General features: G+C 46.7%; 2 protein-coding genes, 1 long non-coding RNA gene and 1 pseudogene across 4 annotated transcripts; 2 read left to right on the top strand and 2 right to left on the bottom strand.

Moving 5' to 3' along the window:
* Nucleotides 1–32,378: 32,378 nt before the first annotated feature.
* On the bottom strand, nucleotides 32,379–37,365 carry LOC144806627 (guanine nucleotide-binding protein subunit alpha-12 pseudogene; annotated as a pseudogene).
* Nucleotides 37,366–40,963: 3,598 nt separating this feature from the next.
* LOC144806636 (uncharacterized) lies at nucleotides 40,964–108,649 on the bottom strand. 2 transcript variants are annotated; one of them, XM_078672954.1, is made up of 4 exons: nucleotides 108,559–108,649; nucleotides 102,216–102,285; nucleotides 83,900–84,078; nucleotides 40,964–44,867 (listed from the first exon to the last, which is right to left on the bottom strand). In XM_078672954.1, exon 4 carries the CDS (start codon nucleotides 43,584–43,586, stop codon nucleotides 41,460–41,462), a length of 2,127 nt encoding a protein of 708 aa, XP_078529080.1. In that variant the 5' UTR covers nucleotides 43,587–44,867; nucleotides 83,900–84,078; nucleotides 102,216–102,285; nucleotides 108,559–108,649; the 3' UTR covers nucleotides 40,964–41,459. The 2 variants fall into 2 exon arrangements, with proteins under 2 accessions (XP_078529080.1, XP_078529079.1); XM_078672953.1 differs by lacking the exon at nucleotides 108,559–108,649 and adding an exon at nucleotides 108,105–108,162.
* Nucleotides 108,650–120,081: 11,432 nt separating this feature from the next.
* LOC144806628 (uncharacterized) lies at nucleotides 120,082–129,602 on the top strand. The gene is made up of 3 exons (XR_013605857.1): nucleotides 120,082–120,137; nucleotides 122,592–122,709; nucleotides 128,843–129,602. It is a non-coding gene; the product is annotated as an uncharacterized LOC144806628 (long non-coding RNA).
* Nucleotides 129,603–130,156: 554 nt separating this feature from the next.
* Nucleotides 130,157–229,865, top strand: LOC144806630 (uncharacterized). The gene is made up of 2 exons (XM_078672950.1): nucleotides 130,157–131,242; nucleotides 227,499–229,865. The coding sequence occupies exons 1-2, from the start codon at nucleotides 130,157–130,159 to the stop codon at nucleotides 228,390–228,392; spliced, it is 1,980 nt and encodes a 659-aa protein (XP_078529076.1). The 3' UTR covers nucleotides 228,393–229,865.
* Nucleotides 229,866–279,285: the final 49,420 nt, after the last annotated feature.

Here is a 279,285-nt window from a genome sequence, read left to right as displayed (position 1 = left end):
ATGAGGCAGTCAACCAACACCTTGTCTGTTCCAACCTGAAACCATTTAAAACCAGGGACGAAAAAATGGTTCATCGTCATCTCTTGATTATCAAAAGGGTAAAACAGATTCATCTAACATTACAGTGTACCACATAAAAAATTGTGATTCTGTGTACAAATTAAAATTAGCATGCATAAAGAAAGGGGAGCCTTTGGCAAAAATAGCCATTTTCCCTACCCATACTTCTAACACATCAAAAAAATGCTACCTACATTGTCATCCGGAAATAGTCATTAGCGCCTACTCATAAGCAAATTACATTTAGAATTCTCTTTCACTTCAAGCTTTCAAAAGTAAATTGATCTAAAAGCAGTATTGAAATGTTGACGTTGTGTACTCTTACCAAAATTTAGAGCATCAATTTTATATGACACACCATAGAAAAAAGGAGTTCTTTATATATACTTAACCTCCAGAAACATTTGATTAACCAGTTATAAAGTCACGTCTAGCTTAGTTAGTTTATAGTCTTCTTTTTTAAGAGAAATTATTTTACATTGTTACTGGAGCTGCATGGCAAAACACTTATAAGGTCCCAAAGGTGAGACCTATTGGCTATGCCAATGCTTGTTATTGATCGAGTACAATGAGTAGCAGCACTTTTGATTAGGTCCTGAAGAAAGCCGCAAACACCTCTTTGGAGGGTTAATAGGCTGAAACATTTTGACCTCTTATTAACTTTCACTCTGCTGCCCCCACTACCCTGAGCTCATTTTTGTGGTATTGTGTATACCATTCTCTATAACAAAACATGCCTGAACTCCTCCCTCTCAGTGAGGGGGCTGTAACCTGTACTGTAACTAGGTATAACGGTGGGAGGCGGTTCTGAATGAGGAAGCATGCCAACTATGGTGGGTGAGGGAAATCTTCCCTTTAAAGGGATATTTCATCTTAGCTAGGTCTTCATTTGCAACAGTAATCCTCATAGACCCAAGGGTTTCTTGATTGTGGTAGAAATACATTTTTACCCCTTCATTGTACGTTTAAGCACAGACCATTGCTTGAAATGTTGTGATCAATGTAGGAAAAATATTCTGTGCACTGAGAAAATGTGTTAAAATAACGGAAAGTTGATAATTGCATTTAATACTTTCTCATACCTGGATTTATCTAGAAGAGAAGTCTGTTAATTCAAGCAGATTATTAATATCACAAGGTATAAGAAATTAGGGGATCTTTATCTGATATCTTTATCAGTAAATTATCTGAAATTATTGCACATATACTTTTGCAAGTATTATTTCTAAAGATAAGGAAATTCTATATTTGTCTTTTCTAAACTAACTCCAGTGCGTATAACTACAATAACCACCTCTCTCAAAGCAATATTGTGCTTGGTTTAGTGAGAAAGCTACATGATCTAGGAGAAACCAGGACTGCGCGTCAGTATTTTTCTTAGGAAGCTTTAAGTTAGAGAGTGAAAACACTTTTTAGAATGCCCCAAAAATTGTGACAAAGATATTTCAATATGTTTGACAAAAAGAATAGGTACATTTCATGACAATATGGAAATGGGAAATAAAATAATAGAAACAAATATTTACACCACATGACAAATATATTAGAGACTACATTTCAACAATATATAGGAAATACTGAGGTTCATGTATTAATAATCCATTTGGTAAAACTGGTTGCTTGTGGAGTCAGCACACTACTGTGTCTGTGATGGCTTTTAAATAAAGGAATTTTTAATCCACCCCATTTTACTTTCAGATTCACAAATGTCCCCTTGGTTTACTACCTCCTGTTACTGTTTTTCAGCCCACGTATGGTTTCAAAGCTTAATACATACCTTAAGGATGTATTACGTATTTAGAAGAGACACTATTAACATTCCCCTTCCAAATTCTTAATTGTTAAATGGGCTTAGTACATTTCAAAAAGCGGTTTAGCATTTGCAAACTCTGAATTACCGAACCAGTGGATTTTTGAACAATAAAACTCTTGGTACATGAGTCAATTGTTCTCAATTCCCTCCAAATTAAGTTTGCTAATATTGTTAGTTGAATGATAACCGGTGCACGTACCTATTTAGTGTTAGTGTTGCTTCAGATCAAATAAAAACCATCACACATAACTCTTACACAATACTTAAAGACAGAATTTCTGACATCCAGCTTTAATGTTTTGTTAAATATATTTGCAAATGTTGTCACTTAAACAGGAAAGCATCTAAACCGGTCTCTGGACATAAAATAGGTTGTAATCATAATCTTTCGATACATTTTCTGAGTTTCAGGAACAATGTGTGTCATCTGTGTTTACTCTAAACCACTATAATAAAATATTTAATGATTTTAGATTTGATCTGTTTGTACTGGTTTCTATTGCAGACAATAATCTAGATTTAGACCAAGGATCAATTCCACCCATCGCTTTTAAAACCTATTTATCATTGATCTCTTTTAGTGTTATCGCAAATAAAACTGTAATAGAACTGATCTGAGAGATGGACCTTCAAGTATTATGCTCATTCAATCTATTGAACAAACTATGGAGTTAAAATCTGAATAGATTAGATCCACAAGCATTGCCTGACCACTGTATTTTACATCAATAGATTACTAATCAGCACATGTTTTCTAAGTACAATTCACTCATCTTCAATTTTTCACGGAGCTCGTGCTGGGTCTGTGTGAATTCTTTTAAAATATGACATTTAAATGTCCAAAAGTTCAGGAATTCTAGTTTCAAGCCTGGTCACACCTTAATGAATGCTATACCTAAAGATGCCCTTCTGTTCCTACATTTTATTGTGCACCATGATTCAGAAATGGCATGTTTTTGCTTTCGGAGGTAAAATTCAAAACATAATTATTGTTGTTGCCATCCGAAAAATTATCACTAATTGGGAAGATAACAACAAGTGTTCTTGTGATGCTTGCTGGAATGGTAAGTTTTTAATCAAAAAGTGGATGGAATTCAAGTTTAGGAGACAATTTTACAAAAGCGTGTGGATTTTGTATATATTTAAAATTGTTGATCTCCAAAATGGCCTGAATCAATAAATTGAATTGAAATTCATGTTTATCATTGTAAACCTATTGTTGGAAAAGATGTAATTTTGAACCCCATGAGGCGGTTCCTTTCCAGAAAGCATTCAGGTTGTAATCATGAGTCAAATAATGCTGAGGAGGTTAAAATATTCAAATTGAATTCAAATTACACATGAAATGTTCATTGTTCATTATATTTCTCGTAGTATTTTAATGTGCGGACTTTATTGCTTAAGGAAAATAATTAGTATTTGTTTTTCTATATGTAGGAAGCATTACATTAATGAAATCACTGTATCCTACCTTCTCTGTTTCCTTTCCTGTTCCTTGTGAACGTTTCTATTGTTGAACTTTAAAGATTGCCCGAATTTAAGAATTGTGCTCTACATAACTTTGCTCTGTTACAGTATGTTGATTTTTATGTACTACTTTTGTCTCTTATGTGTATGGCAACTGATGTTTTGTTTTGCTTGAATAATCAGCTTATGTTTATTAGGTTTTATTATTCAATAAAATCTTTCAAACACAACAAATGGTAGTTGATATGTATTTACAACTGCAGCATTTTTATTGTATGGGCACTTTCAAAGGGGCCAAAAATATGGTCTGCGGGATGACGGAGGACCACATTGTCATCAGCAGGGAGAGGTTTGGGCAGGTGATTGGGGTTGTATGTAAGGTTGGAAGTAGGGGGAACAAAGCATGTACATTGTGTGGACTGTGACTCCTGGAGTTATTGTCAGGGATACCATGCTACCCTGTAAATGAATCCCCTAGTGAATATTATCAACAAACTTTATTCGGTTTTATAAAAGAAAACCATAAAAGTCATACATAAAATGATAAAAACATCTTCCATGTTACAGATTGAAAAAGTATAATATGTCCAAGTTAGTCAGAACACAAGATAAAAATTCATGAATTACAGTACAGAAGTTAATCGCAGCTTGACCTGAGTCTAACAGCGACCCGTAAAAAGTTAAGCGTATGCAAAACAGTGTCATTAGAGAGTAGTTGTAAAAAGATAAGAACTGGTCTCACCCTCCAAAAACCCTCTTTTTTGAGAATGGGAATAATAAATAACTTTCTAGGGACAGCATAAAAACTACAAAACATTCAAAAAGTGCATCATGTCCTGCGGAGACTCACCGTCGCAGCCACAGTGCATGAGGCACTGGCCTCTGTGGGAGCCACAAGGGTGTGCCAAGAGGTAAGGGAAGATGTGGAGCCAAAACCGGGTCAATAGAAAACGATCATGAATGTTTTTAAGCCCTAGAAGATAAGGTTCGGTGGTTGGTACAGTTTTTAACACGATGTACATACGCACACTAGGCTTACACAGCTCATAGTTCCCTCTCTTTCACAGCAGCTCATTCTTAAAAAACACTCTTTGACCAGAGAAAGGTCCTGTAGGAGAGTAGGGTCTGCTATCCTATGGTCACCCCAAATTTTTGCTTTTTGCTTCACTGGTTTTCGACTACTGAGGCTGTGGGCCTGCTGATCAGACCCCCAGCCTGCTGTTCTCTCACTAAATTACTGACACATGTGCTATAGGCACATACCAATTGGAAATGGACTCCTTGTCAGCCCCTGTATAATGCACTATAGGTGCACAGGGCATAGGGGCCACCAAGGCCTACCAGGGGCTGCAGCATATCTTTTGCCACCCCTGGCTGGTTCTTAAATTGACACAACTGGCTGATCACTCAGCTGGGGTAAGGTGGTGTAAACACCCCTTGCTTAGATATAGTATACCTATATCTAAACCTATATCTGGACACATGTAAACCTGTGAGCCACTCCTATAGAAGGCCTCATCAATCCTGGAGGCTGAGTGCGTGGTTTTATGTGAGATGGAGCTCTAGCATGAGCTGAGCCTGTCTGCAGCTGTCGGGAACAAATCCCTAAGCTGTTTCAGGATAATGCCATACCATATACTCTTAAGTGCCTTATAATCCTCGCGGTTAAATAGCAACTTTGGTTTGGCTTTATCAAAACATGTCGTGTAAGGTGTCATACGATTTGGAATACCATCCCCTCGCCAGTTCTGGCGACGGGGATGGCATTCCACCCCTCTAGAGGGGTAAGACATGTTACTTTACTTTAATGCGGTTGATTTCTCCAAAGACCTTAAGATCCACAAAATGGATGCCTCTGCCACAGACAAATGTCTGGACCCCTGCAGTTGACCGAAACTCGACCAAATGGGTCCTGGACAAAGGGTTTCCTGTCACAGGAGGGTGTCACCGCCCTCCAGACAGGAGATAGTGTATTGTAGCAGGGAGGTTTGAAAGAAACCAGACACTGCTTGGGGCGCACAAGGCTGCCCCTTGCATAATCCGGCCAAACCGGTTCTGGGGCACTCCAGCCCTCGTGCCAGGGCGGCCTGGATCAAAGGAAGGGGGTGTATCCACCCACTTCCTGGGTCCCACCCATAGGAGGGGACCTAGCAGGTAATCACGCCCCCCAGATTCGAATAAGAGTGGGAGCAGTGCCAATGCACATCAGATTTCCTGGAAGAAACATTTGAAACGAAATTCTGGACCCTTCGCCCTCCATCTCAACGTGGAAGCCCGAAGAATCTCCCTTGTGGTCAAGGAGTGACCACCCTGCAGCAGCAGGCACCATCCAGCCCTCGACGTCTACTTAGTTGCAGTTCCCGCCGGAACTCGAGCGACTGAGATCGACGAGATCAAGCCTGCCTGCCTTCTAACAGCCCGATCCACAGTCCCTGCAAAGCTGAGACCCGTGGAGGCTACCGGAAGCGTGGGGCACGCCATCTTGAATTGACCACGAGACGCTGACCGTGCAGCCCACGAGTGATCCTCGAAGCTGTGCACCGGGGTTTGAGAAGCCCCCACCCTGAGCTGCTCCTGAGCCGAAGTTCAGCCCTCCACACTCGACGAGTGCTGCGTGGGGCCCTTTGGCTCTATTTGGCTCAACGCGTTGGCCCGGTCACTTGCCAGCTGGCTAGTGGTCCCTGTGCCGACGAACTAACTAAGAAGACTCGTGAATCTGGTTGCTCCTGATCCACACCAGCTCCCCTGAAAAGGAGCCCCGACTCTGACCTTCCTGGTCCGAGTGAGAAGCAATCTTCCAATCCCGCGTGGATTGCTCTTGCCAAGGCTTGTTTGCTCCAAACTTGAAGCCGACTGCACCGACGGTGAGAGCCTGCGTGGGACAGATCGTGACCTGCTCCTGGACGTCGCAGATGCCCCAGAGCCCACGTGACAGCGAAGAGAAGCTCCTCGACGACCACCTGATTGCGCCCGACATTGCCTGGTTCCGTCCTGGTTCCACCCTGGTCACTGCTGAGTGACCCAGACTCAATCCCCTCTGCTTTCAGGTACTCTACAACTTGAGTCCACCCTTGGACTCCACCGGACACTTCATCTTTAACCCGCCTGCAGCCCTTTCAGCTTCAAGCACCAAGAGCCTGCGAGTCAGAACCCGACGCCACTTTGACCCTGTGCACCCACTTCCTGTGGGTGAGGTAACTTTGCTCCGCCGGTGTTCCCACACTGGTGCACACCTCTAGGGTCTGTGTGTTAAGTTTTGTTCCTCTAGGTTCAGCGGAAGTGTCCTTTAACTTTAACTTTACAACTTTTACGCACCATTGGTTAACATTGGTGCGTGCGTGCGCTCTCCGCACATCTCCCGAATCCCGAGGGCCATTCCCGACTTCAGCATTGCTTGTCCTGACTGCTCCCAGCGATTCCCTAGGCCCTAGGCCTAACCACTGCTCGAGTGGCATCTCTTATACCACTTGTTTAGTATATGGTTTGAGTGGCCACCCGCCCTCATCCATAATTGTGCAACTTTGTATGTTTAAACAGTGCTTTTGATTTAACGCTTGTGCCCCTTTATTCATAAAGAATACTGGGGATTGTTTTTAGTAATAAACACATATATTTTTATAATATATACTTGTGTGGTGTCCTTTCATTTGGTATTACAGGATTGTATGTGGTAAAACAGCTCGCTTAACACGACCTCTTAAGTTAAGCCTTTAGGCTGCTTAGTCCATGCTACCCCTAGGATAGCTTGTCTAATAAGGTTGACTTACAACCAGACACCATAAGGGATTGTTTGGTCAGGTAGTAGGTGGTTCCAGAATTGGAAACATCCCCTACCAGGCCAACTTCTCACATTGGTGAGCAGCGGTGCGGATTTGAGCTTGCTGTTGTTTTACCATTGCAATCTTTATATCAAATTGAAAGATCACATCAAGTACCTCTAGGTACATATAAATCAAAAGCTTAGCATATTAAGTTCTACTGAACTTAGTAGTTGTAGATTAAAGGGATTAGCACACCCTGACTACAACTCACTAGCAAGGTACAGTAGGAAAACACTTAGTGTAGGTAAGTGCACCACTTACACCTCACTAGTAACCATGTCTGACACAGGAAAAGCCTCAGGGTCTACTCCTGTGACAGTTGACCTTACCCAGGCAACTTTTGGATATGACAAGTTAACCCGTAGAGACTTGATTGCCTTGTGCAAAGCAAGAGGGTTAAAAAGGGGCAGAAGCCCCACCTGCCTAATCCTGGTAGAAATCCTAGAACAGGATGACTTAGAGAAGGCGAAGGAAGCTTCCCTAGAAACAGGAAATGGAGGGAACCCCCCTGTAACTGATCCCCCTGAAGAGGAGGATGATGATGACTTAGAAGTTCAGGAACAGGGTAGCCAGGTTCCAGTTGCCAGGCTTAGCCAGGCCAACTTGGACCTACTGGGGAATGGAGAGGGCCAGCACCTCCCCAGAACCCACCATGTTATTCTCCCAGGCAACAGAAGAGTGAGATCTCCCTCAGGGGACTCTCATGTTTCTAGTGCCTCCAGAGAATCACAGAGAGGCATGAGTGCTTCTCAAAAGCTAGAGCATAGGGCCAGAATGAGGGCTGTCAAACTCCAGATAGAGAGGGAGGAGGTAGCCTTGGCTCAAGCTAGACTTGCCTTGGCAAGAGAGCAGAAATTAAGTGGCTTAGATGTCACTGGTGGCAGCAATTTTCCAAGAGAAAAAGACAGGGCCTATGACAATAGAAACCTGACCAAAATTGTGCCCCCCTTTAAAGAAGGGGATGACATCCACAAATGGATGACTGCTCTTGAGAGAGCCTGCATGGTACAGCAGGTTCCTGAGAATCAGTGGGCTGCAATTTTGTGGTACTCCTTTTCTGAGAAAGGGAGAGACAGGCTCCTCACAGTTAGACCTGAGGATGCCAAAAACTACTCTGTTTTGAAGAGTGCTCTTATTGAAGGGTTTGGCCTAACCACTGAGCAATACAGGTTGTTGTTCAGAGACACCCAAAAAGCACAGACTCAAGACTGGACTGATTTCGTTGAGTGTGCCACTAAGGCTTTGGAGGGTTGGTTGCAGGGAAGTAAAGTTTCAGACTATACAGGATTGTACAATCTTATGATGAGAGAACAGATCCTTAATAACTGTACAAACCAGCTGTTGCATCAATACCTTATTGACTCTGATCTGACCTCTCCCCAAGAATTGGGAAAGAAGGCAGACAAATGGGTCAGAACAAGGATTAAGCAGAAACCCCAGAACCAAGGTGGTGACCAGAAGAAAATAGACCAGAAGGGTGGTAATCAGAATCAGAAAGATAAAGAAAAAGACCAGAAGTCTTCAGGCCCCCAAACTAATAGTAAGGAGGGTGGTTCCCAGAATGGTAACAAGAAGAAGAAGAACAAAGGTCCAAAGACACCTTGGTGTAATACCTGCAAATCAGTTTCACACTGGGGCAGTGACTGCACCAAGGCAAATCCAGTTCCCACCACTACAGCTCCTAAAGCAACTGCAACCCCAAGTACAGTAAGCAGTGGTGGAACACAGTCCAAGGGTGTAGCTGGGTTGACCCTGGGTATTGAAGTAGGATCTGGCCTAGTCAGAATCCCTACACAGGCAGTTCTCCTGTATGATGTGGACATTGAGTTGCCCACTGCAGTAAGCCCCACTAACCTGGGCAAATACAGGCAGACTCCCTTAATTAATGAGAAACTGGCTCAAGCCTACAGGGACACATGTGCCAGTGTCACCATGGTGACACCTGACTTTGTGGACCCTGGACAGATTGTACTAGGAGAGAGCTACCTAGTAACCAATGCAAGCAACTCCACTACTTCCCATAGTGTGGCAGTTGTGAACTTCTCCTGGGGAGGAGTTGATGGCCTAAAGAAAGTTGTGGTGAGTGCAGACCTACCAGTAGACTGTCTGTTAGGCAATGACCTTGAAAGCTCAGCATGGTCAGAAGTGGAGTACAGGACTCATGCAGAAATGCTAGGGATTTCAGAGCATGTCCTTGCCATGACAAGGGCTCAGGCTAAGAAGTGCCTTCCTGAACCAGTGGTGGATCTTGGAACAATAGACCATCCACAACCCAAGAGAAGGAGCAAGAGAGGAAAGGCTCAGCCTTCCACCTTGCCCCAGGTTGAGGATCAAGTTTCAGAGGAAACTGATTCTGCAGTCTAAGAGGAGACTGTCTCTGAGGAGCTTGAACCTGACCAGGTTGAGTTTCTGGGGACAGGGGGACCCTCAAGGGCAGACCTGAGGCAGGCTCAATTAGATTGCCCTTCCCTTGAACCCCTCAGACAGCAGGCTGCTGCTGAGGCTGCTGGGGATGCCCAAGGTACCCATACTGTGTATTGGGATGATGGACTCCTTTACTCAGAGGCTAGAGACCCCAAGCCTGGCATGACCAGGAGGTTGGTTATACCTCTGCAGTTTAGGGGGTTCCTTCTTACCTTGGCCCATGATATTCCCCTTGCAGGACACTTAGGCCAGAACAAGACGTGGGACAGGCTTGTCTCACACTTTCACTGGCCTCACATGTCAGAGAATGTCAAGGAGTTTTGTCGCTCCTGTGTCACTTGCCAAGCCAGTGGTAAGTCAGGTGGCACAACAAAGGCCCCCCTAATACCACTACCTGTGGTGGGGGTCCCCTTTGAGAGAGTTGGAATTGATATTGTGGGTCCAATGGACCCCCAAACAGCATCTGGGAACAGATTCATACTGGTGGTAGTGGATCATGCCACCAGGTATCCAGAGGCTATTCCCCTAAGGACCACCACAGCACCTGTGGTGGCAAAGGCCCTCATTGCAGTTTTCTCAAGAGTGGGCTTTCCTAAGGAGGTACTATCAGATAGGGGCACCAATTTTATGTCCAGCTATCTGAAAGCAATGTGGAAGGAATGTGGAGTAAACTATAAGTTTACCACCCCATATCATCCACAGTGCAATGGGCTTGTGGAGAGATTTAACAAGACCCTTAAAGGCATGATAAAAGGATTACCAGAGAAGCTCAGGCGGAAATGGGACATTCTTTTACCCTGCCTGCTCTTTGCTTACAGAGAGGTCCCACAGAAGGGGGTTGGCTACAGCCCTTTTGAACTTTTGTTTGGCCACCCTGTGAGAGGTCCATTGTGTTTGGTGAAAGAAGGATGGGAGTTACCTCTCAAACAACCCAAACTAGACATAGTGGACTATGTACTTGGTCTCCGCTCCAGGATGGCTGAGTACATGGAAAGAGCATCTAAAAACCTGGAGGCCAGCCAAGAATTACAGAAAGCTTGGCATGACCAAAAGGCTGTGCTGGTAGAGTTCCAACCAGGACAGAAGGTATGGGTACTGGAGCCAGTGGCTCCAGCAGCACTCCAAGACAAATGGAGTGGACCCTATCCTATTATTGCAAAGAAGGGAGAAGTCACCTACTTGGTGGACTTTGGAACACCCAGGAGCCCTCACAGGGTAATCCATGTGAATCGCTTGAAAGCATTTGTGGACAGGGAGGACATGAGCTTGCTCATGGCCACAGATGGGGAACAGGAGGAAGAGAGTGACCCTCTCCCAGACCTGCTTTCTCAGAACCCTGATGATGGTTCAGTTGATGGAGTAGCCTTGGCAGGCAGCCTCACTGACCAGCAACAGATGGACTGCAGACAAGTTTTGCAGGCCCACAGGCATTTGTTTTCACTCACACCCAGCCAGACTGACTGGTGTACCCATGTTGTGGACACTGGTGACAGTCTGCCTGTCAAGAATAAGATCTACAGGCAACCTGACCATGTCAGAGATTGCATCAAGGCTGAGGTGCAAAAGATGTTAGAGCTTGGAGTGATTGAGCCATCAGAGAGCCCATGGGCCAGCCCAGTAGTCCTGGTGCCAAAACCTCATACCCAAGATGGAAAGAGAGAAATGAGGTTTTGCGTGGATTACAGGGGTCTCAATGCTGTCACTAGGACAGATGCTCACCCCATTCCAAGAGCAGATGAGCTCATTGACAGATTGGCTTCTGCCAAGTTTCTGAGCACATTCGATCTGACAGCTGGCTACTGGCAAATCAGACTAGCTGAGGAGTCAAAGGCCAAGACAGCATTCTCTACCCCTAGTGGACATTATCAGTTTGTGGTAATGCCCTTTGGGTTGAAGAATGCACCTGCCACTTTCCAAAGGTTGGTGAACCAAGTCCTTACTGGGTTGGATGACTTTTGTGCAGCTTATCTGGATGATATTGCTGTCTTTAGCTCCACCTGGGAGGATCACCTGATCCACCTGAAGAGAGTTTTGGAGGCCCTGCAGAAGGCAGGCCTAACTATCAAGGCCACTAAGTGCCAGATAGGGCAGAGTAAGGTTGTATACCTGGGCCATCTAGTAGGTGGAGGCCAGGTTCAGCCACTGGAAAGCAAGATCCAGGCCATACAGGACTGGGCTCCTCCAGTTACCCAGATACAAGTCAGAGCCTTCTTGGGCCTGACTGGGTATTACAGGAAGTTTGTGAAGAACTATGGGTCTATAGTGACACCATTAAATGACTTGACATCCAAGAAGATGCCAAAAAAGGTTCAGTGGACAGTTAGCTGTCAGAAGGCATTTGAAGACCTGAAGAAGGCCATGTGCTCTGCACCTATCCTAAAGAGTCCTGACTACTCCAAACAGTTCATTGTACAGACAGATGCTTCTGAGTTGGGGGTGGGAGCTGTGCTCTCACAACTTAATCAAGATGGTCAAGACCAGCCAATTGCTTTCATTAGCAGGAGGCTGACCCCAAGAGAAAAACGTTGGTCAGCCATTGAGAGGGAGGCCTTTGCTGTGGTTTGGGCATTAAAGAAGTTGAGGTCCTACTTGTTTGGAACTCACTTCCTGGTGCAAACAGACCATAAGCCCCTCTTGTGGCTTAATCAGATGAAGGGTGAAAATCCCAAACTGCTCAGGTGGTCCATTTCCCTACAGGGGATGGACTTTACAGTGGAGCACCGCCCAGGGACTGACCATGGTAATGCAGATGGTCTCTCCCGGTACTTCCACTTAGAACATGAAGACTTATCTGGTCAAGGTTAGTTTAATGTCCCTGCGTTTGGGGGGGGGGTTGTGTAGGAGAGTAGGGTCTGCTATCCTATGGTCACCCCACATTTTTGCTTTTTGCTTCACTGTTTTTCGACTACTGAGGCTGTGGGCCTGCTGATCAGACCCCCAGCCTGCTGTTCTCTCACTAAATTACTGACACATGTGCTATAGGCACATACCAATTGGAAATGGACTCCTTGTCAGCCCCTGTATAATGCACTATAGGTGCACAGGGCATAGGGGCCACCAAGGCCTACCAGGGGCTGCAGCATATCTTTTGCCACCCCTGGCTGGTTCTTAAATTGACACAACTGGCTGATCACTCAGCTGGGGTAAGGTGGTGTAAACACCCCTTGCTTAGATATAGTATACCTATATCTAAACCTATATCTGGACACATGTAAACCTGTGAGCCACTCCTATAGAAGGCCTCATCAATCCTGGAGGCTGAGTGCGTGGTTTTATGTGAGATGGAGCTCTAGCATGAGCTGAGCCTGTCTGCAGCTGTCGGGAACAAATCCCTAAGCTGTTTCAGGATAATGCCATACCATATACTCTTAAGTGCCTTATAATCCTCGCGGTTAAATAGCAACTTTGGTTTGGCTTTATCAAAACATGTCGTGTAAGGTGTCATACGATTTGGAATACCATCCCCTCGCCAGTTCTGGCGACGGGGATGGCATTCCACCCCTCTAGAGGGGTAAGACATGTTACTTTACTTTAATGCGGTTGATTTCTCCAAAGACCTTAAGATCCACAAAATGGATGCCTCTGCCACAGACAAATGTCTGGACCCCTGCAGTTGACCGAAACTCGACCAAATGGGTCCTGGACAAAGGGTTTCCTGTCACAGGAGGGTGTCACCGCCCTCCAGACAGGAGATAGTGTATTGTAGCAGGGAGGTTTGAAAGAAACCAGACACTGCTTGGGGCGCACAAGGCTGCCCCTTGCATAATCCGGCCAAACCGGTTCTGGGGCACTCCAGCCCTCGTGCCAGGGCGGCCTGGATCAAAGGAAGGGGGTGTATCCACCCACTTCCTGGGTCCCACCCATAGGAGGGGACCTAGCAGGTAATCACGCCCCCCAGATTCGAATAAGAGTGGGAGCAGTGCCAATGCACATCAGATTTCCTGGAAGAAACATTTGAAACGAAATTCTGGACCCTTCGCCCTCCATCTCAACGTGGAAGCCCAAAGAATCTCCCTTGTGGTCAAGGAGTGACCACCCTGCAGCAGCAGGCACCATCCAGCCCTCGACGTCTACTTAGTTGCAGTTCCCGCCGGAACTCGAGCGACTGAGATCGACGAGATCAAGCCTGCCTGCCTTCTAACAGCCCGATCCACAGTCCCTGCAAAGCTGAGACCCGTGGAGGCGACCGGAAGCGTGGGGCACGCCATCTTGAATTGACCACGAGATGCTGACCGTGCAGCCCACGAGTGATCCTCGAAGCTGTGCACCGGGGTTTGAGAAGCCCCCACCCTGAGCTGCTCCTGAGCCGAAGTTCAGCCCTCCACACTCGACGAGTGCTGCGTGGGGCCCTTTGGCTCTATTTGGCTCAACGCGTTGGCCCGGTCACTTGCCAGCTGGCTAGTGGTCCCTGTGCTGACGAACTAACTAAGAAGACTCGTGAATCTGGTTGCTCCAGATCCACACCAGCTCCCCTGAAAAGGAGCCCCGACTCTGACCTTCCTGGTCCGAGTGAGAAGCAATCTTCCAATCCCGCGTGGATTGCTCTTGCCAAGGCTTGTTTGCTCCAAACTTGAAGCCGACTGCACCGACGGTGAGAGCCTGCGTGGGACAGATCGTGACCTGCTCCTGGACGTCGCAGATGCCCCAGAGCCCACGTGACAGCGGAGAGAAGCTCCTCAACGACCACCTGATTGCGCCCGACATTGCCTGGTTCCGTCCTGGTTCCACCCTGGTCACTGCTGAGTGACCCAGACTCTGTCCCCTCTGCTTTCAGGTACTCTACAACTTGAGTCCACCCTTGGACTCCACCGGACACTTAATCTTTAACCCGCCTGCAGCCCTTTCAGCTTCAAGCACCAAGAGCCTGCGAGTCAGAACCCGACGCCACTTCGACCCTGTGCACCCACTTCCTGTGGGTGAGGTAACTTTGCTCCGCCGGTGTTCCCACACTGGTGCACACCTCTAGGGTCTGTGTGTTAAGTTTTGTTCCTCTAGGTTCAGCGGAAGTGTCCTTTAACTTTAACTTTACAACTTTTACGCACCATTGGTTAACATTGGTGCGTGCGTGCGCTTTCCGCACATCTCCCGAATCCCGAGGGCCATTCCCGACTTCAGCATTGCTTGTCCTGACTGCTCCCAGCGATTCCCTAGGCCCTAGGCCTAACCACTGCTCGAGTGGCATCTCTTATACCACTTGTTTAGTATATGGTTTGAGTGGCCCCCTGCCCTCATCCATAATTGTGCAACTTTGTATGTTTAAACAGTGCTTTTGATTTAACGCTTGTGCCCCTTTATTCATAAAGAATACTGGGGATTGTTTTTAGTAATAAACACATATATTTTTATAATATATACTTGTGTGGTGTCCTTTCATTTGGTATTACAGGATTGTATGTGGTAAAACAGCTCGCTTAACACGACCTCTTAAGTTAAGCCTTTAGGCTGCTTAGTCCATGCTACCCCTAGGATAGCTTGTCTAATAAGGTTGACTTACAACCAGACACCATAAGGGATTGTTTGGTCAGGTAGTAGGTGGTTCCAGAATTGGAAACATCCCCTACCAGGCCAACTTCTCACAGGTCCCTCTTACATATGCACTCAGGTTTAGCAAATAGTTTCTACCTACCCTGGAGAGACCAACTCTTATATACTGGAGCCATCGGATGCTTGAGACATGGTCAAGTGAAAGTCATTCCCGTAGGACATCTTTGCAAGTGTATTTTCTTAACCCCTTGGCTGCGGGGCATATTCCCCTGCTGTGCTGGGGGAGGGGAGGGGCACGCACAGTGCCCCGGTGCTCATGACGAGCTCAGCTCGTCATAAGCCACGGTTCTTGTGTGCTCATGACGAGCTGAGCTTGTCACGGCCACGCCCGTTTCAATAGAACGCTCAGCACAGCAGGGGAATAATCCCCGTGTGTGAGCATTCTAACGGCTATGACGAGCCCAGCTCGTCATGAGCACACGGGAACCGTGGCTCACGACGAGCTGAGCTTGTCAAGAGCATGGGAGGGGTTAATAAGCCCAAATATTAAGGCACAAAGACAGGGGACGGAAAGCCAGTACATCTGAGAGGAAAGAATTCCCCAACTCTTCGTGCACGACATAAAATGGGTTGCTTTGTGGGACAGAAAGGGCACGTCGCAGGAAAGAGTTTTCAGCACTTTGCACTGCCCCAACTCCAATGTGACCGCATATCTCACTCCCATAACTAACCTTTGAGATATATTTGTCTTCATATATCTTCAAAAGAGCCCCTATTGGCTTCCCTTCCACTCTGCTGGCAAAGTTAAGAACAGCTGCAAAAGCTTTCACTATATCCCCTTTCTTGCCAGTCAGCAAAGGGCGCCAACTCAAGGAATCGTTACACAACTCCTAAATAGGAGAAAACATTGGTCTTCAGTATTGACGAAAGGTGAACTGCTTAGCTTTACGAGGTCCCACCTGCAAAAATGAACGAATTGGAATGATTAAACGAAAGGTACAAGTCCTTCATAAAAAGGGCAAAAGAATTAAGAAGAAGTTGTAGGCCCCTAGTTGTCCTCGCCCAAGGCCTGCATCGTCCGCGTAAAGGAGGACTGGCAGGCTACGCTTGCCTACCTGGGGACAATCAGCATTTGTGCTTTGCAACATCTACATGAAGTCATTACCGGTACTGATTATGCAATTTCACCTCACGTGCTATAACTATGCCGACGACACACAAATACTCGAACTGGAACACCCCAAAGACATTGGAAAATCCCCAATGTTCAGGTGTCTCAGAGCTGTGGATCAGTGGATGACTTGGAGCCATCTCAAATTGAATGCTTCCAAAATGGAAATACGCAAATGTGGCGATTGGAAACATTATGACCCGCTTGCGGCCTGGCCTGATGAACTGGGATCACCGCCTAAAGTATCGAAGAAAGTTAGAAACCTCGGAATGACCATGGACTCCAAGCTATCAAAGAATGCCCAAGTGGACAAACTAGCAAGATCAAGCTTTGTGACTATAACAACACTGCAACACATTTTCCCTCATTTGGGATTTCCACACAAGGTCCAAGCTACGATCTCCCTTGTTCTGTCCAAACTCGATTACTCCAATAGCCTCTACCACGGATCACATTTAACGACCATGAAAAGACTACAACGGATTCAGAACTCGGCTGCCAGACTACTCTTGCATATCAAACCGGGAGACCACATCTCACCTGCCTTGAAAGCCCTGCATTGGTAACCGGTTGCCAGAAGATCCACATTCAAGCTACTTTGTATCACCCACAAAGCACTACATGGAATGGGACCGCTCTTCATCGGGAATAAAATCACCAAACACATTAAACAAAGGAACCTCCACTCTAAAGGGGCATCTTGCTTCAAAATCTTAAGATACCAGAAAAAAACATGGGTGGCACATCCTTCTCTGTTCAAGCAGCCAAACTATGGAACTCTTTACCCCCCAACATAAGATCCACTGACAACCACCTTATCTTCAGAAAACTGCTCAAGAATTGGCTCTTCCCCACAAAAGCACCATACACAAACAGGCATTTACAGCATATCTCACTGTAAATAAGCATTTATTTCACCATAGATATGTACCTATCTTTGTGTATTGCTTTGTATGAACATGTACAATAATTATGTTGTTAATAAAGAAATGTAAAAATGATCTTTGGTCTACATGTACTTGCTTCCATTGTGCATCTATGTACCTTCCATGTTCTTGGATCTGTGTGTTATTTACTTTTCTCCTGAAAAAGCATATCCAGTGTATTACGCTATTTCTCATCATGTACCTCTATAAATATCTTTAATCTGTATATACTTACCTCCATTATGCATCTATATACTGTCAATGTACTTATGGAGCTATACTTTTATCACTTTCTTCTAATTTAGTATTTCCAATGCACTACCCTATTTCTCAGCCTATACCTCTCTCAATATATCTTCTAGCCCAACTATCTGTCTCATCTCGACTACTATTTCCAATGTGCTACCCTATCTCTCACCCTATACGGCTATCAATATATCCTCTACATTCACTCTCTCGTTTATACCAAACCCCATACCACTACTATGATCCCCAATATAACCCTTTCTAGACTCTCTCCTACTCTACCCCTCCCTGCATCATCTGACATCTTTTACTATACCGATCCCCAAAGCAAACCTTTCTAAACTCTTCCCTCTGACTCTTCCCCTCCAAAACCCTTTTACTCATCCAAAATCCCCCTCCTACTGCTATGATCTAAAAAAGAAATCCTTGACTATCCCACCACTATCCTTTTCAACCAAAATAACAGACTAACATGTTCACTTCTCAAATTCCATATTCCACTATACTAATTCACCACTAATCCTTTATGGGTTCCTGAGTAGCGTGCTACTTACCAATGAAGCGTTTCAACACCCCATCAGGGTTAGACAGGCTATATAAATGCGAACCTTTTTTTCCTTTTCTACTCCTCCCCAACCCTTCTCAATCCAAATAACTGACTAACATAGCCACCACTCAAATTAATTTCCTGTTTCACCATACTAATTCAACACTAATCCTTATGGGTTCCGGAGTAGCATCCTACTCACCAAAAAAGCACTTCAAAACCCCATCAGGGGTAGCAAGCGCTATATAAATACAAACCTCTTTCCCTCTTCTATCCCGCTGCCTACCCTTCTCTATCCAAATAAATGACTGACATATCCACCACTCAAATTAATTTCATGTTTCACCATACTAATTCAATGCTAATCCTTATGGGTTCTAGAGTAGTGTGCTACTCGCCAAAAAAGCGCTTTAAAACCCCATTAGGGGTAGCAAGCGCTATATAAATACAAACCTCTTTCCCTCTTCTATCCCGCTGCCTACCCTTCTCTATCCAAATAAATGACTGACATATCCACCACTCAAATTAATTTCATGTTTCACCATACTAATTCAATGCTAATCTTTATGGGTTCTAGAGTAGTGTGCTACTCGCCAAAAAAGCGCTTTAAAACCCCATTAGGGGTAGGAAGCGCTATATAAATACAAACCTCTTTCCCTCTTCTATCCCGCTGCCTACCCTTCTCTATCCAAATAAATGACTGACATATCCACCACTCAAATTAATTTCATGTTTCACCATACTAATTCAATGCTAATTGTTATGGGTTCCAGAGTAGTGTGCTACTCGCCAAAAAAGCGCTTTAAAACCCCATTAGGGGTAGCAAACGCTATATAAATTCAAACCTCTTTCCCTCTTCTATCCCCCCACCTACCCTCCTCTATCCAAATAACTGAATAATGTATGCACCACTCAAATTACTTCATATTTCACTATACTAATTTTCAACACTAATCCTTTATGGGTTCCAGAATAGCGTGCTAGTCGCCAGAAAAGCGCTTCAACACCCATCAGGGGTAACAGGCGCTAAATGAATGCAAACCTTTCTTCCACTATCCTTCTCACTCCTGTTGCAGGGATTCTGCTCAAACACAGAACTGTGCACAGAGACCCAGGACCTCAGTGAATTGTGGTGTACCAAAAAACTCACCTCAGTACCTAGAACCCCTAACCGACTAGCATCAGTGTTTAGCTCTTCATCCTACAGCAAAGTAACGAAAGATTAGACAACCCAGAACATGCGACTTAGGTTACTCTCAGGAATGGTGGGAATCAAGAACACTCTTTTGTTGTTATTCTCATACCAGTCCACAACATGGGTAAAAAAAAGACACAGTAAAGTTTAAAATGTTTATTTTAACAACGTGCTCTAAGATGCAGTATTTTTGCGAGCATAAGCAGGGATATGATTAAAAATAATACAAGCAGCATTGTTACAATTCCATAAAACACAAAAGGGGAAATCATATTATAATGATGGTGGGAACAGGTCCCATAGTCCCTTGTATGCCACACCCCCTAGTGAGGATCTATGTTTTATAAAATATAGAAGGTCTCTTAGGCTTGTGAGGGGACCCCATACCTCCAAGTGTTTCAAATCATGTATGCAGTGGTCACGTTTTTATTTTCACTCACCGTCCTTGCCGTGATTGCATGCCCCACTTCCCAGCAGCCTACCTCTTCCTTTCGGCCTTTTTCAAGCAGACAAGGGACCTGCTGCCCCTGAACCCAGTACCCCTGCACTCAGACATACACACTGCTCAAAGAACCGCACACTCACACACGAAAGCATAGCATGTACCCCAAACAAACCACTTCTGCACAGACATAGCGCAATCCCCCCTGCTCCTGCTCCTTGCAAGGCACAGATGTAGGAAACAGTGCTTCTGCTCTTCTTTGGCACACGCAGCAGAGGGAAAAATAAGCCCAGGATCACACGTTTTTATTTTCACTCACCGACCTTGCCATGATTGCATGCCCTATTTCCCTGCAGCCTACCACTTCCTTTCGGACTTTTTCAGGCAGACAAGGGACCTGATTTTGATGGTTATCTCGAGTTTCTTTTTCTATAATAGCCAGAATGGTAAAATACTTGTCGGGAAGCAACCCTACCTGATGGATAGATGGTATTTATCACACCCGTTCAAATCTGATACCCAGGAGCCAAGCAGCTTTGACCTGCTGAAAGCTACACTGGAGGGGGTTGGGGCTTGGGGAGGGGTAGTTTGGTCTTTAAACCAACCGGTAATTACAGGGTTGTTAAAATGCGACCCACTTGTAAATGCACTCCTCGTGCGGCCTACACAGAGTTTTCAAATTTCGAAGAATTGGCTTACCGAGCGCCTGGAGAGCAGAGGCGGCTCCGTGGTCTCTGCGTCGGAAAGGGAACAAGGCCGCACGCTCAGCTTCTCCTTCCTCTGCGTACGTCGCTGTACTGTACTGTGTCACTGAATGCAAGCATTTGCCCTAATATGTGAGTGACGACACGTCATCGTCGCGCGACACACCCACACATGGGGGGCGACACACACTTTGGAAAGCTCTGCCCTAACAGATCGTCTAAAAAAGAATAAAGAAGCAGAATTAAGGTTACGTCATCCCTCCTAAGCGGTGCTATTGAATTTCTATACCTTACAAAACATTCTCATCTCAGAACCCATCCTTCGCAGTCACGATTTTACAAAACCTTTTATTCCCAAAACAGAAGCTTTGGGAGTCAGCTTAGGTACAACACTGTCCCAAAAAGATGAAAGAGGAGAGGAAAACCCCATCCTATATATGGCTGCATGCTACTTCACCAAGAAAAGAACAATGCTACAGTGGAAAAAGAAGCCTTAGCTATTAAATGGACTTTGATACTACTTGGAAGGACAGGAAATTGCCCTATATATATATATATATATATATATACATATATATATATATATATACCATGCTCCTCTTGAATGGATGGCTCATAACAAGGGTAGAAACCCTCGCATACTAAGATGGTTCCTGGCCCTTCAGTCTTTTCATTTTAAAACGCAACACCGTAAGAGAAGGGGGAGAACAAGAGAAAGATGCCAGTATGGAGGAGAGAGAGAAGCGAGACCAGCAAAACAAAAAGACATCAGAAAAGAAGCCTTGAGTCAGCGCCACACTGGAGGAGAAGAATCGGCAGGACCGCAGCTAGACAGAAGAGATCCACTATGTGTGGTTCGCCACCGAATGGTAGACATTGCCAGAGATACTGCTGCAGCCGCAGCAGCTCAGGAGAGCTCTGAGCAAGGTGGGGCGCATCATTGTGAGAGGAGGAGTACCTGCATGGAGGGGAAAGGAGAAAAACTGGAGGCCCATGCATGTGTCTTAGAAAGTGCCAATATACAAGTAGGGGGAGGATAATATGAAATTCTCCCTTAAGTTGGGCACAGGAACTGAGAGATCCGAAGCTTCCATTTCTTTTCTCTTTATTTCCTTCCCCACCTTCTCCTTTTGCACTTATCTGTGAACTTCTTAATAACCTTGGGCACTCCCACCGGTCCACCATGACACTCCTACCAGAGAGAAAAGGGACACAGAGTCTTTAGAATCCTTCATCGAGGGTGACCTGGTGACGGGAGAAAATAGTAAAAGAATAGAGTAGCTTACACCTTGCATCGTCCCTTTTTTTATGGGAGGAGACTGCCAGTGGCACCATCCCTCAAGAAACCTGTGGAGAGAAAAAGGAATCCATTACCACACCTGTCAAGACCAAGAAGCTGGGGCCCCCACTCCTTACCCTTTTGGAATTGTGTTCATCGATATTATTTATTTATAAAACCGTAACAATATCCTAACACCCAAATAAAAGTCAAAATTCACCGAAGAACCAAGTCATCAAAGCCATATTTCCCTCCCACAGTGCCTTTGGGAAAATTGCTGGTTGACAACATTTTAAAAGACAGGTAGTCAGTCAAGTCAACCAAAAATGTTTTTCTCCTAATGGACGAATAAGGCTATAAACAGATAAAAAATGAACCACAATGAAGGGGTAGAAGGGAATGCAAAGGACATATGGTATTGGTTGGGAATGGTATCTCATTCCTGCCATGATGCAATTTAATTTGCATTCTGGGAAAACTTGTTCTTGAGTGCGTTGCAGCTCTCATGCCCTGCATCTGTTCTAATAATATTGTTTCACCTAACACATGGATTACAAATCTATCTAAATGCCCTATTATAAGTTCAGCCTTCATGAATAGCAATAACAATATATTTAGGGTGATGATCGGTTCAGTTCTAAGATGCCACATAATGAAGTAGATACATATAAGACACACAGGTATATAGTTCACCTAGTGCAGTATTTTCCAGCTCCAACTGAATCAGCAACAAATAGACAATTACCCCTAAAACACAAGGGGCCAGATGTAGGTAATTCTATTTTACCGACTCATAAATACCGAATTTTACCGATTCGGTATTTATGAATCGGTAAAATAGAAGTACCGAGATGTAGGTAAATCCAGATGTGGATTTACCGAATCTTTAAAAGTCGGTATTTACCGATTCGGTAAATACTGACCGGTAATGCTCCATTCATTCCTATGGGCTTTGAAGCCCATAGGAATGAATGGGGCATTACCGGTCGGTATTTACCGAATCGGTAAATACCGATTTTGACAAGGGTGCAGGGGGTGTCACTTTGACACCCTCTAACACCCCCAAAAAAGGTACGGGGGCCATGTGGCAGGCATACCTGCCCTAAGGGCAGGTCTGCCTGTCATATGGCACAGGTGTGCATGCACACATGTGCATGCACACCTCAATCGGTATTTCACCATCAAATTGAATTTGATGGTAAAATACCGAGTTCTTAGGCCTTGTGGGACTCATAAGAGTCCCACCTACATATCAATTTTACCGATTCTGTAAAAATACCGGTCGGTAAATTTACCGACCAGTATATTTACAGAATCGGTAAAATTACCGATTTGCCCCGTTTCTGTCCTCCTACATCTCGGTAGCCAAATACCGGTCGGACCGGTATTTGGCTACCTACATCTGGCCCAAGGTGTCTTATGACAATGTATAAAGAAGATTATAGAACCCCGCCACTAGCGATACAATTAAACTGTCTGCTTAACGTGTTTAGCATTTCGATTTTTTTATCATATAACGCATTGCCAATTCGATAAGATAACAATTCTGTTAAACCAAGACTTCTGACATGTAACATGCATGTAAATAACAATAAGTGACAGAGGGATGGTGTCTGCAAAAGGAATATATGTATGTATTTCATGCACGTGGTATATGGAATTAACGACAATGATAAGACTGTATTCCTACAGAAAGATGGTTCTGCATATGTACCTCGATAAGTTAGGCACATAAATTTGATGAATCCATTTATTTATTTATAGGTTTTTCCCCTGACGAAGGGACGCTCAGTCCAGAAATGCATTGGGCTCAACTCATGAACTCTCAATCGCTGCAGAAAATGTATGATTGCAAATATAATTATTAATTGAGAAATGTTTCAATAGAAAAACACACTGTTGGTTTCACACAAACCATGCAATGATGATTACATTGCTATAATTTAAATGAAAAAGCAAACTGTTTAAAGAGTTACTAATCAATGGATAACTAGAAAACTTAGTCAGTGTTTAACTACATTGCAGTGCACATTTGAGTTCAGGTCGCCCGAGTGGGCCCTGACCACTTTCATGTTACAGTACATGCCAGGCAGGCATAAGCAAGCGTAGCATGCCATAAAGTTTAAAGCTTATTTAAATATTTAGGTTTAGATGCATAAACAGGAGTGCACGTTTCCACCCTCTCATTGTTAACTATTATAAGTTCAGCCTTCATGAATAGCAATAACAATATATTTAAGTTGATAATCGGTTCTTTTTCACAGATGCCAACTCCGAATAAGCATTGCTTAGGAACTGGAACTAAAACGTGGAAAACTTAAAAATGGCGGGGAAAAAAGGGACATGTTAGCCCAATTGTAAGAATATGGACAACATGATTCTCCCGGCCACCTTCACTTAAGCGGAAAAAGAGGGTGTCTTGGGTTTCAGAGCTCATAGCAGCCATCTCTCCTCTTACTTTGCCAGCTTGATGTGACCTTGTTTATGGGAATCTTAGTCCCTCAGAGTCGAGATGGCCATTGTTTATAAACAGATACAACATTGGACCCCACCAGATAGGTCACTCCCCCTCCGCACAGCACCACCTGTGTGTCCCTGCCCCAGCTGCCACTGCTGAGGAAGTTCGAGGCCCTCCACCACCCGCAGGCTACCACCTGCACCTCATTCCTGGTGGCCAGTGGCAGGCGGTGGGTTTGTTCTTATTTCGCTTTATTGTTTTATTGTATTGCCTGTATTTTAGTGTTGTGTCTGTGACTGCTGTTGTTCTGTCTTCCCCCGCTGCCTGTTTGTGGTCCGTGCCAGTTTTCCTCCCTCTGTTCCCCTCGCTGTCCCCGTTTCTCAGCCCAGTTTTTCCTTCTGTACTCCTCGCTGCCCCTGTGTCTCTCAGCCCGGTTTTCTCTTCTGTACCCCTCGCTGCCCCTGTGCCTCTCAGCCTGGTTTCCCCTTCTGTTCCCCTCGCTGCCCCCGTGCCTCTCTGCCCGGTTTTGCCTTCTGTTTCTCAGCTGCCCCTGTATTCTTGTGCCCTTTTTGCCTTTTGTGCCACTCGTTTTTTCCCTGTATTTCTGTGCCCTCTTGCCTTCTGTGACACTCATTTTTTTCCCTGTATTTCTGTGCCCTCTTGCCTTCTGTGACACTTGTTTTCCCTCTTTTTTTGTGCCCTTTTTGCCTTCTGTTCCCTTCATCACCCCTCACTGCCCCTGCTGTTGCATCCCCTGTGGCCCTGCCCCCATGACAGTCCACTCGCTACCCCCGCCTCCTGCCTCCCAGCTGCTCCTCCCTCCAACCTCCCCATATATGCTGGCCGCTGTGAGGCCGTGTAGCGGACGCGCGCAGCGGGTGCGCCTAAGGGAAGTCCGCCTGTGCCTGGACCGCGCCCAGTGCCAGAACTCCTGGCCCCCGCACCCGCCACGACAACTGCCGCCACTGCGATGCCAGCACTCTGCACGCTCTCAACTCCAGATGGACCCATACCTGCTTCAAGGCCGCCCCGAAACGCACACACAGTCCCTTCACCTGCCGGAACTGCAGCTACATCAGCCTCAGAGCTGACGAACCACCCGCCAAGAAAGACCTCGACCACCTCTGATGCATACTACTGAACATCCGCTCCACACGCAAACACGCCGTCGAGCTCTGAGACCTGCTCAACACAACATCCCTGGACGTCGCCTTCTTGACAGAGACCTGGTTGAACGACTCCTCCGCACCCGACATTGCCATAGCCATTCCATACGGCTACAAGATCACCCGCAGAGATGGCACCAACGGAGTTGGAGGAGGAATTGGCAACATCCACAAGAACATCATCAGGGTCTCGACTAGCACCAACGACGCGCTCAGCACTGCCGAACACATGCACTTCCAGATCCACACAGACCCTAACTCCACCCTCAGATACACCATCGTCTAATGATGACCTGGTGATGGTGATTTTTGGGTTCTGCACACTTTCACTGTGTCCCAGTAGAAAGTGCGTGCGCACTTTGAGTGCGTGGAGTAAGATAGGCCTGCCCTCCCATAGGAATGCATGGGGAATGTATGTGTCCCTGGTAGTTCCTGATGCGTGGGGGGTACAGGCTCGAGTCTGGTATGTGTGGACTCGTGTGATTGAATGCTGCGAGATGGTGTTTGCGGCATGTATGTGTCTAGTGGGGAAGTGCCATTCCTAGACATGGCTGTACGTGTGCTGTGAGGGTGCTGGCGTGTGATTGTCTGGAGCTGGCTGGGATGCCAGGCTCCAGGAAGTCTGGGTGGGTCTACCCGATGGTGAGTGTGGAGATTAGCATTCTGATGGCTGGGGAGGAGTGTACCTGTGTCCTGAATGAGGCTGGGTTTTCCCCTGACAATGCTGGTTCCGCCCCCCTGTGGTGCGTCTAACGACCCTAGCCCTGCCAGTGAATAGAGAGGGTGGTTGAGCCCATCAGCAGTGCTCACAGACCAGCTGCGACTGGTTCTGCCCCCACCCTGCACCTACAGACAAAGGATTTACTGTATAAAAATGGGGCTGTGTCCCCACAGAAGTTGTTCTTTCCTGATCCTACTTGAGGGGGGCTGCTGCTGCTGCTGGGGCCAGGAGGAACCGCCACTTGGGCTGCCTCCCTGCCTGGAGGGCCAGTGAGCTGGCCCCTGGCCCAGTCTTGCCCCCCCCCCTGCCTTCCTGCACTCCTGGAGGACTTTTGTTGTACTTGTGGGCCTCTAAGCGCCTGGAAGCGCTTCATTTGCTATTATAGTGCTTGGGAGCGCTGTATCTCTCTGCTGGTGCCCACCCGGCATTTGGCCGCCTAATTGCTGCCCTCGAGGGATTCCCCAGCGTGGGGATCCCCCTTTTTGCACATTTGCGGCGCGGGAGCTCACCCCGCTTATTTGCCGCTTGTTGCCGATTTTGAGGTCCCCTGGCAGGTGCCCACCCTGCCAGGGACATTGCCGCCCTAAGATCAAGTGCCCACCTCGATTTATTGTCCTTTTGAAGGAGCCGGTGCCCACCCGGCCTTTGCTGCTTATCCCCCGCCTACGAGTGCCTGGAACGGGCCGCCGCGCTGCCCGCGACGACCTGGAAGTGGCTGGCCGGCCGGCCAATCCGAGCGCGGCCCGACGGAAGTCCCGCCCCCGCAGCCGCGACCCGGAAGTCAGGCAGGCCGGGGACAGGACATAGAGACAAACCGGAAGCTGACGGGAGTCCACCCCGTGCTCCGGTGCAAGAAGGGAGAAGAAGTGTCCAGACGCCAGCGCCGGTTCCAGCAGGGCTCACCTGAGAAGGGGGAGAGCCCTGCCTAGGCGTCTGGTGAGCGGAGCGGAGATTGAGGAAGTCCGCCCGCACCAATCTGAGTTCACCGCCGCTGACCCCTCCGGAGTCCCTGTGCAGCACACCGGTGAGTGGAGCTGACTGGAAGGAGGGGGAGTGAGGCCGAAGCCCCGTGGTAGTTGTGGAAGAGTGTGGGCATTCCTGGGTAATCAAGTCCCCCGAGCAGGGCTCCCACATTGCGGCTGCATTCTTTCGAAGAGCCTGCGAGGCTCAGGGCAGCATTTGTTTTCAGAGCCCGAGAGGCTCGTGGCGGCCATTATTGATCTACGAGCCCCAGAGGCTCAGGGGGCATTTTGTGTCTGTGGTAGAGTGGCCCCAGAAGGCCCCACCTTGCCCCCACCTTGTTGTGAGCCCTGAGAGAAGGCTCAAGGGGCACATCTTCAGTTAAAAGCCCAGAGAGGCTCAGGCGACCTTGCTGTGTATAGAGCCACGAGGGCTCTAGGGGCATCATTTTGTATTGAGTCCAGCGAGGCTCCCTGGGGGCAAGTTGAGCCCCTCACTGTCTTCACAGCTGCCCAGCACTTCGTGGGCAGCTGCGACGTTTAGGCCCCCTGACACTTGGACACAGGGCGTCCTAGCCCTAGAGAGGCCAGTTGGCCTAGGGACAGTCGCAGGTGGTGACTTATCTGAGTTTTGCGCAATTGTGTTCCTTTGCTACACCTCTGAATGTATTGTTGATGCATCATGTGTTTTCCTCCCCTGCACCTCTGAATGTGTTTTAATGCGTTATGTGCCATGTTCCTTACACCTCTGAATGTATGTTATGCATTGCATCATGTGTTATGTTCTTACACCCCTATAGGTATTGTGATACTTAGGTGGTTGTTTTTCTCCTAGTGCAGGTGGTGCTAGTGAGGTCCTGGTTACCAGTAGTTACTGGTTGTGTGCTATTTTGTGCTACAGTGATTTACATTCTAAGTGCTATTTCTAAAAGTGTTACTTCTAAAAGTGCTGATTCCTGACAGTGGTCCAGGTGGCCCTGTCTTGTACATATCCCCTGTAAATTCTGCCCGTGCCTCTGGCACATTGTAAAGTGTGTGTTTTTATCTAATGTGTTTTGGTGTAATACAAAGGCTATTTTTATATAACCTTGTGTGGAGTTTCCTTTGTGGTGGGTCCTGGGTGTTGTTGCTGGGGTGCGTCCGCAAATACTTAACTCACATCGCCTCCAAGTTTAGCCTTGCTGCTCGCGCCACGTTACCTAGAGGGTGAGCAGGGGTTATCTTGGCGTGTAACTCCTTTGCCCTGACTTGGGAGTGGTGGTCTCTGACTGACTTTGGCGAAAGCCCTGGCCAGTCAGGGATCCCATTTCCAACACCGTCCCTAGTTCAGCGACTCCATCTCTGACTTCATCAGCACGCACGCCCTGACCTCCACGACTACATCCTCCTCGGAGACCTGAACTTTCACCTTGAGAACAACAACGACAACAACTCCACAACCCTGATCGATAACCTCACCAACCTCGGACTGAAGCAACTCGTCAAAATGCCCACCCACTCCGCCGGCTACACGCTCGACCCCGTCTTCTCCTCAAGCCCACACGTCTCCGTCAGCCACACCACCGAACTTCTCTGGAGCAAAATCTATGAAGACCAACTACATGCAAACCTCGTTCTCAGCCCACCCACCGAATCCTCCAACACCCACGACTGCGCCAACACTCTCGCCCTGCTGAAGACACCCCCATGCAGAGACACTAGCAAGAGGGCCCGCTGGTTCACCCCAGAACTCCTTGCCTCCAAGCAAGCCTGCCCGAAACTAGAGATGGAATGGCAAAGTGAACAAACTCGGGACAGCCATGCAGCACACAAGGACGCAATTCGCAACCACCACCACCTCATCAGGGCGGCCAAGAGGACCTCCTTCAAAGACCTCCTCGACAACAATGCACACAATAGCAAGGAGCTCTTTAACATCGTGAAGGAACTCTCCAACCCCAGCTCCAACACCAATAACATCCCACCGTTGCAAGCCCTGTGCACCTCCCTCGCCACCTTCTTCCATCGTAAGATAGCAGACATCCACGACAGCTTCAACACCCAGACAGCCCCAACAGACAAGTACACAGCAGACCCTCTACTCACCATCGACCACGACGCCCTACTAGCATGGGCCAGCGTGAGTGTCGATGACACCATCAAGACCATGAGCACAATCCACTCCAGCTCTCCGTCAGACCCATTCCCGCACCACGTCTTCAACAAAGCAATCAGCTCCATCGCACCCTACCTGCACAACATCATCAATCTCTCCCTCGAGACTGTGACCTTCCCAGAGAGCTGGAAACACGTAGAGATCAACGCCCTACTCAAAAAACCTAAGGCAGACCCAAGAGACCTCAGGAACTTCCGGCCCATCTCTCTGCTCCCCTTCCCGGCCAAGGTCATCGAGAAAATCTTAAACAGACAGCTAACCTGATACCTCGAAGAAAACACAATCCTGGACCCTTCCCAGTCAGCGTTCCGCAGCAACCACAGCACCAAGACTGTCCTCATCGCCGCCACTGATGACATCAGGACCCTGCTGTACAACGGTGAGACCGCAGCACTCATCCTCCTAGACCTCTCCGCCACCTTTGACACCGTCTGCCACCGCACTATACGTGCACGCCTCCACACCGCAAGGCTCTGGAATGGACCACCTCCTTCCTCTCCGGCAGAACCCAGAGCGTCCGGCTCCCCCCATTCTGTTCCAAAGCCTTCGAGATCATGTGTGGTGTACCCCAGGGATCATCCCTCAGCCCGACACTGTTCAACATCTACATTGCCCCACTCGCACAAGTCGCCCGACAGCACGACCTCAACATAATCTCCTATACCGACGACACTCAACTGATCCTCTCCCTCACCAAGGACCTCATCACCGCCAAAGCCAACCTCCACGAAGGTGTGAAGGCCGTCACCGACTGGATGAAGATCAGCCGTCTGAAGCTGAACGCTGACAAGAGGGAGGTCCTCATCCTCGGCTTCAACCCTTCAGCCTGGGACGACTCCTGGTGGCCGATGGCACTGGGGGCAGCCCGACACCCACCGACCACACACGCAACCTGGGAATCATCCTCAACTAAATGTTCTCAATGACTAAGCAAGTCAACGCCGTCTCCTCCTCCTGCTTCGACACCCTCCGCATGCTTCGCAAGATCTACAGATGGATCCCGACAGATACAAGAAAGACAGTCACCCAGGCCCTCGTCAGCAGCAGACTCGACTACGGAAACGCCCTCTACGCGGGAGCCCCGACCAAGCTCATCAAACGACTACAACATATCCAAAACACCTCGGCACAACGGATCCTTGACGTACCACAACACGGCCACATCACCCCCCACTTGAGAAACCTGCACTGGCTCCCCGTCAACAAGAGGATATCCTAAAGGTTAGTTATGGGAGTAAGATATTGGGCCGCATTGGGGTAGGGGCAGTGGAAAGTGCTGAAAACTCTTTCCTGTGACGGCCCTTTCTGTCCCACAAAGCACCCTGTTTTATGTCGTGCAGAGTTGAGGATGCCTTTCCTCTCAGATTTACTGGCTTTCCGTCCCCTGGAATTGTGGCTTAATATTTGGGCTAAGCAAGAAAATACACTTAGCAAAGACGTCCTATGGGAATGCCTTTCACTTGACCATGTTTTAAGCATCTGATGGCTCCAGTATATAAGAGTTGGACTCTCCAGGGTAGGTAGGAACTATTCATAAACCCTAAGCGTATTTCTAAGAGGGACCTTTCTCTGGTCAAAGAGTGTTTTTTAAGAATAAACCGCTGTGAAAAAGAGGGAAATGAGCTGTGTAAGCCTAGTGTGTGAAAATACATTGTGTTAAAAACTGCACGAACCACCAAACCTTATCTTCTAGGGCTTAAAAGCATCCATGATCATTTTCTATTGACCCGGTTTCCGTTCAACCTCTTCCATTACCTCTTGGCACACCCTTGCGGCTCCCACAGAGGCCTGTGCCTCATGCCCTGCGGCTGCAACGGTGAGTCTCCTCAGGACATGATGCACTTTATTTTCTGTAGTTTTTATGCTGTCCCTAGAAAGTTATTTATTATTCCCATTCTCAAAAAAGCGGATTTTAGGCGGGTGAGACCAGCTCTTAACTTTTAACAACTCCTCTCTAATGACACTGTTTTTCTTACGCTTAACTTTTTACGGGTCGCTGTTAGACGAAGGTCAAGCTCCGATTAACTTCTGTACTGTAATTCATGAATTTGTATCTTGTGTTTTGATTAACTTGGACATATTATATTTGTCAATCTGTAACTTGGAAGATGTTTTATCATTTTATGTATGACTTTTATAGTTTTCTGTTATAAAACTGAATAAAGTTTGTTGATAATAATCACTAGGGGATTCATTTACTGGGTAGCATGGTATCCCTCACAATAACTCCAGGAGTCACAGTCCACACAATGTACATTGCTTGTTCCCCTTAATATCAACCTTACATGTACCGCCAATCACCTGCCCAAACCTCTCCCTGCTGATGCCAATGTGGTGCTCCGTCATCCCACAGACCATCTTTGAAAGTACCCATACAATAAAAATGCTGCAGTTGTAAATACATATCAACTACCATTTGTTGTGTTTGAAACATTTTATTGAATAATAAAACCTAATAAACATAAGCTGATTATTAAAGCAAAACAAAACATCAGTTGCCATACACATAAGAGACAAAAGTTGTACATAAAAATCAACATACTGTAACACAACAAAGTTATGTAGAGCACAATTCTTAATTTCGGGCAATCTTTAAAGTTCAACGATAGAAACGTGCATAAAGAACAGGAAAGAAAAGAAAGAAGGTGGGATACAGTGGTTTCATTAATGTAATGCTTCCTACATATAGAAAAACAAATACTAATTATTTTCCTTAAGCAATAAAGTCCGCACACTAAAATACTAAGAGAAATATATTGAACAATGAACATTTCATGTGTAATTAGAATTCAATTTGAATATTTTAACCTCCTCAGCATTATTTGACTCATGATTACAACCTGAATGCTGTGTGGAAAGGAACCACCTCATGGGGTTCAAAATCACATATTTTCCAACAATAGGATTCAAATGATAAACTTGAATTTCAATTCAATTTATTGACTTATGCCTTTTTTGGAGATCAACAATTTCAAATATATACAGAGACTTTAATCAACAGGCTCACATGGCCTCCTTTTGCTGGAACAGTTAAAAACGTATTCCATTTACATGTATTTTTTTCTGAAACAAGTTAAACAAAGTAAGTGCACATAAAAATTATATTGACTTCTAATCAATGTCAAAAACAGCATTGGAGGAATTTGTGCCGTGATCTCTAGGGTTTTGACCTGATTGTACCACATGGTAGACTTGTTCTCCAGAGTCAGTCCCACCAGAAAGATGCTGAAGTACTTTAATGAAAAGCTTGGTTAATTTAGATAGCCATGTAGTCAATCAGTTTAGAAGACAATTTCACACAGTGTAAAGCACTCGGCAGTTTAAGACTACATAAACGTATTGAGCTAGAAGCCAGTCAGCTCGCCTCAGTGTTCTTCACAGACTCTTGCAATTTCACATCGGAGAAGCAGAACCTGATCTAGGTCATGTGCTAAGTTTGATGTTCTGTTTTATGCATCTGCCTTAATACAGGCTAAAGATCCCTGTGGAACAGGATTGGCAGAGATTAAGCCGATTTACGTAAGAAATTCTCATTGCCCAAAAGAATTTGCGATCACACTGAGTTAAAGAGATACAAATTCTTCAAGCAGATCTTCCATACAACGAAGCGTTTCCCAGTATTCCAAATACAAGTAAACAAATACAGAAAAATCCAAAGCCTTTTCATCAAGAAAGAAACTTTCCACATCTTAAATATCAACATACGTAGATCCTTGCTACCACACCGTCTCCTTCACCATTCTAGTTAGCCAAGGGCCCAAAATCTGAATGTGTCCTGACAAGTTCCAGTAAATACCTTTCACATCATATTGGCAAAGTTTTTTTATTTTTTTATTTGTCCAATTCTTCAAATGGTGAAAATAAATGTACCTGTAGTGCAAACTAAATGTGGTTCTACATCAGTTAAGCATTCCCTGCAAAATTTACAAGCTCGAAGGACTGCTTAGATCAATCAACTGGCTCGGACAAGAGCTCCCCCGGCCCCCCCCCCTTGAGTGTAAGATTCACACTGACATACAACCTTAAGTGGTAGTGTAAGGCCCATGGCAAAACAAAATCAAAGTGGGCAAATAGGCTGCCCTTATTTCCAAATCATCACCATCAATTCATGTTGCCATGTACCCTCAATGTAATCATATTCCTGTTTGGAACAGAAATGTTACAACAAACACCAGATGGTTTAAATGAGAACAACATGGCTTGTTCTACGAGCTGGTGTCAACAGCTTCGAAACATATCCATTCTTATACTCCATTTGAACCTTTCAGTCCCGAACGTCAAATTTCTGTTTGAATTTGGGAATTGTCGAACAGGGACAAATGTTTTCAGTAGTTTCACAAGTTCAGACGATTCAGTAGCTAACCTTAAAAGTATCCAAAGCGGTTCTGTACATAGCTCATCTGTTTGAACTGGCTAGGTTACAGCATTCCTGAGCTTTGTACTTATAGTATGGATGCTGGAACTAGGGAGAAAGATTTTTTCACCCACTCCAAGGGTGTTAAAGACAATCACTCTGACCTATAGCCCTGAAATAAATTAAAGGCAACACAAGAGAGGAGGTTTCACCCCTTTCACTGCAACATAATGTCCTTTAGATTCTCTTGGAGAATGGTGTCTTTCACGGCGTGAAACACAAAGCGAATGTTTTCAGTGTCTATGGCTGTAGTGAAGTGGTGGAAAAGAGGTTTACTGCGATTCCGCCGCTTTCTGTCAAAACATTGCACCAGGTAGCGCTGGACATCCTCCATGCGCTGTGGATCCCCCTTGAAATCAAAGAAGTACTTCTTAATGCTGACAGTTTTTACTTTGTCCACAAGAAGATCCATTTTGTTGAGGAAGAGGATAATGGAAACGATGGAAAAGAGCTTGTTGTTGACAATTGTCTCAAAGATGTTCATGGACTCCAGCAGACGGTTGGTTCGCCGGTCCTCCATGAGAACTTGATCGTATTCACTTGACGAGACCATGAAGAGGATGGAAGTGATGCCATCGAAGCACTGGAACCACTTCTGCCGCTGGGATCGCTGGCCGCCTACATCCACCATTTTGAATGGGATCTTTTTGATTATGAAATCATGCTCCACAATTCCCTTTGTGGCTTTCCGAGCTAGCAGTATGTCTTGCTTGCTTGGGAAGTAGTTCAGCTGCCCAATGCGGTCCAAGTTATCCAGGAAGTACTTCACAGACTCGCCCAGCTGGAATTCACTTCTCCTGTTGAAGGCTTCCTTGATCCCCGAATCCCTCCAAAGGGCACGGAGCGCAGGCACGTACAGCTGAAAGGTGGAGGGCTCGACGGGCACGCCCACCTTGTTCTCAAAAGCCATCAAAAACATGCCATGCTTCTCGTTCTCGGTGTACTGCCAGGGGATCCCCAGTTTATCCCGTGCATCCACCAGGACCCTGGCACCCTTGATGATGTTCTCAAAGATGGTGTCCCTGAAGTCCAGTAAGGCCTTCTGGTCAAACTCTTTGACGTGAATGATCCTCATCTGCTTCAGAAAGGTAGACTTCCCACTCTCTCCAGCTCCAAGGAGAAGGATCTTGACCAGCCGCCGGACAGCACGCCTCTCCCGGGATAGCATGGCGTCAATGTCCCGGCTGCGGCGGCGGGCCTCGCGCTCAGAATCCCGGTTCCTCTCTTTGCTCTCGCCCCGTACCCGGCTAGCCTCAGCGGGCAACAGGCAGCGGCTCAGTGTCCGGACCACAGAGGCCATGGTGACAGTTAGGACAGTCAAAAAAATGTCAAAGTCTCAGACGCAAATCCAACAGCATGGAAACTAAACCAAGAGACAGCCACCAGTGTAAGTGCACCGAAAAAACTCCTAATATTAAGCTTTTATATAGGGATTGTAATGAGCCAACATAGTGTCAAGAAGCCTAACTAACCTGGGGGGCGGGAGCTAGAATAATAAATACAACAAAGATTTAAGACCTCAATTAATATCCATTGGTTGCTTATGAAAATGAAGATCTCTCTTCCATTCTGTATGGCGAACTTTGCCAAAGTTGGCAACAGCTTCTAACAAAAAAAATAGTTCACTCTAGGAATCATATGACAGGGCAGGAATTTCTCCAAGTTAACTAAATACATGCATTTCTATAAACTACTACATAGGTCAAGATACTAACAACCTTTTTGCTGAATTCAGATCTAGTTTCAACCTAAGCTGACCCCATGTCAAGGGTGTAACTGTTCGTCCTTATTTAATTTAAAGTTACTGTGCCCTGGTATAAAGTGTTCGGTAGTGTCAGTGTAACCTACCAAACAGTGAAAGTGTACTAAAGTGCAAGTTGTCTGTCCAGCTCCGACCGCCGCCGTCTCGACTAAGAAAGTCGCTGCCGATGGAGAGAGAAAAAGCCCAAAAGTCCAGCACCGCTTCTGCATTCAGGAGGAACAAACGAGAGGAAAGTCTGTTGTCTCCAAAACTAGTCGTCACTGAAAGTTTTTGTTTGTTTCCAATAAATCTTCGGTGGTGTCCCGCCCAGCCCTGCTGCTCCTGCCGGGAATAGGGCGGAATCTTGAAGGAAAATCCGAACTGGTTTGGAGCCACAAAGGGAGCGCTGGAGACGTCCCTCCACCCGCCTCCCGCCTGTTTAAATATATACAAAATCCACACACTTTTGTAAAATGTAAATGTCATATTTTAAAAGAGTTCAAACAGACCCAGCACGAGCTCTACGAAAAATAGAAGATAAGTGAATTGTACTTAGAGAAAATGTGCTGATAAGTAATCTATTGATGTAAAATACAGTGGTCAGGCGATGTTTGTGGATTTAATCTATTCAGATTTTAACTCCATAGTTTACTACATTAGAATACTTGAAGGTCCATCTCTCAGATCAGTTCTATTACAGTTTTATTTGTGATAACACTAATAGAGATCATTGATAAATAGACTTTAAAAGCCATGGGTGGAATAGATCCTTGGTCTAAATCTAGAGTATTGTCTGCAATAGAAACCAGTACAAACAGATTAAATCTAAAAGGATTGAATATGTTTATTATAGTGGTTTAGAGTAAACCCAGAAGACACTCTTTGTTCCTGAAACTCAGAAAATGTATCTAAAAATTATGATTACATCCTATTTTATGTCCATAGACTGCTTTAGCTGCTTTCCTGTTTAAATGACAACATTTGCAAATATATTTAACAAAACATTAAAGCTGGATGTCAGAAATTCTGTCTTTAAGTATTGTGTAAGAGTTATGCGTAATGGTTTTTATTTGATCTGAAGCAACACTGACACTAAATAGGTACGTGCACAGGTTATCATTAAACTAACATTATTAGCAAACTTAATATGGAGGGAATTGAGAAACATGGCCTCATGTACCAAGGGTTTTATTGTTCAAATATCCACTGGTTCAGTATTTCACAGAGTTTTCAAATGTTAAACCCCTTTTTAAAATGTACTAAGCCAATCTAACAATTCAGAATTTCGAAAGTGGAATGTTAGTGTCCCTTCTGAATATTTAATACATATTTAAAACATCCTTAAGGTATGTATTAAGCTTTGAAACCATATGTGGGCTGACAAACAGTAACAGGAGGTAGTAACCCAAGGGGACATTTGTGAATATGAAAGTAAAATGGGGTGCATTAAAAATGCCTTTATTTAAAAGCAATCACAGACACAGTAGTGTGCTGACTCCACAAGCAACCAGTTTTACCAAATGGATCATTAGAACATGAACCTCAGTATATCCTATATTGCTGAAATTTAGTCTCTAATATTTTTGTCATGTGGTGTAAATATTTGTTCCTGTTAGTTCCCATTTCAATATTGTCATGAAATGTACCTATTCTGTTTGTTTCTGGCTTTCCCCTCCTGTATTAGGCTTTAGTCCAGTGTGAATTCTCTCATGTGAAGTGACATTGTATCTGACATTCAGAACACTCATACAGCTTTTTTTCCCCCGTGTGAGTTTGCTCATGACAAGTAATTTGTAACCAAAACTTTGCTTGCATTTCGAGCATTCGTAAGGTTTTTCCCCAGAGTGGGATCTCTCATGAAGCATAACTCTGTCTTTCAGATTCAAGCGTTTATGGCATAAGGATTTTCTCCAGTGTGGAGTTTATCATGGTGAGATAGCGTTTTTCTCAGCAGTTTGTCTGGCATAGAACACTCATGAGGTTTTTCATCAGTATGAAGTCGCTTATTGTGAGAAAGCGCCATCTTTCTTGCATTGGTATGCCCCCACTTTTTGCTGAATTGCTGATGTGCTTTGCCTGAGTGTGCCCTGGACTCCTGCCAATCAGGTGTCCCGGGCCTGTGTTCCTTCCCTAAAACTGTATTGAAGCTGAAACACAATTGTCATCTCTGGTCACATGTCAGCCCCTGGTAAATGGTACCCTAGGCATTGTGGCCAGAGAAGACCCCTAAGGGCTGAAGCACTTCTTGTGCCACCCTTAGGGGCCCTGCACCCTGACACCCACACACTGCCTTTGCAGACTGAGTGGCCTGGTGCAGAACTAACCAAAGAGTCGACATGGTACACATTCCTGTGTGCCATGCCCACACACCCACTGCCCTGGCATACATCAGTCACCCCTCTAGCTGGGTGCCCTGTGCCAGTGGTGTGGGCACAGATGCAGGAGTCCTGTGCCCCCTACAGTGCCCAAGTCCATTCCTGGGACCTGTAAGTGCAGTGCTGCCATTAAGAGTATATGATGCTGGGAGGTTGTCATTATGAACTACACAGCACCATAATGGCTACAATGAAGACTGTTTTAGTTTAGTTTATTTGTTTAGCACAGTTAATTAAAACCATTGCTGTGAAATATCCATATTAGCACAATTTTCACATCAAGAAACAAAACCGAAGAAATACACTGTCATTTAAAAAAAAATCTATACATTTAAAAACAATTTTAAAACTACCAGTGTTAAGTTACTATTGAAGTCCAAAAAGTGAAAAGATTAGAACAAGAGGTGCTAGACAAGGGGACGAAAAAAGTCAGTAATACGGTTTTTGGGGGGGGGGGCAGGAAGCGTAGGAGCCGAGGAGGGTGAAAAGAAGTTTGCCAAGAGTCTCACAAACTTTCCAACCCTGGCAAGCGCTTGAATATCTGTGGAGGTAAAACACAGAGCCGTCGACTCCCAGCATGACCTAGTGCCCCATTTTAAAAATAAAGGTTTTAATAAATGCCTTCTGGGGTCATCCATAGCGGGGCAATAACACAGTAGGTGCGGCCATGATTCTTTGTGATATGAGCACAGTCTGCAGGCCCTCCCCTCCTTTGAAAGAGCTCATCTGTAGGACGCCGTAGATTGCGTAAATTGCTTTTCCTCACATATGTTCCCAGATCGGCAGTATAGAGATTGAAGAAAAGCGGGGCGAGAACACAGTCCTGCTTCAAACCGTCTCCGATGGCAATTTTTCTGGAGACTGTCTTGGGGCCAGTTTTAATTCGCACCCAGGTGTTCTTGTGCAGGGAGATAAGGGCTCCTAGCAGGTTCTGTGGAATCCCGATTTGTCCAGTTTCCTCCATAGAATGTCGCAAGACACTTTATCGAAGGCTGCACTGTAGTCAATAAAGCAGCAATATAGTGGAAGATTATTTTTTTGTGCCGCCTGCTGACTCAGGAAAGCCAAAATTGTGATGTTGTCTATGGTGGATGCTGAGGAGCGAAACCCTGTTTGAAAGTAAGGTAGAATATTGTTTTCTGCTACCCAGTCTTCTAAGAGCTTGAGAAGACACCGGGCATATGCCTTCGCCTCAAAATCTAGTAAGGCAATAAGTCGGTAGTTTGCTGGGAGCATAGGGTTTTCTTTCTTAAAAATGGGGCATAAAATCGAGCCGAGCCAAGAGTCTGGTAGCTGGCGGGTCATAAACACGTTGTTAAATAATGAGGCAAGAAGTTTGGCCCACTCTGCCAAGGCACATTTAAAAACCCCTGCTGGAAGGCCATTAGGCCCGGGGGCCCCGTCGTTTTTCATTGCCTTCAGAAATTTGGAGACTTCGGCTGCAGAGGTCAGCTCATGGGGTTCAGTCAGCGTTGGATCGACATTATCTCTTAAATCGGTCGCCACGAAGTCCGACGTGTCTCTGCCGTATAGTTGAATTACATGCTGGGCCCAGACTTCTTCACAGACTGCGTTCCCTCTGTTGTGATTCGACGAGCGGAGCTTGTTCATATAATTCCAGAACTGGGATAGGTTCTTGCCCTGTAACAGTGCGAATATTTTTATCCACTCTTTTTGTTCTTTTAATCTCTTCGCAGCACATACTGATTTTCTGAAGGACTTGCGCAGTAATGCCATATTGTAGGCCATTCAATTTGTGCAGACGCACATCCCTCCTGAGGGCTTTTCTTTTGGTGGTTAGCTCTGGGTCATACATCCGCTTCGGGCATAGCTCGTAAGACTTTTGTTGGGCCTCAGTTCCCGTTAAGAGAATTTGCAATTTTCTAATTGCGCTGTCCCACCGAAGATGTAAGTCCGTTGAAGAGCTATGCCTAAAATTTGGAGTCTCTCCTGTAAGCCAAGTGCTCACCTTGGTAGAACCTGATGAATCCCCTTTGATTTTCCTGACTAAAGTGTGGAATTCAGCTTGCATTGTGTGCCCCGCAGCTGTTATTTCTGCGGCGGCTGGCACTAACAATTCAATTGTTACCGTTAAGGGGTTGTGGTCACTCTCGTGACGGTAAGGGATTTCCATCCTAGTTAGTTTATTTCCTAAAAACGGTGAGAGGACAATATAGTCAATTGTAGAGATGTTTTTGAAGGTTGGAGGAAGACTGACAAGTTTGATATCAAACTTCTCAGCACATTAAACCCACACTGATGCCAGTGTGGGATTTAATGTAAAATGCACTACAGAGGGCATCTTAAAAGATGCCCCCTGAAACCTAACATACAATCCACGTCTTGTCTGCCTAGGCTGCCACAAAGCAGACATGTTGCTGGACCCCTGGGTGGAGCGCCCCCGCTCTCCTGGGCCTGCAACACTGCACATCCTGGGCGAGGTGCTAGGCCTCCTCGCTGTACTCAGCAACTGTCCCCCACCGTTTCTGACCCCCACTCTGGCAGGAAGACTGGCGGGAAAACCTATGAGAGGAAAGGGGTGTGTCAGCCTGTGCCAACTCCACCCCTCAGGTGGGAGAGGCGAGGTGAAGCACAACTCCGGGCTCAGGCCATCTTGAGGATGGGGAGCCCTGCCCAGTTAGAGATAGGCTCCTGCCCCCCCCCACAGGGGGTGTACTCACCCAAGGACAGGGACCTATTGGTCCCCGCCCTTCCTCTACCTGTAATGACCCTAAATGTAGAATTTAGGGGCGCCCTGAACCTTCCTTCCTCAGATCCCGATTTCGAAACAAGAAAGAAGACCAAGAAGAAGAAGACCTGCCGTGCAGGTGCTAACAAGAGGAGAGTACCAACTGACTTGGCCCCAGTCCTACAGGCCTGTTGATCCTTGAACCTGCTCCTGCTAAATCCCGGCATCTCCTGTGGACAGCAACCCCAAGTACCCCGGAGGACCTGCCTGCCTTGACCCTCTTAGAGACTGGGACTCCCAGGAGCAGTGGCTCTGCTCAAACAGCAATACCCCTGGTGCCAGCCAGGAACCGCTAATCCAGCCCCCTCTGCACCCGCCGAGCCCGGCCCGTGCCTGAGTGGGCAAAGACCCTGAGGACGTCCCCCCGGCGATTCTGACCTGGAATCAGTGCCCAAGGACCCTCCTCGATGGCCCGGACAACGCCTGCTGACTCAGAACCAGGGGCCTCTCCAACTGCGACCACCAGAGGGTAAGATTTCCCAACATCCAAAGACACCCCTGCACCATGAGCCCTCCAAAATCCCAACTTACCCCCCGAAGTTCTGGTCACTCCAGAAGATCCTCCGTCCCCGAGCCTGCAGCCATTGTTCCCTTTTTGAAGATCTCCATTGAATAACATTGAGCGTTCAACGGCTCAAAAGCACCCTGCACCCAGCCGCCTGAGTGTCCCTGGCAGTGCAACCTTTGTCCTATCCTACTTCCCCATTTGACCTAAGCAAGTGACCAGGAGCATAGCTCTCACAGCCGCATGGCCTGCTAGCCAGCAGCCATCAACCGAAGGCCCCCTGCCTCTCATTGGATAACATTGGGCCTACCTACCTCTGCACCTGGCTACCCTGTGCCGCTGAGGGTGTACCAACTGTACCTACCTGACCCGGGGAGACCCCTGAATCTATCCCCAGAACCTTAACTCTGCCAGTTGAGTACTTACCTAAAAGCCGATAACTCACTTTTCTTCCTTAGGCTAACATTGACTGGTTTCACTTGGAAATTCTTCTAAGTGTGGAGTTTAGGAACTTTAAAATATTCACCTGAAATCAGCCGAACAACGAATTCCAATTTACTCACCTGTTTTCAGGAGAGACCCCAGTGCTGCACTTGTAACCATCTCTACCTCTGAATCTTTTCTGACATTTAAAGCACTAATAATTTTTTTCCCCAGTGTGGATTCTCACATGTTCGGTGAGATTAGATTTACGGCTGAAACACTTTTGGCATTCGGAGCACTGATAAGGCTTTTCCCCAGTGTGGATTCTTATGTGCTGAGTGAGAATGCTTTTTTCACTGAAACATTTCTGGCATTCAGAGCACTGATAAGGTTTTTCCCCAGTGTGGGTTCTTATATGCTGAGTGAGACGGCTTTTTTCACTGAAACATTTGTCGCATTCAATGCACTGATAACGTTTTACCCCAGTGTGGGTCCTTGTATGTTTAGTGAGTCTTCTTTTGTCACTGAAACATTTCTGGCATTCAGAGCACTGATAAGGTTTTTCCCCAGTGTGGAATCTCAAATGTGCAGTTAGAAGTGATTTAAGTCTGAAATCTTTTGGGCATTCAGAGCACTGATAAGGTTTTTCCCCAGTGTGGGTTCTTATATGTTGAGTGAGACTGAGTTTGTTTCTGAAACATTTCTGACATTCAGAGCATGGATAAGGTTTTTCCCCAGTGTGGGTTATTGTATGTTGAGAAAGACTTCTTTTGTCTCTGAAATTTTTCTGGCATTCAGAGCACTGATAAGGTTTTTCTCCAGTGTGGGTTCTTATATGCCGATTGAGACAGCTTTTTTCACTGAAACATTTGTGGCATTCAGTGCACTGATAACGTTTTTCCCCAGCGTGGATCTTTGTATGCCGTGTGAGACTACTTTTTACACTGAAACATATCTGGCATTCAGAGCACTGATAAGGTTGTTCCACAGAATGGGTTATTGTATGTCGAGAAAGACTTTGTGTGTTATAAAACCTTTCCTGGCATTTAGAGCACTGATAAGGTTTTTCTCCAGTGTGGAATCTCAAATGTGCAGTTAGAAGTGATTTAAGTTTGAAATGTTTTGGGCATTCAGAGCACTGATAAGGGTTTTCCCCAGAGTGAATTCTTGTATGTTCAGTGAGTCTGATTTTATAACTGAAACATTTTTGGCATTCAGAGCACTGAAAAGGTTTATCCCCAGTGTGGGTTCTTCTATGCCGAGTGAGACTGTTTTTGTCAATGAAACATTTCTGGCAATCCGTACACTGATAAGGTTTTTCCCCAGTGTGAGTTTTCATATGCAGCATGAGATGGCTTTTTTCACTGAAACATTTCTGACATTCAGGGCACTGATAAGGTTTTTCCCCAGTGTGGGTTCTTGTATGCCGATTGAGACAGCTTTTTTCACTGAAACATTTGTGGCATTCAGTGCACTGATAACGGTTTTCCCCAGCATGGATCTTTGTATGCCGTGTGAGACTACTTTTTACACTGTAACATATCTGGCATTCAGAGCACTGATAAGGTTGTTCCACAGAATGGGTTATTGCATGTCGAGAAAGACTTTGTGTGTTATAAAACCTTTCCTGGCATTTAGAGCACTGATAAGGTTTTTCTCCAGTGTGGAATCTCAAATGTGCAGTTAGAAGTGATTTAACTTTGAAATGTTTTGGGCATTCAGAGCACTGATAAGGGTTTTCCCCAGAGTGAATTCTTGTATGTTCAGTGAGTCTGATTTTGTAACTGAAACATTTCTGGCATTCAGAGCACTGAAAAGGTTTATCCCCAGTGTGGGTTCTTCTATGCCGAGTGAGACTGTTTTTGTCAATGAAACATTTCTGGCAATCCGTACACTGATAAGGTTTTTCCCCAGTGTGGGTTCTTGTATGCCGTGCGAGAGTGCTTTGATCACTGAAATATTTCTGGCATTCAGAGCACTGATAAGGTTTTTCCACAGCGTGGGTTATTACATGTCGAGAAAGACTTTGTTTGTTACAAAAACTTTCCTGGCATTCAGAGCACTGATAAGGTTTTTCCCCAGAGTGGACTCTCATATGTTCAGTGAAATAAGATTTACGGCTGAAACTTTTTGGGCATTCAGAGCACTGGTAAGGTTTTTCCACAGAGTGGGTTAATGCATGTCGATATAGACTCGCTTTGACACTAAACCTTTTCTGGCATTCAGAGCACTGATAAGGTTTTTCCCCAGTGTGGATTCTCATATGCTCAGTGAGATAAGATTTACGCCGGAAACTTTTTTGGCATACAAAGCACTGAGAGAGTTTTTTCCCAGGGTGCATTCTGTCAAATTCTGTGAGATGAGATTTATGCCTGTATCTTTTTTGGCACAGGTATCTTTATTCCCCAACTTCGGTTATTTTGCCTTGATTGAGGCGGGCTTGAACACTGAATTTGTTCTCACAGCCCGTGTTTTTATAAGGTGTATTCCTAGAGTTAATATCTCTATGTTTAGTTTTCTCTTGCTTATATGCCACGGTAAAAGTTAACCCGATTTTACAGTCAGGCTTGTTTAGATAATGTTCAGCATTTATCTCTAAAAGAAATTGTGTGTAATCTTCTCAACACTTGAATTGAGCAAGAAATGTGGGGAAGCAGTCCTATAACACCTGTTGAAATGTTTCTAGCAGATAATAGTCTTTAGGTTATAGTCTCGCCGGCAGCAACTTATTTTGTGACTGAAGTTTTTCTCGAATCTATTTGTATAGGTTCTTAGCAATGAAGTGATAATGTGTTAGTCTGATATTTAATGATTAAACTGATAAGCACCTTTTTGCACTGGTGTAATGGCAGTAACTGAGGGAGTTAGAACGTGCACAGTACTTTTGTGGATCACCAGTCACAGAACATCATTTCCTTTTACCCTTTCTTTGTTTGGTGTAAGGTTAAGATTTGTAGTTCTGAAGACGAGGATTTATTTACATCAGCTATAGCGCAATGGTGCTCATTTAAACCATTTTTATATTTAACAGTTTAACATATCACTCCTGCACAACAGATAATGTTGAGGCAATTTACATAGGATTACAGAACAGTACACAATAAAAAGGAAACAATCTGAGATGGTCATAGACACAATGAAGTGGTGTATTTTTAAGGTTTTTGCAAGAGTGAGCAGAGTGGGTCGTGGTGTTCTATCTAGAGTCAAATAGTCTCAAACTTGCGTAACTGGTTAAAAACGGTTGTCGAACAAAGGTGATTTTCAGCTTCAGAGTCTTCTTTCAGTGTCTTTTCTTTGATGGTACGCAGAAGAAACCTTTTCTTATAACTTTCTTTTATGCAGTGTGTGCTTCCTCTCTGGAATTACACGACGCTTTAGATGAACGTTATTCTGTGCACAGATATGACTTTGCTCTGGGTTAATGAAATGCAAAATGAGAGACTTGGCTTACAGGTATAGTACTTTCCTCAGCTCCCACTTCCTCACCACACTTAGATTTTGGAAATTGTTTAAACGTAGAATGATGGATGTCCTTCAGTTTTTCAAAATAACCCTTCTTATGGCATTGACATTCAGTTGCCCGGTGCTAAATCCTGCTTTCTTCGTCCGTAATTTCAATCACCTATAGTATTAAAATTAAATAGTTAATACATGTACATTTCCAAAAATAATATTTACAAGCCAAATCAATGCAGAATTTTGAAAATGTTGAGCTGTTTTTCAGACAGAGCAGTGTGTAGAATGGTAGCATGAGAGTACCTGGATGTAGGAGTGAGGAATTGTAGAATTTTCAACATTTTATTAAGCTCACAAAGGATACATGCACCCTATGGACTTGTAACATAGAATCCCAAAGGCAGAAATTAAAGTCATATGGACGGGTACCAAACAGATATTTAAAAAAGAATACTATTAATTAATTTTTAATGTAGATTTCTGGTACGGGAATTTCCCTCCACGGACAACAGTCATTTTCCCCTGTCCTGAGTTACCACCTACTTGTATCTGGTATCCTGACTTTTGAGTTTTTGCGTGCGGCAGAGGCCAATCTGTTGTGTGCTGCGAGGACTATGCCTAGACCATTCCCTCAACTATGGTCCAGAGTATGAATCAAGGGAAAGGAAATTAAGGCGTACTTTCATGTGTTCACTTTATTCCACCTGATTATCAGTTGTTAGGTTTTTCTGCTCCTGGATTTACTGGGTGCAGAAAAACAGGACACCATTGTTTTCCAGACAGGAAAATTAGACTGAAAAGACGCACAAGACTCTGGGTGCAGCAGAAGCAGCCAAGACGTATGCTGTTTTTTTTACTAACTGGGGGAAACACACAATTCTTCCCTCTGTTAGAAAATGCTTTCCTCTTCCCTCCCTTGCTTCACCATTCTCCCCCCAACCAACCACATGCATATATATACCACCTGCTTAAAACACTTTGTTAATAAAAGCAGAAACACACTATGAAATAGTGAATGGCATGTGGTTTGACAGGCAGAAGAATCTGTTCCTCGTGGCAACTACCCAGTTCATAGCATCAAACTTGTGACAGCACGTTACTGGGGTAAATCTACCACAAAGTAAAAAAAAATACGTGTAATTTTTCTGCCACCCCAGTACTGTGCAACTTCTAACAAGTGACTATGAGAGGTCTTGGACCGGTCCTGTGACCTGGAGGGTCACACTAAGTGTGCCCTCATTTATGGCAGAGGACTGTCATGGGTTTAACAGCTAGAGCGGTGGTGGCAATGCACCCTGTTGTAAGGATCAATAGCCTGATGAGATCTTTGCATCATGGTCAGTGGAGTGGCTTTCTACTGACACACCAATGTAATGCTCCATTTCTATGCCTGTGCCCAGACGTTTCGTTAACATCAAGTGCGTGTTTAAGGTGTTGGTGTGCGTAACATAAATGTAATGTGCGAGTGCGACAGAGTAAACTGCATCTCCTGCCTGCCAGTTGTGTATACAAGTGCGACCATCTATCTCTCTTTTATATCCTCATTCAAAGTCCTCTGTAACCAAGGAATAATGTGCTCTACAAAGTACTCAGGTGCCTGCTGTGACACCAGGGATGGTGTCAGCCTGACAGTCTATCTAAGTTGAAGGGACATCACCTGCAGGCTGAATTACTTAATGGAGAAGCTGTGTATCTGTCCTAAAGAGCCTAGAAGTCTGCCTTGAAGCCTGCCTGTCTGGTAAGAAAGGGAAGGGAGGGTGACTATCCATCCGGAGTACAAGGCTGTCCTGGAAGAAGCAAGGTCTGACACATCCCCGGTATCTGTAGGGCGGGCCGGAAAGCCATCCAGCAGGGCCAGCTAATCTGAGGGACAACCCCCCTGCCCTCCCCCACCAAGACTCTCCCAACAGTTCAAGGCAGAAAATAAAACTCTACGACAACATGATTGCTGAGGGCCAGTTGGACATTTGTGTGCTGCCAACCGGCCATTCATGGTTGCATTAGCCAAATTCCTAACACAACGGGGTCTGAATTTACTGACTTCCAGGAGAGCCTGTGTTGGGCTTTTAGCTGCTGAATTTCTGACTACTCTGTGTCAAAGGCCCATGAGGGACGACAACGACTCCAGTGTCGAACACGCCGGCCACAGTGTGGGCTCAATTGCTGATGGTTGGGCCTCCAGAGGGGCTGCACTTACCAACAGGCCAGGTGTGACTGCTACCTTGGGACTGCTGATCTTCATGCAACTGCAAAGAAAAGACAGAGTGGGTGCCCTACTAAATGCAGTACTACATCCAGGACAAAAGCTTGCTGGTGGGTCACTGCTCTCTCGAGTCCATTCAAGTGTCAGGAAACAGGAAAGAGACCCAGACATGATTGACTCATCCTGTGAAAGGGTAAGACGCTTACGACAGAGCATACACGCATTGGGGTGACTGGAGTGCCAGAACTGCACCTATACTATATTCATGATACTCCTAAATGCCCCTAGAGGGGAAGAGGATATCAGAACCGGATGCACCTGTCTGCCGCACATGGTAGTCTGGCATGTCTGGTAGTCTGACTATCTTTTCACCCAGACTGTCCATAAAGATGATTTTAGCGCCGCTACACACATAGCAGGGTCGATCTCAGACTATTCGCTGGTGGAGTTGCAACTCGATGGTCCGGTTGTGGCCTTCATGCTACCCCCAAGGGTTGATCCGTGATATTTAAAAGACAAGACGTTCAAAGCTCATATGAGAGATGGAGCAGACTTCTATTTTAAGGACAAAAGGCGGCCTGTTGAATCAGCTTGCGTGCTACAGGATGAATTCAAGGCAGTGATTCGAGGCCAGACACAAGCCTTGATTGGGGGAATGCAGAAGGAACGTAAATTGAATGGCGAGGCTCAGGACAGGGAATGTGCTTGGCATGTGGGGAATCAGTTTCTACCCCATTACACCGTCTACTGAAGCAGCACACATTACGCACTAATGAAAAATAGCGTGCACTCATACGCTGGCTACCCAGCATTGTCTCTATGATGTCGGTGATAAAGCCAATGAGTTGCTTGCATGGTTAGAGAGACAAGACAAAGGACGGTACTGGATCCTTGAGGACACTGACAACAAGGGGACGGAAATACTTCCTGAAAGACCTGACCTCGCCAATGCCAACGAATGAGGACCGAGACGCACTAGACCAAGAACAGACAGTAGACTAAATAAATAAGACAATAAGAACCTTGCAAACAGGGCAAGCGACGGGGCCTAATGAGCTCCCCTTAGAATTATATAAATTCCTGATGGATAAAATCAGGGAATGCCTTTGGAGGAGGTTTAAGACTGCCTGAAAATAAGGGTGTCTCCCAGAGGACCAAAGAACGTCTGAGGTGGTGGTCATCCCAAAAAAGGACGAACCAGCAACTGAGTGGGGGTCTTATAGACCTATCTCCCTGCCTAATTTTGAGACTAAGGTCCTTGCATAGGCCCTGGCGATCTGCCTGCAGACAGTAATTGCATCAGCATGACTCATCCTGGACATCCCCCGTCGCAGCCACATCTCCGGACACCTGAGAGACCTGCACTGGCTCCCGGTCAACAAGAGAATCACCTTCCGTCTCCTCACCCACGCACACAAAGCCCTACACGACCAAGGCCCCGGATACCTCAACAGCCGCCTCAACTTCTACGCTCCCACACGCCAGCTTCGATCGGCCGGCCACGCCCTCGCCGCCGTCCCCCGCGTCCGAAGAGCCACCAGAGGGGGAAGGTCCTTCTCCTACCTGGCCGCCAAGACTTGGAACTCCCTCCCGACCCACCTCCGCCTGACCCAGGACCACCTGGCCTTCAGGAAGCAGCTCAAGACCTGGCTGTTCGAGCAGTAGCGGACCCCCCCCCCTAGCGCCTTGAGACCCTCCGGGTGAGTAGTGCGCTATATAAATGCTGTGATTGATTGATTGATCCTGATCAATCAGGCTTTATGCCACACCAGGGAACGTGCTTAAATCTCCGACACCTTAATGGAGTATCGCATGCAACAGGGGATTCCTTTGCTGAACCAGTGGTGCTGCTGTCAAGCTCTTGTATGTGGCCCCTCTAGCTTGCATGCGCGTCAATAATACAGTCTCCTGAGTCTTTGCCCTCCGACAGGCATGCTCCTTGTCTCCTATGCTCTTCACACATGCATGGGTTCGCCAGCACCTCTCATATGAGGTATTCCAGTTGATCAGGAGTGGGATGAGAGATTCTCCCTCTACGCTGACCTTTTGCTATATGACACGTAACAAGTCTTCTTGAGTAAACAAATTCTACAAATTTTTCACATATTTGGAGATCATTCAGGAGATCAATTGAAAGAAGTCCTTAATATGCCTGCTGGCGCCAGGGACCCTGTGGCTGCACTCTAGGTGCACAGTTAGGGTGGCACTACATGGCTTCAAATATTTGGGCATGTTTATTAGAAGAGCGCCACAGGCAGGAACGTAGTCCCAAAATTAGACCGGCTTCGCAGGGGTGCCCCACACTTGCGGGCGCTCCCGCTTTCCTTACTGGGCCGGTTGGCCCTAATTAAAGTGATGACCCTCCAAGGCCTCCTGCACATCGTGTAAAAAACTTCCTTTAAGATCCCACCAGACTATTTTTTCAAAAGGTAAACTGAGAACTTCGGCTCCTGTTGTGAGATGGCAGTTGCAGAGGGGAGTTTATTAGGGTGGACTGGCGGTCCGGAGCATTCTTAAGTATTACTGGGCCACGCAGCTGGTGGCAGTCAACAACTGGGTTTTTATGGACCGTGAGGATCCTGCTTACTGGGTAGATAGATTGGCCATGGGCAAGAGAGGTTACCCCACCCTGGTGCTGTATCGAAGAAAGTATGAGTGCACCCTACCTACTCACACCCAAACATTGGTAAAGGTGTGGAGAGAGGCTACCAAGTGTTTAGGCTGAGAAGGTAAGCTGACTGAAATTACTCCACTGTATGATGGTGATCTCTTAAGTGCAGTGGGAGGATGGCAGGGCTTCACAAAATGGGGATTGATTAGCTTAGAACAGCCCGGCGATGTGTGGAGGGGACAGGCGCTTGTGTCCTTCACGACCCTACAACAAAAGTATAAATTAGGTGAATAAAAACGGTTCTGACATTTCGGATGAGTCACGCTCTGCAAGGTCACATCTGTGTAGGGGAGCAGTTGCTTGATGCATCCCCCGACTGAAAAAGCAATCTCACCCATCTTTAAGAAGTTGATCTACAATTCTCTGGATGCCTTGGGGACACGGAGAGCTGTGCGGGAGGGATCTAGGCACGCTTGGCGATGGTGATTGGGTTACGGCCATTCAGGGTGCCAGGGAGGTGGCAATTAGAATTTATTTTTGTCTAATTTAACTACAGATACTGATACTGCCAAATCAATGACCCTGTTTACATTAAATGGCAGCTTGAATTCAGAGCTCAATAATAGACTTGATTGAAAAAATGACCAGCACACTGTTTATCTTGCCAAGACACAGGTACTTTTTTTAATTCTTTTTGTTGAACTAGTCCTCAATCGATGGTGTTGACACCGAAAATACGGTGCACATTAGTGAAAGTTATTAGACCAAAAACAAAACGTCTGCAAATATAGAGTGAGTAACATAGCTTGGCTTGTCTTGACACTCCCTGGCCAAATCCCACTACATAAAACTAGATTGCCCTTTATCGAAGGCAGGTAGTCCTCCCAAGGTTCTGGAGGTCGCTGGGCTGCAAGACGACTTGCCTTTTGGTTCAGGATCATCCAGGGATGCAGACAGGCCAGTAGGACTGGGACCAAGTCCATAGTTCTCTACAGAGCCTCACCAGCAGAGAAGGCCGCAGAGCCCGGCTCTTCTTAGGTCGCCAAGAACTGAAATTCAGGGTCTGGGGATGCCACCTAAAATCTTGATTTAAGGGTGTTACAAGGGAGTGACAGGTAGAGGCTAATGGGCCCCTTTCCTGGGGTGTCTATACCCTCTATCATGCCCACCTCCTGTGGAAAGGGGACACAGTCCTAGCCCTGATTGAATAAGTCCCATCATCTTCAAGATGGTGGGCACTACAAAGTGTGCCTCACCTCGCCTCCAGCACCTGAGGGGCGGAGTTGGCAGAGGGGGGGGCGCACCTCCTGCTCTATCTAAGATTTGCCACCTGTCCTTGCACCTAAAAGGGGGTGAGGCCAGGAAGATAGCTTGCTCCCTCTAACAGAAGAGGCTGGGGTTGAACACCTCCACCCAGGAAAGGCATTGTTCTCGACCTCAAAGTGCGCAGGCACTCTCCCCATGAGGACAGGATACTGTCTGGTGGTAGCAGGCTGGCTCAGGCCAGTCGATGATCACACTAAGGATTGGTAGATCTTAGGGGACCCATCTAAGGGGCACTCTGTGTGTAATTTTTAATAAATCGGACACTGCAATCAATGCAATTTTAATATGCTGAGATGTTTGGTATCAAATATCCCATATTTCAGAGAAACCTTCATGAGGCTGGTGAACTCGTAATGACAAGTGTCCAGCCAATGTGCTTACTATAGAGCTTGTCTGGTCACTTGTAATATCCAGGAATCAACAAGGACATTGAAGGAGGTATCCCTAAAGCAGCATGCACTATAAGGCCTGCTAGAGGGGTGTCTACCTATATCTCAGACAGTCCCTATGGGCATCGCATACAGGGATGTGTGGCATGTCGACTCTTCAGTTTTGTCTGCACCAAGACACACAGCTGCAGAGGCAGTATGTATGTATGTATGTGCTTGGTGAGGGGTCCCTTTGGATGGCATAATTTGTGCTGCAGCCTTTAGAGACCCTCTTAAACAACAAGGCCCTTGGTCCCAGAGGTATCTTTTACAAGGGACTTATAAGTGAGCTAATGGGGTGACAATCGTGGAAACGACAGGTACATTTAAGGGAAGGAGATCGGGCTCAGGGGACCTGGTTGGCAGGGACCCTGTGCACTTCCAGTAAATACTATATCATTTTCCAGGTAAAAAGGGAAGGCTAACCATGTCCAAAACAGGCCCTTTCCTACATTGAGACATATTGTCGTGTATTTCTATAGGTTCTGAATCGATCCCCCTATTCCTGACCCTATTCTGGTTAAACTTACTAGCTAGTTAACTAACAGTCAGCCCATGAGGCAAGAAAACCCCCATGATGCAGATACCGTTATCTGACGCAGTCACACTACGGCACAGGAACGTGTTATCTGATTAGGTCATAACGCTTGAGATCTAATTAGACAAGCGACATTCCTCCAGCCCCTGATAAGGCATACGACGTTCTCATAACAAATCAAACCTATGACAACCTGGATAATCCGTGCGGCCATTGTTTTGATTTCACAGAGAACTTTAGTAAAGAATGTGCTAACGAGCAAGTCGTATGACATCTTTATTGACGTACCTATGTCCATCCTTACGTCAATCCCGGCACCTTTAAGGTATAAATATTGCCGACCTTGCCCTATGCAAAACACACGCGTGGTGACAAGACGGAGCAGCCATACTTGCCGAAGCAGAGCAGAAGCAGACCCCGCAGGCAGCAGCCCCGCCTTCCTGACGCGCTGAGAGATGCGCTGCTATCTCAAGCCGAGAGACCCAGCACCGGCGCTTCCGGGTAGCCCTCGCAGGCAGCCTGGAATATCGAGAGCAGAGAAAGAGATACCATTCCTCATTCATCCTAAATTCCAGGTACAGAACTGAATAACCCCTTCTAGAGAATTCTTTAGTTATTCACTTGGCAAAAACAAACTTAACTTAAACTGTAACTTTCTATTCCCGCCCACGCATTAGACTTAGGTCAGGTACACGGGGTAGGCGTATTTAGAAACACCAGTTGAGTACGTTTAGTCAAATGTATATGTGTATGTAAATATATTTTAATCATTTTAAACATCATATGGCTCAGAAACCATATCAATGTTTTTACAGTATTATTTTATACTATTGCTTCTAATGTATGCACTTTACTTAACAATAAGTATCGCAATAATATCGATCCATTTCTCTTGTACGAGAAAAGAGACTGATCAATAAATAACATCTTTTATTGAATACGCCCGTCTCTTCCTTTTCTCTACATTCTGATGAGACTAAGAATGCACGTACTGACTGAGTAAAATAATTGCCTTGTGCTCACACGACTCTTGAGATTGACTCTTGATTAGGGGAGAGCAAAGTTGTCATGTTCTATGGTTGTCAGAAACTAAATCCCTTCTTGTCTAATCAGGGAAGTTAATCCTTCCTTGAACATTCGAGAAAGTTTCTAGCGAACTCTGAGCTTAGCTGGCAAACCCAAAAATTAAGTCTAGTATCGACAGTAGTAGACCTAGTTAACGTCTGGCCTAGGCCTTTACTGCTGTAGGTATTATTCCAATGCGCAGAGCCTATTGGGAAAATAGGAGCTACACTACATGGCGCCCAAATCACCCAAATAGAGGCGGTGTTTCCTGACACCACCCCGCTGGAAAAACACAGGATTCTGACTATATGTCTCCCAATGGGAATCGCACCACACATAGAGGACTGTGACACTTGGGGTACAGTCTTTGCTTCCATCTACACAAAAACGCACGGTGTTCCATCCATTTCGGTAATACCAGATGTGCTAAAACAAATTCAAGATGAATACGGTCCAGAACCTGCTTTAACTCTTGGTATGAAATTACTAAAAGACTTCAAGCAGGTCTCGGCTATATTACTAGCCAACATAAAGGGTGAAGCAGCAAACGTGGCGATCCGCCAGAGGTTAAAAGAGACAGATATAGCAGACCAACCAGCTGAAATTGCCAGAATCATAGAAAAATCCTATGAAGAACTAGGCAGAGATAGTCTAGGTGGAATACCAGTAAAACCGCAACTGACTACAAGTCCAGAAAAAATGTTTTTTAATAATAATAATAATTCACCAAAAAAGAACTGGGATGGAAACAAACAATCCAATCCAAGAGAAAAGAAATTCCAGTCCAGAGGAAGGTCTCCTAGGCGAAGAGAGAAATCTCCAAACCCGAGACAAAGGTCACCTCAGAGTGAACCCTCTGGGAATAGATATAACCTTAGAAATAGGGATAATATTAAAAAACCTGATAGATATCAAGACATTGATACACGTCCCTCTCAATCTTTTCAGACTTCCTCGCAGAAATCGGAAAGAAGAGGACGATCAGAAGAGGACGCCAAGTCCAAAGACAAGGAACCTGCTCAACTGAAAAAGAAATTACAATTTCCAAAAAAGAAGGTAGCCAGTATCAAGGTAGTTAACAATGCCGAGAATACTGAGGACACAACTGAAAAACGGAGAATGGGCTCAGACAATGCTAGACAGCGCAGCAGAGGTGAGCATAGCTCGCAAAGTCCTTATGGATCATCTGGAGACAGTGGACACGAATGAATACCTTCAAGTGGAAACTGCAGATACCAGAGTTAGCAAGCCCCACAAAATATACGAGATAACATTACGTCTCGAGGGAGATAAGACTAGGAAAATAAGGGGACTATTTTGGGATAACCTCTCAAAGGGTTATGACATCCTTCTAGCTGAAAAAGACTGGCCACCAGAGTTTGTCAGGGAGTGCCCTCATGGCGAAGAAGTAATTATGCCTGCCTTCTCGAATCAAATCCCGATTCATAAAAAATATACACTTGCTAGAAAGTGGGCAGTGGCCTTAGCACCTGCTTTATATAAAAATCATGTAGGATGGGATGAGGATTCTCCTCCTCACAAAATCCAGTTAAAATCACAACCTACTGCACAAAGGCAGTACCCAATTAAGCAAGAAGCTAAAAAACAAGTAAATGAAATACTAGATCAGCTAGAATACCAGGGGGTGATTGAAACTTGCACCTCACAAATGAACAATCCTTTGTTTCCGGTCTCCAAACCAGACAATTCATATCGTCTAGTTTTGGATTACCGACACCTTAACACATGTTGCAAAACTTTTGCAGTGCAAAACTCACACAGTGCTGCACTAATGAATAACATAGTGCGCAAAAAATACAAAACAACCTTGGACATCTCCAACGGATTCTTTTGTCAAAACATAGCACCAGAGAGCAGATATTTAACTGCATTCTCAGTAAATGGCACTCAAAAACAATTCTGTCGGTTAGCCCAGGGGTACAAGAACAGCCCGGGGGTATTCTCAGCGAGAGTAACAGAATTACTACAACTATATGATGATGAAGCATTATCTTATGTCGATGACATTTATTTAACAGATGATGACTTGGAGACTCACTTGAAAAGAGTGAACACCATAATACTTGGTTTCGCTGCAGAGGGTTACAAATTCAACTTCAAAAAGTCCAGAATTGCCCATCTGACGGTCCTATTCTTAGGATATGAGTTATCAAGTGAAGGCAAAAGCCTGGCAGACAATTTCCTAGAGAAATGTGCCGTAATCCAAGCTCCTAAAACACTAAAAAACCTACAGTCAATTCTAGGCTTCCTAAATTTCGGAAGAACATATATTGCAAATTACGCAGAAAGGGTCAAACCCCTTTATGATCTAATTAAACCAGACTTTAAAAGATCCAGTTGGACTCAAGCACACACAGAAATTTTGAGATCCTTACAAACAGACATGCTAATTAAAACAAAATTAGAAACCCGTGATAATACACGCAACCTTGTGATCCGAGTCATCCCAGGGAGATGCGGATTCACATACCTGACTTCTAATGAAGGAGATAAGGTACCAATTGCATTCAAATCACATTTGTACACAAAAGCTGAACAGAGATTCAGCAACAAAGGAAAAATTGTTCAAGCAGTTCAAACCGCAATAGCTAGAGAAAAAGACATAGCTGACGGTAGACATATCACAGTCAGAACAGCAGAATCAGCCTTTGAGGCATTAACAACACCGTGTAATTTACCAACAACAACATTGGATCCAGAATGGTTACAATGGGTAAATTCAATCACAACGGACAAAGTATATTACTTCTTTGATCCAGAACTAGAGGAATTAAAAAATCTTAAATATGAAAAGACGTATCCTCTGCCAATCGACATTCTGCCTCTGAGACATTACGCCTGTGTAATCTATACAGACGGACATGCTCAACCCTCCGTTTGGGGAGAACATGCATACAATCCCACATGTGAGATTACAAAAGAAGTGTGGCACGGAGGTAAACTAAGACCTCTATTAACAAAATCACACTCAGTAGAAACTAATTCAGAACTACAAACTGAAATATTAGCTTTGAAAATGGCGCTAGATAATGCGGATCGCGAATTCCCGACACTTATAGTGTCAGATTCATATTTCTGCGTCAAAGCATATAACAAGGATTTGCAGACCTGGATTCAGAACGATTACAAAGATGACACGGATGCACCAATAAAGCAGAGACTGCTCATGGAATAGGTAGCTCTTTTGAAAAAAGAACTACCAAAGACTCACGTGACACACTCACTGAGTCACCAGCGTGATGGCGTTCACGTTGTAGGGAATTCATTGGCTGAAACAGCCGCAGCGGCAGCCAGTAAACCGGCTCCCGTAGATCGAAAAAAGCGTACATTAAAAAACATTGACGGTGAAACAATGCTGGCAGTAAAAACGTCATCAAAAGGCGACTGCTCAGCGTTACCGATCAACTATCCACTCAATTATACATACATAATCGATGCAAACTCCATTCCTTTTGCTCGAATCCCTGGAGTGGGGGATAGAGTGATTCCAAACATGGACAGGAGAAGCTTGTTAATCGCAGACGCACATATCGGCGAGGGTCTCAGACACCTTAAATTAAAAGATTCTCTGGAAGAATTACAATCACGGTACTGGTGGCCAGGCATGAGCCTGCACTACACCATGTTTGTAAAAAACTGCCCAAACTGCAACAGAGATCGCAGTGGGGAGAGAAGCAGTTTAATACCTCGTCGAATCAAGGCAGATAATATTATCAGCAAAAAGAATGGCTTGCGATTAACATATACAGGCTAGTTTCCACTTATAATGTAGATCACCAGCACTCGGCTGACGTCCGGACTGTTATACAAGATTTGCGAGTCTAAATGGCATATACGCTAAGAGCATGCTACGTTCGACCATTTTTTTTTCTTTTTCTCAGGCAATCCAGCCTGGGGGGGGGAAAAAATGGCCAAATGAGCACAGCCCAGCGGGAATCTTCTCACTTCCTTCCTGAGGGTATGGGATGGTGTAAAGAAAAAACCAAGGCAGAAAGCAATCTATAATGGAAAGGATATTAGGTTCGGGAGCTGGGTGGGTCAAACATCTAATAAGTGTCCAACGTAGTCTAAATAACTTGCCAAGAAATTCTCTGAAGGGATTCAGTCCGTACGAATTATTATTTGGAACTAGGATGTTGATCTCTGACCTTGATAGTCAGACTTCAGTGGTAATAGAAAAAAGCTTTGATGTCAAAGACCGTTTGGCTATTTTGCAGGACTTAAACAAAACAAGAAAAGACCTGAGCAACATACAGTTGAAAGAACAGCCAACGACCACTGAAGATTCACCACCTGTCCCAGCAAGACCTGTCTGGATTCCAAAAGTCGGGGATCTAGTCAGAGAGAAGATCGCGGTAAAGAAGGAATTTGGGCCTTCTTACAGAAAAGCAGTTCCTGTATTGTCTGTCAACGGGACAAGATCAGTTGTACTACCGCCACTTGCTGGAAAAAAGGAGAACCGAGTTGTATCCATCGACCTGGTAAAACCACAACATGTGGCCGATAACCAACGGTAGGCCAAGTGGACTCCCAATAAGTAGCAGAACACCAAGGTTTGCTACCAGTACAGAGGTCCTATCAAAGAGGCTCATCACATTCGAAACGCCTACAGAAGAACAACAAGGACTATGCAACAATGCAATAGAACTAAGACCTCTGAAAACCCAAATAAAGACATTTAGCAGAGACACACCAATCTACACAGAAGTACCAAGTGAAAATGCAAGAAACAAAAATCCTGAACCAATTGGAACAATTGACAGAACTGCATCCGGATACTTCATCAACTTCGATGATTCCTCTGACGGTTTCAGCGAACAAAAGACACAGCCATCATCAAAATCCTTTAAAGACAAAGCGAAGGAACTTTTGAAACAAGTAAAAGAAACATATCTGATTTCTCCATGGATTGAATTTTGGGTGGGTTTTGGTGCATTTATCCTCATACTTTGGCTCATCATGGTATTTACTTTGGGACGCTTCATTGAGGGAAAATATGCTAAAATGGACACAGCAAGTCAGAACATCAACTTGGTCCTCAAACCACACACATCTTCACACGTCGAGAAACGAGAACTTTCTTCAGAACTTTCTTCAGCCAACTTCACAGCAATTCCAATACCTGGTGGGGTAGCCTGGGACAACACTGACTATGAAATTTATGGTCCAGTCGAGATCCTGAAATATCCACACCAAATTAAGATCTCTTTGAGTGACTTTGCAAAACCAAACTCATTTGCTGATGATTGGGACTTTGAAAGTATAAACAATATGATGTCTGACTTAGTAATGTCTGCTAAATTTACAAAACATGATTATTTGCAAGGTTCTACAAATTATGATAGTATGTATTGCTATAACCACTATGGTAACCATTTCTTGCATAAATCTGCACAACCTAGAAATGTTTTACATTTTAATCAATGGGAACATTGTGCTACACCTCCAAAAGGGAGCTCTAGAACCGTTTATGACAAATATTCATACTTTCAAGGTTTTAACACTAGTAATGCTGAAACATTTTATTATAAATTGTCAAACAAGACAGGGATGAAAACCATGATAACCAACACAAAATTGATATATTCAGATTCATTCTTTGAAAAAATGAATACTTTTGGATTTGATTATTGGGATAAAAATGTTGATTTGAAAAGTGTTTGGGGTACAAAAGAATGGCAAGTACAGGGTATAGAAGCTTTGTTTAGAGCCTGCATGATCCCAGAACAAATGATATTTTTAAATGACACTGTTCAACAAACCACCTGTCTTGGCTTAGCCAAAATCAAAGATTTAAATAACCCGTCTATTCCAAAGCCAACAATGTTTAGCAATAACTCTGATACAGATGAAGAAATAGACATAAACCATATACTTAACCAAAACAGAACACATCCTGATTGGAAACAATGGTTGATCTGGCCCACAGATACAAATAACTGTCAAGATAGATTCCTGAATAAAACACAGGGTTTCAAAATGACCAGGCCAGACCCTAGATATCCCCAAAGACATCACCCAGGGATAATAACAACCTACAGTGTGGGCAAATTATGCCTTCAATGGCTACAGTCTTCCACACTGCTTGAAATTAAGCAACACCTAACTTTACTTACTAATGGTGCTGACTTGCGTGATTTCATACTGGGACCACGCAAACAGCGTCATAAGCGTTTCATAGCAGCCTCTGTATATGCAGCATACAATGAGGCCTGGAAGGTTACTCAAATTGAAACAGCAGAAAGAATACGGGAAATTGACCGTATTAATTTGGAAAAATCACTTTCTGTAGTGGACAATGGGTTAATGACTCTGTCCTCCAGAATTTTTTCATTGGACAGCATTGTGTCTTCAGCAATCGATATATTATCGCAAGACTTACTGTTATTACAACATGGTCAGTCACAATTGCGTTCTATTGTACAGTTTGGCTGGACGTTACAAAATCTGCGTTCTGGCTATGTGCCTTGGCGTTTAATCAACACAACGTCACTATTCCAAATCTTTAACCTTACTGATAGACAAATCGGTATGGCGCAGAAGGGTGCTGATTATACAATCTTGAGCATTGAAAAACTAGAAAGATTACCGTTGACAATGTCAGAACGACCTGTCAGTGAATGGATAATCCACGGAATCATAAATATTCCAATCTCAACCTTCAGGTTTCAATACTGCCAAAAATATATACAGGCTGGCATGTACGAGAAATTGGGAAAGGGGTACCTTAAAACAACTTGGAACCTGCCCTATTCACATGCATGTGTCAGTAACAAAGGACAGAAAGTGTTTCTTAGTGGCAACAATTGTGCTATGTCACTAAGCGGCACGCTTCTGTGTAACGGTATTAGTTTGCACGGAGCCTGTGAAGGGAATTCATACAACCTTTCATGTCACCAGCAAGGCGCACCTGCAACTGAAATAGAACCATTCTTTCAAAGACTCTATAATGGGAGTTACATTCTTATTGTAGACCACAGATGTTGTAGTCTTATGCCCGGGACTCCTTATCTCGTCACTACGACGGCGAAGGTCAAGTGCTGTGGACGTTCTTTGTTCCCCAGCTCCTTTCCAGACAGGGAGGCAAGGGCATGGCCCGGTTTGAAAATTACTTCTATTCGAATAGACACTTTAAGCAGAATGAAAACAGTGCTTCTTCAGACGCCTACAAGGCTCACGTCATCTAAAGAAACGTATGATCTACAAGTCGCAAGGACGACTGCAGAGATACATACATTATTATCAACTAATTCCCCCGTACATTTCGCAGAAATCCTGAGCGAAATCTTAAATATTTCTGATACCACTGGGGTCTCAAAGGTATTTAAGACAGTATTTTCGATGGCATTAACACCATTCAAAGCCTTACTGGGTATTTTTCCAGATTTCGTCCATTCGATTTTTGGCGGACTTCCCTTGATCCTGGGACTAATTGCAGGAATCCTATTCCTAGTCCTTATTTTTCGTTATGGCAACCCATGTCACAGAACAAACTCTCGCGACAATGGAAGATACGATCCTAGCCATTGGATACCGGGACCGGATATCAAAAATCCTGGGACTCTCCCGGCTTAGAGACCTAAACATGACTTGGTTTCTATCATTTCGACCAATGTGGCAAAGGTGTGTTTTACCTGTACTAAGGTGTCTGCTATGCGGAGAAGAATGCGTGTTAGACACCTGTCTGACGCTACAATCGGATGCGCCGGTGGATGCAGATACACTGTTGGTTCCTACCAAGGTTCACGCACTGTGCTGCCCTCAAAGGCTGCCAATTCTGATGACGGCATTCCTGGAATCTTCACCACTGCGATTGAAGAGTAGTGAAGTTCAAGATGAAAGCAGCATCGAACAGGTACGACCTTCTGTCAGCAATGCAAATCAGAATGTCAATGGAGACAATCATGCGCACGAATGCATGGTTACCCCTATTTCCGACTTAGAGGAACTTTCCCATGAAGCTGTTGACAGTTTTTTCGAAAGCCTGAATGATATGATGTTCTCTCCGGAACAGAAATAGAGAATTTTGAGTAAACTCGCACACGGCGTTCCCTGAATTCGGCCTTCAACTTTAAAAATAAAGTCACATGAACAATTACAATCCAGTTCACGGACAGCAACTTTTTTCAGCAAGCCCCTAAAATATTTTTCTATATATTTTTTCCCGGGACACTGATCTTCTGCTTAAAGTAAGAAACTATTCCTAGAGAACTAAGATTTCTATTTTTCTAGATACTTCATAGACTTTATATAGACTTTAGCTGCCCGCTGGTATGTTCACAAAATATATTATGTGATGAAATGGTTTCGATTTTTTTTCTGTATAGCCATATTAAGAGCCATTTCATGTGTATTTCTCATATACCAACAAGCAATAATGCATAACAATGCGTGTTTACTTTTGCATTTAATTCATAGCTTAAGTGCATACGATATATATGACTGCAATTTTTCAGTATATATTTTCAGTACTATAGGTTCTGAATCGATCCCCCTATTCCTGACCCTATTCTGGTTAAACTTACTAGCTAGTTAACTAACAGTCAGCCCATGAGGCAAGAAAACCCCCATGATGCAGATACCGTTATCTGACGCAGTCACACTACGGCACAGGAACGTGTTATCTGATTAGGTCATAACGCTTGAGATCTAATTAGACAAGCGACATTCCTCCAGCCCCTGATAAGGCATACGACGTTCTCATAACAAATCAAACCTATGACAACCTGGATAATCCGTGCGGCCATTGTTTTGATTTCACAGAGAACTTTAGTAAAGAATGTGCTAACGAGCAAGTCGTATGACATCTTTATTGACGTACCTATGTCCATCCTTACGTCAATCCCGGCACCTTTAAGGTATAAATATTGCCGACCTTGCCCTATGCAAAACACACGCGTGGTGACAAGACGGAGCAGCCATACTTGCCGAAGCAGAGCAGAAGCAGACCCCGCAGGCAGCAGCCCCGCCTTCCTGACGCGCTGAGAGACGCGCTGCTATCTCAAGCCGAGAGACCCAGCACCGGCGCTTCCGGGTAGCCCTCGCAGGCAGCCTGGAATATCGAGAGCAGAGAAAGAGATACCATTCCTCATTCATCCTAAATTCCAGGTACAGAACTGAATAACCCCTTCTAGAGAATTCTTTAGTTATTCACTTGGCAAAAACAAACTTAACTTAAACTGTAACTTTCTATTCCCGCCCACGCATTAGACTTAGGTCAGGTACACGGGGTAGGCGTATTTAGAAACACCAGTTGAGTACGTTTAGTCAAATGTATATGTGTATGTAAATATATTTTAATCATTTTAAACATCATATGGCTCAGAAACCATATCAATGTTTTTACAGTATTATTTTATACTATTGCTTCTAATGTATGCACTTTACTTAACAATAAGTATCGCAATAATATCGATCCATTTCTCTTGTACGAGAAAAGAGACTGATCAATAAATAACATCTTTTATTGAATACGCCCGTCTCTTCCTTTTCTCTACATTCTGATGAGACTAAGAATGCACGTACTGACTGAGTAAAATAATTGCCTTGTGCTCACACGACTCTTGAGATTGACTCTTGATTAGGGGAGAGCAAAGTTGTCATGTTCTATGGTTGTCAGAAACTAAATCCCTTCTTGTCTAATCAGGGAAGTTAATCCTTCCTTGAACATTCGAGAAAGTTTCTAGCGAACTCTGAGCTTAGCTGGCAAACCCAAAAATTAAGTCTAGTATCGACAGTAGTAGACCTAGTTAACGTCTGGCCTAGGCCTTTACTGCTGTAGGTATTATTCCAATGCGCAGAGCCTATTGGGAAAATAGGAGCTACACTACAATATTTCCTAGGACAGCGGAAACTCTACAGCAGGTCTTGCTCACAGTCCTTATACTGTGACTGCCACTACTGGACATTAATCTTGAACTGTTAAAGCAGGGCCAGGATCTGTACAGGAGCCAATGAACAGGTTGGCAACTCACCAGATAACAGAAGTCTTTTGTCTTCACACGTACTCAGAGAGAACAATGTCATCCCATATATTGCAGGAGAAAGAGGCCACAACCCTCAGTGAAACACTCACTGCTCAGATGTGATTCGTTAATAAGAATAAAATTAACATAATGCGTCCCTGGGGACCACACAGATACACCGTTCCTACAAGTACCATAAATGCTTGGGGTCCCGCAGGTAAACCTAACTGTGCTACAAAGGCTAAGGGGCCCTACAGGTACACCTTTCCTAACCCAGTGCTACAAATGCTATGTGTTCACTGCAGCAGGACTGGGCGTTCTAGGGGGGCAATTAAGTTGCTTGGCATTTATCTACCCTTAGCTAAGCCACGTGATAAAGGCAGTAGATCAGGATGATTTTCTTCGATCAGAAGTAGCTCTCACTATTGAAAAGGGTAAGACCCTGGTATAACACAAATGCAGACATGCGGTTAGGATCTGTAGTAAACTATTTATTTATGTATATGTAGGATTAGATTGCATTGCAGGTTAATTCTTATTTCACTATTTTCCGCACACAACATACAACATACATTCCTCACGAGCGCCCCCTGATGAAGGGAGAACCCCCAAAATGAATTGGGAAGACTAAATTTGAATTTACTTGAGGATCAGTGGATTTTGAAACTGATTCTATGAGAATAAATATGCTTAAACTGGAATACAGGTGGATTTGCTTCCAAGGGAAGGAGACATTGATGCACTTTTACGGGTACAAGCTGAGAAGCAGGAGACACAGACCAGATCTAGTCTGGGCTATATAAACAACTCTAGCCACACACATCTCCCTTCTGGCACGCGATGAGTGGATTACATAAATACTACAATAATGAATGAAAAATACACGGCATGCATAGACAAGGTTTGCTATGCAACCTCTGGACTCCTGTAAACCTAAACAAACACCAGTAATCAGACACTAGGGACATCACCTGAAGCTCCTAAGATTCTCCTTTTGTTTGGTATCTTGTTTTTGGAAGGTGGGTTTTTAGGATAAGCTATTTTTAGGCGTGTCTTCTTTTATTCCAGGATGGGGATTAGTTTTAGAATTGTCAGCTTTATACTCTGCATACCAAGGCAGTACATAAAATGCAGTCTGCATACAACAATCCATGGCTGTATCCCATAAAACATCCTTACCTTTTAACAAAAAGAACCCAAGACCTTCTGGACTTTATTCAGTTAACCAGACGCATCTCCCAGTCGATTGACATTAGTTATAGGACTCAGAGTTAAGGAACAGAAATGCCTCACAGTAGCCAACAATCTAGCACCTAAAAAAAGAGCGCAATAAAGGTGTCTGGTCTCTGTCACAAGGGTTGGTAATTAAATGCCACTCTAGATTTTTACATAGTGACTTTTCCGGGCTCAGCTCTGTAGGATAGCAAAGGGCGCCAGTCCTTTGTTTATTATTAGAATGCGTTCTAAAAGGAGCAATGTTATCAAAGGCATAATTTAAAGCCTTACACCAGTCCGCTAAGGTGTGGTTTATGTCGTGTTCCTTTGAGGTTACAGAGAAATTCAATTTTTCAGCGATAGGAGTAATGCGCTGACATTTTCAAGAGACTCTTTTGCTCAGATCTTGTTTCTTAGGCAACCCTGCTTTAGGTATTTGAAAGAAGAGTACTGAGTGGTCAGTCCACGTCAAAGGCATGGGCTTCACAAGTCAGTGCAGTAGACGTGGTGAAGATTAAGTGCAAGATTGTGGCGCGCCGAGTGAGTAGAGCCTGTAATCTTTTGTTGCAGTCCTCAAGTATTTAAGTCTGATAATAGTTTTGCTACTTCCATATCTAAAAAATCTTATACACCATAATTACAATCCCCAAGCAGGAGAAATGTTTGTGATGACTACACATAAGTCGCTAAATAAAATAGTCAGGTTCCAAACAACTAGTCTGCTAATTTGCCCCTACAGCTCTGGATGTCGGGCTTGAAAGACTTACTCTGCTCAATCGGGGAAGTCCTTCTGCAGACCGGGATATCAAAAAGATACAGCACAGTCTATAAAAAACATAAAGATGGTATATACAATAAAAACAGAAGCAGCCAAGTTTTTGTCTTTAAATTTAAAAGTATTAAGAAGTACTAATGCTCTGTTTTCACTTGCCTGCAAGGTCCGCTGTGTATTCCTTATATATTTCTCTGAGAGAAAGCATGAGTGACTGTGCAAAAGGGCTATAGATTTGTTACCACAATTCCTAGATGGAGACGGGGTAGTCATGTTCGGTGGCTGCGAAAACCATTGTCTACCTTTCTAGGTTTAGGGATGCTTATAGTTTTGTTGCTTGCTGTTGCATTATTTTTCTGCTTTACTGAGGGTGTTATACTCCTTTTTTTCCTGCACTAGTACTTTGAGGAGCTGTTCCTGCCCGGGTGGCCATTTTGTTCGGCTACACTCTCCCTCCGAGAAAGCGCTCTAGTCGATGCAGGCGTCCTGCCTAACCCCTACTCAATGGCCCCAGATCGGACGCGTGCAGCTCGCTTAATTTTCCCAATGGCCCCAAGCGCCGGGATGCCTCCAGGTAGCTGTGCGCTTTACAAATACTGGATTTACAAGTTACTATTTATTTTACACAATGTTTCTTACTGAAACATGGCTGCACATGAGCTCTGGCCCTGATGTAGCTGCAACTTTACTGTTTAACTATGCTATAGTCAGGAAAGGCAGGGACTCCAAGACAGGTGGTGGCATTGCTATAATTTATAAAATGTCCTACATGTGCAAATTTGAAGACCTGCCATTTACGAGCTGTGAGGCAGCTTTATTTAAGCTTGCCCTGACCCCTAAGTTCACCTTCTCAGGCATACTAGTTTATCGTTCCCCTGGGCCATCCGGTCCATGGGCTTCATCCTTTCCTGACCTAATAACCCCTTTTCTCTTAAATGCCACCAACTTCTCCATCTTGGCGACCTTAACTTATGTTTGGATGACTCTGCATGTACTAATAGCGCTACTTTTATCTGGCAGCATTGAATATTGCACTTTGCAACTCCGGTCCCATTCATGTGGCCGACCACCTACTCGACCCTATTTTCTCCAGTTTATCCAACATTCAAAGCCCACCAGCTCTTCCCTAATGTTGGTCTGATCACTTTGCGATCGGCTTGGTTTCGAGATCTCAGTGAACTCACCTGTAGCCGCACCTAGCATCAGGAAACCAACTATGAACTGGGGAAAACTGGACATTGAAGCTCTCAATAAGATTCTGTCTTCCAATGTCCTATCACAAAACAAATGTCTGTCACTCTTTCGGGTGTCGTCCAAAAGTGGCTTTTACATGCCATTGATCCCTGTCTTCCACCCTCTATTAAGAAGGTGAACAACCACCGCCCCCTGCCCCTTGGTTCACTGAGAATTTAAAAACAGAGAAAATCAAATGCAAAGCTTTGGAAGGAAGCTGAAGGAGGAACTATGCGCCGGACACCAAACTCGCATATAAAAGGGAAAAAAGAGAATACCACACTCTCTGTAAGTCAGCTCGTGCTGAATATGTCTCCTCGACCATCTCTAGTGCGCTGAATTGTTCCAAGACATTATTTAAAATGGTCAAAGAACTTTCTGGATCTGAAACTCAATCTACTCCCCCTTACCTGAATGGTTTACAATGTGAAGACGTAGAGAAATTCTTCCTCCATAAAGTGGAGAAAATATACTCTGAAATGAAGGGCATAAAACCAGGTACCCCCCTTCAGCAAGCACCTACATCCCCTCAAGCAGCCAGAACTATCTCTCACAGTGACAACAGGATCGCTGAATCCACGAATAAACTGGAAATGTGGGCTCCATTAGATATGAACTCCCTTATACGACTCATAGCCAGTATTAAATCTGGCTCACCCTGTGACCCTCTTCCGATCTAGGTGCTCCAGCAGCTTGAGTCGCTTTCACTCACAATAATCATGGAACTCTTGAATGCCACCTTACAGGAGGCAATGGTTCCCCCAGAGTGGAAACATGCAATGGTGCTTCCTCTTCTGAAGAAGGCTAACTACCGGCCTATTTCATTGCTCAACGCAAAAAGAACAATGGATGGACAGAATGCAGAACAATGTCATATATTCACCCCAGTACAGCGATCTGGGCCTAAATCCATTGTTTTTTCCTCACTATCCCAATCCAGTTTGGACCCGGCCATATGGAAATCAGTCTTGACCCTGCACCCAATGGGAACAGTCCAGCCCGAACTGCCAGGCCAGGTACTTCCGGAGCGATAGTCGCGCTATATAAACCCCAATAAATATCAAATATCAAATACTCCCTGGAATGGAATCAAGCATCCTAGGACCGGTGTCGGGCTTTCAACCCTCCTCAGCCAGGATAGCTTGACTTCAAAGGCATGGAGAGCACGGGACCCACGTCTGGGCATACCTGTCCCACTCGGGTGACAAATGGAAAAACAATTCATGGACATAATGCAGAACAATATCATACATTTAAAATAGTACAACGATCTGGGCCTAAATCCATAGTTTTTTTGCTCACCATGCCATTCCAGCTTGGAAACAGCAATATGCAAATCAGTCTTGACCCTGCTTCCAATGGGAAAAGTCCAGCCCGAACTGCCAGGACAGGTCCTTCCTGGAATGGAAACAAGCATCCTAGGACCGGTGTCGAGCTTTCAGCCCTCATCAGCCAGGATAGCTTGACTCCAGTGGCATGGAAAGCACGGGACCCACGTCTCGGTATACCCGTCACACTCGGGGTGACAAATGCAAAAAGAACAATTGATGGACAGAATGCACAACAATGTCATACATTCACCCCAGTACAGCGATCTGGCCCTAAATCTATTGTTTTTTTAATCACTATGCCATTCCTGTTTGGACCCAGCCATATGTAAATTTGTCTTGACCCTGCAACCAATGGGAACAGTCCAGCCCGAACTGCCAGGTCGGTCTTCCCTGTACTGGAAACAAGCATCCATCAGCCAGGATAGCTTGACTCCAGTGGCATGGAGAGCAAGGGACCAATGTTTGGGCATACCCGCCCCACTTGGGGTGACAAATGCAAAAAGAACAATTGATGGACAGAATGCATAACAATGTCTTACATTCACCCCAGTACAGCGATCTATGCCTAAATCCATCGTTTTTTTTTGCTCACCATCCCATTCCAGTTTAGATCCAGCTATATGCAAATCAGTCTTGACCCTGCACCCAATGGGAACAGTCCCGTTCTGAATTCCGTCCATCAATTGTGTGTCTTTTGCTTTCTCGCCCTAAGTGCGCCGGTAGTATGCCTAGACGTGGGTCCCAGGCTCAATGTGCCACTGGAATCAAGCTATCCTGGCTAATGGGGGTTGAAAGTCCAAAACCGGTCCTAGGATGCTGGTTTCCGGTCCAGGGAGGACCTGGCTTGGCAGTTCAGACTGGACTGTTCCCATGAGGCACAGGGTCAAGACTGATTTGCATATGGCCAGGTCTAAACTGGGGTGGCATGGTGAGCAAAAGAATGATGGATTTATCCCAGATCTCTTGACTGGGGGTGAATGTTTTGATTTGTTCTGCATTCCGTCCATCAATTGTGTGTCTTTGTTTTTTATTTCATTGCTCCTGGCCTTCTTGAAAATCCCAGAAAGACACATTAATTCACAGCTATCTCAGTTTGTCGAGTCACAACATTTTTTACACTCATCTCAGTCAGGCTTTAGAGACAGCTTTTCAACTGAAACTACCCTTCTTGGAGTTACGGAAAGGCTGCAACACCGTTTAGATTCTTGAGACACATGGCCCTCATATTACTTGATTTGAGAGCAGCTTTCGACACGGTGTCTGACACCGTGTTAGTGAAAGCCTTACGATCTTTGGGTGTTACCAGGCCGGCACTCAACTGGCTTATCTCTTTTCTCGCCGACTGAACGTTCCAGGTCTTCGCCCCAACGGACAGTTCAGTTACTCATTCCTCTCCCGTGACTGGCGCCTAGACTCCGAAAAAACCACAGAACGCTACATGTGGTAGAAATATGCTCTGGCTACTGAAATAACTCAATGGACTGAGAGCGCCTGGGCAAGAGAGACCCCCGGCAGTGACAGAGCTCACCTTTGGAAGGCAGTGAGTAGGGGACAGAATTATCCAAACCCTGACTAACACTGAGGCATGCACCCCTCTACCCATGAAGCTGAGTCGGGTTACAAGGTGCCAAGTGCTCCGAAGAGGCGCTGTGTTAGACATAGGTCGTGAAGTCTCCCCTCCCCCACATCTCAGCCTCCATTTCCTTGGCGATACAGAGACAGGCTTGCCCTTTTTAAACCCCAAATATACTTCTTTTTACATAATTATATTTTCATTTTATATAATGAAAACGTAGCTGAAATAACACCTGTACTTCACTTGATAACTCATCCCCGATTCTCCTGCACGTAGAAGCATGATCACAGTGCACGCACTCTTCAGCAATCACCATTACTGGGAAGAGATCGGCTCAACCAATCAGCACGTGCTCTTCAGCCATCACTGTGAAGAGATCGGCTCAACCAATCAGCATGCTTAGAATGCTACAACTAATACTGTAATTTGTCTGCATTATAGGCCTTGTGAGAGTGAGAAGTATGGACATCGACCGGAAAGTAAGAGTGTGCCTATCTGGGTGTGGTATGATGAGGGAGAGAGGATATAAACTTGTTTTTAACATGCCGTCTGGCATTAACAGTTGTTAATTGTCTGTCCCCTCGTTGCATTCCCTCGCCTTTGGCTCTTTCACTTAACAGCAGTTAACATCCTTTGCAGGGCGTTATTCTTGTTTGTTAACGCCCTCAGAAGCAGGCGATAAGGCTTAAGGGATAAACTGTGATAAAAGCAAATCGAAAGTCCTCCCAAGAGGCTTGATACTATAGTCGGTTCTTTTCTGCCGTACGGCACACTCATTCACACATTCAATGTACACTTATGTCAGTCATGCCTTCAGTCATTCCAAGGGGCCCTCGAAGGTAAGCTTTGTATCGCTTCTACATGGTACAGGAATGTATGCCAATAATTTCTTGGGTATTTAAAAGAGACAAAGTTTCAGAGGGTTAGGTGCTTCTTGTCACACCTACACAACCATATCTAGGTGCTTCCGGGCGCTACAGCAGGGTCCAGTTATTTTATTTAGCCCTTAATACTGGCCTTCAGAAAACAGTTCTCTGCATTCAGACAAATAAAGAAGCTAACACACAGGGAATAAACACCAATTTTTGATAGATACTCCCAATCCTATTTTAACTCTCCACTGTCCATCTACACAATTCTGGCCCCACACCTGCACTTCACCATACGGCTTTTGGATAAAAGATCATCAGTAAAGTGCCCCTTTTTAGGAAGCCCATCTGTGATTTTGCCATTAGAGGACCGGCATAACTCTACTTCTTGGATACTGTGACGGGGCTCCCGTTTATGCTGGACCTCCCACTCCCTTGTGAGTGGAAAAAGCCCGAAAGTCCCTCCTTTTTGTATACAGTTCTTTGCACGGCTAAACCCCGTGGGACTTATTTTTGGTGGGTAAGATTTGGTCTGTCCCCCTCAAATTTGGATTACACACCACTATATTTGAGTGGTCACATTCCAAGTGAGGGTGTATTTTATTCACCCAAACTAGACACTCCCAACCAGGCAATGGAAGGCCAGGTTTTGAGTTATGGTGAGGACTAAACAGTAGTGGGCCTCGACAGTGATGGCGCAACTGGAAGCCAATCAGAAGATTGGCAATCACTATCAGACATGAAGAGGGAATGGGTTAAAATCACCTTACATGATTTTTATATAATGCTGGAGTCTGGGCGACAGCCCATTTTCTGGCATATGTGTATTTTTTATGTATTAGAATATGATTTGAGAAGGCTGGCTTAATGATCTCTTCGCCATGTGGGCACTCTCTGACAAATTCAGGTGGCCAGTCTTTTTCAGCTAGAAGAATGTCATAACCCTTAGATAGCTTCTCCCAAAAGAGTGCTTTTATTTTCCTAGTTATGTCCCCCTCCATCCGGAGCGTTATTTCATATAACTTATGGGGTACACTAACCCTAGTGTCAGCAGTTTCAACTTGAATGTACTCATTCAAGTCCACTGTCTCCAGATGATCCTTCAGGATCTTGCGAGCTCTGGTGACTTCTGCTGCGCTGTCTAGCATTGTCTGAGCCCACTCCCCGTTCTTGAGTGGTGTCCTCAAGATCCTCGGCATGTCTGATTTTTAGACCTGCTACCTTCTTTTTGGTGAATTGAGTTTTATTTTTCTGAACATGTTGATCGTCTTTGGACTTCACGCGTTCTAGCCTTGTGTTCTGACCGTCCTCTTCTTTCTTTCCGATTTCTGTGAGGAAGTCTGAAAAGGTACGAGAGGAACGTGTATCAGTATCTTGATATCTATCAGGTTTTCTCAAATTATCCCTATTCATGAGGTTATACCTCTTTTCAGAGGGCTCCTTTTGAGGAGACCTACCTCTGGACTGAGAACGCTTCTCTTTAGGAAGTGTCTGTTTAGTGTTTTCCCACTTCTTTTTAGGAGTAGTGAGATTATTTTTAATAAAGACTTTTTCATGATTTTCAGTCAGTTCAGGTTTTACTGGTTTACCACCCAAACTGTCTCTGCCTAAATCTTCATAGGATTTTTTAAATGAATCTTACAAGTTCATATGGTTGCTCAGTAATATCAAGTTATTTTAGTTTTTGGCAGATTGCCATGAATACTGCTTCACCTTTAATTTTAGCTAATAATATAGCCGAGACCTGTTTGAAATCTTTTAGTAATTTCATACCAAGATATAAGGCAGGTTCTGGTCCGTATTCATTTTGAATCTGTTTCAGGACGTCTGGTATCACTGCCATAGATGGAACGCCATGTGTTTTTGTGTAGATTGCAGCAAAGACTGTACCCCAAGTGCTCTAAAATTACATCGAGTCCATGAACATGTCCTGTTTATTTAAAATCGCTTTTTTCATGAAAAAAGAAAATATAGTCATGCTCCAATAAGATTCCTTTATTTTGGTTTCAATATGAGCATCTTACATTTGAATGCAGTGCTCTTTAACTATATCATGTCTATATAGTGGACTAATTCCTTTCGATACCACAGAACACTACAGATAAGTTCTGGCTTAAAAAGCCCCTAACTAATGTTACTAAGTGATCCGTTTCTAATTGTATTCTGGTCTGTCTGGCACATTACTAATAGTATCAAAATAGGGTACATAATGATATGATGATTTAATTCATAAATATGTAACTTGACTTAGAATACAACGATTAGCCACCTTCCAGCTTTGTCAGAAATCTGTGCCCCAAGAACCACCTGTGCCCCTCTCTTTACTAGAATCACCACCCCCTTTGTTACAGTCGTATGGGATGTGCAAGCTACCTGAGAGATCCAGTTTTGGGCCCTAAAAAGATCCAAGGCCTCCTCCTTTGATAGGTGGGTTTCCTGCACAATGATGATCTGGGCGGAACAATCCTTCAGGTACTGTAGAATTTTGTCCTGCCTCGCTTGTACTCTAAGACCATTGACATTCCAGGACAGGATTTTAATTTGTATTGTTTTCCCTCCCTTCTCACCCATCTTTCTTGGGGGTCAAAGAACCAGCACCAAAATTCCAAACACCTAATCAATACTAAAAACTTTATAGAGGCAATAGAGGATCTTTTTTTTGTCTTTTACCCCACAGCTCCCCATCCTGTGCTCTCCCAATACCCCACTCCCCATGGGAAACCCTCCCCTATTTCTTCATGAACCAAGGCCATATGGGTGTCCCCCCAGAGCGGACCTGATATTTGAAAGTAGATATAAGGTGTAAAAAATTATATCTAAATGCATTTTGCCATTACCTTTTTATTAAGCTTGAAAAATTCATACCCTTAGGATAAGATCAAAGGATTTTACGCCCTATCCCAATAGTGTAGTAATAATGTAGTAGTGTAGTAATAATGCGATACAATTCAGGAGAGAGGTCTAGCCCCCTGGTTGTAAGTTTTTAATAAAATCGTCCAACGTTTCTACAGAATGGAAGATGTGCATCTTGTTATTTAACATAACCTTTAAAAAAGCTGAAAATCTCAGCTGTACAGAGGCTCCTAAACTCTTTAGCCTATCGATCCTTTGTCCCATCTTCCACTGCCTATTAGAGGTGGTCCATCACCGTTTTTTAGCTTTTGGTGCAGTGAGCTAAAAAACGGTGATAGATCTTGGTGCAGTGAGCTAAAAAACGGTGATGGATCGAGCCCTGATCTTTTGACGGGGTATGAGTGTTCTGCTTAATTCAGATGCTCTGTACATCACCACCCCCTTTCATGAATCGTTTTGGCCACTATAGGAGTGGCAGGGTATGCTCAGATGTGAGTCCCTTGCTCACTGCACCATCAGGATTCAAGCCAGCCGGGCCGAAGACGGCTGCAATGCCAGAAACCGGTCCCCGGAAGCTTGTTTCCTTTCCAGTAAAGAATTGGCTTGGTAGTTTGGTCTGCCCTGTTCCCATGATGCACTGGGCCAGGGACCGACTAATTTGCATATAGCCAGGTTCTGAACTGGGATGGTGCAGTGAGCTAAAAAACGGTGATGGATCAAGCCCTGATCTTTTGACGGGGTATGAGTGTTCTGCTTAATTCAGATGCTCTGTCCATCACCACCCCCTTTCATGAATTATTAGAGGTGGTAGCAGAAACATCTGATCTAATCTCGTATCTAGCACCATCCACCTCAATAAATTTAATCCCCAGGGTTTTTGACAGTATTTTCTCTTTCAGAGAATACATTAGAAAATTAATTACAATTTTCCTGTGTTTAGACCTGTTTGTATGTCTTTTGCTTTGTCCTCTTCTGACTCCTCCATCTGAAGCTTATTCTTAATCAGTTTTACTACATATGATTTAATATCACCACCCTCTCTGCTTCCAGGTACTTTCAGGATTTTCAAATTATTTTGTCTCTGGAAATTTTCTAACCTTTCGATCCTGTCCAAATTCTCTCTCTCTGCAGTCTTTAGTTTGTCTATTTCTGCACAGTTTGCCTGTACAGTTTCCCTAAGCTCTATGACCTCCTCCTCTAATGCTGTAGTTCCGCTACTGAGGTCATCTATCTTTCTTTCCATTACCTCACAGGCCTTCTTTATCTCCCATTGATTCGACTCTGATATTTCAAACCTGTTTTTGATTTCCGCTGATAATACTGCTAAGGGTGCTCCAACAGATGAGTCCTCCTTCTGTAGGTGGTGAGGGCCCTGTGCGAGGTCTTCAGAGATAGGGACTAGGCTACATGGATTTTTAGCGGAAAGCTGATTGCCTGTGTCGGTATCAGAGTCGGTATTCATCTGAGACTTTGCTACCCCGTCTCCATGGCCCACCTTACCGGGATCATCTAGGTGGCTTTTAGGAGTTACAAGCTTGGAACAGAACTGATTATGACATTTTTGGCCCGTCGGAGCTGTTGAAGATTCCACACCATTTCAAGATTTCCTTGAGTGACTTTGTTTCATCTAGTACCTTTTCTGATGATTGGGACTTCGAGACTGTTAATAATATGATGTCAGATGTAGAAATGTCTGCAAAATTCACAAATCGTGAATATTTAGTAGGTTCATCGGATTATGAGCAAATGTATTGTTATAATCACTATGGTCATCATTTCTTGCATAAATCTGCAAATCCTACAATGTATTAACTTATAACCAATAGGAACATTGTCCTACGCCACCAAAGGGTAGCTCAAAAACATTTTATGGCAAATTTCCATACTTTTCAGGTTTTAATGTTTCAAATCCAGAATCATTTTACTTTAAAAATGTTAATAAGACAGGAATGAAAAGTATGTTGAAATATACCAAGCAAATTTATTCTGCGGCCTTTTATGCTCACCTGTCTTCACTAGATTTTGACTTTTGGAAAGACAACATTAAGACGAAAACTGTCTGGGGCACAAAAGACTGGCAAGTGCAGGGATTGGAAGCCTTATTTAGAGCCTGCATCATCCCAGAGGAAATAATGTTTTTGAATGACACTGTCCAGCAGACGTCTTGTCTTTTGTTAGCCAAGATAAAAAACTTGAACAAATAATCCATACCTACACCTACACCTGATAGGAACAACACTACAGTGGGGGAGGTCGACGTACATACTATTTTGCTTCACAACAGAACAGATCCTGATTGGAAAAAATGGTTAATCTGGCCCACAGACACAAACACCTGTCAAGATAGATCTCTGAAAAAGACACAAGGGATCACATTCACTAGGCCAGATCCAAGATATGTTCAGAGACAGCATCCAGGAATAGTAACATCATACAGTGTAGGGAAACTGTGCCTTGAGTGGCTACACAAATCTACACTAAAGGAAGTAAAACAACACTTCTCTTTACTTAAAGATGGTGCTGATCTGAGGGACTCCTTACAAGTACCTACTAAACCGCGTCATAAACGTTTTATATATGCCGGTATCTATGCATTGTATAATGAAGCATGGAAGATTACACAAGCAGAGACTGCAGAACGAATACGAGAAATTGATCGTATTAATTTAGAGAAATCTCTCTCTGTAGTTGACAATGGGTTAACGGCTCTGTCATCCAGGATATATTCTTTGGACAGCATAGCATCCTCTGCCATAGACATAATAGAACAGGACTTGGTCGTGTTGCAACATGGTCAGTCGCAACTACGTTCTATAATGCTATGAGGCTGGACGTTACAAAACCTACATTCAGGCTATGTGCCTTGGCGCCTAATCAACACCACGTCACTGTTTTCAGAATTTAATCTCACTGATAGATCAATCTGGCACAGAGGGGAGCAGACTATATGGGGCTGCGCATTGAAAAACTGGAAAGATTGCCATTAACTGTCGCTGAAAGACCAGCCACAGAATGGATAATACACTGAACAATCACTCTGCCTATTACAATTTTCCATTTTCAGTATTGCTTAAAACATATACCAGCAGGCACATATGAAAGGTTGGGTAAAGAATACATCAAGACATCCTGGTACTTACCATATACACACAGATGTTGGAGTGGGGGGAAATAAGTGTTTCTTAGTGGTAAAAATTGTGAAAACGCACTAAGCGGTTCTCTCCTTTGCCAGGGTATTAATTTACACAGGGCCTGCAATGGTTCCTCTAACAACTTATCCTGCCACCTGCAAGGTTCACCAGCTGCAGTGATTGATCCAATTTTTGGACAGCTTTCTAATGGAAGTTACCTCATGTTGAATGATCACAGCTGCTGTGGCATGTTGCCAGGTTTGCCCTATCTCGTAACTGTGTCAGCCAGGGTCACTTGCTGTATGCAAGTATTGTTTCCAAAAACCAAGACAGACTGGGAGTCACAACTTTGGCCTTCACTGAACATCTCTTCTATACGAATTGATACTTTAAGCAGAATGAAAGCCATTCTTTTGCAAAAAACGGTGTCATTGACCTCGGCCAAAGAGACGTATGATCTACAAGTCGCAAGGACTTCTGCAGAGATACATGCCCTTTTAACAACAAATTGCCCTATACAGTTCTCAGAAATGTTAAGTCGTATCTTAAACATGTCTGATACGAGCGGTATTGTACAAGTATTTAAGACAGTTTTTTTCGGGACTGTTAGCACCTTTTGAAGCAGTCCTAGGCATATTTCCAAACTTCGTGCACTCTGTGTTTGGCGGACTGCCTCTCGTTCTGGGACTCGCAGCAGGGATACTATTTTTGCTGCTACTGCTCCGATATGGCAATCCAAATAACCAGCGATACCCAGTTCACTGTGGAGAACACTCTACTGGTGATGAAGTGTTGTGAGCGCATAGTCCAAATTTTGGGATTAACTCGTTTAAAAGAATTGAATACTACATGGTTTATGTCATTTAGACCAATCTGGCAAGATTGCATCTTACTTGTTCTACGATACCTGCTATGCGGAGAAAAATGCGTGTTAGACATCTGTCTCTAGCTCCCATTAGTCCTGCCAACGGATGCTGATATTTTGCTTGGACCAGTAACGGCTCATGCACTGTGTTGTCCCCAACGGCTACCAATCCTGATGACTGCAAAAAACACAGTTGATGGACAGAATGTAGAACAATGTAATACATTCACCCCAGTACAAGGATCTGGGCCTAAATCCATCGTTTTTTGCACTCCACACCACCCTGGGTTAGACACTGGCTATATGCAAATCAGCTCTGACCCTGTGCCTCTTGGGAACAGTCCAGTCCGAACTACCAAGCCATGTCTTTCCCAGACCGGAATCAAGCATCCAAGGACCGGTTTCTGGCTATCAGCCTTCATCAGCCTGGATAGCTTGACTCCAGTGGTGTGGAGAGCCTGGGACTCACGTCTGAGCATACCCAGCCCACTCGGGGTGAAAATTGCAAAAAACACAGTTGATGGACAGAATGTAGAACAATGTCATACATTCACCCCAGTACAAGGATCTGGGCCTAAATCCATCGTTTTTTTGCACTCCACACCACCCTGGGTTAGACACTGGCTATATGCAAATCAGCTCTGACCCTGTGCCTCATGGGAACAGTCCAGTCCGAACTACCAAGCCATGTCTTTCCCAGACCGGAATCAAGCATCCAAGGACCGGTTTCTGGCTATCAGCCATCATCAGCCTGGATAGCTTGACTCCAGTGGTGTGGAGAGCCTGGGACTCACGTCTGAGCATACCCAGCCCACTCGGGGTGAAAATTGCAAAAAACACAGTTGATGGACAGAATGTAGAACAATGTCATACATTCACCCCAGTACAAGGATCTGGGCCTAAATCCATCGTTTTTTTGCACTCCACACCACCCTGGGTTAGACACTGGCAATATGCAAATCAGCTCTGACTCTGTGCCTTATGGGAACAGTCCAGTCCGAACTACCAAGCCATGTCTTTCCCAGACCGGAATCAAGCATCCAAGGACCGGTTTCTGGCTATCAGCCTTCATCAGCCTGGATAGCTTGACTCCAGTGGTGTGGAGAGCCTGGGACTCACGTCTGAGCATACCCAGCCCACTCGGGGTGAAAATTGCAAAAAACACAGTTGATGGACAGAATGTAGAACAATGTCATACATTCACCCCAGTACAAGGATCTGGGCCTAAATCCATCGTTTTTTTGCACTCCACACCACCCTGGGTTAGACACTGGCTATATGCAGATCAGCTATGACCCTGTGCCTCATGGGAACAGTCCAGTCCGAACTACCAATCCTGATGACAGCATTCATTGAGATCTCACAGATGCACCATGCTACTGCTGAGGTACGAGACGAAAGCGGCACACAGGTTCCTTCAAATTCAAACATAGCTAATGCTACCAACGCGGACGGCGATGCTTCACATCTATGTGCGATTGATCTACTTAACGAGGTAATCCAACTTTCACCTACAATGGTAGACAAATTCTTTACAGACTTAGAAGACTTGATGTTTCCCCAAACAATAACACTGACTTTTGATTTGGCACACAGTGTCTGAGAGACTCTGAATTCGACCTTCATTTTTAATTTTTTCAAAACAAAGTTTCTAACTTTGGAACTCTTTTTTCTATGATTAATTTTTGTTTTTCCAAATTTGTAATTTTTCATTTTTTGGCACAAAGTAATCTGCTTAAAGTAGAACTATTCATAGAGAACCAGAATTCTTTGAAAAATCTTCCAAGTAAGACAATATTTGGTCTCGACTTTTTCTTCTGTATTTAAGAGCCATTTCATAAATGTATTTTTGTGATTCATTCGGGTAGCATTTTCAAGTATCAAATGATCTGCTTTGAATGAAACATTGCTTCAAATGCGTACAGCACAAATGCTTTTTTTTGTGTACAACCAATTCTAATGCATTTTTTATGTATTTTGGGTGGGTTTTTAACATATCATGTTTAGATATGTTTTTATTTGTTTAGAACTTAGTATTGTCGTACTTAAGAAAGTGGAGTGGGTGTTGTGTGGTGTTTTAGGCCCTGAGTGAATTTTCCTGAGTCATGACCTTATATAGGTACAATTCACATTGCCCTTATATAGGCATAGAAATAAAGCCCTTATTTAGGCAAAGCCCATGCTACTCAAATACAGGCATGGCTACTTCCACCCGTACCAAACGTCACAACGATTTGCTTGAATATTGATTTCTCTAAGAACTCAGTTACTTACAATGAACAACTATTCCCCAGGGGTTCATTATGACGTTCATATGCCCGACTTTACGTCAAACTATGGCATTCCTAAACACCTTCAAGGTATAAATATACCTTCACTTGCTGTGGCAAACTACGGTGGTTTGGAGCTGTTCGTCTATCTACTTGCCCGACGCAGCTCGCTACAGCAAGTGCCGAAGGACGCCGACTCTCCAGCTGACGCACTGATCAGGAAGCTGCCCTGCTCCTGATGAGAATCCAGCTCCAGTGTTTCTGGCTCCCCTTGCGGGATGTTGGGAAATCGAGTCCCGAGGCTGAGATACCAGACATCCTTCATTCTAACCAAGGTATGGAGCTGATTAGAACCTAGAGGAACCTTTGGTAGAGTCTTGGCAAAGAAAACTAAAACCTATGCTACACAATACCTACTTCTTCAAGCGTACTAGACTTAGGTTAGGTACATTGGGGTAGGCGTATTTTAGAAGCACCAGGGAGTATTTTAGCCTGTGTATTTATGTATGTATTTTTATATGGCTTAGAAACCATATAATGCTCTTACAGTATTATTGTATATTACTATTTACGCTGTACACATTATACTTTGAAGTCTGCTTAACGATTGTAGCAGTTCACTTCTCTTGCATGAGAAAGAAGACTGTTCAATAAACCTTTTATTGAAAAAGCCTGTCTCTCTATTTCTCTGCAACTCTGTAGAAACTAAGCATGCACGATTGACTGAGTGAAATACTTATCTATTGTTTCCGCGACTCTAAGAGATATATTCTTATTCTTGGGAAACAAAGTTGTCATGTTTATGCGGTTGTCAGAAACTAATCCCTTCTTGTGTATTCGAGAAAGTTTCTAGTGACCTCTGAGTTCGCTGGCACACACACAATTAAGTTTAGTATATTCGATAGAGGCCTAGTTGACCTCAGTCCTACGTTAAATCTATAGGATATATTATTCCAATGAGCAGAGCCTATTGGGAATATAGGAACTACACTACAGGACAACATGGATTTGTCTCAGTTAACCCTTTTAGTATGGAAGCTAACCGAAGAAATGCAGGAACTAAGGTAGGAAAACCAGGCCCTTAGACAAGAGCTGGATAGAACCCAAAGAGAATTTACTAATTGGGGAGACTCACAACCAGGAGAAAACAAACCTATCATTGCTCCCGGTAAATTTGGTCCCTCATCTGTTTTTAGGGCTCGCCCCTTTTCTATTTCGCAGAAATAGAAAACAGGGTTGTGAGCCCTTATGTCGCTGATCTGCTTCTTTCCCCAAAGGCTCTATTGAGGCAGCTGATTGGCTCTCTTCAAGCCGGATTCCTAACAGCTCACGAGAAATAGAATTACGTGACAAGCTCCTCGTGCACGAGCTTGCCTGAGCCTTCTGCCTATCAGCCTGCCAGTTCTCCTCCCCTAATTATTCACTTCACTTATTCATGGCCGTGACTCTGGCTCTTCAAAGGCTCTGCCCCCCCCCACCCCCGCCTGCACTTCACGTGCCCCTGTCGCTTTATCTGCTTGCCTTCTGTCCCTTAATCTCCCTGTGACTCCCCCTCACCTCTCCCACTCCACTGTTTCAGGCCTCCACCATTTGCTCAGGACATTGCTTGTTTTTCTTGTCCCCTCTTGGAACAGACCTCGCCCGACCCCCTCCCTGTTCTCACAGTGCCCGCCTCCCTGCCCCCAACCCAAAATACCTCCAGATGATGAAAGGCCCCTGCATGCTACCAAGGTCTCTCTCCTGTAGGCACCCCCCCCTTCCCCCTCCGAACAACCCCCTGCCCGTGGAGGTGCCTTCACCTGACTATGGAAGTGCCTTCATAGTGCGTTCTTTCTTGTTGTTGGAATGTTTACCATTTATTGCAGTATTATCCTTGTTTCCTGATGCTGAGCATTAGCAAAACACATTTTTTTTCTCTCCTTGCTGACGCTGTTTAAGGGCTGCAGTAATTGGTCTCTGTGTGGCCATGACACTGAGTAATGAGGGCAGAGTGGCCACGTCCATTTCACCTACACTAACTTGTTCGCATTTTTCTCCTGTGTTCCGTGGATTCATTTTAATCTAGCGCTTAATGCTGCGCTCAATCTGTTTCTAAGCTCCCAGACGCCTGGCAGTTCGGAGTATTCACAAGAAATATGTACAGATGTACACTTCTTTACATGAGTTGACTAGATTTGCACATGTTGCCAATACACAAACTTGAATAGAACAGCGCGATCCGATAACCCCCTTTGGCCTGGGTATGTTCAATACTCAAACAGCAACAGAAGTACGTATGGCAGTTTACACAAATCCTATACTTTCAGACATACATCTTGCTCAGCACACGTTGCGTTTAATTGTTTACATGTGCTGAACATTTCAAACTTTATTATTTTCAACAAGGAATGAATGTCCTTTACTCCAGCTTTTTTGCAGGACTATATTTGTGTGAATCAAGTCCCGGATGGGGAACGACCGGCGTCCTGTGAATAGCCACAGGTATGACTTGTGTGTCTACGTCACACCGTATTGTGCCTGGCCACGCCCTTGAAATCCACACTGTGTATTGGTAAAATGCAGCATGAACCTATCCTTGGGAGCAGCGGCGTGCATGGTGTAATGTGGTGGGTGGGGGGTTGGTTACAATACTAGATCATGCACATCAAGGGGCGTTACACCTCTGAAAGTAGAATTGTATAACATATGACATATATAGAATGACGTAACCGTATGCATATTTACAGTCATTGTCTCAAAGAAATGTAGTAAATTGTCAAGAATCACACATTTATTAGTCAATCGTTGCAGCTGAGATTTCAACCCAGGTTGCAAGGTTCCAAAGTCGCCCTCTAGCCGCTATACCACGCGTACATCCTTTCCCCTTTCATTACATCTGTGGCTAAAACACTTGGCTGTCGCGTTTGTAATTACCATCTCCAAATGGAATTGCTCAGTGGATTCCAAACTACTGATGTGATGTTTGCACTTAAAAGTTCCTTGTGCTTTCACAAAAACCTTGCTGTGAGGCCCAGGAACACACACTGGTCTGTCCCTGAAACCAGGTCTGGGATTTGGATAAAAAAGTAGACAGTTTAGCCAGTGCACACGCACTCCTCCCCTCCCCTTTAATTCCTCCCGTCCCCTCTACTCCTCTTTAATTCCTTCTCTTCTAGCTCTCGCTTCCATTTCTTACTTTTTGGTTCATTCTTTTACATCTCTTGAATTTTTCTTCTCTCCTCCTGTCGGTCCTTTCTTCTAGCAATTCATTCCCTTCCATTCCTCCACCTGTTATTTTTAATATTAACCCCTTCCATGCTCATGACGGAACGGTTCCGTCATCAGCGTCGGTGCTCCGGTGCTGATGACGGAACATTTCCGTCATGAGTCAATGTGATTTATGACCCTTCAGCACTGCAGCGAAATTCGCGCAGCACTGAAGAGGTTAATATTAATACATCTAAGTCATGTAAATACAACACATATTGCATTACAAATGCTATAGGTGTCTGTTTGCAAAAGTTAACACTATTGGCATTGTAAATGACAAAGTTATTAATTTCGCTATTTTCAAAACAAAAACATAAATAAAAAATGTGTCATTTACAATACTAATACCTCTAACTTTACTAATGCGAGCCCTATTGCATTGCAAATGCTTGTTTCCCCTAGTACATAAGGCCCTAACAATGATCAGAACCTGCAAGTCACCGTGGTAACTCCAATCCCAGTTCCCTTGGCAAACCCGGAACGATTTACTGGTGGTAGTAGTCATTTTACTACTTTTATGAGCCAATGCCAGTTACACTTTTTATGTATACCGCAGGTTTTTTCCACCGACACCTCCAAGATAGCTTTCATCATCTCTTATTTAGGAGGCGTATCGCCCACCTGGGCTATGCCTTTGGTTGACACAAATAATACTTTATTGCACAATCTAGCTGCTTTTAAAACAGCTATGTCCAGTTTACTTGCCAAACATGTTTTTATTCAAGCATCCGATAACAAGCTTTTAAATCTACGCCAGGGGTCCAAGGATCTTTAACCTATGTAACAAATTTCAACAGATTGTTATCAGAAACACACTGGCCGGAGGAGAAAAGAATATCTTTATTCTATCGGGCCTTAGAGATGAATTAAAAGATTCTTTGGCACACATTGTTAATTTGCCTGAGGACTACGCAGAATTTTTAGATCTAGTGGTTAAGTTAGATCACAGATTGGGAGAGCAAAATAGTGAAAGACCCAGAAGTAATTTAAGAACTTGGCATTTTAGAGTTGAGAAAAAAGAAACAGAAGAAAAGAACACACACGTGGAACCAATGCAGATTGGTGGTCTGTTTATCAGTCGATAAACACAAAACATCAGCACCACCCTATAAAGTAGGGGCTCTCGTCTGGTTATCATCCAGAAATATCAAGATTGAAGGCCCCAAGAAACTAAAACCTAGGTTAATTGGCCCCTTTCCCATAAATACCATTTTGAATCCAGTTTCAATGAGATTAACTTTGCCCTCTGAATATGCCATTCACCTAGTTTTTCATGTATCTTTGCTCAAACCACATGATCCCTCCACACGAAAAGACAACCCTCCTCCACCTGTTGTAGTTGGAGACAATATTGCATATGAAGTAAATCGCATTATAGATGCAAAACGTATACATGGTCGATTACAGTATTTAATTGACTGGAAGGGTTATAATGTGTCAGAAAATCCTGGGAACCAGAAACACATGCACATACTCCAAGATTGGTCAGATCTTTCCATGCCTTGCATCCGGAAAAACCCTGTCACATACGGTCTTGGCATGTACACGTGAATTACCTGGGAAAGATCTAAGGTCCAAATCACCTTCACATGCACACGTGAGAAAACCTGAGACCCAAAGCTATTTAAACTCCACCCACTTGGTTTCCGATGCTTCGCTTCGTGCCTAAACACTCACCTGACTCCGGACCTGGGTGGCAGATCATCTGAAGCTTTTCAGCGCTCCACCCTGCTTCCTTCCCTGTCTTCACTCAGTGTCTTCGGCTGTGTTCTTGCTGTTCGGAGCACATTTCAGACGTTCCTTCCTGTTTCTGAATTTCCGGGTCCAAATCCTCTCCCAGCATGGTTTCCGATTTCCTGCAAAAGAGAAAAGAAAAGAGATTCAACAAAGGGTTGTCCAGCAACACCTCGCTCTGAATGGTAAAGCGTTAGCATGCTTGAACACATACCAGTAAGAATTTAAACTTTATCAGAACTGTGGCAGAGACCTCTTGACCTTCTATAAATCAAGAGAACGTTTTGAAACTCTTTCTGAAACAATCCAAGGACTTTATGGACATTGAGTAAGTGAAGAACGTTAAAGTAAAACGGACATTTGTGTAAATACCTTGAGTCTGATTAGAAGACTGAAAGGGAACAGAGAGCTTGATTGCTATTATCATTTATGTATATTTAATGTGAAATTACGGAGCAAATATTGTAAAGGAAATCAGTAACTCTTGTGATAATTTGACCAATCACAGATTATTAGTGCACCTGTAGTGTTTTTTTTGTTTATTCTTTCTTTTAGTTTCAAGAATCCTTTTGAGAAATGGTCAAGGGTAATTCAGGTATACCCAATTAAGAGTTCCAAAGCAGATGTTTGACCTAAAGAAGTGATTTAGGATGTTCAGATTAATCGGGTACATTTATCAGATTATACACGAGGTGAAAACTGAAGCCCAGTAACAATTTGCCTTTCTCGAGAGACATTCTATACCACTGAATTGTCAAGTCGGTCTACAAGAATCCAGTGTGTCTTCTCTTTTCTCTCGTCCCTATTCCCCTCCCTCCCCCGGGGTTCGATCAGGGCGGCAAGTGAATCTTATCCTTGCCTCTCTGGTGGAGTTCAGAGGGAGTTTGGTAATAGCAGCATCAAGGAAGGAACAAACCGGAGTACAGGTGGGTGAATTCATGACACCCTGGGCTCCGGGGACCACCACCTCCAAGGGGCTTTGTACTCGTTGGGAGGGGGCCGCGCAGCCCCCATTCTAGAGCCCTTGATGGCCTGGGGACCATCACCCCCTGTAGACAGCTGCAATGTCTCCCGCTATGCCATAGCAAACTCTACTTTGCTTCTTGGAAGCGAGAGCAGGAAACTTGCTCTCGCTTCCAAGAAGCATAGCAGAATTGCTTTTGGGCAAGGGGAGCTGCTAACATGCAGCTCCCCTTGCCCACAAGCAATTATGGCTCCCGCAGGAGGCAAGGAGCCGGCAGGGACCGTGGGGCATTGGGGCTCCCTCCAAATTAAGGGTCAGCCCCTGGGGATGGGGTCCCTGAGGCCAGAAATTGCATGGGAGGGGGGCACAAAGCCCCCTCTTCTTTAGTTTAGATTTTTTTTTAATGGAAGGGCAGCCCTGGGGGATGTGGTCTCCGGGACTAGAGGTGGCCCAGGGGAGTGAGGCCACGCTGCCCCCTCCCGGCAATTTTTTTTTTACACAAGGCCAGGTCCTCGGGGATTGGGTCCCCGGGGTCACAAGTGACCTAGGGGACCCCCTCCCTGCAAAAAAATAAATAAATAACACAAGGCCAGGCCCCCTTCCTATTTTTTTTAAATGCTCAGGCCCTGGGAGATGAGATCCCCAGGGCCCAAAAATTGTTAAGAGAAGGCGGGCCACACAGCCCCCTCCTAAAAAACGAAAAAGAAAACCTAACCTGGATCTCGCCGGAGGCCCCGCCCCCTCCCTGCACCACTTGAAAACACACCTTCTGGCGTGTTTTGGGTTGGGGGATGAAGTCCCCTCGCATCTTATGGGTCCTTAAGGGCCAACTAGCCCACCAGGTACCTCCAGCAAGCACCACACAGTGGGATTGCTGAAAGGTGGTCCGAGGCCACACCTTTTTTTACACCACTTTGCAAACGCGCCTTGTGGCGCATTGCTGATGGGGCAATGAGGTTCTGTTGTGTCCTGAGGCCCTCAGGACTAAAGTTTACAAACCATTCTCAATGTTGCCATCGAAAAGGGTACCATCAGCAACGAAGACAGAAACTACCTCACCAAATCCAATCTTGCAATACCCTACATTTACATGATACCTAAGATTCACAAACATGCAACCATACCTCCGTTTAGACCGATTTTCTCTACCATCAATTCATTACATGAACCGATTGGAAGAATCTGGACAAACATTTACAGCCCTTGGTACAATCCATGAGTACATACATCAGAGAGACCACTGACTATTTAAACATCTTAGAAACCATCCAGGACTATATATATCTATACCCCATGACAAAGGCATGGAGGGAGTTGTATCTTTTCTCCTGACCACAGACAAACCTGATGACCACGACTGCTCTGCACGTGACTTAAGTGATGCCTCAGAGGTCAGAACCCGTAGGTCTATCTCTTCAACACCTTCTACCTTACAAGAAAAGAGGATATAAAACGGAAACACAGTCTGTTGTTTAAGACAAAACTATAGATGCCAAATAGCTGGAACTACATTTACTGACTCCTCTTTGATAACGGAGTGATTTCACACCCCATACAATCTCTCTGATCCTTATAAAAATGTACATATTCGCACTTTAGTTTAACTGCTGTTAAAATGAGTCTGAAAAATGCAGCTTTTTATCCCATTTCTAGTTAATAAGATTTGCACTGGAAATGGCGACTAATCTCCTGAAAAAAATGACATCCCGCCACCAACCCCCACAGCATCCGCCCCGCCCCCTCAAGGCCAACCTCACCACTCTCAAACTTCACCAGCCGCCACTGCACTCTGGAATCCCATAGTTGGGGGGCAAGGACAGGCAGCAGAACAGGGGAGTAGTTACAAGGAGTTGGACTCACAAGAGGAAGAGTCATGAAAGGCGGAGTCTGCAAGTAGGTGGTAAACATTCGCAAACGGGAAGGGGTCCTGAGGGGACACTTTTCCATTTGTGAATGGGTGTGAAAATATTTTTTAAGAGAAGGCAGTGGTCCCAATTTAGGTAATCGCAATTTGCGAATCCCTTTTGCAAATGAAAGAAGCCTTTCCTAAATGCGAACTGTGCATTTAGGAAAGGCTAATTACCATCAACTTCAAGTTGATGGTAAACATGTGTAAACTGTGAAAAATGTAAAAAAATGCATTGTTCAAAGTGCCATGTAGCGGCATGTGTGTGCTTTACAAGTACACACTTCTCTTTTTGGGGTAGTAATTCGGGGGGAGGCTTAGGCCCCTAGGCACCCTTGGCTTTGCATTCGCAGATTGCGATTACCAATTTGGCAATTGCAAATTAGCAAATGCAAAACCCTTCATTCCTATGGGTTTTTAGGGCTATAGGAATGAATGAAGTCATATTACCTAATAGCGATTCGCTATTTACAGAATCGCTATTAGGTAATGTTAAGGAATCGCAAAATAATTTGCAATTCCTAAATAAATTGCATTTTGAGATTCCAAAATAGGGATTCGGTAAAATTCGCTATTTCAGAATAAAAACATTTAAAATCCAAATCACATGTGACCAGAAAAAAAAAGAATCAATGTTACAAAATCAATTTCAAAGGCACATAAAAACCCCAATAGCCAATTGCACGTATATAGATAAAAGGACTACCACGTTAGGGGTAATTTCAAGAAAGGCAACAAGGCAGCAAAAAGGAAAACAATGATCATATGTATACAGTTGATGCTTATGTAGCATTTATCATAGGGTACCTTTTTTGTCTGAGACGAACGGCTGCTACTAAGAAGCTTGCAATATTAAATATCTCCCATGGATCAATCAACATTTGGAGTTAAATTAAAGCAGGTTTAACTTGTACAAAACATTTTTCTCTTAAAATAGGAACTAAGAACTTCCTGCGAATCACAGTATAATGGTCGCAAAACATTATAAAATGCATAGTATCCTGTGGTGAGAATTTGTCACAGGTACACGGACTCAAATCTTCTTGCCTACTCCATCCTTGGGAATTACCTAAAAAGAAGTGAATTAGATTAAAACAGAACCTAGTTAAAAGCAAACGGTGGAAGGGTTTAGTAACAATTCTCAGGTAAGGTTCAGTCCGAGGGGAGGTTTTTAACCAAAAATAAGCCTTTACTGATGGTTTCAGTAGCTCCCGCTCCTCACGCTCCACTGACAAGAAATTCAAGAATTGGGTTTTAATCCAAGTCAGGTCCTCTTTTTTTATCATATCCGGTGAATTAAAAAGAACTGGGCGCCCCAATTTTAACATGCTGTGCTTAACGTAATAAAGCCACGAGATACTACTAGCTTGAGTCCCTAATAATCTGATGGTTAAATGTTGAGTCTAGATTAAGCCAGGTCTGACACATACATAACCCCTAGCAGAATTGTCAGAGAATGGTGACCATACGCATTTGTTAAAGCTCAGAGAGCGGGGAACGTCGTATATGCTCGGAGAGGTTATTAAGAAATTCATTGACGTTCCATTAGTGGCATGTGAATTAAAAGAAAGTAATGAAGTGAGATTTCCTGGACATTTGCTTGTTCGCCATGAACTGGGTTCTGAATGCAGGGCACCTGGACTTTGCTCGACAAGTTTCCTCACCCTTGTCCTGAGGAGGCCAAGAAGGATATAAAGGCTGATAAGTGTCAATTCTTGATGGATAACAAACATTGAAGTTAATTGGGGGACTGATAAGAGTGAATGCAAAAATGTATTTTCAACTTTCTAGACCCCCACCACATACTTATAATCCCAGATGGGTAATGTGACTGCTATAAAGAATGTGTGCCATGCAGACAGCGTCGCCCCCCTGCTTTCATGGCGTGCGAGAAAGCAGAAACATAATGGTATTAAGTTTCATTTGATGTTTCTGCCTTCTTGTACGGCGAGAAAGCAGAAGTGCCTTTTTGGGGTGGGCGGTCCTGCTCCAGGGCAGGGGGGAGTGGCTTGCCCACTGTTGTGCATGCTGAGTGTTTGATCGGCTCCAGGGCCGACCAAACAGTCAGTACGTACAACAGTGGGCAAGCCACTCCCCCCTGCCCTGGAGCAGGACCGCCCACTCTCTCTTTTTTCTCTATTAGGCTGGTGCGGCGGCCTACAATGGAGAAAATGGCCCGGTTGGGGCGCGCTCCAATGCGCCTCACCACTTGTGATTGGTGGAGCCTGGAGGGGAGGGACGCTGCCTTTGCTGATGACGAGAGCTGCAGGCACAGAAAACGCAGGACGGCGGGAGCGGGAGCCGGGACCCATCCAGAAGCGGGACGGTAAGTTTTATGTAATATATTTTTTTTATTAAATGAACCCCTCCCCCCTCCGTGACGACCCAATTTCCACCCCCCCACCCACCCGTCATGCGGGCCGCGTCTGGCAGTACATCTAGAAGGCCTCACATCATAATTAAGTCGTTTAATGTGACTAAACAACAATGGCCTCGAGGAAACCCTCCACGCGGTAGCTACTAAAGATGGTAATTCACTCTGGGGCTCAAGCATGGAGGCAGGGATAAAGAATCTGAAGCGATAATGCTGTATCCATGAAAAATAATGTTGTAGAGGGTGTGACATTTACACGTCTTAAGATATGCAGAAATGTGGACAGGTTGTAGGTATTTACACTGCATTTGTCTGTACCTTCCCCATGTCGTAATTTGGCAATACCTGAGTTAGCGTTAAGCTCAACTACACGAACATTTCTGTTAACTTGACTAAACGTGTGGGGGCCATTTTGTATTCGTGGCTTCCATTGCCTATGAACATGCGGCCCCGTGGTCAGCATGCCCTTTCGTCCTTCCTTCATGCCAATGAACCTTTACCCTACCCAGCAACAGGCTATTTTTAGCAATGGTCAGTCTCGCGCATGCGTACGTCTGATCTTTGGACTAGAGAGTGGTCACTCCTTAGGAATGTTCCTCCCAACTGACCAGTGGTATTAAACCCCTCCTTCATGTTGGCTGTGTTCCAAAAATGCCCTTATATGTACCTAAAACTGTTCTAATGTATACCGCCTACCTTTTTATTACCTTTAAAATGTATAAAAGAGGTCGCACACCGATGTTCGGTGTGATACTTCTTGCATTGCCGAAGGGTGCTGTATGAATGTACCACCACCCCATGGGGTCCTAATAAACTTGTCTCTTTGCATTTTCAGTTTTTGTGCCAACTTCTGTTTTATGGTGTGCGAGTGTTTCTGCAAGTATGTAGACCTGATAGAACCCGACACCACAATTGGCGACCGCGAAGGGACCTCATCGACGACTCGGATGCCCGAAGGAGAGGTCACGACGAAGGATTGGAAACTCGCTATGGACGCGTACGCTGCCACTGAGTGACCCAAGTCTTGGCACCCACTGTGTTTTTTCCTTTCCTTCTGATCTGACCTTCCAGGTGGCGCCGGTCCTCGACTGAGGTTCTGATCGTTTGGCTTGTCGTGTAGTGCCTGTTTTGGCTGATTCGGCTACGGAACTTTGCAGTTTGAATCTGGACACCTTTGAAGAATTATCGGATGAGCTTATGTTTGGTAAGGTAGTCTATTGACACTTACTGTGGCTTTTTGAATTTGAATTTGAATTTGTATGAGTTAGCTAACGTTTGGACCTTTGATTTGAATTATATGTGGAGTGCACCTCACATAGGCAGGCATGGAGGGATATTTCTCTGCTTTTGAATTTGTTTGAACGGCACATTGTGCATAAGTACCCTTAAGTGCCATTTTATGTAATATCGCATTTTTCCGTGATATTTTGAACATGCCTGTCCTCAGCACACTCCGAGGAATGTGCTGCTTTGGAAATGGTACCACTTATCGATTAAATGAATCTCAGCCGGCTCCCCCAGAGGGGACTCCTAATCGCGAAATGTACATTAAATTTGCCCTTCCTCCCATAATGTATAGCACGTTATGGCACAAATACACTAAACCTGATCGTGAATTGCAATGGCCACTACATGGGTCATTCGATTTGCGAAAAGTCCAGTATGTAGGACAGTGTTTGTTTCAGCGCAGGTCTAGGCAGGATATGTTTGATTGTGTGCGTATGTGGGAGAAAGCGGTGCGTGAACGAATGAAGCGTGCAGAAGCCTTGGCGGACAAAGAGCAGCGAAAGGCTGCTCGGGATAAAGCTTTACAGCTACAGGAGAAGGAATTGCAGGAACAGAAAGAGAAAGAGAGTCGAGAACGTAACCTGCAGGTTAATGGTCAGTTTCCTATTAGACGTCCTCTTTACCCTGTCCTTACTAATGAATTAGATGATTTTTCATTGTTAGATCGTTACCCGCCCCCGTATGTTCAGCCTACGGCTCCAGATGTGGAATCGGACGAGGATAATCAGGACAAACAACGTACCAGGTTACAGGTCGAGCGTATGACGGAATTGCGTTCGATTGCCCGTAAACTTAATGTAAATTCTATAACTGTTTCAGAGGTTGATGATTTTATGAGCAAGTGGTCCGACAAAGAACGATTGTATTTTTTAGATCATCTTGCAGGTGAAGTTGTTGAGTGGTTTAGAAAACACTCTCCTGAGTTGGAACCTAAAGATATATCAGTTGGTCGTGAGAATTTTCGTAAAGGTATTTTTGCTCTTTCAGATACGGACGAATTCTTCCGGCGGTTGGTTCAGTTACGAGATGAGGCGACGCGATTGCGAGCGGCAAACAAAACATCAGAGCAATCAGCGTCTGGATCGACGGAAAATTCCCGAGTGTGCCCTATTTATGGATCAGATAAGAGTGTTGCAATTAATGTTTTGCCTATGCGGGAAGCTGCACCTTTGTATGTCCCTCCTAAAGGGGACGGTACGGATGATGATAAGACGTCTAAAGATTCAAAGGGCTATTTTGTGTATAATTGGGTTTATACGCCATGGAATAGAGCAGATGTTATGGCACTTAAGAATGCTTTGCCTGACCCCCGTAAAAATCCAGCAGCTTTCTATGAAGGTGTGGAGGGTGCTATTTCTTCGTGCATTATGACGTTAGTTGATATTGATCTTTTCTTTGGGCTGATATTGCCTCCTGATATGTGGAGGGTGATTCGTAAGTTTGACGATCGAACGATATTAGGCGCAGATTGGAAGGACATAGTGAGAGCTGATTCAGATAGGGAACCTGCATGTAAACCGTGTCAGTTGATTTTAGATTTGCCAACAGCTATCTTGAATAAATTAAAAACACTTGTCCCTCCTAAGAAAATAGATTGGACAGTGTTAGCGTCGTGTAAGCAGAAGCCAGACGAATCGGTTTCTGATTTCTTTTCACGTTTTGAGGAAGCATTCCATGATTACAGTGGTCAATCATTAACAGAGGACACGGGCAGGCACTTATTCGTAGATTAGTATGTGGCTAATCTCCTACCGGAGATTGCTAAGCGATTGAAGGCTAGTGAAAGTTCATGGACCACGGCAACGCCTGCCTCCTTATTAACTATGGCTCAGTATTATGAACGTCAGGAACTAGAGGCTAAAGAGAGTAGTGATAAGAAAGTGAAGGACTTAAAGACGAAAGTGATGTTGGCACAGGTTTGTGCTACGCAATCGAGAGGGAACGATAGGGGTAGACGAGGATCGTACGTTACGTCTCCCCCTCGTTCCGACATTTCTGAGGATCAGTGTGCATACTGTAAGCAGTTTGGACATTGGCTCGCAGATTGTCCTGTGCTTCGTGAACAGCGTAGTCAGAGGGGTCGAGGAAGTGGAAGGTCACGGAATAGTTATTCAGGACCAAGAGGTGGAGCGAATGATCGCGGTAGGGGTGAAGAGAGGGGTCGTGGTCAGGTTGAACATAATACTTTTGATCGACGGAATCAGTATCAGATAGCAGAAGGAGAGTATACTGAGTCTCAGGATAAAAATTATGCATAGGGTTGCGTAGGATGGGGTGTGGAATCGGTTGAAGTACCAGTCGATCAAAGGGGTCCATATATATCAGCACATGTTTTGGGTTCTACTGATCAGTTTCTGGTCGACACAGGAGCTACTCGAAGTGCTCTGTCTAAACACTTGGTTCCAAGGGCTCCCCTGTCTGGCGAAACGATTACAGCAATAGGGTTTGATGGAACACCTTCACTAAGCCCATTGTCTCAACCCCTTACATTTCATGTTGATAAATTCACTGCCCCATGTCCGTTTCTATTATCTCCAAATACACCAGATAATATTATGGGACTTGATATGCTAAAGCATTTTCGTGCAACAATACGCTGTGCCCCTGAAGGGGTGCGGATCATTTTGAATGAAAACTACCCATAAATTGAGAGATCGTTCCTCATGCAAGAGGCCGACGCATTAGCTTCCCTTCCAAGTACGTTATGGGCTACTTCCGATACTGATGTGGGCCAAATGATTATTCCTCCTGTGTGCATTACTGTGAAGGAGGGAGCGGTTTTACCTCGTGTTCCTCAGTACAAGATCTCTAGAGAAGGCGAAATAGTTTTGATACATATTGTGAATGACTTGATAACGGCAGGGGTGGTGGAGGAAGTTCCCTATAATGTTTGCAACAGTCCAATTCTTCAGATCCTAAAGAAAGACACAGATACTAAGATCTATCGTTTTATTATTGATTTGAGGGAAATTAATAAGATAGTTGTACTGCAGTATCCAGTAGTATCTGACATTTCCACTTTACTTACGTTGGTTCCACCCACGGCTACTACATTTACAGTGATTGATTTGAAAAACGCTTTCTTTTCAATCCCTATCCATCCTGATAGCCGATATTTGTTTGGCTTTATATTAAATAATAAATCGTATAGATTTTGTCGAGTTCCTCAAGGTTACACCGAAAGTCCTAGCATTTACAGTCAGGCTTTGAAAAGACAACTTGATTCATTTGATTTGCAGTCTGGGGTGGCACTCATACAATATGTTGATGACATTCTGCTTGCAGCAGACACACAGGAGCAATGCGAGGAGAGTACACTCTCCCTGCTTTCTTTCCTTGCGAAACACAATCACAAGGTTTCGCGGAAGAAGCTACAATATTGTAGACCAAAGGTGACATATATTGGTCATCTTTTGTCTAAGGAGGGACGTGCATTAACATCAGACCGAATCCAAGCAATCTTAGATACATCAGTCCCTTGCAAGCAGAATGATGTTCGTGCTTTCATAGGGTTGACGTCCTTCTGTAGGCAATGGATACTAGGATTTTCGTACATTGTAAAACCCTTGTTAGCATTGCTGTCCAAAACTGCATCACTCCCCCTCGAATGGACGGACGAATGTCAAAATGCTTTAGAACAACTGAGACAAGCTCTTTGTTCTGCGCCAGTGTTAGGTACACCAGATTATACAAAGCTCTTTACACTGTATGTACATGAGAAGGATGGGTGCGCATTGTCAGTCTTGGTACAGTTACACGGAGATAAACAGAGGCCTTGCGCATACTTTTCAGCGGTACTCGATCCTGTGGCTTGAGGACTGCCTGGATGCCTTCGAGCAGTTGCAGCAACAGCAGTAGCTATACGGCAGAGTGAGGGAATAGTTCTGTCACACAAATTGTTGATGCTAGTTCCCCATGCAGTAGATGCGCTATAGAACCAAACGAAAACGCAGCATCTAACCAGTGCCCGTTTAACAGGATACGAGTTAACATTGCTGGCGCCACACATTACATTGCAGAGGTGCGCCACTTTGAATCCCGCTACTTTATTGCCATATCCTGTTACTGAGACCCAGGAGGAAGAACAACATGATTGTGTTTTTCTGACTGACGAACAAACAAAGGGTTGTGTCGATTTACAGGACACGCCACTTCCTGATGTAGATGGGGAACTGTGGGTTGATGGATCGTGTGTGAGATTGCCAGATGGTACGGCTTCCGCAGCCTATGCGATCACGACACTTAAGACAGTGGTAGAAACAGCACGAATACCACAAAAATCTGCTCAAGCGGCTGAATTGATAGCCTTAACGAAAGCTTGTGAGCTAAGTGCTGGATTATGTGTGAATATCTACACCGATAGTCGTTACGCCTTTGGAGTAGCGGACGATTTTGGCCTACTCTGGAGGGAACGAGGGTTTATGACCTCACACGGAACACACATCATGTATGGAGAGTTGGTATGCGACCTCCTGAATGCACTATTATGCCCAAGGAAGGTGGCGATAATAAAATGTAGCGCACATAAAAAGGTGACGGACAAAATAGGGCAAGGAAACGCTTTTGCAGACCGCATAGCGAGAGAGACTGCCATGTGGCAAAATGACTCCCCTATGTATGTGGTGAGATCGCAAGCCGAGCGATGGCATGATGCTAGAGAGGAAGTTTTAGACATACAGAAATCAGCGTCTGAAGCGGAGCTTGCAGCATGGGCAATAGAGGGAGTGTTGGATGATGAGGGTTGTTGGATGATGAGGGTTGCTGGAGAAGCAAAGACATGAAGAGATGGAAATTACCTGCTGCTTACTTGCAGGCAATGGTTCAAATGACACATGGGTTGGCACATATTGGAGCTCTTCCGATTACTAAATCGCTTACACGAGTTTGGGAGCATCCTGAGATTACCAGCACGGCTAGGAGAATAGTACAGACCTGTCTGATATGCCTACAGTACAATCCTGCAAAAGGAACCTCTACTACTAAAGGAGGGTTCGTTCCACCTACTGCACCATTCGAAGTACTGCAAATGGATTATATCCAACTGGAGCGTTGTAATAACCTTAAATATGTCCTAGTGGTGGTGTGTGCCTTTAGTAAATAGGTTGAAGCCTACCCCACAAAGGACAATACAGCATTAACAACAGCTACGGTACTACTAAAAGAGTACTTCCCACGTTATGGTGTTTGTAAATTTTTGTGGAATAATAATGGTCCTCATTTCGTTGGGAAGATAGTAGAGCATGTCCTGAAAGGATTGGGAATCAGACAAAAATTCCACGCTGTATTCCACCCGCAGTCAGCAGGTCTAGTAGAAAGGTATAATGCGACTCTGAAGCTGAAGCTAGCGAAGATCGTGGCATCCACGTATTTGAAATGGCCGGATGCTTTGCCATTGGCATTATTGTCTATTAGATCAGTGCCACACTCCCGAACTGGCCTCACACCCTATGAAGTGGTGTTTGGAAGGCCAATGAATATCTGGGGAGTTCCAAAGCCTCGTTTGATACATGATGTGCCTTGTATAATGATGAACGATTATTTGGCACGATTAACAAATGATTTACTTTCTATTCATCAACAGGTTCGAGAAGCGCTCCCCGACAATTCCATTGGAGAGGCTCACAATCTTCGTCCTGGCGACCATGTTATGATCCGGGTGTTTGAGAGATCCAGCAGTTTGGAGCCGAGGTGGCGTGGCCCTGAGCAAGTGCTGCTGGCAACGCGAACGGCTGTGCGAGTCACGAATAAGAAGCGGTGGATACATTCAACGCACTGTCGACATGTTTCTCCAGACCTGGTGAACCCTGAAGTGCTGTCCGATTACAGAGACATCTTGGATGCTGAGAAGAGCCCAGCTGTTACGCCTCACGAGTCGGAGGGAGCCTTCCCGGACCACACTATTTCTGGCGGAGTGAAGTACAATCTACGGCCAAGGAAATAATTTTTTTTGTATTTTTCATGACTGGTTGGTAACCGTTCCGAGGTTTGTGAAACGGAAGCCGGGAATATCAAGGGGGGGGGATCAGTTCTGTCTAGTGTAGCGACACCCGTCTTGAATCTCTGAGAAAAACTCAACGGCAGCCTTGGTTCTCAGCACCATATTTTTATTTTCTAGTTTGTTTCTTGAGACTTTTGTTCATTGTACCATGGCACCTATGACATTGAAAAACAGAAGAATTCTGGGTGCGGTTCTTTTTGTTGCGACAATAGTGGTAATAGCAGTAATAGCTTGGACTATAGAAAGACTATTTACTGCACGGGACTATTTACTGCCTACCACTCCAATTCCATCTGAACATTTCCATTTTACTTTGCCCTATCACGAAGAAAGACATAGACAGACCTATTTGAATAATAGTTTCATTCAGATATTGCACCACACGCATAATATGACCAACACGTCCAATTGTTGGGTATGTGGGATGTTACCTGGGCATCAGAAGAAGGGAGGAACCCCACTAAATCCTCTTCCTTTTTCTCACAATGGGTCATGTAATGCTTGGTACACTCTTCTCTTTACATTGAGATGGCCAACAAAAGGTGGACTACTTTTTCGATTGAACAAAGTTTGCTATAACGATCGAGATAGCTATCCACAGGCAGAAGGAACTAAATTCGAGTGGGAAGAATATCGACCGGACAATGTATCTACGCCTCGTATCTTCACCAATCAGAGACTTACAAATATGACCAGTTTACATGTAATTACCGTTATTGATACAAAAGCAGACCTTTGTATTAGGAATAAGGGAACAATTCCGGTGGGGAAAAGTGAATGCAATGTTACTCTTGCCTTTGATGCATCAAATGGTGTTTCATGTGTGGCCTCACAAAACACTTACTTTATTTGCGTAAATAAAGGTTATCATCGTCTTCCTCTTGGATGGTTAGGTACATGTTATATATCTTTTGTATTACCCCCTGTGTTTATTGCCCCACCTATGTACCATAATGATTATGTATTGTATCACGATTTTCTATTGAATAGAGTTAAGAGAACATTGGATATTGATGAAGTCGACCAAACTGACACCTCACTACAACAATATGTGGATTTTAATTTAGGGTTGTTCTCTTTTGTAGGTGCTGCCCTAAACAGCAGGAAAATTAGACGGTTAACGCGTGTTGTGGAGGCAGTTGCTAATGAGACTGCTTCTGCTTTAGGGAATTTAACTGAAGAGCTTCAGATTACAAGAATAGTTACGCTTCAGAACCGGATGGTTCTGGACGTAGTGTTAGCTGATCGTGGGGGTGCATGCCGCATCATTGGAAGTAGTTGTTGTGTTTATGTGCCAGATAATTCACCATCTGTGTATGATGCTATCTCTAGGTTGCCCAAAATTGCCTCTGAAATTCACACTGACAACGGTACTTGGACTTTTTCTAGCTGGTTTTGGACTCTGCTTAGTACATGGGATTGGAAACTGTTAACTGTTCTATGTGTGATTATTGGGATATTTTTCTTCTGTTGCCTATGTATTCAATGTGGTCCTACCTTATGTACTGTATGTATTACGGCCTGTATCTCATCCAAACGAGCTATTGCTAAAAATGTACAGATGAGTAATAACGTAGTGAAGCAAATAATGATGATTGACATTAATGATGAACATTCAGATTACTTCCATTATGAGGTAGCTTCAGCTAAACGCTAAAAGGGTCGTCTGTCGTAATTTGGCAATACCTGAGTTAGCGTTAAGCTCAGCTACACGAACATTTCTGTTAACTTGACTAAACGTGTGGGGGCCATTTTGTATTCGGTGGCTTCCATTGCCTATGAACATGCGGCCTCGTGGTCAGCATGCCCTTTCGTCCTTCCTTTATGCCAATGAACCTTTACCCTACCCAGCAACAGGCTATTTTTAGCAATGGTCAGTCTCGCGCGTGCGTACGTCTGATCTTTGGACTAGAGAGTGGTCACTCCTTAGGAATGTTCCTCCCAACTGACCAGTGGTATTAAACCCCTCCTTCATGTTGGCTGTGTTCCAAAAATGCCCTTATATGTACCTAAAACTGTTCTAATGTATACCGCCTACCTTTTTATTACCTTTAAAATGTATAAAAGAGGTCGCACACCGATGTTCGGTGTGATACTTCTTGCATTGCCGAAGGGTGCTGTATGAATCTACCACCACCCCATGGGGTCCTAATAAAATTGTCTCTTTGCATTTTCAGTTTCCGTGCCAACTTCTGTTTTATGGTGTGCGAGTGTTTCTGCAAGTATGTAGACCTGATAGAACCCGACACCACACCCGTGCATCGTCCAGGCCAGGCCCCCCACGTGCCTTCATGGCCCCAAGGTAGAGTCCAGGCACTGGGCCAGCTGCATAGAATGCCGCGCTCACCTGTCACAGCTGCATTATGTGACAACTGATATCTGTAGAAGGGCAGTAGACGGTGCTTTCCTGCCTGCCACCCCCTGGGCTTCTCTCGCCCCTGCTGCTAGGATCAGGATTCAGCTAATGAGCAGGGCGAGCAGAATATTCCCAGAGAGGCACCTAGCGCCCACTTAATTAATAATTAAAAGCAGCTCGGGTCCACCGGGCGCTGAATGCCAAAGACGGCGATGCACAAACACCGTGTGGGAAAGCTGCATGGATAAGTGAAAATAAATATTTGAAGGGAACAGAAGGGTGTGGGTCACTCAAGGTGTGCCCAGCCTGCGTAAAGTTGTGACCCTGCCGTGTGGTTAAACACACAGCACTGCCCGCCGCTGCAGGTGTAAAGGCTGGGGAGAGGCCTAGAACAGAAGGGGAGGTTTGATTTGTTAACAAAAGAAAGAGGGCGGTGACCCGTGGGCCTGCTATTTACCTAACTTTGTCTGCCACGGCCTTAGAGTTCATAGTGGCCCACCACGGGGACTAGTTCTTTTAAAGTACTAGTCCCCGGTGCGGGTGTACAACCATCCCTTCGAGCTCATCATGGCAGTGAGTGAAATCAACTTTTGGTTACATTCAGAATGCCTGGAGCAGAAAGAGCTGTGAGTGTGTGTGATAGAGGTGAAGGCCACGTGGACTCTGTGCTGAACGACGAGCACGCAGGGGAATGAGCAGCCTGGAAGGGCATTGTTCACCATGCTGGTGTCCAGCGAGATTCCTACTACTGACCGGTTTACCCAGTGCAATATAATACGCAATGGAGCCGTGTCGCATTAAAAGCAATCCTTCCTCGTTTAATGTTTTTTGGCAACGTAACTTTTCTTATGACGAGAGTATCAAGTCTGCTTTGACAATTTAACTTGCGTTTTTCTTAGACCGCGTACATTGTCAGGGCACTCTTAATTTCCATGCATGTTGGACAGTCCTGGCATGGATTCGTCGTTTTAATAGTTGGTGGGTGTAATCAATGGATGGTGCACGGACATGATAAAATAGTATTCACCCTAATGTTTGGACTCGCTTGTACACCCAGTGCTTTACTTATAAGAGGATAAGTATGGATTTAGTGGGTCCTCTCCCAAAATCAAAAAGATGATATATCGATATACTGGTTATTGTCGATTACGCAACTCGATACCCAGAAGCATTTCCCCTACAAACACCAAGCACGAAAACAAATCAGTGAAAAGTTACTAGAATTTTTTTTGAGGGTAGGATTTCCAAGAGAGATTTTGACAGACCAGGGTACCCCCTTTGTTTCTCGTTTAATGAAACAAGTCTGTAAAACCTTAAAAATTACCCAAATAAAAACATCTGCTTATTACCCTCAGACAGATGGTCTGTGAAAGCGATATAACGCCACCTTCAAGCTAACCATGAAGAAAATGCTAACTACCGAAGGGAAAGAATGGGACATGTTGTTGCCACTCGCCCTCTTTGTTATTTGAAGCCAGGTTCAGAGAAGCTTGGGTTGTTCTCCCTTTGAACCTCTTTACGGGAGACAGCCACAAACCTTGCTAGAAATGACAAGAGGAGCGTGGGAACAAGAGAAACAAGAAGAGACACAACACCATCTAGAATACAGCCAAAGCTTAAGAAACCGCATACAGAAATTGCGAGATTTTGCTCCCAAAAACCTAGGAAAAATTCAAAGAAGCCAGCAGATGGCTTACAATAAAGGAAAGAGGTGACAACAGTTACAGATCCATGACTGGGTGCTCCTATTCCTACCTTCCTCTATACGCCAAAAACGGGCAGAATGGAAGGGACCATAAGAAGGTGCTGAAAGGATAGGCCTCACTACTTACCGGTTACACCTTTCCTCAACCAAAACCCAGATATACCACATAAATATACTAAAGAAATGGTTGGGACCCCTCCCCAAAGACACCCATTACGTTTTGTCTGACTCAAAACCCATTCCTTCAACATTGAATAAATTGCCCATAAACGAACATCTAACAGAGGAACAAAAAGTGTCCCTCTTAGAGTCCTTCTCCTCCATCTTTTCGGACCTCCTGGGAAAATCAACAATACTCGAGCATGCCATTGTTACCACACCAAATAAAGTAATAAAACAACGGCCCTACAGAATACCAGGCGTTAGGCGGGACGCAGTTCCTGCCGAAATACAGAGCATGTTACAACTAGGAGTCATCAAACCTTCCAGCAGTAACTGGTCTCCCCCATTGTCATAGTTCTGAAACCTGATGGTTCCATCCGTTTTTGTATAAACGTCCGAGCAGTCAATACCATCTCGAAATTTCACTCATATCCGTCGATGAATCGAGAAATTAGGCTTAGCCCAATATATAACCACATTCGATCTTACAAAAGACTATTAGCAGGTACCACTTAAACAGGAAGACCAAAAAAAATCGCCTTTAGCACCTCTAATGGGCTATACGAGTTTACTGCACTGCCTTTTGGGTTACACAGAGCACCAGCGACGTTCCAAAGACTTATGAACAAAGTTTGCTCCCAACATCAAGAGTACTCCTTAGCCTTCATAGGCGATATCATAATATGTAGCCCTAACTTGGAACTACATCTCGTCCATTGTGGGAAGATATTCCAAGCACTTAGGACTGCAGGGCTCCACGTGAACTCCAAAAAGACCAGGATAAACTTCACCAAAGTCAAATATTTGGGCTATTTATTGGGAGATGGGGCTATCGCTCTGCAACAAGAGAAATTGAGAGCAGTCTTAGACACCCCCTTCCCTCCCACCAAAAAAGGCATTAGATCCTTTTTGGGCTTACAAGGCTACTACCGCTGGTTTAAACCCAATTATTCTGAAATAGCAGCACCACTAACCGACCTACTGAAGAAAGAGAAAAGGAACTAAGACTTGGTAAATCCTCCCCAAGCCGCCAGAAAGGCATTCCACGAGCTCAAGTGAGCCATAACCTAAGGCGGAGAAACCAGCAGGGAAGACCGGAAAAACGGAGAACACCGAACAGCCTTCCGAGAGAGAGAACTGGAGCCTTGGGGAGGTCACAGCTTGTTGGCGAGGAGGGAAAGTCGAAACAGAAGGAGACCAGACCTCACTGAAGGACGTGGAGTCACCACGCCATGGCCCCGGAGTGACGTGGCTCTTACAGGTGAGTGGGCGTCTATGGGGCTTTTGGAAAGGGGCTGAGTCAGAGACGGACCGGAGGGGAGGCTGAGGGGTGAAAGGGACCCAGGGAAAAGGAAATAAGTGAGATGGAATAGGAAGACAAGAGCAGAAATCATTGGCTACTCTTCTTGTTTTGGTTGCTCCAACCCCCTCCCTTCACATTTATGCATAGCTATTATTTATCTCTCACATCCTCCTTTGATTAAATCATAAAGCAAAAAACACTTACCTGAGCCTTTTCCTTCTGTCCGAGGGACGACGGTGGCCGAGGCTCAACTAAGGGACTGAAGTGGAAGATTCTGTGGGAAAGAAGAATACAAAAGAGACAATCAATCACTGTGATTTCCTGTAATACTAATAAAAAGTGCACACCAAGAAACTATTCAATGCAGTGTGCTCCCTCTTGACCGACTCTTCTACAACGGGGAGCTACATACTCTCCCTCCAGGGAATGGGAGACAGAAACACAGAGACCAACAGACACACACAGACAGACACGCAGACAGACACACACACACAGACACACACACACAGACAGACACACTGACACACAGAGACCAACAGACACAGACAGACACGCAGACAGACACAGACACACACACACACACACACACACACACGGGAAAGCAAAGTAGGAACAGTTGTTCTTGTAATGTTATCCTGTTCCCCACATATGCACAGAGTCCAGGTGGTGAGTTACTTGTCTTTATTTCAATTATATATATATAGGTAAATCTCAAGCAAGAGGGCGCCGAGCGTCTAACACGACTGCTCCGGTCGCCAGCTCCGTTATCCCCGCTTTCGCGCCTCCAAACTGGCGCCTACTGCGCATGCGCGCCCTTCGCGCTCCTGTCTATGGCGTGACGCGTCATCGCGTTCACGCTCATAGACTAGAGCGCATCCTACATATCTCCCCTTTTTAACAGTAAACACATTTAACTATTCAACCACCACAAAGTAGCACAAAGTGTCCCAATGTTCTCTGGCTGGCGGCCAGGTTGCCAACTATCATTAATGTCCACCCATTTCATAGTCTCTATATCTTGAGGGCACTGTAACTGCCCGGCCACTACGGGTGTGTCTTACCGGCATGCTCTCTTCCACCTCTCTGTCTCCGCCTGGTCTCGCACCATCTCTCCAATCTCCACTCTGAGTTACTCCAGCCGGAGTGACCTCTCTGACTGCGCGCCCTGCGCCGGGAATGTCCATCTCACTGTTGTCTCCTGTTTCCTCGGGCAACACTTCATCAGCTTGCTCCAGTCGCGGCGTGCTCTCGTGGAAGTCCTTCTGTGCCTCTGTCTCTTCCAGCTTGGGCCATACAACAATCCTGTTTACTCTAGCCATGCGGTCTTGGGACCACACTCTGCCATCGCTGAGGAGAGCTGCTCTACCTCTCACCTCCTTGACTTGTAGAGGCTGACTATATTTGCTGTCGCCTTTCTTTTGAAGGGTAGGGAGTTTGACCCTAACCCACTCTCCTTCCTCCAGCTCTGTTCCTTTCACATTCCGACGTTTGTCGAAATTCGCAGCATAAATCTTCTGGGCTTTTTCCAAGTTGTGTTGGACCACCGCAGGGGACCATTTACTGGTAATGGTCTTTTCCCGCCACACAACATTGTCTCGTGTGAACGGATGCCGTCCTCTCAACACTTGAAATGGACTGTACCCCACAGCCGTGGGGGTGATCCTGTAAGACCACAGCATGCTCATTACTTCAACCTCCCAATCCTTTCCCTGCATGATGGCCGCCTGTATGGAGCCCATCAGCACGCGGTTGAACCGCTCCACCTGGCCATTGCATGCGGGATGATACACTGCCGTGTGTCTGGATTCGATACCATTCCTTCTCATGAACCTAGTCCATTTGTCCGAGACAAACTGCGGGCCATTGTCACTAAGGATGGTTTTGGGAATGCCTTCCCTTAAGAAAACTGAAGTCAGGAATCTCAAAATCGTGTCAGTGTCCATGGATTCTTGAATGTCCACCTCAGGCCATTTTGAGTACTTATCCATCACCACACACAAGTACTTGTTCACACCTTTGCTGTCCAGGACCGGTCCCAATATGTCGATTGCCACATTCTCCCAAGGTCCCTGTGGCGTGTCGAACTTCCCCATGGCCGGTCGGAGAGGCCTCAGCACTTTGTCAGCGCCCTGGCATTGGCCACACTCCCTCACTTGCCTTTCAATGTGAACGTCCATGCCTGGCCACCAATACATCTGCTTGACTCGTGCCTTGGTCTTTACAATACCTAGGTGGCCCTCATGTAGTAGAGTTAGTAATCTGGGTATCAGTGAATCCGGCGGCACAACTCTTTCGCCCCGATAGATAAACACCCCAGAGTCACTCAGGGACAGTTCTTCCCTAATTTCATAGAACCTTCGTACTCCATCAGTGAGCTTCCTTTTGTCAGGCCAGCCCGATGTTAAGTATCTCTTAATCTCCCCTTTTTCCATGTCCTCATCATAGGCGGACTCCCATTCTTGGGCACTTATCGAACTCTCATAGTCCTCCATGCTTGCCACCATCTCTTCCTTATCCAGGGCTTCCTCTGGCGCCACTTCCATCGCGGCAGCCCTGCTGAGATAATCCGCTACCCTGTTCTGTGTTCCCGGCAGATATTCGACATCGTAGGTATAATCGAGTAACTTCAGAGTCATTTTGGCTATTCTCGGGGTCGCCGTCTCATGCCCCGAGGAAGTCAAGACCTTGATGAGGGGTTTATGGTCCGTTTGCAGTTTGAATCTCGTACCCCAAACGAACTGTCTGAATCTACCTAAGGCCCAGGTGACTGCCAACATCTCTTTCTCGATTACGCTGTATCGTTGCTCCGTCGGAGACAGCGCACGGGACGCGAAGCAGATCGTCTCAGTGGCCCCATCATCTCTCACTTGAGCCAAGACCGCCCCCAAGCCCTTGTCACTGGCATCGGTGGTTACCACGGTCTGGCCCGATGGAACGAACCCTTGCAACGGAATAGCTTGACTAATGCAGGTCTTGATGGTGTCAAACTCCTCTTGCGCCTCTGCGTCCCACTCAAACTTGGTCTTGTCTCTGATGAGTTGTCGCATTCTGTATGTCCGGGTGGCAAAGTGTCTCACGAATTTACTATAATACTCGGCCATTCCCAGGAACGACCTCACCTCCTCCTTGGAGCTGGGTGCCTTCGCCTCCTTTATGGCCGTCACATTTCGTTCCTTGGGTGAAATTCCGCTCGTGCTGATCTCATGCCCCAAGTATGTCACCGAATGGGTCCCTATCTTGCACTTACTCCATTCCGCCGTTAGCCCTCTGTTCTGCAACACTTCCAGCACGCTCCGCAACTTCCTGTCGTGATCACCTTTTGACGAGCCCATCACCAAGATGTCATCCTGAAAGTATTGTACTCCAGGAATGTCCTTGAACAAGCGGTGCATCAGCTTCTGAAAAACAGCCGCTGCGGATGCCAGGCCAAAGGGCATCCTCCGGAACTGGTAGCACCCAAATGGAGTGATGAAAGCGGTGTACTTCTTGCTCGAGGGATGCAGCTCTATCTGGTAGTACGCAGACGTGAGATCGATGGTGGAAAAGTGCGTCACACCTTTGGTCTTGGCGAGCATCTCCTCGATTCTGGGAAGGGGAAACTTTTCCACGATGAGACTTTTGTTGAGCTCGCGGAGGTCAACGCAGAGCCGTACCTGCCCATTTGGCTTCTTGACCACGACCAAGGGGGATAGCCACTCTGCACTATCCACCGGCTCTATGACACCTTGCTCTTCTAGCCTCCGGAGTTCCTGTTGTACTGCTCCGCTGGTGGATATGGGAATGTTCCTGACTTTATGCACCACCGGTACTGCACCCTCCTTGAGGACCATTTTGTGAACAAACTTGTCCAGTTTTCCCACTGATCCGTCGAAAACTTTGGGGTATGCCGACTTCCAATCTTCCTCTCTCGTGAGGGGCCACTCGTCTGTCAAGAGAATCTGTTCCTTACCTCCCGGGTTGAGTATGATCCCCAGATCGCCTGCATCTCTCCACCCCAGCACTGAAGGTCCTCTCTCCGCTATATACAGGGTGCACGTGGCTGACCTCCCTCTAAATTCGAAGTTGAAGTCTCGACACCCCACCAAAGGAATGGCATTTTCCGTGTACGAGATGGGTCTGATGTCCGGTGGCCATAGGTCTGGCCCCACTACAGGCACAAAGTCTTCCTCCCATATGGACCTTTGCACGATGGTCCAAGGAGATCCTGAGTCGACGGCCACGTGTACCTTCACTCCCCCTATCAGCATGTCCGTGCGAGGCTTGTCTCTTCGCTTCCCCGTCACCTCAAGTACCTGGTCCTCGATGCACAACACCAAGTCGTCGTCATCCAAATCGTCCTCCTCGCTGACGTCGGCTGCTGCCGCTTCGACGCACTTGACCGTGGATTTCTTCCCCTTTTTGCGGCAGACTTTCTCAAAATGGCCGACCAGGCCGCAAAATGAGCATCTGGCGCGAAACGCGGGACAGCGTTTATCCTGCGCCGAATGTGCCGTGCTGCCACATCTATAACACGCAAACTTGTTGTCTGTACTAGGGCGGCCTGCCTGCTTCCCTGTCCATCTCAAGTCCTTCCTCTGATCTCCATATCCTCCCTTGGCTCTCCCAGGCTGGGGTGCATCTTCTATCTTGTTCACCATTTGCCTCGGCGCGTTCTCCCGTTTTGCTGCCTCCGCACCGCGTCGTGACATTTCAGCCTTTTTGACCATCGCCACCACTTCTTTAAGGGACGTCTCGCTCTGCGCCCACAGTTTGTCCTGGACCGACCTGCACGTGGTGTGCATAACAATTTGGTCTTTTATATATTCTTCCTGAAGCCCTCCATACTGGCACGTGATGGCCAGGCGTCGGAGCGCCGCCACGTAATCATCAATCGACTCACCAGCCTCCTGCTTCCGCTGCTGGAAATTATACCTGTCTATGGAGACACAAACCGCTGGGCGGTAGTGGCTGTCCAGGTCATCCAGGGCGTTTTTGAAGACATCTGTCTCATTCACTCCCCTCTCCTTGGGCACCAGATTCTTGAACACTCTCACCCCTTCCGGGCCCAGGTTGTGGAGCAGTAGTCTCTTCTTCCTTTCCGAGGTGAATTCCCCTTCATTCTCATCTTCGAGTGCCTCTATATAGTTTTGAAAATAATCCTTCCAGTCCTCCCATTTTAACTGCGGTTCGCCCGGTCTAGGCAGGAATGGGACTGGGGCCATCAGAGCAGACGCTTGATTTGCCATTCTGGCTTCACCTCTGGGGTCTACCCCCTGGGCACTGTGTTGACTGAGTCCACCGGATGCTCCCGCACTCTCTGCCGTGTTCCCTTGCCCTCTGGGACTGCCCGGCGTGCTATCCCTTCTGGTCTGTGTGGGGTCGTCCGTTTGCGCCCCTTCCTCTGACTTGGGGTCAATGCCCTTGGCTGCCAGGGTGCTGGCTATGCTCCCTTTTCCTAGCCCAGCACTGACCTGGTTGTTGGAGCAGGCTCAGGTGGATTTCCGTGGTTGTTTCAGCTGCTGCCACGCCCTCTGCTCATTTATTCCTGGATTTTCTGTTGCTGTGTCCTGCTGTTGTAAATATGGGGCTGTCCTGGGGGGTCAGCTCCTGACCCTGAAGTGCCTGGTGTTCGTGGTCCCAGCCTCGTCGCCAATGTAATGTTATCCTGTTCCCCACATATGCACAGAGTCCAGGTGGTGAGTTACTTGTCTTTATTTCAATTATATATATATAGGTAAATCTCAAGCAAGAGGGCGCCGAGCGTCTAACACGACTGCTCCGGTCGCCAGCTCCGTTATCCCCGCTTTCGCGCCTCCAAACTGGCGCCTACTGCGCATGCGCGCCCTTCGCGCTCCTGTCTATGGCGTGACGCGTCATCGCGTTCACGCTCATAGACTAGAGCGCATCCTACAGTTCTGTGCTGGCATATGTACATTGTTTTAGAAAGATGGTGGAACTATTGATTTGAATGCACTCTCTTTTCTTAAGTCACACATGTATGACGCAGTTCAGAGTCTGGAGAGCTCTGCAGCCCCAGTCCTGAGTGTTGCCTCTCAGTGTCCTGAAGATGCCCCCGCGCTCGAGAGTCACCCTGGGGTCAGAGGCCTCCCTCACCTCTGCTGGAGCCCCGGGGGCACGGCTGCCTGTGAGGAGGGGGTCCGGTGTGTTATTCCCCCCAGGAGTGACGCTCGAGCTCAACAAAATAAAACAAGGCGTCTCACTGCTGCGCACGCGCAGGACCGCGCGTCAGAGCTGCGCATGTGCGGAGCGAAGACACGACGTCCTATCGCCGAGTTAGGACCTGCACGGGATACGGACTGTGAACTGCCCTGCACGGAGAACACTCAGCCTCACTGCGCATGCGCAGAGAGACACTTCCCGCTCATACGCCTGCGCAGAGGAAAGTAATTTCCCCCAGAGGAGCGGACCAAGGAGCTTTGCATTTACATACCTCTCACCCTGTGCTGTGGCGCGAGGCGCCCTCGTGCTCTGCGGCGTGAGGCAGTTATATCTCATTCATTGTGTCCCCGCGCGGACACTGGAATTCTTGTACTTCTTTGAGTCCCACCTGTGCTGGCTCTGAGCTGTCGCCCTTCACTGCGCTCCGTGCTGTGAACTAAATGAAATCTTTCTTGCACCGACTTCTGGAGTTGGATTGTAGTAACATCGGCGTCTGTCCGCCGCGCATGCGCAGTTGTTCTTCCAAGGCCCTCTAACCTTCGTTCCGCAGCGGGAGGCAGTGTCTGTCCTCCGCGCATGCGCACCTAATCCAATGCCTCTTTAGCCCGCGCTGTGGGTAGCAGTGTCTGTCCCCAGCACATGCGCAGTTGTTTATCCACAGGCCCTCTTTTAACCCGACCCACAACAGAGAGCACAGCACCCACATGAAACCCCAGGCGAGGTCATTTATTTAATGCATTCTTATAAAGCGGGGACCTTACCCGAAGGTGTCACAGCACCGTACAATAGAACCAATAGAACCAGTGAGGTTACATGAGAGAACTGTTACAGGATGCGACAAATAAAAATAGCAGCCATAGAATCAAAGCGATGCAGGCAAAAGGCACACAATCTCAAGCACAGCAAGCTCAGACTGTACAAGAACGTAGACATTGGGAGGACTCTGGTTGGGAAGACTTGCTAGCCGCAGCAAGGGCATGAGATCAATTGTTGCAAACGGCAATAAGTCGAGCAGGCCAGCCCAGGACTACCATCTAGATCCTAAACCATGGTTCAAACACTTTGCACATTTATATGCATGTCCGGGTCCCCCTTCAAGCGAGAACTTATGCATAATTAAAGAGCTGACAATGTCCAAGGAGTTTGAACCACTGTATTTTAGTATCTTAGATACTAAGCAGGCTATAGCCGCCATTAAGCCGTCCAAAGCGCCAGCCCCAGATATTATCCCGGGAGACCTCTTTAGACATGACCCAGAGGTATGGGCACTGTATATCAACTTACTGTGCAATGCAATTAGCAGAGGGAAGCCTATCCCTATATCATGGAAGGGCGCAGAGATCGTCCCTATATACAAAAAGGGCAGTAGGGACGATCCCGCTAATTATAGACCTATCAGCTTGATAGATATTACCCAAAAGGTCTATTCAAAGCAGATACTGGACAGGCTAAACAACTGGCTAGTTGACAACAACATATTATCCCCATGCCAGGCGGGGTTCAGAAAAAGAATCAGCACCATAGATCAGGTGTTTAGGCTGCTAACCATTGCCTGGAAGTATACTAAACTAAGATCCGGCAACTTGTATATGGCCTTTATTGACCTAAAGGCCGCTTTCGATTCAATTCCAAGAGATCTGCTGTGGATAAATCTGCTAAATCAAGGGGTTCCCAAAAACTTACTGGTGCAACTCATAAAATTACATGAAGATAATTTTGCAAAAGTGCGCTGGGGTATGGGCGGGGAGTTGACAGAGGAGATACCGGTGAGGAGAGGGTCCGCCAGGGCTGTGTCCTGGCGCCTACCCTGTTTCTCCTCTATGTTAATGATATGGTGGATTTCCTATTGGACACAAACCACGATTCCCCAAAGTTAGGTGGCTCTCATGTATGTGCTCTGACGTTTGCGGATGATACCATCCTCCTCTCACAGACCCCAATGGGACTGCAAAATTTTCTGAATAAGTTGGTGGTGTACTGTAAACAAAAAGGATTGGAAATAAACCCATCAAAAACAAAATACATGTCCATCAGGCCGCACAAAAGTTTAAAGAAAAAGATGATGCTGAATGGCATAGTGATAGAGAGGGTTCACACTTTTGTTTACTTAGGGGTGACCCTAGATTCTAAGCTCTCATGGTGCCCGCATGTCAGAAAATCTGGGACCATTTTAATGCAAAATTCAGTGCCCATCTTGAAAAAGCTCCATGCAACTGGTATCAAGTCCATCACCCCAGCATTGGAGGTATATGAATCTAGGGCCCAAACCGCTTCTCTCTATGGCTCAGAGCTGTGGAGCGGAGAGCAAATCTCCACCTTAACCGCGGGAGAAAACAGGGTTTTAAGAGCCATGGTCCCCCTCCCCCAAAATACACTGGTGATCCCCTACATGTACAATCTGGGGTTAAAACGCATCGAGCAAAGGGCTGTGTGGATGACTTTGTCATATTGGTTTAGGTTATGGGCCACTGATGAACTCCATATCTACAGGCAGGCACTAAGTGAACTTATCGCACTAGATACCCATGTTACTTTCCCATGGCTGGCTAATATACGTAGATGGCTTTTGACCTTGGGGCTTAGTGAGTTCCGGCACCACCCAGAAAGGTTGACCGCAGAATCAAAAAGGGAACTCAGAAGGGTCTATTGGAACTTCACTGTGCACAAAGTTTTACAAAATTTGTGCACAGTGAGTTGGCTCACTCACAAACAATATTCTGATGGTTAAACCAACACCCCGCTTTGAGGCATTTTTAGACCAAATCGAACCCCAATTGGCGAAAATATTGCACTTGAAATTCAGGTATGGGACCCTCCGTGTTAAGTCCTTTACAACCAAATGGGAAAATTGCCGAAAAGGGGGGGAAGATAGTGAGTGTAAAATGTGCCAGCTGGGTACGCAGGAAAATATAGCACATGTTTTGTTCTTCTGCCCCACTTACCTGAGAGCTAGACAAAAATGGATTGTGCCGTTGGGCAGGAATATGGGTGTCAGAAGATATAATGATATGTTACGCATTTTAAAAACAGATAACACCCAGCTTACTGTATTTGGAGTTTTTAGATTTTTATTGGCTATCAACTATATGCGAATGAAGAAGGGTTTGAAATTTTAACTAGGATTCTGCAATAGAGGATAAAAGAACATTAATTGAGTATTGCAGGACTGAATCGCCGAAACGTTTTATTGTATATAGTATTTAATATTTTATAATGTATTTTGTTTATAGTAGTTCTTAATATTTCCTTTTTTAATTGTTACTGTGATAAACATATAAGGGGCACAAGTACCTTTGGGAATACAACTATGATACATATGCACTGTACTTTATTATTTTAATTGTCTATTGCACCGAGAACCTATTGGCCATGTTATTTGCACTGATTCTACTAACTCCAGTTTATTTTGGAATTGCGTATTTGCACAAATGTAATGATACCCAAAAATCTGAAATTTACTTTCTCAAGGATTATGGCATTGGACGGAAATGTTGTATTTATAAATATTGCATTGTTTTTTCTTTTATGATTCCACGAATCGAATAAAGATGTTTTGAATGAAATAGATAGCAATATCCAATCATAATGGTGCAAAATACAGTAAACCTAGGTAAAGTGCATATTGTGAATAGTACAATACAAATGACTTCATAGATCGCACATAGATTTCCGTGCACCCGTAGCTACTCTCAAAAAGGTGCCAATGGTCAACATAAATTAAACATTGTCCAATTTAAATTTGCAGTCAAGAGCGTCTGATAAATTAATAGGTGACAATTTTTTTAAATACGGAATTAGAAACCATAGTGCATATTTCATATAGTATCTACTAAAGAATAAAAAGTGTAAAAGTGTTTGACCGCTGTGACCATCACATGGACATGGCAGGGAGTCACGTTTTGCTTCATAGCTATAGGGAAAACAAAGAAAATATCTTACTGTCCCAGCTCTTAGACGGAATAGGAGGCCTCTCTCCCATTGGGACATGGGTAGTGCAATATAACTTGGTAGACAATGCACAGGGTACGCAATGGATATACATTTTGCAACAGTTTGTTTATTCAATTCCCTTTCTAGTCTTTCCGCGCTATGAAGTGCGTACAATGCTGTCTTTAAAACTTTTTTGTCCATTGATACAGCTGTGTTTGAATTGGCAAACAGTCTACCAAGGTTAACGCTTTTCAGACTCTTGACTACCCCAGGAAGCCATGGAATATCCAATCCTTTCTCACAGCGAAGACTATCATCTATTATGTCCCTTGTGAGAGAAGCCTCGGGATTCTTCATTATGGATAGCCAAAATAGTGTGGGGCGGGCCCTTATGATGTCTTCAATGTATCCTAATTTCAGTTCGCCTTAACATATGTACAGAGGGGTGGAGATTGGAGGGCCAAGAGTTTTCTACAAAATCTATTTTCCTCTGATTGGACGCAAGAGCATTTGGCAACACTCCATACCTTTGCCCCATAGGTAGCTATTGGTACACTCTGGATCTTAAAAATCTTAAAAAAGGCTAGAATTGTTCTCGATCTTTTAGGGCAGAGGAGACTGAGGATTGAGTTAAAATCCCTCGACTAACTTACTTTTACAATATGCCAAGTGTTCACACCAGGTGCCGTTCGCAACAAAGACCATTCCCAGATAAGGTAAAGTAGCAGTGCAAGTTAATTTTTGGTCACCCACAGAGATAAAATTAAAGGACATTTCCTTGGCCCACAAGGCATTATAAAAGATTTCTTAAAATTTGTGCATAAATCTAAGCCGGACATAAAATCTGTGAAACCTCAAACTAAAGTGTACAGTGCATTTGGTGTGCGACCAATAAAACCGCATCATCTGTGTATAAAAGCACTGGGAGAGGTTTGCCTTGAATTCTGGGAATATCATTAGTTAGTGTGGTCAGTGATTTATGTAAATTGTTTATATATATGATAAATAGAAAAGGGGCCAGAACACACCCCTGTGTGACCACTCTGTCATCACTGATGTAATTGGAAACTTCTCCCCCACCAACAGTCCTGACCCGCGCTTTCAGGTCCATATGGAGATAGGCCAAAAAATTAACAAGGGTCTCATCCAGTCCATATTCTAAAAGGATGGACCATAGACGGGACCTATTGACAAAATCAAAAGCTGAGGACAGGTCCATCAAAGCTAAGTAAAGTGGCGAGTGATGTGCAATAGTGTACTTCCCTATGATCAAATTAGGATTAGGGCTTTGCTCGTTTGTGCCAACTTTACCCCTGAAACCTAGTTGACATTGTTCTAAAATCTGATTGTCCTCTGTCCAGGTTAAAATGTTTGTGTATAAAACTCTGCCTTAAATTTTAAGGGTGTTATCTATGAGGGAGATCGGTCTACATAAATCTTAGCTTTGACCCGTCTGGCACTCGTCTTATTTTTCAAATTTTTTCACAATTTTATTTATGTGCTACTCACTCCTTTTAAGTGTTTTGTCCAGAAACACATTTATTCAAAGAGATAAATTGAGAAAGCGGGAATTCCACTTGCAGGAGGAGGTGTGCACATCATTAACATGACCTTGTGTGGTCTCATGACAATCCTTTTGCCATTTTTCTAATAAAAAATCTTCATGACTTTTATTTGGTTTCAAACATCATTTCTTTTTATTCCTTTAATCTTTCGGAGTCAATTGAATTAATCCATTAATTTATGACGATTCGTTACTTTAACATTCAACGTCTACCCAATGCATTTCGGGTCTCGAAGTTGACCCTTCCTCGGGGGTCTGTGTAGGGAAACAAGGGATACAATGAGCTATACAGCTAATGTTTCAACTTAATTAATAATACAGTTAGTTGCTGTTAGATCTACATAAGACAAATACATCAATTGCAAAAGCCGTTTCATTACGTTCTGAATCTTACTGAACTGCGTGCTAACAAAAATGAACCTAGGTTCGTGATTTACCAAACTCGACATATCCGAATTTCTCAACTGTTATTCATAAATTATTGACTCTCTACATTTCAAGTTGTGACCATTACATATCGAATATCTTGAATGCTATGTGACACCAAAGGAGTAATTTATGGTATCAAATGCCCATGTGGGAAACTATATATTGGCCAAACTGAGCGTAAAATTAAGATAAGAATCACGGAACATAAAAGTAATATCCGTATGAAAAATGTAAAATCGACACTGGCAACACATTGGGCTGAATCAGGACACAACATAGCTCAGATGCGTTTCACTATACTGGAGGTGATGAAACCAAGACTGGATTTGGATACTCACAAACAGAGATTAAGATCTGAATATTTTTGGATTCACAGAATGGGAAGTTTATACCCGCATGGATTAAATGATAGGATAGAATTATCCTGTTTTTTATGAACAACTTAGGAAAGCTTTGACCGGGTTCCTGCTACCTTTGTTATGAACATCGAACTATGGTCCCAATCTAAGATGGCTGACATATAAATGAACTACCTGACTCTTTACGTTTTTGATTATTGACTTTTTTCTTCATTTCCATCATTGTTTTTTGTATGCTACTGTATGAAAAAGACAGGAATTGCATTCTGGCTTGTTCTTTGATAGTGAAGTTTAAATCCTGTATGTCAACATTAACTGCGCGTAAAAGTGTTTTGCATTTAAACATTTTGTTTATATCATTCGGGTTCTTTTAACCATCCGGATATAGAGAGGATTTAGATTTAATTCACGTTCGAACAATATAAACAACTTAACCGAGTAGCAATCACGTGATCGCGGTTTTGAGCCTATCGCATGGTTTAAAAGTGGTGAGAATGCATCAGAGTATGTCACCGGTATTCTGATTGGCAGAAGAGACACGGCGCGCGATACTTGACATTTGGCAGTAAGTGAAGTTTGAATGTTTGTTTGGCTTCGGCACGTTAATATTTTAGTTTAGTGTGTTCTTCTTTTGAACAGCGCATAGCATTCAAGATATTGGATATGTAATGGTCACACCTTGAAATGTAGAGAGTCAATAATTTATGAATAAGGGTTGAGAAATTCGGATATGTCGAGTTTGGTAAATCACAAACCTAGGTTCATTTTTGTTAGCACGCAGTTCAGTAAGATTCAGAACGTAATGAAATGGCTTTTGCAATTGATGAATTTGTCTAATGTAGATCTAACAGCAACTAACTGTATTATTAATTAAGTTGAAACATTAGCTGTATAGCTCATTGTATCCCTTGTTTCCCTACACAGACCCCCGAGGAAGGGTCAACTTCGACCCGAAATGCATTGGGTAGACGTTGAATGTCAAAGTAACGAATCGTCATAAATGAATGGATTAATTCAATTGACTCCGAAAGATTAAAGGAATAAAAAGAAATGATGTTTGAAACCAAATAAAAGTCATGAAGATTTTTTATTAGAAAAATGGCGAAAGGATTGTCATGAGACCACACAAGGAGATCGGTCTACAGCAACAAGGTTGTGTGCAATCGCCCTTTTTAAAAATGGGAACGATCGTGCTAGTAGATCATGTCTTAGGCAGTGGGGCATTGGTTAGAATATTAAAAATATTTAACAACAGTGGGGCCCAAAAATCTGGTTTATATTTAATAAGATCGATGGGCAACCCATCAGGGCCTGGAGTTTTATTGCCCACACTCTGACAGATAACCTCCTCAACCTCGTTTATTGATAATGAGACTCAAGGTGGCACCCTGTTAATAAAAGGGTCGGATTAAAAAGCAGGCTCTTGGTAAATAGTGGAAAAGTGACTTTCCCAGGAAGTGCTCATTATGTTGCAGCTGATGGGAGTTAACGGTTGTCCCATTGATCTTAACTCTTTAATGGTAGTCCAAAATATATTCCCATTATTTAAGCTGGCAACATTAATGAGCGCATACCAGTGCTCACCTAATAACTGTTCCTTCCTATTAGCAATAGCCTGCTTATATGTCAACCGTAAGGACTTGACCAAATCATGTCACCTAGGCCTTTGAGATAGGGCCTTGCAGAGCTTCCTGTTGACAATTGAGCACTCCTGATTGAACGATCTAGGTTCGCGCAGTACTGTACAAAAGGGTTTAGACAGCGAGGATTTAATGGCTCCACTGAGTTTGGTAAAGGCGCTGATAGCCACTGGGTGTGCAACAGGGCCTCTAAACAGATGTTAATAAGATTCATGTTTCCACTAACCAGTTTAGAGTACAACCTTGCAACATTCCAGCTTAAGATGAGGAGGTCTGAACTTGCTGAGGCCTTCGTTTGCATAGGGGGATACGTGGGTTGTGGGAATAATACACTCAGTTACTGGCAGGGCATGAGGTAACCTAATATCAGGATCAGTATTTTCCCCAAAAGTTGATAGTCAGTCTTGGGTCTCTAATCCAGATAAGGCCTGGAACCTATTAGAGGTAGTAATTCAAGAGTAATTGTTGGTGAAAGGAGCATGACTTGGTTTGTAGAAATAACCAAGGGGTAGTGCACTTATGTTAGTGCTATTAGGTGTTATGAATTCGCAACACCTTAGTAGGTGTCTCGCCAAAGAAGGTCTGCGAAAGTTAATTAGAATACTTTACCCTTCGATATTTTTTGTAGATGCACTGACTCACCCAACCCTGCGTGCCATAATAATATCCTATATTTCGGAAAATTCGAAGCTACTATGCCTTGATAGCCCGGCCGCACATTTATCGCGTAGCTGGTCCCATGACTCATACTGATCCCTCTTTAAAGTAGGTACTCCTGCCAGTACCAACACATAAGGGCAAGCAGCGGGCGGCAGACTCAGGACATCCTGATTAGCCATTCATACTTGGGGCGGCAGGAACATTAATGCACAAGGTACTAGACAACCTGTTCTGATTCGAGCTCCTGGGCCAGTTTAACCTATTAGCAACATCCCTGGTGGGGTTGGTATTTGAAATGCTTATTGGTATAGGGGTATGGGGGACCCTTTCCTATCTATAGGCAATTGAGGCAGCCTCTGGATTGATCGTATATTGGGTGAAGGGTGATTGCGGGAGCAGTAACTCTGGCGGTTTGCAACACAATTTCGGCATCAAAAATACTCATACCAACACCTACACTATCGATGGCCCTGCTCCCATCAACCTCTTTGATTTCGGCCACCTTTTACCCCACTGTCCCCTTAAAATGTTTGGCTACTAAAATAGCCACCCGCCTTCTTATCCAGGGGAGATGAAAAGAACAGCTGGGGAAAGAGTCGTGACCTCATTCTATGCCAATCTTTGGAGAGGAGCTGTGTCTCCTGGAGGAGGCACACATCTGCCTCCATGTTATCCATGGATGGTCCTCCTTTTATTGGGATTGTTGAGACCTCTCGCATTGAGAGTGAGAATTTTCAGTGTGGGCTGGGAAATAGCGTGCCATAGTGAGTGCACCAGCTTTGGCCTGTATTTGGGTCCCTGTGATCCCTCTTCCCCCTGAGCTCTTAACGTCTGCCCGGCCTCCATTGTCCTTTGATCCTCTCTTCAACGCCATTAACCTGCATACCAGTTCTCCACCCTCCCCTCCCTAACCCCAACTTAGAAACCCATTAACCTCAAATTGCCCAGGGCCCGCCATTCATACGCGCGCGTCCTTGGAAGTCGGAATAGTTGGGAACGTGTGTGGCCAGTTACCCGTGTCTCTACACTCCCCGTGTGTCTGCCCTCCCCGTGTCTCTACGCTCCACGCAGACTTCTTCGCTGCCCACCCAGCCTTGCAAATGTCACTTATCTGTCCATCAGTCGTTCATGGTGTCATCATGAGGGAATGTCTCCTTCGACAATGTCTCCAGCACTGCCAGTCTTTTTTGTGCCATAGTCTTGGGGTCCGGTCTCGTCGCTCGCTCTGTGCTGTGCTCCCGTTGACCTTATGCCATCTTTCTCGAGGAGTTTTGGTCTGTGGGCCCTCTGTCTCCTCCTGGATTGGATTCTCGATGCCCAGCACCTGGCAAGTGTCCTGCATGGATCTGAGCTAGATGAGTTTGCCCTGACATATGGAAATCAGCCGGAAAGGGTGACCCAAAGAATACGGTATTCCTTGATTTCGAAAGCGCGTGGTTGCCACTCGGAACACCCAACACTTTTGAAGGGGTTTTAGAGCCAGGTCCTGTTACAAGGCTATGGAGTGGTCCTGATATCTTAGTGGTTGCTTGTCCCTGGCAACACGTAGTATTCAGTCTTTTAGGTGAAAGTCTGGAATGTAAGCCAAAATATCCGTTGGGGGCGCCCAGTATGCTCCTGAAGAGACCCTGCAGGTATTGTGTGATGTCTGGCCCTTCCTCTTTAGGTGGAAATCCCTTAACGCGGATTTTGTTTCGCCAAGACCGATTCTCCAGGTCTTCAGTGTGTGCCTGGAGATCGCTCTGTTGAGCCTTGAGCCGGAGTATCTCTTGCGGTAGATACTCCACCTCCTCTTCCCGGGCTTCCTCCTGATCCTCGATGGAGGCCACACGGTCCCCAACGTCATCAACGTCCCGCCTTATCATAAGGCGGGACGTTGATGCCGTTTGGGAACGTGTGGCCTCCATCGGTTATCTCCTTCCTCTCCCCCGCTATTTCCCTTTTCAGCGTCTGCAAGTTGCCTTGTAATGCACCGAATAGCCACTAAAAAAGGCGTGGGTAACTGGGGCTTCAGAGGTGTCCGCATCTTGGCTGATTTGTGTGGTTGGGGAGAGCCTCCCTTTTCCGCTGCAGGTCATCGGGAGCTTGGTCAGCATCGTTTTTAGATTCTGATCCTTCTTGCTTCTCGCTGAGGACATGGCAGCTATATCTCTTACCCAGCCCCAGTGGGTGGCTGTCACCGGGTTGTCCTCTCGCTGAGCTCCACTACGCTGTTGCATGATTGTGAGGGCCGGAGGTGTCACTCCCTTTCAGTCTCGTCCGGGCCTTGCTGCCTTCGACTGTCTGCTATTGCCCTGGTGGGCTTCTGCTGCTTGTTCTCAATACTCTAAGCACTTTGCGCCCAAACCTGCCGTGAATTCCCCTGTAGGCCAGCAGGCCTATATGAGCCTGGAGCACTAGATGTCTTCTAGGACCACTGCGGCTAATTCCTGCACTATGTGCTTGCAGACCGTGGCCTCCGGTTTCCTCTGACTTGGCAGTCAGCCCCAGAGAGACTAATCCAGCCCGGGCCCCTCATCCATTGGCACCTTGTGATTCTTACAGCGTTACAGTTCATATCTCATTCCCCTTATTGGATTTTGTCATTTTAGTGTCATTTTGTTTAATACACTTTACTTTATTTTTTATTTCTATTTCGGTTTTGATTTTTTATTGTTTTGCATTTTGACTTTAACTTTTTTGGTTTCTTCATAAATATTTTACATATTACCTTAAGTTAAGCCTGCCTGTTTGGTGCTTAGGTACCGGGGGGTTGATCCTAGGTTAATTGAATGGCTTTGAAAGTTCATTCTGACAACGGTTGTGATTGTTCCTCATCTACCGCAAATAATAATTCAGTTTCTTACCGAAACTATCTGAAATTATCTGCAAAACAGGCAGGAGAGAACCTACCAGGGTTGAAACACCCTGTGGACAAATTGGAATATGGGAATAGTATTGTGTAGCAATAGAACCACTAAAAAAACTTCAGCTTGCAGAAGAACCAAGAATCACGCTTGAATGTCACAACTTTTTAAAACAAAGTAGTCAGGAAAGTGTGGCGGATATATTGCAGCTCTTTGCATTTTGACAGCCCCAAGCAAATTTGAGAACAGAGTGGATGTATGTAGCAGAGACGAGTCTGTTCACCCAATGTGAGTGGTGATATCCGCTTTGCTGATCTGCCTGAAGTTATGATGCTGCCGACAGTAGCGTGTCTGCTAAAAGCGATGGCGTGACTGGTGGAACAATAAAGCCAAATAAGAGAAAGTTATCTTCCGACACCACAGTCTTTGTGACAGAGACCAGTAACACTGAAGACTCTGAGACTCACAGCAGTAATTTCTCCTTTTAGAGCGTTATTGCTGCAGATGGAGTGAAGCCAAGAAGTAAGCACATTACTAAGGTACCAACAAAGTTTAATATTGTTCATTTGTATTAACTGTTTCTCTTTTGCAGCATTTGGAAAAGCATTTTCTAGTTTTGTTGCTTTTTGTTTAGTTTTTTATTGTAGGCTCTTATCATCGGTTTAAAGGGAAAGATGTTGTAGTATGTGACCTTAATGCTGCAGTTTGCATTTCATTACCATCATTTGCTTATCCTGGAAAATCTCCAGGGTGTAGGAGGTTTGTTGTTCCAGAGTTAATTCTTCAGCTTCTGGGCAGTTGTCGCTCTGTGGCGATCTGTGGCCCTGTTTCTCTACTCTCTTGTAGCAGCTCCTATCAGAGCTTCATCCTTCCGCCAACGATAATAAGATGCCAGGCATCACCCTGCACACAACATAGAGTATGTTGGGTTAAGTCCATCTGCTCTGCGCACTTAGAGCGAAGATAAAGTTCTCCGGACCCATCAGGCTGTGAATGTAACCTATGGGGTTAAGATGAAATGTAGAGTTTACCTCCTTCCTGAGTGGCTCCAGACTGCTGTGTGCAGACCCGATAGCTGGCAGCACCCTGGAGTATGTATGTATAAATCAGATTATGTTGGAAGTAACCTGCAATATAATGGCAGGCAGCACCCTGCCGTAGAGTAGGATTTCTCATAGTATTTTATTTCCTGAGACATTAATGGAGATTGTCTTTTAACAGGCAGAAGAACAACACTGACCATACATTTTTCTGGGTTTGTCTTTAAAATGATGTACACATTCGGAATGGCATTTTGTTCTGCTGGAATAATAACACAAGTTATCTTGCACTCTATTTTGTTGCATGGATTTTTGGCTGCAATGCATTCCATGTTTCATTCAAACGTGCTTTCTACAGGGCACATACACGATTTGCTGCTGTAGAGAAATAATGCTCCTGTGTACTGTGGCAGACTCAGAAATATTGAAAAACTTGATTTCTCTTTCAGCACTTCCTAGTAAAACCTTTCAATTTTTGAGTTAATCATTTAGCAGAAACATAACTTTGTACCATTAAAATAGTTTTGATGGAGAACATTCATGTGGGGTTAGGACTGGCTCGACCAGAGTGCTTGCTGACTTGGAGGAGTATGGAGTTGACCGCATTGCCTGGTCCGGTGTGGAACCAAGCCAGCGATGCTTTGCTGCAGGCTCATTTGCCCTGATAGCTGGTCAACAGTTTGAGGAGGAGGAGGCGAAGAGCTGGCTAAGTGTGCCATGAGGCTGGCAGTTCAGTACATCCCTGAGAAGTGAGCTTTGAGTTGATGTAGTGTTCCTCTTATACCACGTGCAATTCACCCTCTCCAAAGCCTCAAGAATTCCTGGGTGTGAAGGGCGGCGGATTCTGATTGGGTGCGTGATAGTTTTCCAGAAACTCATGTTCTTGATTGTTCATGTTTGTCAGTAGTTAATTAAACACGCCCAGGGGTTTTATCTCTTCAGTGACACAAGCTGCAATAAAAGTTTCTTTGTCGTTGCAAAAAAATATGAATGGCCGACGAGCCTCTGTAGGTCAAAGAATGGAAGGACTGGGGAACTGTCATTCATCTCACTGCTAAGCTGCGCAGTGTGATGCTTCATCCTCCGTCAGGCCGCTGATTTTGACCAACATCGCTTAGAACACTGGGACTTTAGAGACCATCCTTTTAATGAGAACAGTAAAACTACAAGTCCCTTAAGCAATAGTGGTGGAAGGTGTCACGCATGACCTGGGACAACATACGATTCAGCACATCCAGTTCCATTTTTTTTGTTTTAAATTTGTTTTCTTGATTTTAAGAGCAACAGTAGACACTACATTGTGAAGGAAATGCATCAGGCATGAAAGGCAATCAAGACAGATAAGTACACAGTCTCTACCAATCGAATAGATGGCTAGGTGTAGTTGACATAGCAAAGGTACAGTGCCTGGGTTGCAAATGTCACGTGTAGTGAGGCGACGATGTTGTAGGAGCAAAAACCATAACCAAAACACCTACCCAATCCCCCTTCCCCCTTCCCCATCCCCCCCAACCCAGTGTGCCAAACATGTGAAACAAACACAGATGCAATTGTGTAATAACTATCGCAGTTACCCATGGGATCACGAGGAGTCATGTGTGGTCTCTGTGAGTCGTAGCAAGCGAAGGTATTTGGGGCACGTGATCTTGTTGAATTCTTTGGACAGGAGGGAAAGCAACGGGAGCCATACCTTCCGATAAGCAGCCGTAGAGTGTGTGAGTGTGGCATGGATACGTTCCATTCCTAAGGTGAATCATATTTTATGCAACCATCCCGTGTGAGTTGGCCTGGTGTTGGAACCCCAGAGGGACAGAACGTGTTGTGTTGCGGCTTGCACGGCGATCCCCATCCAGTTCCATTTTTTAAGTATTTGAGACAATATTGAATTTATACCCTTTGTTTTTTATGGTCACGAGTCATCAGAATACTAAAAACGTGTCTTTTTTTTTTAAGGTCAATTAAGTAATGGTCACCAGCTTGGAAGCTCTGTTCATTCTTCAGTGTTTGTCATTGATCTCCATGAGTGGCTGGTTTCGGTCTGCCCCTGCATCATTCCCGATAACTCACACAGGTAAGGAGCTTGTAGCAGTAACATGATAACCCTGTAGTCGTCTGTAAGAAGTGCGCTCCGAGGCAGGTATCCGATAATTTTTGTGAAACAAGGAAGGGCCAATATCTGCTATGTACATTTGTTAAAATAAAACACAGTTATACTGTTCCGGAGGTTCAGTCCCAGAGACATTATCTGTAACTGAACGCAGACACCCTAGGAAACATGTGCTTTTAAGACAAGTTGCGGTCACTCACCTGAAGGTGACATGCTTCATCATTGGGCTATACTCCTCACCAGGCCGGCACTACAATGCCTGGCGGGTACCACAAGAGGGCATTTTGTTGGAGAGCTTTTAAGAAATACGCCGGATGAGCATAGTAGGACAGAGGATGTTGTGTCATGAGATGTGAGATTGGTGAAGTCTGAATATTAAATCAACTATCGACCAGTTGCCACAATATAGTTAATGTGATCATCCTGGTCCATGTTGAGATTAAAAACAGTGGCAGAGAAATTGAGGAGCTAATGGCCCGTATATCTGTGTGAAAATGTCGATCACCTATGGACCTGCTGGTAAGCTGGGGTCTATACTTCAGGTCAACCTTTTTCATGCCTTGTGCAGTCATGGAGCAATCTGTTGGCATTTCATCAGGACCAAATATGGGAAAACAGGTAAATGTGACCTAACCTTCTCCACAGCGTGAGGAGCTCTGGAACTCAAAGCCCTGCACCGTGCATAGGTGATAAGGTGCCTATTAACATCTTACTACCACAGGTGAGCACTGCCTAACAGGGTGCACTAGATACGGTAACCCTCATAAAATTCAGAACAAACTGACTTATCCAATAGCGAGGACGCCGCATCAGAGGGCAACTGGTTTGAAAAGCACATGCTTCCTAGGGTGCCTGCGTTCAGTTAGAGGTAATGTCTGTGGGACTGAACCTCCATAACAGTATACTGTGAGTTGATTTGTATGAAGAATGTGTATACTGGACTGTCATTTTCCTCTTCATCTCTTATGATATGTAAAATAAAACACAACACACTGGGAGGCCAACAAATCTATCATACATTTAATGCAAAAATAGCAAAAGGCCAAGCAAACTACCAAGTGACAATTGTCTTTGCAATGGACGAGAGCATCCACCCTAAAGCAAGTTGGAGTATATAATCCTAATGCTCCCCATGTATTTTTATACACTTTTCTCCTAATACAAGTCAATGAAAAATGAACACGTGATAGAAACAGTTACTGAAACGACACTAATGATTAGGAGGCAGGATCTTCTCTCGAGAGGAATGTGAGGAGTCTGTGAGGTGCAGATAAAAGATACACAGACAAGCTGCAGAAGTCAATGTTTCTGGAAATAACACTTCTGTTTGTCAATGTTCAATTTACTACAAGATGCAGGAAAGTATGCAGATGGACATCACTAAATAAAATGTTTCTGGGCCCTAATAGAATCATGTAACTTTGCAGGCATATTAAGGCGAACAGACACGTCAAATTAATATAAGAACATTGTAATTTGGTAATGTAATATATCAATGCATGTTGTGGCATTCATGTGTAACCAATTATCGGTGTTAAAGAAACCAGTATATCCAGTTATGCTTTCTCAATTCCTTCTTCCTAGAGGCCACCACTGCTGCTAGCCAGCCGTATTCAGCAGTGCCTCCTGTGACCTGGAATCCTGTATTTAATCAATACCAAAGGTCGTCAATGCTTCTAGCCAACCCCGGTCACTGGTGCCACTCGCACCCCACCACCCTTGGGCCTGTTATTCGTTTTGCCAGCTCCAGTCAGTAGTGGCCCCTTGGGCCTGTATGTAAGCCTACTAGCCAGCTCCTGTTAGTACTGGCCTCTGGGACCTGTTATCATTCTAGCCAACTTGAGTCATTAGTAGCACCTTGGGACTAGTGATCATACTAACCAGCTTCAGTCAGTATTGCCCCCCTGAGACCTATTATCCTGCTAAGTAACTCCAGTCAGTAGTGACCCCTGTACCTTAAATCCTGCAAATATTCAAAACCAGAGGTCAACTCTACCGCCAACCAGTTCCAGTCAATATTGACATGCATTGCTACCCTGCTTGGAATGAATAACAGAGGCCAGCGTTGTTTCTAGCCAGCTCCAGTCACCAGTGGCCCGTCACATATTATCCTCAATAGGATCAATGCCCAAGGCCTGTGCAGCTGCTAACCTGCTCTAGTCAGCAGTGACCTCCCAGACCTGTTATTCTGCATATAATCAGCAAGGCTTCGGCCCTAATAACACTCACCCCACATCCTTTTGGTATATTAGCAATGTAATTTATGTACATCATACGGTAGGTACCGCACTATATCACACGATTCCAAAAACAAAGAAAATCGAAATTTGTCTAACCGTTCAGCACTGTTCAAAAATGACCAAATCACAACAAGCACTATAGCCTGCACCATCACATGGCACACTCAGCCACAACATGACAAGATACCACGCCAGGGATTTGGGGCCATTAATCCTCTGTTCGAGGCATGTGTGCTGTAGATGCACATGCTTTGCATACTCCTGCCATCTTGTGTTGGGCCCGGATGTTTGCAAGTTGTTTCATTATTACCCCTAGATTTATATTCCGGCGTAAAAATTACCTGCACCACTTAAAACATCTCTATTCGTTTCATCCCCTCTGATACTCTCCCTCTTTGCTCTATTTGTTTCCAATTGTGATGGCTTATTTTCCACCTGTTTATTACATTCCTCCACTTGCAGCATTTCTAAGGACTGAATTTTCCCATTCTCTATCATTTTTATACTATCAGCTTGATTGTTAAGCATTTATTTTTTATAACTGCTTGTACCTCCGATAGATCTTTATTAAATAGAGGGTAAAAGGGTTTTGTTGGAGACATTTGTTTACCCTCACCTTCACAATATGATATTTGGTCATGGTTATTTCCAGTGTTCAATCTCACTATATCTGATGCATTTGTATTTTTGATACTTTTAGAAGCTTTATTTCTTGCTTTCCGTTGTTTTTTCCTCTGTCTTTTTGATAGATGAACTTCCGGAGATGCGTCTGTCATTGTTGATTGTGTCGTGCATAGGTTTATCACTTCTTGATCTTTTGTTTTATCATCTATTTTTTCTTTAAGAACAACAGTATTGTCTTTACATTTTATTGTATCTTTAGAGGGGCAGTCGGTCTTGATGGTTTGAATTCCCACATTAGGAAAATTCACTTTTACATCGTCAATTATTGTTTTTTAAATATCGGGAATGGTAGCTAGTTTGTTAATTAGTGGGGCACAACTACACTCTGCATACGTAGATATTGGCTGAGATTGTGTCCTTACTATTAGATTATTTTGCGTTGTTATCTTCTGCTCAATTCCGGTAACAGAGGATGCCATAGCGCTCGAGATCTATTTCGACCTCCTTTTTGTTGGACTGATATGTTAAAGCTTCCAGAGTTAATTGCAAGGTTTTGAAGAATAAATCCCAAATTGCTCCCGCGTTCCCACTTCCTGGTGCCTGAGTACCTCAGCTATGGTGTTACCCATTTATGAATGATAGATCCTTATACTCCTCTTTTTGTGGTCCTTGAAAATCATGTCCCTCGTCACAAGAATGAATGAATTGTGGACTACTATTCAAAACGTCTTTTTGATACGGAGTACTCCAACGCTGCAGAGTTTCTGGGTTGCTGTTGCATTCGTCCTTATTAATTTGAGATCCGTTATTTTGATTACATTTCGGCTGGTCCTGTTTTTTAACTGAATTTATTTTAGACGGAGTAAGATCCGATTGCAGTGGGGTATTGGCTTCCCTTATGATTTTCACCCCACCATTTAGCTCATTTGGAGCTTCTTGCTCTGGTTGATTTATTTGGCCCAAATTAGATGGTTCCCCTATACCGTTAGCATTTCTGATTTTTACTTGCACTTCTATTGGCATTGGCTGCCTAGTTGGTAGTAATTGCTGAGTATCTTCCATTGTTAGATTTGTGCATTTTGCGTCCTCTTGTTGTGAACGACCAGTAAGTGGAATAGTTAACATCTCTAGGTCCATTATTCCACCCAGTGGTTGACTTGGTCCTTAGTTGAATTTGACATTCGTTCGACTTCAGCTTCAGACTCAGGGTGGCCTGGTTCACTTACTCCTTGCTTAGGGGATATAATATTTGTTCAACTCAGTGGTTTAATTGGGGTTTGAAGATCACATGGGTTAGTTAGCAATGTTAGCCTAGCACCATTTGGATCTTTCATAAAATCAAACTTTGACGGCGACTTTCCCAGTTTCCCAAATGTATGGACCTTAGATGATTTAAAGGACTGTATGTCACCTGCCTGTTTTATTTTAAACGTATCTAGTTTTAGTGTGTGTTGTATTTTTCTTTTCCTTTTGATAGGAGGGAAAGGTGGCCGCTCCTTTACTGACCTCATAATACACCCTCTAAGGTGAAGAAGTCTTGCTTCTTTCAGAGAATCAAACGGGCCAAAGGGTGCTTTGATAGGACAAAAACACCACCAAATACCTCCAAGGGAAAACACCCGCAAAGCACACCATGGTACAGAATCCGCCGGTACTGCTGGTTACTTAATTAATTATTTAATTAATCGAATGATTAATATCCGGGCTCCGGGTAGGGCTATAGTCTAGGCCTGTAGTCTAGGCATGAAGAGTAATTCAGGGGTCGAGGGGTGCTTCAACAGGGTCAAAGTCTATTGTCACTTTCCCCTTTGCATAATTTCTCAGATTTTGTATTACAGACTTATTACAGACTCCAAAGGCTCAGCGACTTACGGACCGATCAACCTTAGCTACCCACCACACACCTCTTGCCACCTGTCACTTACCACTCACTGTTCATTACTTGATCGTTGCTATTCATCGCTGACAAGAGTACAAGGGAGAATGCTGCCAATCGTTCAGGAGCAAGAGCGGGATCCAGAGCCAGTCCCACTACAGACGGCAGATGTAGGCACTTCCCTCCACTCCTCGGCCCCGCTCTGCTCTGCTCTGCTCAATGCTTAGTAAATACGTAAAATAAGGCAGCAGGCCAAGGCTCCTCTGTGCCCTCTGTGCTCCTCTGTTCTCCTCTGTGCCTCTGTGCCCTGCTGCAGCCGCTGCACCAGCAGCACAGCAGGCCAAGGCTCCTTTGACCCCTGCAGCGGCCGCCGCATGAGCAGCACTAGCAGCGCCTTAGCACCGTGGTGCTGGCAGCGGCCGTTCCTGCCCCCACAGCAGATCTGTAGAACTCAAAGCCCCCGTATAACAGGACGCGGGTGAAGCGGGAGAAACCTTCGGGAGTGGGAACTGGTCACAAAACAAACCTGGGCAGTCGTCCCAGGCTCTGCTCCGCTTGCTCGTCAACTCCTCCTTGGCTCGGCCCCTCAGCTCTACCCGGCACGCTCTGCACTCAATGCCGAATCACAGGCCGACAACGACTGTGAACACCAACAGAGGGAAGAATTGTGTATTTCTCCCAGTTAAAAAAAAAACAGCCTAAGTCTTGGCTGCTTCTACTGCACCCAGAGTCTTATGCGTCTTTGCAGTCTACTTTTTCTGTCTGGAAAAAAATTGGGTCCTGGTCCAGGTGCAGAAAAACCTAACAACTGATAATCAGGTGGAATAAAATGAACACATGAAAGTACGCCTTAATTTCATTGCCCTTGATTCATACTCTGGACCATAGTTGAGGGATAGGTCTAGGCATAGTCCTCGCAGCACACAATAGATTTGCTTGAGGCAGAGGCCAAATCTAAAGTCAGGATACCAGATACAAGTAGGTGGTATTTCAGGGCAGGGGAAAACACCTGTTGTCCGTGAACGAGTAATTCCCGTCCCAGAAATCTACATTACAAATTAATTAATAGTATATATTTTTTTAATATCTGTTTGGTGCCAGTCCATATGACTTTAATATCTGCCTTTGGGAATCTATGTTACAACTCCATAGGGTACATGTATCCTTGGTGAACTTAATAAAATGTTGAAAATTCTACAAATCCTCACTCCTACATCCAAGTACTCTCAGGCTACAATTCTACACTCTGCTCTGTCTGAAAAACAGCTCAACATTTTCAAAAGTCTGCATTGATTTGGCTTGTAAATAATATTTTTGGAAATGTACATGTATTAACTACTTAATTTTAATGCTATAGGTGATTGAAATTACCGACGAAGAAAGCAAGATTTAGCACTAAGCAACTGAATGTCAGTGCCATAACAAGGATTATTTTGAAAAACTGAAGGACATCCAGCATTCTCCGTTTAAACAATTTCCCAAAATCTAGGTGTGGTGAGGAAAGTACAATACCTGTAAGTGAAGTCTCTAATTTTGCATTTCATTAACCCAGAGCAAAGCCATATCTGTGCACACGGGATCAGAAATAATGTAGGAACACCACTTCAGCATCCTCATCTAAAATATTATCAGAAAGACAAATTGCCTCAGCATGACAGAATAACGTCCATCTAAAGCATTATGTAATTCCAGAGAGGAAGCACACACTGCATAAAAGAAAGTTATAACAAAAGGTATCTTCTGCATACCATCAAAGAAAAGACGCTGAAAGAAGACTCTGAAGCTGACACGTTAACAAGCTAAAGATTGAAAAAACACCTTTGTTCAACAACCATTTTTAACCAGTTACGCAGGTTTGAGACTATCTTCCTCTGGATAGAACACCAAGACCCACTCTGCTCACTCTTTGGACAACCTTAAAAATTCACCACTTTATTGTGTTCATGACCATCTCAGATTGTTTCTTTTTTATTGTGTACTGTTCTGTAATTCTATGTAAATCGCCTCAACATTATCGGCTGTGCGTGAGTGATATGTAAAACTGTTAAATTTAAAAATGGATTAAAGGAGCACCGTTGCGCTATAGGTAATTTAAATAAATCCTCGTCTTCAGAACTACAAACCTTAACCTTACACCAAACATTCTAACGCCCTCAGTTACTGCCTTTACGTCAGTGCAAAAAGATACTTATCAGTTTAATCATTCAATATCAGAGCAACACCTTATTACTGTATTGCTAAGAACCTATACAAATAGATTGGAGAAACACTTCAGTCACAAAATAATTTGCTGCGGGAGAGGCTATAACCTAAAGACTATTATCTGCTAGAACAATTTCAACAGGTGTTACAGGGTTTCTTCCAGACATATTTTGCTCAATTGAAGTGTTAAGAAGATTACACACAATTTCTTTTAGAGATAAATGCTGAACATTATCTAAACAATCCAGACTCTAAAATCCGGTTCACTCTTACCGTGGCATATAAGTAAGAGAAAACTAAACGTAGAGATATTAACTCTAGGTATACACCTTATAAAAACACGGACTGTGAGAACAAATTCAGTGTTCAAACCCGCCTCAATCAAGGCAAAATAACCGAAGTTGGGGAAAGAAGTTACCTGTGCGAAATAAGATACAGCCATACATATTATCTCACAGAATTTGACAGAATGCACACTGGGGGAATCCACTCTCAGTGTAATGTATGCCAAAAAAGTTTCAGGCGTAAATCTTATCTCACTGAGCATATGAGAATCCACTCTGGGGAAAAACCTTATCAGTGCTCTGAATGCCAGAAAAGGTATAGTATCAAACCGAGTCTATATCGACATGCATTAACCCACACTGGGGAAAAACCTTATCAGTGCTCTGAATGCCAGAAATGTTTCAGTCAAAAATCCAGTCTCACTCAGCATAGAAGAACCCACACTGGGGAAACACCTTATCAGTGCTCTGAATGCCAGAAATGTTTCTGTGACAAAAGAAGTCTTTCTCGACATACAATAACCCACACTGGGGAAAAACCTTATCAATGCTCTGAATGCCAGAAATGTTTCACTTACAAAAACAATCTCACTCTGCATAGAAGAACCCACACTGGTGATAAACCTTACCAGTGCTCTGAATGCCAGAAATCTTTCATTGACAAAAAAAGTCTCACTCGTCATATAAGAACACACACTGGGGAAAAACCTTATCAGTGCTCTGAATGCCAGATATGTTTCATTCAAAAAAGTAGTCTCACTCAGCATATAAGAACCCACACTGGGGAAAAACCTTATCAATGCTCTGAATGCCAGAAATGTTTCATTTACAAAAGCAATCTCACTCTGCATAGAAGAACCCACACTGGGGATAAACCTTACCAGTGCTCTGAATGCCAGAAATCTTTCATTGACAAAAAAAGTCTCACTCATCATATAAGAACCCACACTGGGGAAAAACCTTATCAGTGCTCTGAATGCCAGATATGTTTCATTCAAAAAAGTAGTCTCACTAAGCATATAAGAACCCACACTGGGGAAAAACCTTATCAGTGCTCTGAATGCCAGAAATATTTCATTGACAAAAAAAGGCTCACTCATCATATTAGAACCCACACTGGGGAAAAACCATATCAGTGCTCTGAATGCCAGAAATCTTTCAGTGAAAAAAGCAGTCTCACTAAGCATATAAGAATCCACATTGGGAAAAAACCTTATCAGTGCTCCGAATGCCAAAAATGTTTCAGCTATAAATCTCATCTCACTGAACATGTGAGAATCCACACTGGAGAAAAAAAATTATCAGTGCTCTAAATGTCAGAAAAGATTCAGTGGTAAAGATGGTTACAAGCGCCATAAGAAAACACGCCATCAAAATAATTAAGTTCTCAGAATGGCAGAAAAGCATCAATTTTAAACTCAATCTCACTCTACATGAGCAGACGTACACAGGGAAAAAACATTACCAACGCTGTGAATGCCAGGAATTCCTATTTGAAAGGCACAGCCTCACTAACCATAAGCGACTCCATACTGATGAAAACCTTATGAGTGCTCTGAATGCCAGAAAAGCTGCAGAGAAAAACACTATCTCACCATGAGAAACTCCACACTGGAGAAAATCCTTATGCCATAAAAGCTTGAATCTGAAAGACAGTGTTATGCTTCATGAGAGATCCCACTCTGGGGAAAAACCTTATGAGTGCTAGAAATGCAAGCAAAGTTTTGGTTACAAATCACTTCTCACTTGACATGAGCGAACTCATACGCGGGAAAAAAGCCTTATGTGTGTTCTGAATGCCAGATAAGGTTTAATCACGAATACAATGTCACTTCACATGAGAGAATTCACACTGGACTAAAGCCTTATACAGGAGGGGAAAGCCAGAAACATTATACTCAGAAAGGAGATCTCACTAAACTTGAGAAATGCATCCACATGAGGTGAAAAGTAAGGTGTATCTTGAGATGCAGAAATGCTTCTAACAACCTGACTTTACATGAGAGAGCACATATTGTAGTTGCAATAGGATTCATCAAGAAACTCTTGCAGGATAACTTAGGCTGCCCGCATTCAACCTGCAAAGAAATTTAAGCCCTGGAAATATTTTTAATTGCAACAGAATCCACAATTTGAGTATCTGAAAGTTACAAAACTCTCCAGGTCTTTACTTTACACAGAGACGTGTTAGTGCTTGCAAAAATCAAATAATTGCCAAAAAAATCACAATAATAATGTCTTACATTTTACTCCACCCAAAAGGTTTCTATTCACCCTTGTTTCTTAACATATGACTGATATCTATATTTTCATGATAAAATTAAGCATATGCGGAGTTCCTCAATGAAGAACTCCGGACAGTGAAAAAAAAACTCTGGCAGTCTACGCGGAGTTCCGCAAGTTGCGGAGTACGTAAGGGTCATGCCGTTTGTGGTGATTTTGATCTCCTGGTGTTTGTCCCGCCCTGAAAAATAATCGTGAATGGCACCAAGTGCAGCGCAAGAGGGTGCAGCTGCTTCTACTCGAGCGGCAGCTTTGTCAATGCGAAGGAAGTTTTCTCAACGCAAGTGGTTGTGACCTGCCGCGACCACTCGCATTGAGAAATCCGACGACCCGCTTTGAGAAATCGCCCCAGGAGGTTGATTGTGCTCGCCGACTAGACCATGGCGAGCGCGAGCAAGGAAAAATCTCATTAGGAGGTGGATTTTCCCCGCTCCGGCATATGACGTTGAAGAGCGCGAGCGTAGAAAAAAACCTCACTACGCTCCAAGAAGCGGAGTTTTTAGGAACTATGCGAGCTCCGCGGAGTACAGAAAACTCCGCGGGCAGGGTTCACCACCCAGAATGAGATAATATACGACAGCAGGAAAACATAACAAACCAGTTACTTGCCTTCGATAACTTTATGGTGGATACTCCTTTACCTGCAGATTCCTCACCTTGTGAATATTTCCCACACGCCAGACTGAATCCTCAAACTTTAAAGCAGTCCTGCTGCACGCAGTAGGAGATATCATGCAGCTCAGTGTCGACATCATTCTGCTCCACAAGTGACAAGCGTAGATGCATAGAAGCACCTCCCATGCGCACTAGGAACAACTACAAAGGTCTATGAGTTCATTATCTCACAGGTTTGTATCACATATGCAGGCCCTGGGCAGGTATTAATTCACCATTTTTATCAAGATTAGAATTCAGATGAAGTCTTTTCATTTCCAAAAATTCTAATTGTATTCTCAACAGCAAGGGTATATATAAATCGTTGAGTGATGACTGTGCAGTGCTCAAGATGAAAGTGATACGATGATAAAACAGTCCGATCCACATTTTGTTCACAAAAACAGGGCTGTAAATACTTTCGTACAATACAAGTTAAGCAAAGGCGATTCTTAGAAGACATAATTTATATGAAATAGTCTCTGTTTAGTCAATGTTTCAACCATTCCAGTTAATTACCATGGACTCATCAGGGTGGTAGATCACCGTCTCTCCCATATGCTTCTCACACTATATTCAATACAACCCAGTAAGGATTCTTCTGTATCTCGGGGCAGCGTACCTGGGAGCCAGTGAATCCTCGGTTCGCTGTCAAACACGTTTGTGTGACATTTCCTGATGAGACCACTGTCATTGGCTGCCTTGTCTGTGAGAAGCTGCACCCGCCCTCCTGTGATGGTGGGCAGGAAGACCTTCACCGCCAAGTGAAATGCTCGCAACTCCAACAGCTTGATGTGGAGTTGGGTCTCTGCTGGTGATGAGTGTTCCCTAATCTCTGTCTCCCATATGGCCTTCCCATCCCAGACGTGATACATCTGTCGCCACTGTTAAGTCTGGGTGGAATAGGGAGATGGGTCTGCCACTGGCATAATATAATTCACTGGAGAATATGCTGGATACTGCCTACAAATGGGTGAGTCAGTGTCTGGAAGGACACAAAGAGGTTTTGAGGCTGCACCAGTTGTAGAGGCAGGTCACTCAGTGGCATGATGTCCTGGACGTTGCCTTTGTGTGCCATGGCCATGAAAGAACTGGCAGACCTGCTGGGTTTGCAGCAGGGTCTGGCGCTGGCAGTGTTGAAAAACCCTACTGTAGCCAAAAGGGGACGAGATTTGTGATGAAATTGCGTGGCGGAGGCAGACAGACCCAAGGAATCTGTCTGGGGCCTAGTCTGCTTTCTTGCTTAAAAGACGAGAGCCATCGAATAGCTTGTCCATTAACGATGCTTGGGTATCTTTAGAGAAGCATAAATTACCGAACCACTCCTGAGGCGGAAGCTGGGAGAGTCTGCTCGCTGTTTGTGTTTAAAATTATATTTGCATTTTCTGTGTTTTTAAAACCACGTTTCACTCACCCTTGAGCACTTTCCCCCAGAAAGCTGATACAAAGTCCCTCGCACAGCGGATCCTAGCGCTGTTGCAGGTAGGGAACAACATCGCCGCAATCGCGCGCTCAACCCCCGGGCCACGCCCACTTCCTGAGGCCACGCCCACTCAATCCTAGCCTTCATAAGTCGCGCTGATTCCCTAGCGCGCCAAAATTACCGAACCACTCCTGAGGCGGTAGCCGGGAGAGTCTGCTCGCTGTTTGTGTTTAAAATTATATTTGCATTTTCTGTGTTTTTAAAACCACGTTTCACTCACCCGTGAGCACTTTCCCCCAGAAAGCTGATACAAAGTCCCTCGCACAGCGGATCCTAGCGCTGTTGCAGGTAGGGAACAACATCGCCGCAATCGCGTGCTCAACCCCCGGGCCAGGCCCACTTCCTGAGGCCACGCCCACTCAATCCTAGGCGGCATAAGTCGTGTTGACTCACTAGCGCGCCAAAATTACCGAACCACTCCTGAGGCGGAAGCCGGGAGAGTCTGCTCGCTGTTTGTGTTTAAAATTATATTTGCATTTTCTGTGTTTTTAAAACCACGTTTCACTCACCCTTGAGCACTTTCCCCCAGAAAGCTGATACAAAGTCCCTCGCACAGCGGATCTTAGCGCTGTTGCAGGTAGGGAACAACATCGCCGCAATCGCGTGCTCAACCCCCGGGCCACGCCCACTTCCTGAGGCCACGCCCACTCAATCCTAGCCTTCATAAGTCTCGCTGACTCACTAGCGCGCCAAAATTACCGAACCACTCCTGAGACGGAAGCCGGGAGAGTCTACTCGCTGTTTGTGTTTAAAATTATATTTGCATTTTCTGTGTTTTTAAAACCACGTTTCACTCACCCTTGAGCACTTTCCCCCAGAAAGCTGATACAAAGTCCCTCGCACAGCGGATCTTAGCGCTGTTGTAGGTTGGGAACATCGCCGCAATCGCGTGCTAAACACCCGGGCCACGCCCACTTCCTGAGGCCTCGCCCACTCAATCCTAGCCTTCATAAGTCGCGCTGACTCACTAGCGCGCCAAAATTACCGAACCACTCCTGAGGCGGAAGCCGGGAGAGTCTGCTCGCTGTTTGTGTTTAAAATTATATTTGCATTTTCTGTGTTTTTAAAACCACTTTTCACTCACCCTTGAGCACTTTCCCCCAGAAAGCTGATCCAAAGTCCCTCGCACAGCGGATCTTAGTGCTGTTGCAGGTAGGGAACAACATCGCCGCAGTCGCGTGCTCAACCCCCGGGCCACGCCCACTACCTGAGGCCACGCCCACTCAATCCTAGCCTTCATAAGTCGCGCTGACTCACTAGCGCGCCAAAATTACCGAACTACTCCTGAGGCGGAAGCCGGGAGAGTCTGCTTGCTGCTTGTGTTTAAAATTATATTTGCATTTTCTGTGTTTTTAAAACCACGTTTCACTCACCCTTGAGCACTTTCCCCCAGAAAGCTGATACAAAGTCCCTCGCACAGCGGATCTTAGCGCTGTTGCAGGTAGGGAACAACATCGCCGCAATCGCGCGCTGAACCCCTGGGCCACGCCCACTTCCTGAGGCCACGCCTCTCTCCTCCCTATATCACTGTGCATTTACCGGACGCGCAGCGGACGAGCGCAGCGGGCGGGCCGTCAGCGCGCCGAAGGCACGCCAAAGGAAAGCCCGTCTGCGCCCGTCTGCACCAGGCCGGGCCCAGGGCCCAAAACCCCTGGAGGCTACACCACAATACCTAGGGTTTATACGCCTGAACTACTACTCTCCATGCGACACCCTATCAAACAAAAATGTGAGCTCCTACCAAATGATAGGCACAATTCCATCTCGTGTACGTCCTGCAAATTCCAACTTGATGTTCCTCAGCTCTGTCGGCCCACTGTCGCAAACCGTAAGCCGGCACACACGTGGCTTCTAGGAAGCCTGAACTGTAGATCCCTCAGCAAAAATAAAAGAAACATATTGGACCTCTTGTCCGACAACTCTCTGGATGCCCTATTTCTCACGGAGACGTGGCTACACGCCAGCTCAGGCCCAGACATAGCGGAAGCCCTCCCGTCTACTTATGCCATAGCCAGAATAGACCGAACCATTGGTGTTGGGGGTGGCATAGCTGTTATCTTCAAAAAATCGGTGCAATGTACCCTGGAACCAGTCTCCTCGAATGCCTGTGAGATGGCCCTATTTAAACTTCAACTCCACCCGAACTTTACCTTCACGGGTCTCCTGATTTACCGACCACCCGGCCCTCCTCAACCCTGGGCAACCCAACTAGTGGACTGGGTCGCCTCGGTCCGGATAAACTACAGCAATATGTCCATCTTAGGCGACCTAAATATACATTTTGACGACCAGCTAAATAAACCAGGGTCAAACCTAATCCACGATATTGCTGCCATGAATCTCACTTTGTAGAACTCGGGGCCACACACAAAAGAGGACACCTTTTGGACCCTATTTTTTCCAGTCTTCCACTGTCACTTTGCCACCCAGCCTTGCCCCTACACTGGTCTGATCATTTCCTTATAAATTTCAGCGTGTCTGACCACATAAACTCCTGTCCCTCCGGCAGGACAGGACAGTCCGGCAACAGAAACTGGAAGAAACTGGACATAAACCACCTTATGTCCGTCCTAGACTCTGCACCCCTGGATGATTTATTTGACACCAAGGACATAGACATTGTAGCTACTAAAATTAACAAATGGCTATTAGGAGCCTTAGACACCTGCCTTCCCTTGACTCGTAAAAAAATCACAAACCATAACCCTCCTGCATTATGGTACAACGTGGAACTGAAGGCAGCGAAATCCAAGTGTAAACGCCTGGAACGACTCTGGAGGACAGACTACTCTCCTACAGCCTGCCTGACTTACTGAAACGAACTCAAGCTCTATCATAAAGCTTGCTCCACGGCAAGAACCAACTACGTGGCGAAAGTAATCTCAGAAGCCACAAACAAATCCAAAACTCTTTTTAATCTCGTAAAAGAATTAGCGAGCTCAAATACATCAGCCAAACCCCCTCCATTGATTAATGTCCAATGTGAAGAATTGGCGCAGTTCTTTACTAAAAAGATTGAGACCATCTACCAGGACATTGTAAAACAGCACCAGATACAAGCAGAAACTGTCCTGGACCTCGATCCAAAGGGGGAGGCCATTTCCCCTGCGCAAAACCCGCCCTATGTGCCATTAACATTCTGGCCAGAGATAAATGTTCAGGGTCTTCAAGTCATCTTAGGTAAAGTAAAATCTGGCTCTCCTATCGACCCCCTCCCAATCTCTGTACTGAGACTCCTGGACCCCCCACAACTCTCTGTCATTTGCCAAACTTTTAATTTGTCCCTCTCCACAGCAAAGGTCCCAGCCATGTGGAAACATGCCAAGGTGTCACCACTTCTCAAGAAACCATCGGCGGATCCGAAAGTGCTAGCCAATTTCCGTCCTATATCCCTCCTACCTGCATTCTCCAAAATCTTGGAAAAACACGTCCACGGACACCTTGCCAGTTTCACGGAGGTAAACAACATACTTCACCCCTCCCAATCGGGTTTCCGCCCCGGCTTTTCCACTGAGACGACACTGCTCGGGGTCATGGAAAATCTCCGCCTCCTAGTCGATAGAGGTGATTCGGCTGCGCTGATTTTACTCGACCTCAGCGCAGCGTTCAACACCATCTCTCACCACAGTTTGTTAAAATCGCTCTCCACCATGGGAATTAGGGGCAAAGCACTGGACTGGATATCATCTTTTCTGACGCTCAGGACGTTTCAAGTCACCTCTAGTACCGCGGCCTTAAATGTCCACCAATTCCCCTATGGTGTCCCTCAGGGATCGGTACTGAGCCCCCTGCTTTTTAACTTATACGTTATCCCGCTAGCTCAGATCGCCGAAGCAGAAGGCCTCAACATGTTCACTTACGCCGACGATTCTCAAATCGTATTTTCACTCTCCAACGGAGACCACGACTCCTCCTCCCTCCTGCAGTCTGGCCTTAGGAGCATTGCCACCTGGATGAGAGAAAACATGCTCCAACTTAACGGCAGCAAAACGGAGGTCTTAATACTGGGCCCTAATCAAAACCTCTGGAACCCAAGACATTGGCCAACTGAAATGGGCTACCTACCCATCCCGTCACAAAAAGTACGAAACCTAGGCATCATCATCGACAACGGCCAAGTCACCAATCTGACATCCACCTGCTTCACCATCCTGAGGTGGCTCAGGAAAATTATATGGATGTTACCAGATGACACTCAACAATCAGTGGTCAACGCATTAATCACTTCCCGCTTGGACTACGGTAACGTCCTCTACCTAGGGGCTTCTAAAGCAGTCATTCGACGCCTTCAACTGGTGCAGAACGCCGCAGCTAGACTGCTTTGCAAGTGCCACAGGAGGGACATATGTCCGGTCACCTTAAATTGCTCCACTGGCTACGAATTGAAAATAGGGTTACATTCAAAACCCTCAGCCTAATGCACAGAATCAAATGGGGCAATGCACCTAGATACCTGCAAGCCCTCGTTCAAGCCTACACGCCGGCTCGCTGCCTGCGTTCCTCATCTCAAGGCCTTTTTTCAGTTCCCAGAATACGCCTAGTGAGCATGGGGGATGGATCTTTCTCCCTTCTGGGCCCCAAAGCTCTGGAATTCCCTTCCTCAACACCAAAGCCTGGAAACCCACTATACCCACTTCCGCAAAGCCATCAAGACCTGGCTTTTCAACCAGTAATTTGCTCATGCCTCTTCCCTGAGTCTCTCGCTCCTGCTTTTGTGGTTTAGTATTCTCTTAGCGCCGGGAAACCCTTATCGGGTAGCTGTCGCGCTCTATAAACCCAACAAATAAATAAAATAAATAAATAAAGCATATAGACCTAATCCAGGCAATGCACCGAAGTTTCACACTCATGCCAATCGCCTGACCAAAGCAATAGGCTATGTCCAAGTCACAACATAGTACTGACTGCTGCAACACATCTATCCTGAATAGCTTGTGTTCGCCGACAGAGTTTGGGCCACTGTTTCCCGCAGGGCATGATTATATTTGGGAGCATTGACATTCAGACCCTTCAGGATTTAGCTATGTGTGAAAAAAATCGCCAGTTTGATAACAAGCCTGCACTTTTCATAAAAATGCCAGTGAATGCAACCTCGTCCTTGCATTGATCCAACGCTCGCCAAGCCAGGTGTTCCCTGGACCGGAAACAAGCAACTGGGACCGGTTTCGGGGTAACACCCCATATCAGCCAGGCTAGCTTGAATCCCAGGATGCTTGTCGTCGTAGCAGTCCAGTCCAGTCCGAGGCCTTCAGTTCTGCTTCCCGGTGAGTACCGTTGCTGGGGAAGTATCTAGACGGGTTCATTAATTTGTGCCCGGTCCGACGGGTTTGGGTACACAGATCCGGTCCGACGTGTTCACTTAGGTGGATACGGTATGACGTGTCTCTTTAGGAGACCGGTATGTTCTGTACTGTTTTAGCAGTGCATCCAGTAATTCTAGTAAGTCTGTTCTCGAGAAATTCAAGTGTTATGTTTTCAATGTATTAGGTAGTATCTGTTCGAACTGTTATTAATGTGTTCTTGATGTCGTGGTATGAATGATTGTTTTGCTATTCATTACTGTGTTCATTGTGTATTGTGTTCAAGTTCAAGTACGGTTCAAATATGCCGCTGTTTTCCAAGTTACGTCAGATAAAAACCAGAAAAGGGTTACTCGAAGAATCAGTTCCTGTCCCTCCTAGGGACAGTCCTGGACATTTCATGTATCATAAGCATGGCTTAGATGCCATACTGTATCTAGATTTATGGGTGGACTACACCAAAGATCTCGAAGAGAAATATAGATGGCCTGTTTCAGGAACATGGGATGCCGAGTGCATCATGAGAGTAGAGGAAGCATTATGGAAAAAGAAAGCCAGACAATCCCAGAAAGATGCCATAGAATTGTGGCGTAAAGAATCGCATAAAAGAACTGAAAAAGAATTCAGAAAAGCAGAACTAAGTAGGGAATCATCAGAAAAAGCCCAGGAAAGGGAATTACTAGAAGAAGGTGAACGAGTTAGAGCAGAACAATCAGACAGACAAAGAAATGCCCTTATTAACGGTATGTATCCCCTTCTCGCCGAGGGCCTGCCGAAGGCGACCCCGGAAGCACCCTGTAATTTACCGCCACCATTGGTCCCGACTAAGCTACGTCATAAACCGACCGCAGCTGAAATCTTCCTTTCTTCCTATTTAGACGACACTGTCCCAGAATATGCAAATCCGAACCCTACTCCGCCTGTTCAACCTCATCACCCTGTTAATAACGTAATTACTGTTCCTCCAGTCATTGGTCCCGGGAATCCGCCAGTACCCCAGGGCCAACCCACATTACGTATGCCTATTTTACCAGTCACATTACCAGCAGCTGCGCATCCAGTATTAATCGATGATTCTAGTTCAGGAGGAGCAGGGGGAGGTATTCCTATCACCCCGCCTCAAACAAAGCGCCTGACGCTGAGAGACGCAGCATTACAGCGTACGCCAAAAGTGGCTACATACGAAGCCCTCAAGAAGTACCTCACTGATTGTAGATATGATCCAGTGCCAGGCGAGGATCACATGATATTATATTCCGTACGTTTACGACGAGTTGCAAACTTTTTGACTACCATGCCAGATATGAAGGAACATTTAGACCGAATATATCATTTCATCCGAACCGGGGAGAAACCAGAAAGTATTCACGAGGCTATGGCACACAGGAAAGTGGAGATTCAAAGTATGCTTTTGCAGTTTTTGATAAATTGTTTAATAAGAGAACAAGATCATCCTGATAAAAACAAAGATGAGATGAAAGTCCTGATAAGATGGAGCGACAATATAGCAGACGGAAAACACAAGACACAGAATAGTATAGAAACGATGTACAGAAAGATTCGTAAAGAAATCATAGGCATACACGAGAGGGAGAAAGCAAGAATAATAGCAGAAAAAGAGAATGACTCTTCAGACGAAGATGTAGACAACGAGAATCCCGCCAGAATAGCGTATGTAGGTAGGACGAGACCTTTTGATAGACACACACGCCTAGACTACAAGAAAGCTTTTCCTCCTCCCGCACCAGAACAGTGTTCTCTTGAACAATTATTCCAGGCCACCGATAAAGTTCTGAAACTACGAATAGGTTATAGTGAGCTTGGTACCATGCATGAACAAGAACTAGCCCGATCAGCAGTTCGATGGACTAGTGATTCTACCACATTTCCAGACGAAATGGTGGCCCAAATGTTTCTGAAGCTGCCCCCAGCCGAGCAGCGACTGGTGGGTATGTACATGATCCAACACCTCATTACACTGTACGAAAGTCAGCATTCTGATCCAGGTTCATTATATAATGTATTGAACGAGTTACTACTAAACAGATGGAAAGGTCTAGGTACCGATTTGATTAATGTCATTTTAGGACAGCGCCATAAATACAGAACGTTCCTGACTCCGCATTTTGTTCCTGTTTCACCCCCATTCTACATAGATAGACAGAATCCGTTGCGAGAAGTGCATCCTGTTAAGGGAACGGGGGGGTGAGCTCGAACGAGTATTTGTTTACACCCCTATAACGAAAATAGAACTACTCGAAATGAAGAAGTTAGTGCCCTGTCATGATAAAGATCCAGCAGGGTTCCACCGAGAGTTAAAAGACATGCTCCGTATGGGAGAATACACGTATCCTGATATCATTAAAATGTTAAAGGTCCTGTTGCCTGCGGGCATATATGAAAAACTCAAAGAAAAAGAATGGGAGGTGGGAGAGAAAAAGATTGACTGGACAGCATTAGAGAACGAAGATAAAACACGAGTTCCAGGTACTGGTCTTGGGGATAAAGCCAAGGAATTGCCCGAGTTGTTAATACAAGTCTTGCCAAGATTACTAGCCACGAAAAAGGAAGACTGGGATGCCATCTCAGCCTGTAAACAGAAGCAAGATGAAGACACTAGTGATTTTTATTCTAGATTTGAAAAATGTTTCATTATAAATAGCGGTTTGAAGACAAGTAGTGAGTCGTATCCCCATCTTTTCGTTACCAAATTAGTAGAGAATTCTTTACCACAAGTTAAAAATCGAGTACTGAAAGTTGAGAGTACCTGGCAAGCAAATACCCCGTCCCAAATGTTACAGATGTTACAGTATCACCAGAACCGAATCAGGGAAGAGCAAGAACACGAAAGGAGACGTATGAAAGACACGAAAATGAAAGTACTAGTGGCACAGTCTGTTCCAGCAGATAGTCAGAAGAGGGGTACGAATCAAACTAGTCATTCTGCAACTCCCGTTAAAGGGACATGCAATTACTGTAAACAGCCAGGTCACTATATAAACGAATGTGCAGTTCTGAAACACAACATAGCCACTGGTAAGACGAAAGAGAGACCGCGTCCTCCTAGACAGGAACATGTTCCGCAAAATTCGCAACCACCACAGAACCTACAACAGACAGTAACAGTACCGCAGCCTATAGCTGCCACACAACACGTTACACAGCAGATGTACCAGTACGCACAGTCAGATTATCCAGAATATCAGCAGTATTCATGAAACAGCCTAGAAAAGGAGGTTGGCTTGCCTCTCATCGAGGTTCCTGTAGATCAAGAGGGTCCCTATGTACACAGCCAAGTATTAGGGAAAGACAAAATTTCTGATTGATACAGGGGCAAGTAGGACTACGATCAGTCATGACGAGGTTCCAGGGGCTCCTCTCTCAGGCTCAAGAAACGTTTCCCTGGGATTTTCAGGAAAGCCTATTGTTAACGAAATATCGAAACCAGTTTCCCTAGAAGTTGGTCCATTGTCCCGAACTACAGACTTGTTACTTACGAAATCATGTCCTGAAAATGTACTTGGTATTAAAACATTGAAAGAATTAGGAGCTGTAATTTGCTGTTCTCCGGAAGGAGTGAGATTGTTTTTACGTGATTTTAAAGGACATTATGTGTTAAGAGATTTTGATCCAAGATTAATGAACGTACCACAGCATTTATGGGCGCAAGGTCCAACTGATGTAGGTTGTATGCACATTACACCAAATCGTGTCACCCTGAAACAAGGAGTTGTATTACCCCGAATCCGACAATACAAGTTGCCACCAGAGGCTGTAGCAGCCTTATCGAAAATTATTGACGAGCTCATTGCTCAAGGAGTGGTTGTAGAAACTGACTCCAATGTATGTAATTCTCCTATCATTCCGATTCTTAAACGTACTGACCCAAATGCACCTCCAGTTTATCGATTAGTAATTGACCTCCGAGAACTTAATAAATGTATTATACCCCAGTACCCAGTGGTTCCAGATATCTCTTCCCTATTAACTACCATTGATTCCGAAGCAGCGTTCTTCACTGTTATTGATCTCAAGAACGCCTTCTTTAGTGTACCCATCCATCCGGACAGTCAGTTCCTTTTCGGATTCTGTTTAAATGGAAGAAGCTACAAATTCACACGTGCACCTCAAGGGTTCACAGAAAGTCCTAGTATTTACAGTCAAGCACTGAAACGACAACTAGACAGTCTTCACATGCCAACTAACACTGCCCTGCTCCAGTATGTCGATGATCTATTGATCACAGCCCGTACAGAACGTGACTGCGAACGTGCGTCACTGACAGTCTTGTATTTCCTGGCAGAAATGGGACACAAGGTGTCCCCTTCGAAATTGCAATTTTGTGTCCAGCAAGTGGTATACCTTGGACACTTGCTGTCCAAGAGGGGTAGACAGTTGACACCTGACCGTATCCAGTTAATTGCACATCTTCCGCAGCCCAAGACACAGAAGGAGGTACGAGCTTTTATCGGCCTCACTTCTTACTGCAGACAATGGATCCCTCAGTACGCATATCTAGCCAAGCCACTGATACAATTGACAACACAGGAGGCAGCGACATCGACTGTCCTCCCTTGGACCCAGGAACATACACTTGTTTTCAATGAATTAAAGAAAGCTTTATGTCAAGCTCCTGTTTTAGCGACACCAAACTACAGTAAGCCTTTTACGCTTTTTGTTACTGAACGCGATGGTACAGCATTATCTGTTCTCACACAAGATCAAGCAGGACAACACAAGCCTTGTGCTTATTTTTCTAGCACATTAGATCCAGTAGCCCAGGCTCTGCCTGCGTGCCTCAAATCAGTTGCAGCCACAGCTCTAGCTATCAGACAAAGTGATTCCATAGTGTTAGGTCACTCCCTGACAGTACAAGTTCCACACTCCGTGGAAGTTCTTTTAAACCGAACACAGACTCAGCACTTGACAATCGCACGTCTAACAGGATATGAACTGACACTGTTTCAGCCACACATAGAAATCAGACGCTGCAACGTATTAAATCCTGCTACACTGTTACCCTCGATTACATCAGATCCTGCAACACATGATTGTGTGGAAGTTATTAACACCATGACGAAGCCAAGACAAGACTTGACGGACATTGCATTACCTGTTCCAGACCTGACACTTTATGTGGATGGTTCATGTATGAGAACAAGTACAGGAGAGTTAGTAGCTGCGTATGCAGTAACTACTGAAACTGAAGTCATAGAAACACATCGTATTGACACCCTGTCTGCTCAAGCAGCAGAGCTTATCGCTCTGACCCAAGCCTGTATACGAGCCAAGAACCTGAAAGTAAACATATATACAGATTAACGTTATGCATTCGGAGTCGTTCACGACTTTGGAGTCCTCTGGCAGGAAAGAGGTTTCATGACCTCTCATGGAGCCAAGATTCAGCATGGCCCCCTCATTCAAGCCCTGTTAGAAGCAATACATTTACCGAAAGCCATTGCTATTATGAAGTGCAAAGCACATACGAAAGCCACTGACACCATTTCCCAGGGTAACGACCTGGCAGATCGAACAGCCAAGCTTACAGCTCAGACTCCAGACATTCCAGCTGACACGACAAAGACAGACGTTCCAGTCCAGACAACTTGTATGACAGTTAAGGACCCTACACAAGATGTACTAGACATACAGACACATGCTACTCCAGATGAAATCAAGAAATGGACTGAACAAGGAGGGGTCCTGACAGATCAGGGATGGTTGACGAAGGGAAGAGCCACATGGTTTCTCCCCGACTCTATGGTCCAAGTCATTATTAATACAGCACACAGTCCAGCACACTTAGGAGAAAAAGCCATGTTAGATAGCATTCAGAACCTCTGGTTTAATAAGCATTTACGAGCAGCAGCGAAGCAGAAAGTGCGTACCTGCATGATCTGTTGTCAGTTCAATCCAGGTAAAGGTGTCCCCGTGGAACAAGGTGGATTCCATCCTCCTGACCACCCTTTTGAAGTCCTCCAGATGGATTATATCCAGATGGACCGATGTCGAGGTTTCAAGTATGTCCTCGTAGTTGTGTGCGCGTTGTCCAGATGGACAGAAGCATATCCGGTCCCAGATTATACTGCCGCGACCACTGCCAAGCAGTTGGTTCGTGAGTTTTTCCCTCACTATGGTTTGCCCAGGGTCGTGTATTCAGACAACGGACAGCCATTCTCATCTGAACTCATGAAACAAGTATCTCTTCTGTTAGGGTACCAGTGGAAGTTCCACTGCGTACGACATCCCGAGGCAGCTGGCCTCGTCGAGAGACATAATCAAACTCTGAAAATACGAATAGCGAAGGTCTGTGCCGAGAAAGGTGTAGATTGGATGGTAGCCCTGCCGGTTGCCCTCTTTTATATGAGAATGGTCGCTCACTCCAGATCTGGTTTGTCACCATATGAAGTTATTTTTGGTCGTCCCCCAAACATGTGGGGTACACCTATGCCACGTAAAATGACCGATGTTGACAGTAACATGCTGACAGATTACCTAGCTTCCTTGATGTCTGCACTACTCTCTTGTCGTTCACAGGTCGCGGCTGCCTTTCCAGACAACACCCAGGTGAAACCACACGAGGTCGTTCCAGGTGATCTCGTCCTCGTTAGGAATTTTGATCGTTCAAGCCCGCTGGAGCCCCGCTGGAAGGAGCCGAAACTCGTTCTGATGACCACAAGGACCGCCGTAAAGTTGGAAGGCAGGAAGGGCTGGCTACATTCCAGCCACATCAAGCGTTTCCATGGACTGCGTCCAAAGACTTTTTTCAAGGACTGCCCCGATACTGACTCTAAACTTCCCCTGTTAGAGAAAACTCCGCAGCAGGAGTATAAACTCAAGTTGAGGTCTAGTAAGTCAGACAGCGTTTAATTGTTTAAGTCCCCCTCGGGTGAAGCGGTTAGACAGGTTCCTGACATGTATGAGATAGACCCACATAGTGAGAGAGATAGACGAAATCTCAAGAAAATACGTTACTGTAAAAGTCTCCGAAGCAGATGTGTTGTTACGTTATTGTTTATGTTATTTCTGAGTCTTACGATCACATGTATAAGTTATATGTTACATGTATTCTTTCCTCCTCTTGGTACACATGTACACTTTTCCTCTAATGATACTGTAGAGCACACATTTAGTGAACTACCCCCGCACGAATTATCTTATCGACTTGCAATGCGCAACAATACTTTTATCTGTATGTTACACTATTCGCATCAGACCAGTAATGCCACTAATTGCTGGGTATGTGGTCGACTTCCCCCTTTCCAGACCGTGAAGGGAGCTCTGCCACTCTTTCCCTATCCGTTTTCACATAATGGTTCGTGTGGAGCATGGTTTACGTTAACATCATCCTTAGACGATAAGTCCCTTTTGAATAGAACATGTTTTCCAGACAAGGAAGGTCTTTCCCACAGGACAGGGTTAGATCTAGAAAATGAAGTATATGATCTAGGTAATTTTTCCTCCAACCTCATGGTTTTGAATGTACAGTCCGAGACCACTCTAGACTTGCCTTCTATAACCGTTCTACCAGTGAAAGGCGAGTTATGTGTTAGAAAGAATGGTTCAGTACACCTAGGACACAGTGATTGTACTACTGTGGTCGAGTATAGTGACAGTGGGAAATCTACTTTCAAAGCTTCACGTCATTCCTATTTTATATGTGGTCAGACCGCATATGTACGTTTGCCTCTAGATTGGGATGGAACATGTTACATTGCATTCCTACTGCCACCAGTTTTCCTAGCCCCATCCGATTATCACAGAAATACACATCTAGTACACGTCAGACATAGGAGGGAGATCGAGTCCCCAATTGTCGATCAGACTGAAACTGCATTAGAACAGTATACGGATTTCAATAGAGGTTTCTTTTTCTTCATAGGTCCTGTCCAGAATAGTAAGTTAATACGCAGATTAACCAGAACCCTTGAAGCAGTAGTGAATGAGACTACTTCCGCTCTAGGTAACTTAACAGAAGAGCAATCTGCTATGAGATTTGTCGTTCTTCAGAACCGCCTTGTTCTTGATGTCATACTGGCCGATAGGGGCGGAGCCTGTAGAGTCATCGGATCTAGTTGTTGCGTTTTCATTCCTAATAACGCACCGTCTGTATATTCAGCAATAACTAGACTTCATAAAATAGCTCATCAGCTACACCAGAATCCAGGCACCTGGACTTGGTCCGGTTGGCTCTGGAGTATAATATCTGCCTGGGGATGGAAAGTATTGTCATTCCTAGGTGTAGTAGTAATGATCATATTCAGTTGTTGTCTCTGTTTACAATGTGGCCCTGCGATTTGCGGCTTGTGCGCTACATCTTGTATTCCACGCCCAAAGTCCCATTCCCAAAAGATAAAAGACGAGCAAATGATGCTGTATGAACAGATTGATGGTCTTATGAATATTGATGTTTCCTGAAGGAAACGTAGGGAACAAGGAGGGAATGAGGAAAATTGAATTTTGCCCTGTCATGTGTCCCTACGTGTTCCCCATCATATGTTATATGTGCATGATCAATATGCATATTTACCCCTTTGACCGAATCAAGACGCAATTATAGTTGTGTCCAACGTTAGTATGCCAGTTATCCAGTCCTCCTGAAAGCAACGTGAATTAGGCTTTTAGGCCTATGTTGCCAACGTCTTTACATTGTGCACGTTAAATCATCAAGTTGTCCCCGTTTCTAGGCCTCACAGGGCCCGGACACCAGATTCAAGCCTCAAGTCTCCTGAAGCACTCCGAGGAGCGATGCAGCCCCGCCCGCATCCCTGACCCTTCCCTTACTTCCTGCTCAGCAACGCGGTGCCCGGCTCAGCCTGGCCTGCCTGCCAAGAATATGTTATGCCTACAGTTATCTGTTCAGCTCCCCGGCTTCACATTCCTAGCTAACGAACTGCATAAACATATCCATCTATAGTCTAGTCTTTCTGTCTCCATGCAAGTGATTTCCTGAATTAGTATCCATAGAAGATTCATAGTACACGCTATACATGAAGAAATATATGCATGCACTAGCCTTAGTGACAAGTAGCCTTTGCCCTGATGACTTTTAGATTCAAGCAACATGTACTCCAAACACCAGATATCAGATATGCTATAGGTACAGGTCGTTCTGACATCCCAGACTTTAGTCTCTTCTTCTAGTGCCAGAAGTCAGAGCCCCCAGCTCTCCCCAGTTACACGTCATGGCCTGTTTGCGCGCACCACTAGGTTAAAGGTTCCAGCTGCCCAGTGAGGTTCCGTGACGATTTTAACCCGTGTTTTCATCATTGTCGCAAACACATGATTTTGGTATCAGTGAACCGCAAATGATCCATTTAGTATATCCTGGTGTTTTCGCTATGCTACGAGCAAGAGCACTCCTGTTATGAACACATTTCTGATCTACCCGTGGCATCCATCTTAGAACACGGAAGCCATTTTGTATTCCTTGCCCTCACATAGTCAATGGACACGCAATGACCTCTTTTCATTTAAGGACACGTAGGCTTTAGCCGGCGATTCACCTTGCGAGGGACACGTGCACCTTAGGCCAGCAACGCTGTGGCAGCATGACTCGGCAAGAACTGCCTCCCCAGCCTGAGGCCAGTCCTGCTATACTGGTTCTTGTGTTCGTTAGCCTGATCATGATTAGGTGGCCGAAGCTGGTAACCGTGCCCATTTACGACCCACAAACATCTCTTATCCTGTCTTTCTATCTTCTGCACCTGGCTCTGCTCCTTTCCTTCTGGGCCTTTATTAGGGGGAGGTAACGAAATTTACGATGAGGCGGTCCGGGTCTTGAATGAGAAATTGACATGGGATTATGATGAAATAGTGGGAACCCCTCGTTCGTAATGTTTTAACATCAGATATTGTTGACGATTCCTGTGCAACGCCAAATATTTATTGTACAAGACACAAAGATTTTGGAATGTGCTAACATGTAAAGAATTTGCCTGAAGCCCAATATTCAGTATATAAGGAGCAACCCTCTTTGTACAAATTGAACAGGCTCCTAGACGCTGCCCGTGTGCAGTTTCTGTGACTTCTGTGTCCCTGCAGTAATAAACCTTTGGTCTTTGACGCCACCATCGAGAAGCCCGTGTTTCTGTTTATTTGTGCACCGAGACAGGTAGAACTCCGGGGTCTTCGGGTGTTATCCCTGACACCTCTGGACAGAACCAAAAAGTCCAGAACTCCAATTGGCGCCCAACGTGGGGCGACGTCATTCGGTACCGGTCCAAAAGCCTGAAGAGTTCGAGAAGCTTCGTGTGAAGATTTGAGAGGGAGGCGCCCCACTTCATCGATCCCGGCATATCGCAAAAGTGGCCCGACGTTCTCTTCCACGAGGGTTCCCGTTCAGACGGCTGCAGTGGTCCGTTGCCTTGACCGTCGCCCTGTCTTGGACCCGAGGTGCAGTCCTCAGTACGGCGAGACGTGACGGGTTTCTCCTTGGTGACGTCTTCAGTGCCTCAGTTAAGTATTTTGTGAGGGTTGCTCCTGTTTGGATAATCCTTTTAGTTCTCAGTTCAGTTCAGTTCTGTAAGATTATCACTGGTTATTCTGGTTACGATAATCATTCTGTTCAGTTCAGGTATCGATACATTTGTCAGTTCTGGTAGGCCTAAGTTCTTGGTTCGAGTGCGCACCTTTTTTGTTTGTATTTTGTCTGTTCTGTGTTCCGGATTATAAAATGGTAAGTCGGAAAAATTGTATGTTGTCTTGTTTTAGTTGCAACAGTGATTCCCAGTTGGAGGACTCGTGTTTGGTTCCTCCGATTGGAACTCCCCTTTATGATCTATATTGCAAGTTTGGTGTGGGCCCTATCTCTTATAACGAGGTATGGATCCACTATACAGAGAAAGATGGTGTCCTTAGTTGGCCACTACATGGTAGTTTTGAACCTGAAGTTCTCGATAATCTAGAAAGAAGGTTGTTTAAGAAGAAAGCCCGGCCGGCAATGTTTGATTCTTTCCGTTATTGGCGAAAAGAATCTAAACAAAGAGAAATTAAAAAGTTGAAGAAAGAACAGAAAGAGCAAGAGTTGACTTTAGAACAGTCTGCTAAGCAGCTGCAACTCAACGAGTCTGAGAAGGCAATGGAGGTGGCCAATAGAGAACGTAATTTAGCGATAGACAAGTGCTATCCTGCTTTGCCATCGAGTACGGCTAAGATAGTAGAGGACCCTGAAAAGGATCCCCTGTTGTCTTACTTGTTACGATCACCCCCACCGTATGCACAGGGTGCTACGGCTCCACCTATACCGAATGTTCAATTACCGGTTGCTGGACAACCTGGTGTCCCTGTTCCCGCTCCCCTGAATCAAGTTCCTGTACCTCCTGTGGTCAATGTTAATGTTCCTTTGACAACCCCTCTTCCAGGGTTGCCGGCTTCTTTGCCTATGCCTGTGTCGCTCACACCTGCTAGTTCACAAGCTATTTTGCCTATTACTCCGACTGTTCCTGATCTATCTGTTCCAACTGCTACTCTATTTACTGCTTCTGCTAATATTATGACTCCACTTTCTGTTCGTCGGAGAATCACTGATTCTGTCTCTAATATTCTATCTCCCTTCTATAAAACTCTGATTAAGACTCCTACCTCTGACTCTGTGCAGAGACGTAGTCAGCTACCCAGTACTGAAGAAAGAGGAATATTAGATTCCACTGCTCTTAGATGGGTTTCAAAAGTTGGAAGATATAATGTACAAGATGTATTAGATACATTTATGCAATGGAATGAACCAACACAACGATATGTGTTCGATGAAATGTGTTTCCTTCTACGTGAGGAATTGGAAGAGGATGACCCTGAATCAAATCTAGGAGAATTAATTAATGTTCAGAAAGAGTTTGCTGCAGGTATGATAGTTGGTCAAAATATAAAAGAAGTGATGGAACTAATTTTAAGTTATAGGAATGACCCATCCCTTCGTTCACCAAGAGAGTTAGGAAAACGTAGTACGAAACAAAATCGTCAATATCCAATGAGAGAGGTTCCACCAATTTGGCGTGAAGCTGTGCAAGCTAATGCACCGCTTGGTATTGCAGCCGCTCCGGCACAATTCCAGAGAGTATGGATACATATTCCATGGAAGCGAGCTGAAGTATTAGCAGTGAAACAGGCCTTGCCAGATCCACGTAAAAATCCTGCAGGGTACTACAAAGAGTTGGCTCAAACAGTTGACGCTTGTGTATTGAATCTTGCTGACATAGATCTGCTATTTGGTAATGTAGTACCACAACCAATTTGGGCTAAAATTCGTAAAGAGAATCATCCGGTTGCCCTAGGTGGTGATTGGGCAGCTATAATTGCAGCGGATGGTCAACAAATAGGTGGTTCTAAACCTGAAGCCTTAATTGCTAATTTGCCCGGTAGAATAATCGACTTAATGAAAACCTTGATGCCAGCATTGCGCGTTAACTGGGACAAATTGTCCGCGTGCAAACAGAAGAAAGACGAAAGCGTCTCCGACTTTTTCACAAGATTCGAAGAGACTTTCGTGGATCATAGTGGTCAGGATATGAGCACAGAAGGAGGCCAGAGATTATTTGTTGATAAATTTGTGCACAATCTGTTGCCGGAACTTAGTGGTAAATTAAAGAATTCTGAAAGTGCGTGGGCTGTCTCTACGACTGCGCAAATACTTGCGACTGCCCAGTACTATGAAAATAGGGATAAAGAAGAGAAGGAAAAATCAGATAAAAAGACGAAAGATTTAAAAACTAAAGTACTTTTACAGCAAGCATATCCGCCTCGCACGAATCAGACTAACATGCAGCAAGGGTCATATCAAAGAACGGATTATAATTTTCAAAGGCCACAATACCAATGGAATCAATGTGCTTATTGCAAAATGGAAGGTCATTACAAAAATGAGTGTCCAGTTCGAACGCAAAATAATACTGCGGCTGCTCAGAGAGGTCGTGGTAGTTCTATGCAAAACTCTAGAGGTCGAGGACGAGGTGCTATGCCTCCGCAGACGAGTGATCGCCCTTCTAATTATTTCGACCAGCGAAATGGACAATCTGCCCAACAGAATAGGTCTCCACAGTATCATGTTGAAGACTATTATGAAGCTAGTGAGGAAGTTCAGCAAAGTGAGTACTAGGACAGCCATGGACAAAGAGAGGGAGTAGTATCAGTTCCAGTAGATCAGAGTGGGCCTTATGTCGCAGTAGCAACATCAGGTATAGTCGAACCGTTTCTGTTGGATACTGGTGCAGCAAAAAGCTCTATCATACATGCGAAACTCCCTGGCGCACCTTTGTCTGGCTCAACAAACGTTTCAGTAGGTTTTTCTGGCGCCCCTGTTCACAACCCTGTTTCTGGTCCTTTGTCTATTTCTGTTGGACCCTGCCACTTGAAAGCACCCCTGATTTTGACGACAGGTTGTAACGAAAATCTGCTTGGTTTAGACTTGTTAAAACGCCTGTACGCGACATTGTACTGTTCTCCAGCAGGAGTACAGCTTACGTTGGGTAAAAGAATAATCTCTCCGATGTACTTGTCGATGAATGCGCTCCCACCAGAGCTGCGTTCACTCCCTGATACTCTTTGGGCGACTGGTCCTAATGATGTAGGTCTATTGGAAATTCCACCCTATGTAGTAACTTTGAAAGCAAATGTCAAACTTCCACGAATTCCACAATACAGAATCTCTAGTGAAGGTGAGCGTGCGCTCCTACTGATAGTACAAGATCTGATCAAGAAGAACGTTATAGAAGAAACTAGAGGTAATGTCTGTAATAGTCCTGTACTGCCTATTTTAAAACGAACTGACCCAACAAAACCTCCAGTATATAGGTTTGTAATTGATCTTAGAGAGGTTAATAAAATTGTGATTCCACAGTTTCCTGTGGTTCCAGACATTACTGCATTGTTAACATTGATTCCTGCTACAGCAGCATGGTTTTCGGTTGTCGACTTGAAAAATGCCTTTTTCAGCATTCCGATAGCCGAGGAAAGCAGAGATATCTTCGGTTTCTCTCTAGGAGGACGAAGCTTCAGGTTTAAACGCGCTCCACAAGGCTATTGTGAAAGCCCATCCATTTACAGTCAAACATTAAAAAGCCAGTTAGATTCCTTCGTACTTCCTCCTGGTTCTGCTTTAATACAATATGTTGATGATCTTCTAGTGGCTGCCGATGACAAGGAAACTTGCAAAACAGCTACAATTTCTTTATTGCATCACTTGTCAGATTTGAATCACAAGGTGTCACCTTCAAAAATGCAATACTGCTGCCAAGAAGTGACCTACCTAGGTCATCTCTTGTCAAAGGAGGGAAGGAAGTTGACCCCAGAGAGAATAAAAGCAATTACACAGATGAATGTTCCTAGCACGCAGAGAGAAGTACGTGCCTTTTTAGGTATTACCTCATATTGTAGGCAATGGATCCCAAATTTTTCTCTTTTAGCAAAACCATTGGTAGCCTTGACTGGGAAAGGTGTTCCGAGTCCGGTACCATGGTCTGCTGAATGTCAGCAGAGTTTTTCTGAATTGCGAAATGCACTGTGTTCAGCACCTGTATTGGGTACACCCGACTACAGTAAGCCATTCACGCTCTATGTCCACGAGGGAGAAGGTTGTGCATTGAGTGTTTTGACGCAGAAATTTGGTGATAAACAACGCCCTTGTGCGTATTTTTCATCAACGTTAGATCCGGTAGCCAGAGCATTGCCTAGTTGTTTGAGAGCTACAGCCGCAGCTGCAGCTTCCATTCGACAATCTGCTGGTGTAGTAATGAACAACATGCTAGTGGTCATGGTTCCTCATGCTGTGGATACACTCATGAACCGAACCAAGACGCAGCACCTTACCAGTGCTAGATTATCAGGTTATGAACTGACACTGTTAGCTAGTCACATTCAGATCAAGAGATGCAATATATTGAATCCAGCAACATTGTTGCCGACTAGCCAAGAGTCGAGTGATTCCGAACCACACGACTGTTGTTTCAAAACTGAGGAAGAAACAAAAGGACTAATTGATCTAAAAGACACTCCGTTATCAGATCCAGATGGCACGCTGTATGTTGATGGGTCTTGCTTTAAATTGGAGAATGGTGATGTGACTGCTGCTTATGCAGTAACGACTTTGAGTACGATTGTGGAGACTGCAAGAGTGAGTCAGAATTCTGCCCAGGCTGCAGAATTGATTGCGCTAACAAGAGCGTGCGTTTTAGCTAAGGGAAAGAGAGTGAATGTGTTCACAGATAGTCAGTACGCGTTCGGCGTGGCCCATAGTTTTGGCCGTTTGTGGAAAGAGAGAGGTTTCATTACGTCCCATGGGACTAAGATTCAACATGGTCAGCTAGTTAATGACTTGTTGGAATCTCTAACCTTGCCGACTGAAGTTGCGATTGTGAAATGCAGTGCTCATAAAGCAATCACGGATGATGTTGGTCGTGGGAATGCTTTTGCCGATGAGACTGCAAAACAGACAGCTAGAAACATGATGAGTAGAATGTATGTTTCAACGTCTGCAAGATGGATTTCTGAGTCTGGAATGTGTGAAGACACAGTGGAAAGCGTGAAAGAAATTCAGAAAGAGGCGACTGAGGAGGAAAAGCGTGCATGGAAAGAGAGCACGGGTAAATTGGACTCGAGTGGGTGTTGGATTGACTTGTCGGAACAACAGCGTTGGATGTTGCCTGATGCGTATGTGCTTGCAGTAGTAACGATGGCACATGGAACAGCGCACATCAGTTCTAAAGGGATTTGTAAGATGTTGGCTCCGGTCTGGAAGAATGATGGGATTAGTAAGTGTGCAGAGAGAGTGGTGAGAAATTGTATGGTATGCTTGATGCATAATCCTGGCAAGGGAATCCCCACACCTACAGGTCACTTCGCTCCTCCTTCCTGCCCCTTTGAAGTAATTCAGTTAGACTTCATTCACATGGATCGTTGCAATAATCTGAAATACGTCCTAGTGGTAGTTTGTGCTTTCTCCAGATGGATTGAAGCATACCCACTAAAGGACAATACTGCCTTATCCACTGCCAAAATTCTTCTTAAAGAATACTTCCCCAGATACGGAATGCCACGGATTGTATGGTCAGATAACGGAAGTGAGTTCGTAGGGAAAGTTATGCAGAGTGTGTGTGCCGGCCTAGGGATTAGACAGAAGTTTCATAGTGCGAATCATCCCCAGTCCGCGGGTTTAGTTGAGGGTTACAATGGCACCCTTAAACTGAAACTTGCTAAGATACAAGCATCCACGAATTTGTCCTGGCCAGATGCACTGCCTTTGGCTTTGTTATCAACAAGAGCAACTGTACATTCTAGAGTAGGGCTTAGTCCATATGAAATAATTTTTGGTCGTCCTGCAAATGTTTGGGGGGTACCTAGACCGAAAGAATTTAAGCAGCTGGAATACCCAATGTTAATTGATTATCTTTTCGACTTGACTGCTAAATTGAGCCTTATTCACCAACAGGTTTTCGATGCATTGCCAAAGCCACCGGAGAGTCCAGGTCATCAGCTGAAACCAGGTGACCAGGTGGTCATTAGGAATTTTGGTCGGACAAGGAATCTCCAACCCAGATTTGTCGGACCATTCCAGGTCTTGTTGGCAACGAGGACTGCTATTCGAGTGGCCGGAAGGAAGAACTGGATCCATACGACACATGTCAAACGTGTGCCTCTGCCACTTCCTTACGACAACTGGGTAAAGAAAGGAATCGGTACCTCTGAAACAGAACAAGTCCCCAGGTTCATACCTTTCAGCGATGCAGAACTGATCACGGATACATCAAACTCTGACTCTCCTCCTGAAACTGCTCTTTTGAACCCTGAACATTTGCCATCTGCGAACGTGAACATTGTAACGTCAGCTGAAAATACATTGTTTCCAGATCAGACAGTTCCTGCAAAACTGAGATACAACTTGCGACCTCGCAATATGGACAAATAAAGCAGGCAACTGCCAATTTTCACATTTGAATTTTCTGATACATTGCCTCCAGCCAGGAAGTTTACTATTATTTTTGTTGTTTTAAAATTTTGCCTTGCCGTCTGGGTAGCCGTAGGGTCGTGGCTGTGTGCCTAGTTGAATCTGCGGGGGTCAGACATAAGGTCGATCTTTCTGTTAGTTCTGGGAACTCCCAGGACTGATAGAGGCATTTTCATCTACGTACACATCATCAGTGGTCGCGAACGGTCGTAGAAGATGGAGCTTCCTGAGCTGCAAAGAAAGAATGTAATTTATGTTCGCAGAAATAGACTGTACAGAATACTTCACAGCAAATGCTTTCTAATGCAATGTGCAGTTACATTTTTAATTGTTTTGATAACGTTGGTGGGTGGAATCATCTTTGGTGTGCATTTGATTTTTATGCCAGTAACTACAGTACCTCCCCTTGATCCTACTACTTCTACGGTTTCTTCTATGCATTCTTTTCACTCATTTCCTGAACACGAACAAGCTCGACGCTCAGAATTTATTAACAATACATTTGTACAGCTCTTGCATCAACACCAACTGGTAGTTAATACTACAGACTGCTGGGTGTGTGGCTTGATACCTCACACTATGGATAAAGGCATTCCCTATCTAGTCTTGCCTTTTAGCTATAATGGATCATTTCAGGCCTTTCAGACCATTTTTTCATATGCCCTTGAGACCTATCCTCCGCGTCCACCACGGTCCACTAAATACAACTCAGCCAACAAAGCTTTAGTCCAGGGAATTATTGACATGATTAAAGACGTCAATAATACTCCATCTTACCCTAGAGATGAATTACGGGTGTATTTAAGTTGGAACTCTACAGAGTATCGCCTTAGTTTGGGAGAAAGCAAGCGTAAAAGCTCCACTTCAGTTTGGGTCGTGCCTCACCGAGGTCAGGTCTGTTTGCAAGGAAATGGGAGAAATCTGAGAGCTCAGCTAGGGAGGAGTGAGTGCGTTGAGACTTAAGTATTTCCATCTAACTCCTCCCCTGCCTTCCTTACTGCTAGAGGTACCTACTTCATCTGTCAGGACAGAGCATATACATGGCTGCCTGCTGACTTTTCAGGTTCATGTTATATTGCTCGATTGTTACCTCCGACATACACTGCTTCTTCAGATTATCACAAGACCAGAGTAGCAAGAGGTGTCTTCAGCAAGGAAGATACCGCTGGTCAGGAAGCTGGAGACTTCTTCAAAGGTTTCCTTCCGTTTTGGGGGCCTATGGCCAATAGTAGAAATCTACGTCAACTAACACGGGTAGTTGAATCTACTATCACAGAAACGGCTGGTGCCCTTAGTAACTTAACAGCTGAGCTTCAGGCGGATCGTCTCATGACGTTGCAGAACCGAATGGTTCTAGACGTAATACTTGCAGATCGAGGTGGGGTATGCAGAATGATCCAATCGAGCTGCTGTGTTTTTATTCCTAATAATGCACCGACTGTCTATGAAGCGATCTCTAAGCTACACAAGATTTCCGACTCTATACACGTAGACAAGGGAAACTGGTCCTTCATGGAGTGGTTTTGGACTCTGGTATCAGCGTGGGGATGGAAGGTCCTGATGGTCATTGGCGCCATCCTAGTATTTCTGTTCTCGTGCTGCCTTATTATCCAATGTGGTCCCGCTCTGTGTAGTCTCTGTGCTGCAACCTGTTTCAGAAAACCACCTGCATTAGGAGAAAAGGCACGGGACAGGATGATGGTGCAACAACATGTCACTGACCTAATGAGCATAGAGTTAGACTCTGACATAGACTGAGTAATTGCCTATGTAAGGGCAAAAGGAGGGTCTGAGGTTCCGTGACGATTTTAACCCGTGTTTTCATCATTGTCGTAAACACATGATTTTGGTATCAGTGAACCGCAAATGATCCATTTAGTATATCCTGGTGTTTTCGCTATGCTACGAGCAAGAGCACTCCTGTTATGAACACATTTCTGATCTACCCGTGGCATCCATCTTAGAACACGGAAGCCATTTTGTATTCCTTGCCCTCACATAGTCAATGGACACGCAATGACCTCTTTTCATTTAAGGACACGTAGGCTTTAGCCGGCGATTCACCTTGCGAGGGACACGTGCGCCTTAGGCCAGCAACGCTGTGGCAGCATGACTCGGCAAGAACTGCCTCCCCAGCCTGAGGCCAGTCCTGCTATACTGGTTCTTGTGTTCGTTAGCCTGATCATGATTAGGTGGCCGAAGCTGGTAACCGTGCCCATTTACGACCCACAAACATCTCTTATCCTGTCTTTCTATCTTCTGCACCTGGCTCTGCTCCTTTCCTTCTGGGCCTTTATTAGGGGGAGGTAACGAAATTTACGATGAGGCGGTCCGGGTCTTGAATGAGAAATTGACATGGGATTATGATGAAATAGTGGGAACCCCTCGTTCGTAATGTTTTAACATCAGATATTGTTGACGATTCCTGTGCAACGCCAAATATTTATTGTACAAGACACAAAGATTTTGGAATGTGCTAACATGTAAAGAATTTGCCTGAAGCCCAATATTCAGTATATAAGGAGCAACCCTCTTTGTACAAATTGAACAGGCTCCTAGACGCTGCCCGTGTGCAGTTTCTGTGACTTCTGTGTCCCTGCAGTAATAAACCTTTGGTCTTTGACGCCACCATCGAGAAGCCCGTGTTTCTGTTTATTTGTGCACCGAGACAGGTAGAACTCCGGGGTCTTCGGGTGTTATCCCTGACACCTCTGGACAGAACCAAAAAGTCCAGAACTCCACCAGGTAGCCCCCTCCATGTATCCACCCACTTATGACACTTCTGTGACGTTTACATCACATGTCTCCGTGCACGCCCTGTGCACGCCTTCTTTTCACGCCCATATGTTCTTATCTTTCGTTTGCCACTTGTTACGCCTACTATATTCAATGCAATTATACTGTTTTACTATATATACTGTATGATGTTAATGAGTTTTTAGCTGTCCCTCTTTGTCCTATGTCTGTCCCTTCCTGAACCTTTGCAGGTGATGGAACCCGATGGTCCATTGGCTCAAGCCATCTGATTAAAGCCCGTATGACTCAGATACCACGGATTCTGCCTCTTATTTTTTGAGCTATCCTTTTCAGTTAATGCATAGAAAAATAGTACCGGTAATATTTATTTATTTACCACAAGTCCATCATCTCCTTGTGTTTGCTTTGTTTGCCGTAAGTTGGCAGGGTACGCCGAGACATGGGGCCCCTTGCTTACTTTGCCACTGGATTCAAGCGAGTCTGGTTGATGCGGGGTGTTACCCTGAAACTGGTACCAGGATGCTTGTATCTGGAAGAGACTATTAGTTATAGATTCCTTACCTTAAAATTACCCCCAGGTTTCAGACTGGATCCAGAGAATTTTTTTCTTAGCAGTACCCCTGCGCTTCAGTAGGTGGCGTCGGTCGACTCCGTGTCCTGTGTCGTAGGCACCGGGATGACATCGCAGTGTCTACTTAAGATGCCCCACCTGCACGCTGACGTCAGTTCTTTTAGACCATTTCTGATGGTGAAAGCCAGGACGCAGTTAAAGTTCCATAGTTTCGCTGTTAGTGAGGCAAAGGGTCACCCACCACTCCTGGAACTACGAACGCTGAGGGTATTCAAGGGCTTTAGTGAATTGGACCTCAGGATCTGCCCTGACAATAGATCCTGAGTCTTCGTCTCAGATACTGCGGACCTTTCTGCTCCAGGGCTCTGTAGGCGAAGATTAATGCCTTGAATTTGTTAGGCAAAACAAGGGTACCCTGTTAAGCGAACCTGGGGTTGTAATGCATATAAAAGGAACAATGGTTCAGGGATGGCCTAATTAGGTCCAAAGATACAAAGAAAAAGTTATTTTATCAAGATATTGAATAAATTAGGGAGCAAAGTATGTAGGGCAACATGTGTACTTTTAATCATTATGATTGCCAGTTGGCATTACACAGGTACGTTCAGGTGCTCACATGAGTGAAAAAAGTGTGTAACGTGACTAAGTGAGAGTGAAGATACACGCAATATCACCAACACAACAACAAGAAATCCACAACGATATATACAATGGGGGGATTTTCATTGGGGGGGGTCGACGGCGTTTCGATCTTTACGTAGTCAAGATCATCATCAGGACAGGGTGAGCAGTATGAAACAGGAGTAACAAATTAGCTTATGTTAGCACTGTGCCCTACTGGACATTTAATTGATACAGTACCTTTGTGCTCCCAGTGCCAGAGTAATAACAGTTGGCATGCTTTTAGTTTAGTTCACAGTTTTTTGCATAAAACATCCCAAGGTGTGGGAAGGGATTAGAGCTAATGCGTGTTTAAGTATTTGGGGTAATGATACCAGGGTGACCTTTACATTACGCGCTGTGTCTCATACCTACACTTACTAATTAAGGGAGCAGGTAAATGAAGAGGAGGAGTGTCTGGGGCACTCTATGTAGGTTCAGTCTCTTCGAAGCCTGGTTAATGTAGCACTCGAGTATGGAAGGATCTGGGGCGAGTAAGGCAAAAAATCAAAAATCAAACCCAAGTGTCCGTAAATAGGGATTCTAGTCTGGGTCTTAACGGTACATAGTGACTTCTTACTGCAACTCAGTTGGAGTAGAGGTTCCTCTACATCAATTAATGGTTCCAGGTGAGTATTTAGAGGTCATAGTCTACAAGAGATTAATCAAACAATGTGGAACATGGTACTAATTTATGAGAGGGTGTAAATTACAGTTAAAATCATGAGCCATGCTTACTTGAGTATACTGTGTGGAGGATATACATATTTAAAGAGGGTTTTGGAGAATTGTTCGAGTCGAGTCCTAAAAACAAGGTATAGATATTTTCAATTAAGATATCCTCGTTGGTACACCCTTGTTTAGGTCCACTAAAATTTTTTTGGTTACATAAAACTCTAGACACCTTGCGGGGCTGACCATTAGTGAAAGCGTGGGCTCAAATAGGGCATAAGCATAATTACCAATACAGTCTCTGATTCATGTCTGAGATCTGGATCTGTAATTAAAGTGGCGGGAATTACAAGGTTGAAATGAGAGGTCATGTACAAGCAGCAGGGTCCGCGGGGCAGGCAGGGACACTTACTAAATCGCCGTGTTCTGAGCCGGGGATAGTTTTCCTGCTCCACGCGGCGGTCGCGCTGAATGCTGTTGCTCCATCAGAGGGCGTGGCAGAGGGCGCCAAGGTAATAATGGCTTCCGGGTGTTTGATCCTACGCGCCTGCACAAGAAGTCGTGATCACGTCGCTGTAGTGACTGCTAACACGCGCCTGTGTGTTTGAGCCGCATACGTAAGATGCAGGAGAGACTCTACCCATTTGCGCATGGCTAATGGTTCCCTCGTTTCCAGGATGACGTGTCTAATCATTAATGCTATGAGTTCAGTATACATACTTAAATTTTGGGCTTGGGAATAGCCCTTATTACGTGCCGTAATTCTACTTTAGTGTTGACATTTAAATTAAATTGCGGACTTAAAATGAGCCCCTATTCAATAAGGTATTTAATCTGGCAATACATCTTTTGCGATCAGTAGGTAATAGCTAGCTAGTATTAGCTGCAACACCTTGTTGGTTATTAAAAATTACAAGTTACAGCAGGGTATATGTGCTAATAATTATAATGTGCATATTTTCAACTACAGGGCTTGAGAGTAGCCCTTTAACACTCAGTTGTGCTTAGTCCAATGTATGTGCTGATATTTACAATGTGTATGATGACCCTAAGGGTTCCATAGGTAAGGCAAGTTTAGATATACAGAACTAGCATCCTAGCTGTAAGGATACATTGATTACAGTGCGCATTCAGCCTAGGAATAGTACAAACACATAAGGGATGCGTAGCGAATTCCAGCACCGCTTTGTAGGTTATGAGATATCTTGATATGTAGATATGGTTAACACAAAAAGTAACATTAGTTAATTCTGTACAAGGTTAGCATAGTGGGTGACAAAAGGCTTATCAGGTTAGACCTATGAGGAGGACAACTGGTTCAAGGGACCTTGGTGGCATGGTATCAAACACAGGAATTCCACTCATCAAGAGTGTTCAGTCCTTTTTCAATTGTCTTGCAGTTATAGATCCATTTGCATTCTAGACGATTGAGTATGGATTCTTTGTTACCGCCGTGAGTACTTTACAATGGATCGGGCTTCTGTGTTGTGAGATCCGGGTCTTGATCTGCTGTGTAGTCCGACCGATGTAGTATAGTTGGCACGGACACTTGATGCAGTAGATTACATTTTTGGAATTGTAGTTGGTAAATTACTTAAGAGCATGCTTACAATTATCATATTCAAAAATGTGGAGTCGCATGCCATGCAGAGATTACATTTGTAGTGTCCAACGATTGGTGGCAGATTGAAACAAGCCTCAATAGTGTTATTTTTTCTGACTGGTGTGGACGCCCTAACCAAGTGATCTTTAAGGTTGTGCCCTCTTTTAACACCTTCAATGCTACAGGGTATTTTTCTGCTGCGCTGGACCTTCTTTTTTCCCATTGTTCATGACAAGGTCAGCTCGTCATAAGCACAGCTCCAGTGGACCTGCATGACGAGCTGACCTTGTCATTAGTATGGAAGAGGTTAAAAGAGAAAAAGGGGGTTCCTGTACTTAGTTCGAGTGGGTCCAGTGCAGACCAATGTTTTCTCACTAGTTTCGTCAGTTTATTGCTCACTGTGCTGAAAGTGGTGACACAGGTGATCCTAGTTAGTGATTTCTTATCACGTAGTTGGAGTAGGTGTTCCCGGTGGGCATACCACACTCTTTTCATATCGCGTTTCACTAGTTTCCTGGGGTAGCCCCTGGATGTTAATTACTGAAAGATGATCTCTGCCTCATGAAAAAAGTCTTCCTTGAATTTGCAGTTATGCCTGATCCTCAGAAATTGCCCACATGGAAGGCCATCTCTGAGTGCCCTGGGGTGCGCTCTGTGGTATTCAAGCAGGGTGTTCCGTTCGGTGGGCTTTCTGAATAAAGTAGTGTATAACTGGCCATCCATGCACTTGATAGTTACATCCAGGTAGTCTACCTGGTGTGCATCCATTATAGCTAAATGTGAATTTTAGGTCCGGCTGGCTTATGTTGAGCCAAGCACAGAACTCTTTTAATGCATTCTGGTCACCGCCCCAAATCATGAGGACATCGTCTATGTACCTGCGCCAACGACGGATCTTGTCAACGTGTGGATTCGTGTCATTGAGAATGATGTTGGATTCCAAGTCATCCACGAACAGAATAGCAAAGTTTGCAGCAAAAATTGCCCCCATTGAAGTGCCTTTGCACTGTCGGAAGTATGTGTCTTTAAACAGGAAGTAGTTCCTACTGAGTGCAATCTCAAGCAGACTACTTTTAAATTCAGTGGGTATGTGATGGGGCGCTGGACGGTTATTTAGATGTTTCTTGATTACGTCTATACCCTTTTGTTGGGGAATGTTTGGATACAGGGACTCTATGTCAAGAGTGACAAGGAGTTCTGTGTTTGGATTGAAGGCTTGTGATTCAATCAGATTGATAAGGTGGGTGGTGTCTTTGACATAGGTCATAGTGTCACCAACAAGGTCCTTTACGAAAAAATCAACATATTTCCATAGGGGTTCCAGAATGGAGCCACAGCCTGACAGGATGGGCCTTCCTGGGGGTTCCTCTGCATCTTTATGCACTTTGGGTAGAGTATACAATACCGGGGTGTTTGGCTCCTTGTTATTGAGGAACAGGAATCCATTTTTACTAATGAATCTATTTTACAGACCCTCTTGGGTGATCCGGAGAATCCGGATATCTTCCCTGCCCAACCATACCTGATGCCCATGTTGCCCATGCCCCAAAGAGTCTTTAGCCCATTTCATGTTCGCTTGTAGAGCCTATAAGGGGGCAAGAAGACGATGGCTTAGGCCGATCTGTGGGGAGTTGGGCTTCAGACGGCATCTTAATGCCCTACGCATTCTTACAACAGATGTAACATCTTTGGCTTTGGTGTGTGGGGTTGTAAAATATTTGGGAAGAGCCTGGCAGATACGATCAAACCAGATAAAGATGATTTCAAACGAGGGTACTAAAAGATAACTTGGGCTAACTGTGTCTGACTCTGCTGCTATTCTGTTTTTTTTAATGGCCCTCCTGGTTTGTTCTATTTTTACTGTATATATGTTTTTTATTGCTTTGAAGATTTGTATATTGTTGCGTATGAACTTTTACGGGTTGTTGTACTCGAAATTGGTTTTTACTTTTATGATAAATGTTTTTATCGAATAAAGTACTACAACAATGATCCGGAGAATGTCTTCACTGATCTATTTCACTGGGTTGCTGTTCAGACGTTCGCAGTGCAAGGTGTTATTTACTTGTGATATAATTGAATGTGATATGGCCAATGACCGGTAACCAGTGCAGCAACAAAGATGACCAGAAACGGACTGATGCATGGGCACCTTAAGAATAAGGCGCTGCTGCATTTTGAGTGATCTGCAGCGTTTGCAGTAAGTAGGTTGGTGAGCCCAGATTCAGAATATTCACATAGTCCAAATTTGAGGTAACCAGGGCAAGAACAATGGTGTTCTGTGGCCCCACCAGAACCAGATGCAATATCCTCCTGAGGGAGTCCAAGGTAGCAAAGCAGCTAGCCGAGACGGCTTTGACCTGCAGTTCAAAAGAGAAGGTGGGGTCAAATTTGACCTTATATTTTGAAGGGAGTGGCCCAACTATCCAAGGGACTGGGTACCAACACAACAGTGTAAAATAATCCATCCCTTGGGCTTACTATCTCAAACACTCATCTAAGTTCGCACCCTTATACAGCCACATCAAAGTTAAAGTAAAAACTCTTTCCTCATTCCACAGACACACCCATTGCAAATGTGACTCCAAAATTATCAAAATGGTATCAAAATGTATTACGTAATAAATACAAATTAAAAACACAATAGATAAACAATACAATTCACGTGAGTGGTTAAAAAACTTTGTTAAAAAAACTTTTAGAAAAAAGAAGGGTTTGAACCCTGGTTTCTCACACAAGAGGGGCCACCAATTGAGCTAATCGGGGGGCTTTATAGAGCTAAAGAGAAGAATTTTTTTTTTTTGGTATTTCAGTTTAGGGCAGCTCTCACCCATCCAATTGCCCACTGCTTTCAGGCAATTCTTAGAAGAACTGAAGGCATCAGAAGCCTCATCCTGGAGGGACAGAAGGTGCTGAGCGTCATAAGCACAGGAAATCACTCTCAAGCCCCAGGCTTCGACAAAGTTAGCCAGGGCCCCAAATACACATTGAAAAGAGTGAGGGACAGCCCTGGGGGAATCCATATTTAAGGGTCTTTGGACCCGAAGTAAAAGGAGCAAGGAAAACAGCCTTAGATCTGTCCTCAAGATATGATTTAAGCCAAGACAGAGCTTTCCCTTGAGTTCTAATCTTCAACAGCCTTTGCCGTAGGATAGAATGCGAGACCGTGTCAAACGCTGAAGACAAATCCAATTCTACAACCGTAGCTGATGCACCCTGAACCAGATTAGACTTGATAAATTCTGAGACCTCCTGTAGGGCCAACTCTGTACTGTACCCTGTACACTGCGTTTCATGGAAAAGGGAGTTTGATTCCAGAAAAAGGGAAAGCTGTCTATTAGCCATCTTTTCCAGCGTTTTGGCTACTGTGGGATGAATTGAAAGTGGTCTGAATTTGCTTAGAGTTTTGGGGTCAGCATTAGTTTTGTTAACAGTGGTAACAGGAGGGACTGTTTTCGCCCCTTCAGAACAACAGCAGACTTCCGTGAGGCGTTCAGCAGTTTGTTCAAAATGGGGTTAACAAACAGCAAAGCTGATTTCAGGATTCCAGGGAGGATTTCAGGGAGGCAACAGTCTCGGGCAAAATGGATGATACCAGCCACAGACACGAATCTGCCCTCCAAGCCTGACAATAGGTTTCCTGTTATGGGCGGTGTGACCACCTCCCAACTAGGCCTTAGTGTATTGGGGCTGGGTGGATGCACTCTTAGAGCACCAGAAAGTCTGCACTGGGGGCACATTTGGTGTTCCCATGCATAGTCCAGCTCAAACCGGTTGCAGCAGCCATTTGCTCCTGCTCTGGTGTGAAACTGGACAAAGGACATGGGTGTAGCGTCCCCTCTGTCCTAACCCTCCCCATGGAGGGTCCCTAGGGTTAGTCGAATGCCTTCCCTGGGTATAAAGTGGGAAACTACAGGACTTTGGATTTTACCTGGAATAAACTCTGCAAGCAGAAACCAAGTACTTCAATGGTCTACACTTCGCTGGACGATAGAAGAATCTCCCTTACAGTAAAGAGTTACTCCCCTGCAACAACAGGCACCTAAAAGCATCTGACTGGTTTGCATCTCCCGAGCTCCTGAGGACTCTGAAGATTTCTGCAACACAGGAGGCGAGTTCCCGAGCATCTCTGAGGTCGATCTGCTCTCTGAGCAATCCTGAGTCCCGTATCCCTTGTGGGGACCATGCAACCTGAACCCCTGTGCACTGAGTACTTTTTCAGCAGCATATGCTTTTTGGCAATCCCTTAGGTTGTGCATTGGACTACTTATAGTCCCAACCCTGAGCAGTTTTTCCATTGACGATCTCCAGCCTCCACTCCACGAGTGCTCTGTGGGCTGGTGCTTTGTGATTCCCTTTGCGATCCCTGGTCTGTTGGCCTGTGGGTCCTAGCGAGGGACACTTTGATTTGCCTTGGGCTTCCCTGGTTGCTCCAGATGTGCCCTTACTCCCCATAGTTTGGAGAGTCCCCAGGACCTTGCTGGTCCTCACCGTAACCTGTTTCCTCTGCCGGCATGGGTTGCCTTTGCCAAGGCTTGTTGATGCTCAATCCGGACACTGACCCCTCAGCACTCAACAGCTCACCTCCAGACTTTGGTCATCGTCAACGTCTCTTGTTCCCCATGGCTGCAGAGTCAAGCATCCTATCTTCACACTTGAAGCTCCCGGCATCGGTGGGCATTCGTCTATCGAGCCCCTGGTCACCCTGAAGTGACCCAGATTCTGTCCCCTCTGCTTTCAGGTTCTTCTCACCTCAGATCTAGGCTTGGACTCCACCAGACAGTTTTCATATTCCCGGCAGCACCACACAATTGAAAACGATGAGGGTTTCCAACACCACTTGACCCCTTTGCACCCGGCTCCTCTGGGATAGGAAACACGGGTACCTCAGTACTCACAAGAGTGCTGGCCTTTGAACCTTGTATATTCCAAAGGGTTTGCTTGAAGTCCTCTCCGAAGTGTCCTTGAACTGTAATTTTCCAACCGCGACTTGTACGGAGCCTGCGTCTGTGTTCCCACACTGCCCCCGCCCTCCGTGGGCTCCCTGTGTCACTCCTTTGGCTGGTTCCTTGGGGTCCCCGTGATTCTATGTGCTCTAGGCACTGTGTCTCATGAAGTCGTTGTTGTTATACCATTTTTTTAGTACTCCCCCTGGAGCCTATTGTGTATTGTGCTATTTACTGTTGTTCTATTGATTAAGTAGTGTGTGTTTTCTGCTCTAATCTCGTATAGGGGTTAGTAGAGAGTGTTTAGTAATAAATAACACTTGTGTGGTTCTCCTTTCATTTGATTACTCAGGAGGTTGAGATCTGGTAAAACAAGCTGCTGTGCACTCCTTTAAGACTCAGCCTTAAGGCTGCTCTCCATAGCTACCACTAGGATAGCTTTCATAAAGGTTATCTATCTTTGACCTCATACATCATAAGGGTTGTTTGGACTGGTGCAAGGTGCCCACCTTAACTAGTGGACAGCATATACCAGCCCAACTTCTCACACTCAGCCTGGAATGTATAGAAGTATGTCATCTGCGTAAAGTGTGTCATCCGCATAAAGCATAATTCTACCCTTATGATTGTCTCCCCAGGCCAGATTCCTGACCTGTGCATCTAAGTGGAACCGCTCAACCGGAGGCTCAATAACAAGGGAGAGCAATAGGGGTGTGGGAGGGTAACCAAGTCTGGTGTCTTTCGATGTCGAGAGTGGGGCCAATAATGGGTTATTTAATCCCACTTGTGCCCAAGGGGAGGTATACAGGGTATAGACAAAACAAATGAAACGAGGCCCAAAATCCATTTTATAGTGCAATTAGCATAAAAGGCCAATGTACCATGTCAAAAGTCTTCTATATATAAAGCAAAAGTAGGGCAGTTGGGCTGTGGAAATCGTGCACATGTGAGGGTATAATGTGGAGCTGCCGGAGACCATTATGAGTGCTCTTATTAGGCATAAAGCCATTTTGATCATCATGCAGTAGTATTCGGATGACATCATGTAATCTCAAGGCTATTACGTTTGTACAGGCTTTAGCTTCGATATTAATAATTACTGAAATAGAATTATAGAAGGCACCGAGTTGTGGGGAGTTATGCGGCTTCAGAGTAACTGAAATAACCCCCCCTCACAAGAAGTCAGAATGCATGCAATTCACAAAGGCCCCTTGAAACATCAACTTTAAATGCTGAAGAACCAGAAAGGCACATTTCTTGAAGAATGTAATAGTAGACCCCTTGGGACCTGGGCCCTCCCTTGACAGTGCCCACACTGAAAGATCTCTTATGATGGGATTTTGAAGTTTAGCAGGAGGGGGATGTACACAAAAATATAATATTTCGTAGTAATGGGTGAATGCCTCTGTAATATCTCTACTTGACCCTCAGTGGATACAATCGAAGGGACAATTCTTGACATATGGCCTTTGTTTGGAAGCCAGTACAAAATTTCCCATCCTGGTCACCCACTTCATACTTTGTGAATACAACTAACCTGTCCATCCAGTAATATGAATCTTCTGCTTTAGTGTGGTTCTCGGATGTTAAAGGAGTTGAGCTGCTTTGGTATGGTTTGCATTCACCTCCCTCTTTTCTACCTGAATAATTTGGTCTTCTAGGTCAGTAATCTCCCTCTCCCAATTTTCGAGCTTACGTCTAACCTGAGCCATGGTATTTCCTCTAGTCACTACCTTGAATGCTTCCCAAGCTGTAACTGCTGCGGAGACTGAACCCGCAATAATGTAAAAATAAACTATGATCTCATTCCGCAGGTGTTTCACAAGAGTATCATCTAACATTCAAACACCATTTACCCTTCAACTCGCATTGTCAATGTCAGGAGGTGTATCGGACCGGTGAATGATCGGAGAACCCACTGTAGAGAATGACATGTTTACCTTTGTCGTCTACATGAACTATCTGTACTGAAAATGGAAAGGACCTACAGAGGCAAATGGAGAATGGCGACCCCTGTGGACCACTAAGTAAATCCTGCATGACTGACATGGGTGTATACATCCTACCCAAGAATCAATAAAAAATAAGGTTTCCCTTTTCCTGGTTGTAGGTGATAGGTCAGACTGTTGTGGGCAGTCCTACTATCAAGACTTAATTTATGATACAGCTGGGAGTATGATCAGGTATGAGGCACCCCACACAGTAACAAATTTACACATATGAACTAGTGAATTTAAGTAATATAATTTCACAAACTTGTAGGACGAATATCAAGGTTCCAGAGTTAACTAAGTAGTAAAACAAGAGGTAAAGTGATCAAATACTAGAGGTTCTGTTGATTAAAATTATGACATTTATTGTATTTGTTATAGCAGAAAATGATTTTTTACATTCATTAACATTTTGTTAAAAAGCACATTATCACATACATTTTATTAAAAACATCATTAACAATTATTTTTTTTTAAACAAAAGAAGCACAGTCCTACCCAAGAACACACACTTTGTACCTAGTAAATGAGTCCCTTGAAGTAGCAGTATATCAGGGGTGTGTTCTTAACTAAAATCCGTCCCCCTAACACCCCCACCCTATATTTCTATCCTAGAAATATCAGTCACCCAAAATAATATGTAATAATCACATGTGAAACTCAATGGCAAAAAGTGAAAATAGAAACAAGCAAGCAAAAGGATTGATGCACTCTGAATGAAGAGTCGCTATTCTTTTCTCTTTCAGGGGTTTTGTATTGTGCAGAAAAGCTGAACATGAAGTCAGTCCTTTCATAATGGTTTCTGTTGCCACAGGCGTGTTATTTCCCCTGAACCCCTGGGTATGGTGAAGACGGTCTGCAGCAGGAGTAACCTCTACCCCCAATGACTTATGGTGTGCTAGATTCTTTGATGCCACCTCGGTTTATGTCGTGTTCTTTGCGGGATGAAGATATTTCATCGGACGCCCTTTCAATCCCCCGGATGTGTCAGCTGAAAACCTCGAAAGCCTCGTTTGACATGGTTATCCCCTGTTTTGTGCTGCCTGGTTTTGATGGGGTTTCAATTGTAGTGCAAAGGGTCTCCCGTGCCAGTGCTTTTTCCCAAAACATATCCACAATTGCTATGTCTGCCCCCTGTAAGTCACTAGTAAATGGTACCCTGGGTACCCAGGGCCTGGGAGCTGAAGAGGGTCCCCTCGTACCCTCCTCAGTGTGACCATGCCACTGCCCTTGCAGCTTGCATGCCCCTGTGAGAGAGAAAACAACAAGGTTGACATGGCACTCTACCTGGGTGCCATGCCAGACAACACTGCCTGAAGGTATAGGTCAGTCACCGCTCTAGCCGATCTAACAGCCCCAATGCAGGGTGACCTATACCACAGGTGAGGACATATCTGCATGAGCAGATACGCCCCAACAATATTAGGGTCCATTCTTTAATATTGTAAGTGCCAGTGAAGCCAAACAGAGTACATGGGCTGGAAACTCGACAGCTCAATTTCCACAGCACCATGATTGTTTCCCTGAACATAGGGGTGTTTGGTACCAAACTACTCCTTTCAATATATCCACACCAATGCCACTGTGAGCTTTATTATACCATGTACTCAGAGGGCACCTCAGATGTGCCCCCTGAAAACCTACCAATCCTGGTGTGGTTTCTGACCGGCTGTAGGCATTTAGCCACCACCAGACATGTTTCTGGACCCCTGGGTGGAGAGCCCCTTCTCTCTTGGACCAGAAACAATGCACATCCTGGGCCAAGGTGTCACACCTCCTCCCCCAGGATGGGCCGGTGCTCAAAGGGGAGCTTTAAAGGCCTGCCGCCTTTGTAATATGCAATCCTGTGCCTCTGCTGCTAACAGAAGATGGCAGCCTCCGGTTTACACCCCCACTTCATATGGGAAAACCGGTGGGAAAACTTAGGAGAATAAGAGATGTGCCCACCTCTGACAATCCACCCCTCAGGTGGGGGAGGCAAGGTGAAGCACATCTTTCAGTCCTCACCCTCTTGAAGATGGGTAAACCCGCCAATCAGGGCTAGGCCTGTGCACACTCCCACAGGAGGGTGGCATAATAGATGGTGTAGTCAAGCCAGGTAAAGTGCCAATTGGCCCTACCTGCTACTCCCCTAAAATTCCTCTAAATTGGGTATTTAGGTGCGTCTACCAATCCTGAAAATTGGATTTGCGATGACTTAAGAAGAAAGAAGACGTCCCTGCAGAGAAGACTGAATACAACGACTGTCTTGGCCCCATCCCTACTAGCCTGTCTTCAGCTTCTGCGAACCTGCAACCTGTCTTGCAGCCAGTGACCTCTGAAAACCCTGGGAGGACTGCTGCCTTTAAAAATTACTCCAATCTCCCGTGGAGAGTGGACCTGTCCAGAGGAATACAACTCCAAGGGCTCCGGATCCAGCTGGAACCGCTATCCCTGCACCCGACGCCCACGGCCCGCGTCTGAGTGGCCCACCTGCCCAGTGAAGTCTCCCCAGTGGTACAGACCTCGAATCCAGTTTTCGCTGACCGCTCCCTCCTGACCTCCATGACGGTGCCTGCAGACTGAATCCAGAAGCTCTGCCTGTCTGTGACTGGCTCAGGTAAGAAGACTTGGAAGTTGAAAGGCACCCCTGCACCCGAAGCCCCTGGGCCTTGGTGAGCTGAACCAATTGTGCCCCTACGACACCCTGCCTCTCTACTTACCTCTCCTGTAGTTGGTCTCCCTCTTGCAACCTCCGGTGGGATGCCTGCATCCTGTTTGTCAAAAGCTCCAAACTCCATTCAAAAGCATTGGGCACCCAGCGCTGATTTAGCATCCAGCTGCCCCTCTGCCCCTGGTAGTGTATGATTGGTGCTGCTTGGGGTCCCCCCCTGTGCTTGTGCTAACCCCCAAAGCTTAGCCTCTGCAACTGATCATTTACCTGCAAGCAGCGTGGCTCCAGGCACCCCCTGTCTCTACTGAAAAGCATTGGGCCGAACTCTGACTCTGACCTCTGCACTCAGCCGCCCCTGTGCTGCTAGTGGTGCAGGTTTGGTACTCACCTAACCCGTGCTCCTTGCTGACCTTTGGGCCTGAATACTGGATTTGTAAGTGTGGAACTTACCTGTTAAACTGCATTATTGTTTTCACCATAGGGAACATTGAACTGCTTCAAACATATTCTAAATGCCAACTTTTAAAAGCTAAAAGTATTTTCATTTAAAAATGTACTTACCTTTTTGCGAAGATCTTGGTCTTAAAATAAAATACAAACAATGTATATTTTTCCAAAAGTGGTGTGGATCTCCTTATTGAGCCGTGTGTCCATTATTGGTCAATGTTGTGCAATAAATGCCTTCCACTCTCTGTGTGAGGCCTAAGGCTGCTCGCCCGCGCTCCCACTAATAGAGCACTTTGGGTTTTACATCAAACAAGTGCCCATTGCACACAACCAGAGAGTAAATATTATTCAATATCTCTAAAACATATCAAACATGAGTAGGAAGTAAGCAAATAATTGTAACATAAGCTGTCAGAGAAAACATAGTATTAAAGACAATCTTCTTTAATTTCTTGTGTATCCAGCCGACACGTGTTTCCTCGCATAGCAATGCGACTCATCAGGGCTGGGGAAGATACAAAATAGAACATAGTGGAGCATTTGTGTTTTCGTAGTTGAATTCACAGCGTATTAATCAAATAACGTGACTTGGTAATAGTGAGAACCATCAATTTTCAGCGTACAGAGTGAAGCATTGTGTATTCATACAAATTAGTTCGATTTAAGACGTGACACAAGTGTCTAGTTCTATCAGTATTATTCCGCTGACCATTAGAGAAGATTGAGAACCGTGGAAACCAACGTATGTCGTCCTACAAGTGAGAGTGTGAGTATCATGATTTCAAGAGCGAGGGACGTATTGCAATGTAGAAATTAAAAAGCCAATGATAGTGATGGTGTCAAGACTGTTTGTTCTAAGATGAACAGATGTGATAGTACGAAGTGGTCTTGAGAAACCAGTCTGGTTAATAGCCACTGTATCTTAGTGACAAATATTTATGTAAGTGACTCTTCACTCCATGCTGCTAATTTCGAGTGATAGCTATTGCGTGATTTTTAAAAAAATATTTCAATCATACCTGTAACCTTCGAGTGAGTGAAAGGAAGGTCTAAAATAGAAATAGAAAAGAAAATGAAAAAGGACATAAAAACAAGATGTAAAGTGCTATAACTACGGTAAGGTGAGTAAACGAGCATCGTATGTCTAGGTGAAAGACAGCGGGCTATAAAAAATATATATAAAGAGAGAGAGGCTCACCGCTTAGCCGGTGATATTTCCAACCCGGCCGGGCTCAGGACCAAGGAAGTGTAGATAAACTTTGATTCTGGTGTGAAGCTAAATGATACAATGGGAGGGGTAAGAGGGGTAGTTAGCGTCTGAAAAAAGAGCTGTGAGAATAGAGTGGAGTGTCGAAACCTACTAAAAAGCCAGCTCACCACATAGCAGAACTCAGGTTGAGACGTTTAGACGCCACATGGATTCTACATCTTTGTACAGTAGAACACGGTCTCAATTTTGATCAGGAGTTACAATACTTTCTAGGAGACTAGATCGTATTCAATAGATTCACTTGTAATAAGCCATCCATCTGAATATGTGAATTGTTTTGGTTTTACAATGTTCTGCCAGTGCCTTAACCTTCGTCTAGTATCGTTGTCAACTACCAGGCACATGTGTTGCCCCATTTCCCTTTTATCTTTTCATGCTGACAATGTTTACATATATGACACATATGTTTTTGTAATGGTTGTATCCGACCTACGTTTTAAACTAGAACTAACTGACTGCATTGACACAACAGTCACACCAATGGTCAATAATATCTCTACTTACGTAATTAAGATAAGGTAAAGAGGTATGTCGTCAGCTCTGCCCAATACCATAATCATTAAGCAGAGCATATCTCATGATCCATGCATGACACACAAACACTAATTAGTGTTTATCCATTAAGTTCGCCATTCCGTATTCTGAATGGTCACTTATTGCATTTTCATTATTCTTCAACGCTGTATTATACCTCGCTGTTTAATCTGTAGACACATTGAATCAGGCATGTATATCTCTTTGATGCATTTTATTCAATTATTGTTAATGTTGCTATACTCTGTGGCTAGCTTCAATTACAGAAGTGATTTCTTTTTACCTACTATGTAAAAGGCACTAAATAATATGTACCAGTCATATGAGTATATTTAACGATTTCGATTGCATGGGTCTCTCGGCATGCCACTACACAATCATACCATTGGATATGGTACACAGCAAGCAACTCGTCTTCTTATCTCACGTTCCGTTCCTTATTTGGCAATACCCATATCACTCACCTCTCTTCTCCCTTTATTTCCCTCTCTTCTAGCCCACTTTTATTACTCATATATACTTTCACTTTCTTTCCACACAATTAAATTCCTTTTATGAGCATCCACTCACAATGCCGCTTACGGGCTTTCCAATTATGCACATGGGTTATTTCGTACTCTCTAGCTGTTCTTTGCTTTGACGGCACAGTAGGCTGGCTCTTGCAACCATGGGTTCTGCCCTGGAACGCACCCGTGCTAGAGGGTGTCACGTTCTAGCCCTTTACATACGGGTCCCCGGTCACATACTCCTGAAATATGTTTCCGGGTTGAGATCACGTGTCCTTCCAGGAACACAGGTTTTCGCCTTACTCGGAAGCGGTTCTACTCCTACGCTTCTCTACGCTAAACGGCTGGTAAGAGCTCGTACGGGCATTAGATCCATTACGCCCCGATCTTTATGGTGATTGTTATATTTGAAGACACCTGCTTAGCATGAACAGAAATTCTCTTTTTAAATCCTTTTCAGGAACAAATCTCTGATGAGAGCATACCCGCTGTACCCACCCTCACACTGACCTACGGCGGATCCCTCTGGCTTTACATTCTTAACACGAGGTAAACCCTTTCCTTACACTGTGTCAGGCATGCCGGGTAACTGGTGCCTGACATTTTGTTTTCACACAGCCCTCTGGATTTCCTCCAAGCCAACCTCTCTCTGATGCCTTTGTTTCCTTATCTTCCCTTTATACCCTCAGCTTTATCTGAGCTCCTTCCCAAGCCAGCTTTTAACAACATTATCCGGTCATACCCACAGTCCGGATCAGATCTGCAACTACCTACCCAGGCTTTTTGCTACGTGGTGAGCTGGCTTTTTAGTAGGTTTCGACACTCCACTCTATTCTCACAGCTCTTTTTTCAGACGCTAACTATCCCTCTTACCCCTCCCCTTGTATCACTTAGCTTCACACCAGAATCAAAGTTTATCTACACTTCCTTGGTCCTGAGCCCGGCCGGGTTGGAAATATCACCGGCTAAGCGGTGAGCCTCTCTCTCTTTATATATATTTTTTATAGCCCGCTGTCTTTCACCTAGACATACGATGCTCATTTACTCACCTTACCGTAGTTATAGCACATTACATCTTGTTTTCCTGTTCTTTGTCCTTTTCTTTTCTATTTCTATTTTAGACCTTCCTTTCACTCACTCGAAGGTTACAGGTATGATTGAAATATTTTTTTAAAAATCACGCACTAGCTATCACTTGAAATTAGCGGCATGGAGTGAAGAGTCACTTACATAAATATTCGTCACAAAGATACAGTGGCTATTAGCCAGACTGGTTTCTCAAGACCACTTCATACTATCTCATCTGTTCATCTTAGAACAAACCGTTTCGGCACCATCACTATCATTGGCTTTTTGATTTCCACATTGCAATACGTCCCTCGCTCACTCGAATTCTTGAAATCACGATAGTCATACTCTCACTTGTAGGACGACATACGTTGGTTTCCACGGTTCTCAATCTTCTCTAATGATCAGCGGAATAATACTGATAGAACTAGACACTTGTGTCACGTCTTAACTTGAACTAATTTGTATGAATACACAATGCTTCACTCTGTACGCTGAAAATTGGTTGTTCTCACTATTACCAAGTCACGTTATTTGATTAATACGCTGTGAATTCAACTACGAAAACACAAATGCTCCACTATGTTCTATTTTGTATCTTCCCCAGCCCTGATGAGTCGCATTGCTATGCGACGAAACACGTGTCGGCTGGATACACAAGAAATTAAAGAAGATTGTCTTTATTACTATGTTTTCTCTGACAGCTTATTTTACAATTATTTGCTTACTTCCTGCTCATGTTTGATATGTTTTAGTGATATTGAATAATATTTACTCTCTGGTTGTGTGTAATGGGCACTTGTTTGATGTTCGTACAGTTTGTTCAGTGAACAGACTCACCACGAGGGGTTATAGGGATTATCCCCTCGCTCAATCGCACCAACACTTGATACTGCAGAAACTTGAAACAACCTAGCGTTAATTTTGCAGAGCGCCCTATACCCTTACCCTTAAAAACCCTTTTCTTCTGTTACACTTTGGGTTTTACATTGAGCCCTGTACACTTTTGGGGAACCCCTGATCTCTGTGCATGGAATGACCACCTAGTAAGCATACCATATACAAAGCCAGATTCATACAGCGTCAATGTACATTTTGAAGGGCTTCTCTTAGTGAACCCACCTCGGCACAGAATTTGACTCACTTTAGTCAAATCCAAGAATCAGCAGAAACAGACAAAGGCTTTAACCACTTTCTCCAGGAAACATAAGTTTGACTTCTCTCTCAGAAAAGACTGTATGCCCTTTCGAGGGCAATTTAATCGGAGAAACAGCACAGTGTGAAAATCAGGAGACTGAAGGTACCCATAGGAACTCAAGCGAGGAACCACTTTGTGACCATTGTAGAGTTGAACAACACTGACATGAAGTGCAATTAAACTGAAACAAACATTTCATTTCTTTTTGCAGAGATCAGCACTCCTCTGGTCTGAATGCTGATAGTATAGCACCTGCACTGCTTCCAGACGCTTTCATCTCTGAGCTAAGAGCATGCTCCGCCCCCTTAGTCCAGATGAGCGCTCATGTATGGGCTTCACATAGCTCAAGGTTTTGAGATTCTTAGGAGCCAAAACAAACTATCCTATTGATGGCCTCACAGGAAGTGATTTCACATAACATTTGACTTTGATAATGTCAGAGGAAGAGACATTAGTGAAATTATAGGAATGATGAGTACACAGGTAACAATCAAATCATTAATAAAGACATCTAAATTGATATTACACCAAAAGTATAATCTGTGCAGCCGCAAGGTGAAATATTGAAAATGTAGTGATATCAAAATGTCTGACAGTGGGTTTGCTGAACTCTATGAAGTGAATAGTGTCTCCCTCTTTAGTTGTAAGCGGCTACTCTGCACACAGTAGAAGTGCGAGCAAAGTCACATATGGAGTACTTGGACCCTCTCCCGTCTCCCAGTGATAAGATTCAGCTAGGTGTGAGTGAAACTTCAGCACAGACCTCTAAATGTGTGAGTGTCACTCATGATGAGTGAGACTTGAAGGCTCTGATGTGTGCATGTCGCATCTGACGTCACTGCCCAGCAACAAATGCAACTTGCCTGACGGTGCTACGAAGTCCTCCTTCAACCGCACATTGATGGTGTGTGGACGAGGAGTGACTCATGCTAGGAGAGAGGGTTACCACCTGACCAGTCTTTTATAGGAATGGCATGGTCAGTATTTTCTTGTCCCGGCCAGTACAAAAGTAGGAAGATTACTTAAAGCTGGCATTTTTCCTCTAATCAGTGCAAACTTATATTATCAAATATAAGCAGAAATCACTTTAAAATGTGTTCTAGAGCTGCCTCAATGAATCCTGACTGAGAGTTAAAGTAAATAAAGACAACAAAGCCATGTTAAAAATGAATCAAACACTTGTATTCAAAGTCTTATTGAAGAATAAAATCCGGGCCTATGCAAAATCTTAAAACATGACCGAAAGGCAGGTGGTAACTCTAATAAGAGCCTGTATGAAGGAGTCTGACATTAGTTAGTGATGGAATACCATCTCATCCTCAGAGCCGGCACCGGTCACTCAGTGCCATGACACCATCCACTGAGGGAGAAATCCGTGAGAGTCAAAACCGATTGTTCTGTCTCATGAATGTATTGAGACTGCAATTTACTTTATTTTGTTTTATAAGTGAAACTTTGGGGGGAGTGAGTGGGTAAAAAATGCAGAGAAATGCAAAACTTAGTTTGGGGCAAATCGTTGGAAAGTTGTTTGAATACACACAGCCCTATCAAATATAAAGAATTACCCACAGAAACAGGAAAAATAGAAAAACAGAAAAATGTTGATAAGTTTAATTCTAGCAGTTTTCTTAAATTTTTATGTATTTAATGAAATTCAGGCTGTCATTTCCAATTCACTTTTGAAGACTGGAGGCGGCGGTTCCGTCAGAGGCCACCAGAGGGCGCTCATCGCCTGCTGATGAAACCCACTGAGCTCCACATTGGATGAAAGGCAGAAGGGTTTCCTTTTCCGGGTCAGCGGTGGCAGAGACAGCACCAGCAGCTGCGGTGACATCACTTCCGGCCTCTCCTGGTGTTTGCAGCCTGCAGCAGAGGAGGAAGGAGCCCTGTCTGTCTGTGCAGTTACCTTCATCTGCAGACCCCCCTCAAACCCCAGATTAACCACCCCCAGACGCCAGACCTGCCGCCCCCCCTCCCCCCAGCCCAAGGAGGAGGAGAGAGCCTGGAAACGTCTGCACAGGTCTCCGCTCAGGTAGGAGATTGTCAGCACCTTCTGCTGTGTTTGTAGAAATAGACTGAATAATCTTGGAGGGAATCTCTGCAGGAGCCGGGCTTAGCTGGGCTCTTCTATCCGGGGCCCCTGGGGCTGAGCTATACTCTTCTATCTGGGGGCCCTTGGGGCTGAGCTGGGCTCTTCTATCCCGTGGCCCCTGGGGCTGAGCTGGGCTCTTCTATCTGGGGCCCCTGGGGCTGAGCTGGGCTCTTCTATCTGGGGGTCCTGGGGCTGAGCTGGGCTCTTCTATCCCGGGGCCCTGAGGCTGATGTAAGAAACTCTTACTGGGCTCTTCTATCCGGGGCCCCTGGGGCTGAGCTGGGCTCTTCTATCCGGGGGTCTCTGGGGCTGAGCTGGGCTCTTCTATCCGGGGGTCTCTGGGGCTGAGCTGGGCTCTTCTATCTGGAGCCCCTGGGGCTGAGTTGGGCTTTTCTATCCGGGGGCCCTGGAGCTGAGCTGGGTTCTTCTATCCGGAGGCCTGTGCGGCTGAGCTGGGCTCTTCTATCTGGGGGCCCTGGGGCTGAGCTGGGCTCTTCTATCTGGGGGCCCTGGGGCTGAGCTGGGCTCTTCTATCCGGTGGTCTTAGGGCTGAGCTGGGCTCTTCTATCCGGGGCCCTGGGGCTGAGCTCGGCTCTTCTATCCGGGGGTCCCTGAGGCTGAGCTGGGCTCTTCTATCCCCGGGTTCTCTGGGGCTGAGCTGGAATCTTCTATCTGGGGCCCCTGGGGCTGAGCTGGGCTCTTCTATCCGGGGGCCCTGGGGCTGAGCTGGGCTCTTCTATCATGGGGCCCCTGGGGCTGAGCTGGGCTCTTCTATCCGTGGGCCCTAGGGCTGAGCTGGGCTCCTTTATCCAGGGGCCCCTGGGGCTGAGCTGTGCTCTTCTATCCGTGGCCCCCGGGGGCTGAGCTGGGCTCCTCTATCCAGGAGCCCCTGGGGATGAACTGGGCTCTTCTATCCGGGGGCCCTTTGGGGCTGAGCTGGGCTCTTCTATCCGGGGGCCCTAGGGGCTGAGCTGGGCTCTTCTATCTGGTGGCCTCTGTGGCTGAGCTGGGCTCTTCTATCTAGGGGCCCCTGGGGTGGAGATGGGCTCCTCTATCCATGGGCCCCTGGGACTAAGCTGGGTTCTTCTATCCGGGGGCCCTTGGGGGCTGAGCTGGGCTCTTCTGTCTAGGGGCCTCTGGGCTGAACTGCGCTCTTCTATTTGGGGGCCTCTGGGGCTGAGCTGGGCTCTTCTATCCGGGGGCCCCTGGGGCTGAGCTGGGCTCTTCTATCTGGAGCCCCTGGGGCTGAGTTGGGCTTTTCTATCCGGGGGCCCTGGAGCTGAGCTGGGTTCTTCTATCTGGAGGCCTGTGCAGCTGAGCTGGGCTCTTCTATCCGGTGGTCCTGTGGCGGAGCTGGGCTCTTCTATCCGGGGCCCCTGGGGCTGAGCTGGGCTCTTCTATCCCGGGGTTCTCTGGGGCTGAGCTAGGCTCTTCTATCCTGTGCCCCTGGGGCTGAGCTGGGCTCTTCTGTCCGGGGGCCCCTGGGGCTGAGCTGGGCTCTTCTATCCAGGAGCCCCTGGGGCTGAGCTGGAATCTTCTATCTGGGGCCCCTGGGGCTGAGCTGGGCTCTTCTATCCGGGGGCCCTAGGGCTGAGCTGGGCTCTTCTCCAGGGCCCCTGGGGCTAAGCTGGACCCTGCTATGAGGGGCCCCTGGGGCTGAGCGGGGCTCTTCTATCCGGGGGCCCCTAGGGCTGAGCTGGGCTCTTCTATCCGGGGGCTCCTGGGGCTAAGCTGGGCTCCTCTATCCGGGGGCCCTGGGACTGAGCTGGGCTCTTCTGTCCGGGGCCCCTGGGGCTGAGCTGGGCTCTTCTATCCGGGGCCCCTGGGGCTGAGCTGGGCTCCTCTATCTGCGAGCCCTTGGGCTGAGCTGGGCTCTTCTATACAGCGGCCCCTGTGGCAGAGCTGGGCTCCTCTGTCCGGGGCCCCTGGGGCTGAGCTGGGCTCTGCTATCCGGGGGCCCCTTGGGGGCTGAGCTGGGCTCTTTTATCCTGGGGCTGAGCTGGGCTCTTCTATCCGGGGCCCCTTGTGCTGAGCTGGGCTCTTCTAACCAGGGGCCCGTGGGGCTGAGCTGGGCTCTTCTATCCGTGGGTACCAGGGGGGCTGTGCTGGGATCTTCTATCCAGGGCCCCTGGGGCTGAGCTGGTCTATTCCCTCCGGAGGCCCCTGGGGAGGGCTGGACTCTTCTATCCAGTGCTGAGCTGGGCTCTTCTATCCAGGACCTCTGGGCTCTTCTATCCGGGGGCCCGTGGGGCTGAGCTATATTCTTCTATCCGGGGCCCTTGGGGCTGAACGGGGCTCTTCTACTCGGGGGCCCCTGGGGCTGAGCTATAATCAATCAATCATGCCATTTATATAGCGCACTACTCACCCGGGAGGGTCTCAAGGCGCTTGGGGGGAGGAGGGTGCTGCTACTGCTCGAACAGCCAGGTCTTGAGTTGTTTCCTGAAGGCGAGATGGTCCTGGGTCAGCCGAAGGTGGATGGGGAGGGAGTTCCAAGTTTTGGCAGCCAGGTAAGAGAAGGATCTTCCTCTGGCGGTGGCTCTTCGGATGCGTGGTACGGCTGCGAGGGCGAGGCTGGTGGACCGTAGCTGGCGGGTGGGCGTGTAGAAGGTCAGGCGGTCGTTGAGGTACTTGGGGCCCAGGTCGTGGAGAGACTTGTGTGCGTGGGTGAGGAGCCGGAACGTGATCCTCTTGTCGACGGGGAGCCAGTGCAGGTTCCTCAGGTGGCTGGAGATGTGGCTGCGTCGGGGCACATCCAGGATGAGTCGGGCGGAGGCGTTCTGGATGCGCTGGAGTCTTTTCTGTAGCTTGGCTGTGGTTCCGGCGTAGAGGGCGTTTCCGTAGTCCAGTCGGCTGGTGACGAGTGCCTGGGTGACAGTCTTCCTGGTCTCGGTCGGGATCCAGCGGAAGATCTTGCAAAGCATACGCAGGGTGTTGAAGCACGATGAGGAGTCGGCGTTGACTTGTCTGGTCATCGATAGGGAGGGGTCCAGGATGAAGCCCAGGTTGCGTGCGTGGTCGGTTGGCTTGGGTGCGGTGCCCAGGGCTGGGGGCCACCAGGAGTCGTCCCAGGCGGAGGGCGAAGATCCCAGGATGAGGACTTCCGTCTTGTCCGATTTCAGTTTCAGGCGGCTGTCCTTCATCCACTCGGCGACGTCTTTCATCCCTTCGTGTAGGCAGGTTCTGGCGGTGTCGGGGTCTCTGGTGAGGGAGAGGATCAGCTGGGTGTCGTCGGCGTAAGAGATGATGTTGAGGTTGTGCTGGCGTGCGATGGCTGCGAGAGGTTTCATGTAGATGTTGAAGAGGGTGGGGCTGAGTGAAGATCCTTGCGGGACGCCGCAGATGACTTCGGTGGCCTCGGAGCGAAACGGGGGAAGGCGGACTCTTTGTGTTCTTCCGGCGAGGAACGAGATGATCCACTCCAGTGCCTTCTCTTGGATACCGATGTTGTTGAGGCGCTGGACTAGGGTGCGGTGGCAGACCGTGTCGAACGCAGCGGAGAGGTCCAGGAGGATGAGGGCCACTGTTTCCCCCTTGTCGAGCAGGGTCCGGATGTCGTCGGTGGCTGCGATGAGGGCGGTCTCGGTGCTGTGGTTGGCTCTGAGGCCGGACTGCGAGGGGTCGAGGGATCCGTTCGTCTCGAGGAAGGCGGTCAGCTGTCTGTTGACGATCTTCTCGATGACTTTAGCAGGAAAAGGGAGGAGCGAGATGGGGCGGAAGTTTTTGAGATCGGTGGGGTCCGCTGTAGGTTTCTTCAGGAGGGCGCTGATCTCGGCGTGCTTCCAGCTCTCCGGGAAGGTGGCGGTGTTGAAGGAGGCGTTGATGATGTTCCGGAGTTGGGGTGCGATGGTGGAGTCGGCCTTGTTGAAGACGTGGTGTGGGCAGGGGTCGGTCGGTGATCCGGAGTGGATGGTGTTCATCGTGCGGGCTGTGTCTTCGGTGGTCACCGTGGTCCAGGTGCGAAGGGTGGCGGTGGGGGGCGTTGGTTCGACAGTTGGGTGCGTGGGTGGGGCGCCGAAGCTGTTGTGGATGTCGGCGATCTTGCGGTCGAAGAACGAGGCGAGGGAGTGGCAGAGGTCTTGTGACGGAGTGATGTCGTTGGTGCCGGGGTTGGAGAACTCCTTGATGATAGTGAAGAGCTCTTTGCTGTCGTGGGCGTTGTTGTCCAGTCGTTCCTTCAGGGATTTCTTCTTGGTGGTGCGGGTGAGCTGGTGCTGCTTGCGGGTAGCGTGTTTGAGGGCGGTCATGTTGTCGGTGGTCCGGTCGAGGAGCCAGGCTTTCTCGAGGGTGCAGCAGGTCTTCTTGGAGTCCTTGAGGTCGTCGGTGAACCAGGGGGCCCCTGGGGCTGAGCTGGGCCCTTCTATCTGCATCCCCTGGGGCTGAGCTGGGCTCTTCTATCCTGAGGCCTCTGGGGCTGAGCTGGGCTCTTCTATACGGGGGCTTCTGGGACTGTGCTCTGCTCTTCTATCCGGGGGGCCCTGGGGCTGAGCTGGGCTCTTCTATCCGGGGCCCCTAGGGCTGAGCTGGGCTCTTCTATCCGGGGGCCCTTGGGACTGAGTTGGGCTCTACTATCTGCAGGCCCCTGGGGCTGAGCTGGGCCCTTCTATCTGCGTCCCCTGGGGCTGAGCTGGGCTCTTCTATCCGGGGATCCTGGGGCTGAGCTGGGCCCTTCTATCCAGGGCCCCTGGGGCTGAGCTGGGCTCTTCTATCCGGGGGCTTCTGGGGGGCTGGGCTCTTATATCCGAGGCCCCTGGGGCTGTGCTATGCTCTTCTATCTGGGGGGCCCTGGGGCTGAGCTGGGCTCTTCTATCCGGGGCCCCTGGAGCTGAGCTGGGCTCTTCTATCTGGGGGCTCTGGGTCGGAGCTGGGCTCTTCTATCCAGGGCCCCTGGGGCTGAGCTGGGCTCTTCTTTCCAGGGGCCCTGGGGCTGAGCTGGGCTCTTCTATCCGGGGATCCTGGGGCTGAGCAGGGCTCTTCTATCCGGGGGTCCCTGGGGCTGAGCTGGGCACTTCTATCCACCGGCCCCAGGGGGGGGCTGAGCTGGGCTCTTCTATCCGGGGACCCCTTGGGCTGAGCTGGGTTCTTCTATCCGGGGGCTCCTGGGACTGAGCTGGGCCCTTCTATCCGGGGGCCCCTAGGGCTGAGCTGGACTCCTCTATCCGAGGCCCTGGGGCTGAGCTGGGCTCTTCTATCCGGGGCCCCTGGGGCTAAGTTGGCTCTTCTATCCGGGGGCCCCCGGGGCTGAGCTGGGCCTTTCTATCCAGGGGCCCCAGGGGCTGAGCTGGGCTCTTCTATCCGGGGCCCCTGGGGCTGAGCTGGGCTCTTCTATCTGGGGCCCCTGGGGCTGAGCTGAGCTCTTCTACCCGGGGGCTTCTGGGGGGCTGAGCTAGGCTCTTCTTACCGGGGTCCCTGGGGCTGAGCTTGGCTCTTCTATCTGTGGCCCCTAGGGCTGAGCTGGGCTCTTCTATCCGGGGCCCCTGGGGCTGAGCTGGGCTCTTATATCTGGGGCCCCTGGGGCTGAGCTGGGCTCTTCTATCTGTGGCTCCTAGGGCTGAGCTGGGCTCTTCTATCCGGGGCCCCCTGGGGCTGAGCTGGGCTCTTCTATCTGGGGGCCCTGGGGGGCTTTCCTTCTGGCCCTGGGGGTGTTTGTGGGAATCATGTGTGTTAAAGAGGGGATCTGTGCACTGCATCTTATTGCACTATTAGAGGTCTGTGCACTGCATCTTAATGCACTGTTAGAAATATGTGCACTGCGGTGCATTCTTACTGCACTTTGAGGGATCTGTGCACTGTGGTGCATCTTGGTGCACTGTGGGAAATATGTGCACTGTGGTGCATCTTGCTGCACTGTGAGGGGTCTGTGCACTGTGTTGCATCTTGCTGCACTGTGGGAAATCTGTGCACTGCACTGCATCTTGCTGCACTGTGAGGGATATGTGCACTGTGGTGCATCTTGCTGCACTGTGAGGGATCTGTGCACTGTGGTGCATCTTGCTGCACTGCGAGGGATCTGTGCACTGTGGTGCATCTTGCTGCACTGTGAGGGATCTGTGCACTTTGGTGCATCTTGCTGCACTGTGAGGGATATGTGCACTGCGGTGCATTCTTACTGCACTGTGAGGGATCTGTGCACTGTGGCGCATCTTGCTGCACTGTGAGGGATCTGTGCACTGTGGTGCATCTTGCTGCACTGTGAGGGATCTGTGCACTGTGGTGCATCTTGGTGCACTGTGAGGGATCTGTGCACTGTGGTGCATCTTGCTGCACTGTGAAGGATCTGTGCACTGTGGTGCATCTTGCTGCACTGTGAGGCATCTGTGCACTGTGGTGCATCTTGCTGCACTGTGAGGGATCTGTGCACTGTGGTGCATCTTGCTGCACTGTGAGGGATATGTGCACTGCGGTACATTCTTAATGCACTGTGAGGGATCTGTGCACTGTGGCGCATCTTGCTGCACTGTGAGGGATCTGTGCACTGTGGTGCATCTTGCTGCACTGTGAGGGATCTGTGCACTTGAGTGCATCTTGCTACACTGTGAGGGATCTGTGCACTGTGGTGCATCTTGCTGCTCTGTGAGGGATCTGTGCACTGTGGTGCATCTTGCTGCACTGCGAGGGATCTGTGCACTGTGGTGCACCTTGCTGCACTGTGAGGCATCTGTGCACTGTGGTGATCTTGCTGCACTGCGAGGGATCTGTGCGCTGTGGTGCATCTTACTGCACTGTGAGGGATCTGTGCACTGTGGTGCATCTTGATGCACTGTGAGGGATCTGTGCACTGTGGTGCATCTTGCTACACTGCGAGGGATCTGTGCACTGTTGTGCATCTTACTGCACTGTGAGGGATCTGTGCACTGTGGTGCATCTTGCTGCACTGTGAGGGATCTGTGCACTGCAGTGCATTCCTATTGCACTGTGAGGGATCTGTGCACTGTGGTGCATCTTACTGCACTGTGAGGGATCTGTTCACTGTGGTGCATCTTGCTGCACTGTGAGGGATCTGTGCACTGTGGTGCATCTTGCTGCACTGTGAGGGATCTGTGCACTGTGGTGCATCTTGCTGCACTATGAGGGATCTGTGCACTGTGGTGCATCTTGCTGCACTCTGAGGGATCTGTGCACTGTAGTGCATTCTTACTGCACTGTGAGGGATCTGTGCACTGTGGTGCATCTTGCTGCACTGTGAGGGATCTGTGCACTGTGGAGCATCTTTCTGCTCTGTGAGGGATCTGTGCACTGTGGTGCATCTTACTGCATTGTGAGGGATCTGTGCACTGTGGTGCATCTTGCTGCACTATGAGGGATCTGTGCATTGTGGTGCATCTTGCTGCACTGTGAGGGATCTGTGCACTGTGGTGCATCTTGCTGCACTGTGAGGAATCTGTGCACTGTTGTGCATCTTGCTGCACTGTGAGGGATCTGTGGACTGTGTTGCATCTTGCTGCACTGTGAGGGAACTGTGGACTGTGGTGCATCTTGCTGCACTGTGAGGAATCTGTGCACTGTAGTGCATCTTACTGCATTGTGAGGAATCTGTGCACTGTGGTGCATCTTGCTGCACTGTGAGGGATCTGTGCACTGCGGTGCATCTTGCTTCACTGTGAGGAATTCTGTGGACTGTTCACCCACTGTCATGACACCATCCACTAAGGGAGAAATCTGTGACCGTCAAATCTGATTGTTCTGTCTTATGAAGTTATTGAGACTGTAATCTACTTGTTTGTTTATTTTATAAGTGAACCTTTGAAGGGAGTGAGCGGGTAAACAAAGCAGACACATGTAAAACTTAATTTGGTGCAGTCGGAAAGTTGTTTGAATACACACAGTCCTACCAAATATAAAAAATTACCCACAGAAACAGGAAAAACAGAAAACATTGTCCAGTGTAATTCTAGCAGTTTCTTACATATAATTAATGAAATTCAGGCTATTTCCAATTCACTCCTAAAGACTGGAGGCGGCGGTTCCGTCAGCGGCCACCAGAGGGCGATCCTCGCCTGCTGATGAAACCCACTAAGCTGCACGTTGGACGAAAGGGATAAGGGTTTCCTCTTCCGGGTCAGCGGCGGCAGAGACAGCACCAGCAGCTGCGGTGACATCACTTCCGGCCTCTCCTAGTGTTTGCAGCCTGCAGCTGAGGAGGAAGGAACCATTGTCTGTCTGTGCAGTTACCTCCATCTGCAGACCCCCCCTCAGACCCCAGATCTGCCCCTCCCACCCCCAGACCCCAGGGGGAGGAGAGAGCCTGGACATGTCAACACAGGTCTCTGCTCAGGTAGGAGATTGTCAGCACCATCTGCTGTGTTTGTAGAAATAGACTGAATAATCCTGAAGAGAATCTCTGCAAGAGCCATGCTGAGCTGGGCCCTTCTAGGGGAGCCCCTGTGGCTGAGCTGGGCTCTTCTATCCGGGGGCCTCTGGGGCTGAGCTGGGCTCTTCTATCCGGGGGCCCTGGGCTGAGCTGGGCTCTTCTATCTGGGGGTCCTGGGGCTGAGCAGGGCTCTTCTATCCAGGGCATCTGGGGCTGAGCTGGGCTCTTCTATCCGGGGGCCCTGGGGCTGAGCTGGGCTCATTTATCCGGGATCCCTGGGGGTTGTGCTGGGTTCTTCTATCCGGGGGCCCTGTGGCTGAGCTGGGTGCTTCTATCCGGGGCCCCTTGGGCTGAGCTGGCCTCTTCTATCCGGCGGCCCCTGGGGCTGAGCTGGGCTCTTCTATCCCGGGCCCCTGGGGCTGAGCTGGGCTCTTCTATCCCGGGCCCCTGGGGCTGAGCTGGGCTCTTCTAGCGGGGGCCCCTTGGGGGCTGACCTGGGCTCTTCTATCCTCGGGCTGAGCTGGGCTCTTCTATCCGGGGCCCCTTGGGCTGAGCTCGGCTCTTCTATCCACGGGCCCCTGGGGCTGAGCTGGACTCTTCTATCCTCAGGCTCCAGGGGGGCTGAGCTGGGATCTTCTATCTGGGGGCCCCTGAGGGGCTGAGCTGGGCTCTTCTATCCAGGGCCCCCGGGGCTGAGCTGGTCTATTCTCTACGGGGCCCCTGCGGAGGGCTCTTCTATCCAGGACTCCAGGGCTCTTCTATCCGGGGGGCCCTGGGGCTGAGCTATACTCTTCTATCCAGGGGGCCCTTGGGGCTGAGCTTGGCTCTTCTATCCGGGGGCCCCTGGGGCTGAGCTATACTCTCTATCCGGGGGCCCTTGGGGCTGAGCTGGGATCTTCTATCTGGGGGCCCCTGGGGTTGAGCTGGGCTCTTCTATCTGGGGGCCCCTGGGGATGAGCTGGGCTCTTTCATTGGGGGCCCCCGGGGCTGGGTTGGGCTCTTCTATCCAGGGGCCCTGGGGGCTGAGCTATACTCTTCTATGCGGGGGCCCTTGGGGCTGAGCTGGGCTCTTCTATCCGGGGGCCCCTGGGGCTGTGCTGGGCTCTTCTATCTTGGGCCCTGGTGCTGAGCTGGGCTCTTCTATCCAGGGGCCTCTGGGGCTGAGCTGAGCTCTTCTATCTGGGGGCCCCTGGGGCTGAGCTGGGCTCTTCTATCTGAGGGCCCTGGGGCTGAGCTGGGCTCTTCTATCTGGGGCCCCTGGGGTTGAGATGTGCTCTTCTATCCGGGGCCCCTGGGACTGAGTTGATCTATTCTATCCGGTGGCTCCTGGGGAGGGCTGGGCTCTTCTATCCGGGGCCCCTTGTGCTGAGCTAGTCTATTCTATCTGGGGGCCCTGGAGCTGAGCTGGGCCCTTCTATCCGGGGGCCTCAGGGGCTGAGCAGGGCTTTTCTATCTGGGGCCCCTGGGGCTGAGCGGGGCTCTTTTATCCGGGTGCCATTGGGGCTGAGCTGGGCTCTTCTATCCGCGGGCCCCTGGGGCTGAGCTGGGCTCTTATATCTGGGGGCCCTGGTGCTGAGCTGGGCTCTTCTATCCGGGGGCCTCTGGGGCTGAGCTGGGCTCTTCTATCCGGGGGCCCCTGGGGCTGAGCTTGTCGTGCAGGCCTCAGCCTGGCCCGCTAGTGCAAGGGGTTCGCCCTTCTGCGCACGAAGTCCTCAGACCCAAAGGAAAAAGTTGGCACGGAAACTGGAATTGCAAAACATAGAATTTATTACACTTCATGAAGTGGTGCTAAAGTTCAGACAGTACCCTTTGGCACTATCAGAAGTAGCACAAAGTGCTACTGGACACATGGTTTATTTATACCCACACAGGGGCTCAAAAGAAGGCGGTACAAGGCACAAGAGCACATTTTATGTCCATACAAGGTAATAATGAGAAGCAAAATCGATCAGTGGGAGGAGCCAACAGTCTTGGGGTCTCGGCTAACACATTCCAATCTAGGGCTAACCATTAACAGATGCGGACCCTAACGGTCTGCGGCAAAACACAAAGATGCTATTATTATTATATATATATACTATTATTCTCCACCGACTCGCGGCAGCAGGGATCACCGGGACGGCACTCAGCTGGATAGAATCCTTCCTCACCGGACGCACGTTCCAGGTATGGGACGGCAATTACCACTCATCCACCCTCCCCCTCACAAGCGGGGTCCCTCAGGGATCTTCCCTGAGCCCGACGCTTTTTAATGCATATATGGCCCCTCTTGAAGACGTGGTGACACCATTTGACATAAAAATGGTAAGCTACGCTGATGACACTCAACTGGTCGTCTCCTTATCCCAACTAGTCGACCACCCAGAGAACTTGGCCAACTGTCTCACACAAATCCACAGCTGGATGAGTGATTCATCATTAAAATTAAATGGGTCTAAGACGGAAGTGATGCTCCTGGGAAAACAATGGGCGACCATCCCCCCAACAGTCTGGCCTGACGTGTACGGAGAAATCCCTTCTCCGAAGCGTGAAATCAAAACCCTTGGAGTGTGGCTCGAACCTGAGCTCACCATGAAGACGCAAGCGGCCAAAACTGCGGGTACCTGTTTTGGGCTCATGCGTACTACCCGTAAGATTCTCCCCTTATTACCACCTGCTTCCAGGAAACTCCTTATCCAGGGACGAGTATTGTCCCGTCTGGATTATAGCAATATGGTTTACCTGGGAGCCCCAGAGGCCACATTGACGAGACTGCAGCGGACACAGAACGCTGCGGCACGTCTGCTCATGAACCTTCCCTCGAGAGTGTCAGCAAAACCAGCCCTCAAGGCCCTGCACTGGCTCCCTGTGCGCCAAAGGGTGGAATTCAAAGCCATGTGCACGACACACAAACTAATCAACGGATCTGGCCCTGCGATCCTCAGCAGCTTGGTCACCCCCTACAAAGCATCCAGATCCCTCCGTTCGGAGAATGAGCACTTAGCCAACATCCCCTAATTCAAAAGGACACGCACAGGAGGACGACGATTCTCGGTTCAAGCGGCCATGGGATGGAACTCCCTCCCACGCACCCTCAGACTGGAATCCAGTTACCTGGTTTTTCGCAAAAAACTGAAAACGCACCTATTCCCGAAATAAATGTCCCTCCTCCCTTCCCTTCCCTAAATGGATATCAACCTTTTTACAGCGCGGGGATGCCCTTGGGTCACCAGGCGCTATACAAATCGCTAAATAATAATAATAATAATAATTAGACGGTTGCCGGGCAGATTCAAAGGCCATGAGCAGAAAGATAGGACAACGCACATGGTCAACACGAGGCAGCGTGTGGCAGACAAAATGGCTGCCGTGAATTCAAAATGGATGCCACTAAATGTCAAGATAATGACCAAAACTCGATGTCTTTTGCTAACGCTCAACTCAATCGATGTTATAATACAACAGACGACCCTTTTAGCGTTAGCTAAAGACATAGGCTCTTCTAGGATAATCTGTACATTCATCTCGTATATCTATGCACATTATATTGGCTACTTCTTTGTACACTAATTGTTGCGCTTTTACGGCATTTCGTTTGGACGGGATGCAGGCAGTTATGCACATGGAACATAACATCGGACCACAGTGTATACATATGCAACAGGTGAAAATCAATGCAATTGCAACACACAGGATAGTCAATAGTTTCCAACCCCAAGCAGAAATCAGAGCCCAAAACCATCCAACAAATGTCCAGGTACCATTCTTCTCATGAATATCAGAAGCTATTTTATGCAGTTTAAGAATTGCTTCATAGACAGAAGGAGAATTATCAGGTATGTACACACAACAACTAATTCCGATGACTTTACATGCTCCTCCTCTATCGGCTAACATAACATCTAGAACCATGCGGTTCTGAAGAGTTACAATTCTAGCAATTTGCAATTCCTCGGTAATATTACTGAGTGCTACGGCAGTTTAATTGGTGACAGCTTCCACTACTCTAGTTAATCGTCGTATTTTCCTACTGTTTAAGGCAGCACCTACAAATGGAAACAGACCTAAATTAAAATCAACATATTGCTGCAGACTAGTATCTGTTTGATCAATGTCATCAATCCGAATCGTTCGTTTATACCGGTTCATGGAAATATTTTGAAACAGTTTAAAATCTCGGCAATAAGAAGCAGGTGCAAGGAAAACATTTGGCAATAGGAAAGATACATAACAAATGCCAGACCACCCTTTAGGTAATCTATGATATCCATGATTTCCACATACTAAATATGTGTTATGTGAAGCCAAAAATGTACTATTGTTTATTCCATCTAAATTTAACACAACAACGCATTCACTTATCCCTACTGGAATTCGCCCAGTACTTTGTACGCAAAGGTTTGCTTTTGTACGTGTTACAGTAATCACAGATTCATTGTTCGTAGTAGAGTCTCTCGTATGTGTACAAACATAAGGTGTAGAGGCATTTTCCGGTCGATATTCTTCCCACTCCCACATAGTTCCATTCGCCTGAGGATAACCATGTTCATCCTGATAACACTCTTTATTCAAGCGGAAAAGAAGTCCACCTACAGTAGGTTTTCTGTTCGAAAAGAGAAGAGTGTACCAAGCTCGACAAGAACCACTATGCGAAAAAGGAAGTGGAATAAATGGCATTCCACCTTTCTTCTGATGAGCTGGAAGCATACCACAAATCCAGCAGTTTGTAGTATTTGTAGCATCATGAGTATGGTAGAGCATTTGAACAAAGGTATTATTCAAATAAGATTCTCGATGCTTATGCTCATGATAGGGAAGAGTAAAATGCTGATGCTCTTCCGGAATCGGAGTAGTAGGAACCATAAGAAATTTTCGAGCAGGGCTCGCTATCTCGATTGACCAGGTGATTACTGCAATAATTATTAAAACAACAAAAACACTCAATACTCCCAAAATCCTTTTCTTAGTAGTATTCATAGTCTCAAAAGTCTTCTTCAAACTAAAAAACAGAAAAAATAAAAATAGTCAATGAGTTCTTTACCCTGGGCAGATGTTGGTTTCTTCACCACAGACCAAGACAGGTGTCACTACACTACGCAGGGCTGTTCCCCTCCCTTGTCATATCGGCTATCCGTTTCCACTACCCAGAGCGGTTGCTCAACCAGTCTCGCAACAAAAAAAACCTTCAAATCTTTCTCTTCGATCTCAAGTTATAACGTGCTGCTCCAGAAGTCGTCTGGTCCGGGAAGAACTCCGCAGATCTGTCAGGTGATACAGCAGGGCCTTTCTCTGTAGCTAGAATATCTTGATGATCAGTCAAAACAGCAGGTTCCACCAAGGTCGATAATACCTTGCGGCAGTGGGTGCTATGGACCCAGTTGTGTTTGTTGGTTATTCGGACTGCCGTCCTCGTGGCAAGGAGAACTTGCACTGGTCCACGCCACCTTGGCTCCAAGCTGTTCGACCTCACGAATATCTTAATCATGATGAAATCGCTGGGTCGGAGTCCATGGCCCTCACCTTGGGATTTATCCGGGAGCGCTTCTCGAACCTGTTGGTGAATAGAAACCAAGCTGTCAGTTAATTGTGCCAAATAGTCATTCATTAAAACACAAGGTACATCATACACAGATCTTGGCTTCGGAACTCCCCAGATGTTCATCGGCCGTCCAAACACCACCTCGTACGGGGTAAGACCCATTCGAGAATGCGGCACTGATCTAATGGACGCATCTGTCCATGTCAACTTCGTGGAGGCTTGAATCTTTGCAATTTTGAGCTTAAGAGTGCCATTATACCTTTCCACCAATCCTGCAGATTGTGGATGGAACACAGCATGGAACTTTTGCTTGATGCCTAATCCCTTCAGGACATACTTAATAACTTCCCCAACAAAATGAGGTCCGTTATCATTCCATAAAAGTCTGCAAACACCAAACCTCTGGAAGAACTCCTTCAGTAGCACCTTAGCAGTATTAATAGCAGTATTATCTTTCGTGGGGTATGCCTCAATCCATTTACTGAAAGCACAAACCACCACTAGGACATACTTCAAATTATTACACCGCTCAAGTTGAATGTAGTCCATTTGCAAGACTTCAAAAGGTGCAGTTGGTGTAACAAACCCTCCAGATAGAACTCGCGTCCCCTTTCCAGGATTATATTGCAAGCAAATCAAGCAAGATTGTACTACTCTCTTAGCTGTGTTGGCAATCTCAGGATGCTCCCAAACTTGTGTAAGCATTTTCGTCATTGCAAGAGCTCCAACATGTGCCACGCCATGTGCCATCTGAACCATGGGTTGCACGAAAGCTATAGGCAGCTTCCATCGATCCATTTGCTTGTTTCTCCAGCAACCTTCATCATCTAACTCTCCTTCTTTAGACCATTGTTCACGTTCTTTGTCAGAAGCTGTCTTTCTGTATCTCTCGCACTTCCTGCCTAGCATCATACCATCTTTCAGCTTGCGACTTCACCACATACATAGAAGTGGTATTTCTCTGCATGGCAGTCTCACGGGCTATACGATCTACAAAAGCATTTCCTTGACCAATCTTGTCCGTAACTTTCTTACGTGCACTGCACTTCACTATAGCAATTTTCTTCGGTAATGTCAATGCAGTCAGGAGATTGTGCACTAAATCTCCATGCATTATCTGCATTCCATGAGACGTAAGAAAGCCTCTTTCCTTCCAGAGTAGGCCAAAATAGTGCGCTACTCCAAAAGCATAGCGGCTATCTGTATAAATGTTCACACACAAACCAGCGCTGAGTTCACACGCTCGCGTCAGTGCTATCAACTCAGCTTCTTGAGCCGATTTCTGTGGGATACGAGCTGTCTCCACTACTGTCTCGAGTGTAGTGATTGCATATGCGGCTGAGGTCGTACCATCCGGTAATTTCAAACAAGACCCATCAACCCACAATTCACCATCTACATCTGGAAGGGGCGTATCCTGTAGATCAATATGACCCTTTGTCTGTTCTTCAGTCAGAAAAATACAATCATGCGTTTCTTGTGACTGAGGCTGAGTTACTGGGTATGGCAACAAAGTAGCTGGGTTCAAAGTTGCACATCTCTTCAATGTAATGTGGGGGGCTAACAGTGTTAATTCATATCCTGTAAGACGAGCGCTAGTCAAGTGCTGCGTCTTTGTCTGATTCAAAAGGGCATCAACAGCATGTGGTACTAACACTAACAATTTATGTGACAAAACTATTCCCTCACTCTGTCGAATAGATACCACTGTTGCTGCAACTAAACGAAAGTATCCAGGTAATGCTCTAGCAACAGGGTCAAGAACTGCAGAAAAGTACGCACACGGGCGTTGCTTATCGCCGTGTAACTGAACCAACACTGATAATGCACATCCATCTTTCTCGTGCACGTAAAGTGTGAAAATCTTTGTATAATCTGCTGTGCCTAACACTGGTGCTGATCAAAGAGCTTGTTGTAACTGTCGAAAAGCATTTTCACATTCATCTGTCCATGGAAGGGGTACAGGGGTATCTTTCGTCAAAAGTGCTAACAAGGGCTTAACAATGTGTGAAAATCCCAAAATCCACTGTCTACAAAAGGAAGTGAGACCCAGAAATGCACGTACTCCCTTCTGTGTGGTAGGAACTGGCGTGTCTAAAATTGCTTGTATGCGATCTGATGTCAATGCACGTCCCTCCTTAGATAAAAGGTGACCTAAGTAGGTTACCTTTGGTCTACAATATTGCAGCTTCTTTCGAGAGACTTTGTGATGGTGTGAAGCAAGAAAAGAAAGCAAAGATAAAGTACATGTTTCACACTGTTCTTGGGTGTCGGTCGCCAACAAGATGTCGTCGACATATTGTATGAGGGCCACACCGTCAGTCAATACAAAGCATCGAGTTCCCTTTTTAATGCATGGCTGTAGATACTCGGACTTTCAGTGTAACCTTGAGGAACTCTACAGAATCGATACGATCGATTATTCAAAGTGAAGCCGAACAAATATCGACTATCAGAATGAATAGGGATCGAGAAGAAAGCGTTCTTCAAATCGATTACAGTAAATGTGGTAGCAGTCGGAGGGACCAAAGTAAGAAGTGTCGTAATGTCTGAAACCACAGGGTATTGTGGTATCACTATCTTATTCACTTCCCTCAAATCAATGATGAACCTGTAAATTCGTGTATCTGAATCTCTTTTCAAAATTGGAAGAATCGGGCTGTTGCAAACATTGTATGGGACTTCCTCAACAACCCCAGCTCGTATTAAATCATGTACAATTCGTATGAGTGCTTCCTCTCCCTCCTGTGAAATGCGATATTGTGGCAAACGAGGTAACACAGCTCCCTCCTTGACACTAATCTGGATCGGAGGAATAACCATCTGACCCACATCGGTATCTGAGGTAGCCCATAAAGATGCAGGAAGTTAAGCTAATGCAGCATCTTTTTTAATCAAGCAAATTCTATCAGATTCAATGTAATTATCATTTAAAATGACACGCACCCCTTCAGGAAAACATCGTATCGTAGCTCTAAAATGTTTTAACATATCAAGGCCAAAAATATTATTTGGAGTTTTCGGGGAAAGCAAAAATAGACATGGAGCATCAAATTTATCAACAGAAAATAAAAGTGGCTGGGACAATGGGCTAAGGGAAGGTGTTCCATCGAAACCTATCGAAGTAATAGTTGTGCCAGACAGGGGAGCCCTCGGAACCAATTGTTTAGACAAAGCGCTACGTGTAGCTCCTGTATCGACCAGAAACCGATCAGTAGAGCCCAAAAGATGTGCTGTAACATAAAGACCCGTCTGATCTACTGGAACTTCAACTGATTCCTTACCCCATCCTAGGCAATCCTATGCATGAGCCGAATCGTACGAGGCAGAAGGGACATAATCAGATACTTGACATTGGTTTCGCTTATCAAATGTGTTCTGTCTTTGTTGTGGACGCATATTCGTATCAGATCTGGCTCGATCATTCGTATTACCACGAGGCGCCGAGTAACCTGAGCCAGGTCTCCCTTGGCCCCGCTCCCTAGCTTCCCGTTGAGAATAAAGCACCGGGCAGTTTTGCGCCCAATGGCCGTACTGTTTACAATATACACATTGATTCAAAGCTAAATCTGAACGGCCAGAAGAAGTATTGGAAGACGTTCGGCTACCTCTATCATAATTTCTGTCAGGGCCCTTATCATAGCCTCTAGAAGGTGGACCATACACCTGGGCCAACAAAACTTTTGTTTTTAACTCTTTCGACTTCTTGTCCTCAGTCTCCTTCGCCTCCGCTTCCTGTCGCTCATAATACTGAGCCATCGTCAACACAGAGGCCGGAGAGGACGTAGTCCAAGAACTTTCACTAGATTTTAACCGACTCGCTATACTGGGTAATAAATTTGAAACATATTTATCGACAAACATATGTCTGCCGGTATCGTCAGTAAGAGACTGACCACTAAAATCATGAAAGGCTTCCTTAAGCGAGTAAAGAAATCAGAAACCGATTCGTCTGCTTTTTGTTTACAGGACGCTAAAACAGTCCAATCAATCTTTTTAGGGGGAATAACCGTTTTAAGTTTAGTTAAAATGGCTGCAGGAAGATCTAATATCAGCTTATGCGGTTTTTGGGCGGGCTCTCTATCCGCATCTATGCGCTCTAAATCCTTCTATTCGGCGCAAAGAACAGCGCGATCATCAATTTTACGAACGGTCCTCCACATATCTGGGGGTAAAATAAGACCAAAAAACAAATCTATATCACATAAGGTCATAACACAAGAATTTAAAGCACCCTCGACTTCCTCATAAAAGGCAGCTGGATTTTTACGCGGGTCAGGTAACGCATTTTTAAGTGCCATTACATCTGCTCTATTCCAAGGAGTGTAAACCCAATTATAAATAAAGTAGCCCTTCGCATCAACAGAATTGTTATCATCATTATCACCCGTTCCTTTAGGAGGAACATACAAAGGCGCGGCTTCCCGCATGGGTTTCATGACAATTGGTATCATCTTATCTGTCACGAAGATAGGGCGGTGCGTTTCTCCGGGCGGATTAGTCTGTGGAACGGCGCCCGCAGCCTTTTTCTGCTCCTTCAGATGTTGCGCCTCGTCTCGTATTTTAACCAGCCATCTAAAGAAATCGGGTGCCTGAGAAAAGACAAGAAGACCATCACGTATTTGTTTATGATCAGTTGCAATATCAGCAGGTTCTAAAACATCGGAATATTTCCGAAACATCTCAACAACTTCATTGGCAAATGATGCAGTGAAATACATCTGCTCTTTTTCTGTCCAATTCCGTACACTAGCCAAAAGATCGGCAGCAGGATGTGCGCTATGCAATGCTTTACGGGCAGCTTGTCTGATTTCAGCCGCTCGTTCTGCAGACAGCAAAGATCGGGAATCCCGCGTTTTCTGTTGTTCCGTATCGGAATCCTCATCATCCCCGAACGGAGCAGACGGAACGATATACGGAGGTGGAGGTCGATCTAAAAACAAAAAAATCATCTTGTGGTTTATTAAGGACAGGATAGAGAGGCTGACGGACAGGATATTGGCCAGACATCTGTAACCTTCGTTCTTTTTCCTCTCGTTCCTGTATTTCTTTGGTTTCTTTCTTTCTCAACTCCAGCGGTTTCTCATACACAGTCTTTCGCTGTTCCTTCTCAATCAACGCTTGCTCACGCTTCTCCTGCTGTCGTACTTCTTTCTCCCACATTCGCAAACTCTCAAACATATCACGCCTAGATTTTCGCTCAAACAGACATCGCTCCACATATTCAACCTTTCGCGCATCAAACGACCCATGCAATGGCCAACGTAACTCAGGATCCTTTTTGGTGTATTTGTGCCACAATGTGCTGTACATTATGGCAGAAAGACCAAACTTCCTATACATATCTCGATTAGGAGTCCCCTCAGGGGGAGCCGGCTGCGATTCCTCAAGTCGTAAACTGGTACCACCAAACAAGCAGCACATCTTTCGAAGTGCGCGGCAAACAGGCATGCTCAAAAATAGTGCAAGATATACACTACTATAGGTAAAGAGCGCTTAAGGTACTTTCTTAGTACGTTGCGCTATACATATCAAAGGTGGAGAAAGCTCCGTGCATCGCCTGCCTATATGGGTTGCACGCACCCACGGACCCTTCGCCTGCAAAGCCTGCCGCTTCACCTGCTACCAGACCTGCACCGCTCCCGCCGAGTCCAACACAAACAGCAACCACCTGAAGTGCATCCTGCTGAACACCCGCTCCGTCCACAGGCATGCCGTGGAACTCTGGGACCTGCTCGACGCGACAACACCGGACGTCGCCTTCCTCACCGAGACCTGGGTGAACGCCTCCTCAGCACCCGACATCGCCACAGCCATCCCGGACGGATACAAGATCACCCGGAAGGACCGCGTCAACCAGACGGGAGGAGGCATCGCCATCGTACACAAGAACGCCATCCGCATCTCAACCAACTCTGACGAAACTTTCTCCGCCGCCGAGCACATGCACTTCCAGATACACACCGACCCCAAGACCACCCTCCGAGGCACCCTCGTCTACAGACCACCGGGACCATGCACACAGTTCAGCGAAGACATCGCAGACTTCATCAGCCCGCACGCCCTCCCCTCCGCCGACTACATCCTCCTGGGGGACCTCAACTTCCACCTGGAGAACAACAACGACAGAAACACCACCGCCCTGCTGGACAACCTCGCCAACCTCGGACTCAAGCAACTGGTGAACTCCCCACCCACTACGCCGGACACACGCTTGACCCCGTCTTCTCTTCCAGCAAGCACGTCTCCTTCAGCCATGCCACCGGACTCCACTGGACAGATCACAGCTGCGTCCACTTCAGCTTCAATAGGACTACGACCCACCACCAACCGCAACGGGTCCCCCGCCGCAGCTGGAGCAAGATCACCGCCGAGCAGCTCACCTCCTCCCTCAGCCAGAACACTCCCACCAGCACAACGGACCCCAACGAAGCAGCCAGCAACCTCACCAAGTGGCTGACTGCCTGCGCCGATGACCTCGCTCCACTAAAGAACCCTCCCAGCAGACCCGGCAGCAAGAAAACCCCCTGGTTCACCGACGAACTCAAAGAATCCAAGAAGAACTGCCGCACCCTCGAGAAAGCCTGGCAGCTCGACCACACCACAGACAACTGGACCGCCCTCAAACACGCCACCCGCAAACACCATCAGCTGATCCGCGCCACCAAGAAGACAGCACTCAAAGAACGACTGTACAACAACGCCCACGACAGCAAGGAACTCTTCAGCATCGTCAAAGAGTTCTCCAACCCCAGCGCCGGAATCAACTACATCACCCCCTCGCAAAGCCTCTGCGACTCACTCGCCTCGTTCTTCCACCGCAAGATCGCCGACATACACAACAGCTTCAACGCACAGACCACGCACCCTTACCACCGAGCCAACGCCCGCCACCACCACCCTCTGCATCTGGACCCCGATCACCACCAAAGACACCACCCGCACGATGAACTCCATCCACTCAGGATCACCAACCGACCCGTGCCCACACCACATCTTCAACAAGGCCGACGCCACCATCGCACCCCATCTCCGAGACACCATCAACTCCTCCTTCCACACCGCCACCTTCCCGGAGAGCTGGAAGCATGCCGAGCTGACCGCCCTCCTGAAGAAACCAACGGCAGACCCCACCGACCTCAAGAACTACCGTCCCATCTCGCTCCTTCCGTTGCCGGCCAAAGTCATCGAGAAGACTGTCAACAAACAGCTTGCCGCCTTCCTCGAGACAAACGGATCCCTCGACCCCTCGCAGTCCGGTTTTCGGGCCAACCACAGCACCGAAACCGCACTGATCGCAGCCACCGACGACATCAGAACCCTGATCGACAATGGGGAAACAGTGGCCCTCATCCTCCTGGACCTCTCCGCAGCGTTCGACACGGTCTGCCACCGAACCCTAGTGAAGCCCCTCAGCAACATCGGAATCCGAGAGAAAGCGCTGGAATGGATCATCTCGTTCCTCACCAGAAGAACCCAGAGAGTCCGCCTCCCTCCATTCAGATCCGAGGCCACCGAAGTCATCTGCGGCGTTCCACAAGGATCTTCTCTCAGCCCGACCCTCTTCAACGCCTACATGAGCCCCCTCGCAGCCATCGCACGCCAACACAACCTCAACATCATCTCCTACGCTGACGACACCCAGCTGATCCTCTCCCTCACCAACGACCCCACCAGCGCCAAAGCCAAACTACACGAAGGGATGAAAGACGTCGCCGACTGGATGAGGAACAGCCGCCTTAAACTGAACTCAGACAAGACAGAAGTTCTCATCCTGGGATCATCACCCTCCGCCTGGGACGACTCCTGGTGGCCCCCGGCCCTGGGCACCGCTCCCAAACCAACGGACCACGCACGCAACCTGGGCTTCATCCTGGACTCCTCCCTGTCAATGACCAGACAAGTCAACGCCATTTCTTCCTCGTGCTTCAACACCCTGCGCATGCTCCGCAAGATCTTCAGATGGATCCCCACTGAAACCAGGAAGACCGTCACCCAGGCACTCATCACCAGCCGACTGGACTACGGGAACGCCCTCTACGCCGGAACCACAGCCACACTCCAGAGAAGACTCCAACGCATCCAGAACGCCTCCGCACGACTCATCCTGGACATCCCCCGACACAGCCACATCACCGGACACCTGAGAGACCTGCACTGGCTCCCCGTCAGCAAGAGGATCACGTTCCGACTCCTCACCCACGCACACAAGGCCCTCCACGACTTGGGCCCCAAGTACCTCAACGACCGCATGACCCTCTACACGCCCACCCGCCAGTTACGATATACCAGCCTCGCACTCGCCACCGTACCACGCATCCGCAAAGCCACCGCCGGAGGAAGATCCTTCTCCTACCTGGCAGCCAAGACTTGGAACTCCCTCCCCACCCACCTACGGCGAACCCAAGACCATCTCTCCTTCAAGAAGCAACTCAAGACCTGGCTGTTCGAGCAGTAACATACCCCTCTCCCCCAGCGCCTTGAGACCCTCCCGGGTGAGTAGCGCGCTATATAAATGCCATGATTGATTGATTGATTGAACACATATATTGCGAAACAAAGGACCCAAACAAAACCAAAGTAGACAAGTCTATCCAAATACAAAGTGCTCTGGCAAGCGTTCCTAAAACTGCCTTACCAATACAAGAGCTTCCAAATGCCAAAACCTACAACAAGCGCCGCAAAGCGACTCTTACCAATCGTAGGCTGTCCAGATTCCAACTGCCAAGTTCTAACTTCGACCAAACGGTCACTGCACGGCAGACCAGCAGAAGAGATCTCAGTCGAGGACCGGCGCCACCTGGATGGTCGGATCGGAAAGTAAGGAAGGAACGCCTCGGATACCAAGACACGGGTCTTATCTGGTAGCGATCGCGACCTCAGCGAAGTTCCGAACCTTCGTCACGACCAATCTTCGGGCATCCGAGTCGCAGATGAGCCCCACGTGCCGGGCGCCAATTTGTTGTGCAGGCCTCAGCCTGGCCCGCTAGTACAAGGGGTTCGCCCTTCTGCGCACGAAGTCCTCAGACCCAAAGGAAAAAGTTGGCACGGAAACTGGAATTGCAAAACATAGAATTTATTACACTTCATGAAGTGGTGCTAAAGTTCACACAGTACCCTTCGGCACTATGAGAAGTAGCACAAAGGGCTACTGGACACATGGTTTATTTATACCCACACAGGGGCTCAAAAGAAGGCGGTACAAGGCACAAGAGCACATTTTATGTCCATACAAGGTAATAACGAGAAGCAAAATCGATCAGTGGGAGGAGCCAACAGTCTTGGGGTCGCGGCTAACACATTCCAATCTAGGGCTAACCATTAACAGATGCGGACCCTAACGGTCAGCGGCAAAACACAAAGATGCTATTATTAGACTGTTGCTGGGAAGATTCAAAGGCCATGTGCAGAAAGATAGGACAACGCACATGGTCAACACGAAGCAGCGTGTGGCAGACAAAATGGCTGCCGTGAATTCAAAATGGATGCCACAAATGTCAAGCTAATGACCAAAACTCGATGTCTTTTGCTAACGCTCAACTCAATCGATGTTATAATACAACAAGCTGGGCTCTTCTTTCTGAGGCCCCTGGGGCTGAGCTGGGCTTTTCTATAGGGGGCCCTGGGGCTGAGCTGGGCTCTTTTATCCGGGGGCCCTTGGGGCTGAACTGGGCTCTTCTATCCTGTGGCCCCTGGGGCTGAGCTGGGCTCTTCTTTCCGGGGCCCTGGGGCTGAGCTGGGATTTTCTATCCGGGGCCCACTGGGGCTGAGCTGGGCTCTTCTATCCGGGGCCCCTGGGGCTGAGCTGGGCGCTTCTATCCGGGGCCCCTGGGGCTGAGCTGGGCTCTTCCATCCGAGGCCCTGGGGCTGAGCTGGGCTCTTCTATCCGGGGGCCCCTGGGGCTGAGCTGGGCTCTTATGTCTGGGGGCCCCTGGGGCTGAGCTGGGCTCTTCTATTCGGGGGCCTCTGGGGCTGAGCTGGGCTCTTCCATCCTAGGCCCTGGGGCTGAGCTGGCCGCTTCTATCCAGGGTCCCTGGGACTGAGCTGGGCTCTTCCATCCATGGCCCTGGGGCTGAGCTGGGCTCTTCTATCCGGGGCCCCAGGGGCTGAGCTGGGCTCCTCTATCCGGGGTCCTCTGGGGCCGAGCTGGGCTCTTCTATCTGGGGGCCCTGGGGCTGAGCTGGGCTCTTCTATCCCGGGGCCTTGGGGCTGTGCTGGGCTCTTCTATTCAGGGGCCCGAGGCTGAGCTGGGCTCTTCTATATGGGGCCACTGGGGCTGAGCTGGACTCTTCTATCCGTGGGCCCCAGGGGGGGCTGTGCTGGGCTCTTCTATCCAGGGCCCCTGGGGCTGAGCTGGTCTATTCTCTCCGGGGGCACCTGGGGAGGGCTGGACTCTTCTATCCGGTGCTGGGCTGGGCTCTTCTATCCAGGACCCTTGGGCTCTTCTAACCGGGGGGCCCTGGGGCTGAGCTATACTCTTCTATCCGGGGGCCCTTGGGGCTGAGCTGGGCTCTTCTATTCAGGGGCACCTGGGGCTGAGCTGGGCTCTTCTATCTGGGGGCCTCTTGGGCTGAGCTGGGCTCTTCTATTGGGGGCCCCTGGGTCTGAGCTGGGCTCTTCTATCCGGGGGCCCTAGGGCTGAGCTGGGCCCTTCTTTCCGTGGGCCTCTGGGGTTGAGCTGGGCCTTTCTATCTGGGGGGCCCTGGGGCTGATCTGGGCTCTTCTATCCGGGGCCCCTGGGGCTGAGCTGGGCTCCTCTATCCAGGGGCCCCTGGGGATGAGCTGGGCCCTTCTATCTGAGGCCCTGGGGATGAGCTGGGCTCTTCTATCCGGGGGCCCCTGGGGCTGAGCTGGGCTCTTTTCTCTGGGGGCACCTCGGGCTGAGCTGGGCCCTTCTTTCCGTGGGCCTCTGGGGTTGAGTTGGGCCTTTCTATCTGGGGGCCCTGGGGCTGATCTGGGCTCTTCTATCCGGGGCCCCTGGGGCTGAGCTGGGCTCCTCTATCCAGGGGGCCCTGGGGATGAGCTGGGCCCTTCTATCTGAGGCCCTGGGGATGAGCTGGGCTCTTCTATCTGGGGGCCCCTGGGGCTGAGCTGGGCTCTTTTCTCTGGGGGCATCTCGGGCTGAGCTGGGCTCTTCTATCCGGGGGCCCCTGGGACTGAGCTGGGCTCGTCTATCCGGGGGCCCTGGGGGGATTTCCTTCGGGCCCTGGGGGTGTTTGTGGGCATCATGTATGTTAAAGAGGGGATCTGTGTGCTGCATCTTAATGCACTGTTAGGAATATGTGCACTGCGGTGCATTCTTGCTGCACTGTGAGGGATCTGTGCACTGTGGTGCATTTTGCTGCACTGTGAGGGATCTGTGCACTGTTCACCCACTGTCATGACACCATCCACTGAGGGAGAAATCTGTGACAGTCAAATCTGATTGTTCTGTCTTATGCAGTTATTGAGACTGTAATCTACTTGTTTGTTTATTTTATAAGTGAACCTTTGAAGGGAGTAAGCGGGTAAACAAAGGAGACAAATGTAACACTTAATTTGGTGAGTCGGAAAGTTGTTTGAATACACACAGTCCTACCAAATATAAAAAATTGCCCACAGAAACAGGAAAAATAGAAAACATTGTCCAGTTTAATTCTAGCAGTTTCTTACATATAATTAATGAAATTCAGGCTATTTCCAATTCACTTCTAAAGACTGGAGGCGGCGGTTCCGTCAGCGGCCACCAGAGGGCGCTCCTCGCCTGCTGATGAAACCCACTGAGCTGCACATTGGATGAAAGGGATAAGGGTTTCCTCTTCCGGGTCAGCGGCGGCAGAGACAGCACCAGCAGCTGCGGTGACATCACTTCCGGCCTCTCCTGGTGTTTGCAGCCTGCAGCAGAGGAGGAAGGAACCATTGTCTGTCTGTGCAGTTACCTCCATCTGCAGACCCCCCCTCAGACCCCAGATCTGCCCCTCCCACCCCCAGACCCCAGGGGGAGGAGAGAGCCTGGACATGTCTACACAGGTCTCTGCTCAGGTAGGAGATTGTCAGCACCATCTGCTGTGTTTGTAGAAATAGACTGAATAATCCTGAAGGGAATCTCTGCAAGAGCCATGCTGAGCTGGGCCCTTCTAGGGGAGCCCCTGTGGCTGAGCTGGGCTCTTCTATCCGGGGGCCCCTGGGGCTGAGCTGGGCTCTTCTATCTGGGGGCCTCTGGGGCTGAGCTGGGCTCTTCTATCCGGGGCCCTGGGGCTGAGCTGGGCTCTTCTATCCAGGGCCCCTGGGGCTGAGCTGGGCTCTTCTATCCGGGGCCCCTGGGGCTGAGCTGGGCTCTTCTATCCGGGGGCCCTGGGGGTTGTGCTGGGCTCTTCTATCCGCGGGCCTCTGTGGGGGCTGAGCTCTTCTATCTGGGGCCCCTGGGGCTTTGCTATACTCTTCTATCCGGGGCACTTGAGGCTGAGCTGGGCTCTTCTATCTGGGGGCCTTGGTGCTGAGCTGGTCTCCTCTATCCGGGGGCCTCTGGGGCTGAGCTAGGCTTTTCAATCTGGGGGCATGGGCTGAGCTGGGCTCTTCTATCTGGGGGCCCTGTAGCTGAGCTGGGCTCTTCTATCCGGGGGCCCCTGGTGCTAAGCTGTGCTCTTCTATAAGGGGGTCCTGTGGCTGAGCTGGGTTCTTCTATCTGGGGGCCCCTGGGGCAGAGCTGGGCTCTTCTATCTGGGGGCCCCTGGGGATGAGCTGGTCTCTTCTATCCGGGGGCCCCTGGGGCTGAGATGGGGTCTTCTGTCCGGAGCCCCTGGGGCTGCTTCTATCCGGGGCCCCTGGGCCTGAGCTGGGCTCTTCTATCCGGGGCCCCTGGGGTTGAGCTGGGCTCTTCTATCGAGGGGCCCCTGGGGCTTAGCTGGGCTCTTCTATCCTTTGGCCTCTGGGGTTGATCAAGGCTCTTTTATCTGGGGCCCCTTGGGTTGAGCTGGGCTCTTCTATCCGTGGGCCCCTGGGGCTGAGCTGGGCTCTTCTATCCGGGGCCCCTGGGGCTGAGCTGGGCTCTTCTATCCGGGGGCCCTGAGGCTGAGCTGGGCTCTTCTATCTGGGGCCGCAGGGGCTGAGCTGGGCTCTTCTATCCGGGGGCCCTGGGGCTGAGCTGAGCTCTTCTATTCGGGGGCCCCTGGGGTCGAACTGGGCTCTTCTATCCAGGGCCCCTGGGGCTGAGCTGGGCCCTTTTATCTGGGGCCCCTGGGGCTGAGCTGGGCTCTTATATCCGGGGGCCTCGGGGGCTCAGCTGGGCTCTTCTATCCGGGGGCCCTGGGGGGCTTTCATTCCTGCCCTGGGGGTGTTTGTGGGCATCATTTTTTGTTGAAGAGGGGATATGTGCACTGTATCATACTGCACTGTGAGGAATCTGTCACTGCACTGAATCTTACTGCACTATGAGAAATCTGTGCACACTGCCCTGCATCGTACTGCACTGTGAGGAATCTGTGCACGCTGCACTGCATCTGACGGCACTATGAGTAATCTCTGCACAACCTCCCTCTGCACAATGGAAATCACTGCATGCTGCACAGCATTGTACTGCATGAGGAATATGTGCTAATGCACTGCATCTTTACAACACTGTGAAGAATCTTTGCACTCTACACTGCATCTTACTGTAATGTGAGAAATCTGTCCACACAGCCCTGCATCATACAACACTGTAAGAAATCTCTGCACGCTGCACTGTATACACTGCACTATGAGCAGTCTGTACATGCTGCACTGCATCTTACTGCACTATGAATAATCTATGCACACTGCATTGTTTCTTACTGTACTGTGAGGATTATATGCACACTGCACCTTACTACAGTGAGAAATATGTGCACACTGCATCTTACTACTATATGAAATCTGTGCACACTTCACTGCATCTTACAGCACTATGAGGAAATTGTGCACACTGTACTGCATCTTACAGCACTACGAGAAGTCTGTGCCACTGCACTGTGAGACATCTGTGCACACTGCACTGCATTGTACTGCAATGAGTAATCTATGCACACTGCACTGCAGTTTAGTGTTCTATGGGAAATCTGTGCACACTGTGCTGCGTCTTATTCCACTGTGAGAAGTCTGTTCACACTGCACTGTAACGTAGTACACTCTGAGAAACCTGTGAACGCTTCACCGCCTCTTACTGCACTATGAGGAATCTGTGCACACCACAGTGCACCTTACAGCACTATGAGGAATTTGGAGTACTGCAATGCTATTTACTGCTCTGTGAGAAATCTGTGCAAACTGCACTGCATTTGATTGCATTATGAGGAGTCTGTGCAGTGCACTGCATCTTATTGCACTATGACAAGTCTATGTCAGTGCACTGTACTGTATCTAACTGCACTGTGTGAAATCTATGCACACTGCACTGCATCTGACTGCATTATGAGGAGTCTGTGCAGTGCACTGCATCTTATTGCACTATGACCATCTATGTCAGTGCACTGCACTGTATCTAACTCCACTGTGTGAAATCTGTGCACACTGCACTGCACCTTGCTGCATTATAAGGAATCGGTGTCACTGCACTTCGTCTTACCCCACTACGAGAAATCACTGAATGGGGTGGACTGAGCTGGGTTCTTCTACCTGGGGACCTCTGGGAGGGTGAAGGGGCTTTCCTTCCGGCCCTGGGGACTTTTGTGGTCATTATGTGTGTGTTTAAGGGTGAATTTATGCACACTGCACTGCATCTTACTGCACTATGAGAAACCTGTCACACTGCACTGCATCTTACTGCACTATGAGAAACCTGTCACACTTAACTGCATCTTACTGCACTATGAGAAATCTGTGCACACTGCACTGCATTTTACTGCACTATAAGAAACCTGTCACACTGCACTGCATCTTACTGCACTATGAGAAACCTGTCACAGTGAACTGCATCTTACTGCACTGAGAAATCTGTGCACACCACAGTGCACCTAACAGCACTATGAGGAATTTGGAGTACTGCAAGTCTATTTACTGCTCTGTGAGAAATCTGTGCAAACTGCACTCCATCTGATTGCATTATGAGGAGTCTGTGCAGTGCACTGCATCTTACTGCACTATGAGAAACCTGTCACACTGTACTACTTTTTACTGCACTATGAGAAATCTGTGCACACTGCACTGCATCATACTGCACTGTGTGGAATCAGTGCATGCTGCACGGCTATTTGCACTATGAGCGATCTGTGCACACTGCCCTGCATCGTACTGCACTGTGTGGAATCAGTGCATGCTGCACGGCTATTTGCACTATGAGCGATCTGTGCATGCTGCCATGCCTTGTACTGCACTATAAGAAACCTTTCACACTGCACTGCATCTTACTGCACTGTGTGGAATCAGTGCATGCTGCATGGCTATTTGCACTATGAGCGATCTGTGCATGCGGCCATGCATTGTACTGCACTATGAGTAGTCTGTGCACCCTGCACTGTGAGAAATCGGTGCACATTGCTCTGCTTTTTACTGCACTTTGAAGATGTCTGTGAAAACGTCACTGCTTTTTGCTACTTTGTGAGAAATTTGTGCTCTAATTTGCTTACTAATAATCTCTGAGAACCGAGAAAATCTGTATATTGCATTGCTTTTCCTTGCTCTGTGAGGGCTGTTGACAAGAAAGTTAATATGCACACACTATACTGCTTTTTATTACACTGTGAGGGTATTTAATATACAAGAGGAAATCTGTGCAGACTCCTCTGCCTTTGACTATTCTGTGCAGGGTGTTTAGAGCCCATCTGTGGTCTGCAAATAGAATTACTTTTTACTACAGTCCGAGGGGCGATTAAAAAAGAGAAAATCTGAGCGCGCAGCACCGCTCTTTACTCTTCAGTGTGATAAATCTGTCCATACTGCACGTCCTTAACTACACTTAGGGGCACGCAGCGCAGCTCAGCAAGTCACCTAGCTGCGCTGCGTGATAGTGAAAGGGCAGGAATGTGCTGTATCTATCTGCGTGAGTGGATTTGTGAGTGGCTCTTTGGATGAGTCACTGGTTGTGTGAGTGCTGGTATGGGTCTGTGAATGGGTATGTGAGGGGTTATGTGGGGTTGGGATTGGGTCTATGAGAGGTTCTATGGGGTAGGAGTGGGTGTGTGTCTGTCTGTATGTATATGCGAGTGGTTGTATTGGTGAGTGAGTGGGTGTATGAGTGGCTGTATGGGTGACTTAGTGGGTATGTAAGTGGCTGTGTGAGTGAGTGGATTTGTGAGTGGCTCTTTGGATGAGTCACTGGTTGTGTGAGTGCTGGTATGGGTCTGTGAATGGGTATGTGAGGGGTTATGTGGGGTTGGGATTGGGTCTATGATATGTTCTATGGGGTAGGAGTGGGTGTGTGTCTGTCTGTATGTATATGTGGGTGGTTGTATTGGTGAGTGAGTGGGTGCATGAGTGGCTGTATGGGTGACTCAGTGGGTGTGTAAGTGGCTGTGTGAGTGAGTGGATTTGTGAGTGGCTCTTTGGATGAGTCTGGTTGTGTGAGTGCTGGTATGGGTCTGTGAATGGGTATGTGAGGGGTTATGTGGGGTTGGGATTGGGTCTATGATATGTTCTATGGGGTAGGAGTGGGTGTGTGTCTGTCTGTATGTATATGCGGGTGGTTGTATTGGTGAGTGAGTGGGTGCATGAGTGGCTGTATGGGTGACTCAGTGGGTGTGTTAGTGGCTGTGTGAGTGAGTGGATTTGTGAGTGGCTCTTTGGATGAGTCATTGGTTGTGTGAGTGCTGGTAAGGGTCTGTGAATGGGTATGTGAGGGGTTATGTGGGGTTGGGATTGGGTGTATGAGAGGTTCTATGGGGTAGGAGTGGGTGTGTGTCTGTATGTATGTATATGTGAGTGGTTGTATTGGTGAGTGAGTGGGTGCATGAGTGGCTGTATGGGTGACTTAGTGGGTGTGTAAGTGGCTGTGTGTGTGAGTGGATTTGTGAGTGGCTCTTTGGATGAGTCTGGTTGTGTGAGTGCTGGTATGGGTCTGTGAATGGGTATGTGAGGGGTTATGTGGGGTTGGGATTGGGTCTATGATATGTTCTATGGGGTAGGAGTGGGTGTGTGTCTGTCTGTATGTATATGCGGGTGGTTGTATTGGTGAGTGAGTGGGTGCATGAGTGGCTGTATGGGTGACTTAGTGGGTGTGTAAGTGGCTGTGTGAGTGAGTGGATTTGTGAGTGGCTCTTTGGATGAGTCATTGGTTGTGTGAGTGCTGGTATGGGTCTGTGAATGGGTATGTGAGGGGTTATGTGGGGTTGGGATTGGGTCTATGAGAGGTTCTATGGGGTAGGAGAGGGTGTGTGAGGGGTTCTGTGGATGTTGACATTAGCGATGTCACTGACCATGTCATGAATGATGCAATATGTGAGGTCGTAAGCAGTGCATTGCAGAGGCATAAGTTATAGTTAGCTCAGGTAACTGTTCCAGCTGAATTTCTATGTTTTGCACCAGTGAAATCTGACCTAATTCTGATGTCCATGTAACCTGTAGTTTTTTCAGTGAATATATATGTATATTCCACATGTATTCCTCATTGCCTGTTACTCCTGAGAAAATAGCCACACCAAAGCAGTAGTATTTTATCACTGTTTTTGATTTGGCAAATGAAAGTGGCGCGTTTCGATCTGACAAACTTTTTCACATAACTCGTTTTTCTCTATGTTCATTGCATTTATACAACATGCAATAACACGTTCAAGTAGACATAAACAAAATACTTCACATTCTGTAATTCTTCCTCGACTCTTTGTCAACAAAAACTTTATCAATGACGGACAAAAGTTGTTATTTAGTAAACTAAGTTTTACCAATAATATTGACTTTAGCCACCATATATTAGGTATAGTACTGTTTCTATGACAGTTCAGCTATGTTTGGCTTATTTCTGAATTATATTTTTATTTTGATAAATAATTTCTTGTTAGGGTCTAGTGTCCTAACTCAAAACTGACAAACAAATGCTGCTGTGCTTAAGGGTATAGTACCCAAATGAAACTAAATCGTACTTCCACCTCAGTTAATAAAAAAAGGTGTTGCCACATGGGGTCGCCTTCTATAGTCTCCTTAACACTACAGGCAGATGTGCATGGAAGCTTCCAAATATCTATAAGGGAGAAAAAGAATGATTTAGTATACCAGCGTAACGTAAGTACAACCTTAGTACAGCCTTCTTTGTGTTGCATCTTGGGAAACCATTATAAGAGGAGAAAATAATATCGATGATGAATGTGATATGTCTACAGAAAGAACTATATACATTTGTGACCATTAGAAATATCATCAAAAGAAAAGAAAAATGAGTTACACATAGGAGCATCTAATTTACCAGTGTGTGTAAAGCTCTTCATCCTGGTTCATATCATGTGGAGTGAGACTTCCTGCTTCTAATATGTACCTAGATTCCATTATGCGTAATACAGTAGCTCAGTTGCCACCCCTAGGGTGTTTCACAACAGTATCAATGCCAAACAATCTGGCTTTGGTCCAGTCTCCATCACGGTGTTCCCTGAAGTGTCGTGCTGTGCTGTAGCTCATGTCTGCATTTGTGTTGGCATGCCAATGTTCGAGTATACTCTTTTGTATGGGAAAGGTAGTCAACCCTGTATACCATCTGTCACATGGGCAGATGATTACATATAGTACATAGTTTGTTTCGCATGTGATTGGTTTTATGATACAGTGTTTCTTCCTAATCCTGTCTAGGGTAATCTCATAGACGCTAGTGCTGAATTTGCACGCCTTGCAGTGACTACATTTTCTGAAACCTCAACTCTATTGCAACCAAGTTTGTCTGTTACTTGTGAGATGGCTGTGTACTAACATGTCTTTTATGGAGAGATTTCTCTTAAAAGTGATGTTGGGTGTATTAGCCTCTCTTCGGACTCAAGGTGGTATCATGTGTTAGTATTGCCCATCTACTCTTTAAGATCTTGCGTAAGTTGTTTGTCTGACTTGTAAACTTGGTGATAAATCGTATCGGTTCTTTGTCAGGTTCCCTTGATATATGTGGTTTTCCTTGTAAAAGTTAATCTCTCAATTTTTCATCAGCCCTTATGCTAGCTTTTATAAAGCTTTTCTTAGGATACTTTCTGGTAATAATGCGATCTAGCATGTGCTGTTTGGTTCTCCTACAGCCTTCATTGGTGCTACTGTTTCTTTTGGCTCTGAGAAACTTGCTATAGGGGATACTCCAGCAGTAGCTTGGTGGATGATAGATTCGCAAGGAGGATCGAGTTGCCAGCAGTGTACTCCCTATAGAGATCAGTCCTGAGTGTGCCATTTTGAGTGAAACTTTGATATAAATGAAATCCACTGTTTCCTGGCTGTAATTCATGTAGAATCTCAGATTGATGTTGTTGTTATTGATGACAGATGAAAAGATTTTAAGGTCTTCTTCACTCCCCTCCCAAACGAGGAAGACGTCATCAATATACCTGAACCCACACTGATTTGACCAATGAATCTATTCAGATCTTGATTCCATAGGACGTGCTACTCCCACCAGCCCACCAAAAGATTGGAATAGTTGGGGGCGAAGTATGTCCCCATGGCTGTTCCTTGTATTTGCTTATAGAATGTATTTTCAAAGAGGAAAATGTTCTCCTTTAGACAAGTTTCGATCATTTACATGATCATCTGTGTGTGTTGTAGTACCTTAGCATCTCTCATTCTGAGAAAGTATTTACAGGCATTCATTCCATCTTGATGCCTAATGCTAGTGTACAGACTTTCCACGTCTAAGCACTCTAGCCAACATTCCTTGTCCCAACACAGATTACTGGATTTTTGGATGAAGTCTTGCGTATCTCTAATCTAGTAATCAAAATTCTGTGCATATGGCGCCAGAAAAAGATCTACATAGATTGAGGTATTTTCAAATATACTATTTTTTTAGGAAACAATGGGACGACCTGGTGGGTTTAGTGCATCCTTAAGTACCTTTGGTAACAGGTAGAGTGTGGGGCTGGTAGGTGTTTCATTTTTAGGAACTGTAGTTCATCCCAACTGAGTAGTTGGTGTTCATGCCACTCCAGTAGTCTTTCTTTATAGTGTGTAATTACTTTTTGTAAATATTCCCTTTCAGTTCTAACGTAACAGGTGCTATTCCTCTCCTGTCTGAGTCCCTCTTTTACATAGTTCTCTCTACACATTATCACTATGTTGCCCCCCCTTGTCGGAGGGTTTGATGACTATTGTCTGATCTTTCTTTTACTCAGTTAATGTGTTCCATTGTCTCTTGTTCAAGTTACTCTGTTTCAAGTGTTCTCTACTTAGTTTCAAAATGTCCTCTTCAACTGTGTCTGAGAATACGTCAATATTGTCTTTGGGTATTTGGGGTATGGATCTAGATGGCATTCTAAAATTCGTCGCCTCAGTACCCCCTGTGTCGATACCAAGGATGTTGTTAATATATTCAATATTAGTGGGATCTAGCGAGTCATTGGAATTACTAGATATGATTGTGGTCTCTTCCATTCCTTCTAAACTGTGTAGTGTTTGTAATATCTCAAGGTCTCTTATTGTAAGGGCAGTCTGAGGAGAATTTGTAATTGTTGTCACATCAATTGTTTCCCTGTTTGGACGTAATGCATGTATTTTGTACAATTTCACCTTCCTAACAAACTTAAATAAATCAATACTTAATTGTACATAATTTACTTGTGATGTAGGACAAAAGGATAGTCCAAGTTTAAGAGTCTCAATGTCCTCATGTGAGGCTTGTGTTTTAGAGTGGTTTATTACTGTTACTTCCTTCGATTGTACTGCCATTACTTGTTCTTTCTTTGCTGGCCCCGTATTCCCGTTCCGCTGTTCGTTTTCCTTCGCTGCCTTCTTCTCTGGCTTTCACTTTTATGCCCCTTCCTCTGCCTCTTTGTTTTGACAGAAATGAGTGTTCGTTTTCTTTTTGGAGCATCCGAAGTTCCTCAGAAAAAAAACAACTTTGGCGCCATCTTGTTTCTCAGGTCTTCCAACGATCCGAGTTCATTGCTCTGGCCTGTGCCTGATTCTGATACTTTTGCAGCGTGAATCTTTCTGGATTCACTATGCTCTGCATTATTCCGCGGTCTAATGGTTGGGTCCGGAATCGTAGTCTTTTCTTTCTTTTTTTTTCATAGCCCAGGTGGGCGTCGACGTCCCACCTTTTGGTGTACTTCCTGTGACGTCGGCACGCTTCCTGCGGAAGCTCCCACCTTTGGGAGCCATCTTCAGATTCGTTTTTTCCGCCTTTGGGTCTGGATTGTCACCGAGCGGCTCCAGAGTTTTTGGAGAAAAGAAGAGGAAAAAGACGAATTTTACACAGAAAAGATTGGAGAAGATACCGAGGAACGAGATCACCAACCCGGGACGACGAAGAAGGAGGAGAACTTTGAGATCTTCGACGTCCAACGGAGAATGGGCACACAGCGGGCCCCCTGAACGCAGGAATGGACAAAACACCTTTTAAATTCTGCCGTAACTGCCACCACAAATACGCGCAGAAGGACCAGCACCTGGTCTGCAACCTCTGCTTACCGGTCGACCACGAGAGCAAGGATTGCAATGTTTGCTCCGCCTTCACCCCGAAAACACTCAGGGTTAGAGAGAGACAGAGAAGAGGCAACTACACCATACAAGGCAAAGGCCAACCTCTGTCGCTTCGGGACCTGGGCCTCTCCAGCGACGAAGAGGACAACATCACCGAGGGACCAGATGACTACACGGTCATAAGCTCCCACCTTTGGGCGCCATTTTCAGATTCTTTTTTCCGCCGTTGGGCCTGGATCGTCACCGAGAGGCTCCAGAGTTTTTGGAGAAAAGAAGAGGAAAAAGACAAATTTTTCACAGAAAAGATTGGAGAAGATACAGAGGAACAATATCACCAAACCGGGACGACGAAGAAGGAGGAGAACTTTGAGATCTTCGACGTCCAACGGAGAATGGGCACACAGGGTGCCCCCTGAGCGCAGGAATGGACAAAACACCTTTTAAATTCTGCCGTAACTGCCACCACAAATATGCGCAGAAGGACCAGCACCAGGTCTGCAACCTTTGCTTACCAGTTGACCACAAGAGCAAGGATTGCAATGCCTGCTCCGCCTTCACCCCGAAGACACTGAGGGTTAGAGAGAGACAGAGGAAAGCCAACTACACCATGCAAGGCAAAGGCCAACCTCTGTCGCTTCGGGACCTGGGCCTCTCCAGCGATGAAGAGGACAACATCGCCGAGGGACCAGATGACTATACAGTTGTAGAGACCATTAAGAAGGCATCTAAAGAGGTAGGAGAGACATCGACCCCTAAACCCCCGACAGGCTCTCGAAAGCCCGAGTCAGACTCTCGAAAAACAGAGTCTAAGTCCTCGAAGGTAGCACTGGCGCTGAAAATCTCGACGGCTGCAGCAGCATCCAAGGACAAACAGCCCAGTGGATCCTTCGAAAAGGACTCCCAGGCAGCGAAGACCGGCGAAAAGCCAAGGTCGTCTCACCAGACATTCCAGCAGGCACACCAGGGCGGCAATCAATCCCAGCAGGGACAGCAAAAGCAAGCCTGGCAGTACCAACCTCGGGGCCAGTCCTTTCGTGGGAGGGCGAATGGACGAGGGTAAACAAGAAGAGTGGGCCAACAACCCACCACAAAGTGACTCCATCACGCAAGGCGTGCCCACCCACACGACTCCTCCGAGGGTGAGGTACAACAAGGTCAACAAGAGGGAGTTACACAGACCAAACATCGACGAACATGTAACACCAATAGGAGGCGGGCTAAGACACTTCTTCCAGGAGTGGAAGAAGATAACTACAGACAAATGGATACTCAACATCATACAGTTTGGATACTGCATAGAACTGGAAAAGAAACTACCAAACAGAAAACCAAAGAGGAAGGCACATTCAGGAAAAGAACTAGCGTTACTCCTAGAGGAATCACAAGAACTCCTCCGAAAGGAGGCTAACGAACCAGTTCCATTCAGAGAAAGGAACAAGGGAGTGTACTCAAACTATTTCCTAGTTCCAAAGATGGACGAAACGCTAAGACCCATCCTTCACCTAAACAAATACATAAAGACACAAAAATTCAAAATGACATCCCTACAAGGGGTCATTCCTCAGATAAGGTACGGAGAATTCATATCCACCATAGACCTCAAAGATGCCTACCTGCACATTCCCATGAACAGGCAGCACAAACATCTACTAAGATTTACCATCAACAAAGAACACTACCAGTTCACAGCCCTAGCCTCCGGACTAAAGTCCACACCAAAGATGTTCACCAAATGTCTCGCAGCCGTGCCAGCGTACCTGCGCAGGGCAGGGGTTCATGTATACCCTTACCTCGACGACTGGCTAATAAAAGCAAGTTCACACAGGACATGCAAGGAACACGCACAGCGGGTCACAGAAACACTGACAGACCTGGGTTTCTCCATACACTGGGGGAAATCCTCAATGGAACCAGAGCAAGTGAAGATCTTCCTGGGGGCACAGATCAACACCATACAGCGCAAGGTATTCCCCAGCGACAAGGGAACACTGGCCCTGCTGAAGGACACACGCCTCTACCAGAAGGGGCGAGCTCTGACAGTGAGGACAGCGAGCAAGATCATGGGGATAATGGCGTCCTGCAAACACCTGGTCCCCAATATACGGCTCCACATGAGACCTTTCCAGGAATGGCTGCAACAACAATGGTCACAAGCTACAGGAAGTTGGGAAGATCTAGTGGTTGTAATGCATGCAGTGCAGGAGGAGATTATGTGGTGGAACAGGGAGACCATAACAAAAGGGAAGCCTTTAACACCACCAACCCCAATGGTGACCATCACCACAGACGCATCCCAGATGGGATGGGGAGCACACATGAACAAACTCAAAGTGAGGGGTCTGTGGACTCCACCAGATGCGGTCAAACACATTAACTACCTGGAACTGAAGACTGTGTTCCTCGCCCTGAAGGCATTCCAGAAACAACAGTACAAACAGAGAGTGTTGATACAAACAGACAACACAACAGCGATGTTCTACATCAACAAACAGGGAGGAACACAATCAGTCGCACTATCCAACCTAGGGCAGGAAATATAGAGATGGGCCATCCCACTCAAAGTAGACCTGCTAGCCAGACACCTACCAGGGAGGAAAATGTGGAAGCAGACTGGCTCAGCAGACAGACTTCAGCATCCCACGAGTGGAAGCTCAATGCACAGGAAACGCAATGGCTATTCAGGAGATGGGGACCACCGACAATAGACCTATTTGCAACACACCAGAATGCAAAATACCGACACTTCGCATCCAGGTAACCAGGGGAATGATCCCAGGGGACTGCCATATGGATAAGCTGGTCGAAAACATTTGCCTACGCTTTTACCCCGATACCACTGATACACAGGGTACTCAACAAGTGCAGAACCAGCAAAATGACACTGATCCTGGTGGCACCACAGTGGCCAAGGCAGACCTGGTACTCACAAATAATGGAAATGGCACAGGGACCACGCCACAAGTTCGGGAAAAGAAAAGACTTACTCTCCATGCAAAACGGAGAAGTACTACACCCAGAACCAGAGAGCCTCAGCCTAGCGGCATGGCTCCTGAAGACATAGAGTTTGCACACCTAAGGTTACCTGAGAGCACCCTGCGGGTGCTACGAGAGGCAAGGAGGCCTACCACACGAAAGTGCTATGTGGAAAAATGGAAGAGGTTCACACAATGGTGCAGCAAGAAGAAACTACACAAGAAGATAAGGGAATCAACAGTGCTAAGATACCTCACGCACCTGCTGAAAGCAAAACTAAGTTAATCCTCGCTAAGAGTACACCTAGCAGCGATAGTAGCCTACACAAGAGGAGAGACAAGAAAGAGCTTCTTTACATCACAAGTAGTAAAGAGATTCCTGGAAGGGACAAAAAGGATTGCACCACCTAAGAGGATGCCACCACCGGCATGGAACCTTAATTTAGTCCTAAAAGAGCTTGTGAAAGTGCCCTTTGAACTCATCCATAAGGCCTCCCTACAAATGCTGGCAATGAAGACAGCCTTTCTGGTGGCTATCACCTCGCTGCGCAGGGTAAGCGAACTGCAAGCGTTGACACTGCAGGAATCCTACATTCAAATACACAATATTAGGGTGGTAATGAGAACTGACCCACACTTTATGCCAAAGGTGGTGTCAAGGTTCCACATGAACCAGACAGTACAAATACCAAGCTTCTTTCAGAAACCGTCCACAAGCGCAGAGAGGGCACTGCACACTCTGGATGCTAGAAGAGCAGTAATGCATTACATGGAAAGAACTAAGGAGCACAGGAAAACAAACCAGTTATTTGTGTCCTTCGCAAGCAGTTTCCTGGGTAGACCAGTAACAAAGGTAACCATCGCACGATGGATCGCAGAAATTATACAATTCTGCCACAAACAGGCAGGCCAAGAACTAGCAGAGGGGGCATGAGCCCACTCTACCAGGAAGAAGGATCTGGGTCATCACACACACGGTTGGCTGTGACATTTCTGCTATAACCAGCAGTAGCTACATAATCATGCATGCATTACTAAACTGTGTGTTCTCTCCATATTTGTTTGATTATTTGTTATAAAAGTCAAGCTCATTTCATTTACTGTACCCTTCTGCACACTGCAGTACCTTGCATGCTCACTGTACTGTGCTATAGTACACACTGCTGATCAATACATGGTTCCTTGAGTGCAATTTAGCGCCGTGGTGAGCCATGCATCCCTAAACACCACTATTGTAACCCCTCTGCTGAGCATTGCATGCTTCCAGTCAGACGCTCACGGCTGCGCCTTGCATACTTCTATGCACTGTAATGGGGCAATCACTGCTGAGCCAAACATGCTTCGTATATTGGGTAGTTGTGCACACTGCTGAACCACGCGTGCTTCATCTTCAGTTCGGTTGTGCCCACACTGATGAGCCACAAATAATTTATATATGGCACAATTGTGCACACCCTCTGCTGCGCCTTTCTTAACCAGGTATTCTTATGATGCTGTGCAGTTGTGCACACTGCTAAGCTGTGCCCTCAATGCATCCTGTAGCCAACCGTGCAGCAATCTCTCTTGCCTTGCAAGCTTCGTTTAAGGTGCAGTTGTGCATAGTGCTAAGTCTTAAATGCTTAGTGTGAAAATAATTTTTGTATACTGCTGAGCCATGCTTTCTTTTTACACAGTACAATTGTACGCACACTTTAATACCATACATGCTTTATTTAGTGTGCTGTGCAGCGGAGTATGAACAGTTACGCCTTGCATGCTTTCTGTATGGTGCAGTTCTGCACACTATTAACTCCTACTTGGTTTGCTGTACAGTGCAGTTGTGCACTACAATACAGTACAATTGTGCACACTGTTGCGCCATCCTGCTTTCAACCCGTGTGCTAGTCACACACACACACACCACACCCCCACATACATCTTGTATGGATCCATTCAGATATATTTGTGCTCTGATTGCTGAGTCATGAATGCCTCTTAGGGGTTTTTGCAGACAGACTACTGAGCCATGCATCCTTCAGATATATTTGTGCTCTGATTGCTGAGTCATGAATGCCTCTTTAGGGTTGTTGTAGACAGACTGCTGAGCCATGCATCCTTCAGATATATTTGTGCTCTGATTGCAGTCATGCATGCCTCTTAAGGGTTTTTGCAGACATACTACTGAGCCATGCATCCTTCAGATATATTTGTGCTCTGATTGCTGAGTCATGAATGCCACTTTAGGGTTGTTGCAGACAGACTGCTGAGCCATGCATCCTTCAGATATATTTGTGCTCTGATTGCTGCGTCATGCATGCATCTTCAGGGTTTTTGCAGACAGACTGCTGAGCCATGCATTCTTTAGTCCCTGCAAGATACTGTATCGCTCAAGCATTATCCAGTGCTTTCACACAACGGGTGCAATCTGGGCCAAGGGTGGCGGCGGCGCGTGTACTGATTTGACAAAGACATTCATCCACTCACAACGGTGCTACAATCGCCTCTTAGCTTGGATGGTGCTTGCATTGCTTTTGTTGCAGTTTATCCAAGAGTGCTGCTCACAACGGGGCATGAGACTGAGCATGGTTGGTTGTGTGCTCCTGGAAGCCTTCAGTGGTTTCCAGGAGGAGAGAACAACTTAGCGCTTTGATTCTTCCTTCGAGACCTAGTGTACGCAATATTAATTATACATTAACAATAATAATAACAACTTCTGAAATTATTTTAATTACTGCAACAACAACACAAAGAGAGCTCAGTTTACATATCCTCCCATTCTGAACACACAATGCTTTTTAAGTTCTTTATTGCAGCTAATAAGACTGGCATTTTTGTCACTGCCCCCATTTCTAGTCCCATTATCTTTTCTTCTTGCCCTTCTATTGAAGGGCAGGAAGAAAAGATAATGGGACCAGAAAACAAGCTATTGTTTACAGCTGGCTTTCTCCTGGTGTTCCTCGTTCACCCCCTTCACTTTACATGTTCCTGTTCGTCTTGACGTCTCTCTAACGTTATAGAAAATGAAAAGGATTTATAGAGCGCAAACAAATGCCCAAAGGCGTTAAGGCGCTGACAGCAATTATCCCTAAAGAAGGAAAAGAAGATGGAAATAGAAATTCCATGGTCTCAAGCCCCGAAAGCATCCCTGACAGAATAAAAAGTCAGGTTTTTAACCCCCTTAGCACGCCGTAGAATCCGACGCGGTGCGGATGTTTCCATGCGCGGGCGGGGCTGTATCGGCCAACGGACATGCACAGCACTACGGAGGTAGTGCTCGCGATGGCCATTGGCCGACTCACGCAACAAACGGGTTAAGGCCTTACGACATGGGGTGTGAGCCTGAAGACTGGAGATGGAACGGAGAAGAGAGTTCCATAGCTTCAATACGGCCACGGAAAAGGCTCTGGACTCCCCAACTTGCCTTTTGGTATTTAGGAACAATTACATGATTTTGACTTGAGGATTGAAGCTTTCTGGAGGGAATATATCATTGAAACATGTCTTTAATATCTCCATGCCCCATGTTATGCAGTGCCTTGTGAACGATGCATAAAGTTTGAAGGTAATAGGTTTGTCACAGGTAGCCAATTGAGCTTCAGAATCTCTGCCAAAACTGATTGAGATTTAGGAATACCAAAAATCAATCTTGCCGCCGCATTTTGGACCAGCTGCAGTTTGGCTCTTACAGTCTTGTTGATAGCCAAGTGGAGCGCATTGCAGTAGTCTAACCGGGATGAGATCAGTGCCCCGGCCACTTGCTTACGTGCCGGGAGGGAAATGTAAGGATCTCTCCTTCTCCAGGCGCCCTTTTTCTTCCTTCCCTCGCACTTCTTCTTCCTGGTTTTTTCTGCTCTCTCGTATCTGTACTGATGTTCCTCATTTCCGTCTTGTCACCCCCACTGCGCTTCCCGCCCATTGAATACGGACCACGAGGGCTTCAGGAGGAACCATGGCAGGTGACGGCGACCCCTGTACTCTGTCTTTGTGTATAGATTTGTTTATTTAAGTGATCAGTCTTTTAAAAACAAAAACCATTAAGCCTATGACATTTATAATAGGACTACTGCATACTTATATAAACATGTAAAATCATTAGTAGAATTTTTACACGGTTGGGCTACAACATATATCTATACATCAATTATTTAAAATTTCGTTTAAAATGGAGATTTAGGAGTTCCTGTCTTTGTGACAGTCTATTGCGATCTCCACTGAGTTTTACCCATTTCCTTTAAATACACATTTAAAAGTTTCACCCCCCTGCACTGTTCAGTGATCTCTGAGGGGCTGTTGTGGACGGATGTGATCATGTCTATGATCCTTGAATACTAATTTAGTGGGCAGTAGCCCCTTTTGGAACATAGTCATCTTGTCTGCAGTGGGCTAATAATAGCTGGTATTAGAGCTTCCTTCCTGTTACCGAGCCACTGGGTGTCGTAAGTAATTGCGTCGCCATCCCTAATCCCTGTCCAAGAAAAATCGGGCTGCAGATTTAGTGGGAACGGCCCCCCTAAAGCACCAGGCCAAGTTAGGCCCCCATCTGTAGAGACCCTAGTACTTGAAATTCTACTTAATTTCCCTAACCGGTGTCATTCTCTGCCATTCCAGCAGGGGCGCAGCTACCGGGGGTGGTATTTGGGGCGTTACATCTCACTAGTAAATGTATTTTCAGCTAAATAGTTGGGCACAGGTGCTTTCAGTCGGGTATGGTGAGATGTCTGTCGCATTTCAACAGGAATTTGTATCTACACGCCGACACAGACGCACGCACACACTTTTCCCTTTCTGTTTTGAAAGTCTTCAACAATGTTGGTCGTATTACAAAATAACGTGTTTTCTCTAACTCCGCATCTGTCTCTTTTTCATTGCCCCTTGCATGCGCCCTGCTTGTCATATAATGTGTATTAACATTATATACCAGCTCCATTCATGGAAAATCTACAGCTCGCCCCCTCCAATCTTATTGCCCAAGCTACGCTCCTGCCTGCCAGTGCCTCATTATTACCTATTTACTTCAGTGTCAATGAGGTGTGTGCTGGTTTACATGTGAGTGTCTTTTAGCCTGTGTGTTTGTTTATGTGTGCATGTTTGTGTGCGTCTATTTGAATATCTGTTTGTGGGTGTTTGTTTTTTCTATTTGTATTTATGTGTTTGTGTGCACCATTGTGGGTAGTTAGGTGTCTGTATGTTCATGTTTGGTGTGTGTTTGTGGGTCTATGCATCTCTTTGTATGTGTATTTCTTTGTGGGAGCCCTCTTTTCTGTCTTTATCAAATGTGCTTAACCTCTTCCTTAGAAGATAGAAATCCTCTTTTAATGAGGTATTCCCCATGCCTGCCCTATACATTAAAACAAACATTAAATTACATTAGCACACTTAATTTTCTATGTATTCACAATCAATTATTAGGATAAGATTTTCAGTGTAAAAACAGTACTTATAAATGATTATTTTTATCTCAATACAAATTGGCTATCTTCCACTCCTACTTTCAAACACAACGCGTAAACTAGAGGCATAGCTTCCATTAGTGCAGCAGGTGCAGTGTCACCAGGGCCCACTTAACTCTAATGATTGCTCTATTTCACAGTTTAAACAGGGACCAAAAAGGGCATTTCTTTCTTGGACTAGAGCCCCTGACACACTGGCTCCTACTGTCACCTAGCCTTGCTGGAGGAGAAATGTTTATTTGCGAGAGGGATGCTGTATGGAAGAGTAAAGACTCGTTGGATATTGTTCTACTTGTGAAATACATCTGCTTTAGAGTTGGAAATGATTATCAGCCCCGTCAGTGGTGGGAAGTTCCATCGGGGAGCATGGCAGTGCCTAACAGGACTGAATGTGAACACAGCTATGTACAGGAGGCTGCTCGGTGCATTACAGGTGCCTGTATTCAAGGCCTTTTCATAACTTTTGGTAAATTTAGGTAGATATGGTGATCTCCTGTATGTGCTGCAAGTACACCATATTAAGGTGTTAAGAGCCCTGTTCCTTGGGTAAGGTTACTTGCGAACCATAGAGACTCGAAGGGGGAGCAGCCATAAAGACAAGCCGCAGGACAGTCTGGAGGTTATCCCCCGTGTACCCTCATGCCCTCAGTACAAGAAGCCTCTTTGGTTTTTATGGGAAATATGAAATCCAGAAACACAGAGAATCTATTCACTTTAACGCTGAAAACTGCCAACATTTCTGTGTGAAAATGTGAGAGAAATGAGGAATTAGAGTAAGATATCACAAAATGTGTAAAAGGCGAATATATATATATATATATAGAGAGAGAGAGAGAGAGAGAGAAAGAAAGAGAGAGAGAGAAAGAAAGAAAGATGTTACGTGGTCAAGGCATATACATGGTAAAGACTTGCGTGGTAAAGGCATTTGTTGGAATGTATGACATTATAATTAGTCTATTCCTGCACAATCTCAGAGGGGAGTCGGGAGCTGAAGGACATGAAATGAGTTAAACCTGGATAAAAGAAATATAGGATGGGAGAAATGAGACTTCACCTGTGGACAGCAGAAACCTCCTCCCGCTCTACCAAAGCCCTGTTGAGTCACAAACTAGCATCGTGGCCTTCAGACAGACCACAATAAGCCAAATATCTTGTAAATGTTGAAAAACAAAAACAATTATTAATATGCACACATCTGTTGGATGTAGGGATATTTCAGTTAAATTATTGGTTGTGATGGATCCTCTATAAGGAATAAATGAATGATATCGTTGAATAATAAATGTCATGATTTAATGTTTGTTTGCCATATCTGTGTGCGCAATATAAAGACGGGCCTTTGCAATCAGCCCCCCATTCTGTTTCACAGAAAGCTCTGGAAGGAGCTTTCTGTGAGAAATACAACAGGATCTTAACTTTACCTACTTTTGGAAGAACTAAAGACTCACTTTTTAAGTTGTCTTTCAGGGCAGAATCAGTCAATAGTTCAAGGGAGATGGATATATATTACGCTGATAGAAAATCCACCTCAACTCAGGATAATGCTCCAGTCTTCCAGGTTAGAAGGATCTAGAAATGCTTGAACTAGGAGCGCTGTAAAATGTGTTGAAGGTGACTTAGGGCTTTATTACGAGTGTGGCGGTCTTCCAATGAGACTACCACTGCGAAGGTACCAGGCAGACTCCCAAGCCCATTGAGAGCCCGCCGCCGGATTATGACCTAAATCCAGGGTGGGTGGGCGGTGCAGCAGCGGTCTCGCGGCGGCTGTATTAGGCTCATTAGAGAGCCTAAACATCATACCACCACCTTAAGAGTGCCTGCAGCACGTTCCTTTACCATGTCATGCATGCCACACTGTGCAGGAACAAGGTTCAATTCCATGGGGTGGCACAACACGTGCCCCCCGCATGCAACCCCAGGAGCAGAATCGGCCGGGCCCTGTTAGGGCCCCCTTACCTGCATGTCCTTTATCCTTTTCATGGTGGGATCCCCACCATGAAAAGGACGGTGGATATGCAGACCGTAATATGCTCGGCGATGTCGGCATTGGCACTGCCAACATATTCAGGGTGTTTGCAGACCGCCTCCACAGCGGGATCCTTGATCCTGGGGGGGTGGTGGTCTTGTGGAGGTCTCACCACCACACTCATAATACGGCGGTCAGACCGCCAGGATGGTGGCAGTTGGACCGCCATGTGAGTATGGCGATCATGAGGGCCGCCGCACTCGTAGTAAGGCCCTTAATGAGCTGCAAGGTAAAGGCGGGAGTTGGCATTTGAGCTGATCCAGTGTGAACATGAAAGAATTGTGGAAGAAGGTGTCTGGAGTTACCTTTGTCATCTATACTTCCTAAAGAATTACCTTTTTCATGTGTACTTCCTGAAGAGTTTCCTTGGTCGAATACTTCCTGAAGAGTTACCTTTGTTGTACACTTCCTGAAGAGTTACCTTGGTTAAATACTTCCTGAAGAGTTATCTTTGTTATACACTTCCTGAAGAGTTACCTTGGTTAAATACTTCCTGAAGAGTTACCTTTGTTGTACACTTCCTGAAGAGTTTCCTTGGTTGAATACTTCCTGAAGAGTTACCTTTGTTGTACACTTCCTGAAGAGTTACCTTGGTTAAATACTTCCTGAAGAGTTACCTTTGTTATACACTTCCTGAAGAGTTACCTTGGTTAAATACTTCCTGAAGAGTTACCTTGGGTAAATACTTCCTGAAGAGTTACCTTTGTTATACACTTCCTGAAGAGCTACCTTTGGTAGATACTTCCTGAAACTAAATTAACGGCAGCGCTTCCTGATTCCTCTCTTTTTCCACAATCTGTTCTGTTTAAATGAAATCTTGTCCATGTGTATCTACCCAAAACTGTACCTGTAGCACGAGTGCTCTGTGGCTGCCCTTTCTTTAGTAAGTTACTCTGTGAATAATGGTAAATCACTGCCTTTTCAGAAGTAAATAAGATGTGACATGTTCAACCACAGTTTTAATAAAATATCCATGTATGGTAAAATGTTCCTTACTAAATTTCAAATATGGTAGAGAAGAGATGTCTTCTACAGCTGGTTAAATAGTGTGTATTCACATTCTATTACATTTGCATTTAGTAATATTGCATTTCTTTACATCCAACAGAGAATAAGCCTTAAATGCACGGATTGATTAGGAATAATGAAGATAACACATCAAACCTGCAAAAATTATCAAAAATAAGGAGCTCCAAAAACATCAGTGCAATCAGAGGCAGAGGACAGATCCAGGAAGAAGCAGTCAAAGGCAATTCAGTGAGTGTCCGAGTCTGAGATCTGCACCTCGATACCCCAAGACGAAGAAATGACCTCAACAAAATTAAGGCAACAAAACTGACAAACCACCTGCTGTATAAACAAGCGTCCAACACCAGCTTTGATCATGAGGCCGGTATGAGAGTTGGAGGAAGGTCTCGTGTCTATTTGGGGTCCATAGCTTGGAAAAAACTCCCTCTTCAGCTTTGAGCTGTTAGCAACATGAAAATGTTTAAAAAAGGTTGAAAACTTGGCTTTTTGTCCATGTTGAAAACAAACAGATTTGCTTTCTTTTCTGACCTGTGCTTTGCCCTGGGACACTCTTTGGAGTAGCTGTACACATTACGAGTCGCTTCACCATCATGATATGGCTAGAGCAGTGCTTCGCTATCTAAACTGGCAACAGACCAGCATTCAGTGCTCTAGGTGTATTGCAAACACTTTCTAGCCAAACCGCAGGCACCAGGGAAAAGCACAATGAAGTGGAGCCTAACAACTGAAGGCTAAAGGAAAGCGGAGATCTGCTCTCTGAAGTACAGAGTATTGTCCCAATTTGCACCTACCGGAAGGAAGATTAAGCTTTACCCGCAAGCAGGCAAAGCCATTATCCAATCTAAAGATGCAATCACCCACAAGGAAGCCTTACTGATATTATGAATGTGGCAGGTATTTAGTGAGTCTTGTATTTTATTGTTAAATCGGAAAACACGCGTCCAAAATATAACACACATACAGGGAATGTGAAAATAATGCAAGTAGTTTATTAACTATGCTGACCCTTCAGGAAACACGGTCAGGAGAAAAATCGTGCAATTCCACTGAATATGTCAAGAACTTTAGCCAATTAGAAACCATAAAAGAGCATCAGCAAATACAAACAGGGGAAAAACCATACCATTGCACTGAATGTGTGAAGAGCTTCAGTCGGTTATCACATCTCCAAACACATCAGCGAATACACACAGGGGAAAAACCATATCATTGCAAGGAATGTGTAAAGAGCTTCAATCAAATTGCACACCTCCACACACATCAGAGAATACACACAGGGGAAAAACCATACCAGTGCAGTGAATGTGTAAAGAGCTTCAGTCAGTTAACAGGCCTCCAGAGACATCAGCGAATACACACTGGGGAAAAACCATACAATTGCAGTGAATGTGGAAGTAGTTTTAGGGTACTATCACACCTCCACACACATCAGAAAACACACACAGGGGAAAAACTATACCAGTGCAGTGAATGTGTAAAGAGCTTTAGTCAGTTAACAGACCTCCAGAGACATCAGCGAATACACACTGGGGAAAAACCATACAATTGCAGTGAATGTGGAAGTAGTTTTAGGGTACAATCAAGCCTCCACACACATCAGAGAACACACACAGGGGAAAAACACTACCATTGCAATGAATGTGTGAAGAGTTTCAGTACGTTAGCAGAACTCCAAACACATCAGCGAACACACACAGGGGAAAAACCATACCAGTGCAGTGAATGTGTTAAGAGCTTCAGTCAGTTAACAAACCTCCGCAGACATCAGCGAAAACACACTGGGGAAAAACCATACAATTGCAGTGAATGTGGAAGTAGTTTTAGGGTACAATCAAACCTCCGCAGACATCAGCGAATACACACTGGGGAAAAACCATACAATTGCAGTGAATGTGGAAGTAGTTTTACTTACTCTTCAGCATTAAGAAATCATCAGCGAGCTCACAAAGGGGAAACAAATCTTTTAAATGCCATGAATGTTTGAAAAGCTGTAGTCCATTATCAATCCTAAACAGGCATCAGCGAACACACGCAGAAGAAAAGCCTTCAAGTGCAATGAATGTCTGAAGAAATGTAGTCAATTATCAAGCCTATGCAGACATCAGCTTGCACTCACTCTGTAAATACCATACAACTGTAGTGAGTGTAGAAGTACCTTTAGGAAATCTTTCGCATTACGGATTCATCAGTTAATGCACACAGAGAAAAATCCTTTCAGGTGCAGTGAATGTGTGAATATCTTCAGTCAGTTATTAAACCTACGGATACATCAACTAACACACACAGAGTAAAAATGAGCATTGCAATGAATGTTAGAAGTGATTTTGTCAATTGCGACACACCTGGGGTAAACCTTACAATTGCACTAAAAGTGTGCCAAGATTTTGTCAATTTCTGATCCTACATAGCCTCAGCGAACACACACCTTCATTTAACTCACTTAGAATTAATCCTAGAGATGCAGTGAATTCAAAAAGAACTTAAGAACATTAACAATAATATTGACTCATCTGAGGACATAGACAGGAGCAGAACAGTGCAGTTAATGTGAGATGAAGGAATTACAGGAACAAGTATATAATTATGTGGGATATTCAAATACCAGATGAATGAAGACTCGACTAGAAGAAAAGAAGAAAACCAATGATTTGTAGAATATTAAAAGTGTCTGTTCCCAGTGATTGTTCACTTCGGCACACATAGAAAAAACAACGTGATATAACAGGAAATCCACTGGGAGACTAGCTCAATGTGGAATAAAAGAAAAGAAACACTGGTGGTTTTTATTTGGCGATGAAGAGTTACAAAGAAAAACATCCAAGTGTTCCTGTTCATGCTACCTGTAGAAGTGTAGGGATAAATACGATTCTGCCTGCACACATTGCTATATTAGCATAAGTGAGTTAGTTGCAAAAACACCATTTTGCTGCTTTTGCACATGACACTACATGTCTCTGTTTTTATAAAGACAAACTGCTTGCTTTTCCTTCACATGAGAACGGTCTGTTTTTCATATCTCTAGACTCATACTGCGATCTCAAGTCTGCACAAAGTGTTCAAGGTTAAAATAACAATGTATGCTGTTGATGCAGGTTGATCGGCCCACGCTCTAGACACAACACAAACACAGCTGCTCATTTCTGAAACTCAGGTGCTTTTAATATTGAACTGCATGCATGAGTCTAGCACTTGGAAAAAACCGGGTTGGGATTCACTTCACCTGACTTTGGGGGTATGGGGTTCCCGGTTTTCACCTAGAGATCTTCTATTATTATAATACCTAGCTCCTATTAAGGGGAGGGTGGTACACAAGGCGCTATAGACCTGGTTCCACTCTCATTATAATATGATTTCTTCCTTTGTATTTTATGGAATTGTAACAATGTTGATTGTATTGATTTTATGCATCTTTTTACTTATGTTAGCAAAGATACTGCATCTTAGAGCACGTAGTTGAAATAAACATTTAAACTATACAGTGTCTCTGATTGCTCACGTTGTGGACATTTATGAGAATAAAAACAAAAGAGTGTTCTTGATTCCCACTATTCCTGAGAGGTCCCAAAGTCGCTTGTTCATTGGTAGCTTCGCTTTAGTACGGAGAATGAATGAGACACTGTTGCTAGTCGGATAGGGGTTCTGGGCACTGAGGTGGATTTTTGGTACACCACAATTCACTGAGGTCCTGGTTTCCTGCGCATAGTTCTGTGCATGAGCTGAATTCCCGTAACATGGCGCCCAAAGTCTTGATTAGTGCTCGTATCTGTCCCCAATACCCTCAACACCTTTTCCGGTTAACAGGCGTGACGGATTAACCTACCTATACGAATGTGTTATAGGTTAATTCAAGCATGAGATTTATGAAAAGGTTCACATTTTGAATTACTACCCTTTGTTGTACTGCAATTTATATAAATTGTTTTTCTTCTCTATGTCCTCATGGGTGATATTGACATAGCTCAGCATAGTTGGGCAGCGCTCCGGCGTCATCAGACGCAGTTTGGAGTACCAGACGATGGTATGTCTGTAATCTTTGTGGTGAGTGCTGATTCGGAGTTTAGTCATCAATGGAGCGCACACCGCTAGCCCCTCCTCCGGATCGCCCCTCGAGACTCTGGTACTTGTAGTTCTTTAGTGGATCACCCATGTGGGTGCAAGTCGGTACTTGTTGGACTGATGAATCTCTAGACCCGATACATGTCCCTGGTTTTAGGATATCGCCCGAGACATGTCTCGGGTTTCGGGATAACTTCCCTCATCAGTAGAGAAAGATAGTTAGGGGTGGAAGAGAAGGCCGCCACACAACAGTCAAAGGCCTCGATGCCAGAACCGGCACGCAGGTGCGTCGTCCAAGAGCCCGTCGGCCCAAAGCTCAAGGGAGCCATATTGTGTTTAGTCATCAATGGAGCGCACACCGCTAGCCCCTCCTCCGGATCGCCCCTCGGGACTCTGGTACTTGTAGTTCTTTAGTGGATCACCCATGTGGGTGCAAGTCGGTACTTGTTGGACTGATGAATCTCTAGACCCGATACATGTCCCGGGTTTTAGGATATCGCCCGAGACATGTCTCGGGTTTCGGGATAACTTCCCTCATCAGTAGAGAAAGATAGTTAGGGGTGGAAGAGAAGGCCGCCACACAACAGTCAAAGGCCTCGATGCCAGAACCGGCACGCAGGTGCGTCGTCCAAGAGCCCGTCGGCCCAAAGCTCAAGGGAGCCATATTGTGTTTAGTCATCAATGGAGCGCACACCGCTAGCCCCTCCTCCGGATCGCCCCTCGGGACTCTGGTACTTGTAGTTCTTTAGTGGATCTCCCATGTGGGTGCAAGTCGGTACTTGTTGGACTGATGAATCTCTAGACCCGATACATGTCCCGGGTTTTAGGATATCGCCCGAGACATGTCTCGGGTTTCGGGATAACTTCCCTCATCAGTAGAGAAAGATAGTTAGGGGTGGAAGAGAAGGCCGCCACACAACAGTCAAAGGCCTCGATGCCAGAACCTCCACGCAGGTGCGTCGTCCAAGAGCCCGTCGGCCCAAGCTCAAGGGAGCCATATTGTGTTTAGTCATCAATAGAGCGCACACCACTAGCCCCTCCTCCGGATCGCCCCTCGGAACTCTGGTACTTGTAGTTCTTTAGTGGATCACCCATGTGGGTGCAAGTCGGTACTTGTTGGACTGATGAATCTCTAGACCCGATACATGTCCCGGGTTTTAGGATATCGCCCGAGACATGTCTTGGGTTTCGAGATAACTTCCCTCATCAGTAGAGAAAGATAGTTAGGGGTGGAAGAGAAGGCCGCCACACAACAGTCAAAGGCCTCGATGCCAGAACCGGCACGCAGGTGCGTCGTCCAAGAGCCCGTCGGCCCAAAGCTCAAGGGAGCCATATTGTGTTTAGTCATCAATGGAGCGCACACCGCTAGCCCCTCCTCCGGATCGCCCCTCGGGACTCTGGTACTTGTAGTTCTTTAGTGGATCACCCATGTGGGTGCAAGTCGGTACTTGTTGGACTGATGAATCTCTAGACCCGATACATGTCCCGGGTTTTAGGATATCGCCCAAGACATGTCTCGGGTTTCGGGATAACTTCCCTCATCAGTAGAGAAAGATAGTTAGGGGTGGAAGAGAAGGCCGCCACACAACAGTCAAAGGCCTCGATGCCAGAACCGGCACGCAGGTGCGTCGTCCAAGAGCCCGTCGGCCCAAAGCTCAAGGGAGCCATATTGTGTTTAGTCATCAATGGAGCGCACACCGCTAGCCCCTCCTCCGGATCGCCCCTCGGGACTCTGGTACTTGTAGTTCTTTAGTGGATCACCCATGTGGGTGCAAGTCGGTACTTGTTGGACTGATGAATCTCTAGACCCGATACATGTCCCGGGTTTTAGGATATCGCCCGAGACATGTCTCGGGTTTCGGGATAACTTCCCTCATCAGTGGAGAAAGATAGTTAGGGGTGGAAGAGAAGGCCGCCACACAACAGTCAAAGGCCTCGATGCCAGAACCGGCACGCAGGTGCGTCGTCCAAGAGCCCGTCGGCCCAAAGCTCAAGGGAGCCATATTGTGTTTAGTCATCAATAGAGCGCACACCACTAGCCCCTCCTCCGGATCGCCCCTCGGGACTCTGGTACTTGTAGTTCTTTAGTGGATCACCCATGTGGGTGCAAGTCGGTACTTGTTGGACTGATGAATCTCTAGACCCGATACATGTCCCGGGTTTTAGGATATCGCCCGAGACATGTCTCGGGTTTCGGGATAACTTCCCTCATCAGTAGAGAAAGATAGTTAGGGGTGGAAGAGAAGGCCACCACACAACAGTCAAAGGCCTCAATGCCAGAACCGGCACGCAGGTACGTCGTCCAAGAGCCCGTCGGCCCAAAGCTCAAGGGAGCCATATTGTGTTTAGTCATCAATGGAGCGCACACCGCTAGCCCCTCCTCCGGATCGCCCCTCGGGACTCTGGTACTTGTAGTTCTTTAGTGGATCACCCATGTGGGTGCAAGTCGGTACTTGTTGGACTGATGAATCTCTAGACCCGATACATGTCCCGGGTTTTAGGATATCGCCCGAGACATGTCTCGGGTTTCGGGATAACTTCCCTCATCATTAGAGAAAGATAGTTAGGGGTGGAAGAGAAGGCCGCCACACAACAGTCAAAGGCCTCGATGCCAGAACCGGCACGCAGGTGCGTCGTCCAAGAGCCTGTCGGCCCAAAGCTCAAGGGAGCCATATTGTGTTTAGTCATCAATGGAGCGCACACCGCTAGCCCCTCCTCCGGATCGCCCCTCGGGACTCTGGTACTTGTAGTTCTTTAGTGGATCACCCATGTGGGTGCAAGTCGGTACTTGTTGGACTGATGAATCTCTAGACCCGATACATGTCCCGGGTTTTAGGATATCGCCCGAGACATGTCTTGGGTTTCGGGATAACTTCCCTCATCAGTAGAGAAAGATAGTTAGGGGTGGAAGAGAAGGCCGCCACACAACAGTCAAAGGCCCCGATGCCAGAACCGGCACGCAGGTGCGTCGTCCAAGAGCCCGTCGGCCCAAAGCTCAAGGGAGCCATATTGTGTTTAGTCATCAATGGAGCGCACACCGCTAGCCCCTCCTCCGGATCGCCCCTCGGGACTCTGGTACTTGTAGTTCTTTAGTGGATCACCCATGTGGGTGCAAGTCAGTACTTGTTGGACTGATGAATCTCTAGACCCGATACATGTCCCGGGTTTTAGGATATCGCCCGAGACATGTCTCGGGTTTCGGGATAACTTCCCTCATCAGTAGAGAAAGATAGTTAGGGGTGGAAGAGAAGGCCGCCACACAACAGTCAAAGGCCTCGATGCCAGAACCGGCACGCAGGTGCGTCGTCCAAGAGCCCGTCGGCCCAAAGCTCAAGGGAGCCATATTGTGTTTAGTCATCAATGGAGCGCACACCACTAGCCCCTCCTCCGGATCGCCCCTCGGGACTCTGGTACTTGTAGTTCTTTAGTGGATCACCCATGTGGGTGCAAGTCGGTACTTGTTGGACTGATGAATCTCTAGACCCGATACATGTCCCGGGTTTTAGGATATCGCCCGAGACATGTCTCGGGTTTCGGGATAACTTCCCTCATCAGTAGAGAAAGATAGTTAGGGGTGGAAGAGAAGGCCGCCACACAACAGTCAAAGGCCTCGATGCCAGAACCGGCACGCAGGTGCGTCGTCCAAGAGCCCGTCGGCCCAAAGCTCAAGGGAGCCATATTGTGTTTAGTCATCAATGGAGCGCACACCGCTAGCCCCTCCTCCGGATCGCCCCTCGGGACTCTGGTACTTGTAGTTCTTTAGTGGATCACCCATGTGGGTGCAAGTCGGTACTTGTTGGACTGATGAATCTCTAGACCCGATACATGTCCCGGGTTTTAGGATATCGCCCGAGACATGTCTCGGGTTTCGGGATAACTTCCCTCATCAGTAGAGAAAGATAGTTAGGGGTGGAAGAGAAGGCCGCCACACAACAGTCAAAGGCCTCGATGCCAGAACCGGCAAGCAGGTGCGTCGTCCAAGAGCCCGTCGGCCCAAAGCTCAAAGGAGCCATATTGTGTTTACTCATCAATGGAGCGCACACCGCTAGCCCCTCCTCCGGATCGCCCCTCGGGACTCTGGTACTTGCAGTTCTTTAGTGGATCACCCATGTGGGTGCAAGTCGGTACTTGTTGGGCTGATGAATCTCTAGACCCGATACATGTCCCGGGTTTTAGGATATCGCCCGAGACATGTCTCGGGTTTTGGGATAACTTCCCTCATCAGTAGAGAAATATAGTTAGGGGTGGAAGAGAAGGCCGCCACACAACAGTCAAAGGCCTCGATGCCAGAACTGGCACGCAGGTGCGTCGTCCAAGAGCCCGTCGGCCCAAAGCTCAAGGGAGCCATATTGTGTTTAGTCATCAATGGAGCGTACACCGCTAGCCCCTCCTCCGGATCGCCCCTCGGGACTCTGGTACTTGTAGTTCTTTAGTGGATCACCCATGTGGGTGCAAGTCGGTACTTGTTGGACTGATGAATCTCTAGACCCGATACATATCCCGGGTTTTAGGATATCGCCCGAGACATGTCTCGGGTTTCGGGATAACTTCCCTCATCAGTAGAGAAATATAGTTAGGAGTGGAAGAGAAGGCCGCCACACAACAGTCAAAGGCCTCGATGCCAGAACTGGCACGCAGGTGCGTCGTCCAAGAGCCCGTCGGCCCAAAGCTCAAGGGAGCCATATTGTGTTTAGTCATCAATGGAGCGCACACCGCTAGCCCCTCCTCCGGATCGCCCCTCGGGACTCTGGTACTTGTAGTTCTTTAGTGGATCACCCATGTGGGTGCAAGTCGGTACTTGTTGGACTGATGAATCTCTAGACCCGATACATGTCCCGGGTTTTAGGATATCGCCCGAGACATGTCTCGGGTTTCGGGATAACTTCCCTCCTCAGTAGAGAAAGATAGTTAGGGGTGGAAGAGAAGGCCGCCACACAACAGTCAAAGGCCTCGATGCCAGAACCGGCACGCAGGTGCGTCGTCCAAGAGCCCGTCGGCCCAAAGCTCAAGGGAGCCATATTGTGTTTAGTCATCAATGGAGCGCACACCGCTAGCCCCTCCTCCGGATCGCCCCTCGGGACTCTGGTACTTGTAGTTCTTTAGTGGATTGTGGAAAAGTAAATTTTGCCATGTTCTGTGTCCCTACGCCTCATCCATCATATGTTATGTGTGCATGACCAATATGCATATGTTATTCCCCATGTCCGATTAATGACGCAATTCCAGTTGTGTCCACCTCTAGTATGCTAGTTTCCAGTCCTCGTGAATACTACGAATATCAGGCCTAGGTAAAGTTATGTTGCCACGTTTCCCAGTGTGCACGTTATTCCATAATAAAGTCCCCGTTTCCAGGCCTCAAAAGGGCCCGGACATCAGATTCAGCTCCTGTCTCCTGAAAAACCTCGCTAAGGAGCGATACAGCCCCCACCTGTATCCTCGACCCTTCACTTACTTCCTGCCTCGCAGTGCCCGGTACAGCTTGGCTCTGCCTCTGAGTCTGCCAAGAGTATGTTATAGTTCCAGTTATCAGTTCAGTCCTCCTTTGCATTCCTAAGCTACTGAACTGCATCAATAGTTTCCGTCATTGTCTAGCCTATTCGGCTCCACGTTAGAGAAATACTGTATTAATGGTCATTTAATATTCTTCATTCTTAATATTCTTCATCACGCACTACATGTAGAATAATGCATGGTCCAGTCTTAGAGTCAAGTTAGCTTTTCCCCTCATGACTTTTAGTTTATAGCAACATGTTCCCTAAACATCAGATACCAGATAGGGTTTAGGTACATGTCGCTCCGACCCTCCAGACTCTAGTCTCTGCTCCTAGCACAGAGTTCGTAGCCCCCAGCTTCTCCTAGTAATACGTCATTGCCAGTTTTCGCGCACCATTAGGTTAGAGGTCCCGGCTCCTTAGGTAGCCCCCTCCTATGTTTCCGCCCATTCATGACATATTCTGTTACGTTTGCACCACATGTCTGTGTATACTCCCAGTTACACCTACCTTTACTGTTATCTCTCGCGACTGCTACGCGTCACGCCTTCTGCTCCACCCACTGTTACGCCTACTGCAATGTAATGCTATGTGTTTGCGCTATGTATATAAGTTGATGTATTGTTATTAAAAGTTAGCGCGCTCATCCCAGACCAAGCCCCAGCAGCTGCTGGGTCATTCTATGCAGGTTGTCCTGATCCTGTCCTTATGCTGTAATAAACCTGCAGAAACTCCTACTACCTCGAATCTTGACTCTTATTTTATTGAGCTATCTGTTATTCATTCATTCATTCAAAAAATAGATCCGGTATTATTTATTTATATACCACATAATGGCGCCCGAATAGGGACTTGCCCTTTCCCCACGCGTCGGTGAAGCCACGCCGACCCCCTGACCCTCTGCAGTCGTGACGGAACTCTTCTGCGCAGTGGCAGATATTTCTGTTCAAGTATCCCTCAGGCCCACGGAGGAGACGGAGGAGGCGGTCCAGCATCCAAACGAGACGGTGGAGGAACGCGGCGAGTCCCGACCAGAGCCCAAGCCGAGAGTCCAAGGTCCGAGGTATCCGGAGGCCCACCCGTAACTGAAGTCCGAAGTCCGAAGTTCGTCGTCGTAGCAGTCCAGTCCCGTCCGAGGCCTTCCGTTCCGTGCTGCCCGGTGAGTACCATTGCTGGGGTAGTATCTAGACAGGACCAATCTAAATTGACTCCTGGTCCGTGGGTTGGTGGTGCCCAGACTCACAAACGAAGTGTTCACCTAGGTGGATACGGGTCTTGATGCGTCCCTTTATGGGACCGGTATGTTCCGTACTGTTACAGCAGTGCATCCAGTAACTCTAGTCTGTTCCGTTCTCGAGAAAATCTGTTCTGTTTCTGTTCTCAGTATTTTCAGGTAGTATTCTGTCCGAACTGTTATGTTATGATGTTGTTCAATGTATTTCCAATATCGTGGTATGCCTGAATTGTTTTCCCAATTGTTATTGTTCTTTGTGTATTGTATTGTGTTCCGATTCAAGTTTACAATGCCGCTCTTTTCCAAGTTACGACAGTTAAAAACTAGAAAGGGTTTATTAGAAGAAGCAGTTCCTGTTCCGCCTAGGGACAGTCCAGGTCACTTTATGTATCAGAAACATGGCATAAGCGCCATATTGTATCTAGATTTATGGGTAGAGTATACCAAACAGTTAGAAGAAAAGTATAGATGGCCCGTATCGGGTACATGGGATGCCGAATGTATCATGCGAGTAGAAGAAGCATTATGGAAAAAGAAAGCCAGACAGTCACAGAAGGATGCCATCGAGTTATGGCGTAAAGAAGCTCATAAAAGAACGGAAAAGGAAGTCAGAAAGTCAGAGTTAAGTAGAGAATCCCAAGAACGAGTCCAAGAAAGAGAATTAATCGAGATAGGTGAACGAGTCAAAGCCGAACAGTCAGACAGACAGAGGCATGCCCTCATTAAGGGTATGTATCCTCTTCTTGCCGAAGGTTTGCCAGGAGCGACCCCAGAGGCATCCAGTAATTTCCCGCCACCATTGGTTCCGCACAAACCGACCGCAGCTGATATTTTTATTTCGTCCTATCTGGACGACACAGTCCCCGAATATGCAAATCCTGTTCGCGCTCCGCCAGTCCCTGTAAATCAGGTAATTCCTGCTCCTCCAGACACCGGGGTGCCCTTAACAGCCCCCCCGGGTCAGCCCGCCATACAAGTCCAGCCCACGTTACAATTACCGACCCTGCCAGGACGAAGAATGTCAGTCGACGATTCTAGTCTAGGGGCCGCAGGAGGAGGTCTTCCTCAAACCCCGCCGCCACACAAGCGTTTAACATTACTCGAATTACATGCTCAAGCGTTACAGCGCACGCCTAAACATCAGTCTGTTACAGAAATCAGGCAAACCCTTAACGAATGTGTCTATGATCCAGTCCCAGGCGAATATAATATGGTTTTATATTCCTTACGTGTAAGGAGAGTGACCGAGTATCTAGTCACCTTGCCGAATATGAAAGAAGATCTAGACAGAATATATCGTTTCATCCGTACAGGGGATGATCCAGAAAGTATTGGCGAGATTATGTCTCAAAGGAAAGCCGAGATCCAGCTCATGATATTAAAATTCCTGATCAATTGTCTAATACGAGAACAAGATTACCCGTCTAAAGATTCTGCCGAAATGAGAATCCTGACAAGGTGGAGTGATAATATAGCCGAGGGTAAGCACAAGACCGTCGGTGCCATGGAGAGTATGTACAAGAAAATTCGTAAAGAAATAATAAGGTTACACGACCAGCGTAAAGCAGCACAAGTAAGCGAGAAAGAAAGTATCTCTGATCCCGAAGAAGAGGAAGACGAGAATCCCGCCAGAATAGCGTATGTAGGAAAATCTAGATTTCCAGATCGCCATTTACGTCTAGAACACAAGTCTATTTTTCATCATCCAGCACCAGAACAAGGTTCTCTAGAACATGTATTTCAAGCTACCGATCACATCCTGAAATCACGAATCGGTTATAGTGAGTTAAGTACCATGCATGAACAAGAACTAGCCCGATCAGCAGTCCGATGGATTACTGATTCTACCACTTTTCCAGACGAAATAGTGGCACAAATGTTTCTGAAATTGCCCCCAGCCGAGCAACGACTGGTGGGTATGTATATGATCCAACACCTTATTACTCTGTATGAGGGTCAACATTCTGATCCAGGCCCGTTACACGATGTCCTGAACGAGTTACTCCAGTATAGATGGAGAGGTCTAGGTACCGATTTAATTAGTGTCATTCTAGAACAGCGCCACAAATATAGAACGTTCCTGAACCCGCATTTTGTTCATGTCTCACCCCCAGAAAGTAAATCATTCTACATAGACAGACAGAATCCGTTACGAGAAGTCCACCCAGTCCAAGGGGCGGGTGGCGTAATGCAACGAGTGTTTGTATACACTCCGATTTCAAAGATGGAACTTCTTGAAATGAAAAAATTAATTCCCTGTCATGACAAAGATCCAGCAGGGTTCCATAGAGAATTAAAAGACATGCTCCGTATGGGAGAATACACTTACCCAGACATTATTAAAATGTTAAAGGTCCTGTTACCCGCAGGGGTGTATGAAAAGCTAAAGGAAAAAGAATGGGAGGTGGGAGAGAAAAAGATCGATTGGGCAGTTCTAGAAGCTGAAGACAAGGCACGAGTACCAGGTACCGGTCTTGGAGATAAATGTAAAGAATTACCAGAATTACTGATTCAAGTTTTACCCAGATTATTGACAACGAGAAAAGAAGACTGGGATGCAATCTCAGCCTGTAAACAGAAACAAGATGAAGATATTAGTGATTTTTATTCTAGATTTGAAAAATGTTTCAGTATCAACAGTGGTCTCAAGACCAGTAGTGAGTCATACCCTCACCTTTTCGTTACTAAATTAGTCGAGAATTCAAGTCCACAAATTAAAAACCGAGTTTTGAAAGTCGAAAGCACCTGGCAAGCAAATACTCCGTCCCAGATGCTCCAGATGCTCCAGTATCACCAGAATAGAATCAGGGAAGAGCAAGAACACGAGAGAAAACGTATGAAAGACACGAAAATGAAAGTGCTAGTTGCACAATCCGTTCCTCAAGACAGTCAGAAGAGGGGTCCGAATCAAGCCAGTCATCCTGCAGCTCCCGTTAAAGGGAACTGCAATTATTGTAAACAGCCAGGTCATTTTATAAACGAGTGTGCAGTTCTGAAACATAACATAGCTACTGGTAAGACTAAAGAAAGACCACGTCCGCCTAGACAAGAACAAGTTTCACAGATTCCTCAGTCACAGAATGCACAACAGACAGTTTCCGCACCGCAGCCTATTGCTGCAACACAGCACGTTACATCGCAGATGTACCAGTATGCTCAGACAGAGTATCCAGAGTACCAGCCATATTCATGAAACAGCCTAGAGAGGGAGGTAGGCTTGCCTCTCATCGAGATACCTGTAGATCAAGAAGGTCCCTATGTTCACAGTCAAGTATTAGGGAAAGACAGAAAGTTTTTGATCGACACAGGGGCAAGTAGGACCACAATTAGTCACGCCGAAGTTCCAGGGGCTCCGCTCTCAGGCTCAAGAAATGTTTCCCTTGGATTTTCAGGAAAACCCATCGTTAACGAGATATCAAAGCCAGTCACTCTAGAAGTAGGTCCATTGTCCCGCACTACTGATCTGTTACTTACTAAGTCATGTCCAGAAAACCTATTAGGCATTAAGACACTGAAAGAATTTGGTGCAGTTATTTGCTGTTCCCCAGAGGGAATACGTCTGTTCCTACGTGACTTTAAGGGTCACTATGTATTACGAGATTTTGATTCAAGATTGTCTAATGTTCCACAGCACTTATGGGCGCAAGGTCCAACTGATGTAGGTTACATGCAAATCACACCCCATCGTGTGACTCTCAAACCAGGTGTAGTGTTACCACGAATCAGACAGTACAGATTGCCACCCGAGGCTGTAGCAGCCTTATCCAAAATTATTGACGAGCTCAAGGCTCAAGGAGTAGTTGTAGAAACTGACTCCAATGTATGTAATTCTCCGATCATTCCAGTCATGAAACGTACTGATCCAAATGCACCCCCAGTATATCGATTAGTGATTGATTTACGAGAGCTTAATAAATGTATTATTCCTCAGTACCCAGTTGTCCCAGACATCTCTTCCCTGTTAACAGCCATTGATTCCGAAGCCACGTTCTTCACTGTCATAGACCTCAAGAATGCATTTTTTAGTGTTCCAATTCATCCAGACAGCCAGTTTCTTTTCGGATTTTGTTTAAATGGAAGGAGCTATATGTTCACACGCGCTCCTCAAGGTTTCACAGAAAGTCCTAGTATTTACAGTCAAGCACTCAAGAGACAACTAGACAACATTCACATGCCAACTGACACTGCCCTGCTCCAGTATGTCGATGATCTACTGATCACAGCCCGTTCTGAACGTGACTGCGAACGAGCATCCCTTACAGTTCTGTATTTCCTAGCCGAGATGGGGCACAAGGTGTCACCTTCGAAGCTTCAATTCTGTGTCCAGCAAGTGGTATACTTAGGACACTTGCTGTCCAAGAGGGGTAGGCAGTTGACACCCGACCGTATCCAGTTAATAGCGAGTCTTCCCCAGCCCAGAACCCAGAAGGAGGTACGTGCCTTTATCGGCCTTACTTCTTATTGTAGACAATGGATTCCCCAGTATGCATTTCTAGCCAAGCCACTGATACAGTTAACGACACAGGAGGCAGCCGTATCGACTGTTCTCCCTTGGACATCTGAACATACACTTAGTTTCAACGAGTTAAAGAAAGCTTTATGTCAAGCTCCAGTTCTAGCTACACCGAACTACAGTAAACCTTTTACACTTTTCGTTACAGAACGGGAAGGTACAGCATTATCTGTTCTCACACAAGATCAAGCAGGACAATACAAGCCCTGTGCTTATTTTTCGAGCACATTAGATCCAGTCGCCCAGGCGTTGCCTGCGTGCCTCAAGTCAGTTGCAGCCACAGCACTAGCTATCAGACAAAGTGATTCCATAGTTTTAGGACATTCCCTGACCGTACAAGTCCCACATTCAGTAGAAGTTCTTTTAAACCGAACACAAACTCAGCATTTGACAATTGCACGTTTAACAGGTTATGAATTGACACTGTTCCAGCCACACATAGAAATTAGACGCTGCAACGTTCTGAATCCTGCTACACTGTTACCATCAGTTAGTTCAAATCCTGACCCACATGACTGTGTGGAAGTAGTTAACATTACGACAAAGCCAAGACAAGACCTGACAGACATTCCGTTACCAGATCCCGACCTGACACTTTATGTGGATGGTTCATGTATGAGAACTAGTACAGGAGAACTAGTCGCCGCATATGCAGTGACTACTGACACCGACGTTATTGAAACACACCGTATTGATACCCTGTCTGCTCAAGCAGCAGAGCTAGTTGCTCTGACACAAGCCTGTATACACGCCAAGAACCTGAAAGTTAATGTTTACACAGATTCACGTTACGCATTCGGAGTTGTACACGACTTCGGAGTGCTCTGGCAGGAGAGAGGTTTCATGACTTCTCATGGAACCAAGATTCAGCATGGTCTCCTTATTCAAGCCCTGTTAGATGCCATACATTTACCGACATCTATTGCTATCATGAAGTGCAAAGCACATACGAAAGTTACTGACATTATTTCCCAAGGTAATGATCTAGCCGACCGCACAGCCAAGCTTACAGCACAGACTCCAGACATTCCAGTTAATCAGACACATACTCCAGATCCGATTACATGCATGACAGTTAAGGACCCTACACAAGATGTCATAGATATACAGTTACATGCTACCCCCGATGAAATCAAGAAATGGTCTGAACAAGGAGGGGTCCAGACAGATCAAGGATGGTTAACGAAGGGTAGAGCCACATGGTTTCTCCCCGATTCTATGGTTCAAGTCATTATCAATACCGCACATAGTCCAGCACATTTAGGAGAAAAAGCTATGTTAGACAGTATCCAGAATATTTGGTTCAACAAGCATTTACGAGCTGCAGCCAAGCAGAAAGTCCGTACCTGTATGATATGTTGTCAGTTCAATCCAGGTAAAAGTGTCCCGGTGGAACAAGGTGGTTTCCAGCCCCCTGACCACCCTTTTGAGGTCCTCCAGATGGATTATATTCAGATGGAGCGATGTCGAGGTTTCAAGTATGTCCTTGTAGTTGTATGCGCTTTGTCCAGATGGACAGAAGCATATCCAGTCCCAGATTACACAGCCGCGACCACTGCCAAGCAGTTGGTTCGTGAATTCTTCCCTAGATACGGACTCCCTAGAGTCGTATATTCTGATAACGGTCAGCCATTCTCATCTGAACTGATGAAGCACGTTTCCCTTTTGTTAGGGTACCAGTGGAAGTTCCATTGTGTACGCCATCCTGAAGCAGCCGGTCTAGTCGAGAGACATAATCAGACCCTGAAAATCCGAATTGCTAAAATATGTAAAGACAAGGGTGTGGACTGGTTAGTAGCTCTGCCAGTCGCTTTGTTTTATATGCGCATGGTCGCACATTCTAGATCAGGTCTGTCCCCGTATGAGGTCGTATTCGGCCGCCCCCCTAACATGTGGGGTACTCCTAGACCCCGAAGTATTACCGATGTTTCATGTAATATGCTGACAGATTACCTAGCTTCCTTGATGTCTGCCCTCAACTCATGTCGTTCACAGGTTGCCGCCGCATTTCCAGACAATACCGAGGTGGCACCGCACGAGATCGTTCCAGGCTCCTTGGTGATGATCAGAAATTTTGACAGATCAAGTCCGCTGGAACCACGTTGGAAGGAGCCACGTCAGGTCCTCTTGACCACCCGTACTGCCGTCAAGTTGGAAGGCAGGAAGGGGTGGGTCCATCTTTCTCATGTAAAACTTTTCAATGGATTGAAACCCGTCTCCAAGAACATTTCCCAGGATTCCCAGGATTTTAAAAACTGCCAAAATATTGCTCTTAAGGACTGTCCCGCAAAAGACATTATTACAACCCCTCCCTGGTTAGAGAAAACTCCGCAGCAGGAGTATAAGTTAAAGCTCAGGTCTAGTAAAATAAGTCAGTCAGTTTGATTGTATAAGTCCTCCCCTAGGTGAAACGGTTAGACTGTTTCTGACATGTATAAAATAGACCCCCATAGTGAGAGAGTCAGTAATAACTCAATTCAATGTATCGTTTTCTGAGTTTCGTATTATTCATCAGCATTTTGATTTCCTGCACCAGCTATGCGTTCTATCTGTATTTTCCAGTTCCTCATGTAAATATGTCTGCTAATGCTACAGTAGAGCACACGTTTAGTGATCTGCCTCCTCACGAATATTCATACCGCCTTGCTATGCGCAACAACACATTTATCCGTATGTTACATTACTCACACCAGACCAGCAATGCCACTAATTGTTGGGTGTGTGGTCGACTCCCCCCTTTTCAGACACCGAAGGGAGTTCTGCCACTCTTTCCCTATCCATTCTCACACAATGGTTCGTGTGGAGCATGGTCCACGTTAACGTCATCCTCAACAGATATGTCTTTTCTTAACAGTACATGTTTTCCAGACAAGAAAGGTTTCCCCCACAGAACAGGTTTAGATCTAGAAAATGAAGTGTATAATTTAGGTAATTATTCGTCGAATTTCATGGTCCTGAATGTTCAGTCTGATACTACTCCAGACTTACCTGCTATTTCAGTACTACCTGTCAAAGGCGAATTATGTGTCCGTAGTTATGGTTCCGTACACGTAGGACATAGTGATTGTACTACTGTTATCCAGTATAGTGACAGTGGGAAATCTGTTTTCAAAGCTTCACGTCATTCCTATTTTATTTGTGGTCAAACTGCATATGTCCGTCTGCCCCTCGATTGGGAAGGAACCTGTTACATTGCTTTCCTACTGCCACCTGTTTTCCTAGCCCCATCTGATTATCACAGAAACACACATCTAGTACACATTAGACATAGAAGGGAGTCCCCAATTGTCGATTATACTGAAACTACTCTAGAACAGTATACAGATTTCAATAAAGGTTTCTTCTTCTTTGTAGGACCTGTCCAGAATAGTAAACTGATCCGTAGGTTAACAAGAACCCTTGAAGCAGTAGTTAATGAGACTGCCTCTGCTCTAGGTAACTTAACCGAAGAACAATCTGCTATGAGATTTGTCGTTTTGCAAAATCGTCTCGTCCTTGACGTCATACTGGCCGATAGGGGCGGGGCCTGTAGAGTCATCGGATCTAGTTGCTGTATTTTCATTCCAAATAACGCGCCGTCTGTTTATTCAGCTATAACCAGACTCCATAAAATTGCCCATCTGTTACACCAAGATCCAGGCACCTGGACATGGTCCGGTTGGTTCTGGAATATAATTTCCGCCTGGGGATGGAAAGTCCTGTCCTTTCTCCGTATTGCAGTAGCGATTATATTTAGCTGCTGCCTCTGTATACAATGTGGCCCTGCGATTTGCAGCATGTGTGCTACCTCTTGTATTCCTAGTCCCAAGCCCCGTTCTAAATCCCGTTCCAAGACAATTCGAGACGAGCAAATGGTACTGTATGAAATGATAGATGGTATCATGAAAATTGATGTTTCCTGATGGAAACGTAGTGACAAGGAGGGAATGTGGAAAAGTAAATTTTGCCATGTTCTGTGTCCCTACGCCTCATCCATCATATGTTATGTGTGCATGACCAATATGCATATGTTATTCCCCATGTCCGATTAATGACGCAATTCCAGTTGTGTCCACCTCTAGTATGCTAGTTTCCAGTCCTCGTGAATACTACGAATATCAGGCCTAGGTAAAGTTATGTTGCCACGTTTCCCAGTGTGCACGTTATTCCATAATAAAGTCCCCGTTTCCAGGCCTCAAAAGGGCCCGGACATCAGATTCAGCTCCTGTCTCCTGAAAAACCTCGCTAAGGAGCGATACAGCCCCCACCTGTATCCTCGACCCTTCACTTACTTCCTGCCTCGCAGTGCCCGGTGCAGCTTGGCTCTGCCTCTGAGTCTGCCAAGAGTATGTTATAGTTCCAGTTATCAGTTCAGTCCTCCTTCTTTGCATTCCTAAGCTACTGAACTGCATCAATAGTTTCCGTCATTGTCTAGCCTATTCGGCTCCACGTTAGAGAAATACTGTATTAATGGTCATTTAATATTCTTCATTCTTAATATTCTTCATCACGCACTACATGTAGAATAATGCATGGTCCAGTCTTAGAGTCAAGTTAGCTTTTCCCCTCATGACTTTTAGTTTATAGCAACATGTTCCCTAAACATCAGATACCAGATAGGGTTTAGGTACATGTCGCTCCGACCCTCCAGACTCTAGTCTCTGCTCCTAGCACAGAGTTCGTAGCCCCCAGCTTCTCCTAGTAATACGTCATTGCCAGTTTTCGCGCACCATTAGGTTAGAGGTCCCGGCTCCTTAGGTAGCCCCCTCCTATGTTTCCGCCCATTCATGACATATTCTGTTACGTTTGCACCACATGTCTGTGTATACTCCCAGTTACACCTACCTTTACTGTTATCTCTCGCGACTGCTACGCGTCACGCCTTCTGCTCCACCCACTGTTACGCCTACTGCAATGTAATGCTATGTGTTTGCGCTATGTATATAAGTTGATGTATTGTTATTAAAAGTTAGCGCGCTCATCCCAGACCAAGCCCCAGCAGCTGCTGGGTCATTCTATGCAGGTTGTCCTGATCCTGTCCTTATGCTGTAATAAACCTGCAGAAACTCCTACTACCTCGAATCTTGACTCTTATTTTATTGAGCTATCTGTTATTCATTCATTCATTCAAAAAATAGATCCGGTATTATTTATTTATATACCACAGGATCACCCATGTGGGTGCAAGTCGGTACTTGTTGGACTGATGAATCTCTAGACCCGATACATATCCCGGGTTTTAGGATATCGCCCGAGACATGTCTCGGGTTTCGGGATAACTTCCCTCATCAGTAGAGAAATATAGTTAGGAGTGGAAGAGAAGGCCGCCACACAACAGTCAAAGGCCTCGATGCCAGAACTGGCACGCAGGTGCGTCGTCCAAGAGCCCGTCGGCCCAAAGCTCAAGGGAGCCATATTGTGTTTAGTCATCAATGGAGCGCACACCGCTAGCCCCTCCTCCGGATCGCCCCTCGGGACTCTGGTACTTGTAGTTCTTTAGTGGATCACCCATGTGGGTGCAAGTCGGTACTTGTTGGACTGATGAATCTCTAGACCCGATACATGTCCCGGGTTTTAGGATATCGCCCGAGACATGTCTCGGGTTTCGGGATAACTTCCCTCCTCAGTAGAGAAAGATAGTTAGGGGTGGAAGAGAAGGCCGCCACACAACAGTCAAAGGCCTCGATGCCAGAACCTGCACGCAGGTGCGTCGTCCAAGAGCCCGTCGGCCCAAAGCTCAAGGGAGCCATATTGTGTTTAGTCATCAATGGAGCGCACACCGCTAGCCCCTCCTCCGGATCGCCCCTCGGGACTCTGGTACTTGTAGTTCTTTAGTGGATCACCCATGTGGGTGCAAGTCGGTACTTGTTGGACTGATGAATCTCTAGACCCGATACATGTCCCGGGTTTTAGGATATCGCCCGAGACATGTCTCGGGTTTCGGGATAACTTCCCTCATCAGTAGAGAAATATAGTTAGGGGTGGAAGAGAAGGCCGCCACACAACAGTCAAAGGCCTCGATGCCAGAACTGGCACGCAGGTGCGTCGTCCAAGAGCCCGTCGGCCCAAAGCTCAAGGGAGCCATATTGTGTTTAGTCATCAATGGAGCGCACACCGCTAGCCCCTCCTCCGGATCGCCCCTCGGGACTCTGGTACTTGTAGTTCTTTAGTGGATCACCCATGTGGGTGCAAGTCGGTACTTGTTGGACTGATGAATCTCTAGACCCGATACATGTCCCGGGTTTTAGGATATCGCCCGAGACATGTCTCGGGTTTCGGGATAACTTCCTTCATCAGTAGAGAAAGATAGTTAGGGGTGGAAGAGAAGGCCGCCACACAACAGTCAAAGGCCTCGATGCCAGAACCGGCACGCAGGTGCGTCGTCCAAGAGCCCGTCGGCCCAAAGCTCAAGGGAGCCATATTGTGTTTAGTCATCAATGGAGCGCACACCGCTAGCCCCTCCTCCGGATCGCCCCTCGGGACTCTGGTACTTGTAGTTCTTTAGTGGATCACCCATGTGGGTGCAAGTCAGTACTTGTTGGACTGATGAATCTCTAGACCCGATACATGTCCCGGGTTTTAGGATATCGCCCGAGACATGTCTCAGGTTTCGGGATAACTTCCCTCATCAGTAGAGAAATATAGTTAGGGGTGGAAGAGAAGGCCACCACACAACAGTCAAAGGCCTCGATGCCAGAACCGGCACGCAGGTGCGTCGTCCAAGAGCCCGTCGGCCCAAAGCTCAAGGGAGCCATATTGTGTTTAGTCATCAATGGAGCGCACACGGCTAGCCCCTCCTCCGGATCGCCCCTCGGGACTCTGGTACTTGTAGTTCTTTAGTGGATCACCCATGTGGGTGCAAGTCGGTACTTGTTGGACTGATGAATCTCTAGACCCGATACATGTCCCGGGTTTTAGGATATCGCCCGAGACATGTCTCGAGTTTCGGGATAACTTCACTCATCAGTAGAGAAAGATAGTTAGGGGTGGAAGAGAAGGCCGCCACACAACAGTGAAAGGCCTCGATGCCAGAACCGGCACGCAGGTGCGTCGTCCAAGAGCCTATCGGCCCAAAGCTCAAGGGAGCCATATTGTGTTTAGTCATCAATGGAGCGCACACCGCTAGCCCCTCCTCCGGATCGCCCCTTGGGACTCTGGTACTTTTATTTCTTTAGTGGATCACCCATGTGGGTGCAAGTCGGTACTTGTTGGACTGATGAATCTCTAGACCCGATACATGTCCCGGGTTTTAGGATATCGCCCGAGACATGTCTCAGGTTTCGGGATAACTTCCCTCATCAGTAGAGAAAGATAGTTAGGGGTGGAAGAGAAGGCCACCACACAACAGTCAAAGGCCTCGATGCCAGAACCGGCACGCAGGTGCGTCGTCCAAGAGCCCGTCGGCCCAAAGCTCAAGGGAGCCTTATTGTGTTTAGTCATCAATGGAGCGCACACCACTAGCCCCTCCTCCGGATCACCCCTCGGGACTCTGGTACTTGTAGTTCTTTAGTGGATCACCCATGTGGGTGCAAGTCGGTACTTGTTGGACTGATGAATCTCTAGACCCGATACATGTCTCGGGTTTTAGGATATCGCCCGAGACATGTCTCGGGTTTCGGGATAACTTCCCTCATCAGTAGAGAAAGATAGTTAGGGGTGGAAGAGAAGGCCGCCACACAACAGTCAAAGTGCGCGATGCCAGAACCGGCACGCAGGTGCGTCGTCCAAGAGCCCGTCGGCCCAAAGCTCAAGGGAGCCATATTGTGTTTAGTCATCAATGGAGCGCACACCGCTAGCCCCTCCTCCGGATCGCCCCTCGGGACTCTGGTACTTGTAGTTCTTTAGTGGATCACCCATGTGGGTGCAAGTCGGTACTTGTTGGACTGATGAATCTCTAGACCCGATACATGTCCCGGGTTTTAGGATATCGCCCGAGACATGTCTCGGGTTTCGGGATAACTTCCCTCATCAGTAGAGAAATATAGTTAGGGGTGGAAGAGAAGGCCGCCACACAACAGTCAAAGGCCTCGATGCCAGAACCGGCACGCAGGTGCGTTGTCCAAGAGCCCGTCTGCCCAAAGCTCAAGGGAGCCATATTGTGTTTAGTCATCAATGGAGCGCACACGGCTAGCCCCTCCTCCGGATCGCCCCTCGGGACTCTGGTACTTGTAGTTCTTTAGTGGATCACCCATGTGGGTGCAAGTCGGTACTTGTTGGACTGATGAATCTCTAGACCCGATACATGTCCCGGGTTTTAGGATATCGCCCGAGACATGTCTCGAGTTTCGGGATAACTTCACTCATCAGTAGAGAAAGATAGTTAGGGGTGGAAGAGAAGGCCGCCACACAACAGTCAAAGGCCTCGATGCCAGAACCGGCACGCAGGTGCGTCGTCCAAGAGCCCGTCGGCCCAAAGCTCAAGGGAGTCATATTGTGTTTAGTCATCAATGGAGCGCACACCGCTAGCCCCTCCTCCAGATCGCCCCTTGGGACTCTGGTACTTGTAGTTCTTTAGTGGATCACCCATGTGGGTGCAAGTCGGTACTTGTTGGGCTGATGAATCTCTAGACCCGATACATGTCCCGGGTTTTAGGATATCGCCCGAGACATGTCTCGGGTTTCGGGATAACTTCCCTCATCAGTAGAGAAAGATGGTTAGGGGTGGAAGAGAAGGCCGCCACACAACAGTCAAAGGCCTCGATGCCAGAACCGGCACGCAGGTGCGTCGTCCAAGAGCCCGTCGGCCCAAAGTTCAAGGGAGCCATATTGTGTTTAGTCATCAATGGAGCGCACACTGCTAGCCCCTCCTCCGGATCGCCCTTCAGAACTCTGGTACTTGTAGTTCTTTAGTGGATCACCCATGTGGGTGCAAGTCGGTACTTGTTGGACTGATGATTCTCTAGACCCGATACATGTCCCGGGTTTTAGGATATCGCCCGAGACATGTCTCGGGTTTCGGGATAACTTCCCTCATCAGTAGAGAAAGATAGTTAGGGGTGGAAGAGAAGGCCGCCACACAACAGTCAAAGGCCTCGATGCCAGAACCGGCACGCAGGTGCGTCGTCCAAGAGCCCGTCGGCCCAAAGCTCAAGGGAGCCATATTGTGTTTAGTCATCAATGGAGCGCACACCGCTAGCCCCTCCTCCGGATCGCCCCTCGGGACTCTGGTACTTGTAGTTCTTTAGTGGATCACCCATGTGGGTGCAAGTCGGTACTTGTTGGACTGATGAATCTCTAGACCCGATACATGTCCCGGGTTTTAGGATATCGCCCGAGACATATCTCGGGTTTCGGGATAACTTCCCTCATCAGTAGAGAAAGATAGTTAGGGGTGGAAGAGAAGGCCGCCACACAACAGTCAAAGGCCTCGATGCCAGAACCGGCACGCAGGTGCGTCGTCCAAGAGCCCGTCGGCCCAAAGCTCAAGGGAGCCATATTGTGTTTAGTCATCAATGGAGCGCACACCGCTAGCCCCTCCTCCGGATCGCCCCTCGGGACTCTGGTACTTGTAGTTCTTTAGTGGATCACCCATGTGGGTGCAAGTCGGTACTTGTTGGACTGATGAATCTCTAGACCCGATACATGTCCCGGGTTTTGGGATATCGCCCGAGACATGTCTCGGGTTTCGGGATAACTTCCCTCATCAGTAGAGAAATATAGTTAGGGGTGGAAGAGAAGGCCGCCACACAACAGTCAAAGGCCTCGATGCCAGAACTGGCACGCAGGTGCGTCGTCCAAGAGCCCGTCGGCCCAAAGCTCAAGGGAGCCATATTGTGTTTAGTCATCAATGGAGCGCACACCGCTAGCCCCTCCTCTGGATCGCCCCTCGGGACTCTGGTACTTGTAGTTCTTTAGTGGATCACCCATGTGGGTGCAAGTCGGTACTTGTTGGACTGATGAATCTCTAGACCCGATACATGTCACGGGTTTTAGGATATCGCCCGAGACATGTCTCGGGTTTCGGGATAACTTCCCTCATCAGTAGAGAAAGATAGTTAGGGGTGGAAGAGAAGGCCGCCACACAACAGTCAAAGGCCTCGATGCCAGAACCGGCACGCAGGTGCGTCGTCCAAGAGCCCGTCGGCCCAAAGCTCAAGGGAGCCATATTGTGTTTAGTCATCAATGGAGCGCACACCGCTAGCCCCTCCTCCGGATCGCCCCTCGGGACTCTGGTACTTGTAGTTCTTTAGTGGATCACCCATGTGGGTTCAAGTCAGTACTTGTTGGACTGATGAATCTCTAGACCCGATACATGTCCCGGGTTTTAGGATATCGCCCGAGACATGTCTCAGGTTTCGGGATAACTTCCCTCATCAGTAGAGAAAGATAGTTAGGGGTGGAAGAGAAGGCCGCCACACAACAGTCAAAAGCCTCGATGCCAGAACCGGCACGCAGGTGCGTCGTCCAAGAGCCCGTCGGCCCAAAGCCCAAGGGAGCCATATTGTGTTTAGTCATCAATGGAGTGCACACCGCTAGCCCCTCCTCCGGATCGCCCCTCGGGACTCTGGTACTTGTAGTTCTTTAGTGGATCACCCATGTGGGTGCAAGTCGGTACTTGTTGGACTGATGAATCTCTAGACCCGATACATGTCCCGGGTTTTAGGATATCGCCCGAGACATGTCTCGGGTTTCGGGATAACTTCCCTCATCAGTAGAGAAATATAGTTAGGGGTGGAAGAGAAGGCCGCCACACAACAGTCAAAGGCCTCGATGCCAGAACTGGCACGCAGGTGCGTCGTCCAAGAGCCCGTCGGCCCAAAGCTCCAGGGAGCCATATTGTGTTTAGTCATCAATGGAGAGCACACCGCTAGCCCCTCCTCTGGATCGCCCCTCGGGACTCTGGTACTTGTAGTTCTTTAGTGGATCACCCATGTGGGTGCAAGTCGGTACTTGTTGGACTGATGAATCTCTAGACCCGATACATGTCACGGGTTTTAGGATATCGCCCGAGACATGTCTCGGGTTTCGGGATAACTTCCCTCATCAGTAGAGAAAGATAGTTAGGGGTGGAAGAGAAGGCCGCCACACAACAGTCAAAGGCCTCGATGCCAGAACCGGCACGCAGGTGCGTCGTCCAAGAGCCCGTCGGCCCAAAGCTCAAGGGAGCCATATTGTGTTTAGTCATCAATGGAGCGCACACCGCTAGCCCCTCCTCCGGATCGCCCCTCGGGACTCTGGTACTTGTAGTTCTTTAGTGGATCACCCATGTGGGTTCAAGTCAGTACTTGTTGGACTGATGAATCTCTAGACCCGATACATGTCCCGGGTTTTAGGATATCGCCCGAGACATGTCTCAGGTTTCGGGATAACTTCCCTCATCAGTAGAGAAAGATAGTTAGGGGTGGAAGAGAAGGCCGCCACACAACAGTCAAAGGCCTCGATGCCAGAACCGGCACGCAGGTGCATCGTCCAAGAGCCCGTCGGCCCAAAGCTCAAGGGAGCCATATTGTGTTTAGTCATCAATGGAGCGCACACCGCTAGCCCCTCCTCCGGATCGCCCCTCGGGACTCTGGTACTTGTAGTTCTTTAGTGGATCACCCATGTGGGTGCAAGTCGGTACTTGTTGGACTGATGAATCTCTAGACCCGATACATGTCCCGGGTTTTAGGATATCGCCCGAGACATGTCTCGGGTTTCGGGATAACGACCCTCATCAGTAGAGAAATATAGTTAGGGGTGGAAGAGAAGGCCGCCACACAACAGTCAAAGGCCTCGATGCCAGAACTGGCACGCAGGTGCGTCGTCCAAGAGCCCGTCGGCCCAAAGCTCAAGGGAGCCATATTGTGTTTAGTCATCAATGGAGCGCACACCGCTAGCCCCTCCTCCGGATCGCCCCTCGGCACTCTGGTACTTGTAGTTCTTTAGTGGATCACCCATGTGGGTGCAAGTCGGTACTTGTTGGACTGATGAATCTCTAGACCCGATACATGTCCCGGGTTTTAGGATATCGCCCGAGACATGTCTCGGGTTTCGGGATAACTTCCCTCATCAGTAGAGAAAGATAGTTAGGGGTGGAAGAGAAGGCCGCCACACAACAGTCAAAAGCCTCGATGCCAGAACCGGCACGCAGGTGCGTCGTCCAAGAGCCCGTCGGCCCAAAGCTCAAGGGAGCCATATTGTGTTTAGTCATCAATGGAGCGCACACCGCTAGCCCCTCCTCCGGATCGCCCGTTGGGACTCTGGTACTTGTAGTTCTTTAGTGGATCACCCATGTGGGTGCAAGTCGGTACTTGTTGGACTGATGAATCTCTAGACCCGATACATGTCCCGGGTTTTAGGATATCGCCCGAGACATGTCTCGGGTTTCGGGATAACTTCCCTCATCAGTAGAGAAAGATAGTTAGGGGTGGAAGAGAAGGCCGCCACACAACAGTCAAAGGCCTCGATGCCAGAACCGGCACGCAGGTGCGTCGTCCAAAAGAGCCCGTCGGCCCAAAGCTCAAGAGAGCCATATTGTGTTTAGTCATCAATGGAGCGCACCCCGCTAGCCCCTCCTCCGGATCGCCCCTCGGGACTCTGGTACTTGTAGTTCTTTAGTGGATCACCCATGTGGGTGCAAGTCGGTACTTGTTGGACTGATGAATCTCTAGACCCGATACATGTCCCGGGTTTTAGGATATCGCCCGAGACATGTCTCGGGTTTCGGGATAACTTCCCTCATCAGTAGAGAAAGATAGTTAGGGGTGGAAGAGAAGGCCGCCACACAACAGTCAAAGGCCTCGATGCCAGAACCGGCACGCAGGTGCGTCGTCCAAGAGCCCGTCGGCCCAAAGCTCAAGGGAGCCATATTGTGTTTAGTCATCAATGGAGCGCACACCGCTAGCCCCTCCTCCGGATCGCCCCTCGGGACTCTGGTACTTGTAGTTCTTTAGTGGATCACCCATGTGGGTTCAAGTCAGTACTTGTTGGACTGATGAATCTCTAGACCCGATACATGTCACGGGTTTTAGGATATCGCCCGAGACATGTCTCGGGTTTCGGGATAACTTCCCTCATCAGTAGAGAAAGATAGTTAGGGGTGGAAGAGAAGGCCGCCACACAACAGTCAAAGGCCTCGATGCCAGAACCGGCACGCAGGTGCGTCGTCCAAGAGCCCGTCGGCCCAAAGCTCAAGGGAGCCATATTGTGTTTAGTCATCAATGGAGCGCACACCGCTAGCCCCTCCTCCGGATCGCCCCTCGGGACTCTGGTACTTGTAGTTCTTTAGTGGATCACCCATGTGGGTTCAAGTCAGTACTTGTTGGACTGATGAATCTCTAGACCCGATACATGTCCCGGGTTTTAGGATATCGCCCGAGACATGTCTCAGGTTTCGGGATAACTTCCCTCATCAGTAGAGAAAGATAGTTAGGGGTGGAAGAGAAGGCCGCCACACAACAGTCAAAGGCCTCGATGCCAGAACCGGCACGCAGGTGCATCGTCCAAGAGCCCGTCGGCCCAAAGCTCAAGGGAGCCATATTGTGTTTAGTCATCAATGGAGCGCACACCGCTAGCCCCTCCTCCGGATCGCCCCTCGGGACTCTGGTACTTGTAGTTCTTTAGTGGATCACCCATGTGGGTGCAAGTCGGTACTTGTTGGACTGATGAATCTCTAGACCCGATACATGTCCCGGGTTTTAGGATATCGCCCGAGACATGTCTCGGGTTTCGGGATAACGACCCTCATCAGTAGAGAAATATAGTTAGGGGTGGAAGAGAAGGCCGCCACACAACAGTCAAAGGCCTCGATGCCAGAACTGGCACGCAGGTGCGTCGTCCAAGAGCCCGTCGGCCCAAAGCTCAAGGGAGCCATATTGTGTTTAGTCATCAATGGAGCGCACACCGCTAGCCCCTCCTCTGGATCGCCCCTCGGCACTCTGGTACTTGTAGTTCTTTAGTGGATCACCCATGTGGGTGCAAGTCGGTACTTGTTGGACTGATGAATCTCTAGACCCGATACATGTCCCGGGTTTTAGGATATCGCCCGAGACATGTCTCGGGTTTCGGGATAACTTCCCTCATCAGTAGAGAAAGATAGTTAGGGGTGGAAGAGAAGGACCCAACACAACAGTCAAAAGCCTCGATGCCAGAACCGGCACGCAGGTGCGTCGTCCAAGAGCCCGTCGGCCCAAAGCTCAAGGGAGCCATATTGTGTTTAGTCATCAATGGAGCGCACACCGCTAGCCCCTCCTCCGGATCGCCCCTCGGGACTCTGGTACTTGTAGTTCTTTAGTGGATCACCCATGTGGGTGCAAGTCGGTACTTGTTGGACTGATGAATCTCTAGACCCGATACATGTCCCGGGTTTTAGGATATCGCCCGAGACATGTCTCGGGTTTCGGGATAACTTCCCTCATCAGTAGAGAAAGATAGTTAGGGGTGGAAGAGAAGGCCGCCACACAACAGTCAAAGGCCTCAATGCCAGAACCGGCACGCAGGTGCGTCGTCCAAAAGAGCCCGTCGGCCCAAAGCTCAAGAGAGCCATATTGTGTTTAGTCATCAATGGAGCGCACCCCGCTAGCCCCTCCTCCGGATCGCCCCTCGGGACTCTGGTACTTGTAGTTCTTTAGTGGATCACCCATGTGGGTGCAAGTCGGTACTTGTTGGACTGATGAATCTCTAGACCCGATACATGTCCCGGGTTTTAGGATATCGCCCGAGACATGTCTCGGGTTTCGGGATAACTTCCCTCATCAGTAGAGAAAGATAGTTAGGGGTGGAAGAGAAGGCCGCCACACAACAGTCAAAGGCCTCGATGCCAGAACCGGCACGCAGGTGCGTCGTCCAAGAGCCCGTCGGCCCAAAGCTCAAGGGAGCCATATTGTGTTTAGTCATCAATGGAGCGCACACCGCTAGCCCCTCCTCCGGATCGCCCCTCGGGACTCTGGTACTTGTAGTTCTTTAGTGGATCACCCATGTGGGTTCAAGTCAGTACTTGTTGGACTGATGAATCTCTAGACCCGATACATGTCCCGGGTTTTAGGATATCGCCCGAGACATGTCTCGGGTTTCGGGATAACTTCCCTCATCAGTAGAGAAAGATAGTTAGGGGTGGAAGAGAAGGCCGCCACACAACAGTCAAAGGCCTCAATGCCAGAACCGGCACGCAGGTGCGTCGTCCAAAAGAGCCCGTCGGCCCAAAGCTCAAGAGAGCCATATTGTGTTTAGTCATCAATGGAGCGCACCCCGCTAGCCCCTCCTCCGGATCGCCCCTCGGGACTCTGGTACTTGTAGTTCTTTAGTGGATCACCCATGTGGGTGCAAGTCGGTACTTGTTGGACTGATGAATCTCTAGACCCGATACATGTCCCGGGTTTTAGGATATCGCCCGAGACATGTCTCGGGTTTCGGGATAACTTCCCTCATCAGTAGAGAAAGATAGTTAGGGGTAGAAGAGAAGGCCGCCACACAACAGTCAAAGGCCTCGATGCCAGAACCGGCACGCAGGTGCGTCGTCCAAGAGCCCGTCGGCCCAAAGCTCAAGAGAGCCATATTGTGTTTAGTCATCAATGGAGCGCACACCGCTAGCCCCTCCTCCGGATCGCCCCTCGGGACTCTGGTATTTGTAGTTCTTTAGTGGATCACCCATGTGGGTGCAAGTCGGTACTTGTTGGACTGATGAATCTCTAGACCCGATACATGTCCCGGGTTTTAGGATATCGCCCGAGACATGTCTCGGGTTTCGGGATAACTTCCCTCATCAGTAGAGAAATATAGTTAGGGGTGGAAGAGAAGGCCGCCACACAACAGTCAAAGGCCTCGATGCCAGAACTGGCACGCAGGTGCGTCGTCCAAGAGCCCGTCGGCCCAAAGCTCAAGGGAGCCATATTGTGTTTGGTCATCAATGGAGCGCACACCGCTAGCCCCTCCTCTGGATCGCCCCTCGGGACTCTGGTACTTGTAGTTCTTTAGTGGATCACCCATGTGGGTGCAAGTCGGTACTTGTTGGACTGATGAATCTCTAGACCCGATACATGTCACGGGTTTTAGGATATCGCCCGAGACATGTCTCGGGTTTCGGGATAACTTCCCTCATCAGTAGAGAAAGATAGTTAGGGGTGGAAGAGAAGGCCGCCACACAACAGTCAAAGGCCTCGATGCCAGAACCGGCACGCAGGTGCGTCGTCCAAGAGCCCGTCGGCCCAAAGCTCAAGGGAGCCATATTGTGTTTAGTCATCAATGGAGCGCACACCGCTAGCCCCTCCTCCGGATCGCCCCTCGGGACTCTGGTACTTGTAGTTCTTTAGTGGATCACCCATGTGGGTTCAAGTCAGTACTTGTTGGACTGATGAAGCTCTAGACCCGATACATGTCCCGGGTTTTAGGATATCGCCCGAGACATGTCTCAGGTTTCGGGATAACTTCCCTCATCAGTAGAGAAAGATAGTTAGGGGTGGAAGAGAAGGACCCAACACAACAGTCAAAAGCCTCGATGCCAGAACCGGCACGCAGGTGCGTCGTCCAAGAGCCCGTCGGCCCAAAGCTCAAGGGAGCCATATTGTGTTTAGTCATCAATGGAGCGCACACCGCTAGCCCCTCCTCCGGATCGCCCCTCGGGACTCTGGTACTTGTAGTTCTTTAGTGGATCACCCATGTGGGTGCAAGTCGGTACTTGTTGGACTGATGAATCTCTAGACCCGATACATGTCCCGGGTTTTAGGATATCGCCCGAGACATGTCTCGGGTTTCGGGATAACTTCCCTCATCAGTAGAGAAAGATAGTTAGGGGTGGAAGAGAAGGCCGCCACACAACAGTCAAAGGCCTCAATGCCAGAACCGGCACGCAGGTGCGTCGTCCAAAAGAGCCCGTCGGCCCAAAGCTCAAGAGAGCCATATTGTGTTTAGTCATCAATGGAGCGCACCCCGCTAGCCCCTCCTCCGGATCGCCCCTCGGGACTCTGGTACTTGTAGTTCTTTAGTGGATCACCCATGTGGGTGCAAGTCGGTACTTGTTGGACTGATGAATCTCTAGACCCGATACATGTCCCGGGTTTTAGGATATCGCCCGAGACATGTCTCGGGTTTCGGGATAACTTCCCTCATCAGTAGAGAAAGATAGTTAGGGGTGGAAGAGAAGGCCGCCACACAACAGTCAAAGGCCTCGATGCCAGAACCGGCACGCAGGTGCGTCGTCCAAGAGCCCGTCGGCCCAAAGCTCAAGGGAGCCATATTGTGTTTAGTCATCAATGGAGCGCACACCGCTAGCCCCTCCTCCGGATCGCCCCTCGGGACTCTGGTACTTGTAGTTCTTTAGTGGATCACCCATGTGGGTTCAAGTCAGTACTTGTTGGACTGATGAATCTCTAGACCCGATACATGTCCCGGGTTTTAGGATATCGCCCGAGACATGTCTCGGGTTTCGGGATAACTTCCCTCATCAGTAGAGAAAGATAGTTAGGGGTAGAAGAGAAGGCCGCCACACAACAGTCAAAGGCCTCGATGCCAGAACCGGCACGCAGGTGCGTCGTCCAAGAGCCCGTCGGCCCAAAGCTCAAGAGAGCCATATTGTGTTTAGTCATCAATGGAGCGCACACCGCTAGCCCATCCTCCGGATCGCCCCTCGGGACTCTGGTATTTGTAGTTCTTTAGTGGATCACCCATGTGGGTGCAAGTCGGTACTTGTTGGACTGATGAATCTCTAGACTCGATACATGTCCCGGGTTTTAGGATATCGCCCGAGACATGTCTCGGGTTTCGGGATAACTTCCCTCATCAGTAGAGAAATATAGTTAGGGGTGGAAGAGAAGGCCGCCACACAACAGTCAAAGGCCTCGATGCCAGAACTGGCACGCAGGTGCGTCGTCCAAGAGCCCGTCGGCCCAAAGCTCAAGGGAGCCATATTGTGTTTGGTCATCAATGGAGCGCACACCGCTAGCCCCTCCTCCGGATCGCCCCTCGGGACTCTGGTACTTGTAGTTCTTTAGTGGATCACCCATGTGGGTTCAAGTCAGTACTTGTTGGACTGATGAAGCTCTAGACCCGATACATGTCCCGGGTTTTAGGATATCGCCCGAGACATGTCTCAGGTTTCGGGATAACTTCCCTCATCAGTAGAGAAAGATAGTTAGGGGTGGAAGAGAAGGCCGCCACACAACAGTCAAAGGCCTCGATGCCAGAACCGGCACGCAGGTGCGTCGTCCAAGAGCCCGTCGGCCCAAAGCTCAAGGGAGCCATATTGTGTTTAGTCATCAATGGAGCGCACACCGCTAGCCCCTCCTCCGGATTGCCCCTGGGGACTCTGGTACTTGTAGTTCTTTAGTGGATCACCCATGTGGGTGCAAGTCGGTACTTGTTGGACTGATGAATCTCTAGACCTGATACATGTCCCGGGTTTTAGGATATCGCCCGAGACATGTCTCGGGTTTCGGGATAACTACCCTCATCAGTAGAGAAATATAGTTAGGGGTGGAAGAGAAGGCCGCCACAAAACAGTCAAAGGCCTCGATGCCAGAACTGGCACGCAGGTGCGTCGTCCAAGAGCCCGTCGGCCCAAAGCTCAAGGGAGCCATATTGTGTTTAGTCATCAATGGAGCGCACACCGCTAGCCCCTCCTCCGGATCGCCCCTCGGCACTCTGGTACTTGTAGTTCTTTAGTGGATCACCCATGTGGGTGCAAGTCGGTACTTGTTGGACTGATGAATCTCTAGACCCGATACATGTCCCGGGTTTTAGGATATCGCCGGAGACATGTCTCGGGTTTCGGGATAACTTCCCTCATCAGTAGAGAAAGATAGTTAGGGGTGGAAGAGAAGGCCGCCACACAACAGTCAAAGGCCTCGATGCCAGAACCGGCACGCAGGTGCGTCGTCCAAGAGCCCGTCGGCCCAAAGCTCAAGGGAGCCATATTGTGTTTAGTCATCAATGGAGCGCACACCGCTAGCCCCTCCTCCGGATCGCCCCTCGGGACTCTGGTACTTGTAGTTCTTTAGTGGATCACCCATGTGGGTGCAAGTCGGTACTTGTTGGACTGATGAATCTCTAGACCCGATACATGTCCCGGGTTTTAGGATATCGCCCGAGACATGTCTCGGGTTTCGGGATAACCTCCCTCATCAGTAGAGAAAGATAGTTAGGGGTGGAAGAGAAGGCCGCCACACAACAGTCAAAGGCCTCGATGCCAGAACCGGCACGCAGGTGCGTCGTCCAAGAGCCCGTCGGCCCAAAGCTCAAGAGAGCCATATTGTGTTTAGTCATCAATGGAGCGCACACCGCTGGCCCCTCCTCCGGATCGCCCATCGGGACTCTGGTACTTGTAGTTCTTTAGTGGATCACCCATGTGGGTGCAAGTCGGTACTTGTTGGACTGATGAATCTCTAGACCCGATACATGTCCCGGGTTTTAGGATATCGCCCGAGACATGTCTCAGGTTTCGGGATAACTTCCCTCATCAGTAGAGAAAGATAGTTAGGGGTGGAAGAGAAGGCCGCCACACAACAGTCAAAGGCCTCGATGCCAGAACCGGCACGCAGGTGCGTCGTCCAAGAGCCCGTCGGCCCAAAGCTCAAGGGAGCCATATTGTGTTTAGTCATCAATGGAGCGCACACCGCTAGCCCCTCCTCCGGATCGCCCCTCGGGACTCTGGTACTTGTAGTTCTTTAGTGGATCACCCATGTGGGTGCAAGTCGGTACTTGTTGGACTGATGAATCTCTAGACCCGATACATGTCCCGGGTTTTAGGATATCGCCCGAGACATGTCTCGGGTTTCGGGATAACTACCCTCATCAGTAGAGAAATATAGTTAGGGGTGGAAGAGAAGGCCGCCACACAACAGTCAAAGGCCTCGATGCCAGAACCGGCACGCAGGTGCGTCGTCCAAGAGCCCGTCGGCCCAAAGCTCAAGGGAGCCATATTGTGTTTAGTCATCAATGGAGCGCACACCGCTAGCCCCTCCTCCGGATCGCCCCTCGGGACTCTGGTACTTGTAGTTCTTTAGTGGATCACCCATGTGGGTTCAAGTCAGTACTTGTTGGACTGATGAATCTCTAGACCCGATACATGTCACGGGTTTTAGGATATCGCCCGAGACATGTCTCGGGTTTCGGGATAACTTCCCTCATCAGTAGAGAAAGATAGTTAGGGGTGGAAGAGAAGGCCGCCACACAACAGTCAAAGGCCTCGATGCCAGAACCGGCACGCAGGTGCGTCGTCCAAGAGCCCGTCGGCCCAAAGCTCAAGGGAGCCATATTGTGTTTAGTCATCAATGGAGCGCACACCGCTAGCCCCTCCTCCGGATCTCCCCTCGGGACTCTGGTACTTGTAGTTCTTTAGTGGATCACCCATGTGGGTTCAAGTCAGTACTTGTTGGACTGATGAATCTCTAGACCCGATACATGTCCCGGGTTTTAGGATATCGCCCGAGACATGTCTCAGGTTTCGGGATAACTTCCCTCATCAGTAGAGAAAGATAGTTAGGGGTGGAAGAGAAGGCCGCCACACAACAGTCAAAGGCCTCGATGCCAGAACCGGCACGCAGGTGCATCGTCCAAGAGCCCGTCGGCCCAAAGCTCAAGGGAGCCATATTGTGTTTAGTCATCAATGGAAAGCACACCGCCAGCCCCTCCTCCGGATCGCCCCTCGGGACTCTGGTACTTGTAGTTCTTTAGTGGATCACCCATGTGGGTGCAAGTTCGTACTTGTTGGACTGATGAATCTCTAGACCCGATACATGTCCCGGGTTTTAGGATATCGCCCGAGACATGTCTCGGGTTTCGGGATAATGACCCTCATCAGTAGAGAAATATAGTTAGGGGTGGAAGAGAAGGCCGCCACACAACAGTCAAAGGCCTCGATGCCAGAACTGGCACGCAGGTGCGTCGTCCAAAAGCCCGTCGGCCCAAAGCTCAAGGGAGCCATATTGTGTTTAGTCATCAATGGAGCGCACACCGCTAGCCCCTCCTCCGGATCGCCCCTCGGCACTCTGGTACTTGTAGTTCTTTAGTGGATCACCCATGTGGGTGCAAGTCGGTACTTGTTGGACTGATGAATCTCTAGACCCGATACATGTCCCGGGTTTTAGGATATCGCCCGAGACATGTCTCGGGTTTCGGGATAACTTCCCTCATCAGTAGAGAAAGATAGTTAGGGGTGGAAGAGAAGGCCGCCACACAACAGTCAAAAGCCTCGATGCCAGAACCGGCACGCAGGTGCGTCGTCCAAGAGCCCGTCGGCCCAAAGCTCAAGGGAGCCATATTGTGTTTAGTCATCAATGGAGCGCACACCGCTAGCCCCTCCTCCGGATCGCCCCTCGGGACTCTGGTACTTGTAGTTCTTTAGTGGATCACCCATGTGGGTGCAAGTCGGTACTTGTTGGACTGATGAATCTCTAGACCCGATACATGTCCCGGGTTTTAGGATATCGCCCGAGACATGTCTCGGGTTTCGGGATAACTTCCCTCATCAGTAGAGAAAGATAGTTAGGGGTGGAAGAGAAGGCCGCCACACAACAGTCAAAGGCCTCGATGCCAGAACCGGCACGCAGGTGCGTCGTCCAAAAGAGCCCGTCGGCCCAAAGCTCAAGAGAGCCATATTGTGTTTAATCATCAATGGAGCGCACCCCGCTAGCCCCTCCTCCGGATCGCCCCTCGGGACTCTGGTACTTGTAGTTCTTTAGTGGATCACCCATGTGGGTGCAAGTCGGTACTTGTTGGACTGATGAATCTCTAGACCCGATACATGTCCCGGGTTTTAGGATATCGCCCGAGACATGTCTCGGGTTTCGGGATAACTTCCCTCATCAGTAGAGAAAGATAGTTAGGGGTGGAAGAGAAGGCCGCCACACAACAGTCAAAGGCCTCGATGCCAGAACCGGCACGCAGGTGCGTCGTCCAAGAGCCCGTCGGCCCAAAGCTCAAGGGAGCCATATTGTGTTTAGTCATCAATGGAGTGCACACCGCTAGCCCCTCCTCCGGATCGCCCCTCGGGACTCTGGTACTTGTAGTTCTTTAGTGGATCACCCATGTGGGTTCAAGTCAGTACTTGTTGGACTGATGAATCTCTAGACCCGATACATGTCCCGGGTTTTAGGATATCGCCCGAGACATGTCTCGGGTTTCGGGATAACTTCCCTCATCAGTAGAGAAAGATAGTTAGGGGTAGAAGAGAAGGCCGCCACACAACAGTCAAAGGCCTCGATGCCAGAACCGGCACGCAGGTGCGTCGTCCAAGAGCCCGTCGGCCCAAAGCTCAAGAGAGCCATATTGTGTTTAGTCATCAATGGAGCGCACACCGCTAGCCCCTCCTCCGGATCGCCCCTCGGGACTCTGGTATTTGTAGTTCTTTAGTGGATCACCCATGTGGGTGCAAGTCGGTACTTGTTGGACTGATGAATCTCTAGACCCGATACATGTCCCGGGTTTTAGGATATCGCCCGAGACATGTCTCGGGTTTCGGGATAACTTCCCTCATCAGTAGAGAAATATAGTTAGGGGTGGAAGAGAAGGCCGCCACACAACAGTCAAAGGCCTCGATGCCAGAACTGGCACGCAGGTGCGTCGTCCAAGAGCCCGTCGGCCCAAAGCTCAAGGAAGCCATATTGTGTTTAGTCATCAATGGAGCGCACACCGCTAGCCCCTCCTCTGGATCGCCCCTCGGGACTCTGGTACTTGTAGTTCTTTAGTGGATCACCCATGTGGGTGCAAGTCGGTACTTGTTGGACTGATGAATCTCTAGACCCGATACATGTCACGGGTTTTAGGATATCGCCCGAGACATGTCTCGGGTTTCGGGATAACTTCCCTCATCAGTAGAGAAAGATAGTTAGGGGTGGAAGAGAAGGCCGCCACACAACAGTCAAAGGCCTCGATGCCAGAACCGGCACGCAGGTGCGTCGTCCAAGAGCCCGTCGGCCCAAAGCTCAAGGGAGCCATATTGTGTTTAGTCATCAATGGAGCGCACACCGCTAGCCCCTCCTCCGGATCGCCCCTCGGGACTCTGGTACTTGTAGTTCTTTAGTGGATCACCCATGTGGGTTCAAGTCAGTACTTGTTGGACTGATGAATCTCTAGACCCGATACATGTCCCGGGTTTTAGGATATCGCCCGAGACATGTCTCAGGTTTCGGGATAACTTCCCTCATCAGTAGAGAAAGATAGTTAGGGGTGGAAGAGAAGGCCGCCACACAACAGTCAAAGGCCACGATGCCAGAACCGGCACGCAGGTGCGTCGTCCAAGAGCCCGTCGGCCCAAAGCTCAAGGGAGCCATATTGTGTTTAGTCATCAATGGAGCGCACACCGCTAGCCCCTCCTCCGGATTGCCCCTCGGGACTCTGGTACTTGTAGTTCTTTAGTGGATCACCCATGTGGGTGCAAGTCGGTACTTGTTGGACTGATGAATCTCTAGACCTGATACATGTCCCGGGTTTTAGGATATCGCCCGAGACATGTCTCGGGTTTCGGGATAACTACCCTCATCAGTAGAGAAATATAGTTAGGGGTGGAAGAGAAGGCCGCCACACAACAGTCAAAGGCCTCGATGCCAGAACTGGCACGCAGTTGCGTCGTCCAAGAGCCCGTCGGCCCAAAGCTCAAGGGAGCCATATTGTGTTTAGTCATCAATGGAGCGCACACCGCTAGCCCCTCCTCCGGATTGCCCCTCGGCACTCTGGTACTTGTAGTTCTTTAGTGGATCACCCATGTGGGTGCAAGTCGGTACTTGTTGGACTGATGAATCTCTAGACCCGATACATGTCCCGGGTTTTAGGATATCGCCCGAGACATGTCTCGGGTTTCGGGATAACTTCCCTCATCAGTAGAGAAAGATAGTTAGGGGTGGAAGAGAAGGCCGCCACACAACAGTCAAAGGCCTCGATGCCAGAACCGGCACGCAGGTGCGTCGTCCAAGAGCCCGTCGGCCCAAAGCTCAAGGGAGCCATATTGTGTTTAGTCATCAATGGAGCGCACACCGCTAGCCCCTCCTCCGGATCGCCCCTCGGGACTCTGGTACTTGTAGTTCTTTAGTGGATCACCCATGTGGGTGCAAGTCGGTACTTGTTGGACTGATGAATCTCTAGACCCGATACATGTCCCGGGTTTTAGGATATCGCCCGAGACATGTCTCGGGTTTCGGGATAACCTCCCTCATCAGTAGAGAAAGATAGTTAGGGGTGGAAGAGAAGGCCGCCACACAACAGTCAAAGGCCTCGATGCCAGAACCGGCACGCAGGTGCGTCGTCCAAGAGCCCGTCGGCCCAAAGCTCAAGAGAGCCATATTGTGTTTAGTCATCAATGGAGCGCACACCGCTAGCCCCTCCTCCGGATCGCCCATCGGGACTCTGGTACTTGTAGTTCTTTAGTGGATCACCCATGTGGGTGCAAGTCGGTACTTGTTGGACTGATGAATCTCTAGACCCGATACATGTCCCGGGTTTTAGGATATCGCCCGAGACATGTCTCGGGTTTCGGGATTACTTCCCTCATCAGTAGAGAAAGATAGTTAGGGGTGGAAGAGAACGCCGCCACACAACAGTCAAAGGCCTCGATGCCAGAACCGGCACGCAGGTGCGTCGTCCAAGAGCCCGTCGGCCCAAAGCTCAAGGGAGCCATATTGTGTTTAGTCATCAATGGAGCGCACACCGCTAGCCCCTCCTCCGGATCGCCCCTCGGGACTCTGGTACTTGTAGTTCTTTAGTGGATCACCCATGTGGGTTCAAGTCAGTACTTGTTGGACTGATGAATCTCTAGACCCGATACATGTCCCGGGTTTTAGGATATCGCCCGAGACATGTCTCAGGTTTCGGGATAACTTCCCTCATCAGTAGAGAAAGATAGTTAGGGGTGGAAGAGAAGGCCGCCATACAACAGTCAAAGGCCTCGATGCCAGAACCGGCACGCAGGTGCGTCGTCCAAGAGCCCGTCGGCCCAAAGCTCAAGGGAGCCATATTGTGTTTAGTCATCAATGGAGCGCACACCGCTAGCCCCTCCTCCGGATCGCCCCTCGGGACTCTGGTACTTGTAGTTCTTTAGTGGATCACCCATGTGGGTGCAAGTCGGTACTTGTTGGACTGATGAATCTCTAGACCCGATACATGTCCCGGGTTTTAGGATATCGCCCGAGACATGTCTCGGGTTTCGGGATAACTACCCTCATCGGTAGAGAAATATAGTTAGGGGTGGAAGAGAAGGCCGCCACACAACAGTCAAAGGCCTCGATGCCAGAACTGGCACGCAGGTGCGTCGTCCAAGAGCCCGTCGGCCCAAAGCTCAAGGGAGCCATATTGTGTTTAGTCATCAATGGAGCGCACACCGCTAGCCCCTCCTCCGGATCGCCCCTCGGGACTCTGGTACTTGTAGTTCTTTAGTGGATCACCCATGTGGGTGCAAGTCGGTACTTGTTGGACTGATGAATCTCTAGACCCGATACATGTCCCGGGTTTTAGGATATCGCCCGAGACATGTCTCGGGTTTCGGGATAACTTCCCTCATGAGTAGAGAAAGATAGTTAGGGGTGGAAGAGAAGGCCGCCACACAACAGTCAAAGGCCTCGATGCCAGAACCGGCACGTAGGTGCGTCGTCCAAGAGCCCGTCAGCCCAAAGCTCAAGAGAGCCATATTGTGTTTAGTCATCAATGGAGCGCACACCGCTAGCCCCTCCTCCGGATTGCCCCTCGGGACTCTGGTACTTGTAGTTCTTTAGTGGATCACCCATGTGGGTGCAAGTCGGTACTTGTTGGACTGATGAATCTCTAGACCCGATACATGTCCCGGGTTTTAGGATATCGCCCGAGACATGTCTCGGGTTTCGGGATAACTTCCCTCATCAGTAGAGAAAGATGGTTAGGGGTGGAAGAGAAGGCCGCCACACAACAGTCAAAGGCCTCGATGCCAGAACCGGCACGCAGGTGCGTCGTCCAAGAGCCCGTCGGCCCAAAGCTCAAGGGAGCCATATTGTGTTTAGTCATCAATGGAGCGCACACCGCTAGCCCCTCCTCCGGATCGCCCCTCGGGACTCTGGTACTTGTAGTTCTTTAGTGGATCACCCATGTGGGTGCAAGTCGGTACTTGTTGGACTGATGAATCTCTAGACCCGATACATGTCCCGGGTTTTAGGATATCGCCCGAGACATGTCTCGGGTTTCGGGATAACTACCCTCATCAGTAGAGAAATATAGTTAGGGGTAGAAGAGAAGGCCGCCACACAACAGTCAAAGGACTCGATGCCAGAACTGGCACGCAGGTGCGTCGTCCAAGAGCCCGTCGGCCCAAAGCTCAAGGGAGCCATATTGTGTTTAGTCATCAATGGAGCGCACACCGCTAGCCCCTCCTCCGGATCGCCCCTCGGCACTCTGGTACTTGTAGTTCTTTAGTGGATCACCCATGTGGGTGCAAGTCGGTACTTGTTGGACTGATGAATCTCTAGACCCGATACATGTCCCGGGTTTTAGGATATCGCCCGAGACATGTCTCGGGTTTCGGGATAACTTCCCTCATCAGTAGAGAAAGATAGTTAGGGGTGGAAGAGAAGGCCGCCACACAACAGTCAAAGGCCTCGATGCCAGAACCGGCACGCAGGTGCGTCGTCCAAGAGCCCGTCGGCCCAAAGCTCAAGGGAGCCATATTGTGTTTAGTCATCAATGGAGCGCACACCGCTAGCCCCTCCTCCGGATTGCCCCTCGGGACTCTGGTACTTGTAGTTCTTTAGTGGATCACCCATGTGGGTGCAAGTCGGTACATGTTGGACTGATGAATCTCTAGACCCGATACATGTCCCGGGTTTTAGGATATCGCCCGAGACATGTCTCTGGTTTCGGGATAACTTCCCTCATCAGTAGAGAAAGATAGTTAGGGGTGGAAGAGAAGGCCGCCACACAACAGTCAAAGGCCTCGATGCCAGAACCGGCACGCAGGTGCGTCGTCCAAGAGCCCGTCGCCCCAAAGCTCAAGAGAGCCATATTGTGTTTAGTCATCTAAGAGCGCACACCGCTAGCCCCTCCTCCGGATCGCCCCTCGGGACTCTGGTACTTGTAGTTCTTTAGTGGATCACCCATGTGGGTGCAAGTCAGTACTTGTTGGACTGATGAATCTCTAGACCCGATACATGTCCCGGGTTTTACGATATCGCCCGAGACATGTCTCAGGTTTCGGGATAACTTCCCTCATCAGTAGAGAAAGATAGTTAGGGGTGGAAGAGAAGGCCGCCACACAACAGTCAAAGGCCTCGATGCCAGAACCGGCACGCAAGTGCGTCGTCCAAGAGCCCGTCGGCCCAAAGCTCAAGGGAGCCTTATTGTGTTTAGTCATCAATGGAGCGCACACCGCTAGCCCCTCCTCCGGATCGCCCCTCAGGACTCTGGTACTTGTAGTTCTTTAGTGGATCACCCATGTGGGTGCAAGTCGGTACTTGTTGGACTGATGAATCTCTAGACCCGATACATGTCCCGGGTTTTAGGATATCGCCCGAGACATGTCTCGGGTTTCGGGATAACTTCCCTCATCAGTAGAGAAATATAGTTAGGGGTGGAAGAGAAGGCCGCCACACAACAGTCAAAGGCCTCGATGCCAGAACCGGCACGCAGGTGCGTCGTCCAAGAGCCCGTCGGCCCAAAGCTCAAGGGAGCCATATTGTGTTTAGTCATCAATGGAGCGCACACGGCTAGCCCCTCCTCCGGATCGCTCCTCGGGACTCTGGTACTTGTAGTTCTTTAGTGGATCACCCATGTGGGTGCAAGTCGGTACTTGTTGGACTGATGAATCTCTAGACCCGATACATGTCCCGGGTTTTAGGATATCGCCCGAGACATGTCTCGGGTTTCGGGATAACTTCCCTCATCAGTAGAGAAAGATAGTTAGGGGTGGAAGAGAAGGCCGCCACACAACAGTCAAAGGCCTCGATGCCAGAACCGGCACGCAGGTGCGTCGTCCAAGAGCCCGTCGGCCCAAAGCTCAAGGGAGCCATATTGTGTTTAGTCATCAATGGAGCGCACACCGCTAGCCCCTCCTCCGGATCGCCCCTCGGGACTCTGGTACTTGTAGTTCTTTAGTGGATCACCCATGTGGGTGCAAGTCGGTACTTGTTGGACTGATGAATCTCTAGACCCGATACATGTCCCGGGTTTTAGGATATCGCCCGAGACATGTCTCTGGTTTCGGGATAACTTCCTTCATCAGTAGAGAAAGATAGTTAGGGGTGGAAGAGAAGGCCGCCACACAACAGTCAAAGGCCTCGATGCCAGAACCGGCACGCAGGTGCGTCGTCCAAGAGCCCGTCGGCCCAAAGCTCAAGAGAGCCATATTGTGTTTAGTCATCTAAGAGCGCACACCGCTAGCCCCTCCTCCGGATCACCCCTCGGGACTCTGGTACTTGTAGTTCTTTAGTGGATCACCCATGTGGGTGCAAGTCAGTACTTGTTGGACTGATGAATCTCTAGACCCGATACATGTCCCGGGTTTTACGATATCGCCCGAGACATGTCTCAGGTTTCGGGATAACTTCCCTCATCAGTAGAGAAAGATAGTTAGGGGTGGAAGAGAAGGCGGCCACACAACAGTCAAAGGCCTCGATGCCAGAACCGGCACGCAAGTGCGTCGTCCAAGAGCCCGTCGGCCCAAAGCTCAAGGGAGCCTTATTGTGTTTAGTCATCAATGGAGCGCACACCGCTAGCCCCTCCTCCGGATCGCCCCTCGGGACTCTGGTACTTGTAGTTCTTTAGTGGATCACCCATGTGGGTGCAAGTCGGTACTTGTTGGACTGATGAATCTCTAGACCCGATACATGTCCCGGGTTTTAGGATATCGCCCGAGACATGTCTCTGGTTTCGGGATAACTTCCTTCATCAGTAGAGAAAGATAGTTAGGGGTGGAAGAGAAGGCCGCCACACAACAGTCAAAGGCCTCGATGCCAGAACCGGCACGCAGGTGCGTCGTCCAAGAGCCCGTCGGCCCAAAGCTCAAGAGAGCCATATTGTGTTTAGTCATCTAAGAGCGCACACCGCTAGCCCCTCCTCCGGATCGCCCCTCGGGACTCTGGTACTTGTAGTTCTTTAGTGGATCACCCATGTGGGTGCAAGTCGGTACTTGTTGGACTGATGAATCTCTAGACCCGATACATGTCCCGGGTTTTAGGATATCGCCCGAGACATGTCTCGGGTTTCGGGATAACTTCCCTCATCAGTAGAGAAATATAGTTAGGGGTGGAAGAGAAGGCCGCCACACAACAGTCAAAGGCCTCGATGCCAGAACCGGCACGCAGGTGCGTCGTCCAAGAGCCCGTCGGCCCAAAGCTCAAGGGAGCCATATTGTGTTTAGTCATCAATGGAGCGCACACGGCTAGCCCCTCCTCCGGATCGCTCCTCGGGACTCTGGTACTTGTAGTTCTTTAGTGGATCACCCATGTGGGTGCAAGTCGGTACTTGTTGGACTGATGAATCTCTAGACCCGATACATGTCCCGGGTTTTAGGATATCGCCCGAGACATGTCTCGAGTTTCGGGATAACTTCACTCATCAGTAGAGAAAGATAGTTAGGGGTGGAAGAGAAGGCCGCCACACAACAGTCAAAGGCCTCGATGCCAGAACCGGCATGCAGGTGCGTCGTCCAAGAGCCCGTCGGCCCAAAGCTCAAGAGAGCCATATTGTGTTTAGTCATCTAAGAGCGCACACCGCTAGCCCCTCCTCCGGATCGCCCCTCGGGACTCTGGTACTTGTAGTTCTTTAGTGGATCACCCATGTGGGTGCAAGTCAGTACTTGTTGGACTGATGAATCTCTAGACCCGATACATGTCCCGGGTTTTAGGATATCGCCCGAGACATGTCTCGGGTTTCGGGATAACTTCCCTCATCAGTAGAGAAATATAGTTAGGGGTGGAAGAGAAGGCCGCCACACAACAGTCAAAGGCCTCGATGCCAGAACTGGCACGCAGGTGCGTCGTCCAAGAGCCCGTCGGCCCAAAGCTCAAGGGAGCCATATTGTGTTTAGTCATCAATGGAGCGCACACCGCTAGCCCCTCCTCTGGATCGCCCCTCGGGACTCTGGTACTTGTAGTTCTTTAGTGGATCACCCATGTGGGTGCAAGTCGGTACTTGTTGGACTGATGAATCTCTAGACCCGATACATGTCACGGGTTTTAGGATATCGCCCGAGACATGTCTCGGGTTTCGGGATAACTTCCCTCATCAGTAGAGAAAGATAGTTAGGGGTGGAAGAGAAGGCCGCCACACAACAGTCAAAGGCCTCGATGCCAGAACCGGCACGCAGGTGCGTCGTCCAAGAGCCCGTCGGCCCAAAGCTCAAGGGAGCCATATTGTGTTTAGTCATCAATGGAGCGCACACGGCTAGCCCCTCCTCCGGATCGCTCCTCGGGACTCTGGTACTTGTAGTTCTTTAGTGGATCACCCATGTGGGTGCAAGTCGGTACTTGTTGGACTGATGAATCTCTAGACCCGATACATGTCCCGGGTTTTAGGATATCGCCCGAGACATGTCTCGAGTTTCGGGATAACTTCACTCATCAGTAGAGAAAGATAGTTAGGGGTGGAAGAGAAGGCCGCCACACAACAGTCAAAGGCCTCGATGCCAGAACCGGCATGCAGGTGCGTCGTCCAAGAGCCCGTCGGCCCAAAGCTCAAGAGAGCCATATTGTGTTTAGTCATCTAAGAGCGCACACCGCTAGCCCCTCCTCCGGATCGCCCCTCGGGACTCTGGTACTTGTAGTTCTTTAGTGGATCACCCATGTGGGTGCAAGTCAGTACTTGTTGGACTGATGAATCTCTAGACCCGATACATGTCCCGGGTTTTAGGATATCGCCCGAGACATGTCTCGGGTTTCGGGATAACTTCCCTCATCAGTAGAGAAATATAGTTAGGGGTGGAAGAGAAGGCCGCCACACAACAGTCAAAGGCCTCGATGCCAGAACTGGCACGCAGGTGCGTCGTCCAAGAGCCCGTCGGCCCAAAGCTCAAGGGAGCCATATTGTGTTTAGTCATCAATGGAGCGCACACCGCTAGCCCCTCCTCTGGATCGCCCCTCGGGACTCTGGTACTTGTAGTTCTTTAGTGGATCACCCATGTGGGTGCAAGTCGGTACTTGTTGGACTGATGAATCTCTAGACCCGATACATGTCACGGGTTTTAGGATATCGCCCGAGACATGTCTCGGGTTTCGGGATAACTTCCCTCATCAGTAGAGAAAGATAGTTAGGGGTGGAAGAGAAGGCCGCCACACAACAGTCAAAGGCCTCGATGCCAGAACCGGCACGCAGGTGCGTCGTCCAAGAGCCCGTCGGCCCAAAGCTCAAGGGAGCCATATTGTGTTTAGTCATCAATGGAGCGCACACCGCTAGCCCCTCCTCCGGATCGCCCCTCGGGACTCTGGTACTTGTAGTTCTTTAGTGGATCACCCATGTGGGTTCAAGTCAGTACTTGTTGGACTGATGAATCTCTAGACCCGATACATGTCCCGGGTTTTAGGATATCGCCCGAGACATGTCTCAGGTTTCGGGATAACTTCCCTCATCAGTAGAGAAAGATAGTTAGGGGTGGAAGAGAAGGCCGCCACACAACAGTCAAAGGCCTCGATGTCAGAACCGGCACGCAGGTGCGTCGTCCAAGAGCCCGTCGGCCCAAAGCTCAAGGGAGCCATATTGTGTTTAGTCATCAATGGAGCGCACACGGCTAGCCCCTCCTCCGGATCGCCCCTTGGGACTCTGGTACTTGTAGTTCTTTAGTGGATCACCCATGTGGGTGCAAGTCGGTACTTGTTGGACTGATGAATCTCTAGACCCGATACATGTCCCGGGTTTTAGGATATCGCCCGAGACATGTCTCGGGTTTCGGGATAACTTCCCTCATCAGTAGAGAAAGATGGTTAGGGGTGGAAGAGAAGGCCGCCACACAACAGTCAAAGGCCTCGATGCCAGAACCGGCACGCAGGTGCGTCGTCCAAGAGCCCATCGGCCCAAAGCTCAAGGGAGCCATATTGTGTTTAGTCATCAATGGAGCGCACACTGCTAGCCCCTCCTCCGGATCGCCCTTCAGGACTCTGGTACTTGTAGTTCTTTAGTGGATCACCCATGTGGGTGCAAGTCGGTACTTGTTGGACTGATGAATCTCTAGACCCGATACATGTCCCGGGTTTTAGGATATCGCCCGAGACATGTCTCGGGTTTCGGGATAACTTCCCTGATCAGTAGAGAAAGATAGTTAGGGGTGGAAGAGAAGGCCGCCACACAACAGTCAAAGGCCTCGGTGCCAGAACCGGCACGCAGGTGCGTCGTCCAAGAGCCCGTCGGCCCAAAGCTCAAGGGAGCCATATTGTGTTTAGTCATCAATGGAGCGCACACCGCTAGCCCCTCCTCCGGATCGCCCCTCGGGACTCTGGTACTTGTAGTTCTTTAGTGGATCACCCATGTGGGTGCAAGTCGGTACTTGTTGGACTGATGAATCTCTAGACCCGATACATGTACCGGGTTTTAGGATATCGCCCGAGACATGTCTCGGGTTTCGGGATAACTTCCCTCATCAGTAGAGAAAGATAGTTAGGGGTGGAAGAGAAGGCCGCCACACAACAGTCAAAGGCCTCGATGCCAGAACCGGCACGCAGGTGCGTCGTCCAAGAGCCCGTCGGCCCAAAGCTCAAGGGAGCCATATTGTGTTTAGTCATCAATGGAGCGCACACCGCTAGCCCCTCCTCCGGATCGCCCCTCGGGACTCTGGTACTTGTAGTTCTTTAGTGGATCACCCATGTGGGTGCAAGTCGGTACTTGTTGGACTGATGAATCTCTAGACCCGATACATGTCCCGGGTTTTAGGATATCGCCCGAGACATATCTCGGGTTTCGGGATAACTTCCCTCAGCAATAGAGAAAGATAGTTAGGGGTGGAAGAGAAGGCCGCCACACAACAGTCAAAAGCCTCGATGCCAGAACCGGCACGCAGGTGCGTCGTCCAAGAGCCCGTCTTCCCAAAGTTCAAGGGAGCCATATTGTGTTTAGTCATCAATGGACATGTCTCGGGTTTCGGGAGGCTAGCGGTGTGCGATCCATCTTGGTTGTACTTAAACGGCTCCCGTGAGCCTTGAGCTGACGAGCTCTTGGAGACGCACCTACGCGCCGGAGAGGCATCATGGCCTGTGACGGTTACATGGCGGCCTTCTCATCCACCCCAAACACTGCTCTGCTGATGAGGGAAACTGTCCCGAAACCCGGGCCATGTCTCGGGTCCAGAGATCTTGGGGATAACGAGTAACTACTCGCACCAACTGTGGTGAACTACATTTTACTCGTCCATCTACATGCACTACATGAACCAGAGTGCTAAGGGGCGACCCGGAGGAGAGGCTAGCGGTGTGCGATCCATCTTGGTTGTACTTAAACGGCTCCCGTGAGCCTTGAGCTGACGAGCTCTTGGAGACGCACCAGCGCGCCGGAGAGGCATTAGGGCCTGTGACGGTTACTTGGCGGCCTACTCATCCACCCCAAACACTGCTCTGCTGACGAGGGAAACTGTCCCGAAACCCGGGCCATGTCTCGGGTCCAGAGATCTTGGGGATAACGAGTAACTACTCGCACCAACTGTGGTGAACTACTTTTTACTCGTCCATCTACATGCACTTCATGTACCAGAGTGCTAAGGGGTGACCCGGAGGAGAGGCTAGCGGTGTGCGATCCATCTTGGTTGTGCTGATTCAGAGTTCCCCTTTGAGCTTTTCTACTGTTGGGTCACGTTTCCTGCAATAAATGCAGATGAGGATACGTTTCATACATATACTCACACTGCGATTCCTGTGAACTATACTGCATATAGGACACAAGAGATTCCAATTTCGGCATGGCAGCATCGTGTTTGGTTTAATGGCACCCTCCCCCACACAGTAACTCCGGTTCGGTTAGGTCCCTTGTCAATTCCTGGGGCCAGTCTTAGCCGGGTTCACTCCATATCCACGTTATCTCAATGCCCCAATTGACGACTTGTGTCAACTTTATACCTCTTTTGTTGGGGTACATAGGGCTTTAGTTCAATATGTTTCTTGAAGCGGAACAAGTTGGACCGGCCGGGATGTAGATTAGTCCAGTCATGGTTAGTTCGGTTAATTCGGTAATGGGCACGCACCCTCAAACTAAGTACGATATGCCTTATTGGCTTGCCGAGAAATTTGACCCACTGGAAGCAGTGTTTCCTAATACCACTCCTGTGGAAAAACACAGGAGTCTCACAATTAGTTTGCAGAAAGACTTATTGTCAGAGGTAACAGATTGTGAGATTTGGGGTAAAGTATTTGCAGCAGAATATGCGAAGTGTTTCTGCACGCCGTCTATAAATGTCTTGCCCTCTGTGATCAAGCATGTTCCGGATGAGCACAGTGCAGAGGCGGCTGTCGAGTTGAGAATGAGGCTCGTTGGAGTGTTTGACGTAGTTGCTGATCTCATCTTTTGTAATGTAAAGGGAGATGCGGTTAACTTTCAGGTGTCGAATGCTTTGCGCCTTGTCCAAGACGTCAACAAACCCCGAGCGTTACCGTGAATTATTGCGGAGGCTTATAAGACCATTGGCCGCAATAGTTTGGGTGTTAAGCCTTTTGCTAAAACGGCAACTCAACCGCAGACTCAGATAGCAAAGTCTACTAAAGACGACCATCCAAATTTTCCAAAACAGAATTGGAAGAATAAAAATCAGGGGAAGCAGCAATAGAAACAGGGGTCGCGTCCGGCATCGCCGATACCAGCGTCTACTGAGCGCATATATGATTTGTGCAACCACGCAAGAATTAGGTCTCCTGATAGATTTCAGGTTCCTGAGCAACGTTCTCCTCGTTCTTCACAGGAAACATCGCGCACAAGCTGGTGGAGGAAAACACGGCAGGGGTCAAGGTGCCCCACAAGGACGTGAGCAGCCCCGCCCGTCTGATGCTAAAGGCAAGCAGGAAGACTTGCCACGTTAACACCCTCATTTTCAGAAAAAGAAAGTTGCTGCGTTAACCGTAAGGTATGCCACGGATAGTGAGAACACAGCTTTGGATCCTGACATGGGCATTAACGCTGCTCGACAGCACAGCAGAGGTTACAATAGTGCGGCAAGCACTGCGTCCATTTCTGAAGGCGACAGCAACTGACACTTTTATCACAATGGAAACTGCTGACAGTTGGGTGGCTCCCCCTGACAGACTATATGATATAGTTCTTTTAATAGAAGGTGACATCCAACGTGTAATAAAAGGGATTTTTTGGGAACATCTGACCTCTATATATGACATTCTGTTAGCTGAGTCAGACTGGCTCCTGCTTTTCATTTTGGCTGCTCCAAGAGGGGAGGAGGTCACCCTCCCCAGCTTTCCGCACACCGTGCTCAAGGAGCAGTCCGCAGAGCTTTGCAGAAGAGTGTGCTCTGGTGCTTGCACCTGCGTTGTACCTTACTCAAGTCGGGTGGGATAAACTTTCTCCCAGACACGAGATTCCATTGCGGTTTATGCCACAGCCACCACCCCGCTATCCAATGCGGCAATTGGCTAAAGCCCCCGTTGCGGAAATCCTTGAACAATTAGAATATCAAGGTGTGATTGAGACATGTGTGTCACCCATAAATAATCCTCATTTCACTGTTACCAAACCTGATGGGTCGTACTGCCTGGTTTTGGATTATCTTTGTGAAACAAAGGAGTTAGGTCCATGTAGAGTATGGGGTAGACTGGATCGTAATAAACTAGAAAACACACGAATATGTCTACACCCAATTAATTTCCAAAAACTTATTTCAGATCATAGGAGAAACACAAACGTATTGCGTTTGACCCGGTATTTTTATTTATACCTGTCTATTTTGAAAAAAAAATCATTCTTCTTTTGAAAGTTTCGCAAAAAAGGAGAAAACTGTACATTCAACACATTTAAATTCCAACGTCTAACTATTTACAAACAAAATATTTACAATTCATATACACAATTATCATACATTCCACAAAAAATTCACTATACAAACACAAACAATTGAAATTTTAAATGAAGTTAATCTGAATTCATAAAGAATGAAGAGACAAAGTCAAAAGGAAGGAGCACGTCCTAAAATAAGGATGACTTTTACAACCAGCCAGAGCTAGTTCAAACGCTTAGTGATATTGATTGCTCCCTCAGATGTGCTGACGCGTTTCTAGTCCGAGGAAACCAGTTCCCAGACAGTCATCAGGGCTTTGTCACTTTTCTGTGTAAAATGCAGAAAAACAATAAAGTTTTAATTATCTAGCTTGAAGCCTCTATTCTTTCTGGTATTGCACTAAACGATCTAAAATATGTACCTGTTGGTCTCTGATGTCTTACTCATTCCGACTCCAAATGTCGCTTTATTTACAAATTGCATCAAAACACGTATTAGAAACGGCCCCTTCAGTTGCTAGAACCTATGTGTCCCATAACCCCCAGCCTAATAAAAAAATAAAAAAAGAGTTTGAAGTGCAGACGTTTCGAAGATGGCCACCAGTCAAGCGCAATAGAGAGAGCACCCGTCCTGCTCACGCATTGACAAAGGTACGTTATATAGCAAACTGGTGGTAACAAACGATGCTGGTGTTGGGTACACAAGATTATGGGTCCAATATTGCTATAATTTCTTTTATCAGAAGCCGCTTTTGAAAACAGAAGCACAGGCGAACCACTTGCCGCTATTAAAACTCTGACCCTGGAACAGAGGTAGGAATGAGTAAGATTGTATCTTCTTCCTCCTCCCCGCTTGGTTTACATAAATGAGTGGAGAAACTCAGACTTTTTCCTTCTATCACAGGCAGTCAACATAAAATGTCCTGTTTCACAGCTTGAGCCACTTCCTTGAATACAAAGATTCATAAAAGAAGTTTTCCCTGAGCCTGACGATACCTTGAGAGGCCAGGACATCAGAGACACACAGGTACATATTTTAGATCGTTTAGTACAATACCAGAAAGAATAGAGGCTTCAAGCTAGATAATTAAAACTTTATTGTTTTTCTGCATTTTACACAGAAAAGTGACAAAGCCCTGATGACAGTGTGGGAACTGGTTTCCTCGGACTAGAAACGCGGCGGCACATCTGAGGGAGCAATCAATATCACTAAGCGTTTGAACTAGCTCTGGCTGGTTGTAAAAGTCATCCTTATTTTAGGACGTGCTCCTTCCTTTTGACTTTGTCTCTTCATTCTTTATGAATTCAGATTAACTTTTTTTTAAATTTCAATTGTTTGTGTTTGTATAGTGATTTTTTTTGTGGAATGTATGATAATTGTGTACATGAATTGTAAATATTTTGTTTGTAAATAGTTAGATGTTGGAATTTAAATGTATTGAATGTACAGTTTTTTCCTTTTTTGCGAAACTTTCAAAAGAAGAAAGAAATTTTTTTTCGCAATAGAGAGGTATAAATAAAAATACCGGGTCAAACTCAATAAGTTTGTGTTTCTCCTATGATCTGAAATAAGTTTTTGGAAATTAATTGGGTGTAGACATATTCTTGTGTTTTCTGGTTTTGGATTATCGACATTTAAATTCACATTGTCGTACATGTGCGGTACAGAACACCCACAGTTCAGCTCTCGTTAACAGTCTGATGCGAAAAAGATTTAAGATCACACGAGACATTTCAAATGGCATTTTTAGTCATAACCTGTCCTCCGTTAGTAGTCAATGGACAGCGTTCACTTGTGGCGGCAAACAAAACCAATTTAAAAGATTGGCCA

This window comes from Lissotriton helveticus (assembly GCF_964261635.1).
Source record: "Lissotriton helveticus chromosome 1_1 unlocalized genomic scaffold, aLisHel1.1 SUPER_1_unloc_91, whole genome shotgun sequence".
Lineage (NCBI taxonomy): Eukaryota > Metazoa > Chordata > Amphibia > Caudata > Salamandridae > Lissotriton > Lissotriton helveticus.
Note: the sequence above shows the minus strand (reverse complement) of the source record. Positions and strands in the feature narration are given on the sequence as shown.

Bases quoted from the DNA above. Each gene is read 5' to 3' on its own strand.
- LOC144806636 (XM_078672954.1), bottom strand. From the start codon at position 43,586: ATGCACCCTGGGAAAAAACTCTCTCAGTGCTTTGTATGCCAAAAAAGT.
- LOC144806630 (XM_078672950.1), top strand. From the start codon at position 130,157: ATGCACACTGGGGGAATCCACTCTCAGTGTAATGTATGCCAAAAAAGT. The intron at 131,243-227,498 runs GTGAGAATCCAC...ACCATAAAAGAG, and splicing joins AATCTCATCTCACTGAACAT to CATCAGCAAATACAAACAGG.